The sequence below is a fragment of the Mixophyes fleayi genome, chromosome 5 (assembly GCF_038048845.1).
Source record: "Mixophyes fleayi isolate aMixFle1 chromosome 5, aMixFle1.hap1, whole genome shotgun sequence".
Taxonomy (NCBI): Eukaryota; Metazoa; Chordata; class Amphibia; order Anura; family Limnodynastidae; genus Mixophyes; species Mixophyes fleayi.
The window spans coordinates 106,830,916-107,119,273 of NC_134406.1; the positions used below are offsets into that span (position 1 = coordinate 106,830,916).

The following is a 288,358-nucleotide window of genomic DNA, read 5'->3' on the forward strand; positions in this document are numbered from 1 at the left end:
AATTTACCCACCATACAATATTTCCATATAATCTACTCTACTATTCAATGAATACATATTCATTGTTAAAGCTCATATACACAAAAATAATGATGATATGTAATAATGACAAGTGCCAATATACAGAATAAGACAAACTGTACTTTAGGGTTGGTCAACATAAAAATTTTCAGGAATATATCTTTAAAGATTGGCTCATTTTTCAATACTGTATTTAAATGCAATTTCTACAATATCAATATATATCAATGCAAATGTTAACCTAAATGAAATATAGTAAATGAGCTCTTTTGAGTTTATGATTTGCAATTACTGCAAAAATAATTTCATCACATTACTTTTGTTATCTCTAAAATGTTTCTCATTACCTCTTCCAGGTGAATTTCCTTCTCGAAAACCAACTTTCGTACCATACTAGCAACACTAATTATCCATGCCAGCATCATTATCAGTGGGAAGAAGAAACCAATGTGGCTAAGGAAACTGTAAAAAAGAATACAAAATTACTAAACATTTCATCTTAATCCCAGTTTGGATATTGTTTTTTGTATTTAATAAAGTTGATGAAGAAAGTGATGTTAAATTAGAGACCATTTTTTTGACATATACTTTATTTTAAAGCAAAATCATTGCATAGAAAGTATACTAATACTTGTCAACATTTAAAAAATAATACACTTTACTACTGAGCACATACATTTAGTTCACCATAAGTGGTATTGTCCACGTGGGTTTACTGAATTTGGATATATTTTGTAATTTTTCAGTTGCTCAATATAAAACATTTCTATATACTGCTGTGGTATAAAACATCTGTTATATTTTACATCTGTAAAGGTTTTACAGGTTTTTATGGTAGATCAAGGTGAGGCTGACAGCATTTGGCTTAACTATACCTCCAACCTCTCACCACTACTCTTAGTAGTTCCACGACTGAACTCAGGTTCTCTCTCACTGGAACTCTTTTACACGACTCAACATAGCTAAGTCCCAGAGTTTCCCTCTCTTATTGATTCACAGCTGTTACTCTGACGCTGTCACTATCTCTATCCCCAATGTCTGTTGCTTGGCTTTGAAAAAAGGGGCTTTAATACCAATTTGAGAGCTATCCTCGAAGATAAGGGTTTATATTTAAAGGTAAGGTGGGAGAAAACTGAAGTTACCAAGTTTGTAGATCTAAGCTTAAGGTGCTCTTTTTTCATTCACTAAATTGAACAAAAATTGATATTAGATTTAAGAATTACAGTTACTCTCTGATGTGTCTTTTTCTAATTTTACCTAACAATCATTCACACTTACATAAACATTCAACTTGGTTGAACAACAATTTATGCAATAAATAAATCTTAGCAGCTTCACAATATAAAACAAGCTAATTGTTAGAAAAAGCAGATAATTGATGCTGCAGTGTTCATGTCAGCGTGGGTGTGATCACATGAACTCCACTCACCTGCAGCTTAATCTGACACCTGCCCTGATTGGCAACTAATGCGTTAAATACATGTCAGGTTCACGCAAACCACAGCACTGAACGTTTATATCATACAGAGGTCTGCTTCTCTGTGCTCCTGTTTCTGAGCATATTCTGCTCCTGACTGATATTTGGTTTTGATCTGTGCTTATGACCTAACTACTCGTGATTGCTACCTGAATTGACCTTACTGCTTGTGACCTCGACTCAGTATAATGTTGCCTGGATCAATCCATTTGCCTGGAATTTGACTATTTTCTGTGATATCACTTCCCAGCTGCAGGATCGTGGTGCCTGCTATCTGCTCCATTGGACTTTCCAGTGTCAGTTGTGTTGCTCATCCAGTTTTAGACCGCAAACATCCAGTTTTAGACCGCAAACATGTCTATGCACTTTCTCTTATACTGTGTGTTGCTCTCCAACCCCATCTCCACACAGGCCACAGCTAGCATTACGTCCATCTTTTACTCCACACTTCCAAGCTGGTATACTGGTTGAGGTTGGTATTACATTCTATTGCAACTCACTATATTTGCTCAACCTGATCTAGGTGCATCCTGCATCACTGATGCCATAGAGATCTTTGCTGTGCATCCTGCTACCTTGTGGGGTCCACCCCCTTGAGTTAAGTTATTACAACTCGAGATTAAATCCTAGGGACAACCGAGTACCAGTGAACATATTTGGTTCTATGGAAAAGGGGTTGCTAAAGGTGAATCTATCGTCTACAACAGGTTCTGATAACTCAACCAGTAGGGGGATTTGTGACTTTTTAACCTGCCCACATACTTAGGATTTACTCTCATGGATATTTCTCAATATGTGATAGTTCAAGACATTTCTACCAGATTGTCTTTTCATGAGCAAGCCTCTGAGACTACCTCTTCTCAGAAAGTTGAGGTTCAAGAAACCAAGCTACAACTACTGGGTAGATTTTCTGGCAAAATAAGAGATCTCTACAACTAGAATGTTGAAAGTAACTGTCACGAACTCAGAGTATTCTACTTACTGGTTTTAGCACTACTCACCAAAGAGGTGCGGAGTCTAACGTGTCCCAGGTCTTCGCCAGGAACCCCCGCAAGGAAGTATGGTCTTAGCTGCAGGAGACACGCAGGTCGTGGTCCTCAGAGGGAGCAACCAGTGAAGCGGTAGGATGGAAGCGGTGTCAGGCAGGCCGGGTCAGAACCGAGAAATCAGGATATGCCACAGGGAGAATCCAATATCGTAGTCAGGGGCTAGCCGGGTTAGGTATCAGGAGTGCAGGAGAGAATGGTCAAACAAAGCCGAGGTCAATACACAAGGAGCACAGATTAGGGGTAGTCAGGAACAAGCCGGATAATACACAGGAGTCACTGGAGGAAATGCACAGGAACGCTGGAGCTAGGTGGGACCTAATACTCTGGCACTCTCTAAGTGCCAGAGTGATCCTTTTAAAGAGCACATAGTGCAATCAGCGACGGTGGTGACGCTAAACACCACCACCGGAATTACTGAGAAGTAACGGAATTACTGAGAAGGCCTAGCAACGGAACACGTGACCGTCTACCCGGAAGTGCGCCCGGTTGCCTAGCAACCGGGCGCTCGGCAGTAATAGCAGGCATCCGTCCCTGTGCAACGGACACAGCACGGGGACGGCGCCTGACAGTACCTCCTCCCCTACTTTGTTGGATAGATCTTTGCTCAAGGAATTGTTTTAATAGCCGTGGGGCGTGAAGATGGACTAAGAATTGGTGTTGTCCAAGGAGGACACGGGAGTTCAGGATGCAACTCACTTCAAATTCTTCACCATTAGAAGTTCGCACAGGAGCCGGATGATGAGGCAAACGATGAAACTTATTGAGTACAAGTGGTTTCAGAAGAGAGACATGAAAGACATTGTGGATCTTCAGGGAAGGAGGTAACCAGAGTCTGTAGGTCACCGGGTTGATAACATGTGTTATAGAGAAGGGCCCGATATAACGAGGAGCCAATTTTTGAGAAGGTACCTCAACTTGAGGTTGCGTGTAGACAACCACACTTTGTCGTGAATGTGTAATAGAGGAATAAGTCTCCGATGGCGGTCTGCCGCTCGCTTATAGCGCTGAGAAGTCTCTTGGAGTTTGGTTTTGGTAGTTGACCAAATCTGGGAAAAGTTCCGCATTAAATCCTCAGTAGCTGGAACTGGCGAGGAAACCTGACCGGAGAAATCTGGGAGGGTGGGTTGGGTTCCATAAACGACAAAAAAATGGAGAAGCACCGGAAGACTCGTGGTGTTGAAAATTGTGGGAAAATTCTGCACAAGGTAGGAGATTAGCCCATTCTGTTTGGTTGTCTGAAGAAAAACATTGTAAAAAGACTTCGAGGTCCTGGTTAACCCGCTCCGTTTGGCCATTGGTTTGTGGATGATAGCCGGACAAGTACTTGAGGTCGGAACCAAGTGTCTAACAAAAAGCCCTCCGGAATTGGGAAACAAACTGCACTCCACGGTCTGAAATGATTTCACGAGGGCAGCCATAGAGTCTGAATATCTCCTTAATAAAGATAAGGGCCAACTGAGAAGCAGATCGTAGAGCGGGCAAAGGTACGAAGTGGGCCATTTTAGAGAATCTGTCAACAACAACCCAAATGGTGGTGAATCCATTGCTAGGGGGAAGGTCAGTGATGAATTCCATGGATATACTTTGCCAAGGAAGATCTGGAGTGGGAAGCGGTTGTAGGAGACCTGGTGGATCCAACCTGGGGTTTTTACAACAAGCACACGTAGCACAGGAGGCCACGAATCTTCGTACATCAGAATGCAGAGCCGGCCACCAATATCTTCGACAAAGAAATTCGTAGGTTTTCTTCACCCCGGCGTGTCCCGCCAATTTGGAGGAATGTGCCCACCGTAGGGCTTTGGCTCGCAGATTAGGCTCCAAGAAGGAACAACCCCTAGGAGGTGTCTTAGAAGAGGTGTTGGTAAGGGCGATAACCCTGGTGGGTGTTAGAATTGGCAGCGGCTTCAGGGAAGTGCAGAGGTCAGTATTGTCGAAAGATCGAGACAGGGCGTCCGCTCGGATGTTCTTGGACCCAGGATGGTAAGTCAGGATAATATTGAAGCGTGCGAAGAATGATGCCCATCGAGCTTGACGTGGGTTGAGGCACCGAGCTTCACTGATATAAAGCAGGTTCTTATGGTCAGTTAAAACTGTTACTGGGTGACGAGAACCTTCTAAGAGATGTCGTCACTCCTCTAGGGCGGCCTTGATTGCGAGCAACTCCTTGTCGCCAATGCCATAATTCTTCTCGTGAGACAAGAATCTTTTAAAGAAAAACCCGCAGGGGAGATGAGCACCAAGTTCGGATTTCTGGAAGAGCACTGCCCCCATACCTATAGCGGAAGCATCAACTTCCAGAAAAAAGGGTTCTGATTGATCCGGTTGAGAAAGGACTGGCGCAGACGAAAAAGCTTGCTTTAGGAGGTTAAAAGCCTTCAGGGCATCGGAAGGCCAGTCTCTGGGATTGGATGATTTGCGAGTCAGGGTGGTTATTGGGGCAATAATGGAAGAGAACCCCTTAACAAACTGCCTGTAATAGTTGGCGAACCCAACAAATCCTTGAATGGCCTTGGTGCCTTAAGGAAGGGGCCAGCTGGTAATGTCAGATACCTTTTTTGGATCCATGCGTAGTCCTGATCCCAAAACAATGTACCCAAGGAAAGGGAGTTGTTCAACTTCAAAGATACACTTCTCTAATTTGCAGAAGAGTTGATTAGCTCATAGCCGAGATAAGACTTCCTTAACGTGAAGGCGATGGGAGGTAATATCTCGGGACAAAATCAAGATGTCGTCCAGGTAGACAACGACGGATGGATATAAAAGGTCTTGGAAGATCTCATTAACAAAGGATTGAAAGACAGCGGGGGCGTTACTAAGCCCGAAGGGCATAACTAGATATGCGGAATGCTCGTCCCGCGTGTTGAACACTGTCTTCCACTCATCTCCTTGACGGATTCGCACCAAATTATGAGATCTAGTTTGGTGAAGACTCGGGCTCCACTAATTCTATCGAAAAGGTCCATAATAAGGGGCATTGGATAGCGGTTCTTTATAGTACTTTTATTTATTTGCCGATAATCGATGCAGGGACGTAGGGATCCGTCTTTTTTTTTAACAAAAAAGAACCCTGCTCCGGCCGGAGAGGAAGATTTTCTGATGAAACCTCGGGCTAAGTTTTCAGAGATATATTGTGACATTGCCTGGGTTTCTGACAAAGACAGGAGATAAGCCCTACCACGAGGAATCTGTTTTCCCGGAATTAAATCAATCGGACAGTCCCAAGGGCGCTGAGAGTTCTGGCTAAGTATCTTTTTCCCAAGACTGTGAGTGTAAGGATCAACTGAGGAGAAAACTCACCAAAAGTCTGCAAGCCACGGGTCCCCACCTAAATCCTAAATGTTTCAAATAGGGCAGAGCAAGATTAACCCACCAAACTCTGTTAGGCTCGTAAGTTAACACCACCAGAAACTTTATGATTGACAGCTGCGGTAGGGCTGTACAAGGGCTCAGCCAAGAAGTTTCCAGAAAGTGGGAAATATTGGCTGCAACATGATGGCTATTAGCTCCTGTGGGAGAGGAGGAGGCTGGAGCATTGGAAAGCTGCAAAAACTGCATTCATACAGTCTCTCACTAGTGACCACTGAGGAACCAAGTAATAGCTTAGTAATGGAGCCAACTATCATCACTCTTGAGGAAAAGGACAGACATGCGATAGTATAGAAGATCAAATAGGTCCTACAACTGCAGTAGCTAAGGAACCTTTTAAAATAATCAGAGAATGCAGCTGATGTAGATCCCACTGTGAGTTTGTGCAGGCCTTAGTGAAATAGAGCAACCTTTACACACCAGAGCATACATATTACTATGTCATGCTCAATAACCACTTACAAATTTGGGACAATCTGTCAGACACGTCCCTTTTCTGCTCAGGGAGAGCAGCCTTCTGTGCGCTCTTCTGGCCATTGTGCTGGCTCCACGGCACCTGCACATCCTGTTGCTAGGCAACGGGACTCTACAGGAAGCTCCAGCGGCATCCTGTGATACTGCACTGCTAGCGGTAATCACTGGAGCCTCACTACTATGTAAGGATACCTCTGGCAGAATATTGGTTCCCCCAGCTCCAGCGCTACTTACCTTGCTCCTATGTTACTGATTTCCTGTGCTTGACCCCGGCTTGTTCCTGACCTGTTTTTGGATTATCCTTGGCTCAGATTGACTCCTAGTGCCTGATTCATTAAGAAGAGTAAAGCATAAAAATTAATAACTTAGAACCTTGGCAAAACCATGTTGCATTGCAAGGAATGGAAATGAGTTTATTATTTTGCACATCAGGAAAATACTGGCTGGTTTTTCATGTAGGATGGAAATACTTGATAGCTTTATTTTTACATTTTTGCCAAGATTCAAAGCTACTAATTTTTTTTGCTTTACTTTCCTTAATGAAACAGGCGCCTAGCGTTGGACCCTGCTGTCTGTGACTATGCTCTCTGGATCTCCTTTGTGTACTGTGCTGTCCGAACCATATTATTAAAGTAATTTTATAGTTTTCAATAAGCATTGCCCAATCAATTGTATGTGTTTCCAAAGCACAAAGTGATTTATTTTAGCAGATGTAAATAGTCAACAATTCAATACATTATTATATTATGATACAGTACAGTACAGCACAGCCAATACCAAAAGATAAGCACATACCAATGCAATCGCTTGCGCACGCTGCGCACCCACGGGACCCGGTGGACAGTATATCTGTTAGAATACTGTGTCAGAGTTGACTGAGGGCCAGGGTGTGTGCAGCTATGATTATATACAGTACAGTGTTACACTTGAACAATAGAGATGATGTAGATTGTTTCTATAGGTCCAGACGTTGGGTGGGTCCAGTGGGGAACTCTCACAATACTCAAATTCAAACTAGGCCAAAAGTTAAAGGTGCTCCTAAATTATTTGTTTGGGGCTTCCAGATGAGTTCACACATTTTGACAGGCTCTATTTGCTCATCCCTGGACCCATTGAAGCGGAAAGTAAAACAGTCACACAGTCTAAGGTGGTGACATTACTGCTGCTCCCACATAACTTTAGGGAGAAATTGTTTGGGGGGTACAAATGAGGCATCACTCCCATTCTCACTCAGCTACTGCCTATCACATTTCATTTTTGCTTTTTGGAAGAGTACAGGGGAGATAAAAATTCACAGTATTCCTCATATTAAAAATTCACAAAAAGACAAAAGGTGAGATTCACTAAAGAGCAGTTTTGCAAAATTGCACCCCTTTGCAATTGTATGTGCAGTTTGTAAACCATGAGATTTACTAAAAGCAAATAAAAACGCTTTTTTTATTAAACTGCTGTCCTGATTTTTATGCATGGGAGCTATAAAAACCATCCCAGGAATAAGCCAACAATTTGCCAAACCACATGGCAAACCATTGCTTATTAGTAACAAAAAATAATTAAAGGTGTGGTTCACATAGGCAAGATAGCTCAAACCATATGCTTGGTGGGGTATCACCTCAACATGGCACCTTTGTTTGGGTTGAGTCCCAAAGGTGTTTGTTCTGGCTTATGTTCCTGTGATTTCAAGCTAGTAGCCTCACTTTGGGGTTTTTCAAGATCCATTAAGTAAAGCTCCATTTTGGGTGCCATTTTTTAGTCTCCGTTACATCTATAGTGTGCTGCAGGTGTATGTCTTCAGGCGTCTTCCTCTCATGATCATAATAATGATTTTACACTGTCCTCTTCTCCTTAGAGTTTGGTGTGTAGTTTGTTGAATGGTGTCTGCTGTGTAATGTGCTCATGTCAATTTGTTATCTGTGAGACTATGTTATAAGGATAAATATAAGACTGTCCTGTGTTTGCATGGTAGTGATCAGACACGATTTTAAATTGTCTTCTTATTGTACAGTATATGTTTGATATGTTCAAACTAGAGATGCTCGGACTCAGTTCCCCGAGAACCGAACACACCCAAACATAGCAGATCCGAGTACCGAGCTGAGCCGCCTCTGTACTTTTGCGTACCCTCAGAATTGAATACAAGGCAAAACTACATTGTTACGTGGTCAGATCTTGTGAGTTTTGGATTCTATAAGTACCGCCCTCCACGGTAATCCAGCGCCATTTATGAGAGGAACACAGAAAAAGATAGGACAGTTCTTGGCAGTCTCTAGTGCATTTGGGCAGCGTCATAGGTAGAAAAGAAAGAGGAAGGGTAGCAGTGTTCTTCAAAGTCTCCAATGACATTCAGGAGAGCTCCATTGCTCCATTGCTAATTGCCATTGCTGAAATAGAAATAATAGGGCTGGCAGGCTTGGTTTTCTAAATCTGCACTCTCGTTGTACTGTGTTATATAGGTAAAACACAAAGAAGAGAGCTCCATTGCTAATTGTCATTGCTGAAATAGAAATAATAGGGCTGGCAGTGTTGTTCTTAATCTGCAGTCACATTGTACTGTGCTATCAAAATGGATTCACAGCAGTACACAGAAGACCAGGAGCAACAGGCAGCTGATGGCACCAGTCATGATGATAGTAATCCCTCTATGTCATCTGTTAAAGCCTATGTTAAAGTGCATAGTGTTTTTAAGTCAGGAAAATAAAAATCTAAAAAAACACCTTTTACCTTGGTCAAGAAAAAAAGACCTGTAATACAGGCAAAGATATCTGCAGAAAAAAAATAAAATTGCCAACATGCCATTCTACACATGCAGTGGCAAGGAAAGAATGAGGCCTTCACCTTTCTCTATGAGTGTGAGTTCTGCAACTGTTACTGAGGCATCTTCTTGTAAGGTCAGTCATGACCAAGCAAGACGTTCTCACTCGGACTCCAATTGCAGTGTCCAAATACTTTTACATGTAAAGAAAACAGTAAGGCATTAGAGGAAAATGTATGTTCAGATTAAAAAATGACACAAATCTCTGAGGAGAGTCTATCTACGAGTGCTATGTGTAATCGAATCCTGACCTGTCTGATAGTGTACCCATAAAGAAGGCCCCTTTCAGCATTTCTGCAGATATGTGCATAAACAGCCTAGGTGCAGTCAGTGATACACAAATTGAGGAGGCCACTTTGGAATTGCAATAGGATGAGGGGTATATTAGTGTAGCTGACGAGGGTGTTAATGAGGATGTTGATGATGAAGATGATGTTTGTGTAAGTCCTGCCCCAGTGGAAGCAGTGCTTGCACCTGATAAGAAGAAGGCCATTGTCATGCCTGAGCATAAGACCAACAAATCCACCTCTTATGTGTGGAATTATTTTTACCCAAATCCTGACAACAGCTGTCTAGCCATTTGTAGTGATTGTGAAGCCACAGTCAGTAGAGGTAGAGACCTCAACCATCTAGGAACCTCATCCATGTTACGCCATTTGAAGCAAGTTCATGGCAAGCTGTTGGGAAAATGGGAAACTTATGCTAAAAATAGCAACAAGCAGTCCATCATCAGCTAGGTCCCTTGTCTCAGCTAGATTTTGACACCTGCAATCTACACCCACAACACCGTTCTCATCAAAATCCTCAGTAGTGATCGGAGTGAAAATCAGAAACTTATGCTAAAAAATAACAAAAAGCAGTCCAGCATCAGCTACCTCCCTTCTGTCAGCTAGATCCCAGCATCAGTAATCTACACCCACACCACCTTTATCATCAATATCCTCACAAGTGATCGGAGTTAGTCCTACATCCAAGTTTCTAAGGCGAGATGACTCCTCCACTATCCTGGATTCCTCAGAAGAATTCTTGAGCGTTAGTCCCACTGCTGTTGCTGCTGCTGCTGGGGGTGAATCTTCCTCCCAGTAGCAGACCAAGAAGAAGACTAATAGTAGTTTACAACATCTGACTGTTAAACAATCCTGTGAAAAAGGAAGCAAGTATGAAAGCTGTCACCCAGTCGCAAAGCAGATCACAGATGCCATGTCGACTATGCTGGTATTAGATCTGCGTCCAATATCCACTATTAATGCAGCTGGTTTTAGACAATTACTTCAGGTCTTGTGTCCCCATTACCAAATTCCATCACAACGCCATTTTACTAGAAAAGCTGTTCCTCACCTCTACCAGAAGGCTTGTAAAAATTTAATTATTGGGCTACAAAATGCCATTCTACCCACTGTACACTTAACCACAAAAATGTGGAAAAGCGGAAGTGGGCAAACTAAAGATTATATGACTGTGACAGCCCACTGGGTTGGTGATTCGCGTTTAACAGCAGCAACAGCAGCAGCATGTACCCAAGTACGTCACATTTTTCAGAGTCAGGTTACTCTGTGTATCACCGGCTTCACTAAAGGGCACACAGTTGACAATTTGTTACAGAAACTAAGGGATGTCATTGCAACATGGCTCATTTCGCTTGGACTCTCCTCAGGATATGTCATTTCTGATAAAGCCACCAATATTGTGAGAGCATTACAGCTGGGTGAATTCCATCGCATTCCCTGTTTGGCTCACACAATAAACTTGGTGGTGCAGAGCTTTTTAAAAAATGACACAGACGTGCAGGAGATGCTGTCTGTGGCCGGTAAAATATCTGGACATTTTCGGCATTCAGCAACAGCATGTAGGAGATTGCAACAGCTACAAGTGCAATTTAATTTTCCCTGCCAACCAACTGAAGCAAGAAGTAGTGACAAGGTGGAATTCCACCCTGTATATGCTTCTGCTGATGGAAGAACAGCGAAAAGCCATCATCATCCGAGCTTACTCCACAAGCTATGACATTGGGAAAGGAAGGGGGATGTATTTTACTCAAGCACAGTGGAGAGTACTTTCCGTGTTGTGCAAGGTGCTGAAACCATTCGAAGTAGTCACCTGTGAAGTGAGTTCAGACACTGCTAACTTGAGTCAAGTGATTCCCTTAATTAGACTTTTGTAAAAGCAGCTTGAGAAACTGAAGGAGGAGATTAAACAAAGCAATTGCGCTAAGTATGTCGGACTTGTAGATCAAATATTTTTTTTCGCTTCACCAGCATCCAAGAGTTATCAAAATCTTGAAATCGGATCACTACATTTTGGCAACTGTGCTTGATTCTCAGTTTAAGAGCTATGTCTTCTGTTTGTTATCAACTGACCCAGATCAGGAGAGATGCAAGGACCTCCTGGTGAGCAAGATGACTGCTCAAGTGTTACTTGACAGGACGGCGTCTTGTTTGAAAGTGTATGAAAATAATATTGCGACATGTGAGATGGTCCAAATTGACTGCAAATTACTTGAAATTAGTGTTATTGAGGTTAATAATAATAATGAAGGGGGGAAAAAGCTAAATTATGTGATTTTAGCAAAAAAAAATGGGATTTTAGAAAAAATAGGGATTCAAAACCAAAACCAAAACACGCAAGGGCGGTGTTGCCAATACTAAAACCAAAACACAAAGTTAATCCAAATCCAAAACCAGAACGCGGGGGTGAGGAGAAGTGAGGTGAATTGCTTAAATTTTACTCTACTAACTGAAAATAAATTATGTAACAGACTGTGATTACAAATAAGTTTCCTGTTAAGGTGGAAATATAGCTGCAGCCTCTGAACATCTTTGAATGTTATTCATCTATTGCTGGTTTCTTATAAAGGTGCGGTAAATGTTTATATTTTATATAATTGCCTGTGCTCTGATTTTGAAGTCAGAATAATTTTCATAGATCAAATGATCCTTCGCCTTTTGCGTTTTCTTTGGCAATTATAGAAATGTTTGTTCCTTTTTCATGTTATATATTGTATCGTTCATTTCTTCAACTTATCCCCTGTATGTTCTATTTTTTTTATTCCTTTGAGCAAGAAACCTGTTTCTACTTTGCAATAAATCAGTTTAGTGTCAATTTCAGTGGTGCTTCTATGAAAAGATAATTTAAAAAAAGAAAATATGCAGCAGAGATAAGTGCCACAAAGTACAAATACAAGAGCAATAGATTATTGTATTATTATATATTTGGCTCTTACCAAGGTGTCAAACAACATAAAATGTGTAAAAAGTTATTTGTTTCCTTTTGTTGATAAATCATATATTCTAATGAAGTTTGAAATGATTTTTAATATTATGCTATTACACAGATAAAGTCAGAAATGATCATTTATAGTAGTGCAAAAATGCAGAGGCGCAATGCCTTTTTTGATGCGCAAATGTAAATTTTGTGTTCGCCTTGCAAGTAAATAGGCTCAAACCGATATTCCATGTTAGGCAGCTGCCACTGGAAAATGGTTATATATTTGCTTTTGCGGGTTTATGGGTGCACATAAGAATATGCATTGTAGAAGTGTAAAAATGTAACTTCTTTACCACATCAGAACTACTAATTCACTAATTCAGATTATTCAGGCTTTTGAGGATGAGATCTCATTTAAATATCTAGTCCTGCAAAATTAAATTTAATTTTCAATTTCGGGATACAAGGTGCATGACAGCGACCAGCCTATATGTAGCTAAGAATATCCATTTTTGCCCAGCAAAAGTTGCTAATTCTTGTACCACCATAAAGGCCGCTGTTTTGATGTGCAGATCCATATATTTCCAATAAAAACTGACACATTGCCACAAAACAAGCAAATGATGTAAAAAAAAATGGCATATTTGCTTCAAGGACATATTTTCTCACTTCCGTAAAGGATTTTGAGTATGTTTTACTTACTGGTCACGTGTGTGACATGGAAATGGCATTGCTTGCACCTGGACTTCCGGCTCAAATATTTCTGAACCTGTCTGTACAGAAATAATGGCTCTGTCAATCATATCTTGAATTGGAGCAAAGACATGACTATATGTGAAACCTTTTCCTGGAAGCCTTCGAGGATGAGATCTCCAAATTGGATTTTTAATTAAATCCGTTTTCATACTGTATAGAGCATTTGTTCGAATTGTATACTGTACATGCGGTGGAAGTTTATTCCTTGAATATTGTCTATATTTTTCTTTCCTTGAGGAAGAAATATTGAAAATAATACCTAAAAGAGAAAAACAAAACTTTACACATAAGATGCTACATGGTAACTAGTTTGCATTGAAAGTTGATGGAAACCCTGGTTGCATTGTAATTTTTGCCAAAACAGACAGGGATCTTGGCAGAAGCAGATCATACATCGCTGAAAAAGGTTAGGATGTGATTTGAACATGTGACAATACCTTCCCTGATATACCCTTTTTGTCCATCTATGCACAGCTGTTGCTGAGGTGCTTGGTACATATTAATAAATATTGCCATGTGACAGGACTTTTCAATCTCCTTTAGAAAAGGAGCCAATCACGTGACAGTTATCAAGATCACCCTCTTCAACCAGATATTCTCCGCTGGCCACATTACAGTTTATAGTAGTTTTAAGGAATAAGCCACTTAGACAAGCTTTGATAAAGGAAAAGATGAAAAGATGCCTATTATTTATAGAAATTAATAAGTCACAAAGCATGAAAGCAATAAAAAATCTCAATAACACATAATATATTCTTACATTTATTTATTGCTAGTCAAGTCTGCTATAACTTTAAATACACAAATAAATCAATACTTTTGCACTCATTTGTGGTGTACATAAATGTCACTGCTAATAACACAGATCATGCTCAATGCCCGCTGCCCAACTTATTTTTCTCTCCTGTTGCTCTGTCTCTGTTGTCCATCTGTGCCAGTTGCTACACTGTCTCCACGTGGCCTACAGAATTCAATTTAAACTCCTCACCCTCACCTACAAAGCCCTCAGCCAATCCTATTTAAATCTGTACAGTAATGGTACTATGAATCCATGTCTTCCAGTGAAATTTTGCTGCTTTGAAAGACAATATATTTTTTTACATATTTAATCTACATAAAGATTGAAAATAGTGGTGAACACTACTTCATTGTAATTAAATTGATGGAATGTACAGAAACTCCCATTAGCTATTGCAATTTATTATATTTCAATGAACCAAGGCAATAATCAGAGTATGTAGCTAGTAGTTTTATGTCTCAGCATGTCTCTTTGTAGTTACAGCACAAACTTCAATAAGAGATAGAGCATTACTTATCCTAAGGTATTGTAAAAAATATATTGTGCACATTTCTGGTGAAACACACGCAAACAACGTCTTGCTTTTTACTTTGTTTTAATATCAGGATGGTAAAGTATTTGACACCATAAAAATTCCACACAGATTCTTGTGAACCTAAACACTAAATAAACAGAGACCAGCTCTCTAGACCAACTTCTCTAGCATCAGTCACCCTGAATAGTGAAACAAACAGGTTTTTATAGGTGACACTCCTCCTACAGCCCTAGCTTGTTTGACAGGTGACACTCCCATCTTCCCTTTAAAAAGGAGCTCTCATCAGTTGCTCTGCTTGCGCTGACTTCAGGCATAGTCTGCCAAACTGCTGTGGGAAAAGACACTTCCAAACCCTGTAAGTGAAATCAGAGACTTTTTACAAATATTTTGTCACACATATGTCCTCCGCCTATTCACCTTTAACCTAGGTGTACCATTGCACAAATGTGTAACACTGTTTGTGTACTTTCTCTACAAGTTTACAGCTAAATACTTACCTTTGTTACACTAGACAAAATGGATTTCTCAGTTTCTCAGGCATTACCAGAAGCTTACCTATGCAATTAATGTCTAAATTGTATTTGTGAAGGTATCCCTACTGTACAATTTTGTCAGACAATTAAGCCATTTTCAACCAAAATTGGCACATATTGCAGCATGAATATATTGCTGATTCCAAAATAAACTTTTTAGATGTTAAACCAAGTTGGTCAATAACCATATCTGACAGTGAAAGTGGTCATATTCCAATTGTGTTAATGGTGCTCTGGGAACTTTTTCAGATTTGGCCACATGTATGGCTAAATGTGACAAAGGTATTGTCTCCAGGGGTTCAGGCAGAACAGGCAGATCAGGCTGTGTATGTCAACCTTAACTGTAGAGCAAAGTAAAATAGCTCAAGATAAGCAAAACAATTAGGGATATTTTGGCATAACTAGTGTTTTATATGTATATTAAGAGCTCAGGATTATGTCTACAATGAAGCAAAATAAAGCAAGTTTTGGAGGACAAAGAAATATGTGTTAATAGAATTTGACAAATGATTTAGTTAGTGTAAGGAATGAGAAAGGTGCAATTTCTGTTCCACTTTCACACCAAAGATTGTCTATGCACACTCATGTATATACTGGTATAATGGCACAGACATTGAGTAAAAGTATAGAATCGTTTTCTGCCTAAAATCCATTCAGATTGACTATTCATAATAAAGCCTGTCTGATAATCCAGAGATTTTTATTCGCAGACAGATTATATGTTATACACTGTAGCTCTCATTTTTACATCCAATTCCTGATATTCTCTATGTTACCTAATTATCTTGACTAATAAATTAGAATGCAACAGTTTCCCAGAAAAATCCACAGGAAAAAAAAGAGGAACAGGTTTTTATTGATAGATTTACATGTTATATTTCCCTTTACAATAATTAAATGATATATACATTGCTTACCAGCTAGGAAATTGTTCGTTTGGATCATTGACTTTGCCTTTTTTTCCAAAGCCTCGGATGTGTTAATGGGCAGAAAGCGATCAAATGAGAAACATGAAGATATATTTACCATAAATTGGGACACGTAGTTGATTTGTTTAACAAATGAGCTATTTAACATCTTTCCAATGGTGTATTCTGAAAGTTAAAGAGAAAAACATGTTTATATGTATTATGGGTTAAAGGAGAAATACATTTCAAAAATATAGAAAAATTAAATACTAGTATCTATAAATGCTTAGACTGTGATTCCTAGAAAAGACTGTACATCATGTTCTCAGAAGTGAGGCCTTTACTAGTACTGCATCTCAGTAATTTGGGTTTAAAGTTGCTTTTATTGTACTAACTTGAAACGGATTTGTGTTCATGTTGTCTATGATCCTAGAGACTTAGGTCCGTATTTATTAATGACAGCAATTTTAAACACAAACCTTTTCAATCCTTATTGCTAATATAAGGATTGAAAGATCGTGTGTATTTATTAAAAGTGTTCAAGAGATCCCTCTTCTATCTTTCCTATGGTCACTATCGCAAAGTGACCATCTTTGCAATAGTGACCGAAGGGGAGAGCAGTAAGATGCAATGCTCTCCCCATAGAGCAGACCTGAAAAATTACACATTTGGAAATGTGCACCAACATACATTACTGTATGTGTAAATGCCTTTTCATCACTTGTTAAATTGCAGAATAGAGCAGTCCCCATAGACAACTTTGGGGACTATGCGTTTAAAAAAAACAAACAAAACATAATAGAAAATAAAATCTATAGCCTGGTCTGGTGACAGCTAAAACAGTGGGACAATGAGCCTGAGGTTTCCCTGGTAAAAGGTAAACCAGGACAAGGCCAGAGATGCTGACTGTACATGCTGTAAACGTTGCAGGGAAACCTGCAATGTTTCACTGATTTATTGCATTTAAGACATAGCTGCCTGCTCTATCAGAATGTCCAGGAGACTCCTGAATTAGGGGGAGTCTTGGGGGTATATTTACTAAGCTGCGGGTTTGAAAAAGTGGAGATGTTGCCTATAGCAACTAATCAGATTCTAGTTAGCATTTATTTAGTACATTCTACAAAATGACAGATAGAATCTGATTGGTTGCTATAGGCAACATCTCCACTTCATCAAACCTGCAGTTTAGTAAATATACCCCTTGGACTCCATAGAGAACACTTGAGACAACTGACAATTCTCCAGAAGAGTTTAAACACACAAACTGAGATATCTAAACAGCATTGATTGACTTGCTCTTACAAAAGTTATTCTTTAATATAGGCTCATTGATTAACGTAATGCCATGATCAGAGGTAAGTAGTTTTCCTCTCCATCTAACACACTAAATGTAGAAAAACTCACCACACAGGGAGGAATTCATACACTCTTGGTACTGGTTTTCTTAAGAAACATCAATTTATTAAATTTAAAATCCGATAATCGGCTATTAAAATAATCATACATTCCCCTGGTATTTTCCCCTTAGTGGAGACTTCTCCAGTCAATCATAGTGAAAGTTAATATGTCTTACTGTTTTTTATATTTCTGAATATATATATAGTTGATACTGTGCGCCTGGTTTAACTGTGTGATTTTTCTTCCCCCTCCCCTTTTTTTTTGTTCTGTATCCCATATACTTTTGTAAAATCTCAATAAAAATATTGATGCAAAAAAAATAATAATCATACATTAAAAACATAATATATTAATTCCGTAGAAAAAACAGCAAAATCGGTATTCCGCTACCATTACATATAATAATAACAACAATATTTTTCAGTACTGTTAATCACAGTTTGCCACACTTCAAATTAGTAAAGAAAACATATAACTTTGCGTGGAGTTCTTCTGTGTAAAGAGAAACTCACATTATCATACAGCTATGAGCCTGCAGATATTTAGAAAGTCTCTAATATTCTGAGTAGTGTTGATTTTTGGATGTACTGAGCGGCACAGATGAATGCTAATTGCTTGTTGTTTTAGTAATCTATATGAAAGCATGCAAAGTCTCCTTTGAATCCGAGGTTTTAATACTTGTAATTGCCAGCTTATGTTTATTGGACATGCACCTTTCCAACATCTCCTGTATCAGTACTACAGTAGGCAATGCCTGTGGGACAAATGATCAGCTGATTTATCTTTGATCTGAACTTGCTGAAACTAGCACATTTTGTTCTTTAAACATGGACATTTTCAAAGATAATAAAATTTGGGTTAGACTTAAACACCCTTCCGCAAAACAACAGGTTCCTGCTAGAAATATACATAGTACCGACAATCAATTAATCTACAGTTGAATAGCTAGATAGAAAATCTGTATATATATATATATATATATAGCCATAATATGTGTGTCTATAAAAAGACATTAGAAATGGAATTACCTCAATCTTTTTTAGTTTTTTCTCACAAATGGATATATATTTATATATATACATATATATGGAATTCAGGTGAGGCAGCACTCAAGGATTTAAGACAAATTGTAGTTTGTATGAAAAGGGTGTATTTAATTCATTCCAACGTTTCAGTATAATACTTTCCTCAGGGACCTGGAATCTATTTATTGTACTATTCATACAACTGAGGAATCGAAGAAGGCAGCAGGGTAATGTACACATGTTATTTATGAGTGCCACACCCCTGGATACTGTATGTATATATGTATATATATATATTATATATATATACAAAATAATTCCAGAATTCATAATGTTCAATCAATATATAGCCTTTCTTGTTTGATGCTAATGACTCTATGGGCTAGATTTTCTAAGAATCGTGTTTGGTGGCGTTTTGAAACCACCACCCTCCATTATAAGGGTGGGTGGGAAGGTCCCAAGGACAATTTCATCTTGTACCACTTTTCCTTTCAGCTATCGTTGTGTGCCAATGTTATCTACATGTGCTATAAGTGCTGAAGTTTGTTTTCAATCATCCATTCTATTGCTTCTCTCTCATACATGTGACCACATACTTTGTTTTTCACTGTGTTCACCATCTCAAACCCGCTGGGGCACCCCGGATTGGTCTTGGTCTGATAAATGCACAAATCCTGGGGGGTCAGTGCTCATTACCATGTATAAGCTGCAGAATTACCACAGTTATCCAAATAACAGTTGGAGTGATCAAAGGAACCATAACTGAGTCATCCGCAGTTTTACTGTACTGACCGTGTGCTCTGGGTGACTGGCGATCTCCTCGTCTTTATATTCCAAATCTTCGTCTACAGGGGGCGGTGACACACCCATTTGTTTTCTCAGGTCTCTTAGCTGTTCTTTAAACTGGACATAATTATCGTCCTGCCTCAGGTCCTCCTCTGTATTATTCTGCTAAAGCGCAGTTTATCATTCGTGTACAAGCTCTCTTAAATCCGGGATCTCATCTGGTGGGTCATGTTTTAATTTAAGTACAGTCTCCTCAACTGCATCTATATATTGGTTTAAATCTCTGTTCAATACAGCGTATTCCAACATGACGGATTCAATGCTGCCCACATGTTCCGTGTCACATTCTGTCTGAAGCAGATGTAATGTTACTCCAGTTGTAATATCCATTTCTGTGTCTACATAAGTTGGCAGTACTTCAGGCGTGAGAGGGAGATTTCCAGAGCGGAGAAAGACATTAAAGATGCAGCACGAGCAGTCATGGTTTAATAATGTAAAGTTCATTGACAGCACTGTTGGACTTAAGGCAGCTCAGCTATAGGTAGCTTGTTTTGGTGGGGGCCCAAACAAAACAACCTCTTCAGCCACAAAAAGTGGCATTTTTCAATATCTTACAGAAGGGAGGGTGGGAGGGCCCAAAGACAATTCCATCTTGCAGCACTGTTCTTTTCTGCCACTGCTGTGTGGAAATGTTTCCTAGATGTGCTATGAACCACCGTGTATTTGTGTCGTTGCTCTGTCGCTTAGCATCCAGCCAGGTCGCTGCAGTCTTTATCCAAAAGTGTATGAAAATAATATTGTGACATGTGAAGTGGTCAAAATTGACTGGAAATGACTGGAAATTAGTGTTATTGAGGTTGACAATAACGTAGGAACAAAAAAAGAGCAAAATTATGTGATTTTAGCATATTTTAGCTATTTTTATTAAAAATATAGATCCAAAACCAAAAACACGCGAGGGCGGTTTTGCCAAAACCAAAACGCAAACATAATCTAGATCCAAAATGAAAACACGGAGGTCAGTAAACATCTCTACTTTGTACACACTTATACCACACCATGGAAACTAGTGAGTAAACTATGAACTGAGCAAATATCCATTCAGATTTTTGTCCAAATAATATATGAGATCATATTGTCTGGAGCTAACATGAATACATGAATTCTGTATTATGTAAACCACCAGTCAATCTAAAAAAATAATCGAAATCACAAGAGGGTAGTAAATTCCAGAGACTCATTGAGGCCCTCCGTATTGAACGATCTTCTTCATGTTCCATATCAATATAACTCGACATGTTATGAGTGTACATTTTTCTAATGATATTTCTATTATGGTTCATGAATCTTAATTTGAGAGGGCGGGTAATTCTGCCAATTTATTGTTTATTACACAGGCATCGGAATATTTAAACCACATAAAAGTTTCACAGTTTATGAAATTTAATATCTGAACATCTTATTTGTAACACTTGAAACAACTTCCATTTTTTTTATTTGTAAGAAAGTGACAACTTGTGCATCTCATTATTTGTAAAGCATCAAATGGGTCTGAAAGGACTCCATTGGGTATATTTACTAAACTGCGGGTTGGAAAAAGTGGAGATGTTGGCTATAGCAGCCAATCAGATTCTAGCTGTCATTTTGTAGAATGTACTAACTAAATGATAACTAGAATCTGATTTATTGCTATAGACAACATCTCCATTTTTTCAAACCCACAGTTTAGTAAATATACCCTCATGTATCCTTTACCAATATTTTTTCCTCTCTTGCTTTTAGTACACTAGACACGTCACAAATCAACTATAATAATAATAATTACCTCACCTACTTGTTGATGTGAATCATGTCACCAAACCCCGACCACTCTCTATTCTTTACCCTGCCTCAGGTGCCTTTAGACCAACACCCACAGCCCACAGATGTTGAGATGAGCCCTAGCACTGTGTAGGAGGGTAGGTGGGTGCTTCCTCAGCCATAGGGGCTCTATCCCCAAACTGACCAGATTGGTGCTGGTTAACATTATGACAGGGGAATTATGACAAGTATTTCTGTTATACTGTGAAAGTCCCTGTCTGTCTGGATTACACTTTAGCAGAGGGATTCCCTGCTTTAGTTGGAACCAGCGCAGGTTGTATAATGATGGTAACGGTTACAGGCTTGGGGAGAACCATATACATTTTTGTGTTAAAATTATACACAGATACACTGCATACAGCCTTATCAACATTAACAAACAAGAAGGATGATGATTGCTGCATCTTTGCTCTAAATTCAGCTATATGCCAGAAATGTTGATGATAATGACTGACATATCTATGTACTCAAAATATGTACAACTCAAGAATTATAGATATAAAAAATAAGGTCACATTTTTTTGTTCTCATCCAACTCTTAAACTGTAAGAAGAAATACAAATTTAAAATGTGAGATTTGTAAATGCATAAAATAGTGGTATTGGCTATTCATAGGTCTCCATGTGTTATATCAGTAGGCATTATAGGGCAAGGTAGAATGCACTGGGAGGTATAATGAAAATTGCAAGAGCAATTCTATGATTCATGGCTCTATAAACTTTGAATAAAAGTCAATTTTACTGACTGCTAAATGATCAAAGTTCTGTACATAAAAGGGTTGCTCAGGTACAACAATATCCACTGGCTTAGTTGATATTGTGCACTTGAACACTCGGTTGGCTGAATAAAATGCAAATAATTTTGAAGAATAACAAAATCCAATCATGTTTTGCATCGGCAGATGTTTTATGGCTCAACAGACATGTGCTTTTCACCAATATGCCTATGCATATGAATGAAGTCAATTCTAAAGTGTAAGGTTTTATAAAAGGTATTGAAGTCATATTTTATAAAAAAAAACAATTCTTAAAGTTCAGGGATATATAAGAGTTCATTTTAAATGTAATCTAAAAGCTACTTTCCTTTAAAATGGAATGTATACTGCCTGTAATAGCATTATACTATTACTGTATGCAACTAGACAAGTTTTATGATCTATTAAAGTCAGAAAACACAGCCTTTTTGATTTATTTATTAGACTAGTATATGTTGAAAATATGTTGGAAAGCAACAAGGTACAAGGGAAGGGCAAACATGTTGATATGAATAATGTGACTTTATAAAGATATAAATGTTTAAAAAAGTGAAAAGATAATATATTGTCAGTGCTCTGTAATCAGTGTTTCAAAAATGAAATATTGACATTTTTTATTTTTATTTGATTAAATTGGAATCAATGCAGGTAACCAAGCAGAGCAACTAGGTCTAATTTAGGGCTAAGTTTATTAAAGTTTCTTTTTAATTTGTGGTTCTGAAACAGCCACCCATTGATGGCCATGTTACCCTCCAAGCTACTGTTCGGGTCCCATGGGAGCAGTTCATTTCATCTCTGTGTTGTTTTTTTCTAACTTTAGATGAGTTTGGATCATGAAAACAGGATGATCGTAGGTAAGTATATATTATTCTCAGTGTATAGCATAAATAATAAAGGAACGCAATAATATATATTAAAAAACTGGCGAACAAATGAAATAAAACTAATTTCATAAAATGGTATGTAAAGTAATACAAAAGATTTATTTTATTTCCCTGATATCCACCAGCCAGGGGTACCAAGATACATCAATTTGGGCTAGGCATCTCTAGAGCTTTGTAAATGTTCTGCCTCCACCACCCCCAAAGGACTGGGTCCAAAGCTGAAAGGGAGAAACATGGCTTTTTTAACATATTATTTATTTATTTATTTATTTACTATTGAAAGACAAGATATCTCAAACTAAATATATGGTATGACCTATCTTGATTCTCACAACTCTCTCTTTTTCTCCATTGGGATTTTTGGCCTTTTGTGTGACAGAGATGAATGTAGCCCTTTGCAATTTTTTCATTAAAAAATCGAAACGGCAATTTTGAAAGTGGCGCTTTGTAAAACGACATTTTTCAAGAGATTCGGATGCAGTTTTGGCTTTAGTAAATATGGCAGATTGAAAACTGCTGAAAAAGCACCAGTTCATACACACCACACATTATATATAATGTTCTTTCTTCTGATTAACCTGCATTAGACTACCTAAGCTAGAGAAATCACTAAGATTTATATATAAAAAATACAAATACCTACCAAGAGGAAACACAGTGTAGACACCTGCAGCTTAATGTAGAGATATTTTTTTAGAACGTGGTTAAATGGGCCGGTTATACTAGCTTTGTGTGAAAAAAAAGTGCACATCATACGTGACACTGCGATTACATTTGCATTTGATATGTGGTCCACATGAAGTATACCTGTGGTTGTATTGTTTGAATGACTTTGCATAAATAAATCATTTAAGATCTGCCCAGTGAACTCCACAAGAAAAATAAATCCTAACCCAGTCCCAGACAGCCTGGATTGGTTTCCACTATTATACCATTATACCCATATACAAATATTGTATAGAAAAAGATAAATAAAACACTGACACACATATGTAAGAGAGGCCCAATAGCAGAATGCACTTAAACAAAATAGGCCTGAGTCATTAAGGAAAGTAAGACAAAAAAAGGAGTAAATGAAAGGGTTGCAAATGAAAGGGTTGCAGATTAGCTTATTTTGCACATAAGTTAATTACTGGCTGTTTTATCATCTAGCACCCAAATACTTGATAATTTTATTTTTACACTGAAATTTAAGGTTGATCTAGGACATGTCCTACCCCAACTATAAATCTGTCACCACATTTTAAATTTACATCCCCTCCAATACAACATGGTTTTGCCCAGGTACAAAGTTATTCCTATTATATGCTTTGTTCTCCTTAATGATTCAGGCCCAATCAGGGGTGTAGAAACCAGGAGGGCAGAGGGGGGCAGTTGCCTCCCCCCATGATTTCTGTTTGGTGGGCAAAGACTGTATTTTGCCCCCCCCCCATGAACTTCACAAAAACCTTCATGCTACTTTCATGGTATCTGTTCTAAACTTGTTAAACTTTTTTACATGATAGATTGCCTTAATATAACTACCAAATGTTCTTTAATATAGATTGCCTCAGTATAGATTTAATACATATTGATTGTTTATTTAAAAAGTGTTCCGTTCATAACCATTTAATAAATAACCTGTATTAATGATGAACAACTATTCACTTTACTGTTACCCTGAATTTCATGCAGTGAGTCCAGTAAAAAACATGAGATATAGCAATTATTATTTATAGCACATACCATAACCATTGAGGCAGTGACTATAGATTTAAAAATACTCCCAATCAAATGAGATTAGGCTGTTAATGACATTTGAATAAAAACTAGGTTAATGACTATGAAAAATTTAAATTTTTAAGATGAAGAATTTAATTTATCTATCTTTCCAATAGCTATTGGACTAATTGTTAATATTAATGAATTTATTTATTTAATGTATGAATACCACTGAAACACTGAAAAAAGTTAACATAGGATGGAAGTCTTTGCATATCTACAGTCACTGTAACAACTGTCGTAAAATGAGATACCAAACGCGAGAAAAAGGTGCTCAAATAACTATAGTAGTCCTTGGTCTTTCCCACCCCATGAAAATTTTCATTCTTATACCCCTATATGTTTGTGCGTGAAATGCACTTACCTATTAAGGTAAGTTTTGTTAAAATATCCATCATCAGCCAAGAGAATCTGTAGGGGAGGTACTTGAATTTTTCTATATAGGCCCCACACTTTATACATTCTGCCTATTTTGCTGCACAAATACCTTGGGCCTGTGGAGTGAAAGCTCAATATTACTAGAAATGTTCACTGACCCCCGTGTTTTGATTTTGGCCAAACCGCACTTGCGTGTTTTGGTTTTGGATCCCTATATTTTTTCTAAAAACCCTTTTTTTTTTGCTAAAATCACATAATTTGGCTCTTTTTTTTGTTCCTACATTATTATTAACTTCAATAACATTAATTTCCAGTCAATTTCAGTCAATTTTTGTCAAGTGACAAGAACATTGCTACTCCTCCTGTTTCTGAAAGAGCAATGGCACTGGAGAATGGACAGTGACAAGAACACTGCTACAACTGTTTCTGTGTGACCAACGGCACTGGATCTTCTGGGGAGTGACGTACTTAATGAATCCAAAACCAGCAAGATCCGTCAATGCACTGATAACGTTTTGCCTCGATTCAGATCTGAGGATGTGCGAATGTACCGAGCTGGGTGGGTTCGGTTTTCAGAAAACCGAGCCTGAGCATCTCTAAATATTACCAGTTTAATGTTATCTTATTGTCTATTCTTCTATCTCCTTTAATTTGTATTTACCTGTTTCTTTTCTCTTTTTCATTTTTTTTCCTTGATTCTTTCATTTCAGCTCCTTATTTTATTCTTTTTATTCTGTACTCCCCATTGCAACCTGAAACACCTGCCCCTCTCTTTCATTGCTGCCTCTCCCCCTTCTTTCCTCCTCATCTTTCTTTCCAATTTCCATTGTCTCGTTTCATGTGCTACACCACCCACCCAGCCTCATGGATGCCTCCCCCGACATTTCGGTCTTCCTTCCAGGCAGACTACTCAGCTCATGGGAAAGGGGCACAACTGTGTTTCTTCGGTAGTAAGTGGTGGAGGGGGATCCCCATCCCCTAGCACCATTCACCCTGCCTCCTCCCACTCTGGAGTGCCTTAGCTACTGCCACCCCCTAGCACCATTCACCCTGCCTCCTCCCACTCTGGAGTGCCTTAGCTACTGCCACCCCCACTGATGGTATCTCCCTGCTAGAGAGGAGGCTAGCAGCTCCCCCCTGTTGCTATTCATCAGTTCCCCAGTTTGAACCACCCCCTTGCCAGCACTGTCTATAAATTCAGGGGCTCAGCCCTTCAATGTGATCACATCCCCTGCTGCTCAACATAGACAGGGTTGGCCCTGCATACTATTTCCCAGCTATCCCTTTAAGTGTCCCCTATTTCAGCACCAAATGGGAGTGTTGACACCCCACACCCCAAATACCTTCTTCATCAGCCCAGCCCCACTCCTCCCCTCACCTACATAATGCCACTACACACCAGTTCCCACCCATCCCTGCCTCTCCCTCATCCAACAAGCCCCACTGCTTCCTAGCATACAGGCAGGTTATCTCACCCCCCTGCCTCCTACACCCAGCCATCCTTTTCAATATCTTCTATTGCTCAGCTCTACATGGGAGTGTTGTCCTCATCCACCTCCCCAGTCTCTTCTTATAATCACCCCCTCCTTAGCAACCCCAGCCCACCAGCCCTGCTACCCCTTGCACCCACATCATGCACCCCCCCTACCAGTTCCATCCTGTTCCCTCTCAACCAACATATGTGGAGGTAGCCACTATTCCAGGTACCCCCCTCCCTTTTTTTGCCATGATTCCAGGTGGTCCTTCGCCACCCATCTTTTAGTAGCCCTGCCTGCCCCCTTCTTGGGCACATACTCCCCTTTCCAGTACCTGCTGATCAGTCTACCCATACCCAAGCACCACAAGGGTATCCCCTTCTACCTACCCCACAACGCTCAACAATTGCCTATGGCACTGGAACACCTAGTTGGCGGCAATATGGCTAACCCTAAGTGCATCTCTCAGTATCTCCTTGGGAAACTACAGATATTAATGAGGGAGAGTTAGTATGCATCAGTTCGTCAAAATCTTTCGAGGAACACTTAGTGGCCACTCCAGCCTACCACTGGATTTGTAAGAATGCAGAAACCTGAGGAAGAGTATATAAATAAGCTAATATTTTACATTTAATTATATAATATATGAGCAGATTTAGCCATAATTGAGTTAGAAGGTGACTAGCCACAAAGCTCCCCTCCCCCAATGTAATTAGAAAAACAGGTTTTTGCTATAGAGGCAGGCTACATGCTGTGATTACTTCCTGTGGAAAGGTAAACTCCATCCAATTGTGAGTAAACTTTCTTACTAGCAGAAAGACACAAATTGTTGTTTGCTTCCCTGCTTTGACGCAAGTAGTAAATGCAGAGACGGCTGCCGTTTGCTGGAAACTAAGTTAATGATGACGTCACGCCCAACATTCAGTTAATGGAAAGGTGGTCTGTATATGGGGCCTGGACAGGGCCATCTTAACAACATTATGGGCCCCGGGCACAGCAGTGCACTGGGGCCCCTCCCAACACAACCACGCACAGGAATAAAAATGTAAATTATCGGTAAAATTAAGTTTATATTTATTGTTACCTGCTTAAAGAGTCAGTGTTTAAACATTAAAAAACATGCTGTACTACAGAGATTAATCCATATAAACATTTTTTTTTCTTTTTTCCCCACTTCATGCTGCTTCTGGACTGCCCCTGTATCAGACACTGTACCCTCCATTATTCTCTTATTTGTCCCCCTTCACTTACCTGTCTATCATCTTCTCTCCTTTTTTTCTTTTCTGTTTTTCTTCTTTTTCGCTTGCTTGTCCGTCACGTCTTGGCTCCTCTCAATGTGCTCCTCACTGAAATTGGCGGGCATGATGACGTCACGCCCAACATTCAGTGTGAGCACAGCAGGGAGGAGGGGAAGAGGGAGGGAGTCGGATCCCTGCCGCGTGACCGCAAAACGTATCTTGTTTGTTTGTTTTTTTTCTTTAGTACTTCAGAGCCCTAGCTATGGGGCCCCTATGCATGTGGGGCCCCCGGGCAATTGTCCAGCATGTGCAATGGGAAAGACAGCCCTGGGCCTGGAAAGGCCCTGGCTGGCAGGAAAAATGTCATAATAGAGTTTTGAATGAAAAGTGGTCAAAAATGGATGCATATGGTTGAGTATGTGAGCATTTGTCTTTGGTTAGAATATACCTGAATTATGAGAGTTTGTATACACATGGTAAATGTGAATGGATTTTTTGTGCTTACACTGTATTTGAGCTGTTTAAGTTAAGGGAAAAAGCTTGTGTGCTTGTTAGGTTTGAATGGAATAGTTCTGTTTCAGTTTACTCTGATTTGTATGTGGTATTGTTGTATTTGGGGTGGATTAGTCTAGTAAAAACTGGGCCCTTTTGCTATGAGAGATGCATTGGCAGTAAATTAGGCCATTACAATCACATGTGGATAACATGGCTGACAATGTGTTAACTTCTGTAATGATGTACAATTCCTGGAGTTCCTGTTATATTTGGGATGGATTTTTGGTTTAAATGGTAGCATTTGTGTCTGTTGCAAAATATATTTGGGATAGATGTCTTTTGTGTAATATGCTTTGCTGGCTCTCACTAAGTAGATGTCTTTTGTGTAAAATAGATATTTGTGGTGGACTTACAAGTATACTAGTAGAGGTTAAAGAACTGGGCCCTGCTCATTGGTAGTATTGTTCAGGAAGTAGCCAGATTGTTAAAAGGTTGTTTGTAATGGAAAACTGAAATAGTTAATATGGCAGCAAGGTGATCTAGAAGCTACGATGCTTGTAAAATGGCTGCTATCTATCAGCTTTCACGTGAATGGAATATGGATAGGGAATAATGACTGCTGCAAAGCATGATGAAGTTATACTACACATTTTGGACTTTGACTGAGAGAAGTGAAATGAAATAATAGGAGAATAAATGATAGACGTTTATATATGAATAAATTGTAGAAGTTTATATGCGAGATAAATGTGAAAATATTTGGAAGGTTAAAATGTGTGCTTGATTGTTTCACCCCCCCCTCCCTACACACTGTCTTATATTCACACACCTTTAGACAATAGGTCAAACACACGCCCTTACACTACACAATAGTTGGTCAAAACGCAAACACAATGACTCTTATATTTATGAAACAGGCAATGAATGTAATGTATTGTACGAAGATCCATGCTATACCACCTATGTTAGAAGAGTAAACGAAATCTGTTAAGTTTGTGTAAAATACTGATACACTTTTATGCTGTTTTATAATATACATATACGTTTCACAATTAGAATGTTAATTAATAATACAACACATTTTAAATGAAGCTATATCTTGTGTATAGTTTTTCTTATAAATATTGGTCCTGTGGATTTAAGGGAAAATAAGAATTGCCTTGACAGTAATAGTCAAAAGTAACTTTATTAAATGGTCATCCATACATTTGCCAGACTATTAGGGAGATTAAAACCCCATACCCTTACAATATATCACCCTTTTACAAAACTGAAGCCTGTCTTAAGGAGGTCGAGCGTCGTCGCCGCGACTGTTAGCATTGGGACCAAGTTTTCACACACTTGGGTATTTTGCATTTAACACCTCTAACTAAATCCTATATACCTCCATGCATTCAGTACTAAATTGCTTCACATGCAAACATGACCATATGTCTGGTCGCCTTAGGTTTGAACTATGTAGCTGTTTGACTGCAAGGAGACATCACATGTTTTAATGCACACAAACTTTTCTTCTCTGAATACAATTCAGTTGGGAGCAATTTTTAAGCGGTCTATTGAACTAATCGGCTTGGTCCTGAAGAACTATGGTACTCATTCGATTAAGTTTGGAACAGCTGTTGCCATGGCTTAAGAAGGGTCTTCCATCGAAGCAGTAAAGCATTTCAGTAGATGGAAGTCTGCTACAAGAATTCGTAACGCAGTCTGAGCATGCTGAGGGATCCAGGTTGCTCGCAAAACACATTTTAATTGGGAACACGCATATTACGTGTAAAGTCAGAGGTCCAAGACAGACCAATGGGGTAACGGACGTTGGGTCACCCTCCCACCCCTGGCTGATCCAACCATATGTTGCCTTCTGTAAGGTATGTAGTTGTTGGTCCACAGAGGAATGGTTGATACACAGGGATGCTTCACCCCGACTATATTTAGATGTGTAGCAACTTTTGAGCAGTCTATAGAATTTATTGGCTTGGACCCAAAAAACAATTGCACCCAGTCATTTAATATTTGGGCGACTACTGCTGCAGCTTTAGAAGGTTAGAAGTGTTGATATATGGAGTGCTTTCGCTCCATCTCCTACGCTGTGTCATGGCAACCCTCTGAGGCTTTTTATGTGTTTTTTACCTTCATATGGGTTGCCACATGTTTTCAGGCTAGGTCACTTTATGGTGGCCTTTGTGTCCGTTAAAGGAACACAGTATTGGCAGAAAAGCAGTGCGATCCAAAGACAGGGTGCTTTCACTGATTGGCCGAAAGGTACTTCCCCCTTCAATGTACATAGAGCTCTTGGTCGGTTTGAGGGGAACCCCTTGACCTGTTTTGTGTGGACACGTCATTGTGAGATCAAAGGGGGCATTGTTTCTCTAACAACAGATCAAGCGTCAACCATTCAGTAAGGGATGATATCCTAGGATTAGTGGATTCCGGGCCAGTTAACCATCCAATCATTTGGTTTAGTAGTTTGTCTAGCCACTCATTTCTAAAGCCCTTTTATTTATATAACCCATTCCTTTCAATGAAGATTCTACCTGTAGTGAACAACTTCAGTGGAAAGAATGGGTAAATGAAATGAAAGGGGCATAGACATTAATGGGAAAATACAGTACAACATTGGTTAAACCACTTGTGTTGACACCTAGTTGGCATGTAGGCAGTATGGTCCCGTACTGATCAGTACAGGGGTGTAACAATACATGGCATTGTTCAAAATGGGGCCTAAATATTTTGGTACATACCCAATCAGCGGGAAGATAACTACGGTAGGTTACAAGCTACGGCTACCATGTTCCTTCCACATCCACACTGTGTTTCACATTTCCCTTTTAAAACTGATGGTGAAAGACCTGTTTTCAAGATGAGTGATAGAGGGCCACCAGGAATACATCATTAAGTCGATTATTGACTCTGGCAGATGAGGGAGAGACATGAAGTACCCGGTGATTTGCTCTTGGATTAAGTTGACTGATGTTCATGCACCTGTTTTACTCACCAAATTTTTGAGGCTGCATCCAGTCAAGCCTAGAGGGTTGCATCTGTAGTCTGCTCCTAAGAGGGAGTGTGCTGTGAGGATCCGCCCACAATTTCAGCTACAGTCGTCAGGTGAAAGTGTACTATCAACACTTGCAACTGCAATACTCTAATATAACGCTGCAGACTCAACTCAGCACCTTACGCAACAAAAGCATAGTGATGCAACACTGCAAATGAATGTAGGAAAAAAATAATTTTATAATACCTCTACAAAATCATATAATATATGAGCGATCAATGAAGAAAGCACCTGTCAACTTCAGAGGTGAACCCGCAATTAGTCAATTAGAAGTGACTAGCTAGCGCTGGAGACTGTCGTCATCATCATCAGTGTGTATTTGCACTTGCCTCTCAAGCAACTGCAATTGATACAGGTGCAGACATACTTATATGTGTCTCCTTGAATCCTCAGCTCACAATAACATAAACAGTCTTACAGTACTTGGTCTGGGTTTGCACGTACCTTCCCAACTCCGTTCTGTCTCTCCAAGTGTAAGGAGGTCCAAGTACTAAATCTGTATACAGATTTAGGGCATGCACAATAGAAATTATTACTACTAAAATTAAGTAAAATGAGAGAAATACCAGGTTCACACTGACCTAATAACCCGGGAAATTGCCAGGGCGAGCCCCAGCGACCCGTGTTGTGGTTCAGTGTGATCGTGGGTACCTGCATCTATCCGGGTCTAATGACCCGGGAATTATAATGGTGTGAGCGGTGCGTCTCAGATTTTTCAACCAGGGTCTCACAGAAAGGAGCTGATTGGGGACATTAGGGATGCTGGAACATGACATCTTTTTAATGCTGCAGAGGAGAGGTGAAGGCATGGCGCCTTGGCAGGAAGAAAAGGTTTGTGAGCTTCTTGCAATTAGAGGAGAGGAAAAAATTCAAAAACAAATAACTGGCACTGTAAAGGATGCCACAGTGTACTTCAATATTGCTCAAATATTGACTGACCAAGCGCACCCAACAGCAGGTGGTCAACAAGGTGAAGGCACTAAGAAAGCAATATTCAAAAGTGCATGACCACAACTGCAGAAACTGTGATACTGGCCTATGGAATGGTAATTTTTATGAGCAGTTTAACGTCATGTTCGACAACTCTGCCATGGCAAATCCTATAGCACTGTCCTCAAGCTGCCGTAATGCTTACAGTGCAACACCTGAAAGCAGTCAATCAAGTGTGTCCTCACTGCTGATTAGTGATGAATTGAAGCAAGAAAATAGTAAACTGGACTCTTCTGCTATGAACAAAGACAGCATGAATACATCTTTAGACAAATTTGCGGAGTTACAACCTTTGACGGCGACATCACCTTATCCAGCAACACAACCATTGGCAGCAACACAATCTTCGTCTGTGATGGAGACCCAGCTGTTTCGTTCCAACAATAAGTTATTAACTTTAACACTAAAAAACTAAATGACATAAATAAATGAGTTTAACATTAGAAAACTAAACATAAATACGCATTAAAAAATCAACACGTATATGTTGCAGTGTGAAGCTAGAATGCAGGAGGGAGGAGGCCTCAAGCACATATCGGCTTACAACACCGCTATTTTATTTTGCAGCAACATTCATTTTTCTCGGTCGCCCTAATGTGTTTTGTTTGTTTTTCCCACTTCTAGTTTACAATGTTCCTCAAAGGAAGAAGAAGCTCACAAAGACTGAACAAGCAACAAAAGGCATGACCACAATAATGGTTGAACAGCTCAAGAAAATGGATATGGCTATGCAGTCGCAAGAAGACGCACGTCTCCAAAGCTTCTATGATAATGAGCGTCAGCTGCAGAAGTCTTTCCTTACTCAAATAATGGGTATGCATGAGCTTATTAGCAGGGAAAATATAGAATCTCAAATGGCCTTCCTTGATTGCCTATTGTCAAGAGTGCAAGGGCCTGCACAAATTCAACCACACTCTGCATACCACCTTGACGGGACTTACCCCTTATATAACAGAGGGCAACAATTTTTTCTGCCAAACTCAGGCACGTCACTAAAAACCCCACATCATCCACAACAAATTCCCCCACATTTCCCGGAGTACCCGACTGCTCCACATAACCCTAACTATCCGGCTGCTCCACATAACCCTGAGTACCCGGTTGCTCCACATAACCCTGGGTACACCCATTATCGGCAGTTACTGGTAATGGCACTATATATTGTAAAGTGCTACTATTTGCCTGTGTATGTGGCAATTATAGCTAGAATGTTACCAATGTTTACAATGTTTATATCTTAAGAGCTGGGACAATAGTTTACCTGGCAGTAGTTTTGTTGGCATATGTTTGTCAAAATGGTAAATATGTACAATGTACATATAGACAGTTTTACATTGCCACAGTCTGTATAATGTACAGACTGTGGCAATGGGGGCAGTTTGCCACATACTAATAGAGAAAGGACTGGTGGTCTCCCTGGGAATCTGCCAGCTGAGGATGCAGGGTTTACTTTGTACAGCTTCATACACGCACAGCACAGGAATAAAGGTGGAGCAACTGGGCCTAATCAATTAAGGAAGTAGCTAGTGAAATGCTTTGACAGGAAGTTTAAATAGCTGACTTGTGCTGTGGATGAGAAGACCCAACAAGTGTTCAATGTCCAGTTAGGGATCTAACTGTAAAAGCCTGTGGGATTTTGTAAATATTTGAATATGTTTGGTGTGACTGCTGAAGACACTGCAGAGGCTGTGTTATCCATCCTGACAAGAAAATTAACAGCGAATTGGCTCAGCAAAGAATGTGAGAGAAGCAGTTTGTTTGGCGTGCTTTTCACAAGACGTTTGTAAAAACACACGGACTTTCTTATTTATGTTGGTACATATGACTAAATATGTAACCTATAAAAAAGATCTGATATATTTACTAAAACTATTTTGTTCTGGTTACCCTTTGTCTGCTGTACTCAATTAGTGATGATAGATTGGCGGTGATTGTGGAGCAAATGACTTCTGCACAGGTATTTTTACGCTCGCCCTCACATGTCGCTGAATCTATAGAAAGCTCAGACAGTTCAGACTCATATGTTCCACTCAGGTAGAAACTGCTCTTTCTGTTTTTCACAAATATTATGTCAAATATAGCAAGCAACAACTACATGAGGCACAAGTTTGGTATCAATGTCATTTCTCTTCGATAAACACTGCCAACATCCTTTCAGTCTTCCAAAGGCATTTTCTACCACCATCCGAGCAGTGCTGAGGGTATGGGTGAAGCGAACCTTCATCAACCATTACTGCAATGGGTAAGCTGCTTCCCCGGTGATGTGTAGTGGGATCTCCACCCCATTAACGTTCTTGGATTTCTGTAAAACAATACAACAGATTCAATTTATAGTAGCGCTGGTGCAAGTACATTCATGTGGTTGTCTGAAATATTCGATGTTATGCACACCAGAATATGTGTGTTCAATTTTATTTTTAACACTTCTTTCTATAGCACACACATATTCTGCAGTGCTTTACAGAGAATATTGGAACTTTGACAACAATCACTACACCTGTGGCTTTTGCAGTGTACAGGGTGATTGAAAAGTCACAGTACACCCTTTTATTTCAAAAACTCTACAGGAAATTGGGAAACCTGAATACTCCAGGAAGGTATGGGTGACGTGGTCTATCTTTTACGGTATGTACCAAACATGGGCGCCCAATTCCTGTAGAGTTTTTGAAATAAAAGGGTGTACTGCGACTTTTGAATCACCCTGTATAATAGCTAGCACACACAAAACTCTAAACATTTACACACTAGCCATATTTTGGTTACAGGACACAATTCACTTGCTGTTATATTTTAGAATTGTATTTGGAAAGCTGAACATCTATAGATGGACAGGGGCTCAAACCAAACAGCAATAAATTCATGAATGTATTAACTTGCTGAGAAAAGCATCATAAACACTATAAACACTCTCTAGGGAACAAACAGAAATCTTGTTTCTCCTCTGCAATCTGGTACAGATCTGAATTGGCCAGAACTCTGGCATCATGGGAACTTTCAGGCCAGCCAATAAAGACATCTGTGAAACTGGAAAGAAAATATATTTAGCTTTATTCTACAATACACATCAGAAGACACAGTCACATTAAAATAAAAAATGATGCTTACCACTAGCTGTGGTCAACTATAGCCTGTTAAATAATGGAATTTTAGTAATCTGCAGGGTTGTCTGTAGGGGCAATGATAGGGATGTGTGTCCCGTCTATGGCTCCAGCACGCTGTGGATATCCACATTGAAGGAATCCAGTGATGGTGTCTGTAGGGGCAATGATAGGGATGTGTGTCCCGTCTATGGCTCCAGCACGCTGTGGATATCCACATTGAAGGAATCCAGTGATGGTGTCTGTAGGGGCAATGATAGGGATGTGTGTCCCGTCTATGGCTCCAGCACGCTGTGGATATCCACATTGAAGGAATCCAGTGATGGTGTCTGTAGGGGCAATGATAGGGATGTGTGTCCCGTCTATGGCTCCAGCACGCTGTGGATATCCACATTGAAGGAATCCAGTGATGGTGTCATCAGTGGATGCGTTTTCTGCAGTTTATGCTAGAAAACCAGTCTAGAAAGTGCTGGGGTGATAAGGTCCAGCACATACTGTAATGTCCCACATAACATGGGAAAGTGTGCCATCCACTTCTCATCTTCAAAAGCTTCCACAGTAGACCAGAAAGCTTCTCCGTGATTGCGGTCTCTGGCCCACAATCTTTGGTTAGTCACCGTGCTGAAACTCAATATGGAGGACATGATGGACCTGACAAAAGCTCTCCTCCTGCGCAAATAATGATGTTAAGTATTCTCCCTCTTTGCCTTAAATTGCGCCTTTCCCCTCCTGAAACGTCACTGTGCAAAGTAGCACAGTATTAGCAACTGCATCAAACTCTCATTTGCTATATGAAACAACAAAATAATGCAATTAACCAGGAACTCCAGGCTACACAATAGTAACTCGTCGGCCATGATTAAAGCAATGCAGTGAACAGTCACCAACCACTTTGGCCACATCTTTGTGTGCAAAAAAAATCCCCTTTAAATGACCTCTTCTTTGTCAGCCAACCAAAGCCCCTCTTGTCATGACTCATACTTATTGCCAGGGCAGACTCAGGTTCAGTATGAACGGGGTCGACCCGTGAAGTTTGTGGGTCCAAGGTGCAATGCGAATAGGGTCTGATGAGTTGGAATGCTCTGTGACATCTCTATATCCTGGGTTCTAATACCAGGGATATTGCCTGGGCGGCAGTGTGAACATGGTAAAAGAGAGAGGACAATGATGTGCAGTGTCATAAATGCAATCTCACATATGTAATATTTTCTATTGTCATGTTCATTGTATGTACAGTAATAGTACACATATGTAGTAATACTTTAGATACATTTACATATTTGCTAAATGTTCAATGTTTATAGTAACTAAATATAAATATGAGTGATGAATACTGGAAATCAGTAAAGCTTTAAAATAATTTGCAATCCATATTTATATATAGCTTATTTACTCACAAAATAATGCAGACATTTGGGTACAGTTCAAAGCACATGCTAACCCCATGATAATAGATGTTTTTCCTCATTGCAGCAAACATTAAAATATGTTTCTTATTCTGCAAGAAAGATCTGTAGTTGCACTCCACAGTGTATTTTCCTTTAACTACAAAAGGGATTAAATAAAAGTGTCTGGTGAAAAACAGACAATTTCGCCATTGGCACTGCTTTGTACTAACTCTACAAAGCACCAATGATAACTATAAGTCCATTTAAAAGTTTGGACTTGTCTAAAAACCCAATAAGACTAATGATGCAAACTTAACCAGTTGTGGGGTGAGGGATGGGGGTTCATTTGAGACAACATGTACATTAAACAAAAAGCCACTAAATCTGCACACAGCGGCATAAACATAAAGATACAATAGCATAAAGGTAATGATGTTGATTAAATAGCACATCTGTATATTTGCATCCTTATGAAGCTACCTTTACATTTATTGCATCATTATTTTATTTTGCATTATGTATTGCATTTTAGATTCTTTTCTGATTTGACAAACCACTTTTATATGAATATTGGATTCTGGTGGGTTGCTTTTACCAAATTACACATGATAAAAGTACTATAAATGTTAACAATATAGGGTTCTATGCTTTAAGGCAAATATGGAGGAAATGTTATAGGTCGCCCTGTGGTGAGATTAATTAAAGCATTTGTTTCAAATGGCCATTTTTTATATGTTGTATCTTGTATAATATTTTAACAAATCTGTTGTATCTGCTGTCGAGGTTGCTTTATACCAGCTACCAATTATTATTGTAAAACCAGCCCAAACATTACTATGTTGCTACTTGTGGACATTTTATATCAGGACACACTGCATTCAATAACATAAAATCTGTATTAGTCAGCTGATAATGCAAAGCTCCTTTTCTGATTAATTTATGGTTGCTTGATGCACGGGAGAGCATTAGTATTTTATTTTATCTTACTTCATTCCACCCAAAACTAATGGTGAATAAGCCTTCAATCAGTGTTAGTTGTGCAATAGTACCTTGGGCAGGTTAGTTTAATGAGAGAGCTGGGTCAAAAAGACAGACTTTCTTAAAATTAACTTTGCATGAACCACATAGGAGCATGGGGACGTTCACACTTTCAACAAACAAAGATCTCATAAAACTGTTTCTAAAGTGGAGTTAACTGGCTAATATGCACATTATAAGTACGTGTGTGTACACATTATAAGCTTGTCCCATACTTAAACGAAAATGTGCAAAAAGTAGAGGTGTATTTTGTGACGTGATCAATATGTTGCCAAAAAAACAAAGTTTTTTTCCATTTAACTTATGATTATGTAGGGAATAACTCCTATGCAGGCCACACTGACACCCAACACGCTCCCAGCAATGACACAATTACACACTATCAGTAAATAGAAAATAAATAATACAAAAGTCATAATAATATGCAACCAGAAAGTTGAAATTTTCTGACATTTCTATTCAGGACCATGCCTCTCATGAGATGAGCAAATCATCTAATTTTAGGCAGTACTCAAACTCCACCTGCATTCCTTATCTTTATTCAAACCATTTAAGATATTGTTGCAACTTGAGTGCTAAATATGCCTAATGCTTTCTGTCTCAGTAGTCACTGTAGTCCACTTAAGCCCCGGTGAAGAGTTACATTGAGACTTTAACATTGTCAAATTGTCTTCAAACAGTTAAGAAACCTTATTCTACCATTCCATAAGTCATAAGTCATATCCTACCATTCCAAGCACAAGCTATTCATGTATTATCTAGATAGATTTCTGAATTATATATTTGGGTAAAAGTACATCCATCTGGGGTATTAAGATACCGAAAAATGTATTGTATTAAAATAAATTGGGGTCTTCTCAATTGGGTGCCAGTATTGCAGGGGATATATTATAAATTTAGTATCTGAATCAGTGTTACTGGCATCTCACCCTCTAATATATATATGTGTATATATATATATATATATATATATATATATATATATATATATATATATATATATATATTGCAACAGAAGAACAGGCAAGCAGGGCGCCTCTCAGTGATATATCAAATATACAACGTGGAATAGAGCAATAACATGCGTACCGTGAGGTAAACAGCGATAAGTCTTTTAGGAGATAGTGGAGTAGTCTTTGCTGTACTTGTAGTCCTCCAGATCTCCACCGATCAGTACAAAAATGCAGAAAAAGCAAACATAGTATAGCTCTGTAGTATTCTTAGTGAGGGCAATATCACCAATAACCCCACTATCCTATGGGGTGTGTGGGAATGGTATCCCAAAATTACCAATATAAATGACACCCATATAAGTGCAAAAACGTTTAAATCTGCGTACCAGATATCATGAAGTATCCCACTTCTGAAGAATATTAAAACAGTGCAACACCAATGACTTCACAGTCACAACCTCATCCAAATGGCGAAGATGCATAAGATTGAAAAAAAGGAAGATATTTCGGTATGCATATAAATTTTTTTAATAAAATGTAATAAAAGCACTCACATGAGGTACTGGAAAACACACTGGATACAGCTCAACGCGTTTCGTCTTGCACAACTCAAGACTTCATCAGAAGCATAAAACATATAAGATAGCTAATAGCACTTGTTAGACACAGATATCGATATATATAATACTGGCATTTCACATTATACATATAATATATTCAGATACATTAGGTCGCAGTCTTCAATTATAGCTCTCAAATATGGAAGTTAGCATAATTTGAGATAAGTTATATTAAAGTAATTCTATCCTTTTCAAATAAGCATTGCCCCAGCGATTGTATTGTGTTTCCGAAGCACAAGCAATTTATTTAGCAAAAGCAATTTGTTTAGCAGTTCAATAAATAAGTACAATACAGTACAATATAGCCGATACATGATACCTATTAAAGATGTTACATTAAATCAGGAAAGTATAAAACCCAGAATACATTACATCTTCCTTATAGGTTTCACTCAGGTTCAATGAATGCAGCCCTGCCGTCACATTTCCAGTTTCCAAGAGAGCTAACAAAAGCCAACATGCTTGTATACACTTGTACAGATAACACTTAGTGAGTCTTCATTGGTCCGGGGGTTAATGGCATTCCAGTTCCTTGCAAGTTATAGGTCAGTTCATTTGATCCTTACAGAGATCAGGGGAACATCCCCCACCCTATTGTTCCCATGATTTGACTATGAATGACCAGTTCAAACTGACCCACATAAAAGTATTTAAGAGCATTAATCTCATATTGCTTGTATCTTGCGATCGCTAGATGTGATCGCTATTCCGTCCACACCAGGTTAATGCTGGCAAAATAAGCTTTAATATGAGACCAAACTCTTTATCTTTTAAAACACCTGAACCATAAAAACCTTTACTACAGTATTATATATAAATAAATATACAATCTAATACATTTTACTAATAAATGAATGTGGATTGGAACCTTTAATAAATATGAAATATATAAATAACCAAATGTTGTAGTGCGAGTGTGTGCGTATTTTACCGCGTGATAGCGCCAGGCCCTGTGTATCGTGACATGCTGAGTGCAATCGCACGATAAAACAATATTAACCAATATACTTTTTGTTCATCCAATTATACGACTTCGACAGTTATTGCAATTTGAAACCGTTTTTTTTATTTAATATTTCTATATTACGTTTTAAAGACATAAATAACAGTTGTACCACAAACACAGACAAAGCTAGTAATACCATCAAAGTAAAATACATCATGGCTTAATGAGGCAATCAAATATTAATAATAAATAATAATAAATTAATAATAATAATCAAATACAGTATGATGTCAATATGAAGAAGGAAGAAAGAAAGAAGAGAAAAGAGAATGAAATGATGAAAGGGTAGTGGAGAGAAGAAGGTGTTGCCTAGAATAATTAGAGGTTACTGACATCACTCAGGGGGTTCTGAACACTGGTTTGTAGAGAAAGTGAGGATGGGGTATAAGAGCTGTCATGAAGGGGTGATTGTCGGGATAGATAGGGAATTGAATCTTTCAGAATCCTGGAATTCGAGCCATGGGTATTAAATTGTGTAGTATTCTGTGAACTTGTCGGTTGTGGAGAATGTTAATTCGTTCATGGTTCTATAAGAATGCAGTCTTCAGAACCAATCTCGGATAGACAAGTGAATTGCTGATTTCCAGTGGATTGGAACTGCTTTGGCCACTGAAAAAAGGTGTTTCAAAATACATTTGTTGAATCGGGATATTGGAATGTTATTCCTGTTGAGTAGCCAGAAGGCAGGGTTATCGGGTACCTCATCACCTAATATTTCAGAAGAGAGCTCAATAATCTGAGTACAAAAGGGATGAAGCACCGTACAACCTCACCAGATATGTAAAGAGAAACCAGGAGCATTTTCACATCTCCAACAGGAATCAGGTACCTCTCGGTAGATTTTTGCCAATTGGACAGAACATCTATACCATCTAGTGAGTACTTTTCAATGAGTTTCTAACACAAATACACTGGCGGAACATGGTCAGCCTCAAAAATATCTGGTCAGTCTCCCTCCCAAACTAGGTCACCCAGGTTCTGTTCCCAAGCCATGCTAAACTTGGGCATTGAGTTAAATAATTTTTGTGTAAGAAGTTTATAGTGGCTGAGCACATCTTTTCAAATTCTGTGAGGTCTCTGCATGTAACCGTATGAGGTAGACCAGAGAACAGAAAGTGTTTAATTATTATTATTATTAATGCAATTATTATTGTAGATTTGTAAGGCACCACAGTGCTCTGCAGCGCTGTACAGTAGGGAAGACAAGGACATACATAAAACAATACATACATAAAACAAGAACAGACAAGGCAGACAAAACGAATTGAGACATGAAAATAAAGGGTATGAAGGATCCTGCTCATAAGAAAGCTTACATTCTAAGTGGAAGAGGGCACAGCTGAAACAAGAGGAGCGACTGTGGCTCAGAGTGGAGATTGGGAGAGTTGTGAGGGTGCATTAGTGTGAAAAGTGTTATCGAGGATAAGGTCACCTCTGAGAAAGAGATGGGTTTTCAAAGAGCATTTGAATGCTGTGGGATAGTCTGATTGAGCGTGGTAGGGAATTCCATAAGTGGGAAGGCATTTTTAATATAAAACTAGAGTACCATATTGTTATTACAAACATTATTGTCTATCCACAATTTCTATACTGAAAAAATACACTCTGGGTCACTCATAATGTTCTTTTGCAAAATACTTCTTTCAACAAATGAAACATACACATCTATTAAGATCCCCAAGCAGATCACAAATAATGGGTTCTGAGACAGAAACCTTTACTAAGTAAAGAAATTTGATCTGACACAACTTGACAGTTTAACATTGCCTTTGGCATCTAAATTAGTCACATTTTTCTTGTAACGTTTCTTTCCTTCTCTTTTTACCCTGAACATCCCCTTAATCTTTTTGTAGTGCTATGTTTATTATTATTATCATTATTATTTATTTATTTATAAAGAACCACAGATTTCATATAACCGGACAATCGTACAAATACATTTATGAAATAAGTAATACAGTAAGTAAAATCACAAATATATAAGGCAGTTGCATATAAGTTGCACAGAGAAGTATGAGAAAAACTCATATATATATATTCACACTCACAAACTCACACAAAATGTAGCAAAAGACAAGACAAGGCTTGAGTACAAAATTCCGACAGTAGGAACACAGACGGAAATATGACAGACATGAAAATGCCTACAGGCTAAATGCTGGTATGTAAATATCCCAGACACGGATAAAATACCAATATTGTGATTGCCAACAGTGAAAATGCAGACAATCACAATGCTGGCATTAAAACGGCAATGCCATAGGGGCCAGCGACTATACAGCAACTAGACCCGCCGGCAGTAAACACTGATAAAAATAAATAAATAAATATATAAAAACAACATTGCATTGGTGAACTACAGGGACCAGTGGCCCTGGCAGTCATAGGTAGGCTGTTGCTTTTAGTACTACAAGCACCAGCATGCCCAGACTGTTCATGGCAGTCTGGGTTTGCTGGGACCTGTAGTTCACCAATGCAAAATAGTGTTTCACTACAGACCAGTACTAGACTGGCAGCACTACTTTAGGGAATCCAGCATGGTGCTGATTGGCATCATGGCAGGGGGACCCATGCTGCGGTTTCCCCGGCTGGCTAGACCTAGGGCTGGTTGGAGGAAAATAGAGAGAACCCCACACTATTTGTCTCCACAATTTTCCTCCAACCAATACTAGGCTGGCAGCACTACAGTTATAATTAACCATTTATTACCCCACATCCAGCACGCAGTGGTGAGGAAAGATACCTGGTGCTGTCAGCACATATTGGGTAGCCCTACCCACGTTTTTTTGCAGAACCTTTGGGAATCCAGCCCAGTGCAGACCAGAATTAGCTTATATTTTTCTAAAGACATATTATGCAATTTTAGTTCAGACTTGAGTCTCTCTATTTCAATTTCAATATTGAATGAGCTTATCCTTTTCTAAATATATTAGAGATTTTATAAGATTTTAATTTAGGTTTGGTTCTCTCTATTTCAGTCTCAATACTTTAACTTTATTTTCCCTATACTAATCAACAATGTCATTAAAGAGAAAGAACAAACATCAAGTGGTTACTTCCATTCTTTAACAATTGTGGGTCATCATAAAAGGCAAAGACTTAAATAACCTCAGGCTCCTAGGAACCATATTTTTGCAATATATTTAGGCAAAAAAATCCCATCCCACCATTGTTTCATTTCTGTTGTGCAGACCCTCTATTTAATGTGGCCATTTAATCAAGCAAAAATTATGACTGTCTACATTGGTGGACCTGGTTTAACACATTTGCCTCAAAGTAAACCCATTCACATTAGCAGTAAGGGGAAGCAAAAAAATATACTTAAAGGAAAAAGAAAACAAAAAAACCTTTATAAGACAATAAAATATTACATCAACTTCAGCAGCTGATCCGGTAGGCCGCTCTCCTCGCAATGTTATTGAAGAAAAAAATGTTTTATTTCTGTATTAGTTGCTTTTTAGGTTCATGTAGTTTTTAAATATTCTCTTTTAATATTGTTTTGGATGCTTGTGCTCCAATTAGTGGGTTAAATAAAACACAATCTTGTATAGTGTTTCACAGATTAATATTGATATGTATTTACATATTTTGGAATATATTGACCTATAGTGCTTTATATTTTGTATAGAAAAGCAAATTGAGGGGAAGGCTAGATGAGTGAAATGTTGTATGAGATGAGACAGAAGACCATAGAGAAGGTTTATGGTTTGGATTAAATGAATTGCAATGACATTAAGAAGGTTGAGTTGTGTGTAAAGTGAGTGAGAGCAACATGTAAAATCTGCTATTTATTAGCAGATACCATATGAAATGTTTTCAAATTTTCTGCACTCCTACATTTTTAGGTTGGCTTCAAGATCTGAAATATTTCTCAATCTCTACTTTATGACCTATATGGGTTAGAAAACAAGCAGTGCACCAGCTACTGCAGTCTTTGGAGGGGAAGTGAGGTTTCTAAATGGAAATTTAGTGCCCCACAGTGCTAGAAAGTGCCCTGAGGTGGCCACCCCATCGTAATGTGACCACGCCCCTGTCACAATGCTGGTATTGAAATGTTGAAATTTTTATTTTCTCATCAAAAGAAACGAAATAGTTGGCTAAAGAGCCACCCAATACAGTAGCTCACATCTTATGAAAGAAAACCCCCTTTATACAGGAATAAATGGGTACACTAATCCCGAAATAATCTACTAGTGGTAATTAATTCAGAGTGACTATGTCACGAATTGTGAATCGGATGGTACCACTTGCTGATATTAGCACAACTGATCAAAGAGGCGCAGAGTCTAATGCTATTCACCAGGGACCCCCACAAGGGAGAATGGGCTTAGCTGAAAAGGGTGCGCAGGTTGCAGTTCTCCGATACAGTCACCAGCGAAGTGGTGAGTGAAGACAGGAGTAGTCAAATGATCCGGATTATAACCAGCCATGAATGAGGTACACAATGGAGAACCAGTGAAAGGTGAGAACAAGCCAGGAGTCAAAACCAGAATTATCAAATAGGAGCCAAATCGCAATCCAAAAGGTAGCTAAGGAAAACAAGTTAAGTCTGGAGCCATAAACACAAGGAGCAGGGAGCAGGAAGCAGGTAGGTAAACACAGGTAGGGAGAATGCTGGAGCAGGTAGTGACCTAATAATCTGTGACCCTAGTGGTGCCAGAGCTCCCTATTTATAGTGGTAGGTGAAGCCCGATAGGCCAAGAGAGGATTCTGTGGTCAGAATGTCACTGACCGCCGATAATAGCCAGCATCCCGTTGTTTAGCAATGGGATGCGGTAGTCAATGCGCATGCGACCGCCGGGTGCCGGCCCGGAATTAAAGAAAACGTCCAGCAACAGGACGCAGCAGGACAGAGGAGGCAGGCGGCATTTCCTGGCACTCAGGGGAAGTGTGGAAATGGCGCCTGAGAGAATATTAGTCACTTAATGGTACTAATTGTGTAAGCAATAAAATAATTAATGGGAATAGGTTTTTATAGCTGTTTTATATCATTGAGCAAGCTAAAAAATGAAGCTCACATGGGTGTTCCTGCTACTGTATTAATACATTGTCAATTTGTATAAAATAGCTCAATAGCCAGTACTGTGTTAATGTTTTGCTAGACTCTAATCAGTTAATCAAGCAATGCTGCAATCAAGAAACACAATGAAACACAATTGATGAACTATACCAAAATACAGACACACCAATTATTTTACTACTAGAATTGAATAAGCTACTTTAATTGATTATGTAATTGTCCAGATCATTTCCCCATACTACTAAAATCTACAATTAAAGTTGACATCAGAATATCAGGTACTGATAATGTCATGAAAATATCACTACCGTCATTTAATCATTTAAAAATTAGGACAAAGAAGAGACCTAAAAAACAGTTATATGAATTTCTACAGAAAATGGAACCTAATGAGCTAATTTAAATGGCTTAGATGTTCAAATTACTAGGCATTCAAGTCTATCCCAAATATGTCATTATAATAACAAGTACATCAATTTCTTTGTCCGCTTCATATCTTTCTTTTGCCCTCTTGCCATTTCCTTTATATTATATCATTATATAATTTACTGCAAGTTTAAGCATAAATGTCTTTAATCGTGCATATAATAGCTGTCACATGACATGGAGGTGGTTGTAAAGCGTGATCATTTTGTTAAGCAGAATGTGTATTGTATATAATTCAATTCCAAGGCACAAGATGATATAAATGCATATTATAGTAACAATGTATCAAGTATGTAAAAATGAAATGACGATCAATGCTGAAATAGGGAGTGTGGCGGTAGGAGACAGAAATACTAACTAAAAGATTAGCAATAAGTAATTACATTAATTAATGAATGTACAAATAATATTGTGTAAAATAAAATATTTTGTAAAATAACAAAAAAAATAATTATAGGATTTAATATACTTATTTATTACTGACTCTTGGCCTGATTCATGTTCGAATGCAAGTCCTTTTCCAGTCCTATCTTACATGAAATAGCTTTCAAACACACCTTTCACCAATGAACGCAACTGCATGCAATTCATTTTCGGACATAAATGACACTTACGACTGCTTATGAATTGAAGTGTGAAACAGGGGTTGGAAGGGGCGGGAGGAAGGACGATTAAAGTCCTTGATTTCTTGTAAGTATGCTTGTACCAGCTATTGGGCAGGTGTAAGTGCTGACTGATAGTTATGACTCGCACAGTATAGTCTTAGTTTGGAAAAGTACTATCCACTACCAGCACAATAATATGTGTATGCAAGTAAGATAGACCATAAAACCGCATTATATGTACAGTACACATTAACATCTTGATTTATGTATTAAATTATTAAATGTTAAAAAATTATAAAAAATGTTTTATTAAATCAACCATATTTTTATTAATGATTATACTGTTGTTAATTTATTTTATAATACACATTTTTCTTGTATGCATTCTGCTGTGACCTTATATTGCACATATGCTTGTGCTTATACTGCACGCTGTTAACATACGGCAAGTACCATTTAGGCAGAGCTTACTTACACCCATTATCAATTCCAAATGCCTCTTGAAATCCGCTGGGATTTGAAAACGGTCAGAAATAAGCTCAAGTTCTGTGCTCTTTTTAAAACCGCAACTTGCAAACAACTTGGGAGAAATGAAGATGCCACTAAATAGTGCCCATCTAACACAAGGCCACACTCCTTTTCTCATAGTTCATATCACTTTTTAAACAAGGGAATGGCCATTCAGTTTTAAAATGATCTTGTCAGTACTCTGATAACCTGTATGCATTAGTAGTGTGATTTCTGGTAAGATAAGCAGTTATATTTATACACCACCATTGTAAAGGGTTAACTTGTTTTGTTTAAAGCAGCACTTCTATACTTTTGAAACAGAAAATTGATTTTGGCAACTTGGAATTTGCTGCATATTTTTAAACTACATTCTACTTCTTTTTACATGATAGATGCAATACAACAACTACATTCCCAATAATTCCATTTGTCTAAGTGCATCAGGAGCATGAATTCTGCAAAAAGTTAAAACATAGGATTTTAACAGTGGAAACTGGGCAATTGGGCAAATGCTGTAGATGACAGAACTTGCAATATAAAAGCAAGAGATAGATAGCAGGATATTGAGAAGCAAAGAGACTGTTGAGATTTCATATTTTGTATAAAAAATCTTGCATACCCATGTTTCAGAAAGTGCTCTTTTCATTAAAGCCATATCCTATTTCTTTTAGGCAGAGTATACAGTAAGCCAGTTACAGGACAATAGTTCCACTTATTTTGAGTACATGAATGTTTGAGGAGCCTGGCTTCTATGAAAATAAGCATACTAAGCAATAGACTATCTATACTAACTAGGACAACTTTGACTTGAAGTTCTATGGCCTGATTCATTAAGGAAAGTTAAGTAAAAAAATCTGAGTAAGTAGTTTCCTGGACAAAACCATGGTACAATGCAAGGGGTGCAAATTAGTTTTCTATTTTGCACATAAGTTAAATACTGACTGTTTTTTCATGTAGCACAAAAATACTTGATAGCTTATTTGTACACTGAAATTAAAAGATGATATTTGTGTGCTACATGAGAAACAGACAGTGTTTAACTTCTGTGCAAAATAGAAAACTAATGTGCACCCCTTGCATTGTAACATGGTTTTGTCCAGGAGACTACTTACTCAATTTTTTTACTTAACTTTCCTTAATGAATCAGTGCCCTGGTTCTTTTTCAAGTGTTATACTTGGCTCTGTCTCATTTTAATATAAAGTATAAATCTCATTGTCTTCCTCCTCCCCTTTGCAGCTATCAACATAGACTTCCTGGGGGGTAAATGTATCAATCTGCGGGTTCTTCAACACCCGCGTGTTCAGCCTCTTCCGCGATTAAATTTCAAGCGGCGCTGCATTGTAAAGGGTTAACTTCCCTTTACAATGCAGCGCCGCTTGAAATTTAATCGCGGAAGAGGTTGAACACGCGGGTGTTGAAGAACCCGCAGATTGATACATTTACCCCCTGGTGTATAATGGACTAAGAATGTCAAAATAAGAAAGGAAGATGATCATTTAGAATTAATAAATTGGCAAACAATTGAAGAGTCTATTATTAAATGTATTTGAAAAATGTGTCTGCCTATTTTTTACTGTTTTAGAATAATGTAAAGTGGTCTTAGGAACCTATGTGCACGATATTGAGACCATTGGGGTTACCTCCAACCCAGGGATCATAATCTTGTTAACTACTGCAGCACCCACAGGACTGGTGTCATGGGTCCTAAATCATTAAGGAGAGCAAGGCAAAAAAAGGAAATTTGATCCTGGACAAACCATGTTACAATGCAAGGGGTGCAAATTAGTTTATTTGACACATAAGGAAAATACTGTCTGGTTTTTTATCTAGCACACAACTACACGATAGTTATATTTTTGCACTGAAATTTAAAGTTGATCTAGGACATGCCCTTACCCAACTGTCTGTCCCCACATTTTAAATGTACCTCCCCCTCCAATGTAACTTGGTTTTGCCAATGTGCAAAGTTACTCCTTTTTTTGCTTTGCTCTCCTTAATGACTCAAGCCCAGGAAGAGTCCCAGTGCTTTCAGTTCAGTATTTGGGTCAGAGAATGTTTTTTGTTTTGCACCCTCCCCCCATAAAGCCATCATTCCTGTGCTGACCTATTTATTATTATTATTACCATTTATTTATATAGCGCCACTAATTATGCAACGCTGTACAGAGAACTCACTCACATCAGTCCCTGCCCCATTGGAGCTTACAGTCTAAATTCTCTAACATACACACACACAGACAGACACACAGACTAGGATCAATTTGCTAGCAGCCAATTAACCTACCAGTATATTTTTGGAGTGTGGGAGGCAACCGGAGCACCCAGAGGAAACCCACGCAAACACAGGGAGAACTTAAGGCCATGGTTGGGAATTGAACTCATGACACCGGTGCTGTAAGGCAGAAGTGCTAACCACTTAGCCACTGTGCTGCCTATCCAAGCTGTCTTATGCTGGGACTGGATAAGGATGTAGAGCAGGGGAGAGCACAATGCCCATTTTTTCAATATTTATTTCTTATACGGAGCACTGTAAATGTGCTTTTGTGTAGAATTAAAAACAGGTCTTCAGCAGAGACATCCATTTCTAGGTGCACTCTGATAAAAGTAATAAAATCTTTACACACAAACAAAGTCACATGTAATAAAATAGTGTCAATGTCCTCTTTTCATGATTTACTCAAACCATAAATAACACTAAACAAAGCAGTATTTTAAGGAAAAAAATAAAACATTAATTAATTGAAAGAGTTGTACTAAAAGGAAAGTAGGTTAGACTGTGATGTAAACTGTTCACCTTCCAAAGATGTTTCCACTTCTCCACACATTGAGGCACATTTTCAGTTTGTGGAGGTTACCCGCGAGTGCAGAGGGGAGCCGTGGAACGTTATGTGTGAGGAGGAGGCTAAGATGCTCTTCTGCAAAAATAAGGTATTTTGCTGGGACAGTTGAGCGCCTCATATAGAATTAAGAGCAAATCCAGATAAAGGGTGCAAATGCGCACATGAACAAACCATGTTTCGATGCAAGGGGTGCATCTCAATTTAAAATGTATCCACACATTTAAATTTGCCTTTCTGCCGCGCAACATGGGTTTGACATGGTGTAAAATGGCACATTCAGGCTGCATGTAACATTCTTTGGCCAGGAACTTAATCAGTCAGTTTCTGGCACCAAAACTGGGCACCCAGGCTGTCATTCACAAGTGAGGTACAAAGATAAAGATATATGCCCGACCATGGCCTTATCTGTGAGGAGTTTGTATGTTATCCCCTTGCTTGCGTGGGTTTCCTCCGGGTGCTCCGATTTCCACCCACACTTCAAAAACATACTGGTAGGTTAATTGGCTGCTAACAAATTTACCCTAGTCTGTGTGTCTGTCTGAGTGTGTATGTTAGGGAATTTAGACTGTAAGCCCTAATGGGGCAGGGACTGCTGTGAGTGAGTTCTCTGTACAGCGCTGCAGAATTAGTGGCGCTATATAAATAAATGCTGATGATGATGATGATATTCTGATTTAAATATACAAAATAAGAATATTCTGATACAATCATTTGTATTGTGATTATGTCCAGGGGTTATGTTATGTATTGTACATTTTGTGTCCTATATCTCTATAGAATAGCTCACACAAAAAGCAAATTTACATTTCCAACTGGAAAGTGTCATTGGAAGTTGTTTTTAAATGTGAGCATTTATCTTTCATGCTGTAAAGAAAAAACACACTAGAATGCAATGATCTGGTGTATTCCTACAATGAGTTTAATTGTGTATGTATCAAGCAGCAAAAGAAAGGACATTTATTTAAAAAAATGCCAGTTTTCTTCACGTAAAAATCTAAATTAGTGGTATTTTGCTTGTATAAATTACAATATGCACACATCTCATAAGCTAGGCTTACCCCTAAAAATGGGTTAATAAAATGTTAAAGAAGACTTAAGTAATGATATAACTAATAGAGGTTTTTCCAAATCAATATGTACATACATTTACAAAGAGGTCTATACGGGGTACTGAGCCTACAACAAAATGTTATATTCAGGAGAGTCTAATTAAATTCTCACACTGACCATATTTAAGATTTCATTATACATTGTTGAATAATCCGATGATTTTGTATTTGCATAATATACACAAAATGTTTTCTTACCGTACACTTGGAGCTTTTTGACAAGATCTCCCAAATTTAAGTTTAACTGGCTTTCTAAATAGTTTCGAATGAAAGAGTTCAACAACACTGTCTAAAACAAAAAAAAAGAAAGAAAAAAGCTGAATGTTTTATTTATTTTATTATTATACAAAATATTATACTAGTTATTAAATGACCATAAACTGGCTAGATCACTGTTTTAAAGTGGTCTGTCAAAATGCCAGAATGCATCCCCAGTGTGTTGCAATGCCTCCTCTGTTTTATTGAGCAGAGACTGCAATGCTAATTGTTTCTCCCTACCGCTATGAGGAACTACACATTATATCCAAAACCAAATATCCAGCTCATGATCTTTTCTGAGACACTGTATAACATAAGTGAGTAAAAGGTTTATCTCTAAAATTGCATTTAAAAACCCATGGAGTCAGCCTTTTTGTAGGCTGAATCACTTTTCCTGAGAATGTAGCCTATAAATGCTTTGGTCAATTAAGTCATTAATAATGAGCATGACTCAATAAAACTGTTCATGAATGTGGTGTGCTGGCAATTGCAGAATTAAGGAACTTTTCAAAGGGCAAATGGCCTTCTTATTGCATTGTATATACTTGCCTATTTGTACATGGATTTCTATTCATCAACATTCACAGTCATTCACAGGCTTGCCGCCAATTGAATCTCCCCCGTAATGTTAAATTATCATAATAGATAAACATTTTAACAGTGTATTAGACATTTGAGTTTATAGTGCCGGTGCTATGTTAATACAAAATATATTTCACAAACCTGTAACTGGGTCTTTTTGAGAAGCTGATCACTGTTTTTAAAAATAATAGACATGGCAAGCCAAGCCTCTGAATATCCTTTCAGGTTTTCCAAAAAGCTAAATGTATGATTTGCCTAAGGAATAAAAGAAACTATAATAAAAAAAATTATTTCTTACAGGAAAAACATCAACTTTATTGTACCATGTCTTATTTATTTTACCAGTAGTAAATGAAAAGTGATTTCATTTTTATGGATAGTCATTTGTCAGACTTACCTTGAGTATTGGTTTAATGCATTCACACTTTAATACTATGTACCCGATCATTGAACTTTCATATGGATACATTTAACATTGCTAAACAATATCAATTCATAGGTTAAGGCTTTTGAATGCTGTATTGGGTTGAAAATGGATATCTGAACACAGCCACTCACCATTGCGTATTACGGCTTATACATACAGAATGTCAATTCTCCAGTGTGCACTGTATACCCGAATTAGAAGGGATTTTACAGGTGGCAAAAGGTCTATTGCCTTTAGCAAGATGTTGAAATACATTTTCTGTAAAAACCATAACAATGTTCAAAGTGTGTTCTCATAGCATCCCTACAGCATATGTATGTACTATATAGTTAATGAGTATTCCATAGAACCTTTGTGGCTGGGTCCCTTTTTCCCTACATGTGCTGTAGATAGAGTGGGCCTGATTCATTAAGGAAAGTTAAACAAAAAATGTAGTACATTTTCTTACTATAGTTTTCTGGAAAAAACAATGTTGCAATGCAAGGGGTGCAAATGAGTTTATTATTTTGCACGTAAAAAAAATATTGCCTGCTTTTTTATGTAGCACATAAATACTTGATAGCTTATTTGTACACTGAACTTTAAAATCAATCTTGGACATGCCCTACCCCAATTATAAATCAGCCATCAATTTACCTCCTCCTCCAATGCAACATGGTTTTGCCTTACTTACTTTTACTTAACTTTCCTTAATGAATCAGGCCCTGTATGTATTATTTATGCGCATCACTACAGGCGCAGTATGCCTTGTATATAAAGGGAAAAATAAATGCCGGACCTGATTCAATATCTGCTGATTATGAGAGTATCATATAGAAAATCACTCTGCGCATTCCCAGAACAGACAGATATAGCAAAGAAACAGAGAGAAATGGTTGTGTAAGTCAGCAATGTCCAATAGTACTGAACGTTTCAAACACATACTACAGTGGCTGACTTTGGGGAGCTTTGAGAAGGCGCATTTTTACGGGGGCAATGCACAATAGTGGCGTGCCAAACTAGAGTGCACACAGCCATGTCCAAATCAAGTCCTGTACACGCCACAATGATTTGTTTTTTTGCAATATCATATGCTCTAGTTAAGGGGTTAGTCTAAGTCCCTATCAGTAATGCTGACAGTCTTGCATGCATGCTGTCAAATGAGTTTGCAGTCGCAGTCAAATGTAAAATTTATTTATGTTTAGTGAACATTAACAAAATTCTAATGAATGTATTTCATTGAAAAATAAAAACAATAAAATTGTAAACTGGTTTATACATTAATGCTCTTATTATTGTCTTGATATTAATTCAATATTTGTTTGTTTCCTGTGCATTTTTTTTGACAATTTATAATCCACATGCTTCAGTACATTGGCAATGCTTGCAACATAGATATTGTTTTTGCTTCTTTCTTTTTTTAAATATGCTTTCATGTTTTATTTACCAAAATGTATATATATTTTCTATTTTCCTCAAACAGGTCTGGCTGGTGAAGATGCAGCGGGGCTGGGGAGTTAGATGGTTTGGGAACAGAATGTTCTTTTTGGGTTGGAGAGGGTAGTGGGACAGCAAGGGAAAAGTTGGAACAAGAAATAGAGAAAATGGTGCATGATGGGACAGAGGGTTTGGTGTGGGTAAATTAGGTCGAATGATAGGAGTGAACAATTGGGATAATGGGGAAGGAGAAGAAACTTGGGACATTTGGGTAGGTAGAGTGGAAGTGACGTAGTGGGAAACCAGGTTACTCAAACGTGTAAAGATTTTACGGATGTCTGTGAGCATGGAATTAATGGTTGTGAGGTTTGTGTCCATCTTGTGATCTAGACGGGTGAAGGTATTGCTGATCTCCCCGGTAGTGCTTATAAGGTGCAAATTGGACTGGTTTAGGTTTTCATACAAGTGAATTAGTGTCTGCTTCAGAATGGCCCATGCTTCCTCCCACTGAGGCTCCTTTTATTCTTATAAAATAAACTCAAATCAATGCAACTCAACTCTGCTAAACTATTTATTAAAAGTACCAATGCATAGCGTGCTCTAACATTTGTGTGCCGTACATTCGGAAATGGCTTGAATCCATGATCGCACGCATGAAAGCATCGCGCCATGACGTAAACAATGAATTCATCTTATTACGTGTCCTTGAGTTCCATTCCTTAATGAATTTGGTAGTGCATATGTGAAAGATATGTGTGGAGAATACATTGCGCAAGTTGCGATCAGAATATGTACCCTAGTGAATCAGGCTCGCCATGTTTAATGTTGAAAAAATAGAAATAATTACAAATTATACTAAGAATTAAAACACTCTGGTAGTACAGTAGGAATCAGGCCAGTTGTGTTATGCTGCTGCTCCGATTCCCATTTAAGTTGTGGTGCCAGCATATCCCTGATCCCTGGTCGTCCAGAAGAGGGACTGCAACAGCTGTACTTCAGCTCCAGCAGGTAGCTATAGAACAGTAGCACCCCAGGGACTTCATTTGATACCTCAAATTAATCCAGGAGTTGCACTACCACACACTAGAACACTGAGGGTTTCTGTCCCAGAATCTAGGTACCAGCATTTTGAAGTCAATTTTGACTTGAATGTGTTGCTAGACCCTGAAGTAGGAATCCTGAAAGTTAGCTTGGGAGGGAGATGAAAACCAAACCTAGTGGAGTCAGAGTGGACAGCGGAGGGCACACTTTAGTCTCTCCCAGCATAAGTATAATGCTAAAAGTAAGAGGACGGTCTAGGCTGGCTCACATAACAGATAATGTAATCAGCCTGGACTGGATGAAGTTATAGGGAGCTTGATAAACCCATTCCAACATATATGTGTTTTAAAATCTGAATTCAAATATGTAATTAGAATTTTTCGATTAGGCATAATGTATTTGCAGCAGTTACTTTTAATTTTTCATATTTTAGTGTTCTTTGTGGCCTGTCATATACACACAGACAAACTGACAGGGGCATACAAAAAATATATGGGGGCTCTGGGACATTAACACTGACCAGATGAGTGGCGAATGTTCACAAACTCATCAAAACTTAGTTTGAAAACTGTGCTTCTGCATAATGGCAATAAATTCCCATCAATACCTTATGTCATGTTGCTAATATAAAAGACTTATGAAAATATATTTACTGTTAGAAAAAAATCCAATATGAAAATATAACTGGAATATCTGTGGTGATTTGAAGGTCATTGTTTTATTACTCAATTTGCAACTTGGGTACACTAAATTCTGCGGTTTCTTGTATGAATGACTCAGCCTGGAAAGAAGTCTCACTATATTAGAAAACAATGGCCTAAACGTGACTCTCTTATTCCTGGACAGAAAAATGTGTTAAATATCCCTTTAGTGGATCCTGAAAAAGTGTATTTAGCTCCACTGCATATTAAACTAGGACTGATGAAACAATTTGAATAAGCATTTAATAACAACTCATTTATGCATTTGAAATATAAATTCCCAAAAGTGAGTGATGCAAAACTGAAAGAAGGAATTTTTATAGGGCCACAAATAAGATCAGTAATTGATGATGACAATTTTCAGAAGCTGTTAAAACCACTGTAAAAAGCAGCCTGGTGGTCATTCAAAAATATCTGTTCTTGCTTTCTTGGAAATCATAAAGCAGAAATCTAATGTGATATAGTAAGTGATCTAGTGATTTCATACAAAGCTATGGGATGCAACATGTCTTTCAAACTATACTTCTTGGACTCCCACCTAGACTTCTTCCCAGAAAATCTTGGGGCTGTCTGTGATGAGCAGATAGCCCCATCGCAAGTATTTGCATCAGCAGATTTCTGGTGGGAAAGAGGTACCAAGGTAAATGGAGTGCTAGTATGATGGTTGACTATTGGATGACCATGAAAAGAGACATTCCAAAGGCAAAATATGCCAGAAAATCATCATCTAAAACTTTTAGGTCAGTCAGAATGAGGTGTAAATTTATCATTTAGTTGAAATGACTAATTTTCTATAACTTTAAATGTATGTCACAAAGAAACCATGCATGCCTGCTGGAAATTTTTTTTAATGCATACTCAAATTCAGCACAAAAAATACATTTAAATTCAGTTTATTTAGTTCTTGTGAAAGAAAAAAAGTTTATTTTGTAGATCAGTGTGATCAGCATTAAAGCACATTTAGCAGGCTTTAAGAATGTGTGTTGAAAGTCTGAATTTTCAGTCCAATTATGAGACCTTTGCAAGCCAACATTGTACTGATCATTTTACTTAAAATTGGTTTTGAAATTTTAAAATGAGATGCCTTGCAATTTTACCTGTCAAAATGTAATATAATGCAATAAGTGGAATTGCAAAGAAGATTGCTGGACAAGTAATGATAATAATTTTGTATCCAGTTCATTGTGAAACCTAGATGAATGGCCATTCAAACAAAACAGCATCAATGCTAATAAAGTTGTATACGGTTTAACAACGTTAACCTGTCCTTCCTGGTAATGCATCGCATTATTACCAAGGAATATACTGTATCATCATCATCATTTATTTATATAGCGCCACTAATTCCGCAGCGGTGTATAGAGAACTGACTCACATCAGTCCCTGCCCCATTGGGGCTTACAATCTAAATTCCTTAACACACACACAGACAGAGACATAGACTGGGGTCAATTTGTTAGCAGCCAATTAACCTACCAGTATGTTTTTGGAGTTTGGGAGGAAACCGGAGCACCCAGAGGAAACCCACGCAAACACAGGGAGAACTTAAGGCCATGGTTGGAAATTGAACTCATGACCCCAGTGCTGTAAGGCAGACGTGCTAACCACTTAGCCACTGTGCTATAAAGTAATATTTTAAAAACTCTAGTTCACATGTATTGAATATTTAAATCAAAGTGCTATATCAATTAATACAAAGATATACAGTGTTCGCAGTTACTGACTTTACATATTTGGCATGGGAATCACAGATATACTATAAAGAATGTCATCACAGTAAATATAAAATAAACATATAGCGGCAGATTCAATTCCCCCGCGTTGTTATTTAGAACAACGTGGGCCACACATTGTTACAGTTACTACAGTAATTTTCATGCGGATTTTTGTTCACGGCTCACAGAGCTGCATGCAAAAATCAGCGTTGAATTTACCTAGTAACGGTAATAATGTGCAGCTATTACTGTGGTAATGGTAATAGAGCGCAGCCTGCATTGTTCTAAAGAACAACGTGGATAATTGAATCTGCCCCATAAGTTAGGAAGCATTTGGCTTCTCAGATCTGGGGTACTTAATACATTAGCCAACAACATGTGTTAAAATAATAAGTCCCTGTGACTGGATCACTTATAAATAACTTTTGGTATAAATTTATTCAAAGGAAATAGCACAGGGTGCTTATTTATATAATTGACAATGCACTTATTTTTGATATTGTGCATATTTTGATATAGGAAATCGTTATTTCTGAGACCTGTTAGGAACCCCTCCAGCCAGTGCATCAAAACTCGGAGTCTGCTCTGAAGTCTGGTGTTCACTGGAGCCCCTAGTGGTGGGGACAGACTTGGCAGCAGACAAACAGAGGGTCGTGAGATGAGCACTGACTGGGGAGAACCCAGCTATAGAGTGTAGAAGCAAACAGCAGAGTGAAATCCAGGCAAGGGTCGAGGGCCGGCAGCAGACAACGAATCAAAGAACAAGCCGAGGTCAGAGGTCACAGGCAATACAACAGGGTCCAGAAACAAGCCAGGGGTCATACACGGGATATCAGGTCTAGCAAAAACAATCAAGGCGCAGAAACAGGAACAGGGAGCCTAGCTACATTGGGAGCTATAACTTGCAGTGAGGCTCTGTCCTCACTGCCTTAAGTAGTGAGGGGAGCCAATAGGAGAGAGTGCCAGCGAAACCCCTCCCTACTGCACTAATACCCAAAAAATAGTGACCACAATAATAATAATAAACAGTACTCACTATTAAATAGTGCAACACTGACATCTTCACCATGATCAGTTCTCTGCAACAAGATGTTCCACGATACCATTGTTTTCCAGGCAATTTCACAAAACAGGCGAGCCAAAAATCCGATGTCAGTGCCATCTTCCTCTGCGCGCATGTTCCCGGCTGCAAGACCACTGGCCGGGCGCTGCGGAAGTAGTGTTAGAGCATCCCGGTTGTTGCCCAGACAACCGGGATGTAGGAGGCGGAAGTAACGCTTGGGACCGCCGGAAATGAGTCGCGGCAGCCCTTCGGGGAGCCGCGACTCATCACAAGACCAGGGTAGAAAATATATTTTTTTCTGTTTTAACCTTGCTGAAGGAAATGCCTTATTTCTGATGTATATATCTGATACAATGAGCCTTTGTTTAGAAAGTCTTTTGTGCATCGTGAAGTGGGGAAATTACTTGTTTGGGGGTTGTACCTTTCTTTTGAAATGTGTATTCTGCAACTGTTGGAATAAAGGACTCATGCTAAATTCATATTAATTAGACATTTTGACTTGTTAGTAGACTTCCTGGCTCTGAAATAATATGCAGGAATCACAGCAAGATTTTTAAGATATCACAGATAAATATTGTTAGCTTTGCAATGCATGTATATTCATGTTTGTGTAAACACATGACATCCTGGTTCTAAAAATAGCTCAGACTTCAAGGGGGCTGGCTTAACCTTTGAGGCTGTGTCCAAACTGTATAAAAAGCACTGACTTTTATTGAAAAATTGTTCTTCTGATTTCATCTCACCTGATCACTGGTACCTTTAACCAATGTAAGAGCAAATAACCATCACTTGCTTCAAAAACCTGCTTGAAAATATCTTCCATGCTGAAAATCCTGTGAACTACAGATTAGACCCAAAATCGAATCCGTTCCCGGCTGTTTCTGAGGTTTGGACCCAGCTTTTCCGGTACCACCGATCTGCCTGCTACCCTGCAGCTCTGGTCAGTGTGATAGGTCAGGGGGGATCCATCCACAGCAACCCTGATCCATAATAAGAGGGCAGGAGTACCAGCCCAGGTACACCAGCAAGGGGGTACCCCTGCAGTGACAGTTACACAGAAGAAACCCGGTACTGGATGCCGGTTAAGGAGTCCAATGGTGGTAGCATTGTAAGCCCCTCCTACTGCGGCTGGAGGGTGCACTTGGAATAACGTAAGGGAACGGTGGCAAAGTAAGCCCAGCCACTTCCTAGCAGCAACAAACAGGCTGGCATAGGCGGTCCATCGTGTCACAGATTTCTGGTGGCAAGCAGCGGGATAATGCTGGGCAACTTTTCATGCACCAGTCAGGAGAGCTGAGTTATTCAGGAGAGGAATAACTGCAGCCAGCAGAACGCACAGGATGTCGAAGTACAGTAAAATGTCCAAGGCGGACCTTGAGACTGTGCCAAACAAAGAAGCTAGAAATTCCTTACACAGCGACAATGGGCGAAAAGAAATGATGAGGAAGCTGACAGTGACCTGAAAGACACCTTAACTTCACACTCAGAAGTACCTGCAGTAACATCCCAGAACACAGCACCTGTTTCCAGCAACAGTCCCCTCTCACAGAGTGAACCAGTTATGCAAGTTCAACAGCGTGATGAGGGTAACTTTTCTGTACTAATGCAGCAGCTGGGGTACCTGGAAGATAAAACAACTGAGGCGGAGCAGTTGATTATCATCCAGTTGTGTGGCAATCGGTGAGCACCACCTCCTGCAGCAGCCCGTGAACTGTCATCACTGTACTAAATTTGATGATACTGTTGGAGATATTGATGGACATTTGCAGGTGTTTAAAATGTCTTGTAGCCTCCATTACTTGCCCAAACAGGAGTGGGTAAAGTATCTGGTCCCACGCTAAAAGGTCGTGCAGTCGAACCTTATCGCGGAGTGGCCCCAGAGGACTGTGCGAACTACGACGTGGCAAAACTGGACCTCCTTAAGCGCTATGTTATTACCTCGGAGACCTACCTGCAAAAGTTTTGGGACTTGGCTAAAAGCACCCATATCAGCCATGATGAATTTGCCAACCAGTTGCGGCATAAGATAAGGATTAATGAATCTGACTCCAAGTCCTAGGCACCAGTGCGCACCGGAGGTGAAGGATTGGGCACTGGACCATAGCCAGCAACCCTGGAAAAAGTGTCCCAGTTGGCAGATCAGTATGTGGCAGTGAGGCCACACTGGCAGAATTGCCAGGTCAATAGCCACCCCAAAAGGACTTTACAAACAGGGGGACACCCCTCTTCTACTAACCCCCAAAAGCAAGTGCCTAACCCTTCGGGTACCCCTTGCCAGCCAATGCCCCACCCCGTCCTTGGAAATGATCAGAGACCATTGGAGCCAAGGATGGAGAGGAAGTGCTACAGCTGCGGAAAAAAACATCATTTAAGGATGGACTGTCCCATAGCCTCAGCACCCCAGACTCGTGCCCCTAATCCGAGTCCTGGGACCTGGCTCACTTGCTTAACTGGCAAAGGTGAGCCATTAGAGACTGTTTCCACCCCTGCCAGCCAAATGGAGTGTGGCGTGTCTGAAGGTGACTCAGCGGAGAGAGTCACCTGTGTCCAAAAGACCCCCCAAAAACATGTGGAGAAACCTGCAGCCGGTCCAAGTGCATGGTGAAGGACTGAGATACTTAGGGACCTCAATTACTGTTGTGAGTCCCCATCTTATTGATCCTGCTGCAGTATTGAAGGATCACACTGCCAAAGTTACCGTGGCAGATGGACTGAAGAAAGAAGTGCCTCTAGCAAGTGTGTATCTGGACTGGGGAGCTGGCCAGGAGTTGTGAGATGTTGCCGTTAGGGATGGCTGTGATTTTGGGCAATGATGTTGGGGGTGGAATTGTGACCACATTTCTCAAATCTATTACCCGGAGCCAAGCTGCTAAACTACAGTCTTCAGGATCTACACTGCACAATCCAGCCCAGAGAGAAAAAAAACACAGCTGCTAGAAAACACCCATCACCAGCAACCACAGCTTCAGTCAGGTGAGAGGAAAAGACCACATCTGTTATTTCTTCAAGAAATAGCCAGCTGTTTGCCTCTGGAAAGACTACGTCCCATAGCAATGCAGAGGATGTTGTCCCTTGCCAACCTGATATTTTGGGGGTGCCCGGTGATGCTCCTGTCCTTAGCAGTATGCCAGCTCCGGCAGTGAGTATAGCTGACCACAGTGTCCTCCCTTTGAATTAACCCACTTTGACTGACCCTAGTCATCCCAACATAGACCACCCCTGCAGCATATCCTGACTTAGACGATAGCGAGGGCTGCAGGAAAGAGTTCAGGGCAGAGCAGCTCTCTGATCCCTCACTGGAAGGCATGAGGCACCAGGCTGGCGGAAGCCTTCCAGCGATTAAGGTGGGGAGTGTGACCTGGTGTAAAGGATTGTTGTACCGTGTAGCTAGGAAGGTAATGGGGATAGACCAGTCTGGGAACAAGTTTAACTGGTGGTACCACGGGGCTTTCGCGGGCAACTAATGTCAGTTGCCAATGAAATCCCTATGGCGGGACACCAGGGCAGAGACCAAACACTGAAGCACCTGACACAGAACTTTTTCTGGCCTGGAATGTCGGATGACGCCCGGGCCTACTGTAAATTCTGTGATGTGTGTCAGCGTCTGGAGCGCCCCAGTGCTCGTGCTCCCCTCAGGTTCTTGCCAATCATTGGGGAACCTTTTTAGCCAGTGGCTGTGGACATAGTAGGTCCTCTGCCTGTGCCCAGTAGATCAGGTAAGAGATACATCCTCACTGTAAGCTACCTGGTATCCAGAGGTTGTAGCACTGTCCTCCATAACTGCGGAAAAGGAAGCGCAAGTGAAACAGAAGGTTTGGTATGATCAGGGCACACGTGCCAGAGTGTTTGAAGTAGGGCAGAAGGTCCTTGTTCTGATGCCCACATGCCAGAAAAAGCTCAAGGCTGCCTGGGCTGGACCGTACACAGTCTCAAAACGCCTGAGTGACATCAATTACGTGGTGTCACATGATAGCAACAATAGGCGGCAGTGGACCTACCACGTGAAAATATTGAAGGCATACCACAAGTGTGTGGAGTCAGTAGCAGCGGTTTGCTGCTTACCAGCTGAGGAACCAGAAAGTGACCCACTATCTGACCTCCTTGCTGATGCCAGAGGTGAAGGTGGTGTAGAGGAAGGGGGCTGGGATGAGCAGTTGAGTGCCCGCATGAGGGAGCAGCTTGAGGCAGTGCTGTGGCCCTTTGCGACTCAGTTCAGTAGAAAGCCCAGCCGGACTTCCTTGGGGATGCACCACGTGGACACTGGTGAGCATATGCCAGTTAGGCAACCCGTGTATCGAGTCTCACCAGCGGCCAAGAATAGTCTATACAGGGAAATGTGGGGCTGCTTGAGCTAGGTGTGATCCAGCCATTGCACAGTCCATCTGCTTCCTTCGATGCATTGGTTCCTACAAATGATAAGGCAACGCAGTTTTGCATATACTACCGCCAGTTGAATAATGTGCCCATATCTGATACCTACCCTTTGCCCTGTATTAACGTTTTTGTAGATGAGTTGGACAGAGTTCAGGGTTATCAAGACATATCCATTTTCAATAAGATTTGGGAAGATAATCTGGAGCAAATAGGGCTGCTGTTAGGGAATATTGGGTGGGCATGTCTGACTGTTAGGGCAGAGAAATGCCAGATGGGGAGTCAGAGGTACCCCCACATGATCACCCAGGTACAATACCTGGGTGATCGAGTGGGGGGAGGTAGGGTGGAGCAAGATGGGCAGGAGCACCCTGTGGCCTATTTGAGCAGAAAACTGCTAAACTGGGAGGTGGGGTATGCCACAATTGAGAAGGAATGTTTGGCCATTGTGTGTGCAGTGAAAAAACTGCAACCTTATTTGTATGGATAACATTTTACCGTGGGGACTGATCAAAATCCTTTAAAGTGGCTACAACACACCTCAGGGGAAAATGGGCATTTGTTCGCTGAAGCCTTGCACTTCAAATTTATGACTTTGACTTAATTCACAAGCAAGGAAAGGCTTACAGCAATGCGGATGGACTGTCTCAGCAGGAAGAACCGGATCCTCCGGATCACCTCCGGTAACCCTAGGAGCGGACCAGGTACCAAATCGTTCGGACATGGCACGCTGGTTGCAGCATGGACGAGGGGGGAGGAGTGTGACCCCTCCTTTCTTCATTCACTCACTATGTCCCTCTTAACATGCACACTGTTATAGAATTTGTACTTTATACGCCCGGAATGTACAACATACTGCCTGTGGACAAATGTTTGCCCTGTATTAAAATTTTACTGGCCCACTAGACCAAACTAAGATTACTTATGCATCGGGCTGCTGGGCCAATCCATAAGTTAGTAATAAGAAACTTGAAAGCAGGGCAATTTTTTCAACCCCGAGGGTCAGTACTCCTTGGGTGTATCTTGTTCCCCCTCTAAGCATCTTCACAACTGCACACAAAAATATTTACAGCAGACCAGATGAGGTTGCCTAAATATATGTTAGAGTAAACAGTAAATATAAAATAACTCCTTTTGCAATTGAAAGGGAAAGATACAAATATCCATCTCCACCATTCACCACAACTTTGAGAAAAGAGAGTTTTTTTATTTTATTATTTTTATTCAAAAGGGCTATGTTAAATTTAAATTTGACTTGTTGATCATCAGGAAGTTGGGTGCAGCACTTTACTGTCTACAGTTAAGACTACTCACCAGGAAAGGAGTGTAGCAAATAAGTAAACAGTACGTTGAAACCCTGTTTTTTCTGACTGAATTGGTTATGTCCTTAACAGCCATGATTTCTTATAATGTATTGTAGTCAGCAGGATAGGGGCCCATTCGCTCAGTTAAGATACACGCTCAAAGCTCCAGCTCATCATCTTATTTGTTCCTGGTCCCTGTGATGGCTATTTTGGGCGATTTAGCCAACTTTATAGGGCACAAATTATTGATTCATACTAAATCTCCAGGGAGATACAGGCCGAACTAGCTTTGAACACACTTGAAGGACAGGTAAGACAAGGACAACCATAGTGAACTCAAAACAGTGAAGAGCAAAATGGGAAAAGGACATGGTGATGAGGTAGGAAAGGTAGCTCACAGTGTAGTGTGCAAATACTAACAACATACACATATGGCACATACTTAATATAATGCATCCACTTAGAATAAATGTGCATTTTAATAAACATATGATTTTTTTGACTCAACTACCAATTACAAATGAAATAAAAACCCACATTGTCTACTTACTTTATGTATTATTTGCCTGACTTCTGGAACATCAGGTGTATACAATATTTTTCCATGCAATAATGGCTTTAAAAATGTCCATGCAATAGCACCATTGGGTGACTGTAGAATCTCCTGGTACAACTGTAAGCAAAATGGAGCTGAACAAGCACAAACATATATGAATTAAACATGTTTATTACCAATAGTGATACACAGAAGCAAATATAATAAATATAGGTTTATATCATTTATGAAACTGCATACTATTTATTGTTTTTTATACATTATCCTTTAAAATACTAATATTGCATTTGTAAAATACTTGAAAAGCAATATATGAAAAATTGCATAAAAATTATATAAAGAATATATCACATGAAAAAAACATGCCATATATTAGAGATGAACAAGAAAAGTTATTTACACACATCTTAACCAACCAACTTGAAAACCCAAACCAAAATCATTTAATACTTGAAATGAGACAATTCAGTGTTATGTTACTAATAGAATCAAATAATGAATGCTCATAACAATCTCACAAGAAAACAGCACTATATAAAATCATATTACCTATAATACATACATATTACAAATTATGTGTCAGTATTTAGATTATTTCAAGGAATTGACTTGTTTAGTGACTGCATGCTTTAATAAAATATACTCCGTAAATAGTAAAAATCACAATTAATTTGCATGAGCAACGTATGCATGAATAAAAATGAAAAAACACATTTAAATATCAGGTATGGCTCTTTACAGCGAAAGCAGTATATATTGAGGAGATGCTGACAGTACCCTGAACTCTGATTAGCATTACAACAATACCAGCCAAAAATTAGGAATTGTTAACTTCCCAAATAAATCCACTTGACTAAAAGTGAATCACAGAACATAGAGTCCCATTTAAGAAATGCTTCCTTATTATTATTATTTTTGCCCATTTGGGAAAGATTTATATATGTGTTTATTTAGCACGTTCATTTGATTTTCCTCTCTTTGTTCATATAATTAATGCTGTTGAAAGTAATTGCAGTCTATGTGCCAGGGTATACCAAATGAGAACAATTTATCAAAAAGTGTCAATGTTGTTACAAGCAAAAAAAGTATACTAAAAATGATGATATAGAAGCAAAAAGGAGAGGGATAGGGAAGAATTGTGTAATTGGAGGCACTCAGCGATTTTTTTTAAAAAAAAAAACGTAGCGAAACGCACGTTGGCGTTTACCCTGCTACTGCTCCCATTCACTCTTTGTTATAATTGTTTAAACTTAGTAATCCTCAGGATACATTAACCCTATATTGGTGATAGATATTAGTAGATGTGTGTGTGTATGCGTGTGACGGCTAAACGATATGGCTGTAATTTAGAAGGACATTCACTTAACATATAGATGACTGACCTATAACAACAAAACTAATCCACTAAATGATAAATGGAACAATACATTATCAGCATTACCAGCATATATTACTAGATTAGAGAGCAAATGCGAACTCTGTAGTCTGCTTAGTCCTTGGTATATTACCATATATGGATAGAACGTGTCTAAGCTTGTGGATTAACAGCTGGGTCTGAACATACTAATGTTTAACCCTTACTGGGCTTTACAAGATAGTATTTATATGTACTTGATAGGTCAACAATAACGGACATATTTCAAATCTATATGTAGTCTTTATTACATCAGTGGTATGAACAGTGATTAAGTAACCACTCTATAAGACCAATGTGACAATACATTGTGTCATTTATAAATTAATTGTTTCAGATTGAATTGAAGCAATGTAGAGGTCCTTACTGAACAACTGTCACCGCAATAATTAATTCACACCACATATATCTTTATTAATGAATGTTACCTCAGAATATCAAAACGTTTTCAATAAGAGAGTGACTAATAATATCATACATTGACAATTTATATATGTTGGTATAAAGTAGCAGGGCATAGCAAATTTTGCTATTTTAACTCACAATTATTTTAATATTTTGCTATTTGAACTAGGAGGGATTATTTTAATGTATATCAATAAAGACATAGATATTTTAATAATTATGATCGCTGAGTGCCTCCAATTACACAATTCTTCCCTATCCCTCTCCTTTTTGCTTCTACATTAATGATGGTGTAGGAGTGCACCCACCAGTAAAGATATAATTTTCAATCTTAGTAGTTATAGATATTATTAAACTGGTAGCGATACCTAGTGCAGTGGTATTCTCTTCTAAAAATGATGATATCCTACAGATATAACTATACCTATCACAGGTGAAAAGAATAAGAGCAAATGTACATTTATTCAATATACCAGTCGATGTTTTCAAAAAATGTTCCACTTAGTAGTTCTCAGTTTGTAGTAAAAAAAAGATGGTCTACACTACTGTTACAGGGGTCCAGTATAAGTAGTATTTGTGGTATAATATCAGAGATGGATAGGATCAATTTATATGACCTGTAGTTTCAACTCCCACTGGAAAATATATCAAAGTGTGATTTTTTCCATCATGATTTCTTGTTTGGAGGGGCAAAAATGAATATTAATTATCTTACAGGGGCAAAATTATTTTATTAATAAATTAGTGGCCCAAATTTCATGTATAGGTTATATGTAAGGGTACATTTTTTTATTTTCTTATATTATTGCGGCATACTAGTTGATTACCAGTGGGGAAATAATAATTTTCTTCTGATATGGCAACACTTAATATTTCCTGATGGGGACACCACTTAAAGTACATACTTGTGGCACTACAAGTGGCAGCAATCAAATGGTCTAGCACTACTTCTGCACTTTTCCATCTGTCCACTTGAGCATAGCGTAGTGTACACGTGTTTTGCACATTACTATTTTTATTACCATTCACCATCCATGAATCGAATAACGTGCTAAACTAAGGTCACAACATTCAGCGTGTATAACAGCTATCCTCTTCTTCTTTTTATAATAATAATAGGGCATAACAGTAAATGATAGCAGAACATTGTGTTCATTACACAGATATTATGGTGTCACAATGTATCTAATGGGCTAATTAATGTTTTGAAAGGTAGCAAAGAGCATCATTACATGTAATTATGTTACATTATATAAAATTAAATTGTAGACAATGAGAAATCTACTGTTTAAGTTTCGTAAATCATTTTGAACTGTATTTCATTTGGTATTTTATAATGTTCAGTAATACTTTTGCTAAGAGACAGAGACAGAGAGAGCCTTAAAAGTTCATACTAATTATGAGGCTTCTAAAATCTTGGAGCATCTTAAGAAAAAGTATTTTTTGTTAAGTTTGTAAAGAGCATAATTAATATATTATTGCATTCTATGAAGGCTCCTCCATATGAAAGCAGCACAAGCAGGCATTCTAATCAGAAAACTTTAAAATTTCTCTATATATAAAATAAAAAAATACATACAATATGGAAAATTTTATGTCTCTACACTGGACAACTTTTATTCTGTCAGTGCTTTTGATCATCATCTGCATCTGTTCCATTGCCTTATATACCAGCCCTAAACATTGCTCCATGCAGTTCATCAACTGTTTGCTGCTTCTGGTCCCTGTCAGTAGCCCTGTATTATTGTGCCTGTTGTTTTCCTGATTATCTGACTTTTGCCTGTTCCATCATTTAGCACCTTTTCACTGTGACCCAAGACCCCGGCTTCATTTGACCTTGCTCCTGCTTACTCCCTGGTATCCTTGTGGATCCTCCATCTTCTGACCCCTGGCTTGCCTGACCCTTCGTTTGCCTGATTCTCCTTTGGATCACCTGGTGCCCCCTGTCACCTGGCTAACCTGGTAACCTGCATCTGCACTTCCCCATTTGTTCCTGACTTCTATTGTCTTGTGCCTCCTGACTAACCTGGTATTCCATCTCCTTGTGCCTGTACCTCATCTGTATACCTGGATACTAGACGCTGTTAAACCTGGTAACCTGCATCTACACTTTACCATTTGTGCCTAATATCCAATGTCTCCTCGTACCTGCACTCCATCTACTTTACTGGCATACCAGTATCTCCTGCTCCAGTGGTTAAATCAGTTAATCCATATTGGGCAGAAACTTATTATCATGGCACTTGTGCTGTTATATATAATAGGTGTCAGCGGCATTGGTGGTAAATGTTAAGCCACAAGAAACTTTTAGACTTGTGGCTTGGTGGCTTTCCATACATTTTCAAATACATGCAACTGAGATTTCTGCATTTTTATGTACAAATAAAAGTAGCAGCTCATTTGCTGGTTATAGCAGTGTGCTGGAGAATTTGTCTCTATTATTTAGTAAGCACATATAATTTGGAGTATAGTAATATAATAAAAGACATAAGGCATTATATAACAATAAGACGAAGGCAAGACCTCAAACATGTCATGGGAGACAAGCAATTTTGAAACATGATAAAATACTGAAAAACGGTTAATACCATGCAATTGTTCAAATTGTAAATTTAAATGAAAACATTATTTCATTTTTGTTAAATGTATTTAAAATATTGTCTTTAGCAATTACATTGATTTAATAATCCTTACGTGAGTCTTCAGGAATGTTGTACTTTTTCATATCCTCATCAACTAAGTTTGAGACCTTCAATTTATCAATAAATATGTTGGTGTCACTAAAGAATGATGGTCCTTCTTTGCAGATACTGGAAGCCAGTGAATGGAGATAAAGCAAAATAGATTCCTTAGGCTGAGCAGCTCTAATGACCTACAGGGGGTAGACCAAAATGCTCATAAAATAGCACTTATTTATGTTTAGGTCTATAAAAATAAATTTTATTAAAATCGAAATTAATATGCTAAGATCACACACTTACACCACAGAGAAAATGTACAAGTAAATTTACAGTTATTATTACTAATTTGGGCCTGATTCATGTTCAGATCACTCATGATTGTGCCATTTCTTGCGTGAAACAAACCTAATGCCGAAAGACCGCAATTGCATGCAATTCATGTCTGAACGCAAATTACACTTACGGCTGCCTACGACTTGAATGGTGGAACAGTGGTGGCAAAAAGAGGACTGACCTAGGTAATATACAGTATGGTGTGCCGAAACAGATGCATCCGATTCAAGTTCTGTGATTCTCCAAGATGCATTTTTTTCGCCATATCATTTGCACCAGTTACAGGGCAGATGTCAGTGTCGACTGATAGTGATGAGTGCCACAGCACAGTCTTTGTATTAAAAACTACCTATATACATGCCATTAGATAGCAAAGAAAATGTGTATGCAAAGAAGATTGACTATATAAATGCATTGCATGTATAGTAAGCATTAAAAGTATTTTGATTTAAGTATGTAATGTAAAAAAAAAATAGTTTTAAATCTACATTTTTTTTACATTTTATTACATTATATTGTTAAGAGTTGTTCATTTATTTTATAATTAAAACATTTTTTAATGTGTTGTGATGTTCTGACACATGTGAGTATACTGCACTCTGTTCTGCCTGTTTACATACAGCAAGTAAAGTTTAGGCAGAGTGTACTTCCACCCATATTCAAATTAAAACATATCATGAGATCCACTTGGATTCGAATACAAGCAGATCTATGCCCAAGTTCTGTGCTCTTTTTTAAAACGCAAGATGTGTACTGGCTACGTCTGAACTTGAACCAGGCCTTTGTGTTTATTCAGTTTATTCGTCATCTTGCATGAGGCTAATATATAGCTAAAATAGTTTTTTAGAAAATACAAACATGTTGCATGAACATTATCTATTATATAGGTTAATCACAAAGTAATAATATAATTTAGTGCACCATGCATTTAATGGTAAAGCAGTAAATAAAAGATCCATTGCCATCCAAGAGATCAGTTAAGGAGCTCCAGAAATATATAACATGTACATTCAGAATTCTACAATGCCCAGACTGTAGGGAACTTTGAAATGATTGAAAAATATCTTCTTAGACAACTTCACTCATTAGGTTACCTATATCTTCTTATTGACAGGTGTGAGTCTCTATACAGCTAAATAATTTTGCTTGATTCAAAATTCTCTAGGAACTTGAATGAATCTGCAAAGAATGCAATCCCAAAGTCTGTGCCCTTATGGGATCGAGATAAAATAAAAATGCTAAAACCTTTTGAACAGTGCCCTAACATGATGAATTTACAAGATAAATAAAATAATAAATATATAAACTATATGATATATAATTAAAGGTTTTCAGTTAATAAATACAATAAACAAATATGACATTGTCTTACCTGTTGAAATCGTGCAATTATAGGTATTTTTTTCAATACCTTACTGGATGCAAGAAGGTTATCAAAAGTATGTTGAAATTTTTCAAAATGTTTAACAACGTAAGTAATATATTTTGAAAAAATACGCAATATAGTCTCCAATTCATGAGGGCTACTGACCTGCAAGTCAATAATAAAAAAAATGTTAAGTTTCATTATTTGACTGAACTCACATTTTCCTTCATAAATCTTGGACAAATACACATAAGAACATAAACAAGATATCCATACAGTCTGAGAAATTGTTTTTTCTCTAAGTTCACATTAAGTGCAATTTAAAAAAAACAAAACGAACCTATAAATCTATTTGCAGTAGTCGAAAGGGGATGTACAACTGATGTGACTCCCATTTGTAGCAAATCAGGGAACCCTCCCTCTGTTAACTAAAATCCGACCATATAGCTTCAATATAGCTCAAGGGAAGCTTGACCACAGCTGGACAGGATCAGAGGCAATAGAGGTATTATATGTGTGAAAATCAGTTGCAAACTTTGTGAAAATACCAATCTCTTTTTATTTCTTGTTGGATATAAATGGTTCTGCAAACAGTATTATTGGTTTTATACTTTGTCTTCAATTTCATATTTGAAAGGGTGAAATTACTACCTCACATAAGTTTAACAAATACCCCGTTTTTATGCAGAAACAGAACATTTAGCATCTTGTGGAATGAACTAGGTGAATGTTCCTTACAGAACCTGACCTGGGAGCAGAAATATCCCTAATTATGCATCCAAATACAAAAATGAGATTTAAAATTTGTGAAACAACACAATTTAAATATGATCCAAAGGGTAGACAAGGTGTACTTGGGATGGGGGGTGGAATTCACTGTTTTCTAGTACAATGAAGTCGCTCTGAAGTCATCCTATACTTTCATTGGGGAACTATTTGTAGTTTGACCACACTTTATACAGACAGCAAGGCTTATTATGTCCAATGTAATAAATACTCAAACACACACAAGTGACACAATTTAAAAAGTTCACCGTCACTCTCATAATTTGAGACCTAAGTGAGACTGTAGGAAGTAGTAATATAGGAGAAATCAGAAAGGTTTAAATTAATGAAAGAGGTGGTATTAAAATGACAATAGGATGGAATTTCAATTTACATTATCACTCTTTCCCATATATACTTTTTCAGTAAGACCAGCAATTCCACAAAAGTAGGTTCAGATTAATTTCTGGGGACAGTTCCAAAATCCAAATTGTGGTGTGCACTTTTAAATATACTAGCAATATTTGTGCAATAACCTCTGAACGCATATTTTAGAAGATAATGTTTACGGCTTATTGCGTTTAAGAGTACATCCACTCAAAAAATCATTGCAGTCCTATTTTAGGAACCGTAAATGAGCATGAAACACTAACTATTATCACAATAGGACAGGTCCTTACATTAATTTGAAATTTAAAAATGCTCTTCCAAATTAATAGTAGTTCATTGTTACGGCTTGCGGCTATTAATATAATATAATCTTGCAGAACAGGAGACAAAGGTCTTACCTATAGCAGCCACCTTTCCCATAGAGCTTGTTATACTCACAGGTAGTTGATGCCTCCAGATCTTAAGCTCTAGTGTAGTGGATACTTATATGCAATACTACAGCAGGTGGCTAGAAAGCGGTAGTCAAGATAGGAGCGGAAGATCAGGAGAACGCCGGGGTCAGAGGCCCGTAGCAGGCAGAATGGTACTGACACAGGCCAAAGGGTCAGGGCTGGCAGCGAGCAGGTATTTCCAGTGAACAAAGTCAGAGGTCGAGGCAATCAGAGTTCAAGCAGGTTCCAAAAAAAAAAAGTCAAAGGTCGCAACAGAAAATCAGGTCAGATATAATAGAGTATCCAGAGGCACAAAAACTGGTCAGCAAAAAGTGCAGCACACTGAACACCAGGGCTGCCACCAGAAATTGCGGGGCCGGCCCAGTACAAATATAACAGGCAGGGCCGCCCTCCTTCCTTCTCTCACCCCACCCTAATTTCAAATTATTCTCTAGCCAACATTTGCCTAAACAGATTCTCTACAGTCACCCCCATCCCCGGTTCCATCTAATCCCTGCAGTAGTTTACTTCTCTGTGTTTTCTTGCTTTCTCCTTTTGGCTCCCTTTTATTGACAGTGCTGTGATGTTATTTATTACATGACATCAGCGATCTGCTTTGTCACAACACTCTGTCTGGGAGCCAGGCACCTGGGGAGCTGGAAATGGAGCAAATGGTGGCAGCTGTGGGGCCCCGACATCTTGGGAGTGGAGGCAGACATGCTGCCTACAAAGGGGCCCACTACCGCATCCTTAACTACACGCAGAGCTCTCTCCCCACACCACCTCTTACATCTATGAGAAACTGCTGGCTAGAAACCTCCCTTAATTCACTGTGGATGCCTCCTCCCCTAATAAATTTGTTTGGGCCCATGGCCCACTCTGTTGCTGGGCCCCATACTGCAGTACTCCCTGTACCCCCCTGATGGCGGCCCTGCCGAACACTATAACCAGCAGGAAGGCTATGTCGCCCTGCCTTGAGTACTGATATTGCCCAATCAGAGTCAGGCCCAACAGGATCTGCCTAATTAATCAAACACAAAAGCCTACCTAATTAATCAGTAACTCAGGTGGCTGCCTAATAAAGCTATACTTGTTGCACATGCGCCTGGCTGTGCACAATTGCGAGGACGTGGCTCTGCTTACCAAGGCATACCGGCTGTTACCCTGGTGATGGTCAAGACGGAACTACCGAAAGTGTCGTCCCAGCCATCGATATGACAGCCAGGACACAGGTGGGGAGGAGCCGACACGAGCCGCAGCTCACAACATTCATATCTCATTTATCCCTTAAATTAATCATAACAATAAGGGGACAGCCTTTATTTCATGTGTAATGTTGCATATACTTGCCAACTTTGAACCTCTGATGTCCAGGAGATCCCAGAGGGGGGTGGTGTGGACAAAAGGGAGCACTTACATCATTTTGGGGCCCCCCACAATGAGATCGACACTTTTTGAGGGTTCCATCCTGCCCACATTTCGCGAGAGTTGGTAAGTATGACGTTGCAGTGTAATGTGTTTAGCGCTTTGGTCAAAATACAACTAAAAATCCAGCTTCACTATAAAATGCAGATGGTAACAAAAAACCATCCCACTGAAAGAATAGGTCTAGATTTAGTCTTCCCTTCCTCTGAGGACATGTAAAAATTAAGTCCTTTTGAGAGATAAAAAAGTGTGTGGCCTCTCCCTTGCTACAAATGAGCCCACTCCTACCACTTAAATCTCACTCAAATATATTATTCCACAAAAAGGAATCAAGTCAGCAAGTGGGCACAGTACCAGGTACACAAGTGTGCCTAGTCTGTACCCTATTGATATACAAATCAATACGCTTCCATAAAATTGGTTGTATGAAATCAGAAAATGTAATTTGCAGGCCCGCAATTCTGGACTTTTGCAAATAACTATTTATTCGCTAGTTATTTATTTACTAGTTATTATTTTTCATAAATTCATTCCCTTAGTCATTTACAATTCCCTAACATAACCAATTCTCAACATTACGAGTGAGAAGTCTTGATTTAAAACACAGCTTGTTGCCTTACCTTGTAAACCAAGTTTTGGAAGTTCATGTTCTGAATAAAATTTACAATGATTTGATATACTTTAGCAGGTGGCATGTTGCAAATTTCTTTTACTGTTATGGAAGTTTCCTCCTTAGTTGTGAATTCAAGAAGTAAACCTAAAATATCTTCATCACAGTTGCCAGCAACAACAGATGACATGACGTTGTGAAAGTTCTGTAAAAACAAAACAAAACAAAAAACATTTATTTAATCTGACAAATAATACAATTGTACCTTGATATTTAGGTAATGCAGAAGAAACTACGTACAACAAAATGAACTTATTCTCTTTTTTTTGTCAATATAGAATTCTCTTTGTTCTATTCTGCTACACACATGCTCATGCACACAATAATCATATCTATGTTTTCAAATAGATTATGCATGGTAAAATATAGACAAAAGCAATTACTTCACTATATCAAGCAATTTGGGCATGTGTCGTCCCAGACTGAATAAAATGTAAAATAACGATCCTGTCAAAAAAATGATTTGATCATTATCGGTCACGGTGGAAAATGATGTAGAAAGATAACCACTCTCATCCTCTGTGAGCATGAACATATAATAGTCTTCTGTGAAGAGAGACTAACAGCCAGATCTGTCATGATATGGTCACCCATGTGCATGGCCAAGTTTAACTTTAATCCTGTCACTCAAACAGCAGCATCAGTCCATACGTGACTGCCTTTAGGATTGTTGCAAATATTACAAATATTGCAATTAATATATGGCACAAGAAAGTACAATTTCTGTACCAATGTGGTTCACCAGTGCAAAAAGGGTTTTGCTGTCCGAATCTAGTGCATTTCGTAAAGGAGGTCTAGTGTTTTTATTGTTAGGAGGTCCTCTATAGGAACATGTTCTATTGCAACCAATAAGAACTATATATATATGAATCTGATTCTGTATATATTGTCTTGTCTGTAGGATTGTATATGAAAAGGAATTACTGGTTAGTTTAACTTATTGAAAATGTTTGTGGCCCATATAGGACAGGTTTAAATCACTAGCAATGAAACGTGTAATTATTAATAATAATAATGTGAGCCCACATACCCTGAAACTTCAATTTTGCTATGGGGCCCAGCAATGCATTTTTCTGTCAAAGACTAGAAAGTAAGCATGTATGCAAGAAACAGGAAATTAATTTGAGTAGTTTTTAACTCAGTGGTGTCAGATGCATTTTAAGTGCTTTGCTACCAAGCATAATTTCACACCTCCTAAGTGTTTAGACGGAACAGTTCTGCTGTCCCAAGCCTAATGCTGCATGACCACAACCGCCTCTTGTATGCTTTCCCGTTTTTATGATGGTACTCGCTTTTACGATACTGTAAATCACAACACTATTTACTCCGGCAAGATTACAGCGAAGACCACATCGCCGACTCACTGTAAACACAGGCAGCTTGAAACGCAGTCTTTACTTAATTGTGGGAGCTGAACAGCCCAGCGGCGTCTGATGATGTCACATTGAAGAGATAGACTGTTATCCGAGCTCTTAAGGTAGTCATTTAAGGAGGCACCGTCTATACAATGTATATGGCTTAGTAAAGAACCTTGTACAGGCGACGCCTCCTTAAATGACTACCTTAAGAGCTGGGATGACAGTCTGACTGTTCAATGTGACGTCATTGGACGTTACCTAGTTGTTCAGCTGCCGCAACTGAGTAAAGTCTGCTTTTCAAGCTACCTGTGTTTACAATCAGTCGGCAATTCGGTTTTCGCTGTAATCCTGCCGGGGTAAGTATTGTCGTGAATTACAGCATCGTTTAATAGTACCCCACCCTGTTTTTTGGCTTAGCAGTGTTGGGACGTGTGTAATGTGAGCATTTTCCTTTGTCTAAACCCTTAAAAAATTAGACGGATGTCCTAAAGCAGCACAATATCCTGGCAGTGTAAAACAGAAATGAAGATAGGCAAATATGTAAACACATAATAAAGTGCAGTACAATGGCTAAAAACAGGATAAAGAAGAATAAAAATGATATTCAAGTTTGCAATATGCTCAGCAGTCAGATATATAATTTGTTGAAATTCCTACAAGAGATATATATTCTGTACCTTAAGTTTAGAGAGTTCCATTCTTAAGATTGTGTTGGTCGTTTCTTCTGAAATGTTTGCTGATGACTGTAATTTTGACGCTAGCACACTTGCATTCTTTAAAATGTCTCTTATCTTCAAATCTAGAAGAAGCAATGTCGGGTGAATCGTTAGAATAGCAGTTCAGCTGTTATAAATAGATGTATATTGGTGGGTGCACATGGTTTTTCAGTGATTATCTCCTGTTGCATACAGCTAATAAACTATATTTTTTTACATTTATGGTTATGTTGTGTTGCACATTTTTTATGTACCAATTCTAAACCCTTTACTTTTTATTTGAAAATTATTAAATTACTACAGAAACTCTACGGAGATTGGTAGAGCATTACCCAATTCACACTACCTCTTAAAAAAATAAATTAATAGATAACCACAAACATTGTAGAAAATCCTCCCAGGTCATACCCAGATCCACCAAAACCACACTCCAAATGTTAAAGTTATACATCAGAATCACAAGTTTGAGTCTTTTTTTTGCCAGAAAAAGCTAGACTGTCCCCAGGACCTGATCAACCAATAGGCTGATCAGGCTCAAGCCTGGAGCGCTGTGTCCTGTGGGGGTGCAGTGCCGGCACTTTAACAAGCATGTTTTTTTATATTGTTTATATTTTTGACGGCGATCGTCAGTGATCTCAGTGATCAGGGCACCCCTCCCCTCACAGGAGTGTAGGCAGTATAGCCACTTCGTCCTCACTTCCCTGTCTGAACAAGCGATAGATGTGCCTGGCTGTGGATCTGAGATTTGCTTTTTTATTTTGGTCCATTGCAGCTCCCATACCCATACCTGAAAGTGCCCACGAACACTGTGCACTCACCACAGTGACCAGATGACAGTTATTTGCCACAGAGAATCGGAGCACTGATCTCCTGCCCTCCAGCCCCAGGGAAACAATGTGAGGTGATGCTTAACTTTAGAATTATCTAGCACTGCAAGGAAGGATTCATTAGCATAAATACCCTGTAATTCAGCAGAACATCCATGTTGAACTTAGGGGATAGGAGGGATGATTTAACCAATATGACATTAAACATTACAATAAAATATACCCTGATATTACAACAATAAATTTTCTTGTATTGTCCTCCCATTTTTTATCATTATTTTCCAATTGCAGTAATCAGTCCTGGAAAATAAGTAGGAGAATGTTAACAACCCTTTGTGTAGTAGTTAAAATCAGATGCTCATTTTGGGGGGGAAGTTTCCATTCCCCGAAAACCCTCCTCCCAGCCCTTGAATAGGGTGCTTGAGGAGCCAAGCCCCGTGAACAGCATACTTTCTTCCATTACAGAAGGTGGCTTCTGATCTCTCTCCCTCCACCGCTGTGTGTGCCGCCCATCTCTCCTCCGCTTACTGCATGTGTGATGGAAGCAGGATCCAGTGCAGACAAGCTACAGCGCCGCATAGAAGAAGGTACTTTCAAAGTATGTGTAAGTGTGTTATAAATTAATAAACTATATATTTAATTGTCACACTAAGTTGTCTCATTAAGAAGTATGCTAAGATTCTCTGAACAGCAGCAGTGAAGGATTTGTGTTTATGTAAATAATAATAATATATATACAGTGGTGGAAGTGGGCCGGTAGATGGTGGTATGTCATGATGCCACTTCTACTGTTTTCATTGTAAAACTATTCTAAATTTCCACTTTGACCACTGTATATATGAATTGGTGGTGAGGTGGGGAGTTGGGGGGGGGGGGGGGGGAACTGGTGTATTAGCCTAGGGTGGCTGCAACCCTTAATCAGGCCCTGACTGTCCCGTACAAATTGGAATAGTAAGGGTGGCCACATTGCAATATTTATATTGATATGGCCAGGGACTTGGCAGCAGTAGTTGTTCCTGGCAGAATATGTAGTCCCAGGTTAGGATATGTCATATGGTCAGCTTACATCCTATCCTAGGAGCACCATTTTGGTCAGTGGTGGTCCGCTGCTGCCAGTATTGCAAGGCGGCCTGAGGATTCCTATCCCTTTTACTTTCTTGCTTATATATATACAAGTAGTTGCCAAGAAAAAGTGACCCTTATGCTTAGGCTGCAATAACCTTGTGCTTTAAATTATATAATGAAACAGATTATCTGTGCTTAATAGTTTATATACTATAGTTTGTCTCTTTAAAAGTTTATAGGAAACTGCAGAAATAACTATATTTCACTATATATATATATATATATATATATATATATATATATATATCAGTTAAACATAGAAAATTACATGGTTTTAATTCATGACAAACTGGTATGTAACACATTATTTTGATTTTTATGTTTATATCTTTAGGCAAGAAAATGATAATATTGATGAGGAGCCATTTTTGTCATCCCTACTGGTACATATTGCCATTATACCAATATATATATCATTATATTGGGATTTAGTCTTTAATTATATCCAGCATATTAGGACTACAGAGGTCACATTATGTTGACTTGTTTTATTTTAAAATTAGGAACAAATCCAGATAAAGGGTGCCAATTTGCTCCTGGACAAACCATATTGAGAAGCAAGAGGTGCATATGCAATTTTTTTGCATGCAGGGAAAATACTGTCTGTATTTGCAGCACATAAATCCTGGGAATCATGATTTTAACATTGTGAATAAGAATTGAGCTAAGGTGCAAAACTGCACATTTTAAAGCTGATAAAGAACTGTCCTTTTTTCTGCACAAAATACTGTTTTCTGTACTGTGCATGCACACCAAAGATGCATATTCAGCAGCATCTTGCAAAACCAGAGAAGATGTAAGTATATATAGTTGGAGATGAGTGCATCTTATTTTAACTACATTGTAATGGTGTTTGAAGCATATGGGTCAGTGTAGGACCTGTATAAAATGAGACACATTGATGCTGGGATGCAAGTTTAAATGTTTTGATCAAAATATGAACAAATACCTCCTGTTTTAAGTTTGCTAGATACATATAGATATGCAGTGCTAAGGACAAGTGCTGAAAACAACTGTCTTTTTCTTTTGTATACATATAGGGTGTTTATATTGTGACGCAGCTGGTGCCATGTATAATATTGAATTAACTGAGCATGAGCATATTTCTTCTCTTAGCTTTTTGGAGCTTTGCTTCGATAGCTCATGCCATGTCATGGTGGGGTTAGCAGCAGGGACCTGTGTTAAGCGGCTCACTGGAAAAGAGAGATCATGCATACAAGGATCTTTTCAGATCTCTCCCCTGCCATGATGGATGATCCTCTACTACTGAGACATTAGTCCAGTACCCATCGCTGCATCTGATTAAATTAAGCCATCCAAGAGGAATGTTATAAGATTTTATGAAAGAAAATCCACTTAATTTTATGTCTCACAGATACCCTGAGTTTGAATTATTACCTACAATTCCCTCCATTTTGCCACCTCTACATCAATATCAGGGATCAATCTGACACCTACATTTGAAGAGCTAAATTGCTTCCCATATCTAGGTAATCAAAGGTGCTCTGGTAGTTTGACTATTAAATCTGAGACTCCTTGTTTACCACCATGCAGTCTGCATTCTAATCCCATTTTATGGATTGCTTCAGCCTCTCTGGTGAGAAAAGTGTCCGCCTGGACAGGAACTTTTTCACAGGTGTTGTCCCGGCTACACAAATTTGATAAATAGTGCCAAAGTAAAATTTCTTATTTCTGCGATAAGAAATGATCATTTACACCCAAATTGGTCGAAAATTGATAAATAGACCTCTTAATGACATTTGAAGTAATACAAGTACCGTATATACTCGAGTATAAGTCGACCCGAATATAAGCCGAGGCACCTAATTTTACTACATAAAACTGGGAAAACTTATTGACTCGAGTATAAGCCTAGGGTGGAAAAGAGCGCTAATTTAAAAACCTAAATAAAAATGATAGGTTCAATCTATGAAATAATTTTTAGCTAAACCATAAATAACAGTAGATGACAAGGAACATTCATAAATGATGAGAGGAGAGAGACAGAGAGAGACAGAGAGAGACAGAGAGACTTCCTGTGTTGGAACGCATATGCAGAAGTTGAAGCCGAGGGACCGGACACCAGGTAAGTTCACCCGTGTATAAGCCGAGTGGCCTTTTTCAGCATACAAAAGTATGCTGAAAAACTCGGCTTATACACGAGTATATACGGTATATATAAATAAATGATGAAGTACATAAAGGTATATAAAATTATCTTGGCATATAAGAAAAGAATGAAGATGTTAAGTTGCCATTGACAGTACTAAGCTGGCTTCATTGCTGATGCTGTTAGACATGTTACTAAAATGCTGATTAGTTAACAGTACTGCAGTTTATGTCTGTATTAACTGTGACAGAAGTGCTGGGAAATAAGTGAATGGCAGGTACATAAGTCCTAGATTCCTGTCATTTGTATTTTAAAACACCAGGGAGATTGTTTGTGTCTGAGGAAAAGCTTCTGAAAGTGTTTTCCCAGTCATAGGAAAATATGGTGAAGGTTCTCTGTATTATGTAAGGAGAGAGAAAGGTGGGCTCTATACAAAAGGCCCAGTCCGGGTCTTTTGATCAATCAGTCTCTCAGCAGACTGATCAGGAGTTGCACCTGTGTGGTGGCTGTAAAAGGCTGTTAGAGCAGTCACTCTCTTATTGTTTTGGGGATGAGTTCAGATGGCTCCTGAGTGAAACAGCATCTTTAATCTGTGAGTTCCATTGTTTGGTTTAAGTGAGGGACACTAGGCCCCAGAATCTAGAGAGGGTATTCCACTGTATTAGTTAGTAGCCAGACGGCTAAGATTCTGTTTATATTTTGTTCTGTTTGCAAGCCGGTAAATAAAAATAGCTGAGGCTATTGAACCTGAAACACTGGATCTGTGTGATTTATCTGGGTAAAATGCAACCGTCCACCCCAGAGGACGGCATTCCCAATATGATCTTGTCACACAATATTTTCATAAGATAACTAATTAGGTGGTAAGGAATTTATTGTTTAGACCTTACTTGCATCCCAAATATAAAATACAGCTGCAGAGTATACTGCTGCTATATAAATTAATAATGCTAATTAGAGATTTACAGTCTATTTTACAATAGCCACCAATTATTATTATTGTGAACAACACTGGCCAAAATCTCTAGAGAGCTGGTTGTAAATGTTACCTACATCCAATAATTAGCTGTAATTGGGTTGCCATTTGGCCCTTCTACCCGCATAATAAAACAAACAAAGCACTTCAGCCAAAGGAATTTCATTTTTGTGGTTGAACAACTTGGACTTTTTGGATCCCCTCAAAATTGAAAGAGTTTCTAGCAGACTAGCAGCAGCAGTACCACCATGAGAACTTCATAAGACACATGGAAGAGATTTATTTATCTGCATCACCATGATTTCTAGTTGTGCACTGTGACTGGATCACTATTAAATAACTTCTGGTAAAAATGTATTTAAAGAAAATAGCGCAGGGCATTTATTTCTGTAATTGCACGTGCACTTATTTTTGATAGTGTATATTGTGAGATCGGAAATTGTTATTTCTGAGACCAGTATAGAAAATTAGATTTTCCTGTTGTAACCTTTCAAAAGCAAACACCTTATTTCTGATGTATATCTGATACAATAAGTCTTTGCTTTGAAAGCCTTTTGCATATCTTGGTGCAAGGAAATGCTTTGTTGTACCTGTCTTTGGAAATTCATTCATGTCTAAGGTATATGTTAGATTTCTGATTAGCATTTGTAAGTCTGTTGTGTAGTCCTCATTAAGGCTAATTAAGTCTATTCAATGTGAGTGACCAACACTTGAATGCACAACAGGAGGGCCTGTTACCTGAATGCAGGTCCTGTTAGACAGACAAGAACTCTAAACAATGGAGACAGAACATCTGAAGGGGGGACATGGAAGTTAAATTGTGTTAGATGCAAAACTAGATTACATCATGAGATCTGAGGGAATATTCTAGACGGTTGGAGCCAGCTAGGTCCAAGTGGCTGGTGTCACGTTTACTGTCACGATACAACGTTGAGATACAGCTAAAGAGCCATGAATAGGTGAAGAACAAACGATGTTTATTGCTAGCAAATATAAACAGGTGATGAAATCATAAGTTTGCAGAAATACCAGATATTCAGCAGTTGCAGGTAAATGGAAGGTGAGGGAAGATTCCAGGCAGCAGATACAGGGAAATGCACAGGTAAGTCCCAGGTTCACATATGAAACAGGTCAGCAGAATGAATGATGAGATCCTAATGCAGTAGAATCACAGGAACAATGCAGGAGGAAGAATCACAGGGTGTAACCACAGGATATGACATCAGGATGACAACAATAACCAGCAATGACTGCTGGGAGGAACAGGTATATATAAGGGAAAATAAACCACACCCAGGTGCATGGGATAATTGGAGAAAGTGTTAACCCCTAATGCAAGCATGAAAAGCAAGATAGCAGCACCTCTGGTGATCAGAGGTACTGCTGCAAATACACACTAATAAAGTCAAAAGGCAGGAGCTGCCAAGCAAAGCAGTATGTACTGCAAGGGGCTTGCAGGCAGATCCTGACAGCTGGCTTACCTCTGCTAGGAGTTTATGTCAGAACTGTATAAAAGGTGAGCTGTGTGAGCATGTAATGTATTCTTCTATTTTCATCTGACCTGATCACCTTGGTACCTTCAACTAGGGTGAGAGCAAATAAACATCTTGCTTCAAGACCTGCTTGAAAACATCTTCAATATTGCTGTATTCCTGTTATCTACAGATTAGAGCCAAAATCTAATCCGTTCTCTGGCTGTCTGAGGTTTGCACCCAAGCTTTTTCAGTACCACTGCTCTGCCTGCTACCCATGCAGCCATGGTTAGTGTGATAGGCCAGGGGGGATCCATCCACAGCAACCCTGATCTATAGTGAGAGGTCAGGATTACCAGCCCTGATACACCAGCAATGAGGTACACTAGCAATGTCAGTTACCCAGAAGGAACATGGTTCTGAGTGCCATAGAAGGAGCTCAGTGGTGGCAGCATTGTAGGCCCCTCCTACTGTGGCAAGAGGGTGCATTTGGGATAACAAAAGGGAACGGTGGCAAAGTAAGCCCAGCCGGTTCCCAGCAACAACAGACAGGGTGGCATAGGCGGTCCATCCTGTCACATGCACATTGCCAACCATTTTGATGAGGAATCTCCACTCATTTTTCCTCATACATCTATGGGGAACGAAGAAAAATAAGCGGAGATCCCATCCTCAATATCAACTCAATGTGTCTCTGTGGAATTCCACAGAAACATTGCGCTAAATTGAATCTCCCCCATGGTTTATGTATGTGTTTCTGACCCCCAATCAGCAAAAGGAAGATTATTTATTTTTGGACTATGGAATAGGGGCAGCCAGTATGGTCTGTTGTGGATTGTGACCTCTCACCTTTTGAGAAAATAATGGAACAAGTTTATTTAATGTGCAAAGCAGAGTATGCATTAAAACATGCCCAGTGGTAAAGGTACAGGAAACAGTAGCTTCATTATTAGAAAGCAGGGATCCTGTGAAAATTCCGATAAGGTCTATTCCCTTTGCTTTTCCAGCAGATTGACAGTATGCTTCTAGGTGAAGCCAATGATACATAATGTAACTTTCCTGTGAATTACCTGCTGTAGTTATCTAGTAGTAGTAATATCCTGAGAGAATTGTGAGTATGATTATTATGCTCAGGGTGATGCTCAGTACGATAATGCTTGAGGCTCTGCCTAAATGGATGATGATGCTTGAGATAATGGTGCTGCTGTTTCTGAAACTGATGTATCCATCAATCTTTAATTTCTAAATGATCATCATTGCTAGTTATCCTCACATTTCCAAATAGCTGAGACCAAAGTGGACAAAGTGTAAGCTGCTCTACAGTGTCAGGTTCTGAAGTGTCAGAGGTACCCTTAGACCAGTGGTACTAACTATGCGACCCTCCATTTTTGCAGAACTTGACAAAGTTATTAGTCTCATATATTTTTTAAATGAGAGATGAGAGCAGTGCAATACGAGAAACATAAGGGGTAAATGAGAGAGCTATGAAAAGGGTAGTGAGCAGGGCTGGCTGGCAGATTTTAGCCCAGGGGGGCAAACACACAGTACTGATCCATAAGTAGCGGCCTATTCTTAAAGGTTGGTAATATATATTTATCAATATAAAAAACAAGGCTATTTTAGTGTTGCTTACCCAAGCAAAGATAATTCTTAAATAATGAAAATAAATGCAACAAAATCCAAACCTCACATTATATTGCATATTATTGTATATGTTCCTTCCCACTACAGCACCTTCTTTTTACATAGTTGGCTGATTATAATTGGGTATATTATTTTTATAATATTATAGCACTAGATTATATAATATTGTTCTATTACAGTACTGAACTCAGGGGCTGATTTATAAAAGTGCAAACAGCCCTTTTGCTTTGAAAAAACTGATCTTTTGCCAGCAAAATGGCTTGAGCAGAGCACTGGGTTTCAATCTGACACCCTGGCCCAGAGCTGGATTAGGGCTATGGGGGGCCCTGGGCACTTAAAACAGGGGGGCCATATGATGTAACAAATTTTAGACATATACAAAGGCAATATTGTGTGCACTACTGCTAAGTGCACACAGTTCTGCCTTCATGAGCAGTACACTGAAGTGGGACATACCTCCCAACTGTCCTTGTGGTCAGACCAAATCCTGACTGCGCAAGACAGTCACCCAGATTCTGGACTGCCCAACCAGAATCAGGACAGTTGGAAGACTGTACTACTCTCTCCTACCTGTTCTTTTCACTTTCGCTACCTGTTGCTGCTGGTGTCTTTAATTGCTGCTTGTCTGGATCCTTGAATGTTGGGGGCCCTATTTAGAAAACCATCCAAATCCAGCCAGCCTTGGCATTAAATCAATAGCAGCCACATTTTCTAATTAGGTCTCCCTCCAGCCCCAACATTTAAATAATAGTATTCACATTTGATAAATCAATTTATTTCCCTCCAACCAGCTATGACTTTCAATTAATAGCATCCAGCTTTCCCTCCCTCCAAACAGCCACAGCAATAAATTAAATAGCATTTACTTTTAATAAATATAACCAGTTCCTACAACAATTAAATAACCCATATTTACATTTAATAAACAGATGTCATTTTCCCCAAACAGCCTCACATTACAGCAACCCGCATTACCCCCACATTATAGCAATAACCTCTCGCACTTATTAGCAATACTTGCCCCCAAACACACTACAACATGTCACCCCCACACTATAGCAATACCACCAATTAGACGGGCATCACTGTATATCCATCTTCAGCAAAATGTTGAAGATAGTAATTGGATAGTAATACTATAGTAATTGGATATGCACATTTTGTATTATTTTTAAATAAACAGCATATAAGTTAAGGGGGATGGAGGGGGTGGGTGAGAGCCAATTGGAAGTGATCCATCAGTTTGATTATATAGGAAACTTTTAGATTATTTACCTGGAGACGTCTGTCCCCTTGACTCACAAGCAGGGATGCTGTTATGGTTCTGTTCAAAACCAATTCCTTGATTACAGCCATGGAGCCAGACAAATGATATAAACGTTTAAACTGTTTATTGCAGTAAAGGTATAGTCCAGGGAAGGCAAATAAACAGTAAACAGTTCAAGCTGAATGAAACAACAGATTTCCAGATCTTGGCAAACAGGTAAATAATAATGAAATGCAGCAAATAGCTTAACTGAAACCAGGAATATAGACACATGAGCAGGCTAGGAACTTCAATGTCTAGCAAAAGATTCTGGTAATGGCAGGCATATATAGGCCACAGACAGGTGTGGATAATTAACTAGCAGTGCTAGTTAACCCCTAATAGTAGTAATGGCCGAACAGCAGCTCCTCTGGAGAATCACAGGTACTGCAGGGTAATATGCACACAGAGTAACAAGGCAAATCATAACACAGGGTAAAATGCACACAAAGAAACAAGGCAGATCAAAACAGATGCCAAGAGAAATTTTGGCACTGGTACAGCAACTTCTTGGGGCCCCCTCCATAGTCGACAATGAAAGAGACTTGTGCGTGAAATAGCACTAGGCCACCCCCCTTTGGCAGGAGTTTACAGCGCCCAAAACCATCATTGCATTTGACACATAAAGCACCATAAAATGTATTAGGAGGTAGGTAATAGTAGTGCCCCCAGTTTATATTATGCCACACCGAAATGCCCTCAGTGTATTGATTTTTAAATCATGTATCTATTATGTCACAATAGACCCCTCAAATCATACATTTTACATTTTCCACATTATGAAGAAGCAATGGCATCAGATGACTGAGCCCATATTTATTGTTTTGCTTGTATTATTATTATTCTTTATTTATTAGTGGTGCTATACAAACAGCTGATGATGATGATTTATAAGTTGCCACATGAGGTCCACAGCGCCGTATAGAGGGAAAACAGCAAGACAGTAAATGATATAACCGTACAATACAGTAAAGAAATAACACTACAACTCAACACAGTTACTGGGGTGCAAGAGGTATATTCAGCGCAGGCTAAAACCTGTGCCCATTAGCGTGGGTGCAACTAACAGATTTAGAGCCACTGAACGAGGTGCAAAGACAATGGAGGAGTAGAGTCAATGGGCAGAGAACCCATGGAGGAGGTGTGTAGTGTAGCTGGTGAGCAAAAGTTATAAGTAATGAGAACAGAATGGACAAGGCCCCTGCTCACTAGAGTTTATAATCTAAAGTGAAGGGATGGACAAACGGTTGACACATGGGGGTGAGCTAATGTAAGGGGATCTGAGGGCAAGGAGCAAGAGTAGGAGAGATGGAGGATAAAGGGATGAGCCATACTACATGGTGAAATGGTTAAGTTGAGGACTTGTAGACTTTTCCAATGACTGCTTGAAGCTATACATGCTAGGGGATAGTCTGATAGAATGAAGAAGATCGTTCCAGCGGTGGGGGTGCAGCACGGGAGAAATCTTGAGTAAGGGAGTGAGATGCAGTTACCAGAGGGGAGAAAAGGCAATGATTTAATTAATTGTTGTTATTGATTTTTAAATCATGTATCTATTCCATGTAGATTTATCAGTTATTTTCCCTCTTACAATTTGTTATGAAAAATGTCAATACAGATGTCCTTCAAGAAGTTTGGCGCCTCCAGCATTTTTCCACATTGCAAATTGTTGGGGGGGGGATGGGAGGTATCTAATGGGGAGCCTAGCGCTTTATAGCACTAGGCAGCCCTATAGGGGCACCGCAAAAATCCCTTTCCTGTTGCCGGGGACAGATATCTTGGGAAGTATGACTTTAACAACAGTGGAAATAGATTCATTGTTCCTGATGGTGGATTCCACCAGTCATTTACCATGCCCTACCTCACTTCTCACTGAATTCCCTCCTTGATTTAATAATTACAGTACAACAGTGATGTGAAGATATTTTTTAATATTTTGACGACTGTGGATAGGCAATTATAGGTGTGATGATGGATGGGTAGTTTGCTGTGTGGGTGGACAGTTTGTATTTGGGTGAGTGGGAATTTTCTAGGGTCAGGAGATTGTTAGGTGGATGGTGATTAGGTAAAAAACCACAATAAGGAGCGCCAGTCACCTTGGTTATTTTAAATAAAAAATAAAAAATAAACAGATATGGAAGAATACACTCAGATTCCTGATAATCATTAAAAACTCATTTATTTAAAAAATATATATTATGTATATAACTGTATCATTATTATCTACAAACTTCATTGATATCACATATAGAATATGTACACAAATATAAATGATGGAGTTGTCCAAGATGGTTAGAACAATAATTACCAGATTATCAAGTCTAATATAAAAATCAAATATATATTATATAAATTATATATACTGTCCTATCTGAACATTGTTAGTAATTCAAACAGTACATGGAGGGTTCGAGTGGCCAGCTCGCCCCCTTCTCTAACTAAATCACTCATTATGTGATGGACTGTATGATTTCCACGTGTCTGGAAATTCAAATATGCAGGCTGAAGTGTCCAAACTGTAAATATAATTCCTTAAAACAAGCCAATAGTTGGAAATAGAATGACATACAGTACTTGTCAGGACCAATCATGGTCACTTTAGTATTGCTGCACATTAGAATGCTGATGGTTTATGAAGATTTCCTAAGCACACACTATGCACAGCTGACTTCAGGACTGATGCCTCTGACTTCAGATCTTCCATTTAGAACATCCTTTCCAAATGCAGTAATCAATCAGGTAAGTAAAGGCTGTGTAATCACTTCTTCATATGCGAGTATATCACTCCATGAAAATGTTCACATCAAGCAAGGTTTAAATTAGAGATGGGTACGCTCGGTACTCTCCCGCCCGTTCGGATTCAAAATCGAGGAAAAACGTCATCGTGAAGTATTCGTATTTGTGAGCTCGGTTCTCGTGAGATTTGTAAAGCATAAATACCAGCCTCCACAGGAATCCATCGCCATTTGACAGAGGGAGAAAGCAGGGTTAGGTCACACTGGCTATATCAGCGCAGGGACAGAGCAGTAATTGGACATATTGTTTCTATTCAATACCATTTTAATCTTAATACCAGTTGTTACAGCAGTAAGAGGAGGATAGAGGAGGGTTTTTGTTCAGTTTCTGGCACGCCAAGTGCTTTTGGGATGTCCCCCATTCTTTTGCATTAATTTTTCTGGCTGTCAAAAGTCCTATTTGGCAGCAGTGTCAAAAAAATATATTTAGCACTCTCAAGTGCTTTTGGGGTGTCCCCCATTCTTTTGCATTAATTTTTCTGGCTGTCAAAAGTCATATTTGTCAGCAGTATCTAAAACAATTTGTAGCACTACAAGTGCTTTGGGCTCATAATGGATTCAAAGCAGTCCATATAGGAGCAGAACCAAAACCAGGTTCTGTCACCAGTCCTAATGGTAGTGTTCCCAGTACGTCATCTGGGAAAGGCGATGTTAAACTACACAGTCTTTTGAAATAAGTCAAAAAAACACACCAAAAATTTTTTTACCGTGTTGAAGCGAAAAAGAAGTGTAACTGAGGAAAAGTTAAGTGCCGATAAAAAAATAAATTGCCAACATGCCATTCTACACACGCAGTGGCAAAGAGAGAATGAGGCCTTCACCTTTCTCTATTAGTGGCAGATCAAAAAATGTTACCGAGCCTACAAGTGGTGTACAACTACTGTTACGCGTCAAAGCCGAGCTGCAATAAAACAGTAAGGCATTAGAGGATAATGTTTGCTCTGAATCACAAATGACACCAATTCCTGTAGAGAGTCCATCCAACAGTGGGATGTCTAATCGTGAGCATTCTGTTAGTGTACCCATAAAGAGGGACCGTTTCAGCAGTTCTGCTGATGTGTGCCTGAAAAGCCCAAGTGTAACCGATGATAAACAAATTGAGGATGCCACTATGGAAATAGAAGAGAATGAGGGGGAGATTTGTGTAGGCGACGAGGGCACTAATGAGGATGTTGATGAGGATGAGGTTGTTTGTGTAAGTCATGCACCAGTGGCAGCAGTTCTGGCACGTGACAAGAAAAAGGCCATTGTCATGCCAGGCCATAAAACAAAAAAATCCACTTTTTATGTGTGGAATTATTTCTACCCCAATCCAGACAACAACTGTATAGCCATTTCTAGTGTATGTCAAGCCACAGTAAGTCGAGGTAGGGACCTTAACCATCTTGGAACCTTGTCTATGTTACGCCATTTGACGAGAGTTCATGGCAAAGTGTTGGGAAAAGCTGAAAGTTCTTCCAAAAAAATTACAAGCATTCCATCATCAGCTAGGACCCTCCGCTCACCGACATCCCGACGACTACAAAATACACCCACCACACCATCCTCATCAATATCCTCCGTAGCGCTCGGAGTTAGCCCTGCATCCCACTTATTAAGGCTGGATGACTCCTGCACTATTATTGATTCCTCTGAAGAAAGCGTTAGTACCACTGCTGCTGCTGTTGCTGCTGCTGGGGGTGAATCGTCAGCCCAGAGGAAGGGCAAGAAATAGAGCAGTCCTACATTTCAACAATTAACTGTGAAACAATCATTTGCTAGGGGAAGCAAATATGACAGCAGTCACCCAGTCGCCAAGCGAATCACAGATGCCATGGCTGCCATGTTAGTATTAGATCCGCGTTGAATATTTACAATAAACACAGCTGGTTTTTCACAGTTAACTGAGGTTTTGTGTCCGCGTTACAGAATTCCATTGCGACACCATTTTTCCCTGTAAAGCTATTCCACAACTCTACCAAAAAGTGTGTACAAATGTAGAGATTGCACTGAAAAATGCCATTCTGCCCACTGTCCACTTAACCACAGATATGTGGACAAGTGGAAGTGGCCAAACCAAAGACTATATGACTGTGACAGCCCACTGGGTTGGTCATTCACCTTCACCAGCAGGAACAGCAGCAGCATGTACACCACTACGCAACATTTGTCACAGGCAGGCAACTCTTTGTATCATCGGCTTCACTAACAGGCATACAGCTGACAATTTGTTACGCAAACTAAGAAATGTGATTGATACATGGCTTATACCACTTGGACTCTCCCCAGGATATGTCATTTCTGATAACGCCAATAATATAGTGCGAGCATTACAGCTGGGTGATTTCCATCACATTCCCTGTTTTTCTCAGACCATCAACTTGGTGGTGCAAAGCTTCCTACGAAATAACCGTGAGGTGCAGGAGATGCTTTCGGTGGCCCGTAAGATTTCAGGCCATTTTAGGCATTCTGAGCAGTATCTCCAAGAGCAGTGTCACGGCTCTGAGGGTGTTTAGCAGATCCCTTGCCTCTACTAGAGAGGATGGTGGAGGCAGAACAGAATAATATTCGTAGGATAAGTTCACGGCTTACAAGCATCAATAATAACACAGGAGAAAGTAGTAGTGCTGCAATGTATTATATTGAATGTTGGTACAACAGGCATGGAAGGAATTAGAAATATATATTTGCAAAGATGAATACACGGCAATTCGTTGTAATGCAGACATTAATCACATACGCTACTTCATAGTCGGTAACCCTTGGCAACAGCATGAGATATACAGTTCAACGCAGTGATGATAAACAAGAACACTAGGATCCAATAGAGAACCACACCGCAGATGAATGTGAATCACTGGTACAGCTTACAGTCAAAACAGAGTAGTATATAGAACTTAGCTGATCCGAGAGTAGAGATGACTCAACATAGCAGGTGGTACTGGAAACACTGTGATTCTTATTAAGTAGAACAGCAAGCGTTAAACATTACCCAGGGATTTGGATGAACACTGACATGTGCAGTAGAATGTTGCCTAGAAGTAGCAGAGACGTGAGTAGTATCTGAACCATGCGTGGAACTACAGGTAGCAGGATTCGTGGTAACTGCAATGATAAGTTCGCTGTAGTATGCAGCAAATAAACAGAGACACATAACTTGAGCCAAAGTACTAGCCACCGGCACAACAAGTAGTTCACAATAACAGTCCAGTAAAAAGGTAACAGCAGAGTAAGGATAGCCCGTGTCAGACGTGGAACTACAGGTGACAAGTAACTTGATAGTAGCTCTTACAGCGAGATGCAGCGATCTTAGCCAGCCAGACGTAAAGGTGAACCAATAGATAAGGCACAGGTTTAGCAACAACTCACGATACTCGTTCAGCGTGCAGATGAATAGCGGAGAGGAGTTCCAGCTTGCAGGTGAACAGCAGTGAGGAGTTTGCAGCTTGCAGATGAACAGCAGTGAGGAGTTTACAGCTTGAAGGTGAACAGCAGTAAGGAGTTCAGTCCAGCGAGCAGGTAACGGACACACGGAAGGCGAGGTATACAGCCAGATCCAAATGCAACCAGAGTAACATGAAGAACAGGCAATGAGCCCATAACCTTGGAAGGTTAATATAGTGCTCCAGGACCAATGAGGTTCAGGAGGAGGTCCAGATCACAGTAGCCAGGATCACCTGTGAAAGTAATGTCTCTGAGGCAGAAGCAAGCAGAATCATGGTTCTTAAAGGGAAAGTCACAGTGCTGGCACCTAACTATGGGACCGGCTTGTGACAAGCAGTTTAACTTGCCCTGCCACCAACTTAAGCAAGAGGTGGTAACTAGGTGGAATTCCACCCTGTACATGCTGCAGACGATGGAGGAAAAGCACAAAGCCATCCAAGCGTATTGCACAAGCCATGGCATTGGGAAGGGAGGGGGCATGTATTTCACTCTTGCACAGTGGGGAATCCTTTCAGTGCTGTGCAAGGTGCTGAAACCATTTGAAGTTGTGACGTGTGAAGTGAGTGCAGATTTTGCTAGTTTGAGCCAAGTCATTCCTTTAATTAGACTATTGGAAAAGCAGCTTGAGAAACTGAAGGAGGAGATGAAAGCAAGCAATTCCGCAAAGTATGTTGGCCTTGTCGATCAAGTACTTAATTTGCTTCACAATGATCCTCGAGTTATTAAGAACTTGAGCTCGGATCAGTACGTTTTGGCCACTGTGCTTGATCCGAGGTTTAAGACCTACATTGTGTCTTTGCTTCAAAATGAACGAGATGTGAACTTTTGCAAGGAGCTATTGCTCAGCAAGTTGTCCGCTGAACTGGGCCTTGGCTTGCTGACGTGTCCTACTTCAGTTTCTCAAGCAGCTGCTGCTCGTAAAAAATTTATATTTCAAAAAAGAAGCAGGGAAGACGCAGAGAGCAGACCAGAACAGTTTAACATCTGGGCTGGTTTGAATGATTTTTCTAAAAAATGTGTGACCTTGCCCATACCGCCATCCAATATGAGTATTAACATGCAAAGGATGGTGGAGGATTATTTTCAAGAGGTAATTGATATGGAAATGTCAGACAGTCCCTTTCCTTACTGGGAAGAAAAGCAGGCAATTTGGAAACCCATGTACAAACTTGCTTTGCAATACTTAAGCTGCCCACCCTCCAGTGTGTACTCTGAACGAGTGTTCAGCACTGCAGGGAACTTAGTCAGTGATCGCCGTAGAAGGTTACTTCCCAAAAATGTGGAGAAAATGATGTTTATAAAAATGAACTACATCTTCCACGAGGAAGGCAGTGGCGGATCCAGGGGGGGGGGGGGCGATCGGGGCGAGGGGCATGCTGCCGACAGCTGCACACTGTGCAGGTCCGTTCAGCAGTGACAGTGTGCTGCCCGGCTGCTCTGGTTGTGTTTTAAACACAATCAGAGCAGCGGGACAGCACACTGCCACTGCTGAACGGACCTGCACATACTGTGCAGCCGCCGGCAGCCTTAGACATCAGAAAGGGGGTGGGGCCTAAATCGCCCCCCCCCTAAAATCGCCCCAGGTAGGACAAATGTCTAGATCCGCCCCTGGAGGAAGGCCTTCACCATCCAAGACATCCAAGCACTGACTGTTCTCTAATGGCGGATTCAAGCGGCGATGAATTAATAGTCTGTGATGATGACGTACACACTGATGAGGGTGAGGATGAAGCTGAAGATGATGACGATAACATCTTTTTAAAACTTTCTATGTAAGTGTAGGGTGCAATCTACCCCCAAAGAGGAAAGGGACTTGGGGCATTTTCATATCACGTACCGTCTTGAAAGGCTGCTGTTTGGGCAATTTCTCCTTAAGGGTAGGGTGTCATACACAGAGTGACCCCAAACTGTCTTTGTCCATTTCTTTTAATATTGTACAGTCTATAACGGCTGAATTTTTTGGTATTTTATACAAGTGGAGGGGGGCCCAGAGAGACAGAAACCAAACTGCCTTTGTCCATTTCTTTACATATTTAAGTATAAGTGTAGGGTGTAATATACATCCAAAGACGATGGCTGCATTGCCAATATTCATAGATGGAGAGAAAGACAATCTGGTTTGTGTGTAGAATTAATGAAGGCCTACCAGGAATTAAACTGTTTTTTGAATAATTTATTAGCTTTACAATTACATTACTTATCCAAGAAACAGGTGGATCACTAAATTTGTTTATTATATAATTTAAACAAAATAGCAAAACAAAACCAAACAAAACCAAAACCAAAACACGCAATGACGGTTTGGCAAAACCAAAACCAAAACACGACGGTAATCCAGATCCAAAACCAAAACCAAAACACGGGGTCAGTGAGCATCTCTAGTTTAAATATAAAAGACCATATCAGTCTGCATTTCCCCACATTCATATATCAATAATACCCCTTATCTGATGCATTTCATCACACCTCTGTGACTCTATAAAAAATAGAAACAAATCCTTCAAGTGCAGTTTAAATAGTAAAATTATAGTACTCCTACCAAACTAGGGATGAGCGCACTCGGATTTATGAAATCCGAGCCCACCCGAACGTTGCGGATCCGAGTCGGATCCGAGACAGATCCGGGTATTGGCGCCAAATTCAAAAGTGAAACTGAGGCTCTGACTCATAATCCCGTTGTCGGATCTCGCGATACTCGGATCCTATAAATTCCCCGCTAGTCGCAGCCATCTTCACTCGGGCATTGATCAGGGTAGAGGGAGGGTGTGTTAGGTTAGGTGGTCCTCTGTGCTGTTTAGTTCTGTGCTGTTTAGTTCTGTGCTGTTTAGTTCTGTGCTGTTTAGTTCTGTGCTGTTTAGTTCTGTGCTGTGCTGTGCTGTGCTGTGCTGTGCTGTGTTCTGCAGTATCAGTCCAGTGGTGCTGTGTGCTGTGCTCTGTCCTTCTGAGGTCAGTGGTGCTGCTGGGTCCTGTGCTGTGTCCTGTTCAGTACAGTGGTGCTGTGTCCTGTGCTCTGTGCTTCTAAGGGCATGGTTATTTCCCCATTATTCCCAAGTTTTTAAAAAATAAAAAAAAAGTAAAAAAAAATAAAAAATTTAAAAAAAAATAAAAATATATAATAATCATAACCAAATTTGCAAAACCAATCCAGCAGTATAAGTCCATTGGTACTGAATTATTTCCAAGTTCACACATTCTGCAGTATCAGTCCAGTGGTGCTGTGTCCTGTGCTCTGTCCTGCTGAGTTCCGTAGTGCTGCTGGGTCCTGTGCCGTGTCCTGTTCAGTCCAGTGGTGCTGTGTCCTGTGCTCTGTGCTTCTAAGGGCATAGTTATTTCCCCACTATTCCCAAGTTTTTTAAAAATAAAAAAAAAGTAAAAAAAAATAAAAAATTAAAAAAACAAAAAAATATATAATAATTATAACCAAATTTGCAAAACCAATCCAGCAGTATAAGTCCATTGGTACTGCAATATTACCAAGTTCACACATTCTGCAGTATCAGTCCAGTGGTGCTGTGTCCTGTGCTCTGTCCTGCTGAGTTCCGTAGTGCTGCTGGGTCCTGTGCCGTGTCCTGTTCAGTCCAGTGGTGCTGTGTCCTGTGCTCTGTGCTTCTAAGGGCATAGTTATTTCCCCACTATTCCCAAGTTTTTTAAAAATAAAAAAAAAGTAAAAAAAAATAAAAAATTTTAAAAAAAAAATAAATATAATAATTATAACCAAATTTGCAAAACCAATCCAGCAGTATAAGTCCATTGGTACTGCAATATTACCAAGTTCACACATTCTGCAGTATCTTGTGCTACATATAATGGAGACCAAAAATTTGGAGGATAAAGTAGGGAAAGATCAAGACCCACTTCCTCCTAATGCTGAAGCTGCTGCCACTAGTCATGACATAGACGATGAAATGCCATCAACGTCGTCTTCCAAGCCCGATGCCCAATCTCGTAGTACCGGGCATGTAAAATCCAAAAAGCCCAAGTTAAGAAAAAGTAGCAAAAAGAGAAACTTAAAATCATCTGAGGAGAAACGTAAAGTTGCCAATATGCCATTTACGACACGGAGTGGCAAGGAACGGCTTAGGCCCTGGCCCGTGTTCATGACTAGTGGTTCAGCTTCACCCACGGATCTTAGCCCTCCTCCTCCTCCCCCCCCCTACAAAAAATTGAAGAGAGTTATGCTGTCAGCAACAAAACAGCAAACAACTCTGCCTTCTAAAGAGAAATTATCACAAATCCCCAAGGCGAGTCCAAGGATGTTGGTGGTTGTCAAGCCTGACCTTCCCATCACTGTACGGGAAGAGGTGGCTCGGGAGGAGGCTATTGATGATGTAGCTGGCGCTGTGGAGGAACTTGATGATGAGGATGGTGATGTGGTTATTGTAAATGAGGCACCAGGGGGGGAAACAGCTGATGTCCATGGGATGAAAGAGCCCATCGTCATGCCTGGTCAGAAGACCAAAAAATGCACCTCTTCGGTCTGGAGTTATTTTTATCCAAATCCAGACAACCAATGTATGGCCATATGTAGCTTATGTAAAGCTCAAATAAGCAGGGGTAAGGATCTTGCCCACCTAGGAACATCCTCCCTTATACGTCACCTGAATAACCTTCATAGTTCAGTGGTTAGTTCAGGAACTGGGGCTAGGACCCTCATCGGTACAGGGACACCTAAATCCCGTGGTCCAGTTGGATACACACCAGCAACACCCTCCTCGTCAACTTCCTCCACAATCTCCATCAGATTCAGTCCTGCAGCCCAAGTCAGCAGCCAGACTGAGTCCTCCTCAATACGGGATTCATCCGAGGAATCCTGCAGCGGTACGCCTACTACTGCCACTGCTGCTGTTGCTGCTGTTAGTCGGTCATCTTCCCAGAGGGGAAGTCGTAAGACCGCTAAGTCTTTCACAAAACAATTGACCGTCCAACAGTCGTTTGCCATGACCACAAAATACGATAGTAGTCACCCTATTGCAAAGCGTATAACTGCGGCTGTAACTGCAATGTTGGTGTTAGACGTGCGCCCGGTGTCCGCCATCAGTGGAGTGGGATTTAGAGGGTTGATGGAGGTATTGTGGCCCCGGCACCAAATTTACTACCGGGGCCACTCCACTGTGCAGTCCATATTTAGGTGTATCAGATATTAAACAACGGTGACAGTTGATGCCCAATTTTTTAATTATATTGTGGCCTCGGTACCAAATTGTGTACCGGGGCCACCACACTACGCAGTCCAGATACTTGTTTGGTGGAATTCAGACCAGTTTAGGGTTTTATTATTATTATATTGTGTGGACCACTCTATCTATACCACACTAAAACTCTATATACCACTCTATTTCATACTTTAATTCTATTTCATACTTTAATTCTATTTAATACTTTAATTCTATTTCATACTTTAATTCTATTTCATACTTTAATTCTATTACTAATTACCATAAAGAGGAACAAAATAAACCAATTTTACCAAAAGTATAATATGACTTAGACTTACAAACACTACACTTGAAAGATCGTGCCTTTAAATGAAAAAGTCAGTCTTCATTGCACGACTATGTGCAACAGGGACAGTTTTTTGGGTTTACAAAGTCAAACAATAACACTTTGACCCTGTCTGTCTGGGATCTCAATGACGAATTGTCTGTACCATGTTTGGAGGAGGTATTGTGGCCCCGGTATCAAATTGGGTACCAGGGCCACCCCACTATGCAGTCCAGATACTTGTTTGGTGGAATTCAGACACGTGGAGGGTTTTTTAATTATATTGTGGCCTCGGTACCAAATTGTGTACCGGGGCCACCACACTACGCAGTCAAGATAGATAGATGCGTATCATAGATAAAGTACATTCAGTGGTGTGGGGCAAATTGAAAAATATTCAAAATGCACTGACATTATCAAAAACAAGAGGTTGTCACACGCTAAAACTCCAACATGTATATGATGGAGAGGATGGAGGAGCAGCCGTATGTGTAGTGTAATGCAGATCTGTTGAAGGTTTTTTATATATTTTATTGTGGTGCCCAGTGCCCACTCCTCTACGCAGTCCAGGTACATTTATTGGTGCGATTCATAAAAGTTCAGGGTTTTTAAGATATTGTGGTGACCCACTCCTCTACGCAGTCCAGGTAAATTTATTGGTGCGATTCATAAAAGTTCAGGGTTTTTAATATATTGTGGTGACCCACTCCTCTACGCAGTCCAGGTACATTTATTGGTGCGATTCATAAAAGTTCAGGGTTTTTAATATATATTGTGGTGACCCACTCCTCTACGCAGTCTAGGTACATTTATTGGTGCGATTCATAAAAGTTCTGGGTTTTTAAGATATTGTGGTGACCCACTCCTCTACGCAGTCCAGGTACATTTATTGGTGCGAATCATAAAAGTTCAGGGTTTTTAATATATATTGTGGTGACCCACTCCTCTACGCAGTCCAGGTACATTTATTGGTGCGATTCATAAAAGTTCTGGGTTTTTAAGATATTGTGGTGACCCACTCCTCTACGCAGTCCAGGTACATTTATTGGTGCGAATCATAAAAGTTCAGGGTTTTTAATATATATTGTGGTGACCCACTCCTCTACGCAGTCCAGGTACATTTATTGGTGCGATTCATAAAAGTTCAGGGTTTTTAAGATATTGTGGTGACCCACTCCTCTACGCAGTCCAGGTACATTTATTGGTGCGATTCATAAAAGTTCAGGGTTTTTAATATATATTGTGGTGACCCACTCCTCTACGCAGTCCAGGTACATTTATTGGTGCGATTCATAAAAGTTCAGCATTTTTAATATATATTGTGGTGACCCACTCCTCTACGCAGTCCAGAAAGATACCTTGTTGCAACGTTTTGGACTAATAACTATATTGTGAGGTGTTCAGAATACACTGTAAATTAGTGGAAATGCTTGTTATTGAATGTTATTGAGGTTAATAATAGCCTAGGAGTGAAAATAAGCCCAAAAACTTGATTTTTAAACTTTTTATGTTTTTTTGCAAAAAAATCCGAATCCAAAACCTTAAATCCGAACCGAGACCTTTCGTCAAGTGTTTTGCGAGACAAATCCGAACCTCAAAAATAACGAAAATCCGGATCCAAAACACAAAACACGAGACCTCAAAAGTCGCCGGTGCACATCCCTATACCAAACATTATCCACCTTCCTAATTAAAAGCAGCTGGGAAGCTCATGAACCCAGCAGCATGAATACAATATAAAATCCAACACACAATTATATTATTAATCAACTGATTCAAAATTACATTCAATTATATCAGGAATCTGCAAATGTTCATGGAAATAAAATAGACATCTATTTGTATTACAAACAGGAAAAAAAGCCGATAGCCTATAGTGAGCGCTACTTCTAATCGCAGAGGGCAATAATACTAGATGCAAATTCTATAATATGGTCATACCGTCTCCTATGCATTATAAAGTCTGCTTAGAGATGAAAATCTAAAGATCTAAAAAAATAAAAATAACAATAAAATCTATCTCCACAGTCAGCTATAAAAGATCGCCAAAACAGTACAAAATTTACATACCTATATCAGGAATTGAACCCTGACCACAAGACATGATAAACATTTACGTAACCAATTGAGCCACACAGACAGTACAGAGAGTTGTTACTATGATTATTATAACCTGATCACTCTCATAAAATTGAATTATCTAAATGTAAACTCAAGGAACTCGTTTAAACCATCTGGGTATATTGTCCTTTATTTAACTATCCAATATATCTCTCTTTCTCATGGATATTTAAACCTATCTACACTTCAAGCAGTTGGCTTTATCTCTTCTATTACCATAATCGTAAGATTAGTGGGATGTGCACAGTGGTCCCATCTCCAAATGTTTACATACAATATGCATGATAAAGGCCCTATTCGAGATGAAAATCTAAATATGTAAAAAAAATAAAAATAACAATAACAGGTATCTGCACAGTCAGCTATAAAAGACAGCCAAAAAAGTTATAGAAAATATAACCTATACTGGGACTTGAACCCTGGTTCAAACCAATGCAAACCTTTGCTTAACCAATTGAGCCACACAGACAGTGTAGAAGAACGTGCTACAGTGATTATTATAACCTCTTTAATCCCATGAAAATGGATTATCTAATTGTAAACTCAAGGGACTCGTTTAACTGTTCTCGGTGTAATGTCCTTAATTTAAATACTCAATATATCTCTCTTTTACATAGATATTTAAACCCGTCTCCACCTCAAGTAGTTGGTTTTATCTTTTATTCTATTATCGTGATCATAAGATTAGTGGGATCTGCACAGTGGACCTACCCAAAATGTTTAGATACACTATGCGTCTCTAACCTATTTAAAAGATTTCTTCTGTGCACCACAACTCTAGCCTTCACTGATCTACTTGTGCTGCTGACATACTAGAGTCTACAAGGGCATTTTAGTATATATATGGCATACATTGTATTGCAATTATGAAAAAGAGTTACATCAAATCTCTCTTTAGATATATTGGAAATCACCTGAATACATTTATTACTCATATGTTTACAAGTGGTGCATCCTGTTTTATTACACCTATAGTTACCTACCAGTCTACTTAAAACAACAGACAAGGATTCAAATTGACTTGATTCGTTTGTCTTTTCAAATAGTTTGGAGACAAAATGTTTTTTAAATTTGTATTTTTCTTAAAAAATGATGTTTGGTTTATCTGGAATAACATTATTTAGAATTTGATCTTGCTTTAAGAGGGAATAATTCTTATTAATTATTTTTTTAAATTTGTAACAATTTGGTATTAAATTTTTATATAAATTATATGTCATTCATAGCCTTACTAGGATTCTGAGATTTCTCTTTTGGTTTTAATAAAGAGTCACATTCCAGATTTTTTGCATATTCCTAGGCTTCATTTACTATCTGGATACCCTTTCTCCTTAAATGAATTAAAGATCTCCAATGCCTGTCTATGAAAAGTATTGTCAGAGGAATAGTTTTTTCTTATATGATTTACCTGACTTTTTGAAATATTCTTTAGCCACGGTTTGTGGCTACTGCTATCAAATTGAATATAAATATTGGAATCAACTAGTTTTTCAAAATTCGCAGCTACAATGTGATTCTCTTTGGCCGAGAGGTTTAGATCCAAGAAATTCACAGACACCTGACTACACATGTAAGTGAACAGTAAATTATAAGTATTGAGATTTAAGTGCTCAACAAAGTGGTGAATATAATCTAAATCCCCTTCCCAAATAATAAAAACATCATCTATGTAACTGCCATAAAACACCAGGTTTGCCCCAAATGGACCATTCCAGATGTAGGTCTGTTCAAAGTGGCCCATATATTGATTGGTATAACTCGGATCAGACATGGTGCCCATGGCCGTCCAGATGACCTGTAAATTAAATTGTACATCAAAGAGAAAATAATTGTGTGTTTAAATATAACTAATAGAATTAATAATGAAGTCTCGTTGTCTCGCCGGTAAGGAATAAGAGAGTGACAACCACTCTCTGATAACTTTGATTGCTTTACTATGAGGAATGTCCAATGTCAAAAAACTATATGCAGATTTCCATTGTATATCCTTTAGGGCCCTGAGAATATGGGCAGTATCTTTGATATGGGATCTTAGCAAGACAATGAGCTCCTGAAGGTGACAATCTACATAATGAGACAAATTAGAAGAAAGAAACCCAATACCAGAAACTATGGGACACCCAGGTGGTTCTGTAGTGGACTTGTGAACTTTAGTTAAGTGATAAAAAATTGGAATAACAGGGTAAAGAAGAAATAAATAGTGCCAGGAATCCCTGGAGATGACCCCCTCGGCCAAAGCTAGATCCAATAATTTTCTCAGATCATGCTGAAAAAGTTGTGTTGGATCCTTATCTTGGTGTCTGTAAAACACAATATCTCCTAATTGTCTCTGTGCTTCCTTAATATAATATACAGTATCTAGGACCACAACACCCCCGCCTTAATCGGCGGGTTTTATAATAATCGAAGTATCCTCCTGCAGTTCACTCAAGGCCAGCATATTTCTTCTTTCTATTCATCTCATGGCAAAGACAGTTAAGATTGCCATAGAGACTTTATAGAAATATTGGATAGCTGGACTCTTATGGTAAGTAGGGTAGAAATTAAATTGCCTAATATCTGTTTGCTTCCAAGAGTGTAATTCACATTTGTCAGCTTGTGAATTATTTAAATCATAGATAGGGACAGTAGTCTCCTCCTTAGTATTATTACTTTCCCATAACTCATTAAGAACATTTAAACCCTAGATATTGTCACTCACCGGACTGTGAGTGCCATTTCCCGTGTGTTCAGGAACCGTGGCCGTCCGCCATCCTGAGGGTCTGCGCATGTGCAGCCCTTATCAAACTTTCAGTACCTGTTGCTTTTAATTGATTGGATGATCAGGCAACCCTCCCTATTTAAACCACCTGTGATCATTACCTGGTGGCCTGATCTTGGAGTCTCATTCCCCATGAGCCTCTGAAGATGTTCCTGTGTTTCCTCATGTATTCAGCTCCTGCTGATTCCTGTTTACTGCTATTGTGGTTTCCAGACCACTATAACTCTCCTGTGTTCATCATGCCTGCACTCAGCTGATTCCTATCTGCTACTACTACCGGACTCCAGTTCGTCTCAACTCTCCTGTGTTCAGCGTGTCTGCTCTCCGCTGCCTCCGTTACTACTACAGAGTTCCAGATCGTCTCAACTCTCCTGTGTTTATCGTGTCAGCTCTCCGCTGCCTCCATTACTACTACAGGGTTCCAGACCGTCTCTACTCTCCCGTGTTCAGCGTGCCTTCTCTCCGCTGCCTCCACCACTACTACTGGATACCAGACCTGAACTCTCCCGTGTTCATCATGTTTCCAGTTTCACTTACTACTGCTTCCTAAGTATTGCTTCGTTGATTCTGGATTACCTGCCGTGCGCTGCACCAACCTGATTCCCGCTTCCACCCTCCAGTGGTCTCTCCTCCTGCCGGCCTTCAGCCGTTCAGGTATCCCTGCACGTCTCTCTGACAGCCTGCTCTCCTGAACCGCGGTATGCATACTTTCCATTGACTTTGCTTTTGTATTGCATATCCATCTGGACTGAGTTGTGTTCTTCTCCGGAGCCTCCTATCCACTGACGCTATTGTTACCATTGACTTTGTTTCCTATTGCCTGGATAGCTATTGTGACTTTGTATACTTCAAGCAGCGCTTGTCAGTTATTGTTGTATTGTGGATATCATCGTGGGATCAAGTTCTGTGTGCCCCGTGTATACTCTGCTTTACATTCATCTTCTCGTGCCCCTCCTCACATATATATAGCAGTGGTACAACTTGCTGACGCAGACCACTGACTCCTGTTCCCTGTTACACCAGTTTCAAGTATCCTCTCACATAAGCAGTGGTACAACTTGCTATACGCAGACCACTGACTTCCCCGTTACCTACTTTCACCTGGACTCCATTCCTTCACTATAGACAGCGGTACAACTTGCTATACGCAGACCGCTGACTCTCACTACCTCCTCGCTACTCCTGGACATTCCTCCTCACTATAGCAGTGGTACAACTTGCTATACGCAGACCACTGACTTTCCTCACGTTTACTTGTCCACCTGGTTCCTCGTGTACATACATCTACTCATTACCAGTTGCTGCTAGTCATAGGACTTTCCTTGAGCATTCTCTCACCATCTGCTGATTCTCCTGTTCCGTTGTCACCCTGCTACCAGAGAACCATTGTACCAGCTATATTACTCTGGTAAGTCCATCATCTGGTGATATCCTGGGCAAAGACTCCTAGTGCCCGTGACAGTAAGATCAGGCACGACAGACCCAGATGCGGAACCTACAGCTAAAGAGATGCTGCAGTATCTGCTTACCCGTATTGAACAACAGGATGTTCGCCAACAACATTTGCTGCAATGTTGCCAGGCGTTAGCCTCCCAAAGAACATATGTGCAAAATATCACAGCTAATGTTGATGCTCCTGTGCCTTCTTCCGTTTCCCCAGTGCTATCCCAGGTGTCTACTGCTTCCACGCTACACCTGCCTACTTCTTCAAAATATGATGGAGACCCCAAAACATGCAGGGGTTTTCTAAATCAATGCTCAGTTCATTTTGAGCTTCAACCTCACAATTTCTCTACTCATCGTTCCAGAGTGGCTTATCTCATTTCCTTATTTTCCAGACAAGCTCTCGCATGGGCTTCCCCTCTGTGGGAAAGAAATGATCCATTATTACAGGATAGTGCTAAATTTATTTCCACGTTTCGAAGTGTATTTGATGAACCTGGTCGTGTTATTTCCGCTGCATCCAGCATCCTCCGTCTACGTCAGGGTTCTCGTACTGTAGGCCAGTACGTCATTCAATTTCGGATATTAGCCTCTGAACTTCAGTGGAACACTGAAGCGTTAATTGCCGCCTTCTGGCAGGGGCTTTCTGATAAAATTAAAGATGCACTGACTACTCAAGAATTACCTACTTCTCTAGAAGATTTGATTTCTCTTTGCCACCGTGTAGACATGAGATTTCGTGAAAGAGAGTCTGAAAAAACAACTTCATTTAAAGCACCTCTTCGCTCAAGCCCTCAAGTTCGCCCAGTTTCATCTCCGGTGATACCCATGGAGATAGGTCGCTCCAAATTAACTTTAGAGGAGAGGGACCGAAGAGTAAAAAATAGACTTTGTATCTATTGTGCTGATTCTACTCATATGCTCAATTCATGCCCTAAAAAATCGGGAAATGCCAGGCCCTAACCAGTTCTGGAGAGGTGAAGTTAGGGTCCCTGGAGTCCTCTCCATGTTCTACGAAATTAAAAGTTTGTGCTTTTGATGTTACAGTTTCCTTTGCTACCAAATCGTTTAAGTCACAAGCGCTTATTGACTCTGGAGCTGCAGGAAATTTTATTTCTAAATCCCTCGTGAATCAATGGTCCCTACCAGTGATTACTTTGAAAATACCTATTACTGTGACTTCTATCGATGGATCACGCATTATTAATGGTCTCATCACCCAGAGTACGTCTCCAGTAACCCTTCAAATTGGTGTATTACACCAGGAAGAAATGTCATTTTTAATTCTTCCTGTTACTACCAGTCCGATTGTATTAGACCTTCCATGGCTTCAACGTCACTCTCCCCAGATTGACTGGCACACTCCTCAAGTTACGTCTTGGGGGCCTGAATGTCATCATCGTTGCCTCTCTCAAGTCGTTCCTCTCAAAATACAGCAATCCTCCATTTCATCTTGTTCACCGGGACTTCCTCCTCAGTATGTTTCTTTTGCCGATGTATTTGATAAAACTCAGTCTGAACGTCTTCCTCCTCATCGTTCGTGGGACTGTCCGATTGATCTTCAACCTGGCAAGACTCCTCCCAGGGGACGTGTGTATCCACTTTCGCTACCTGAAACTCAAGCTACATCTAAGTACATTCAAGAGAATCTCCAGCGAGTATTTATTCGACCTTCTACCTCTCCCGCTGGAGCAGGGTTTTCTTCGTAAAAAAGAAGGATGGGTCATTACGTCCCTGCATAGATTTCCGTGGACTTAACGCTATAACTATCAAAAATCGGTATTCCATTCCATTAATTACTGAGTTATTTGATCGTATCAAGGGAGCCCGGATCTTTACCAAGTTGGATCTTCGTGGTGCCTACAATTTAATTCGAATCAGGTCCGGTGACGAATGGAAGACAGCTTTCAACACCAGAGACGGGCATTATGAATATTTAGTAATGCCCTTCGGGTTATGTAACGCCCCCACTGTTTTCCAGGGTTTCATTAATGAGATCTTCCGGGACTTGTTATATGTTTGTGTCGTCGTCTATCTGGACGACATATTGATCTTTTCGCAGGACCTGCCTTCTCATCATCAACATGTGGCAGAGGTCCTTTCCAGACTCCGGAGAAATTCATTATTCTGCAAGTTAGAAAAATGTTCATTCGAGTTGCCCCAGATTCCATTTCTGGGATATATTGTCTCCGGAGTTGGTCTTCAGATGAATCCAGAAAAGGTGAATGCTGTGTTACATTGGCCTCAGCCAACTACTCTTCGTGCAATTCAGCGTTTTTTAGGTTTTGCCAATTACTATAGACGCTTCATTTAAGATTTTTCCTCGATTGCATCTCTTATTGTGGCCCTAACTCGTAAAGGGGCCAATACTAAACAATGGTCCTCTGAGGCTCTTCAAGCCTTCCAGTTTCTCAAAGAGTCCTTCTCCTCTGCTCCTGTTCTTCGACAGCCTGATGTGACGCTTCCCTTCTTCCTAGAGGTAGATGCCTCTAATGTTGGTTTAGGAGCCATTCTCTCCCAAAGATCGGAGCAACAAATATTCCATCCTTGTGCCTTTTACTCTCGGGGTCTTCTGCCTGCGGCGAAGAATTATACCATCGGGGACAAGGAGTTGCTGGCTATAAAAGTAGCATTAGAGGAATGGAGATATTTGTTGGAGGGAGCTCGTCATCCTGTGACAATCTTTACTGATCATAAAAATTTGTCATATTTACAGTCTGCTCAATGTTTGAATCCTCGTCAAGCAAGATGGTCTCTTTTCTTTTCTCGTTTTGAACTAATCATAACCTTCAAACCAGCTGCAAAAAATAAAAAAGCAGACGCCCTATCTCGAGCTTTTGTGACGTCCTCAGACGTTGAAGATGGTCCCAACCACTCTATATTAGACCCCAAATGTGTTTCTCTGGCTGCTTCTTCCACTAAGGTGCTACCATTTGGGAGAACCCTCGTGCCTCCTGCTCTTAGGAAGAAAATCCTTTCGTGGTTTCACTCTTCTCGTTTTTCTGGACACTCTGGTGAACGCAAGACCTTTGAAATTCTTTCTCGAAGTTACTGGTGGCCTTCTATGAGGAAAGATGTCAAAGATTTTGTGGCTGCGTGTGAATTGTGTTCCCAGTTTAAGACTCCCCGCAGAACTCCAGCGGGTTTGCTTCAACCACTACCCATTCCTTCCAAGCCGTGGACCCATATTAGTATGGACTTTGTTACTGATCTTCCTCCTAGTAAAAACTGCAATACTATTTGGGTAGTGGTGGACAGATTTTCGAAGATGGCACATTTCGTTCCTTTGACCGGTTTACCTTCTTCATCTACTCTGGCTGATTATTTCATCAAAGAAATCTTCCGTATTCATGGATGTCCTTCCGAGATTGTTTCAGATAGAGGAGTACAATTCGTTTCCAGATTCTGGCCGGCCCTCTGTAAGACCTTGGGTATCCGATTATCACTCTCATCCTCCTACCATCCTCAATCAAACGGACAAACCGAAAGGGTCAATCAAGATCTTGAGACTTTTATAAGGATGTTCTCTTCAGCCAACCAAGACAACTGGGTAGATTTGCTTCCATGGGCTGAATTTGCTCATAACAACATGTATCATGAGTCATCTTCTACAACTCCATTCTTTGTGGTTTACGGTCACCATCCGTCTTTTCCGGAATTTCCTGCCCTCCCTCCCACCCAAGTTCCTGCTGTAGAGACTGTTTGTCAGACCTTCAAAAATATTTGGTCTCAGGTCAAAACCTGTTTAAAGAAAACATCTGCCAGATATAAGTCTTTTGCAGATAAAAAGAGACGGGCTATTCCACCACTGAAAATCGGAGATCGTGTTTGGTTATCAACCAAAAATATTCGTTTGAAGGTCCCATCTATGAAGTTCGCTCCTCGTTTTATTGGTCCGTATAGGATCATTCAAGTGATAAATCCAGTTTGTTTCAAACTTCTACTACCTTCGTATTTCCAATGCCTTCCATGTGTCTTTGCTCAAACCTCTTATCATCAACCGTTTCTCGGTCCCTCCTTCAGCACCTCGGCCAGTTCAAATTCATCAAGAGGAGGACTTTGAGATTACTCACATATTGGATGCAAAAATTTCGCGAGGAGTTCTTCGTTTCCTCGTTCATTGGAAGGGCTTTGGTCCTGAAGAGCGGTCATGGATCAAAGCAGAAGATCTCAGCGCTCCAGCTCTTCTTAAGAAGTTTTATTCCAAGTTTCCGGACAAACCCGGTTCCAGGTGTTCTGTGCCCACCTTTAAAAGGGGGGTACTGTCACTCACCGGACTGTGAGTGCCATTTCCCGTGTGTTCAGGAACCGTGGCCATCCGCCATCCTGAGGGTCTGCGCATGTGCAGCCCTTATCAAGCCTTCAATACCTGTTGCTTTTAATTGATTGGATGATCAGGCAACCCTCCCTATTTAAACCACCTGTGATCATTACCTGGTGGCCTGATCTTGGAGTCTCATTCCCCATGAGCCTCTGAAGGTGTTCCTGTGTTTCCTCGTGTATTCAGCTCCTGCTGATTCCTGTTTAATGCTATTGTGGTTTCCAGACCACTTCAACTCTCCTGTGCTCATCGTGCCTGCACTCAGCTGATTCCTATCTGCTACTACTACCAGACTTCAGTTCGTCTCAACTCTCCTGTGTTCAGCGTGTCTGCTCTCCGCTGCCTCCGTTACTACTACAGAGTTCCAGATCGTCTCAACTCTCCTGTGTTTATCGTGTCAGCTCTCCGCTGCCTCCGTTACTACTACAGGGTTCCAGACCGCATCTACTCTCCCGAGTTCAGCGTGCCTTCTCTCCGCTGCCTCCACCACTACTACTGGATACCAGACAGCCTCAACTCTCCCGTGTTCATTATGTTTCCAGTTTCACTTACTACTGCTTCCCGAGTATTGCTTCATTGATTCTGGATTACCTGCCGTGCGCTGCACCAACCTTATTACCGCTTCCACCCTCCAGTGGTCTCTCCTCCCGCCGGCCTTCAGCCGTTCGGGTATCCCTGCACGTCTCTCTGACAGCCTGCTCTCCTGAACCGCGGTATGCATACTTTCCATTGACTTTGCTTTTGTATTGCATATCCATCTGGACTGAGTTGTGTTCTTCTCCGGAGCCTCCTATCCACTGACGCTATTGTTACCATTGACTTTGTTTCCTATTGCCTGGATAGCTATTGTGACTTTGTATACTTCAAGCAGCGCTTGTCAGTTATTGTTGTATTGTGGATATCATCGTGGGATCAAGTTCTGTGTGCCCCGTGTATACTCTGCTTTACATTCATCTCCTCGTGCCCCTCCTCACATATATATAGCAGTGATACAACTTGCTGACGCAGACCACTGACTCCTGTTCCCTGTGACACCAGTTTCAAGTATCCTCTCACATAAGCAGTGGTACAACTTGCTATACGCAGACCACTGAATTCCCCGTTACCTACTTTCACCTGGACTCCATTCCTTCACTATAGACAGCGGTACAACTTGCTATACGCAGACCGCTGACTCTCACTACCTCCTCGCTACTCCTGGACATTCCTCCTCACTATAGCAGTGGTACAACTTGCTATACGCAGACCACTGACTTTCCTCACGTTTACTTGTCCACCTGGTTCCTCGTGTACATACATCTACTCATTACCAGTTGCTGCTAGTCATAGACTTTCCTTGAGCATTCTCTCACCATCTGCTGATTCTCCTGTTCCGTTGTCACCCTGCTACCAGAGAACCATAGTACCAGCTATATTACTCTGGTAAGTCCATCATCTGGTGATATCCTGGGCAAAGACTCCTAGTGCCCGTGACAGATATCTGTCTTATCAAGTAGGATAGGGACACATCCTTCAAATTTTTTACTTTAGTCCTTTTGTTGCAAAATATTGCTGGTGGCACAGATCTGTAACACATTTGTTTAATTCAATATACAGATCAAACATATTGGGTACAGTACTAGGTGCAAATTTTACACCTCTACTCAAAAAAGACAATTGCTCTTGATTAAGGACCCTTGTCGAAAGGTTAAAAATAAGGTTCTGTTGTCCTTTCTATACCCCTCTCTAAAAACTTTTTGTTGAATCCGCATAGGACTTTGGTGTCGTTGCTATATTTAAAGACACCAGTTTATCTCTCTTTTCTCTCTGCATTTCCTGAACAGTATTGAGAATCTGCTCACATCTTGGGGTTCTATGGTTTCAAGTTATCCTATGTCGGGCTGAATAATTCTCCTCTCAGATATTAAGGGAATCTACTGAGAACCTCCTTCTCCTCCTGTCATTCGTAGGGATCCCTCTCTTTTGGAGGGGATGGTGATTAGGTACATGTAATTGTACAAAAACTACTGTAAATAAAATTCTTAGGAAATACATAAGGAATAGATATCATACTAGCTTTCATGCACTTGTTAAGAAGAGCATGTAAGAGGATTATAAAACAATACATTATCCTGCTGTACTCTGATAAGAGATGTCCACATGTGAATGGATTACCTTGAAATCTGGTATTGTTGCTAAATAACGTCTCCACGGTGCTGTATGGGTGTGGTTGGTTCAGATTCAACATCAGCCTATCAAAAGAAGAATACAAACTTTTTTTAAGTTTAGATGCCTTGTCTGATTATAATTGTTTTCAGAAAAAATAACAGTATGTTTTTGCTATTATGCTGTTGCTTTACATTTGGTTTCTACAGAACTTAATTTTATGTATTCGTGTGATTGACTATATGCAATGTAAACTTATTTCTTTATCAGCATATGACAATTTTCAATTGAAAATTAAAATAAAACATACCAAACAATATAATTTTGTACCATATATAGAGAAATACTTAAGAGATACGACCACTAAAAACACATACAGGGTAGGGCTGGCAAAATTTAGCCCGGGGGTCAAGACTCGACTCAGCAGTCTTCTTTAAAGGAATTTAAAATTTAATTTGAAATATATATATATATATATATATATATTGTAAATATAGAAAGAGGGATGATGGCGCCAAATCTAGTAGTGCTAACTGGTACAGAGCGTCCAGACAGTCAGTATTACTGTATACAGAAATATAAATACAGAGTGTTCAACATGTCAGGCTGGTGTAAACAGTATAAACCAATGTTCATATTCCTGATCATATGCCGAAATGCAGACAGAAGAAAGCAGAAAACAACGTTTCAGATGTATCCGTGACAATCAGTAGCAAGTGATAGGTGGCAACGTACCAAAAAGATATAAATAAACAGCTTATCTGTATCAGAGGTTCTTGGCAATGAGCTCCAGTCAGCTTCAAGAGGTCAGGAACAGACGTGTAGATATCTTATGTAGGTATATGGTAAAGGCAACCCTCCCTATTTAAACCACCTGTGAAAAATGCTGTACAACTGAAGATGCTGCGAAGAACGTGATTAGTTGTCTAAGTGGAGTTTGTGAGCAGTGACTGTGCTGTGGCTGATGTTCCAGTTACCATATACCTACATAAGATATCTACACGTCTGTTCCTGACCTCTTGAAGCTGACTGGAGCTCATTGCCAAGAACCTCTGATACAGATAAGCTGTTTATTTATATCTTTTTGGTACGTTGCCACCTATCACTTGCTACTGATTGTCACGGATACATCTGAAACGTTGTTTTCTGCTTTCTTCTGTCTGCATTTCGGCATATGATCAGGAATATGAACATTGGTTTATACTGTTTACACCAGCCTGACATGTTGAACACTCTGTATTTATATTTCTGTATACAGTAATACTGACTGTCTGGACGCTCTGTACCAGTTAGCACTACTAGATTTGGCGCCATCATCCCTCTTTCTATATTTACAATACTTATTTTTCGATCGGAGTACCATCCGAAAATTAAGAGGGAGGCTGCCTACTCTTATGAAGAAAAGTGTACACCAAGTTTGGTGATCTATATTATTATTCACTCTCATATTTCGAGTTTGAGCGCCAATATTTATTATATCTAATAATACACATATATATATATATATATATATATATATAAAACACATTACGGTATATCAATAGAGGGACTAGTAAAGATTTAACAATGTACTCATGGGCTTTAAATACAATTTTAAAAGACTAAATAAAACTAAGCAATAAACTACTGCAACATATAGTTACTACACAATTCCTCATATTCATAAGTTTTGAGTATTGATCATTTTTGGGTAAAAGAAAGCCATACTTTCAGGCATTTTATAGTCTCCATTCTAGAGATGAGAAAAATTAAGAATAAAAAGAATTTCGAAGTAGAACAGGCCTTGTGACGCTCTAGCAATTTTACTTTCAGTTCTACTTTTGCTTTGCCATTTTGCAGAATTTTGCACATTTGTAAATTCATATTTGGCTTAATTTTTTATCTATGAATAAAGTTGAAACGATGATGATCCATGCATTCCACTCTGTGCTGTGGTTGGGGTAGGACTGGAAGTTTTGGGCAGAACAGAAATGATAGGGGAATTTCAGGCTAAACAATAAACACCAAATTTCACCAGAGAAATGCACAAAATTCACCTAAACATATATGGAGGAATATATTAAGCGGAAACGTTTTAAATATTTTGCTAATCTCTCATTTATTCATAGCTAAATGTGTTTTACTTTAGAAAGTTTGTATGCAGATAATTGGTCAGTAAACGATTCTTCTCCAGCACAAGAGCTTAAAGAATCAATATATAATTGCTTTCTAGAATCAGTTCCTACCAGAGTAAAATTATCTGTGGGGAATTACTCTTAAAACCTTTTGCTCAAGCAATTATCCAACTATTACAGAGTACTGAAAAATGTTTTTGCTTTTGATTCACACTGAGAAAATTGCTTAAGCAAAATAAGGATAATCGATCACGTGCAAATTACGTGCAAAACTGACTGCTAGAAAAAGTATAATAGCTTGCAGTAAAGCAAGGAATTCCGACGACATTAAGAAAATCATTGCACAAAAATGGCTTTATGTACTGCCACAGTCGAAAGTTAAGTAGCAAATTAAATACAATTTTTACCATGTCTCTGAAGATTGCCTTTCTTGAACATTTAACATAGAACCCATTATTGGGTCAATAATTAAAGGTAGTTTAACTTATCATTTGTAATACATTGCTTATATATTCCAGAACTGCAGCATATGTGTAAAACTACACATACAGGGACTCATTTTGAGTAGGATGAATGTCTGTTTGCACGCAAAAAAATGTGTACCATTTCAACCTCAAGTCGAGTTCAGTAAAGGCATGTTCAAGTACTTGTGCTTACTTAGTACTTAGTACTTAGAGGTAGAGACAGCTGAAGATATGCCTCTCTGGATGATCACCAGCATGGACCTTTGTAGTTTTAAAGAAAGTGATTTTTATTTTTTATTTCAAAAAAGTGTTCCCAGCAAACAGTATAGGGTCTGTAACGATACTTGAATAACATTTGACTATTTTACCTTGGCCAACTAGAAGAGAGTATGCAACTGCCAAGGACTCCTGCACCATATTGGCACTTATCGGGCTACCTTGTGCCCTAGTATTGTGCTAACAAACTTCACACCCAGGCAAATATCTGGTAATTATAGTAAATTTGATTTATTGCTAAAAGAGTAAAAAGGGGTATTAACAGTGGAAAAGGGGTAATATGGGAAATAAAGGTGAAATACATCACAGCAATTATAGAAGCCTTAAGAAAGGGCTACATTAATTATATTACAGCGGTTGCAATGATAACACACAATGAAGACATGTATGGTACTGCACCAATCTCTCAGTGTATCCTTGAGTATCTGATCTAGACTTCTATCAGCACTGCACGTCTTTTCCCCCAATGTTTCCAATAAGACAGCAATTCTGCTTGACTGTCGCTATGACATTGGCAACCACAAGATCCGAAGGCAATGGTTCACTAATCCTTGCTGTTCTTCTGTAGTACTCCAATCTTCAGTCAGTCCAGAGGGAGCCATAAACCCACTTTTGATTGAAAAATGTATTCTTTATTTGCATAAGGTATGCCAAAAACAGAGATAAGTTTATTCAAGCATACTAAGTCACATTGCAGCCAAAACACAATACACTGTGAAACATAAATCAGTCATACCTTATGGCATAACTCAGGACATTTAGCATACAATAGTACATCCTACACTATACATCATGTACTGCATTATTCATTCACCACTTTAACAGGACAACTGTTTCAACAAAGATCAATGGGTGCGAGGGTGTAGGAAGTTGAAGACGGTAAGGCAGCAGAATAACAGGCCTGAAACTTTAGTTAAAGGCAGAGACATAAAAGAGAGAGGGGCATAAATAGGACAACATATTCAACAAAGGTCAAGTGGTGAATGAGTGATGGAGGAAGAAGAGAATGCTGAGGGAGAGGGAATCCAAAGTTTTAGTGAAATACAAGCACATAAAGGGAGAAGGAGAGGAGAATTTAGTCCTCCTCTTCCTTGGGATTGTCCATCACCATCATCATTTATTTATATAGCGCCACTAATTTTGCAGCGCTGTACAGAGAACTCATTCACATCAGTCCCTGCCCCATTGGAGCTTACAGTCCAATTTCCCTAACATACATACACAGACAGACACAGAGAGAGACTAGGGTCAATTTTGTTAGCAGCCAATTAACCTACTAGTATGTTTTTGGAGTGTGGGAGGAAACCAGAGCACCTGGAGAAAACCCACGCAAACACAGGGAGAACATACAAACTCCACACAGATAAGGCCATGGTCGGGAATCAAACTCATGACCCCAGTGCTGTGAGGCAGAAGTGCTAACCACTAGGCCACTGTGCTGTCCATAATGGAATAGTTACTAAGTAGGCTGTCAATCAGCCTGCAACATTCCTGGACTGACATTTTATTCCTTTTCAACACTACATATTTCCTGGAAAGTCATAAACAAATCCTACACACAGGTCATAAGGCACCAGACCTCCTGTATTCCCCCATATGAGTGCCAGAAAATAGATCAAGTCCTGACTTGAACAATAGGCTGTTCCTGGGCATGCTATCTCTTAATTCATATTCCACAGGAACCAACAGTGCCTGTGCAAAGGGGCTGTCCCAAAAGGAGCGCTTAGATGTTTACTCGTTACTGAGGAACCAGGGACAGACTACATGGACAGCCAACCAAGCCAAATCTTTGTGTCTATTAGTGAGCCTCTTGGAGATCATATTCTCCCACAAAAACATTTGCTGTAGACTCCATTGTGTCCTTTACTCTAATGAACTTGTAGATGGATAGTCTTTGGTTTCCACAAGTCTGGAATAATTTCCTCCAGTTGGTGCTCTATCACAAATTTGGCCACATCCTGGTAAAAACAGGCATTGTCCCAGTTGTAATGGAACAAACAGTCCCACTTGACCCAGCCAAGTCCTCTCCAAAGTGGTAGGAAAAAGAAGCAAAACATGGATTTGCCTGCAGAGTCCTATGGATACAGTTACAAACAAAAAAAGTCCTGCAGCATGCAGTGGATATCTGGAATCCTTTTCCTACATTTGTGGGCTCCTTATTTATAACTCTACTCACATGAGCCATGACACTCAGTTCATCCAGGATGCAGACAATGAGAGCTAGTACTCCAGCAGCAGTTCTTATGTGATCACAGGTTCCAGCCACCAGGGTGAGTTTATGTCTCCTGTCTTCCTGATTATAAACCCTAATCTGTCAGCACAAGATCCTTGTTCCCGATTTGCAGTTCTTAGATCTTGGGGCAGTAACAACTGTCCTGGGTTTCCTGTCTTTAGCGGCTGTCCCCCTGCTGTGGCAACTCACTGTGCAGTGGCCTGACTTCACTCAATAGATCTTCACCAGGGGAGCTTAAACAATCTGAGAGATAAGGCTACACATTATTCCTGACTGTTAAGCCCTGAGCTCCAAAACTGCAGAAAGCTGCTTTCTGGCTGTCTCATCCTTCTCCTGAGTCTAGTTGGCTACCTGGAACTCTGACGCGGCTTGCTATAGCGGCTTAACCCAGCACTTACCTCTCTGGAACATGCTTAATGAGTCAGATTTTTTACTGGAAAGGATGGCTATAGTTCTTTTGCACCATGGTTACCAGTGGCAAAACAAAATATGATTAAACCAGACATGAATCATAAAGGTGTTATGGCTATCAGCTATAGATATGAGCTTCAAGAACAGGAGACAAAGGTCTTCACCTATAGCAGTCGTCTTTCCCGTAGAGCTTTATATGCTCACAGGTACTTGGATGCCTGAAAGATCAAGAGCAGGCCAAAGAGTCAGGGCTGGCAGCAAGCAGATTGGTCCAAAGTACAAGCCGAAGGTCAGAAACACAAGTAGTCCAGAAACAGGCAAACGGTCACAACAGAGGTCCAACAGAAGTTCCAGCAGGGTATCCACCGGAAAATCAGGGATAATCCCAGAGCAGGTCAGCAACAAATGTAGGGGACAGAGCGCTATAACTGGCAGGGAGGCTAAGCCTTCCCTGCCTTAAATATATAGAGCACCCATTTAGAAATGGGGAGGCACACGAAGGTAAATTTGCCATATGAGGCTGTTCATTAATTAACTAATTCACATCTGCACACGCGCCTGGCTGTCTCTAATGCTGTGAAGTGCCACTGTTGTTGCCATGACAGCCGGGACATAGCTAGAATAAACAAGCCACGGGTTCACACACTCGCAACAAAAGAATGGTTAAAGCATGCAATATACATCAGTAACAATATCTTGGGCACATATACTGAGGGATTGTTAAGTGGTGTCCTGGTGGAAATAACCTTTATTGGAACATGCTGGTTGTCACTTTCCCAGACTTTGAGCGCTATATGTGTACACCGGGTAGCCAGCAGGGACACCAATGACCCTATCTTCTAACATTTAGCAATTCTAAAGACATACCTAATATCTCTAATACGTGTGAAATGGGATGCCAAGAAGTTTAAACCTGCATTTCAATTATGCCTAGCACATAAGACTACCTGGGTCAGTGACACTGTAACTGGGAAACCTGCAGAGTGGGGTCCTCTTGCCACAATGTCACACAACCCTTGCCTGTTCAGCATGGGCAGAATTCCCTTGGGAAATTGAGCCCCCAAAAAATAGAAAAAAATTCCCAAGAAGAAATAGTTTTATTACCATGAAGGAGAATGGGAGAGGGATCTTGGCCTCCCACGGGCGAAGAGGCCTGGGAGGAAATGAGATTGAGAATCACTAAACGCTCTATCTTCACTAAAATGAAGAAAACTTCTTATAAAGTTTGCTATCATTGGTATTATACCACAACGAGGTAAATACCACAACGAGGCTTAATAAGATGTTTCCATCTGCTTCACCTGATTGTTACAGAAATTGTGACCAATGGAACACTATGATTCCTATTTGCTGGTCATGCTTGTAATAACTTTCTTTTGGAATAAAGTACATACACTCCTGAGCAACTTCTTTAAAATAGCAAAGAATCCTTGGATTTTCTTGCTCTGTTACCCTCCCCAAGATCTCAACACATTTTCTAGAAAAGTAGCAGCTAAATGCCTAATAACTAGAAATTGGAAACACTCGCTCCCATTGTCCTTTTCAGTGCTTGAGAAACAAATTTGGCTTATAGCAGCCATGGAGAAAATAGCATAATACCTGCACAATAGAGGTCGTGTTTCATCACATATGGGCTCCATGGCTGTTAACTAAGAGCAGTTCTTAACTCTTCTCCTCTTCTGCCTCTTGTCCTCCAACACTGGCCCATGTATGATGAGAAACCCACCACTAATAATTCCCCTTACCTATGCGGTCCTTCCATTGCTACATACCCAGCACTTGGTGACTTCCATCTAGTTACATTAAATTAATCTGACATGTTCTCTGCCCTCATTCTTCCATTAGCCTGTACCATTACCACCCCTTCCCCACCACCTGCTAATTCCTATTCCACCCTAAACTCTTTTTTGTAGTCCTTAAAAATATGGTCATATTTTATTAAAAGTTAACCCGTGCATGATACTCATGCATTCTAGGCAAATCAAGCTACTTAAGGTGTTAAAAAGGTTCTTGTCATGCATTTGGGCCATAGCCCAGGCCTCCTCAGGGGAAGAGCGTTACTTCCCGACGTAAGCGCCCTTTTTTAACGTGGTTTTGTCCACATCTCACCACCTCATCATTCTTCTCCATCACCTCATCCTTCATTTTCATCGCCACATCTATCCAGATGTCTATCCAGACACTGGGATCTCTCTCAGCGGTCCTGAGTATCACACTCCTCTCACTCTGTCACCCCCGGCAACCATCAACCACTCTCCACTGTCACCCCCGGCAACCACCAACCACTTCCAACTGTCACTTCTCCTTCAAGAAATATATTATTTTTTTTTAAAATCTATATAAACACTTTTAACAATTAACAAATTAAATTAACAAATTAAAAACATCTTAGTATACCAAATTTCAGCCCTTTCTGAATTTTTTTTCCACACACACTAAGAATTTAGTAGGTCAGTGTATAACTTCGCCCAGCAGGTGGCGCTACAGCTTGGTTTTATTTTTTACACACACACACACACACACACAGACAGACTAACACATGCCACTAGGCATTTATATTATAGATAGCTCAGTTGTTTGCTAACCCTTTGTTTGGTCATTTTAAGACATTTTAGACTCTTGGGGGTATATTTACTAAACTGCGGATTTGCAATAGTGGAGATGTTGCCTATAGCAACCAATCAGATTCTAGCTGTCATTTTGTGGAATGTACTAAATAAATGACAGCTAGAATCGGATTGGTTGCTATAGGCAGCATCACAGGTTTTTCAAACCTGCAGTTTAGTAAATATACCCCTTGGGGTAAGCTGCGATTTTCCGCCAGGTTTGAAAAGTAAAAATGTTGCCTATAGCAGCCAATCAGATTCTAGCTATCATTTTGTAGAATGTATTAAATAAATGATAACTATAATCTGATTGGTTGCTATAGGTAACATCTCCACTTTTCAAACCCACCGGAACCTTGCAGATTGATACATTTACTCCTTGAAATATTTTTCTTAATTGTGCAATTATTTATTTACAATTCAGATATTCTGCTATATGTTATTGTTATATGAATGACCAGCCAAAATAAATAATTATAAAAAAAGAAAAAGTCTGTGCTGAATGAGCTATAGTTCCTGCGAACAACCCTGCAAGTGATTTTTAGAAAGAATAAATAGTTTAAAAATGGATTTAAGAATGGTTTCCCTTCTACCCTACTGCTTTAAGCAAGCCCTGGACTAATTCTAAATTGTCTGGTTGTGCTACAAGTGACAATATAAACATGTAGAACTACAAGCATCATCATAGTCTGGAATGCAAGGGAATTTTACTGTACCAGGAAACAATTCTGTGAATAAAAATACTCATGCTGTTAAAAAAAATCTTTTATTAAAAAATTAGTCCTCCACATACCCTACCCATTTATTTATCACCTAAATCCAGGAGGAATTCAGCAGAGAAATGCATTTTTAGGTGCATTGTGCCCAATGAAGAAATAAGACAGTTCCAGGAGGATGCCTGGGAGTCTTGTTCTGGGCACAGACCTCACACTAGGTGACAAATTCATGAACATCCGCTTGAAGAGTAGGCCACCAATAGTATCGGGAAATTAATGTGAAAGTCTTCTTAAATCCGGCGTGGCCCACAAACTTGGTCACATGAGTCCAGTGGAGCAACTTAAAGCAGAGATGAAGGTTGAGGTATGAGCATCCAACCAGAGGAGTCCTGGAAGAGACCCTGGTCAGAGCAACAATTGTTAGGGCCAATTGGTAATAGCTGAAACCTTTTCTGGATCCGTCTTAAGTTTTGAACCAGAGACTAGGTATCCCAAAAATGGATTCTGAGGGACCTCAAATATAAATTTTTCTAGCTTACAGTGAAGTCGGTTCTGGCGTAGGCGGGAAATAACCTCCTTCACATGAGAACGGTGAGAGGTGAGGTCAGGGGAAAAGATAAAGACATCATCCAGATATTCCACCACCAAACTGAAGAGAAGATCTTAAAATATCTTGTTGATGAAAGACTTGAATACCTTTGGAGCATTACAAAGCTCAAAGGGCATTGCAAAGTATTTGTAAAGATCATCGCAAGTGCTGAAAACGGTCTTCCACTCGCCTCCTTTCCGGATACGGATTAGTTTGTAAGCTCCTCATAAATCTAGTTTAGAGAAGACTTTGGAGCCACTAAGCTCAGTAATGAGTCTGAGAGGATAACTGTTTTTAATGGTAATAGCATTCAACTTCTGAAGGGGCGTAATGACCCATCTTTTTTCATAACAAAAAAGAAGCCAGAGCCCACTGGGGATGGGGACCTTCTGATGAAACCATGGTGGAGGTTTTCTGTAATGTACTGAGACATGGCCTGGTTCTCTGGGAGCGAGAAAGGATAGATCCTGCTTCGGGGGATAGGTTTTCCTGGAATCAGATCAATATGGCACTCCCACTAGCAATGAAGAGGAAGAACCTCAGATGTCGCTTTACAGAAGACATCCTGGAAAGAGGTAATAGGAGCAGGGAGAACTGGCTGAGAAAACAGAACTCGGCAGGAAATGGTGGCTCGACTAGTTTTCACAGCGAAGAGACATCTCTTATAGTACTATGGAGCCCAAGAGGTAACTTGAGTGCAACTCCAATAGAACTGTGGTGCATGAATTCTGAGACCTGCTAGACCCAAAACAACATTTTATGGACTGGGGTAAGACCAAAAATTTGATCCATTCCGTATGCAATACTCCTACTGTCAGCCAAATTGGGAGGAAACCCTGGAGATGGAACCGTTAGTGATGCGATTCCCTTCGACGGCAGTAAAAAATAGTGGCTCAGGCAAGGCTTGGTTAGGTATTTGGAGTTTCAAAACCAGGGTGGCAGAGATAAAATTACCTGCAGACCCAGAGTCCACAAAGGCAGAAGTTACAAAGGGGCTGACAGGAGAGTCCAGAGAAATGGGCATCAAAAAATCAGTTTTTCTGGAAGTATAGGGAGTAATAGATTTATATCAGCCTTCCTATTGCCAGCTAGGAAAATACATTTCCCAGCTTTTTAGGGAATGTAGATATAAGATGAGTGGGTTCCCTGCAGTACAAACAGATGTAGCTTGAAGCGTTTCTCAATCTCCTCAGAGAATAGACGGGATTGCCCAATCTGCATGGGTTCATCGGTTGAAACCGGGTTCTGAAAACAGGATGCCATATGTGGATTAAAATGTCTAGCTGAGGATCTCTCGTGTGTCCCTTCCCAGAAACGTAGATCGATCCTGTTGCATAGAGAGATATGGGCGTCGAGGTCAGCGAGAAGTTCAAGGGAAACCAGCACATCTTTAATGTGGTCTGCCAAACTCTGTCAAAAAGTTGCCACAAGTGCCTTGTTATTCCACTTCAGCTCTGATGCTAAGATGCGAAACTGAACCGCATACTGTCCAACGGTTTGAGAGCCCCGACACAAATTCAGGAGGTGGAAGCTGCAGATGAGACCTGGCCAGGCTCATTGAATATTTTGCAAAAGACTTCAATGAAAGATGAAGAGATTCAAAGGAATGGGTCATCTCATTCCCATAGGGGAGAAGCCGAGGCCAGAGCCTGCCCAGAGTGTAAAGATATAATGAACGCGACCTTGGTATGTTCGGAAGGAAAGGATCCTGCGTTACATTCAAACTGAATCACACATTAATTCAGAAATCCCCGGCACTTCTTGGGATCTCTGTCAAATTTTTCTACTGGAGAAATATGAAGCGTCGTTGTGGAGACTACAGCGGGAGCTGAAGCGGGTAGAGTCACCCCTGAGGTGGTGACAGTCATTGACTGAGAGACGGTCAAGGAGACTTGAAGAGAGTCCAAGCAGAATAGGACTCCCTAAATGCATTGAAGTAGTTGGTCCTGATCACACTCGTGTTGGTCAACACGGTGAACCAGGTGGAGTAACAGCTCTCGAGCCAAAGGTTAACCTGAACCTTCAGATGTCATGGCTAGAGTATAGTGTCACAGATTTGCTTAAACTGAAGGTTACTTGCTAGATTTGACACTGCTAAGTTAGGATGCGCGAAGTATAACATATCTCTGGCCTCCGCCAGGCACCCCCACAAGAAGGTTTGGAGTTTGCTGCAAGAGACGTGCAGGTCGTGGCCCTCCAAGATAGCCATCAGCAAAGCAGTAGATGAACAGACGTAGTCGTGCAATCTGAAGTCAGACCATGCAGGCAAATGAAGTACAAAAGGATCAGACAAAAGCGAAGTCAGGAAACCAAAAGTCAAACCAGAGAATTTGCACAAGCCAAAGGGATATCCAAAAACAGGGTCAGAAAAAGCCAGGTCAGCAGCCAGGAGGTCACACAGGATGCAGGGAAACAGGCAGGAGTGCTGGAGCGTAAGGAGACCTTGATACTCTGGCACCTTAATGGTGCCAAAGCCTTCCTTAAATAGTAGGTGAGACCTTTTGATTGGTGGCAGTGGGATCGGCGGTCAGGAAACAGCTGACTGGCGTCAGGAGGTGGTAATAGCGCCCTGTTGCCTAGAACAGAGACTCGAGTGTTCAGCGCATGCGCCCATCAGGCCAGAACAGGAAGAAGCATCCCATTGCAAGGCAGCGGGACACGACTGTGCAGAAGGGGAAGTTAGCCATACCTGGCACTTAATGGATGTACGTGGATGGCGCCTGACAATATGTGACTAATTTAATCCATAGCCATTTAAGCCATAAACTAGACTAAATCAGAATTTTAGTAGAAGACAAATTCCAAGCAAAGCTAGATGCACTTCCAGCTTGTGGAGTGCAGAGTAGTAAAGCACCTTGAAAGGCTCTGAAGAGACCTAGGTGCAGTACTGAAAATTCAGGGCATTTTGTGGTGCCCATTCAGGGTCTGATTCAAGCAACTTGAACAAAGCTTGCAAGTAAGCTACATTTGATAAAAGGGCAAGGAACTTGTGCGTAGTTCCGACTGTAAACAAATCCAAGCGTATCTCACGATACATTTCCATTTGAATACAGGTGTAAGTGCACTCTGCCTACACAGTTCTTGCAGTATGTAGACACACAGAACAGACTGCAGTATACGCACAAGTGTATGCACTATAAAAGGTCACAGAACACATAAAAAGAGGTTTTGATCATGAGATAAAATAACTATTATTAGCCTAATCAATATATATATATATATATATATATATATATATATATATATATATATATTACATTGCAATTACATAAATAAAGATGCTTTCAACGTGTACAGTACATACAAATTATTTTAATAGCCTATCTCACTTGCATACAGATGTTCCATGCTAGAACTTGGCATGCATACAAGTTATCAGGCTACCAGCCCCATAGTGGGTGCAAATGGTACAGGTGAAAACAAGCGCACTTCAGAGAAGTCTGCATCAGAACACCCTTACTGTACATGGCCTACATTAGTCTGCCCTTTTCCTCTCCAATTCCGCCTCTCAAGTCGTAGGCAGTAGATTATGTTATTAGTGTCCAGACATTAATTGCATGCAACTGCATTTAGTGGTGTAATGTCTGTTTCTGAGCATGCATAGAACTATTTTATGCAAATACGCTAGGCAGATGGATGTACATACGAACGTGAATCAGGTCCCCAGTGCGCATCTAAAATGAGGTCCACCATATTTTAAATGGTTTGCAATATGATTTTCTTACAAAAAACATGAAATATACCTAAATTAATCTGTTTACTACAAATTGATTATTATTAGGATAGATCTTGGTTGGCATACATCAGTAAGACAATTTGTTTTACTCAAATACAAAAATATAGAATTTTCAGTGTGCAAAGTACTTAGAATAATCTTTTTCTGCTACATGGCTTTGACCGAAAGTGAATGGTAAGGAAATTGTTTGTCTGTGTTTGTTTATTGAAAAAAATTGAAAAACTTACTTTTTCATAGGCTGTTGAGTGCACTCGACTGTAGAATTACATACAAAGCCACCATCTTTGGTGTTAATAATTGTGAAATTGATTAGTATGTCAAAAAGCTGTTTGCTTGTTAATATGAAACTTGTACAGTCGAAATCGCCAAAATCTGTCCAAGAGTTTTCCATATTCTAAAGTAATATAAAGAAAAAATAATAGGACTGTTTCAATGGCATAATTGTTTGTAAGAAATGAATAGAGTACATAAAGACATATATAAGTTTAACTGATATATGCATGCACATACAAAATCAGTTGACCAGTTACATAGGCGGTACCCGTTTTTATTGTTTCAGATGTTGTTAAACCCATGTTTCCATGTTTCGTGGATTAGCACTACCACTGCTAGAGTGTAGGGGGGTAAAATATCAAGCTAAGGGTGTGAAAAAGTGTAGATGTTGCCAATAGCAACCAATCCAATCCTAGTTATCATTTATTTAGCACATTCTACAAAATGACAGCTAGAATTTGATTATTTAGCTATTGGCAACATGTCTACTTTTTCAAACCTGCAGCTTGATAAATTTACCCCTACCCTCAGAAAAAAATACACTACAGAACAATGGTAATAACATTTTTCTTGCAAACATAAGAACACACTGACATGTCAATTAATTGAATAAATTATAAAGAACATTATTTTCCATCATCTTTTTATTCAGAAATATACTTACTGAAATACAATAAATACAGGTTTAAAATCTCCAGAGGATAGAAGTTATCTGCTGCCACCAAAAAAAAAGCAGTAACTGGGCCATTTTAAGTACAACATTAAAACACAATAAAACACAAGAGTGTGGTCACACACAGAGAGGACTGACATCTGTTAATTATAAGCTAATTCCGTTATCATATACATATGGGGTGCTCTCTCATATGTAGCTAAGTAATCAGAAAAAAAGAATAAAAAGAAACAGGAGAGACACTCCAGTCCCCAAGGAAATTATCAAATATTTAAAACTTTATTTTATTGAAAACTTGATTAAAATTAATTGATTTTCAGACACAAAGGTGAAATATAGGTTAAAAATAATGTATATGTATGTATGTAAACCTAATGTATATTAAAAGATAATACAGAAACCCTTCAGTGGTGTGGCCGGCTAATATTAGAGCAGGACCCTTGCAAGGATAATGAAAATTATGAAAATTATCCTTGCAAGAGTCCTGCTCTAATATTAGCCTGCCATGCCACTGAAGGGGGTCTGAAAAGCAATTAATTAAAGTTTTCAATAAAATAAAATTTAAAATATTTAACAATTTCCTTGGGGTCTGGAGTGCCTCTCCTGTTTCTTGTTCTTCTTTTTTTCTGACCATTTTAAGTATTTACACATTTATTCAGGTCTAGGGTTCTATTGCAGTGCAGTGATGAGAAGAGATTGATGGCAAAATGTCAGTAAAATCACAAACCTTGAACTGGTTATTGAAAAGATTGATGCCTTCAAAAAGAGAGACTATAAGCATTCCAGGTGATGTGTCTATACATTGTGACAGTATGCAAATTTGGTCAACAATAAACTGTGGATTTTCTGTAATTAAACAAAAACATATTATTAATATGTAATTAATATAGAAATCAATTAAGAATATATTGCAGTGAAATAACATTACTCTTTATATTACTTGTTACATAAGGTGAATGAAGGAAATATATTGCTTGCAGCATCTGGTATATAAATAATAATAATAATAATGTTTAACACAGCAAACTTGGTTTTTAACATTTATCAGGATGCTGTTAATATCTACTGAACATAAAATACATTTTTACAGTTGCTCCTGATTGCACATGTTATATCATGCATATGAGACAGTCATCACTAGTGATCAGGACTTAGACAAGTAGAGTACAATGTAGCTGGAGCAAAAGATACAGCAGAAAAACAAATAACTTTGAGATGCCCAGAGCTTGATTTGGATGAAGAGTGATTTTGCATACGATACACTCAAAATTAGCAGACATGTGCCTGATGAATCAGGCCCATTTTTAATAAAGTTTCCATGTGAAGTCATATTATCTATGTAAACCTTTGGGGACATTTGCTATACAATCTGTGTAGGCAATGTCATTAGAAACAGTAATTTTGTAGCAAGTGGTAATTTGACACCAGGTGCACTGGCATTTATATAACGCACAATGGTGCTTTATGGAAATTAATTGGATTACCAGGGTTTCACAAAGTGTTATGTCTCAATTACATTTAGTTCTTTAAAAAACTGTGTAATAAATATCAGTAACATAGACCCCAAAAACTATATCTAGGTCCTGTTGCCTCAAAAAACAACAAGACCCCCTTCCTCAAAGGGACCTTCCAGTCACTGCATAAAAGTGTTGGGGCAGCCCTGAGCTGTGAGTAATAGGATAACAACTTGGTATGTTGGAAATCTTTGCATTCAAATAGCCAACAGAAGTAACCTACCTGACATCTTTATTCCTGTTGACAACATGACAATAAATCCTACTTCTAAAGCTTGCTATTTAATAGTCATCTGAGACTCACTACTGTCCTTTATTTCCCACATCCCATCTGTATCCAAATCCTGTTACATACATCTATGATACATTTCCAGAATATGCATGTACCTCACACAAGACATTGCAAAAATACATGCATTAATTTTCTCCCACATTGAATACTGCACCTCCCTTGATACTGGTCTTCCTCTCATCAGACTTTAACTTCTAAAACCTATTTTAAATGCAGTGGCCCACAGTCTCTCTCTACCTATCACACAGGTTATAGACCTACTGAATTGCCCCAAAACATCTCTCGCATCCCCAGACACTTCAGGTTTGCCACCACCTATTGAATACGGTAATAGGACCCCAATACACTGCCCCACACTGGCACGCAGGCTTCTAGATATTCACAGACTAGCAAGACCCACACCAGCACACAAAGGGTTACCTCTCCACACCTCCAGACTGTTACACAAATGTAAATACAAGCACACACAGCTTGTTAATCAAATGTATCAACAAATCACATACTGGCATTCCAAGGGTTAACTTGGTCGAGCAATCTGTCTCTTCTAAACAGGCAATGGATTTGTTTAGAGCAATAAGGACAGAGCTATTACATTTTAGATTTAATATACAAAAAGTACAATGCTTACAGATAATAGAAACAAGTAGATAAAGATTTGACATACAAATAAAAAATGGCAAACAGTTATAGAAACAAAAGGGACAAAAGTACAGAGCATAACTTACTTATCTTAATCTGTATGCTGGGGACAGGCAGAAAAGATGGACTATCCTTCAATTAGATTGATTCCCCTAGAAGCTGATGCTTGCCCCTTCCAACACAAGTTTTTTAAGCAAAATAAAATGGGATGGTCTTCACAGGGGCAGTGTTTAATGCTAATAGGGGGCAGAGATGCCCCCTGGGTGTCACCTAAGGCCTGTTCAAAACTATTCCTAAGTGTTGACCTGTCTTAGCTTTTCACAGATATATCCCAGCAACATAACTTCAATAAACCAGTCATAATCTCCCGTACGTAAATACCAAACATGATGGAATTATGACAATGTGACATACCTTTTCCAAAGATATGTGATTTTAGCTGTTCACGGATACCACCCGTACCTGTCATTCACAACCCTGGTGTAATTTCTCCTCCTCAGTATGTAGTGGCACCCGGATTCCCCAAAATATGAACTATGAATTTTCCTTTTGACAGCTCATATTACTATATACCTGTATATGCTTTCACATGCTGCCTACCAGGAACTCCAGCTGTGATCGGCCCCACAAAGTCTATTCAAGGGTCTCAGACTAATAGTAAGAGATCTTTGAAGCATGGTTATCTTCTCACACTGGGATGTGCAAAGCCATCATACATATTTACATCAGACTCTCTGGGCTAGATTTACTAAGCTGCGGGTTTGAAAAAGTGGGGATGTTGCTTATAGCAACCAATCAGATCCTAGCTGTCATTTTGTAGAAGGTACTAAATAAATGAAAGTTAGAATCTGATTGGTTGCTATAGGCAACATCCCCACTTTTTCAAACCTGCAGCTTAGTAAATCTAGCCCTCTGTCTTTAAATTTGACACTTTAAACTTATCAATGGATTCATTTGATATAACCTATTTACCCTGCAGTTATGAATTATCCCTTATAAATAACTGCAAGCTCTCTATGTTCACGACACTGTTATTAATACATTTATTAACCATTAGTACTGCCAAAAACAATTGCAACCTGGATTTCTATATATAATGATACTATATAAATACAGCATCTATTATTTGCATGATCATATCTAAATAAAGCAGCTATAAACCACTAACAATACATTGTATATTCTAATGAATGTTCAAGCATGCCCATGGGAGACCACCGAGGCTCGACTAAAGGAGCCTGGGAAGTTTCACAGGGAGCAAGCATCCAGATCAACAAGAAACAATTTAGAGGGAGATTCTCATTAAGCCCATATGGAGCCACTATTCTAGCGATGTGTCCAAGAAGATTCCAATTGCATTCATTTATTATCTCTATCTATACCTCTAAGCAATAATGGAACATGGTCATGGTTTTTCTATGGCCAGTCTTATAGCTGATCTGTGAAGAGCCATCCTTTCCTTGAATTGCCGAGATGTTTTGCCCACTTAGTAAAAGCCACATGGGCACATGATGATATACACTACGTATGTACTGGTGTAGGATAGCATAAAATTAATTTTGCATTCTTTGCCTGAATGAGGATGTTTAAAGGTATTTCCCATCTCCATATACCGACATGTTATGCAGTTTGGACACTTAAAGCAACCTGTGCGTACTTTTGTAAATCTTTCAATAATTTCAGATGATTTAATGTTTGTAACATCTGTGCGCATCATTAGGTATTTGATGTTTCTCCCCCGTTTATAACAGGGCATAATGGAGACTTCTCTTAGCGATGACAGTTCTGGATTCGTTTGTATTATTGGCCACAAAGACTTGACTGTTTTAGCTGTACTTGGGCTTTTTATGTTATAACACTGTACCTATGGTTATGTATTAACCAATTTTGCCAACTTCTTATTCATAAGTGTATCAGGTTTTGGAATCTTCAAAACTTTTGCTTTAATATTTTCTAGCAACTGTTTAGAATATCCCCATTTGAGAAATTTTTGAATCATCAAATCATCTCTATTAGAGTATCCTCCATTGAGCTTGTGATGCAATGTACTCGCAACATCTGTGAATAGGGTAAACCCTGTTTAAGGGCTATAGGATTGTGACTATTAGCCAACAATATAATGTTTCTATCTGTAGATTTATGGTATATAGTGGTAGCTAACTTGTGTCCTTGTTTTTTATTGTAATATCTAAATAGTGAACCTCCTGCAAGTCATATTCATAGGTAAGTTTGAAGGTGGAGTCAGAGATATTGATAGCTTTAAAGAGGTCTTCAAAGGTATGTTGCTGCCGGTACATATTATGAAGAGATCGTCTATATTCCTAGTGTAGAGAAAAATCTGTGACGAAGTTTCAGGCTCAGAAAAAACTATTTTTTCTCTTGTTGGAACATAAAAATATTTCCATAAGATGGTGCCACATTAGAACCCATTGCACAGCCTGTACGCTGTAAATAAAATTGACCATCATCATCATCATTTATTTATATAGCGCCACTAATTCCGCAGCACTGTACAGAGAACTAACTCGCAGACCATCAAAGTAAAAGAAATTTCTAGTTAGTGTTAGTTCGAATAATTGTATGAAAAAATCAATATGTGAACTTGTATATATTGGATTTTTTGATAAAAAGTCTCTTACTGCTGCAAGTCCATCTATATGAGGAATGCTGGTATATAAGCTACATACATCTACAGTACAAAGCAAACTGTCTGTAGGTAGCGGTGGTAAATCTTGCAATTTCATCAAAAATGAGGTTGTATCTCTGAGATGTGTCGGCTCCTTTTGTATACATGGTTGCAATAAGTTATCTAAAAATGTGGCAATAGGTTGGTATAGAGACCCGCGGGCTGAGATGATAGGCCTGACTGGTGGCTCCTTGTCATTTTTATGTATCTTTGGAACTGTATATTATAGTAGTATAATCAGAAACGTCTGCATCAGTGCATCACAGGTAGACTTAGCAATTGTTTTACTGTTGGTGGCTTCTATAAGAAGTAAATCCAATTCCTTTTTGTACATATTGGAAGGATAACTGGCTAACTTTAGATATGTAGTGACATCCAGTTGGCGGTATACTTGTAATTTATATTTGATGGTATCCTGTATGACAATAGCGCCTCCTTTGTCAGCGGGGCGGATAATAATGTTGGTATTTTTGTTAAGAACTTTCAGTGCCTTAGCCTCACACTTAGAGAGATTTGACCATCTGTGTGCTTTAGATGTCTCATTATTCACCGAATTTTCTAAAAGTCTTGTAAAACATTTAATTGAGGCATTATTGGAAGGTGGGTCAAATGTTGATTTTCGTTTAATGATGGAACCTCGTGGCACCTCATTAGCAGCTTGTAAGCCAGAGTTGAAGTTTTTATCTTTATTAAAGTACTCCTTCAATTTTAATTGATGATAAAGCTTCATAATGTCAATCTTACAACTTAGTTGACCTTGTACATTAGTGGGAACAAACGATAACCCACGGTTAAGCACTGGTGTCTCTGCAGAATTGAGCTTATGTGAGGAGAGTTTGAATATTAGATTCTCTGTGTGTTGTAATTCCTTCTTGACCTTCCTCTTCCACTGACCACCCCCTCTGGTGTGTTTAATCTTGGACCTCCTAGTTGTGCCCTTGTAGTCAACCCTAAAGGGGGTCTCTTATTTGCTAAATTGGATTTATTGTCAGAATTGCCACCATCACTGTCACTGATTGAAGAAGAATATTGTGTATTAGAATATGTTGCTTGATGAGATTGACCCACTCTAGTAATTCTAGGGGTTCTGAATTGAATATTTTTTGCTTGATCAGCTCCAGTGAGCCACTGATACACTTTGTTTTTTTCTGTATAATCTCTATTTACTTTATGCAATTTATCTTTTTGAAAAGAAATGAGTTCTTTTCTGTATACTTCAATCTGATTTTGTAATTTTTTTAACCAATCATTATTGGTGTCAATTTGCAAGTTACCCAGCACTCCCATTAGGCAAGGTTAGGCAGCTGCCTAGGGCGTCTCTCGGGCTCTGGAGGGCGCCTCTAAAATCGTGCACATTTATAAAGCTGTCCGGCGGCCATGGAAGTTAAACTCACCAGCCGCACAGCTTTATAGATGTGCACGATTTCATCCATGGTGGGGGTGAGGTGATCGATTACCGCCCCCACCCCTAACGCTGGGACGCGCTATCTCCTCTTCCCTCAGTGACTGTCGGTAGTGACATCATCATCACACCCTGACAGTCAGTGAGGCGCCCGCCAGAGAGGAGCAGAGCATGGAGAAACTCCATGGTAAGTACACAGAGAGAGAGAGAGTGTGTATGTGTGTGTGTGCGGTGTGTTGTGTTGCGCTGCGGGGGGGCATGTTCAAGCAGGGGGGACAGAGAACATGGTGATGCAGGGGGAGAGAACAGAGGATGTAGTGCTGCAGAAGTGGGGGGACAGAGGACATGGTGCTGCAGGGGGGGACAGAGGACATGGTGCTGCAGGGGGGGGCAGCGGACATTGTGCTGCAGGGGGGGGGGCAGAGGACATTGTGCTGCAGGGGGGGACAGAGGACATGGTGATGCAGGGGGGGGAGAACAGAGGACATAGTGCTGCAGGGGGTGGGGGGACAGAGGACATTGTGCTGCAGGGGGGGGGACAGAGGACATGGTGTTGCAGGGAGGGATAGAGAACATGGTGCTGCAGCAGGGGGAGAGGACAGAGGACATATTGCAGCAGGGGGGGACAGAGGACATGGTGCTGCAGGGGGGACAGAGGACATGGTGCTGCGGAGGGGGCAGTATGCTGCAGGGGGGGACATGGTCAAGCAATGGGGGGGGCAGTGTGCTGCAGGGGGAGCAGTGTGCTGCAGGGGGAGCAGTGTGATGGGTCATTCTCACAAGTTTTTGTTCCCATATCTAATACTTGGATACTTCCCCTCTAGAAATCCTGTGTTTGTCCCTGGACAGCAGTGGAGTCTGGACAACGTTCTCTATGAAACATCACGGCAGCCAGACCGCTGTAGTAGGTAAGGCTTATCTTTTTTTTTTTTTTTTTACCAAAAGTGAAGAGTGTGAGGGTCTCGGAAGGATCCGGTCCACTATTCCATATGGCATATGGAATAGTGGACCGGATATTAGTGAGGAGAGGTTGCCTGATGACAAGGCAACTAAACCTACATTAAGTCCAAACTGCTTCGAGTGCAAAGAGCCTCGACATTTGAGTTCCCAGTGCCCAACGATAGTAGAGCCTATGGATTGTTCAATAGCGCACACACAACCAAGCTATCCGAGCTGCTGTACAATGAGTCCGGTTACCAGGAAGTCCTGCTTGTTCAGTGTGACTGTGTATGTAAATCACCATCTGGTGCTGGCTCTGGTAGATGCGGGTAGTGAACTGTCCTTGGTTTCCAGCTCCATATTACCAGAGACACCGACGCATAATCTGCCCAAAGTGAAGGTACTCTGTGTCCATGGGACTGCCAAGAAGTATGACAGGACTCTTTTGCCTATTACTGTGAATGGACAGACACTAACAGTGGTAGCGGCCATTGCCCCAAAACTGCCATACCCTTTAAGCCTGGGCAGAGACTTTCCGCTATTCCAGCAGATCCTACAGGAGCGAATCCAGACGGACACGTCGGCGATTGAAGCTCCGGCCGAAAGTCCAGCCTTGATGGAGGAGCTTGAGGGAACAGAAAATGGAAAGCACCAGGATCTACTACCAACGCAGAACCAGACCCTGGAATCATTCGTTGGCGAGACCTTGGGTGAAGGGACTATGCCTCCCAATGAGGACTCAGACTGGGCAGGATTGTCTAACTTGTTTCCACTAAGAGACTTTGGCTGAGACCAACTTGGAGATGTTGCCTTAGCTAATGTTTATAAGAATGTGGTTGAGATTAATGGGGTAGAGAAGGCTAACAAGCCTGCAGAAGTTATTGCCTGTTATATGCTAAAGAATGATCTGTTGTATAGAGTTGCTAATGTACAGGGTAGAACTGTACAGCAATTGTTGGTGCCGCAAATCCACACATCACTTGTTCTCAAAGCTGTACATACACATCTGTGCCCCCCAGCACTTGGGGGAAGATAAAACACGTGAGCGGATATTGCTCAGGTTCTATTGGCCAGGAATGTTCGAGGCAATAAAAAGGTTTTGCCGGATGTGTCCACTATGTCAGAGAACATGTCCAAAGCCAGACTACCAGGCCCCACTAGTTCCCATCTCTGTGGTTCAGACCCCGTTTGAGCGTATTGGTATGGATCTGGGAGGCCCATTAGAGAAGTCGGCCCGCGGCCATCAGTATGTATTGGTCATAGTGGACTATGCAACCAGGTATCCCTAGGCTATATCTTTGCGCAATATAAAGTCCAGTAGAATAGCAAAAGAACTCCTTCTGTATTGTACCAGTTTGGGTACCCCCAAAGAAATCTTGACTGATCAGGGTGCTCCCTTTATGTCCTGTCTAATGAAAGAGCTCAGCCGGTTGTTAAAAGTGTATCACCCGCAGACTGACGGGTTAGTGGACCTTTTTAATAGGACACTCAAACATATGGTGAGGAAGACAGTGGCGCAGGAAAAATGGGACTGGGATGTACTATTACCCTATTTAATGTTCGCAGTGAGGGAGGTGCTGCAAGCATCTACCGGGTTCAGCCCCTTTGAATTGTTGTATGGCAGGCAGCCAAGGGGCATTCTGGATGTTCTTAAGGAGGGCTGGGAGCAACAGAGTCTAAAAGAGCCCAATGTGATCCAATTTGTGTCCTAGTTGTATGACAGGATGGGGAAGATCACCTCTTTGGTGCAACAACATATGCATGGGACACAGGTGAGACAACAAAGAAACTACGATAAGTCAGCTGTATTTAGGGCTTTCCAACCAGGTGAAAAAGTTCTGGCCCTGGTATCCACACAGGAGAGTAAGTTCTTCACTCATTGGTAAGGGCCGTATGAGGTGATTGAGGCTGTGGGGCCTGTTAATTATAAAGTCAGGCAAGAAGGCAAGAGAAAACCTATTCAGACATATCATATCAACTTGCTGAATCCTTGGCATGATTGGGAGGAGCCACAAGCAGCGTTGGTAAACGCAGTTGTGCAGGGATAAAAAGGTTGACGATGCTAAGGGGAGGGGTATGTGGCAAAGAGGCATATTTGCCACAGTTCCCCTATAAGGGAACTGTTAAAAACACAGCCAGTCTGAAGGGGCAGGCTGCCGACAGGGTTAAAGGTTCCCTATCTTTGAGCGCACACACACACACACACACAGGTGTGATTTGTTTGCAGTGCTTGGGGTGGAGGATAAAGACACTGTCTATATGTGTGGGTGGGATCACCTATGCCAGTAAGTGGCCGGCTTGCAAACAGGGAAATTATGTCTAGACAGATGTACGTGTTGGGGCTTTTTGTGTTACTGTTTCTGGATGACTGTTATACCATTGCTGGAAACTGTTTACCATCCTGACAACTGCTAATAAACGGTTAAATGGTTCAGCATACCTGTGTCCGGTTCCTGTGAATGCTGCAGTTTCTCACAATATATATATCAGTGATGTAATAATGTTTGAGTTGTAATGGCATCAGTGACGTAATTAATTATGACATTTATCAAGTGATTTTATGAATCTTGTTCAAGATGTTCAATGTGTGTGTGATGGTGAATTCTTCTGTTTAGAAGAGATGATTGGGACTTTCTCGCTGACTAAAAGTGCTTGAACTTGTCATTTTCAACAGACTAGCTTAATGGACAGTTTAGTCCCCCATAGGAAATAATACATTATGTTATCATTGGAAACAAGGCATCCCAAGTAAGACATTATGAATTCATGGTAAGTGTCTACTAAATTGGTGGTAGAGGAGCTCTCCTAGGAAGGTTTTTGGAGTTGGTACAATTGTTCCCAATGGGCCTGATTTGTTTTTGGATGCAAAAAAGAGCATGGAGCTATAAAGTAATTCCACGCATTTTCAAATTGATCATCTCTTCTACTGCCTTTGCTGTTTCCATCTCCTCTTAGCTGCTAGCTCAACTCTCATTGTTGTTTTCCATATCTGTTCAACTGTCCACTGATCTCAACATTATTGCTATGCCATCTCTGGTTGCTAGACTAATTGAACCCAAATGTAAGTATTCTGGACCATATGTCAAAGCTGCAGAGACTGCCTACTCAAGTAACCCCAGTCTGGGGTTGGTAAAGTTGCCTCCATCTCCTCCATTGCCCTGCAAAACTTTGACAATTAATTTCTCTACACTCTCTCATTACCTTTTCTAATTAATCTACATGAACACACATCTCTCTCATCACTCTGCCATGCATCTACTCAAGTTTCCTTCTCTCTTTTTCCTACTCACTTTCAGCACACTTTTCTCCAAACTCCTTTTCTCTCTCCAGTAATCAATCCCTTACTGTTATTTCCATTTGACTATTTCTGCACTCATTAACTGTTTTGCTGCTTGCACCCACCACACTCTTCAGACTACATAAGCAGAAATAAACCTCACACCAGAAATCATCCTTGAGCCCTGGGCCTGTGCAGTCCCCACTATCTGCTTATGCACCACAATAGATTCCATCTATTTTGTTCTTCCAAAACCTCCAACCTTATCCTCATATCTCACTAACCTTCTTCCCTTTTACTGTGCACTTTGGAATGTGCTATCTGTTTGTAACACACTTGCATCCAAGCATCCACAATCTATTCATTTAAAAATTCCTCAACCTCCGTGCCATTAGAGAAACCTGGCTTCCCTCCTCTGACATTACTCCAGACCTGGAAATAGACAAGCTGGTGGAGTAGGCATTTTACTTTCTCCATATTGCACCTATTGCAAGTTATAACCTTGCAACCTACCCTTTATCTCTCTTCCTATTTCTCTTCCATAGTTCACACTATCCATCTACTCTCTCCTCTCCACCTTTCTGTTGCTGTCATTTATCGCCCCCCAGACCCAGTCTCACAATTGCTTCACAACTTAGCTGCCTGGATTCCCTATTTTCTATCTTTTGATCTGCCTACACTCATATTAGAATATTTCAACATTCCCATTGATACCCCAGTTTCTCTGCTGCCACAGAACCTCTTAATCATTTACTTGGTCTCTCCCATCCCATTGTACTTTATCCCCCACCCACTGTGATGGACACTTACTTGACCTTCTCCTGCTTCTGCTCCATCTCTTGTTTCTCTAACTTGACATTCCAGCTATTCGACCACAACCTCCTTTCCTTCAACCTCACCTTACCTCATGCTCCCCCACTGCGCCAAACCCACACAACATCTAAATACATTTGATGCTATCCATTTCTCATTTTCAGAAACACAACTAAACTCTCCTATGACTACCAGTCCTACCCTGATCAGGCTGCCCCTTTCTAGAACTAAATACTCACTTGAGCCTTAGACAGTGCAGGTGCAGCCACTACTTATACTCTCTGGTAATCGAAACCTCAATCATGGCACACCAAACAGACCCACTACTTGCAAAAGTGCTCAAGTACGGCTGAGCTTCACAGGAGGAAATCTTGCACCTATGCTGATTTCATCCACTATATGTTCATACATTTTAATTTACAAAACTGCCCTTTCACTTGCCAAGAAAACATTCTGCACTTATATAATATCCAACGGGCTTCTAATCCCCATCTCCTAAATGTCACTAACTCACCTCTCAGCACACCTGCATCTCCTCCCTCTTCTTCCTTCACAGGCCATGATTTTGGCACATACTTCAAATACAAAACTAACTGACAACGTTCTAAAAGATATTTCCTAATGTTAAATTCCTCAAACCCCACCCACAAACCCGACCCACCACTCCAAAATATATCCTCAATACATTCTCTCCAATCCCCAAAGACAAGGTCATTGCACTCATCTCACCGTCTCATCCTACGACCACCCTCTTGAACCCTTTTCCTGCCCAACTTTTCTGCTCTCTCACCCACCATATGCTCACCTCTAGCTTACCTCTTTAACCTGTGTTTCTCCACTGGCACATTGCCATCAAAGTACTTGTGTACAACTGCCTATCTCATTTTCTCTCCTCTCACTTATTTCTCAACTCTGCAATTGGGCTTCCGCCCCATATTCCATTGAGACTGCATTCACAAAAGTGATACATGATCTACTTACAGCAAATGCTAAGGGTCACTTCTGTATATTCATCCTCCTGGACCTCCCTGCTGCTTTTGACATTGTTGATCACCCTTCTCTCCTGCACACCCTTGACCTTCATTCTACTGGCCTATGAAACACAGGTTTTTCCTGGTTCACTTCCTACCTATCAAACCACTCCTTTAGTTTCTCTACCTATGGCACATTATTTCCTCCACTCCCATAATCTGTTGGGGTCTCACAAGGCTCTGGTAACAGACCTCTCCTTTAATAACACCACCATTTCCTTGGTATCTAAGCCCCACTGCTTTGTTATCACACTTTACTACATCTTCTGCACTATTCCTCATATCCAGCCTCTTTCCCAGCCCTGTCAACTCCACCTTAGAAATATTGCATGAATAAATACTTTTCTTACCGAAGATGCTACCAAAACTCTTAACCACTCTTTCATTTCCTGTCTTGACAACTGCAGCCTCCTCCAATATGGCATTTCCTTTAGTCATCTATGTCTGTTTAAATTCATCTCAGAAAACTCTCCCTCTTTCCTTCTTATATCTACCTTTGACCTGCACCTCGCCTCCTCTCTTGTAGCCACCTGTCACCCCCGCCTGCAATTCTTCTCCCGTGCTGAAACCCACTTATGGACTTCTCTACCACGACTGACCAGGCTCTTCCACAGCCTTCAAATAATGAAATGCTCCTCTAAACCAATCTCTTCATTAGAATTTACCCGACTTCCACACCTGCACCCCTAGTTTCTGCTGTGCCCTCTTCCATTTGGAATGTAAAATCTCTCATGAACTGTTCTCTCTTTAACCTTTGTTTTCCTGTCTACATTTATTTTGTCTGCCTTGTGTATTCCCATTCATGTACGGCGCTGAGGAGCATTGTGGTGCCTTACAATCAACAATGAGAATAACAACTCTGAAAGATTCAACCAATTGGCAACTCCCTTTACAGGATTTTTGCTCTATTGCCAAAAAATCTACATGATATCCTGCCCATCACTCAAAGTCCCTGTGCTAGCTAACCTGGGCTATGTACCAAGATTTTGGAACAACCCCCCTAAACTTTTGAATACCATAGTCACTGACCCCTGATGAAGTTCACAAATTAAAGGCACAGGGTGGCCTCCCATACAGTGTTTCTTTGTTTCCAGGACTCCTTTGGTTTGCACTTAAGAGTTCCCTCATCTGTCAGTGAAGTCACTTCTTGTCAGGATCCAGGACACAGCAAACGGACACAGCAGTGTTGTTCAACATCAATTTACCATTTACCAGTGGGTTGGAATCTCAAACAAGCTTTCAAACATTTTACTCATTGTAAGGGTTTTTATGTATGTTATTCATTAAAGGTTTCTTTATAGGTTTTGCACATGTATGGGCATTCTGGGTCTGTTTATTTCTAGGAATTATGTGGTCCAATGCTTGAATCTGAGAAGTGTTGCAAGTTTGCTCTACAGATAAGTCTTCATAAATATATTTAGTAGTAAGCAGTATTAATTCTGCATTTTAACTTAAATATACTACACTATTATAGCTCCTTTTGTGCTTTTATCTATTTTTTTTAGACCTGTTCTTTGCTGGCTGAGGATCTACAATTAGGAGCAGCTGGGTATGTACAATATATAATGGACAAAACATTGATGGTAACAGTCATGCTGCTGGATGTTTTCCTCGTAAATGGGGTGAACTTTGTCCTAGAATTTTCATTAGTACAGGACATCCACAAGGATGACATAGATTATTAATGTAGCAATGCTTACAACCACAATAATGACATAGATTATTAATGTAGCAATGCTTACAATAATGGAGTCAGTGAGTCTGTGAATGGACATAGATTCCAGCTTGAAAGTTACAAAGGTTAGAGAATGAATGTTAAGCAAATAGTACATTTTACATAAAAGAATAAAATATCAGCTCATTTTAGACCTTTTCTTATCTGCTAACATTGTCACTGGGACACATTCTTTCTGATCCCCTTGTTTGTCTGTTTCCTATGAATGTGATTAAATCATTGATATTTTCAGCATAGGAGGTGTTCTCTCTTTCCATTTTAGGCGCCGTAGTAGATAGACAAAATGCAGTATACCTGAGAAGATCCCTATGCAACGGACATGTCCATTACAAAGCAGCACTTGTTCTAACCAATCCGTGCTGGCGACCATGACAAAGAAATGACTCATAGACTGATTGCCTAGGACTCACCAAATACTAGTTACCAGACAGTTAAAATGATGGTCTTAGTCTTTAGATTTTTGTAAATCACAAAATAAAAAATATATATAGTTCAAATATTTTGAAAAGTGTGCATCCAGTTTACACTCATTTGCTACCATTAGTCACAAGCACAAAAAAGTTATATATATTTTCTTCGCAGACGAACCTGATATGAAAAGTAGAGTGTTCCGAAAAGCTTTCTGCAAATTCTTAAGCAGTTCCAAATCTTCTGAATCCATGTTTTTATAGAGTGACTGGCAAATGTCTGATAAACTGAAATAGCAAATGAAAATTAAAGCTATGCTTACAGTTTCAGTACAGCATTAATAAGCAGCATGTTTGTGATATGTAAAATCTTATCTTTACCAAGAACTTTCGTCTATTTGTTGAACTATTGGTACCTCCTGGATTCTAAATCTGAAATGCACACACTATTAAGGTGCCTACACAAATAGTGACCTTTTATTTGCTCTCTTTTGGAGTAAAAAATGCTGCCTCATATCACTGAGGTCTTGGGTGTGCTGGTTTCATCACATACTTCAAAAACATACAAATATTATCTGTGAATCCCTATAAAAATAAAGGATAATAATAGTAATAATAATAATAATAATAATAAATAATAATAATAATAATATCTTCCTTTCCCACATATGTCAGAATGGCAGAGGTCCAATCCCTGGATTTTTTATTTCCACTTTTAACACATTACGAATTATAATGTTTCAGGAGCACTTACCAGTTCTTGATACACTACAAGCCATAATAAGTTTGAAGAGCAGATCTTTAAAATTCTCCTGTCATGGTAGGCAGGAAAATGAGCCCTTGGATGGGTACAGGGAGGGTGAGTATTGGACCTCTGTCATTGTGACATCTTGGTAGACGAGTGTTTATTAGTTAAAGACCTCTATGAATGGACATAAACATATTGAAGCACAATTATCACTAATTAGAAATAGCACTTGCTGCTGAGAGCTGATACTTAAATTAATTAGCTCTGATCTATGGCTTGTGCTTCCTCTCTGCCCATCCTGATGTAGTGGTGGCTGAAAAAAATAACTAGTCCTTGACCTTTTACTGAAGGATTTTCCCTATACTTCATCCTGGAGTGGTAGAAGGGCCAAGGCAAGTAAGTACAATTTACAATTAAGCATTATCAGCTCTGTTACTTCTGTACAAACATAACAACATAATAAGCAAGTAGAACAAGTCCATTAAATAAATTGGGTGCAGGGTTGCATTGGCATTTTGTGCTACAAAACTTGGGAGCCAGTTTGTCCAATCTTTTAAGTTTTTAAATAACCTTTAGTTACTGGTTTGAGGTTAGGAATTGGGTCTAGTAATTGGAGACTGGCATTAGGAATTGGAATAATGGATATCATTGTCACGGTTCTCAAACAGAAGTACAGCTAGGAGTCATGAATTCGGTGAAAAACACTGTGTTTATTTGCAGAGAGGTGATAACAGGTAATAAGGAGCAGTGATAAATACCAGGTTCCAGCTGATGCAGCAAGTAGCATGAAATGTCCAGAAACAATCAGGTAAGGACAACAGGAAATGACATCAGGATTAGGACAACAATAACCAGCAATGTGAGCTGGGGGAAACAGGTTTAAATGGACCACACCCAGGTGCATAGAATGATTGGTGAACAGGAGGGTTAACCCCTAATGCACACAATAGCAGCACCTCTGGTGAGTGGAGGTACTGCCAATACAAAACAATAATAGGACAAAAAGGCAGGAGCTGCCATGCAAAGCAGCATGTAGCACATAAGCTGAGGGCAGATCGTGACAGTATCCCCTCCCTTAAGGGCGGATTCCAGACGCCCAATTATCAAAAATGTCTGAATTCATCGGAATCATAATCCAGAATTGGGGGCCCGGCAGAAAAGTCCTCGTCCAAGGGTGGAAAGGCAAAGGAGACCATGCCAGTTGCCAGTTCAAGAACTGCAGAACCTCCTCTTCTCTTACGTCCTCCTCTCTTACGGGACTTTCTCGGAATTGGGGCCTGAGCCAACTGAGTGGAGCACAAAGGTATCTCTTGGCCAGGTGAGATGGGTGGACCTGCTGACAATACAGAGGCCCCGTAACAAGGCATAGCGGGAGGTGTTGGTGAAAACTTGTTGATCACTGCCTCGACAAATAGTTGTAAGTCAGAAAGAATGGGATGATCAGACTCAACAAAAGGGTTTGCCCATTCCATAGCCTCTCCTCTAAAATGTGTTAACAAAAACAAAACTTGCCTCTTTGGGTCACTGGCAAGGCTAGGTACTGAGGGGAAATAAGAAGCACAAAACCTCAGTAGAGCACTAAATTGAGAAAGGTGCCCCTCAAAGGTAGATGACAGCTCACACTTGGCACCCTTGGCAACGGATGGTTCGGACTTGGTAGCAGGCTTGACAGGAGACCCGGACTGGGTGGCAGGCTTGGGAGCAGGCCCGGACTGGGCGGCAGACTTGGGAGCAGGCCCGGACTGGGCGGCAGACTTGGGAGCAGGCCCGGACTGGGCGGCAGACTTGGGAGCAGGCCCGGACTGGGCGGCAGACTTGGGAGCAGGCCCGGACTGGGCGGCAGACTTGGGAGCAGGCCCGGACTGGGCAGAAGGCTTGCCAGCAGGCCCGGACTGGGCAGAAGGCTTGCCAGCAGGCCCGGACTGGGCAGAAGGCTTGCCAGGGACAGCGCTTTGAGAAGCCTGAGAGCAGACAGCGTTTTGAGAAGCCTGAGGGCAGACAGCGCTTTGAGAAGCCTGAGGGCAGACAGCACTTTGAGAAGCCTGAGGGCAGACAGCACTTTGAGAAGCCTGAGGGCAGACAGCACTTTGAGAAGCCTGAGGGCAGACAGCACTTTGAGAAGCCTGAGGGCAGACAGCACCAAGTGGTAACTCGGGCTGAACCGCATGGACTGGCAACTCGGGCTGGACCGCATGGACTGGCAGCTCGGGCTGGACCGCATGAACTGGCAACTCGGGCTGGACCGCATGGACTGGCAACTCGGGCTGGACCGCATGGACTGGCAACTCGGGCTGGACCGCATGGACTGGCAACTCGGGCTGGACCGCATGGACTGGCAACTCGGGCTGGAGGGACAGAACCCCCTCTGGAGCAGACTGTATGAGCAGCGCCCCCTCTGGAACAGTCGGTAAGGGCAGCGCCCCCTCTGGAGCAGACTGGAAGGGCAGCGCCCCCTCTGGAGCAGACTGGAAGGGCAGCGCTCCCTCTGGAGCAGACTGGAAGGGCAGCGCCCCCTCTGGAGCAGACTGGAAGGGCAGCGCCCCCTCTGGAGCAGACTGGAAGGGCAGCGCCCCCTCTGGAGCAGACTGGAAGGGCAGCGCCCCCTCTGGAGCAGACTGGAAGGGCAGCGCCCCCTCTGGAGCAGACTGGAAGGGCAGCGCCCCCTCTGGAGCAGACTGGAAGGGCAGCGCCCCCTCTGGAACAGTCGGTAAGGGCAGCGCCCCCTCTGGAGCAGACTGGAAGGGCAGCGCTCCCTCTGGAGCAGACTGGAAGGGCAGCGCCCCCTCTGGAGCAGACTGGAAGGGCAGCGCCCCCTCTGGAGCAGACTGGAAGGGCAGCGCCCCCTCTGGAGCAGACTGGAAGGGCAGCGCCCCCTCTGGAGCAGACTGGAAGGGCAGCGCCCCCTCTGGAGCAGACTGGAAGGGCAGCGCCCCCTCTGGAGCAGACTGGAAGGGCAGCGCCCCCTCTGGAGCAGACTGGAAGGGCAGCGCCCCCTCTGGAGAAGACTGGAAGGGCAGCGCCCCCTCTGGAGCAGACTGGAAGGGCAGCGCCCCCTCTGGAGCAGACTGGAAGGGCAGCGCCCCCTCTGGAGCAGACTGAAAGGGCAGCGCCCCCTCTGGAGCAGACTGGAAGGGCAGCGCCCCCTCTGGAGCAGACTGGAAGGGCAGCGCCCCCTCTGGAGCAGACTGGAAGGGCAGCGCCCCCTCTGGAGCAGACTGAAAGGGCAGCGCCCCCTCTGGAGCAGACTGGAAGGGCAGCGCCCCCTCTGGAGCAGACTGGAAGGGCAGCGCCCCCTCTGGAGCAGACTGGAGCTCAGGAACAGAGAAAGCGGCTGAAAACTCTGAACCGGACACAGTGGCAGCAGGCTCGGGACCGGACACAGTGGCAGCAGGCTCGGGACCGGACACAGTGGCAGCAGGCTCGGGACCGGACACAGTGGCAGCAGGCTCGGGACCGGACACAGTGGCAGCAGGCGCCGAGCTGGAGGCAGATGATGTGACCTCAGAGCTGGAGGCAGATGATGTGACCTCAGAGCTGGAGGCAGATGATGTGACCTCAGAGCTGGAGGCAGATGATGTGACCTCAGAGCTGGAGGCAGATGATGTGACCTCAGAGCTGGAGGCAGATGATGTGACCTCAGAGCTGGAGGCAGATGATGTGACCTCAGAGCTGGAGGCAGATGATGTGACCTCAGAGCTGGAGGCAGATGATGTGACCTCAGAGCTGGAGGCAGATGATGTGACCTCAGAGCTGGAGGCAGATGATGTGACCTCAGAGCTGGAGGCAGATGATGTGACCTCAGAGCTGGAGGCAGATGATGTGACCTCAGAGCTGGAGGCAGATGATGTGACCTCAGAGCTGGAGACTGGCACCTCGGCACAGGAGACAGAGGCTGGCACCTCGGCACAGGAGACAGAGGCTGGCACCTCGGCACAGGAGACAGAGGCTGGCACCTCGGCACAGGAGACAGAGGCTGGCACCTCGGCACAGGAGACAGAGGCTGGCACCTCGGCACAGGAGACAGAGGCTGGCACCTCGGCACAGGAGACAGAGGCTGGCACCTCGGCACAGGAGACAGAGGCTGGCACCTCGGCACAGGAGACAGAGGCTGGCACCTCGGCACAGGATACAGAGGCTGGCACCTCGGCACAGGAGACAGAGGCTGGCACCTCGGCACAGGAGACAGAGGCTGGCACCTCGGCACAGGAGACAGAGGCTGGCACCTCGGCACAGGAGACAGAGGCTGGCACCTCGGCACAGGAGACAGAGGCTGGCACCTCGGCACAGGAGACAGAGGCTGGCACCTCGGCACAGGAGACAGAGGCTGGCACCTCGGCACAGGATACAGAGGCTGGCACCTCGGCACAGGAGACAGAGGCTGGCACCTCGGCACAGGAGACAGAGGGAGTGGGTGCCTCAGGACAGGCGGCTGGAGCTGGCAGATTGGGTCTCTTTGCAGAGAAAAGAAATGCTGGAGCATAAACAGATTTGGAGTGCCGAGAGGAAACAACAGGAGATGGTTCAGTAAGTTGACGTGGTCTACGGACAGGACAGTCCTGCAAGAAATGTGCACTGCTGGCACAGTAGAGACACAGTTTGTTGGTTATTCTGCGCTGTCGCTCCACTTCGGTCAGATGGGGGCGTGGCCCACTTGTGAACCGGGCATTAGTTAAACTGCAGTTGTTAGTTAAATGCAAATTTGACATGGTATTATTGCAAGGTGTTGGCGGCACGGATTCAGTAGCAGACAGAGTTGGCTGGGTCAAATCAACAGTATCAGATTTCAGTGAAACAGTCTCTGATAGTCTCCTGAGTGGGTCCAAAAGCAAAGTGGAAAATTTTGCCAGCTGGGAGCGTAACAATATAATGTCCATTTGTAAGGTTTGTAGCAGTGGTAATTCCATGATTGGTAACACAGACATGTTGCAAAAGACAAATGAAAACTTGATTGCAGCAAAAAGTCCCAGAATAAAACAAAACTTTCACCTGACTCCAAAGCTGTTTTTTGGGCTGGTTATACTGTCACGGTTCTCAAACAGAAGTACAGCTAGGAGTCATGAATTCGGTGAAAAACACTGTGTTTATTTGCAGAGAGGTGATAACAGGTAATAAGGAGCAGTGATAAATACCAGGTTCCAGCTGATGCAGCAAGTAGCATGAAATGTCCAGAAACAATCAGGTAAGGACAACAGGAAATGACATCAGGATTAGGACAACAATAACCAGCAATGTGAGCTGGGGGAAACAGGTTTAAATGGACCACACCCAGGTGCATAGAATGATTGGTGAACAGGAGGGTTAACCCCTAATGCACACAATAGCAGCACCTCTGGTGAGTGGAGGTACTGCCAATACAAAACAATAATAGGACAAAAAGGCAGGAGCTGCCATGCAAAGCAGCATGTAGCACATAAGCTGAGGGCAGATCGTGACAGTCATAATTCCCTGGTTCCCAATAAAGGTGTCAAAATGAACTGCCACCAAAACGATAGTGCAAAATTTTACATACCCCACAGCCACAGGCTAGAGGTCTAGTTATTATCATCCTTCGCTTCAGCCGGAGAGCATATTTATAGTACTAATCCCGCAAAAGCAGCAAAACTCGAGTTTACCTTCTTGTTTTGCCAATCTACTTTAGCACCGGCAGCAAAAATACACAGTGAGACTAGCACACATATTGGAATGACTGAAACTATACATTTCAGATGTTACAACTTTATGTATTCATTCCCAATCTATTTGATTTATGTATTCATTGCTAAATTATTATTTTATTTAAAACAAAAATAAAAAACAAAACAAAAAACAGTTTTCCACCTGTATTTCCTTTATCCTAATTCATGCGGGCTTTCCTGTTGCAACAATTGTATTGTCTGCTTTAAATATATAATTTTTACTACTACTACAAGCTTTTTTGATACAGAATATGCAAATAATAATGTACAATATTTAAATGAATATTTTATTAGGTTCATTTTGTTTTACTGAAAAACAAAATTATGATATGCTCATAAGATCTTGTAAATCAAGTTAATCATTTTCAACTGTACTTAAGTTTTATTACTCACGTAATTGTACACCTAATTGTGTACTTAAGACTAATCAGTGGTAAAAGATTTAAATGCCATCTGAAAATTAGCTTACATTTATTAAAAGAGGATAATAGTAATTTGCATGAGCCAGTAAATATAAATATATATTTTTGTTCTGAATAGTCTACCTTCAATGTGTTTTGTTTAACTAAACCTCTAATTTTTAACAGTCAAAGTAGCAAAAAAGTCAAAATGTCACAATATATTAACATTTAATTACACCATTCATTGTCAAACATAGTCCTTTTACTAATAAGCTATGTGAACCATTATAGAACATTGATTCTTTATTGTGCTCATTGCACATCACAAGAGGTGGGCAATTGCTGTCTGCAGGTGTGTGATAAACTTAAAACTTGCAGTATAGCTGTGACTTTATTAAGAAAAAAAACACAATACTGCTTTTTTTATAAACTACTAAACTGCACAAAATGGACAGTGAGAAATAAAAATAATAGGTAAAATAGTTGTTAAATCCTCACTTATGTCTAGTGCTGGTATGTGAATGCTTAGCCATCATTCTGGTGCAGTGGTGATAGCAACATGATATGCCCACTCGCTTGATGGGGCTTAATTCAATCCACTGTTTTGGTAGTTGTTGGGTATAATAAAATAAAATACCCCTTCACACAAGTGCTGGGAGATTAAACCTGGTTACCCCAACTGCAACAGACAAAGCAAGTATTTTTGCACTAATCCTCCTATGCATTAAAGGGATGCAATTATGGTAGCAAGCACTTGGCTAAAGGCTTATTTATTATATCCACCATTTCAGTGATACTGCTGTGGGTCTCACTGAGGTTACCACGACACCACCCAGGTGTTCCCTGGTGGAGTGGAAACCTGTTGTGGTGGGGAACAGAAAAATGTAATAGTTCTATTTCTACTGCTGAGAGTGCAAGTTCAGGTCCTTTGTTCTGCTGAGTATCCAGGTGATAAGCCTACCCCTGATGGATGTTCTGCATTTGATAAACATGATACTGAAAATGTCAACATAGCTAAAGGACCTAGATTAGAGAACAAGCCCTATGCTGGGATTATTACATAAAATATCCTCACCACACAAAAACGGATGTAGACAGATTTACTTTCCTCCTTATGACTAAATTTGGCCATGCCAAACAACCCTGTTATGCCCCCATGCTGAGGTGATAGGTAGGCTATTACACCAGCTCAACATTACACCAGTTGAGAACGTTCAACCCTAAGAGAGGTGTAATTTTGTTGTATATCACACTCGTTGGGACTAGGATAACTCACCAATAAGTAAGCTGGAGACCTATGTGCCTCTATTGTTGCAGTGGGGAAGCAGTAGTAGTGCTCTAGCCTCTCACAGTACATGGGGACCAGTAAGACAACAACAATAAGGCATTATTTATTAATCATTATTTTACTGTAAAATTAAAATCTAAGTATCCTAAGTATCCTTTACATTTATTAATAGTGCATTACAGCAGATATCTATGATATCTGCTGCTTTGCATTTTTTTCAAAATACATAGCAGTCCCCATTGGCTTTTACACATAGAGTAATGTACACCAGCTCAGGCTGGCGTACATTACAGTATGTATAAATTTTCAGCTCTGTTCTATGGTGAGAGCATTGCAGTAGAGGGATCTTCAGATCCCTCACCGCATCTTACTGCTCTCCACTCCGGTCACTATCGCAAAGGTGGTCACTTTGCAATAGCGACCATAGAAAAGATAGTATAGAGGCCTTCCCCGGAACAACAGTCTTTTGTGACTACTGTTCCTGTTGAAGTTTTTTTTCAAAAATACACATGATCTTTCAATCCTTATCGTTGCGATAAGAACTGAAAGGGATCATGTTAAAAATGCCCTCTTTAATAAATATGCCCCAAAGTCTTTTATGCACCAGGGATAGCTGGAAAAAGTCTCCATCACGAGCAGGGCCCTTCTCACTCATGTTTCCTCCCTCTCCTTTCTCCCCATTTGCATCCTACCTATTACCTATTCTTCCTCTATGCCTATTCACCTTATTTGCATGGGTAAAGAGGAAGAGGTATCAATAAATAATATCAGTGTTCCATATTTTCTGCGGGGCAACACTGACATTTTAGCTGCACCAAACCGCTTTCCCAAAATAGCTATAAATCACCAATTCAAGGCATAATTAAAATTGTAACATGTACTAAAGAGGTCTGTTATACTTGTAAACTGTTTGGCAAAGGTGGGATACTGATACAAATTGAAATTCAGTGTTAACTAATTAAACACATAAACCTTGCGCTATATATGGGACTAGGAGCCAAATGTCAGGCTGATGAACACAACACAACAAAATCACATCCTACATGATAAAAGAATACTAATTACACATTATAAAACCATTTTTTTACAAAATAGCTCATACTCACTTTTTTATACTTATGATGTTATCAATGTTGTTGAACTCTTTAAAGCTACATGAGGCACAGATTTTTTTCCTATTGAGCTCTGTTTTCTTGGTTTTAAATTACATTAATATAATTTATTACTTTAATCTGCACATTTTGCTTATTTTCACTTGGATGTAGTTATTTAATTGTAGACTTATTTGCAACTGCATGCAACTTTGATGGGTTCACATTTCTATTTTTCTTAAATTGTTTAGTCAAGATAATCTTATTAAACAACACCATTCCACAGTGATGCCACCTCAAAAATGTAAAGGGCTTACATGTTGCTCATATAAATATTAGGAGTCCTCTTCACAATAAAACTGAAACAATAATAAGCCCTGGTAACCTTTGTTTATTTTACACTTCACCACTGACGCGCTCTCATGTCAACCCAATTACATTATCATCAGATAAGTTAGTGACAGGCAAACTGTCCGGGCCCCATTTGTGGCCCTGTAACCTTCAAAAGGGCCACAGATTTTCAATAACATTTCTCTACATGCCACGTAATCCCATCACTTATCCCAAAACACCCATCAGATGCCATCACACTTTTGAACCCCATTTATCCTAAAACACATCCACTTGCACTAAAACACCCTAAAGTCATCCCACTCACTTATTTAGTACGATCTGGAACCATGGATGATTCTCAGTGGGACATAAAGCAGAAAATAAGAGCTGGGGTCAGTGGGGCATAATGCAGAGAAAAGGACTAATAAGTCATGAAGTAGGAAGGATCTGGGGAACGCAGGTTAAGGCTTGGTGGGCCACATGTATCCATCGGGCTGCTTTGTTGCCCATCACTGAGGTCTACAAAAAATTGACCAATTAAGATGACTAATTTATTACACTGCTAAAACAAATGCTAACATAAGCTAATTCTTGCCATATACTCCAGAAAAATGCAGGCCTGTTTAACTGAAAACAAACTCATTCTTTACTCTAACAAGACAATGAAATATGTTTTTTAGTCCATGAGCAAGGCTAGAAGAAATAATAATATACATAGCCTACCCTGGCGCCTTATCTTTGAAAAATTTAGATCCTTTAAAATATTGAGGTGTTGCTCTTGATGAATCACTTGATTTTGATGTGCACATCCCAAGCATCTGTAAGTCTGTAAAAATTTTAAATGAGATAGGTCTTATCAAATTAGTTATGTTTGGTGCTGAATGTTATCAGATCAGGCCTCTCTCAATCCCTTGCCTTTCTGTTGCACTCATATCCTTTTCCCTACGGGTAAACATATTTTTAGGGATCAGCTGGTTGTTCCTTGCATATTTGCTTTTAATTAAGCCTGAGTTGCTGAGCTAATGTGTCTCCTGTCTGAAGAACTGTGATGCAGATCAGATGTGCTTTCCTCTGAAGAGCTGCTTGGTGAGTTGCACTATTTAAGACCTCTCCTGCCTGCATACCTTTGCCAGTAATAGGGTTATGCGTAAGCTTCCTGGTCGCTCTACTCTCTGGTCTCTAATCTCTGTCATTGAATTCAGCTGCACTCTGGTTCCTGATCTCTGGAATTGTATTTGGCTGATCTCTGATTCCTGATCCACTGGAACTACAGATGGTACACTGCTAACCTCTGATCTCACAAACTTTCATTATCTCACAGAATTTCATCTCCTACAGCATGCTACATACAGGTAGCTATACACAGTGGCACAGAGTCTCTTTGCGGCTCTTTACATCTCACACTGAGGGGCTTTGTGCTTGTCTCAGTAGCATCCACTGAGATCTGCATTCTATCTCTTTAGTGCTTTGACTATCATCCATTTGAACATTCTGTGTGCCTGTTTCCTGTCTATACTGAGTCTCCAGGATTTGGGTGTACATCACACTATTCTGTATTCAGAACTCTTGATACCTGTATCATCTTATCTGGTGAAGACTGTTGCTTCAATCTATATTGCCTAAGTTATTCATTTGGCATTACCATATTATCTGCATTACCCTAAGTTTACATAGAATGTTGCCTCTATCTGCATTGACAAAGTTGTTCAATGAACATTACCATAGTATTTGCATTTCCTCAAGGTTATATATACTGTTGCTTCTACCTGCAATTGCCTAGGTTGTGCTGTGAACTTTACCCTAAGCCTGATCCTGTTATTGCATCAATGCATTTTTCTGCCGTTTACTACGATTTACCTGTAATAATGCTGTAATAAAGTTTTACTTTCTCAACATTACCTCATATCTCTGCCTTTGAATAATAATGGATATTTTGAATAAGCAGTATTTCACATTCCTAAATGCATACCCAACATAGGTTCTCAAGTCTTTTCGTATACAGTTCCTAAATTTTGGAACTGTGTAATGTAATTAAGACTAGAGTGTCCACCCATGCCAGTTTTATAAAGTATCACAGTAAATATCTATGTGTTTCCACTCTTTGCAGCTATTTTAACCTCACTTAAACCAAGAGTATTACAGTAAACATATGCCAGTACTTGCACCTGTTTTAGCCCAATCTAAATAGTCACCTTTCCCTGTCCTCTTTATAGGATAGCTACTAACTACTTCCACTCTCTCTTATTTTACATTTTACCTGATATGCCTTTTGCCTCTGCATACCATGAATATTTTCTCAATGGATTTTTCCTTTTATAAATTTTTATATTTTCAGATTTGTTTTATTTTCCTATTTTTGTACATACTGTTTGAAACTATTAACTTATTGACTTGGTAGCTTACTTTTGTACTTGGTTGTTTAATTTTTGTGCCAGAAAATAGGCATTTCGATGTCTAGTGCACCCACCTGTTCAACAAAACCAAATTATTAAATAAAAATCAGGTCAAGAAAAAAAAGATGTTCTTTTGTGTAAACTGGCTGTATTGCAGTGTTCAAACATCCCTACAGTTTCAATCATTACCGGATTCCAACTATTGGTCAGTAATAGGAAAGTACCCCAAAAACAGAAGAAAGAGCATTGGGAGTCAGTACATTATTTTATTTAGTAAAAAAGTATATCAAACCCTTCCATTAATGTTGTGAACTTATATGGAATAAAACAATGTTTTTGATTCCCAGAGTCCTTGGTCCTATTTTTAAGATGAAATCAGTCTGCTTAGCCATGCTTACTTATTGTAACATATGAAATAGAATGCTGTGTTGTTTATGTACAGCATATATCAAAAATATTAACAACAATAATTCATATAAATAGCAGCCATAATCCAAACAGTATGTTTCTAAGATTTATTCAACTGTATCTGCAGTTTAATAAGTTAAGTGAAACATCACATACTCACTGTATTAATGTTCATACTTACTTTTTTGTAGTTAGGAAACCTTCTTGCAAGTATTCCATAAAAGCTTTAATTGTATGATACTTTGACAATTTTGAAAGCAGTTGAAATGTAGAAAACAAAGCCTTTGATATTAGCAGTGTACTGTTAATTAGTTGTTTAATTTGGTTTTGATTACTGTGTCCACTGGTTCTCATCCAAGAATAATACTGTGAAAAAGTCTTTACAAATTGTTTAGCTTGTATATCATCCATCAAAAGAGATTTTAGCTGCCAAATAATGCGCTCCAGAGCTAAATGTTCAACATCATTATACATGTCATGCTGTTTGATAAAGCTTAATAAAAATATAAAATTTTCATCTCTTCTCGAACCATTCAGTAACTTAATGAATATCTCATTTGCCTTTTCTAGCACATTAGGGAATTTCCCATTGCTGCTGTTCTCTGATATTAAAAAGTTCAGAACATCATAGCCAGTTGCATCATCATCATCATCTCCATGATCATCCATCATTTGCTCTGTGACATTTAGCAAAAATAGTAACACATATTGGAAATATTTATTTTCTTTAAAAAACAATTTAGGTAGAGAACCTGATGCGTCTTGTTTTATTTGGTTTAAAACTTGATCATGCATAATAGAATGTATTTTGTAAAGGACATCTGTCATCAGATGATCCAGTTGTGGTTTTAACATAACATTATTTCTAAGAAATGCAACTCTTAAAACATTTTTTAATTTTTCAGCTGAAAATAAAGATTTTTCTTCTTTTTGGGTGGTTATGGAATTATTATCCCCAGTCAACAGGTGATTTAAGGACACATTAATACTCTCAGATGCGCTTGCTATTGTTTCTTTAGCTAAATGAGACACCATGTCTGTCAAATTATAAAATATACTCAAGATATCCAAGAATGTATTCTGGGTAACTTCTATGTTTGCAGCTTTTGAAATAACTTTACATAAAATATTTATAGTATATGACTCTTTGGGGACATCAAAGCCTAAGACAACATCTTTATCATTAGAAGTACTTATATTAGTTTTCTGAAAATCACGGTAAGGATAATTCAATAAGGAGCAAAAATTATAAGCATAAGTCAGATTTTGGACTGCATATCTACTAATTATTAAAAATAGTACTGGTTCTAGATGTTCTGATGTGATATTACCGTCACCTGCACTTTCAGAAGATATATATTCATGAAATCTGTTCACGTAATTCAAAAGCAAAGAATTTATACTCTCCGTGCTCATATCTTTATCAGTTTTTATCTTTTCATCTTGTAGGAAATCGCACACAGGTTTCAAAGAGTTTACATCAAATCTACTATTATTATAAGAAATCCTTCCAACAGGATTATGTAAAATATAACCTACAAACTCTTGTAAAATAAAATTAAGAAGGCTTATACTTGCTGTTTCTAGGTTAAAAAATGATAATGGACCCAAAGATGAATCACTTTTTAGATAAAACAATCTGCAGTGGAGTTTTAAAAAATCTACAACAGATTTTGTGTAGTCAGTGTCATTGTCCATAAAGTAAGTATTAAAATCTGACAATACTTTTTTAAATGTTTTAGCAGAAAAACAAGCCTTTGTAATTACTAGAACACTTTCAATTTCTTCCACAGATATGTTGTTGTACAATAAAAATGTGTTGTTTATACTGTTCACTACATTGCCTAAAAAAATTGACTGTATAAAATTTGTGAGTGTATTTTGTAAGATATCATGACATCCCATGGAAATGTTAAATAATGGTTCTTCAGATGAGTCCTTTTCAGACAGGAAGTCGGAGTTGTTTCCGTATTGTCGGTGAAATATATTAACCACTGGTCTAAATATAAATGTTGAGATATTCACAAGATCCAGATAGTCACCAATTGTAGAAATTATCCAATCAGACTGTATGTTGCTTTGCATATGTTTAAGAGTCTTATTTTGAAAGCTTTCTTTTGCATTGGTAAAATTTATGTTGCGGTGTTTTGAGTCAAATGAAAACAGGTCCTTTGTTAAATTGTATGCTAGGTTTTCAATATTTCCTAAATAACTGTAAACGCTTTGTAGATGGTATCTTCTAAATACATTTTCCATTTTCACTGCTTCACTTCTCATTTTTGTTATATGTGCTTGCAATGAACTTGAATATTTTTCAAACAGAAATGAAACAATTGCATCCTTGGAGACTTTTATAGCATTGGGAGACAGATTCACAATTGCGGAATGATTTCCATCATTTAAACATTTGAGGTAGGCAGATATTTTAAAAACAGTTTCCAAAGGCTTTTGCAATAGTACATTAAACATGACAGGATTTGTACTGCTGTTGTATTTTGATTCAGTAAATTCTTGCTGCAGTAGATTTAGCTCATCAAAAATCTCATCACTACAATTATAGGCATAAAACTTAAAAAATGGATGCAAATTTTTTTTTAAATGTGCATATCCGTCTATACGATTATCATGAAGTCCCTGATCTAACGAAACAAAGATCTGTGAAAATATCTTGAAAATGTAATAAAAGATAGACGATGTAACCCAATGTTTAATTTCTGAATGGCCGTAGGTATCTTGAGAAGTTTGTTTTATTGGTGGGAAAATATTAATTAGCTGTTTTAGTATCCCAGCATAATTATAAATGTGTTTTGAATTAGATGAATTCAGCTCCAATAAAATATTATTTACAAAATTAATTGTGGTTTTCAGTTTTCTATTTAAAATTGGATCTTTAGCAGATGAGTTCAAATTTATTTTAAATAATTTGTTTATATTAATGTCTTTTCTGACAACATTCTTGAAGTCATATAGATGTAAAATGGCATTTGTAAGGCCGAGTGAAAAAAACCTATAACACAAAGGAAGATAAGCATTGTAAGTTTTAAGATTTGATACCTGTAAAGATAATCAGAAATATTAAAGCATCGGCACAGTCTCAGAATACCGACGACTGAAAAAATGGTTTGTGTAAAGCAAATAGACACATGCCTGATCTGTCAATGTGTTCTCAATAAACAGCTTGCAGTACTTTCACACAGTTGGAAAGAGTTCAAGAATGAAATATGAAAAAAATTCTCCATACACAAATTGACACATATTTTCAAGGTCAAAGAGAAACTGTTTGACCCTCATTAAGAGCTATCAAATATGTAAAAGCACTGCCTAAAAATTTGTATATACAAAATTCATTTCAACCCTTTCAGCAACAGAGGTTTCAGTTGATGTGCTTACTCGTACTGCAGGCCAGTCCAGTTCCCACTATCTAACTCTATGTTGTTCTCATCGGGAATACATTTTTTATTTTTTTCTCCACCCAAGTTATTATTATGTTTTTGTTTTAGGGGTAGAATTGGGTCTTCTTTTGGTACCATATTTGAATAAATATCTTTTTAATTTATGGGAATTATATGTTGAAAAACAAGCAAAAAAAATAACAAAATACACTTTTCTATGTTTCTTGCCTTAACAATTTTTACACAATTTATTTAAGCCACAAAAGCTACAACATATTTTATACTGTACTGTGTAACATTTATAGGAATAGCAAATATGTATATGTCACAAACTCTATTTTACAGCATTTTAACACATACTCTAAATTTAGGAGAACTATGGGAGAGCTGCTCTGTGCCTTGAAAGTCCCATAGGGGCAGATTCAATTGTTTGTGTAACGGTAACAAATCTCCACTTATTTTCTCCTCGTAATTGAAATTTAATGGTTGGAAATTCCATTACATTTTATATTATATTTATGTATGAAAATATGTTATATAAGCAGCTGACTCTTAGATTTGGTCTGAGCAAAATATTTTGTCAATACAGTTGTTTTAAAGGAACGCACATGTATAACTTGAGCTACTCTCCATTGTTATTTCTTGTAGTACTGGTTCTTTAGCCCAAGCCAGCTTATCTGGTGCTAACAATTGTGCCTAAGCAGGACCAAGACTAACTTCACAATATTAAAGTAAACCCAGTAGGTACATTTCTGAAAACTGTCGAGATGCAGATGAAACAAAAATTCTGTAACACATGCAGCATGGTGTACTATTTACTTAATGAACATTTTTTATAGAACTCTATTGTATTTTACCAATTGTTTAAGCTTCTAAACACTACAGACGTTGTTGAAACTGACAAAAAGCAAAGTGACCATTTGTCAGAAAACGGGTGTGTTCAGGCCCATGGCTTTACATTATTTTTAGACAATCAATGTAAAAGTTCATATTATAGGCTTTAAGAGCACACATTAAACATTTAAAATTAACATCCACATTTATGAAGTTTTATTTGTGAAAACGAGTCAGAAATTCAGAATTGAAATGTTCACTTTCATTAAATACAAATGTCATCCTTATACTATATGCAGGACAGTTTGGTTGCCATAGTTTTGTTGAAATTATCACCTAAATATGAAGTTAGGCTGAAATGTGAATATTTACCATTAAAAACATGTTATCTCAGTAGTACTTTTTGAAACAGCTTGGGTAACTTTGTTCGGTAAAATTCAAAGTAATCTGTAACTTATTCAGATTTAGAAAGGTAATACCATACTCTAATAGTAACTAACAAAAATAAAATTGTATTACTTACCTTTTTACATTGTCCACAGACTCTATAAATGTTGTCCAATTATAATATTTTATATGACATAGCTTGCCTGAAACAATTCATATATTAAGTACATAAGCATATAGTAAAAGAGAGCAGCATAGCAACTAACTGTCATAATATAATCTTCATTTACTATATTTTAGTAAGTCCTCTAACAAAACTGGCAGTCATGCACAAATAAGAGTGAGAAAGACACAAAGTGAGGAATTTAACTTTTACAGAATTCACACATAAACAACATTGAGCAGTTTTGTAGCAGAGGGGAAAACCTTGACTTTTTTAAAGTGTATAGAGGCTCTTTTGAGGCTGAAAGTAGATACAGGATTTTTTTATTGGGTGGGTTAAGATGTAGAGGGAATACAACCCACTTTCTTTTACTGCTTCCTTCCTGGTACCTCTGATACTGGCACCTGGTTGACCTTCTTGTACGTTCTGGGCTAAGCTCATCCAGAGCAGTAATGAGTAACTCTTCGCTCCTTATGACCTCCTCTACTATAAAGCCAGAAAACTTGGTTACCCCTGCAGGGTCAGTTTCCTCTTGTTTAGCATTGGGCCCACTCAAATTTTCACATTCAGTGTTAGATTTAGTTCAAAGTCTGGAAATAGGCAGCTTGATCCTGCCCATTCCATCCAGCTTCTCATCATAGCTGACTCTGGCCTTACCACTCCCTGAACTTCGGTGCACAAGCCTCGGTGGTAGGAATTGAGACCTGAATGGTATTGACATATTGGAAATTTCTGCCAATTAGCGACAGCTCCAGCAATGGCCTTGCATCGGACTTCGTCCATTACTCACTTTATACACCAGCACTCCATAGGAGGCTGGACACATATTTTGCTCTACAACCATAGTTAGATATGGCGTTAGGTCTATTATGCTTATTTTAGAAAAAAAAGGTGTTTTTCTTTTAACCATTAGGAAAAACTACCGAAATGTTATCTATATCTGTCACACTGCAATTAAACTGCTGCTATTATGTAAAGGTTTTAAGGCAGCATTTTTCATCCCAGCATGAAGAATGCTGTGAAATAATGAAGAGTCTTTTGTGGAGAAGCAGGAGGCTCACTGACAGCGTGGGAAAGCCCAAGGTTATAAATAGATCTCACAACTTTCAAATTTTCATTGTGCTGTGGGTGCTTCTGACTACAGAAGCTAGTTTGAGGGTTTTTTGTGTTGCAACACATGTTCCAGAGGATTATTGGGGAGTTTTCAAGCTGCAAGAAAATAAAAAAAATGTAAACATGATTGGAAGTTTTTTTTATGCTGGTGCTTATATATACATGTATATATATATATATATATAATATATATATATCTATATATATGTGTGTGTATATATATCTATATATATATGTGTGTATATATATACACATATATATATATATATATATATATATATATATATATATATATATATATATATATAATGTTGTAGCAAAGAGGCCTATTTGTCACAGCTCTCTTGCATAGGGACAGGTGATGTCCCGGGAAGTCTGCAAGGGAAAGCTGCATACAGAGTTACCATATGCGTGTTATTGACTTCTTGTCTGTGATTGGTTTGCAGTGTTTGGGTGGGAGTTAAAGGACTGTATTGTTCCTGTTATGGTGTGTGACTGATGCTGGAAGAGCTGACCAGTCAGTAGAGAGCTGGACTGTGTTTAGCTTAGCATTGGGGTCACCAGGAGGTGTAAGTAAAAGGTATTGTTTACTGGTGTCATCCTGACTAAGAATTGCTCTTTATTGTGATGCAAACAATAAAGCACTGTTTGATTTGAAGCTGTCTGTGTCTGATGTCTGTGAGGTGTCAGTGCCAGAAGTATTACAAGTGGTGTCAGAAGTGGGATCGCCAAGGACAGCCAAGGCACAGCTGTGCATCCAGCCTCCAAACGCTAAAGGTGGTGAGTGGAAAATATTGACTGCCACTGTCACACACCAAACGGTGTATTAAGCTGTCAGTTACAGTGAAAAATTGCTGAATTGCTGATAAAGCATTTTTTTTTCAAGAGTTGTGTGAAGCAAAAGAAAAGACAGTTGCAACTCTTAAGGAGATAGAAGCAGAGAATGAAGAATGAAGTAAGAGGAAAGGCAGTGGAAGCTCTTAAAGAGACAGTAGCCGGGAAAGACAAAGATTGCTACACTGAAACAAGAGCTTGTCACTGTTCAGCCCGAGGTCACTCCCAGCACTGTTCAGCCCGAGGTCACTACCATCGCTGTTCAGCCCGTGGTATCGCATGGCACTGTCATGTCCGTGGTATCACATGGCGCTGTCATGTCCGTGGAACCTCATAGCGCTGTCAAGGATGCTTTGTGGTGTTGCTATTGTTCAAGGTCCAGCTGTGAAGTTGTGGAACAGAAGGTGTTTTAAGTGTGGACAACTGGGACACCTTAAAGCCGAGTGCAACAAACCCTATAAATAGGATCAGAAAGAGGTCCGTGCTGAGCGGGTCCGACTGGACATGCCGGCAATTGAAACACTGGTCGGATGCCCAGTCTTAAAGGATCTGCCAGGGAACTCACAGCATGTAAATCTTGGCGATGGGAACTTGCTATTCCGGAATGTTGTCCTGGGAGACACGGCAAAACTGCCACAAAAGTGTCACCATTCAGGCAAGCCTGGACTGAGGCCTAATTATCCAGAACTGTTACTTGTTTCGAACTTTGCACGTGATCAAAGAGATAATGAGCTTTTACAACATGCTTTTATGTTGGCTAATGCTGATGTTGTTGCAGAGCCTGTCAACTTGGCAGGCTGTGTGCCAACATATGTTGTTAAAGAAAATGTTTTGTTTTGTATTGCTACGGTAAAGGGGAGAAGAGTAGAACAGTTAGTGGTTCCAAGGGTTCATGTACCCCTAGTGTTGGAAGCTGCACACACACACAGGTGAGTGGCGGACACTTAGGGGAAGGGAGAACAAGGGAACATGTTCTGCGCAGGTTTTACATGCCCGGAGTCTATCTAGCAGTGAAGAGATTCTGTAGGTCTTGTGTGGTGTGCCAGAAAACCTACCCCAACGTCACAGTACAGCCACAATTTGGAGGGGCTCACAAACGTCCTTTTAGAAACATAAGGGGCTGTGAGTGGAAACAGAGAGAGGACAGGCTGTATAGGAACAGTGTTCTCAGTTTAAAAGAAGATAAGGTTCCCGTTAGGGCACTGATAGAAATGGTTGACAGGACACTTGAGATGATAAAAGTAGTTATCTTTCAGAGAACTGGTGTCCGCGTCACCAAGGTTGGCGACGCTAAGGGGAAGGGTATGTAGCAAAGAGGCCTATTTGCCACAGCTTTCCTGCATAGGGACAGGTGAGGTCCCGGGAAGTCTGCAAGGGAAAGCTGCATACAGGGTTAATTCCCACACAGTCTTTCCCATTGCACAAAAACACACAGGTGTACCATATGCGTGTTATTGATTTATTGTCTGTGATTGGTTTGCAGTGTTTGGGTGGGGGTTAAGACTGTGTTGTTTATTTTATGTGTGTGACTGATGCTGGAAGAGCTGGCCAATCAGTAGAGAATTGGACTGTGTTTAGCTTAGCATTAGGGTCACCAGGAGGTGTAAGCAAAGGGGATTGTTTACTGGTGTCATCCTGACTAATAAGTGCTCTTTATTGTGAGGCTAACAATAAAGCATTGTTTGATTTGAAGCTGTCTGTGTCTGATGTCTGCGGGGTGTCAGTGCCAGAAGTACTACAAGTGGTGTCAGAAGTGCTACAAGAAGGACGCGTTTGTTAAAATGTGTGTGTGTGTGTGTGTGTGTGTGTGTGTGTGTGTGTGTATATCTATATATATATATCATCATCATCATCATTTATTTATATAGCGCCACTAATTCCGCAGCGTTGTACAGAGAACTCATTCACATCAGTCCCTGCCCCATTGGAGCTTACAGTCTAAATTCCCTAATATAGACACACACTCACACACATAGACATATACATAATATATATATATATTACACAGGTACTCACACACAAACAGTGGTCAAAGTTGATATTTAGAACATTTATGGACAATGTAAGTAACTAGGATCTGATAGTTTTACAATGAAGGCAGTGTGATAAGTGATCATGTGGCAAACCACAAGATATCAGCCTGCCTCAGCCACTGTATAGACACATAGGGCCTTATTCATCAAGGCACACATACTGAGTGCAACATGTGGTTAGTATTAAATGCACGTATTTAGGCTTTGCGCATGTCCAAATTCATCAAGGTACGAATCTCAAGATATGTGTGCTGTTGAAATCGGGTGTAGATCTACTGTGCTCTACTACACATGATGCTGCAGGATATGTCCAATACCTATGTGGATTATAAATTTGCCAAAGAATGCACAGAAAAAAAATTGAATTAATGTCACCTGTTAATAATATAGACATAAATGATAAAAACAGTTTTAAAAACAGTGGGGTTTTTTTGTTTGTTTTTTCATGAATTACATTTTTTTCGGATTCTCTCAATGTCTACTGAGCATAAAATAACTTTTTTACAGTTGCTTGTGATAGCAAACACACTATAGCATGCATACAAGACTTGACTGTTATCACTACTGACTTAGACTAGCCATAACTGGAGAACGAGATATGGTACAAAAACAAGTAACTTGAAATAGCCAGAGTTGTATTCGGAAGTGGCTGCATGCACTTCAATTTGGCACGCCCTTACTGTACATTAAGTTCGACGAAAAGGCCCGTCGCCAGAGCGTTCACTCCCCGAAATCATAGGCTGTAGTAAGTGGACTTTGCATTCTAAGACAGAGCAGACAGGGCTGCCTTCACGGCTAAATGCCCAGATCCCGGATCTGGGCATTTGCAGAGTGATTTTGCGTACAGTATGCTCAAAATTTGCAAATATGTGCCTTGATGAATCAGGCTCATTATCTCCCTAAGGAAAGTTGTTGATGGAATAAACACCTATTGTTGCTATAATTTATTGGTGAAAATCCTTGAGTGCCGCATCTCTTGGATTATATATATATAGTATTAGGTGACCTTCAGGTGACCCTAATGCTAGTTTTCACAGTCCAGATCTCTATCAACTGGCTGACTTACTCAGCATCAGTCACAACTTACAACTGATAAGACAGGCTTAAATTCAAAAATCACCTCCCTTATTAGACCACATGCTTTTATCTTCTCCACACTTGAGAACACTATTCTGAAACAGGTTGTCCTATATCTGACTCCACTCATAGCCCCTTACTTTTTTAAAAGGACGCTTATGAGCCCTTTCAGAATGGCAGCTGTCTTGTGACAATGGAGTAGGTTCTCTGGCACACAGCACAAGCCCTACAAAACCTTTTCACGACTAGGTAGACTCCGGGCAAGTAAAAGCTGCATAGAACCTGTTCATTTGTTCTCCCATCCCCTAAATGTCTGCTACCCACCTGAGTGTGCTCTGCCCCCAACACTCACAGAGGACCTCTTTAAACAGTGGGAAATCTTGCCTCAGGATGACTTGATACGGCAGCATGGTTTGGCCTTTATGTCCAGTTTCCAGAGGAGTCCTTTGCAAACTCTGGGATGTGCCATGTGTCCAGCACACATTATTTCTGGGCAGCCACAAGACTTTGGACAGAACAGAGCTGGAGACCACAGTAAGTTAAATTCTGGAGTCCACGACTGCATGGACAGCTCTGTTGTTCATCCGCACAGTCACACCACTAAAGTCAGGTCCACTGGTTGCAAAACTCCAGGAACAGCAACTTTGAAAGACAGCTTCAGTAAGTGAAAAGTTCAAGTGTTTATGGGGACTAGTGCACTTGGCTTTAAGGTGTCCAAGCTCTCTTCCTTGAAACACCACTGGTAAGACACTTTTGCAGCTGGACCTCAACCAAAAACTGCGCCATGAGGCTCCATTGACCCAACAACGCCATGAGGCACCACTGACCGGGCAGCAACATGAGGCTACACTGACCTGGCAACGCTAGGAGTCAGCTTGGACTGAACAGCGCTGTAATACTGACACCCTGCAGACATCAGACCCCTAATGTTTCTTGCTTGAAATTAAACGGTGCTTTTTTGTTCACATCACAATAACAGCATACATTTTCCCGGGCCCTAAACCGTCCCTAAACAACAGGAGAGGTGTCTTAAATAGCACTCTTTGCCACAGTACACACTCGGACTACATGTCTGCCCCATTAGTGGATTTAAATTCCACTTATATATTGACTTTTGTGCTGTGGAATTTAAACGTGCTAAAGCCAGCAAATCATGTGACAGTGGTAGTGGGGCTAACTAAATCTCACAATGCTAACAAATGTTGAAAAAATAAGGCAGGGGTGCCTGCCTTATTAAACAGTAGGTTTATAGCTCTAAATACGACCATTAGGAGCTATAAACTTACTGTGCAAAGGAGAACAAACCTTTAAATGACACCACAATGTAATTATACTATGAGCTAGATAATATAAATGTACATTAATAGTTAAATACATCATATTTATAAATTTGTCTATATAAGACAATATTGTAATGTGTTAGCCAGTGTAAAAATGAATGAACAAACAATAAAAAAAAATACAATTTTATATAATCTTACCAAGTGAGCTGCTGTTTATGTATCTTATCTCATTTGCATCACTGGACAGGCAGGCTTGGATTATGAGATCTGTAATTTTATCCCAGGATGGGTATCTTTCAATTTTTAACCCCATCTCATTTAAGATGTAATGCAATCTAGTTAGGGAAACAAAACAATAAAATTAATATAAAAATATATAGCAAAAATTACTATTTTCAGTCAGTTATTTATAGTTTTAGTTTTACTTTTCTCGTTTGCTTTAATTGCTGTTCCTTTTTGCTTACATTTTATGTAACAAAAAAATCAGTATGTAATCATAGGTTTCAAGAATTATTATATCCATGCACAGGTTTGTAGAAAAGAACCTCAAGATTGTATCAACACAAATTCAGCATTGTATGAAAACATTATTTATTAAGCTAGTGTGAAAACAGAGTATATGATCAATACAATTCTAGTGTAACAACAACATCACGTTTATTCACCAGTGTACATATACAGGTAGAATTGCTATGCTGTATTTGAAGGGGCATTTTTTTTTGCACTTTAATAATTGCTTGGTAGAATTACTGTTACTTATGTATATGAAACAAAGGTTATTTACTGTAATTTTCTAATTGACTCCAGGATCACTAAAACTTCTAAAAAGGAAAAGTAGAGGTGTTGCTCATAGCAACACATAGAATATACTAGATAATTAATAGCTAGAATCTGATTAGTTGTTATACGTAAATCCTCCATTTTAGAAACTTAAACAAATCTAACCCCTGGAGCCCTAGTGCTTTCAACACGGGCTGGGTACCTCTAGGGAGTGGCGCACATTTTTTTTTGCAGACCCCAACTCCCTACGAAATCCAGCTCCGTGCTGACCACACTTGGGCTGATTGTCAAAATGGCAGGGGGACCCCATGCTGCGGGTTCCCCTGCTATAGTGCCACCAGCTGCTGCTGGCAAAGCCTAGTGTTGGATAAAGTAAAATGGGGAGCACTCCACGCTTTTTTGCTCCCCTGATCTTGCTAATACCAGACTAAGGTTCATTTGTTTGGGGAGGGGGTACACGCTTTTTAAAAAAATATATATATTTTGGGTGCCTGACTGTTTCTGATTAAGGGATAAGGCTGATCTAGGCTAATACACTTATAGTGTCCCCTCGCTTTCCTCTCCAGGTGTTATGAATCCCAGTGCATTCACGAAGAGCAACAGTAGTGTAAGGCAACGTGTCTTTATTCAGGTAAATATATTAACAAAGATAACTCAAATCCACGGATAACAGGTTCCAAAAGAGACTGTATAGTAAAATGGCTGGAACAAGTATAATAAGTTTTACCTCAGTCCAGAAGGCACAAGGCTGTCCAAGAAAGCAGACAGAGTCCAGGGATAAAGCAGTGATCAGACAAACAAATCCAAATAGCCAGACAGAGATCAAGCATATTAGCGAGGTCCAGAAGTCTGTCCAAAAGGTCAGGGCAACAGGCAAAATAGCGTGGTCCAAGGTACAGGCAAATGATTCGGGTTCTCAGGCAAGCAGGCAAGGTCCAAGGTACAGGCAGGGGTCATACACAGAAGTTCAGTCCAGCAGGTATATATCAAATAGCACAGGAGCAGGTTAGCAGCAGCCAGGAACAAACGGATGAACTGCCCAGAGCACAGATAGAGGCAGGTACTTAAAGCAGTGCAACAGGTGCATTTCTAATTAGCATCAGACAAGGAGATTAACTCCTTCAGGCATATTGCAGAGATCAGGAGCAGGACAGCAGCACCTCTGATGGATTATAGGTACTGCTGACAGATACAAAACAAAGGCAGTCATAACATAGCCCCTCCTTTAAGGAGCGGATTCCAGACGATCCATTCATGCTCCCTTCAAGTTTTTCTCCTCTTCTTTTTCTTTTTATAAGATCTCCCTGGAGACACAATTGGGCTCTTCTCTAATGGAGTACAGAGAAGACCCAATTCTTCAGAAGCAGAAGAATTGGCAAGTTTGTCCACTAACTCTCTGGTATCCTCCACAAATTCACTTTCAGAGTCTGAGTTCCAGCCCAGAGTCGGGATAGGACCTTTTATTTTATCACCAAATGATGATATGCCCAAAAAGCCAGTCACCAAGGTTGGTGTTTGTTGTGACTGAAGTGGCAAAGCAAGGGTTTTTACGTTCTTGTTAACCTTCTCCCTAGATGACCTAGACTGTCTGATGGAAGACACATTCATAGAGGTCTTATGGACAAGTGCAGGAACTGACGCACAGGCTAGAATGGGTACAGAAAAATCGTGATCAGATGACTTGACTGTGGATGGAGTGTACTTCTGACAAACAGCATTAACAAAGTCCATGGTATTATGAATAATGGGGTCATCGGAATTAGTAATGAGAAGGCCCAGGTTTGTGGCTCCCCTCTAAAACACATAATAATTGAACCCACTTGGTTAAATTGGTCAACAAAATAATCCGGACATTATTGAAACTGTTTCATGGAAAGTTTGAGTACCGTAACAAACTGTTTGATGTTTCCATCAAAGAAGACTAGAGGAGGATCTGATGAGTCAGAAGAGGCTTTTGGGCATTCAGGCTCAATAGCAGTCTCTGGAGAGTACCCAGCTTGTGCAGCAGTCTTTGGAGAGTCCTCAACTGGAACGGCAGAGCAGGAGTCCCCGACTGGGAAGACAAGTTGGGCACACTTGACGGGAAGCCCGGACTGGGCACAGCACTCTGACTGGATTGCACTGTGAGATGCCTCAGAGCAGACAGCACTGTGAGATGCCTCAGAGCAGACAGCACTGTGAGATGCCTCAGAGCAGACAGTACCAAGTGGTAACTCGGGCTAGACCGCATGGACAGGCAACTCGAGCTGGACCGCATGGACAGGCAACTCGGGCTGGACCGCATGGACAGGCAACTCGGGCTGGACCGCATGGACAGGCAACTCGCGCTGGACCGCATAGACAGGCAACTCGCGCTGGACCGCATGGACAGGCAACTCGGGCTGAACCGCATGGACAGGCAACTCGGGCTGAACCGCATGGACAGGCAACTCGGGCTGAACCGCATGGACAGGCAACTCGGGCTGAACCGCATGGACAGGCAACTCGGGCTGAACCGCATGGACAGGCAACTCGGGCTGAACCGCATGGACAGGCAACTCGGGCTGAACCGCATGGACAGGCAACTCGGGAGGGGGCTGGAGGGACAGGTCCCTCTCTGGAACAGGCTGGAGGGACAGGGCCCTCTCTGGAACAGGCTGGAGGGACAAGGCCCTCTCTGGAATGGGCTGGAGGGACAGGGCCCTCTCTGGAACGGGCTGGAGGGACAGGGCCCTCTCTGGAATGGTCTGGAGGGACAGGGCCCTCTCTGGAACGGGCTGGAGGGACAGGGCCCTATCTGGAACAGGCTGGAGGGACAGAGCCCTCTCTGGAGCAGACTGTAAGGGCAGCGCCCCCCTCTGGAGCAGACTGTAAGGGCAGCGCCCCCTCTAGAGCTGAAGACTCGGGAGTAGAGGCAGTGGCTGAAGACCCGGGAGTAAAGGCAGCGGCTGAAGACCCGGGAGTAGAGGCAGCGGCTGAAGACTCGGGAGTAGAGACAGCGGACTCAGGACCGGACACAGTGGACTCAGGACCGGACACAGCAGACTCAGGACTGGACACAGCAGACTCAGGACCGGACACAGCGGACTCAGGACCGGACACAGCGGACTCAGGACCGGACACAGCGGACTCAGGACCGGACACAGCGGACTCAGGACCGGACACAGCGGCAGGAGACTCAGGACTGGCGGTAGCTGGAACTGGCATCACAGGACAGGCAGTAGCTGGAACTGGCATCGCAGGACAAGCGGCAACTGGAGCTGGCACCGCAGGACAGGTAGCAACTGGAACGGACACCGCAGGACAGGCGGCAACTGGAACTGGCACCGCAGGACAGGCGGCAACTGGAACTGGCACAGCAGGACAGGCGGCAACTAGAACTTGCAGATTAGGCTGAAGTAAAGCAACAGGAGGTGACGTGAAGAACAATCCAGGGTCTGGAGAGTAGCACACTGAAGGCTGCTCCATAGGATGTTGTGGTCTGCGGAGCGGACAGCTTTGTAAGAAATGTTCGCCACTGGCGCAATAGAGGCATAGTTTACCAATCCTTCTGCGCCATCGTTCCTCCTCAGTGAGAGGGGGACGCAGGTAGCTTGGTCGTTTAGAATCCCTAATGGTAGGGACCGCTGGCATTACCATAGATGCAGCACCAATGTCAGAAAAAGTTCTTGGAGGATTCTCTGCGGTCTGCATGCTTTCATTAGAGGAGTTTGTTGCTTTAAAATCAGAATTAGTGTTGAAACTACTTAACACAGCAGCAGGAAGGGTTTTAAGCAGTTCTTGGAGTAAAGTGGAAACCTGTATGATTTGGTAACGGAGCTGAACAATGTCCATTTGCAGCATTTGTAATTGTGGATTTACTGACATGTCTAATAGCCAAACACAGAGTTCAATGCAAAAACACTAGGAATTCCAGGACTAAGGCAGAGGGCGTGCAATCAGCAGGCCCAGATTGTATGGCAGTTCATCATGTTATGAATCCCAGTGCATTCACAAAGAGCAACAGTAGTGTAAGGCAAAGTGTCTTTATTCAGGTAAATATATTAACAAAGATAACTCAAATCCACGGATAACAGTTTCAAAAGAGACTGTATAGTAAAATGGCTGGAACAAGTATAATAAGTTTTACCCCAGTCCAGAAGGCACAAGGCTGTCCAAGAAAGCAGACAGAGTCCAGGGATAAAGCAGTGATCAGACAAACAAATCCAAATAGCCAGGCAGAGATCAAGCAAATTAGCGAGGTCCAGAAGTCTGTCCAAAAGGTCAGAGCAACAGGCAAAATAGCGTGGTCCAAGGTACAGGCAAATGATTCGGGGTCTCAGGCAAGCAGGCAAGGTCCAAGGTACAGGCAGGGGTCATACACAGAAGTTCAGTCCAGCAGGTATATATCAAATAGCACAGGAGCAGGTTAGCAGCAGCCAGGAACAAACGGATGAACTGCCCAGAGCACGGCTAGAGGCAGGTACTTAAAGCAGTGCAACAGGTGCATTTCTAATTAGCATCAGACAAGGAGATTAACTCCTTCAGGCATATTGCAGAGTTCAGGAGCAGGACAGCAGCACCTCTGATGGATTATAGGTACTGCTGCCAGATACAAAACAAAGGCAGTCATAACACCAGGCTTATATGTGGTAGGTAAAAATGAACTTGTCCTTTCTTTAATCTAGCTCGTGCCCTAGTCAGCAGCCTTGTCAGCCTATTGGATAATTAGACCCTGGTGCCTCATATCATGTTGTTGTGCTTTATGCAGCATAATTTGGCCCTAAATCAAAATATACCCTGACCACCGGCAGCAGACAGTGACGAAGCAAGGGACCTCATTACATCAGCTGATGTGGACAATATGGACAATACGGATGGAGGGGGAGCAGGTGAGAGAAAGGATCATTCTGATTTTTATCAAACAGATGAGTATGGTTTTTCAGTGAGTTCAATTTATTTTGTTACATTTTTTAAATATTTTCTTGGACATTCATTATCATAAGCCAAGAACAATGTGGGGAAACTTCAGTCACCAATTAAAGAGTATGTGTATGTGTTTTGAAAAAAATATATAAACATACTTTCAGGATTCCCAATATGAAGACCACTGAGAGAGCGTAAGTTGAACAAAGTGGTTTATTAATAACACAGGTACACAGGTTTAGGATTCAATATATAGTAAGGAAACAAGTGCAGCAGGGTATGGCAGTTATCGCATGGATTATTCAGGAAACCACAGATGCAGAGAATGGTCAATAATAATATAGCTCAAAGAGTCATTTCTGAGACGCCGGATGACAAGGTCTGGTTCAGAGGCTGGAGAAGCAGGATAAGCCATGCTTGTCAGTATGCCTGGATGACTCAAGAGGCACGAAGCACTGGATGAACCATGGATGACAGGAGTCAGGTTACTCAGGAGGCACAAGGCACTGAATGAGTAAAGGGTATCAGGACTCCTGGTTACTCAGAAGGCACAAGGCACGGGATGATCAACAGTTAGAGAGAGTGTAGTGGTCTGCAGAGAGGAGTACTTGGAGGTCCAGGTAGGCGGACAGACTGGTTCAACTGAAACAACTGCAGACACAGGAGCGAAATAGCTAGATAGCTGCTACAGATTTTAGATGCTGGATTGCTAGGGGAGCAATACACTGCAGACACAGTAACACAGGATATTCCAACAAGCTACAGATCAGAGCCAGATGTTCACCATGATACCATATTTTCAAAAATTAAACAAGATTGATCAGGTAAACACCTTTATGTCATTCAGCTTTGCTAATCCCAGTGGGCATAAATTATTTTTTTTATTTTAACCAAAAATTCTAACATACAGCAAACAAATATGACATGTACAAATTGATAATGGTATCATTTTATCACAACAAACAAACATATGAAGCCAATTTGGAATAATTTATCATCAACAACTTTAACGTTTTTTTTGTTTGTTTTTTTGGCTGCAGGCTCAGGTGATTTGCCCCGGCTTGTGGATGCCTGTTTTCCTCCCCTGATCCGCCCACTGCTATGCACTGTTGATGATGTCTGCATTTGAAAGGATCCTGTGCGTTTAAAATGTTTACTAGTTTCAAACTTAATATATTTTGATGGACCAAACTAAAAGAAAAAAAACCCAACAAATTGTAATTGGTACATTATAAAATAAGTTTCAGGCTTATGCTTTCAATATGCAGAACAAACAAATATTTATATGATTCAGGATTATTGTTTGACTATAAACAAATAACTTTTTAAACTTTATACATTATTCAGGTTTGGACAGAGACCTGTCCATTTCCCGCACATTTATCCCCTCAATTAGCATGATCGGGATGAACTGCTCAAACTCCTCCTCATAGAAAGCTCAGTCCCTGCCACTGCTCGTCTCTTCCCCAATATCTTCTTCTTTACTCTCCTTTTTATATCAGAGATTAATTTCTGGCAGTTTTCAATGGACCTGTTGATGGGTCCACCCACAGCACTGACCTCATTAAAGACTGCAGACCACAGCTGTTTTTTGTGGGAAAAAGAAGTCTTGGCAGCTAGATTGCCCAAAATACATTTATACACAGGTATTAAACTGAATAAGCACGCAATTTTCCTGAAAACTAAACCGTACGTTGCGGCCATATTTTGTCTTCCCAAAAGAACAGCCTGCCTCTTCTAGCTTCTGTTCCTCCTCTCTTACTTGCTCTTCTCTCTCCTCCACACAGCTCTCCCTAGACTCCTTATCTCTCCTTCCTCTCACACTCATCACCAGACAAAACACATGGAGAATACAAAAACAAATCAACAAAGCAAATACAAAGACAAACAAAATAAAACCCAAAAACTCACATAAATAACACTCTCCTGAACTTACCACTAGAGTCTCTAAACTACTTAAACCAATATCAACTCAAATAAGCAAATAACTTGTTTTTTTATAGTGTTGGTGAGGTCAACATTGCATATGTTTTGCATTTTAAACTGCCAACCTCTCAGAAATGAGTATTGGTTAGATAATCCTAAAAACTAAAAACGGGCTATTTGAGACTTTTCTAAAACTGCTACAACTTACTCGAGATCGACAGCATATTTTTAATTTGAGACTCAAAAAAGCTATTTAATACATATGGTGACTAGGGGCCTGATTCATTAAGGATCTTAACTTAAGAAACTTCTTATTTCACTCTCCTGGACAAAACCATGTTACAATGTTTTGCACATAAGTTAAATACTGACTGTTTTTTCATATAGCACTTGATAGCTTATTTGTACACTGAAATTTAAAGTTGATATTTGTGATTTACATGCATCGCAAGTCCCTCTAACCTTGGAGTCCCACAAGAGTTTGTCCTTGGCCCTCTTCTCTTTTTCATAGTACACCTTCTCCTTCCATTTTCATAAAGTTAGTAACTCCTGCAACTTTCAGTTCCACCTCTATGCCAACGACAACTGAAGATCATTTTATATATATATATATATATATATATATATATATATATATATATATATATATATATATATATGTATATGTATAGATAGATGATCTATTGTAAATATACATGTATTCATGTACACACACACACACACCATTTTCCTACCTTAAATAACTATTGATAAGGCACTCATGGTTTCTCTCCTCCCCCACTATGGCAAGTTACTGGCTTTTGTCGAAAGAGAGAACTGTGAGCTAAATAAACTTATATTTCAAAAGAATAGCTTCCAATCAGGTACATCAACCCATCCCACAAAAATTTTGTAATAACTTCTGAAGACAAAAGTGGTTGGATCATACTGCTTACACAGACAGACACACAGGATTTCTCTCCCGATTTTGGAAACAGACAGACACAAGGATTTTGCTATATGGACCCGTTTCGAGTGTTGGTAACATTTTGAACATGAGGGAATAGATAATGGTTAATGTGTTTTATTGTAATATAGGATGTCACTATTGGATAGAATTAGATATTGTTATTGTAGTAAATGTTAGTGTGCTTAAGTAATATCTTAGGAGTTGAATTGTGTCATACAACAGACCTCATGTACCTGCTGGATATGGCAGCAAAGTGATATCTACAAAGATTGCTAGTGTTTAAATGATAAAACTATAGACTATGGGAGCTACAATAGGAAGATTTGAAATACTGTAGATGTCTTTACATGGTTTGTGATTTTTGTTAAGTGATATTACTTGACGCTAGCAAAGAGGTTATTGTGGGAGAAATATCTGTGTTGAAAGATTTGTTATAGTCACAGACCATGTGATATTGCTTTTAAGAAGTGTTTGTTTGTAAGTGTGTTATTTAGGAAGTTAAAAGTTAAATAGGGTGTTAGTTTAATGGCAAGTTAGTTTATGTGTATATAGTGAAATACATTTTATTTGACTGTGCCTATAATTGTGTAATCTGCCTTGCTGGGTCTCATCCCCTCCCCCTATGTGTGTAATGGCTACTAGCTAAACAGATGAGATAGAAAGACTTCTTTGAATGGAGATGGTTTGAATTGAAATTAGTGAATGTTGGTGCGAGGTTTGTAGATATCCCTTCCCATGTTAGACTAAATAAATATTGCTGGACATTGAGTGATAACTGCTGAATAGAGAGACATTTGTGGTGGACTGGCTTATACTGGTTGTAATAAGTTAAGGCCCTATTGCTGAAGGCTGAATTGTTAGTAACTTAGGCCTTTGAGTTGACATGTTCTTGTAAGAATGCACTGTAAGTCAGCCATTTTGGGTGGTGACTTTGCATTGTAAGAAGAAGTTTCATTATGAGCATATGTACTGGAATAGTGACATATAGATCAATAGTGCAATTAGGATTAAGATGGAGACAATGCAGCCAACATGTGAATTGTAATGAGTTCTGACATACATACATACATACACACACACACACACAGGCACATATACATAATTAGCAAGAAACTAATAAGATATTGTACCTACACACAGAATGTCATCTATTATATGTATCGTGTGCAAGATTATGTTATTGAAAGTAAAGATTCTATTTCACACATATATATATATATATATTGTGGCAGGAGCCCGCTACTGGTGAAGCACACGCGTACAACTTCTTCCTTTTTATGGTTCTTTATTGTCAGGATGGTAATAATTGTTTGACACCGTTTACTTGCACAGCAATTATGGAGACCCTAAACGCTTACTATACGTAGTCCAGCTCTCTGTCAAGATCAGCCAGCTAGCCCAGCGTTGAGCTCCCTGAACAATAAAACAAGCAGGGTTTTATACCTGACTCTCCTCCCACAGGCCTAGCTTGATGGACAGGTGACACACCCACCTTCTCTTTAAAAAGGACACGCCCATCCCTGGCTCTGTTTAGACTTTCAGATACACCCTGTCTGTTTGCTGAGAGGAAGCAGCTTTTTAAATCTTGTAAGTAAACCAACTTTTACTACACATATGTTTTTACCTGGTTTAATCTCCACCTAGGTACATGACTGTGCCAATGTTTTACTCTACTTCCCTGCTTTCTCTGCATATTGTCAGTTAAATGCCTCCTTTTGTTACAATATATATTTTATATATAATATATATATATATATATATATATATATATATATATATATATATCTGTGTGATACAGTAAATTAGGTTTAAAGGACTGAAGTAGGCGTGTCGCAAGAGGGAAATTGTAAATGCATATGGTAATGTAACGAGCATATCCAGAAATAGAACAAGAAAGCGTGCACAATTATAGCATAATTAAGGGTTCTTTTACGACACTCAGATGTACCTCTGCTCCACTGAACTCCCCCCTTTTCTCCTCTCTTGGGTGTATAGCTGTCTCTCTGCTATCCTCTCATGGATGCCCCAGCACGTTTTCAAACTCAACATGTCCAAATCAGAACTCTTCCCTCCCTTCACAGACCCACACCTCCCTATTTCTCCTTCACCATTGACATCTCCACGCTGTTCTTTGTTCCTCAAGTCTGCTGTCTGGACATCATCTTAAGTTCCTCCCTCTCCTTTACTCCCAACATTTGGCTTCTCTCCCAAACCTGCTGATTAAATTATCCAATTTTCCTCACCCTCACCTAAAAATCCTTCTAATTTTTCCCACGGTCAATACATCTCCAACCTAATCTCCCTCCACACTTACTCCTGCCTGCTATAATTTGCCAGTGATCAATGCCTCTTCTCCCACTGATTACCCCTTCCCACTCCTGCCTTCAAAACTTCTCCTATGCTGCCCGCCATCTATGGCCCTCCCACACCCATCAGACTGACCACCAGCCTACAATGCTTCAAGTGCTCCCTAAAACCTCACTTGTTCATCAAAGTCAGCCTCCTAACTCCTCCCCCACTGGCCTGCCCTCCCTTCATTTGCATCCTCACTCTGGCCCAACCCCTCTTGTGTCAGCCCCTCCACTTTATCATGTAAGATACCATGAGGAGGTCCTCCTTTTTCTTGTACTCTCCCTGTCCCCCATCTAATCCCCCCATGCAATTTAAATTACATCTTACACACTGTATGACGGTCTTATACTTTTATTACCATTTTGTTTTACCTGTTTTGTCTTATGTAATCATTGTTAATAATGCTTTTCAACAATTGTACCGCACTGTGAAATTATGTGGCACTCTATAGATAAATGATAACAATAATAATTATGGCAGTAATATCTAGTGACTTGCATCAAGGCACCAGTTCTAAGTCAGTCAGCAGCAGGGCTCAAGCTGCTGGAAAAATAAAAGCAGCTGAACTTCACAAAAAAAAGAAGTGAAATTCAGGGGGCCATTAAACAAATTAGTGTGCTGTCAAAATAGTGCTCTAGCAGTAGGCAACTAACAAAAGCAATTCTCTGGGTTCCAGAGAATTGCAGGACTTCAAGAGAAGACTGAAAAATAAGCTTCCTCTCGGGTGGCATGCGGACGTCAGTTGAAGTAAGTTGTACACTGGCTCAGCTCTTAGCCCAAGCTCCCACTTTTCTTTATTCTCACAAATAAAATGCTTTAGATATTTCTAAATACTGTTGGAAATGTCACAGCAGAGCTGAGTATCGACTTCATACCAAAAAACAAGGTTGTTTTAGGATCTACAGAACTACCATTTCTGACCAGCTGGGGGACCCACGTAACTCAACTGTTATTGCTGTTTCAACATCTGTTCAGCTACTCATTGAGCTCAGTTGTGTTTGCTGTTACCATCTTTGTTTGGCTGCTAGACTCTTTGCACCCAACTGTCAGGATCCTCCTGGACTTCATTGTGTTAAAATGGCAGAAACTGCCTACTCCATTAACCCCAGCCAGGGGGCCTTAAAGTATTCTTCACCTCTTCCATTGCCCCACCAAATTTGGATCAATTGTTCCTTTCTACTCTCTCTTTACCTACCCTAGCTAATACACATTCATTCACATCTCTCCATCATGCACCTACTCAGTTTACACTCTCTCCTATTTACTGTCACCATATTTATCTCCAAACGCCTTTTCTTTCTCCATCATGCTATTCCTCCCTCTCCAATTATTATCTCCCCTTCACTACTTCCCTCCTTGCTAGTCTGTATACATGAACTGTTTTGTCTCCTATACACACCACACTCACCAGTCTACATAAACAGAAATAAACCTCACACCCACGAATCCTCCTTGCACATCCTCTTTCTCACCCTGCCCCTTGTCATGGCTGCTGGGGATATCTCGTCAAACCTTGTACAAACCCTCATTATCTGCTCACGCTCCTCGCTCCACCCCACACCTTTGCATCCATCCTGTACCTTCAATCCCGCCAACATTATCCACATATCTCCACTACCCTCTCTTACTTTCTCATGTGCACTATGAAACGTCAGATCTGTTTGTAACAAACTAACATACATCCATGATCTACTCATTTCTAAATCCCTCAAATTCTTTGCCATTACAGAAACTTGTCTCACCTCCTCTGACACTACATGCCCTACAGCTCTCTCCTATGGGGGACTCTCCCTCAGCCACACTCCCAGACCCAGAAACAGACAAAGTGGTGGAGTAGGCATTCTACACTCTCTAAGCTGCACCTTCCAAGTCATACCCACTGAACCCTCCCACTCATTCTCTTCCTTTGAAGTCCACACTATCCATTTATTTTATCCTCTCTACCTTCATGTGATATCATTTATCGCCCCACCGGGTCCAGTTTCTCAATTCCTTGACAACTTTGTGGCCTGGCTCACTTATTTTCTATCTTTTGACCTGCCTACACTCATACTAGGTTATTTTTAACATCCCCATTGATAATCCCACTGTCTCTTCTGCCATTAAACTTCTTTCACTCACTTCCTCCTTTGGTCTCTTTCAATGCACCTTATCTGTCACTCACTGGGATGGGAACTCCCTTGACCTTGTCTTCTCTAGCTACTGCTCCATCTCTAGTTTCTCCAATTTAGCTTTCCCACTCTTCGACCACAACCTCCTTTCCTTCAGCGTCACCTTACCTCATGCCCTTCCCCCTGCACCCAAATACACACATACACAACGAAAACTAACTACTCTTAACCCAATCTACTTCTCATTTTCACTAAAACAACTAATTTCTCCAACGACTGCATTGCCCTGTGCTAATCAGGCTGCCTCTTTCTATAACAAAACACTCACTTCAGCCCTAGACAATGTAGCTCCAGCTACTACATATAGTCTCCGACGATCCAAACCTCAGCCATGGCACAACAAACAGATCTGCTATCTGCAAAAGTGCTCCCGCATTGCAGAACGCCACTGAAGGAAATCTCGTTCCTATCCCAATTTCCTCCACTATAAGTTCTTCCTTTCATCTTATAGCACTGTCCTTTCAATTGCCAAACAAACATTCTTCCAATATCTAACATCCACCCAGTCTTTTAACCCATGTCGCCTCTATGCCACCTTCAACTAACTTCTCTGCCTATCTGCACCTCCTCCTCCTTCCTACATCACTGCCCATGATTTTGACACCTATTTCAAAGACAAAATTGATACCATTTGACAAGATATTTCCTCATGCCAAATTCCACTCACTCTAACCACCTTTACCTACACTCCCCAATCCACCGTTAATTCTTTCTCTCCAGTAACTGAATATGAAGTCTCAGCACTCATCTTATCATCTCACCCTACAACCTGTCCACTCAACCCTATTCCCTCCCAACTACTCGGCTCCTTCTCCTGCACTGCGTGCTCACCTCTAATTCACCTGTTCAACCTGTATCTCTCCACTGGCACATTTCCATCCTCCTTTAAACATGCACTCATCTCACCTACTCTAAAGAAACCATCTCTCGATCCAGCCTCCCTCTCCATCTACTGCCCTATTTCTCTCCTCCCCTTTGGCTCCACTCTATTTGAGCGATTAGTGTACAAATGATGTCTCACTTCCTCTCCTCTCATTTCATTCTTGACTTTTTGCAGTCAGGCTTCTGCCCCCAACATTCCACTGAAATTGCTCTCACAAAACTGACCAATGATCTAATTACTGCAAAATCTAATGGTAATTTCTCCATTCTCATTCTCCTGGAGCTCTCTGCTGCTTTTGATACTGGTGATCACCCTCTTTTCCTACACACCCTTCACTCCATTGGCCTTTGTGACACAGTTCTTTTCTGTTTCACTTCCTACCTATCGAACCACTTCTTTAGTGTTTCTACCTCTGGCGCATCCTCCCCTCGACATGCATCTGTTGGGGTCCCACAAGGCTCTTTTCTTGGCCCTTTACTTATTTCATTGCACACCTCTTCTTTTGGGGCACTAATTTGCTCATTCGCCCTCCAATACCACCTCTATGCTGATGACACCCAAATCTATATCTCTTTCCCTGACCTCTTTCCTTCTGAACTAACTCATGTAACCAACTGTCCTCAAATCATCCTCACTGTCAATAACGCCACAATTTCCTCAGTCTCCCAAGCCCACTACCTTGGTTTCACACTTGACTCCACCCTCTGCTTTATTCCTCACATACAGACTCTCTCCAACTCCTGTCGATTCCACCTTAAAAACATTGCCAGAATACACCCTGTTCTTACTCAACATACTACCAAAACTCTTATCCATTCTCTCATCATCTCGCATCTTGACTATTGCAACCTCCTGCTATCTGGCATTCCTGACACCCATATATACAAACTTCAATCCATTCGAAATGCTGTTGCAAGACTGATATGCCTCTTCATCGCTCCACATCTGCTGCACCACTATTCAAATCCCTACACTGGCTCCCTGTGTCCTCCAAAATCAATTTCAAATTACTCACCCTTACCTACAAGACCTCAACAACACTACCCCTGCATACATCTCAAATCTCATATCAAAATACTCTCCCTCCCACCCTCTTAAACCTACCTCCGCCTTGTCTCATCTCTGGTTACCACCTCTAACTCCCGCCTACAAGAATTCTCCCATGCTGCTCACCACTTATGAAATTCCCGACCACGCTCAAGCATACTTTCCCACAGTCTTCAAGTCTTGCTCTTTGAAAAAATATCTCGTTTTTAGAGTGACCTTATCTACGATTACGCTATTCCCACTAATACACCCTCACAACTATCCCACTCTGAAACACATTTACTCCTCTTGTTTCAACTATGCCCTCTTCCACTTAGAATGTAAGCTCTCTAAGGAGCAGAATCCGTCATACCCTTGTTTTCATGTCTGCATTTATTTTGTCTACCTTGTATGTCCCTGTTTTATGTATGTACTGTTTTCCCTTCTGTACGGCGCTGAGGTGCACTGTGACGCCTTACAAATCTACAATAACAATAATAATAAGGTGTGTTAAAAAATGATGTTATGTGTGTGGCCCATGCAAGCCAATTCTGAGAAAAACAATGGACATTTAATATATGTAAACTGTGAACACATAGTTAATTTAATGCTGAGAACTCATGTTGAAGATATGCTTCACACTCATCATTGTTCACATTGTGGAAGTTGTTTTCCAGCAAGTGTATAACAATATATACAACATATATGTATGACATCCCAGCAAAAAATATCCAATAAAGTGATAAATAACACCATGTGTTTGTTCTCTCAAATTAGGTGAACAATATTGAAATAGACAATCCCCAATATAGAGTCCACTCAGTGTGAGATATACAACTAAGGTGGACCTCAGCGTTATAAGATATGGAAAAAGATTTTGTAGACTAGAGTGGATAAGAAGTTATGTGTGATGTACATTTCTTTGTGTTATGAAAACAAGGCTCTAGAGAATTTGAAAGAAACGCTGACCAAGCCCCATTTTCGTAACATAAAGTTGTTATGCCATAATGAAAACCATCACAATCCAAGCCTGGATTTAAAAAAAATAAGATTATGGGTTGCTATACACTACTGAAGAACCTCAACATATGCATCAACAGTAAGCCTTGAAAAAGACCTTTTTAAAAGGTCAAAACCCATTGAGTACGAGGGGAATGAAATCCTATCGCATCTGTAATCTATCATCTCTATAAGAGGAGGAGCAAAAGACTACTGATAAAACTTTGAAGGTATATCTGTCCTCAGCCCTCAAGATTTCTGGTAGGAGAAGTCGCCATTCCCCAGCAAGGGATGATTTTCCTCTACATGTGCATTTTAAACTAGCATGTAACTGTGGATGAATAGTTTTTATATCAATTTATTGTTTTTGGATATGCAAATAGTCATACAGCAAATGCACACAATTTTCTACACTAAATATACCACTTAGTATTATTATATATGCATTAATAGCAACCAGTAGCTACTAGTCCATCTAATCTCTCTGAAAATATTAAAATTAAAACCAATTAATCAGCAAACTATTCCAACTGACTGATCTCTTTAGAACTGCTTTAAAATAATTATATGATTCTATTGCTTTCTATGACCATTTTTCACCCTGAATATTATTTTCAGAGCAGAGCACGAAATCTAACCTCCTCCCTACATACTGTCTTTTGTAAAATGGCACTTTATAAAACTAGGGAGGGCTATATGTATAGAAGATATCAATCCAAAACTCTTGTGAGTTTTGCATCCAAATTTTTCCGGAAATTGCATCTTGCCTTGTTTTGAGATTCGAAATTGGTGCGAGAAATTGAGTCATGACTCGATTTCACTCGGAACCCAAAAACCCGAATCTGTTGGATTTCTCTGAATCTGAACTGCCAAGGCCTGATTAACGGTTCCCGCCTCCCTAAGCTAACACACACATAGCAGCCCCCCATACCACATATTTACATTTGTATTCAGCAAATGAAAGGAAAAGTGGATGAAAGGAAAAGTGGTGCAAGATGGAATTGCCCTTGGGCCTTCCCACACACCTTTATGTTGGATCTTAAAAAGGACATGCACACTTTAACAAACCAAGCACTTCAGCAACAAGGAGTGCCACGTTTGAGGCTGATGTGCTTGGTTTGTTTGGGCTCCCACAAAACAAAGTAACAATGGGCTTAAGGCACCTAAGGTAACAGTGCAGTTAATGTACTCTACTGTGGTAAGATGTTGTTGTCATCAGTTTGTACATCATCCTCACACATTATTAATTCATCACAGCTGGAATCCACCATTACAGAAGTCTCAGTATTTTGATGTAATGGGCAGGATAGGCCTTCCTCGTGGAAATTGAACTTGATTTTTATTAACATCATCTTTTCCACATTTTGAGGATATAGCCTCCCACGCCGATCACTGACAAGGTTCCCAGCTGTGCTGAAAACTCTTTCCAAGTACACACTGGAGGGTGGGCAGCTTAGGCAGTGGAAAGCGATTTGGTACAAGGGTCTCCAAATTCCATTTTTTCCTCCCAGTATGTAAAGGGACTGTCTGATGTGTCTATTTCTATGCTGTCATAAAATAATCCTCCAAAATCCTTTGGATGTTGATAGTAGGATTAGTTGGTGTTACGGCAGAGGTGTCAAGTTTTTTGGTCAATTCTTTTAGACCAGACCAGATGTCAAAATGTTGTGCTGAGTCATCTGCATCATCCCTGGTGTCACGAGCCACGGCGGCTTCAGGCACCGCCGCGACTCGCTTCTTGCTGTGCCCCGACGTCCCGGCCGTAGTCACTTCCGCTGAGTTCTGCCCGTTGCCAAAGCAACGGGCGGGAAGCTCTGTGCAGCAGCGCCGCGTCCCGGCGTCCAGTACAGCCGGGACGCTGGGCTGTCCTTCCCTCTGATATGAGGGATTATTCTATTGGGCCACATCACATATATAAGGCAGGAAGGGGCAAGTCCTCCCTGACGGTTATAGTTCCTGCTTTCTGCATACTAGCCTGCTGTGTCTCTTGCTCTCTGCTCTATTTGGATCCTGATTATTTGTTGCCAACCCTTGCCTTGTTTACTAACTACGATTGATTTCTTGTGCCCCTTGACCTTCTGCCTGGACCCTTACGCTGCTGTTCTGCCTGTGACCTCTGACCTCGGCTTGTCTATTGAATACCCTGTCTGCTGCCGGCCCTCGACCTTTGCCTGGACTTCATTCTGCCTTCCTGGGTTCCCCCAGCCGGTACGCATCTCACGACCCTCTGTGAGTCTGCAGCCAAGTCTGTCCCCACCACTAGGGGCAACAGCGAATACCAGACTCTCAGAGCAGACTCCGGGTTTTGCTGTACCGGTTTGAGGGGTTCCTAACACCTGGGACTCTTGGGAAAGCTAAGTTTTTTCCTAGCAGTAGTTGAGTGAGAAACTGATGGAGGAGACACCGTCCTGTCACGTAACACTTTAGCTGTCATCTTGCTCACCAGAAGCTCCTTGCATCTCTTCAGATCTAGGTCAGTTGGAAACAAAGAGAAGGCATAGCTCTTAAACCGAGGATCAAGCACAGTCACCAAAATGTAGTGATCTGATTTCAAAATGTTGATAAGTCTTGGATCCTTGCAAAGCGAATAAAGTACTTGATCTACAAGTCCGACATACTTAGCGTAATTGCTTTGTTTAATCTCCTTCAATTTCTCAAGCTACTTTTTCAAAAGTCTAATTAAGGGAATCACTTGACTCAAGCTAGCAGTGTCTGAACTCACTTTACAGATGACTACTTCAGCACCTTGCACAACACGGAAAGTATTCTCCACTGCGCTTCAGTAAAATACATCCCTCCTCCTTTACCAATTTCATGGTTTGTGGAGTAAGCGTGGATGGATTTTCGCTGCTCCTCCATCCGCAGAAGCATATATAGGGTTGAATTCCACCTTGTCACCACCTCTTGCTTCAGTTGGTGGCAGGGTAAATTACATTGCTCTTGTTGCTGTTGCAGTCTCCAACATGCTGTTGCCGAATGTCAGAAATGTCCAGATATTTTACGGGCCACAGACAGCATCTCCTGCACATCCCTTTCATTTTTCAAAAAGCTCTGCACCCCCAAGTTTATTGTGTGAGTCAAACAGGGAATGTTATGGATTTCACCCAGCTGTAATGCTCTCACAATATTGGTGGCGTTAAGCCATGTTGCAATGACATCCCTTAGTCTTAGATTGTCAGCTGTATGCTTCTCAGTGAAGCCGGAGATACACAAAGTAGCCTGCCTCTGACAAATGTAACGTACTTGGGTACATGCTGCTGCTTTTCCTGCTGGTAAGGGTGAATCACCAACAAAGTGGGCTGTCACAGTCACATAATCGTTAGTTTGATCAGTTCCGCTTATCCACATATATGTGGTTAAGTGTACAGTGGGTAGAATGTCATTTTGTAGCCCAATAGTTACATTTTTATGAACCTTCTGGTAGAGGTGAGGAATAGCTTGTCTAGTAAAATTGGCTTCTGATGAAATTTGGTAACGGGGACACAAGACCTCAAGTAATTGTTTAAAACCAGCTGCATTAATAATGGATATTGGAGGCAGATCGCTTAGTCGCCATGACGTTTATGATTTGCTTTGCGACTGGGTGACAGTTTTCATACTTGCTTCCTCTTGCAAAGGATTGTTTAACAGTGAATAGGTTGCAAACTACTAGTAGTCTTCTACTTGGTCTGCTTCTGGGATGAAGATTCATCGCCAGCAGCAGCAACTGTGGGACTAACGCTCAAGAATTCTTCTGAGGAATTTAGGATAGTGGAGGAGTCATCTAGCCTTAGCAACTTGGATGCAGGACTAACTCTGATCGCTATTGAGGATGTTGATGAGGACGGTGTTGTGAGTGTAGATTACAGTAGTCGGGATCTAGCTGAGAGACCTAGCTGATGATGGACTGCTTGTTGTTATTTTTTTAGCATAAGTTTACGATTTTCGCAACAGCTTGCCATGAACTTGCTTCAAATGGCGTAACATGGATGAGGTTCCTAGATGGTTAAGGTCCCTACCTCTACTGACTGTGGCTTTACAATGCTACAAATGGCTAGACAACTGTTGTCAGGATTTGGGTAAAAATAATTACACACATTAGAGGGGGATTTCCTTGTTATCACGTGCAAGAACTGCTTACACTTGTGCAGGACTTACACAAACAACATCATCCTCATCAACATCCTCATTAGTGCCTTCGTCAGCTACAGAAATATCCACCTCATCCTGTTGCAATTCCAAAGTGGCATTCTCAATTTGTGTAACACCGGCTACACTTGGGATGTTCATGCACACATCTGCAAAAATGCTGAAAGGGGACTTCTTTATGGGTACACTATCAGACAGGTCAGGATTACATGTAGCACTCATGGATGGACTCTCCTCAGGGTTTTGTGTCACTTCTGAATCTGAACATACATTTTCCTCTAATGCCTTACTGTTTTCGTCCAGCTCGGCTTTTGCACGTAAAAGTATTCGAACTCCACTTTTGGAGTCCGAATGACAAGGTCTTGCTTGGTCATGACTAACCTTACAAGAAGATGCCTCAGTGACAGTTGCAGAACTAACACTCATAGAGAAAAGTGAAGGTCTCATTCTTTCCTTGCCACTGCATGTGTAGAATGACATGTTGGCAATTTTATTTTTTTCTGCAGATAACTTTGCCTGGATTACAGGTCTTTTTTTCTTGACCAAGGTAAAAGGTGTTTTTTTACATTTCTGTTTCTCCATTTTAAAAGCACTATGCACTTTTACATAGGCTTTAGCAGATGACATAGAGGGATTACTATCATCATGACTGGTGCCAGCAGCTGCTTGGTGCTCCTGGTCTTCTGTGTACTGCTGTGAATCCATTTTGATAACACTTTACAATGTGACTGCAGATTTAGAAGACCAAGCCTGCCAGACCTATTATTTCTATTTCAGCAATGACAATTAGCAAAGGAGCAATGGAGCTCTCCTCTTTGTGTTTGACCTATATAACACAGTACAATGTGACTGCAGATTTAGAAGACCAAGGGCTAGATTTACTAAGCTGCGGGTTTGAAAAAGTGGGGATGTTGCCTATAGCAACCAATCAGATTCTAGCTGTCATTTTGTAGAAGGTACTAAATAAATGAAAGCTAGAATCTGATTGGTTGCTATAGGCAACATCCCCACTTTTTCAAACCCGCAGCTTAGTAAATCTAGCCCCAAGCCTCTCAGACCTATTTGTATTTCAGTAATGACAATTAGTAATGGAGCTCTCCTCTTTGTATGTTACCTATATAACACAGTACAATGTGACTGCAGATTTAGAAGAGCAAGCCTGCCAGGTCTATTATTTCTTTTACAGTAATGACAATTGCAATGGAGCAATGGCGCTATCCTGAATGTCACTGGAGACTTTTAAGAACACTGCTACCCCTCCTCTTTCTTTTCTACCTATGATGCTACTCAACTGCACTAGAGACTGCCAAGAACTGTGCTACCCCTTCTGTGTTCCTCTGTGAAATAGCGCTTGATCACCGTGGAAGGCAGTACTTATAGAATCTAAAGCTCGTGAGATCCAACGATGTAACGATAACATTTTGCCTCGTTTTTAATTCCGAGGGTGTGCGAAAGTACTGAGCCAGCTCAGCTCGGTACTCAGATCTGCTAAGTTCGGGTGTGTTCAGTTCTCGAGTTGACCGAGCCTGAGCCTCTCTAGATATAATCTGGCACAATGATGATAATGCTGTAGATTACTGGCAGAATAGTAAAACATGGAAAGTCACTGGCGCAAATAATAAATGACACAATATACATAAATTACTGACAAAGATGGTGATTGGCGCAGAATAGCAAGAAACACTTGGCAGACTCGGCACAGGTGAATGGCACAGTACGCTGATATGCAAAGAAGACATTAATAATACCGTCTGTTTTTAAAGGGCCAAGCCCAACCCACAGGGTTCAGTATGCACAGTACTATACATGGTATTGATCACTTCTGAGCCCAAAGCCTCTTAGTGTTAAGCAAGTGAGCCCAGACAACACTAGTAAACACACAGTAAAGTATTATATATATAGTGTATAGTTTTAAATTCTTCCTTATCATCTTATTGTTCCCATTAACAGTTACAACATAGCATATAATCAGGGGTACACTTGTGGGGGAGGTGTTCTCATTGGCCAGTACACCACCACCACCACCACAATCAAGTCACAACAGTTCTGTGATTTACAAGAGAAGAAAGAAGTTTCTAGGAACCTCCCAGTTAGTGCCTGAATTAAAAACAAAAACTAATGCTTTCTGCAGTCTAAGGGGTATATTTACTAAACTGCTGGTTTGGAAAAGTGGAGATGTTGCCTGTAGCAACCAATCACATTCTAGCTGTCATTTTGTAGAATGTACTAAATAAATGATAACTAGAATCTGATTGATTGCTATAGGCAACATCACCACTTTTCAAACCTGCAGTTAAGCAAATATACTCCTAAGACTCATTATTGTGGGGATCTGCCTATGTTTTAATGAACTAAGGCTTGTACAAAATGGCCACCGTTATTATTTTTACTTTTTTTTTTTCTTTATTGTATGGTTTTTACTAATGTTTTAGCTCTAATGTTAAGGAAATAAGCAAACACACTAAAAGTAAGTGACTTATGCTCATGTGCAGCTTCTTGTCTGCAGAGAGTGATGTGAAGTGCTGGGTGACTAATTGTAACACTAGCTGATTTTGTTTTTATTTTACTGCATGTTAGGGAAGATTAATGTGTATTTTGTAGAGTAGTATTAACTTACAAGGTATTGTATTTATTTGGCAAGATGGTCAAGATGAAAGGAGGTTAACATTAATGTGAAATTTTACAGCTTACGGAACACCTAATTATTATTATTTTATTTAACAAAAATTATTACTTTTATATACATTACAGTATACTTTCCTAATTATATTATTAATTAGGCAAGTGGGGTTTTCTTCTTTGTCCTAAAATCAAGTATTTGTAAACCAACCTCTAGAAGTCCTGCATTTGCCATTGATCATTTAAAGTAAACAACAGGGGGGTAAATGTATGAATCTCCGGATTCTTCATCTCCGCCGTCTTCAGCCTCTTCAGCGCTTAAATTTAAAGCGGCGCTGCATTGTAAAGGGAAACTTCCCTTTACAATGCAGCGCCGCTTTAAATTTAAGCGCTGAAGAGGCTGAACACGCCGGAGATGAAGAATCCGGAGATTCATACATTTACCCCAGGGTGTTATTATTGTAGGCATTGCCAATGATAACCATTGCCTTAAATAGCCATTAGACTGTAAAGGAACTTATGGTACTCAAATGAAAATGATGTAAGTCTATGCATTATCTGCAGTTTCTACAATCCTGTATATAAAAAGGAACTAAATAAGTCTGCACAGAAAGTCCCATTTCCCATACAACAGACATAGATTAATGGACAGGACCTAAAATGTTAATAGTTACATATAACTAATTACTGCAGCAAGGTAAAATGTGCCATTGTGAGTTGAATGTGTTAATTGTGACTAGTGATGAGCAAAATAGCAAGGAACTTTTATACAAATCATTTTGTTTAAATCAAGTTTTCTGGGGGAACAGGCCATTTGGCATTGGCCAAATTCTGCAGGCAAAATAGGCAGCATTTTCCATACCAAATGTGCAATGAGGCAAATATTCCTTACAAGAGTTTTAAATATTCTGCTCTTCCTGTGATCTTGCATCTTTTCCTCCCTGAATACAGCTGAGTTCTTATTTCCCATCTCTCCTCACTTACAAAGAACATGAACTTACAGATAAATATTTTAACACCATAATAGATTTATGATCTTGTAAAGCACTAATTGCTCAGAAAGTGTACGTTAAGTATAACTAATGAGAGGACCGCTCTTGGCATGAAACAAGACGCTCATATCAGGGTTGGCAATGCTAGTGTTGGCAGATATAAGGTTCATCTGCTCCTCTTGGCCTCTAACTTCTATTCCCTCTAGCCACCAACTGCGGTGCAAAATAGTTGATTGCATCACCCAAGCTTCTTCCTGCAATCACTGTCTTAGCACAGTGACATCATGACTAGAGAGTATATTTACTAAATTGCTGGTTTGAAAAAGTGGAGATGTTGCCTATAGCAACCAATCAGATGCTAGCTATCATTTTGTAGAATGTATTATATATGATAACTAGAATCTGATTGGTTGCTATCGGCAACATCTTCACTTTTTCAAACCTGCAGTTTAATAAATATAGCCCTAAGCGTGTGAATGGAAAAAGGACAAGAGGACATTAAGAAGTTTTTGCCCTCTCCTGCCTCTTCTTCATTGAGTGATTCCAGGAAAGAGCATTGCAACTACTGCATCCTCTGTATAACCAAAACCTGTATATTCAAAATAAATGCCTTTACTTACAATGATGTCATATTTTTTATTTGAAATGCATCTAAATAATATTCCTTTGTCATTTGGAAATCCCACAAATGGCTTAGTTTGGAACTCAAGTTCATGTTTTCTTGAAGAAGATGGTTTATTTTCTGCCATTCAGAGTACTCTTTTACTAATGATTCTTGTTCTGAATTCTGAAATAAATGGAATAAAAACATTAAATACTAATGATACAATACAACATGATAGCACAAAAAACAAAGTTCACTATATTTATATTCCAGGGGGTATATTTACTAACTTGTGGGTTTAAAAAAGTGGAGATGCAGAGCGAATGCAATTTGCATTTTTTTTTACACTAAGGGTGTGCACCGGGCACTTTTAGTGTTTTGTGTTTTGTGTTTTGGGTTTTGATTAGCTTGAGGTTTTGGGTTCTGATTTGTTTTGCCAAAACATCTGACGAAAGGTTTTGGTTCTGATTTAGGGTTTTGGGTTCTGATTTATTTTAAAAAAAAGCATAAAAAGTGCTAAAATCTAGTTTTTTGTTTGTTTTTCACTCCTACACTATTATTAACCTCAATAACATTCAATAACAATCATTTCCACTAATTTCCAGTCTATTTTGAACACCTCACACCCCACAATATTGTTTTTAGTCCAAAACGTTGCACCGAGGTAGCTTTCTGGACTGCGTAGTGGAGTGGGCCCGGTACACAATTTGGTACCAGGGCCACAATACCTCTGCCTTCAAATGGTCTCAATTCCACTGCACAGCTGTCTGCTCCTACATCCTCTGCAGCATATACAGGGTGTAGTTCGGGCGTGTCAATACCTCTTGTTTTAGACGATGACAGGTCATTTTGATTAATTTTGGATTTGGCAGCAACAGTCAACGTTTTTTAATATCTGATACGCCTCTATCTGGACTGCGTAGTGGAGTGGCCCCGGTACCCAATTTGGTACCGGGGCCACAATACCTCCTCCAACCATGGTACAGACCATTCATCATTGAGATCCCATCAAGTATGTTAAAGACAGACAGGGTCGAAGTGTTATTTGTTGATTTTGGAAACAAAAAAACTGTCCCTGTTGCAAATCTTCGTGCAATGAAGAGTGACTTTTTCATTTAAAGGCTCAAGCTTTTAAGTGTAGTGTTTATAAGTTATATTATACTTTTGGTTTAATTTGTTTAATTTTTTTTAATTTTGTTTTACTTTGTGCTCATGGCAAATGACTGTTGAACGGTCAATTGTTTGGTGAAAGACGTAGCGATCTTACGACTTCTCCTCTGGGAAGATGACCGACTACCAGCAGCAACAGCAGCAGTGGCAGTAGTAGGCGTACCGCTGCAGGATTCCTCGGATGAATCCCGTATTGAAGAGGACTCAGTCTGGCTGGTGACATGGCCTGCAGGACTAAATCTGATGGAGATCGTGGAGGAAGTTGACGAGGAGGGTGTTGGTGGTGTGTATCCAACAGGACCAAGGGATTTAGGTGTCCCTGGACTGATGACGGTCCTAGCCCCAGTTCCTGAACTAACCACTGAACTATGAAGGTTATTCAGGTGACGTATAAGGGAGGATGTCCCTAGGTGGCCAAGATCCTTACCCCTGCTTATTTGAGCTTTACATAAGCTACATATGGCCATACATTTGTTGTCAGGATTTGGATAAAAATAACTCCAGACCGAAGAGGTGCATTTTTTGGTCTTCTGACCAGGCATGACGATGGGCTTTTTCATCCCATGGACAACAGCTGTTTTCCCCCCTGGTGCCTCATTTACAATAACCACATCAGCATCCTCATCATCAAGTTCCTCCACAGCGCCAGCTACATCAATAGCCTCCTCCCGGTGTACAACATTGACACCTTGATTATCCAAATCTGGATCTACACTGTGGGTGATCCTTCCAGCATATGCAGAGGGTGTGCTGCAAATGGTGGATGGAGTCACCTCTTCCCGTACAGTGATGGGAAGGTCAGGCTTATCAACCACCAACACCCTTGGACTCGCCTTGGGGATTTGTGATGTCATCTGTTTAGAAGGCAGAGTTGTTTGCTGTTTTGTTGCTGACAGCATAACTCTTTTAAATTTTTTGGAGGGGGGGAGGAGGAGGGCTTAGATCCTTGGGTGAAGCTGAACCACTAGTCCTGAACACGGGCCAGGGCCTAAGCCGTTCCTTGCCACTCCGTGTCGTAAAAGGGCATATTGGCAAGTTTACGTTTCTCCTCAGATGTTTTCAATTTTCTTTTTTTGCTAATTGTAGTGAACTTTTGCTTTTTGGATCTTACATGCCCTCTACTAGGAGATTGGGCATCGGCCTTGGCAGACGACGTTGATGGCATTTCATCGTCTATGTCATGACTAGTGGCAGCAGCTTCAGCATTAGGAGGAAGTGGGTCTTGGTCTTTCCCTACTTTATCCCCCAAATTTTGGTACTCCATTATATGCAGCACACGTTGTATTACAGTACTATTTTTTAAATACTGCAAGAACAGTGAACATTTTTTAATAGATTGCAGTATTAATGTTAATGGACTGCAATAATTTTTTTTAGACTTTTTAGAATATTTTTTAATATTTTTTTAAAAGGATTTTTGTCGAATTATAATTTTTTGGGAAGATTTTTTAATACTTTTAAAATAAAGATGCACTTAGCAAAACAAAGCATGCGCAGCAGCTCCGTTTCGCCAGCTCTGTTCTATACAGCAGCCGCAGCGCAGTCTAAGAAGCGTCCGCGGCGGTGCTGTATACAATACAGCACCGCCGCGGACGCTTCTTTGACAGCGCCGCGGCTGCTGTATAGGATAGTGGCCACTTAGTTAGCGCAGGGGGGGGTTTCTAGAGACTCAGAAACCCCCCCTGCGTGCGCCACTGGCTGGACTCAGCAGGACAGAGCACTGGACTGATGCACCACTGGACTCAGCAAGGACAGAGCACTGGACTGATGCACCACTGGACTCAGCAGGACAGAGCACTGGACTGATGCACCACTGGACTCAGCAAGGACAGAGCACTGGACTGATGCACCACTGGACTCAGCAAGGACAGAGCACTGGACTGATGCACCACTGGACTCAGCAAGGACAGAGCACTGGACTGATGCACCACTGGACTCAGCAAGGACTTTTTTTCATTTTTTTTTTATATTATTTTAAAAGGATTTTTGTAGAATTTTTCTTTTTTTTTTCTTTTTATGGAAGAATTTTTAATACTTTTGAAATAAATATGCACTTAGCAGAACAAAGCACAGGACAAAACGCACCGCTGGACTCAGCAAGGACAGCACTGGACTGATGCACCACTGGACTCAGCAGGACAGAGCACTGCCAAAAGCACCACTGGACTCAGTAGGACAGAGCACAGCACAGCACAGCACAGCACCAGAAATAGCAGGGCAGAGGACCACCTAACACACCCTCCCTCTTCCCTGATCAATGCCCGAGTGAAGATGGCCGCGGCAAGCGGGGAATTTAAAGGTTCTGAGTATAGCGAGATCCGACAGCAGGATTATGACTCAGAGCCTCGTTTTAAGTTTCGGAATCGGCGGGAATACCCGGACAGTGCTCGGATCTGACTCGGATCCGCGCTGTTCGGGGGGGCTCAGATTCCAGGAATCCGAGTCCGCTCATCCTTATTTTACACGGACGCAAAATGCAGCAGGTACACCCATATTCAACAAGAAGAGGATCTCTAGAACCGTTTCTATTTGAATACAGGTGTAATTATGCTCTGCCTATATGGAAATTGCCATATGCAGAGAGACACAACACACTGCAGGATTTGCACAATGCATATGTAGATATGAAGTCCTTTCAATATGCACCAAGTATAAAAATATATTAAATACATGAACATTTGTTAGTATTATAATCATTAAAGAAAAAATATTTTAAAAAAGTATCTTTAATTTTTTTAATCATGAATAACATTTATCAGGATGTTATTAATGCTTACTGTACATAAAATGCATTTTTACAGTTGCTCTTACAAACATATGCGACCATTATGACTATCACTTGGTACTTACACCTGCCCTGAGCTGGTGATTACGATTCGGCTGAAAATCACGTAAATTAGAGACGCCCAGTGCTTGAATCAGACGGACATGCGTGCGCTCAACCTTGGCACGCCCTTACTGTACATTGTCTATGTACATAAGCCCCCCCATTCCACCCTTAAAATCTTAGGAAGTCAGAAGTGTTCTTTGTGTTTAAAGATGAATTGGATGCACTAGCATTCACTGGCGTATAATCCATTTCTGAATAATCGCACAGCAATTTTACGCAAAATACAGCACATTTCGGCATTTAAGTTCCTTAATGAATCAGGCCCCAAATGTTTTATCAATCCTATAATGCACAGGAATGTAAAGAGGTGTGGAGAGAATTGTATCAAAGTTCGGTTTTGAAAAACTGCACCTTTTTATTACATAAAGCAGCATATTATACAAACCGAATAGTTTGAAACCCCCATCCAAATAATTGGTCATGGTAAGTATAGAAACAGTGCAATGTATGAATGTGTAGTTTGCAAAACCGCACATTAAACCATATGACAATTGGCAGATTTTGTAGAAATGCTTCTGACAGGTAAGGTATGTTCCACATGCGGTTTTAGCTATCTTTGCATTAAGAACATAAAAAAAGCCATATTACACATACAATGCAATTGAAAGTCAACATGCTGAGAAATTAACAAGACTGATTTTGGACCTGGCAAAGAATACATCTATAGATTAAGATATGATGGATGATGATTTATGCTGTGTGATTGAGTTAGAGAACTGTAAAGTATGGTTAATTATTTTTTGAATTGAATCAGAAAAAGCAAATACACCGGTGGCAGATTTACAAAATCCTTTATTAAGATAACAGTGGACAACTACACACAGCAGCATTAGTAGACGTTTAATCAATGATGAGAAGAAATAGTATTAAATGGTGAAACTCAAGATGGCATTGTCCTTGGAGTTATGAAGGTTTACGCCATAATGCTGCCCTTCTGATTGAAACCAGGCGACTCGTAAATATTTATGTGGGAGGGAGGGCGGAAAAATCATTGCCACAGAGTAATCTTCATCCAACCCGGGGTAATGGAAACTGCCCGAGACTTGCAGCATAGGCGGACCCCAAGAAGAGGTGTACTTACTCTGATGCCAGGGCAATCGGGACACCCCTCACTGCTGCTGCTTCTCGCCTAGTGACAGGCAGCCTGGGCGTGCTGATATAATTAAATTATTGCTGCCTCCTGAGTGAACGTGGGGGGCGTGCTCTTGACCCCGTTTCTGCTCATAAGCTTTTACTACGTAGAGTTAAGTCCTAGGGGCATCAGAGTACCTGTGAGTATGTCCGGCTCCATAGGAAAAGCGGCTGCTTTAGGTGGAGAACTCTCCCGCTGGTTCTAAGATCAGTTACTAGGAAGCTGTAACATGATAAAGGATTATATCCTGGGAACAGTGGTGTAATAGCAATCTGATTTTCCACTGTTTGGTTTTGCTATTAGTTGTTAGCTGACTTGCATTGCTCTGTCGCCACCATTTCCGTTTAAATAAAAACTGTGACCTTTTGCCAAATTTGCGTTGGTATCTGAGTGATTATTTATTGATTCAATTATAGTAATAGTAAGTCTGAACATACAAAGGGGGTTTGGGTGCAATGATATGGAGATATCAATACTATGCAGTTTATTGTTTTTTTAATTGAATCAGAGAAAGCAAATGCAATGTTGGAAAAGTTACAAAATCTTTCATTAAGACAGCTCACTGCAGACTTTGGCCAAAATTGGTGAAAATTGGGACCGTTGAGAAGGCATCAATAGAAAATAGAGTGGAAATGACTGGAAATTAATGTTATTGCAATACATAGTAATAAAGGAGCAAAAACAGCTCACTAAGATATTATTTTACCTATTTTTCACAATTTTCAATTAAATCCAGATCCAAAACCAAAATCTTTTACATTTGTTTAACAAAGCCAGTAGCAAAACCGAAATACAAAGTTGGTCTAGAACTGACACCAGTTTCGAAACCGAAACACAAGGGTCAACGCACATCTCTAGGGTATAATACACAGTCATGGCCAAAAGTTTTGAGAATGACACAAATATTATTTTTCACAAAGTATGCTGCCTCAGTTTTTATGATGGCAGTTTGCATATACTCAAGAATGTCATGAAGAGTATTCAGATGACTTGCAATTAATTTCAAAGTTCCTCTTTGCCATGACAATGAACTTTATCCCAAAAACTTTTCCACTGCATTTCAGCCCTGCAAAAAAAGGACCAGCTGACATCAGATCAGTGATTCTCTCGATAACACAGGTGAGAGTGTTGACGAGGATAAGGCTGGAGATCACTCTGTAATGCTGACTGAGTTAGAATAACAGACTGGAAGCTTTAAAAGAAGGGTGGTGCTTGAAATCATTGTTCTTCCTCTGTTAATCATGGTTATCTGCAAGAAAACATGTGCAGTCATTATTGCTTTGCACAAAAAGAGATTCACAGGGAAGGATATTGCTGCTAGTAAGATTGCACCTAAATCAACCATTTATCGGATTATCAAGAACTTCAAGGAGAGAGGTTCAAAAGTTGTGAAGAAGGCTTCAGGGCGCTCAAGACCGTCCAGCAAGCTCCAGGACCGTCTCCTAAACTTGATTCAGCTGCGGGATCAGGGCACCACCAGTTCAGAGCTTGCTCAGAAATGACAGCAGGCAGGTGGGAGTGCATCTGCATGCACAGTGAGGCGAAGACTTTTGAAGGATGGCCTGGTGTCAAGAAGGCCAACAAAGAAGCCACTTCTCACCAGGAAAAACATCAGGGACAGACTGATATTCTGCAAAATGTACAGGTATTGGACAGCTGAGGACTGGGGTAAAGTCATTTTCTCTGATGAATCCTCTTTCAGATTTTTTGGGGCATCTGGAAAAATGCTTGTCTGGAGAAGGAAAGGTGAGTGTTACCATCGGTCCTGTGTCATGCCAACAGTTAAGCATCCTGAGACCATTCATGTGTGGGGTTGCTTCTCAGCCAAGGGAGTGGGCTCACTCACAATTTTACCTAAAAACACAGCCATAAATAAAGAATGGTACCAAAACATCCTCCAAGAGCAACTTCTCTCAACCATCCAAGAACAGTTTGGTGACAAACAATGCCTTTTAGAGCATGATGGAGCACCTTGCCATAAGGCAAAAGTGATAACTAAGTGGCTTGGGGATCAAAACATCAAACGTTTGGGTCCATGACCAGGAAACTCCCCAGACCTTAATCCCATTGAAAACTTGTGGTCAGTCCTCAAGAGGTGGGTGGACAAACAAAAACCCACAAATTCTGACAAACTCCAAGCATTGATTAGGCATGAATGAGCGACCATCAATCAGTATGTGGCCCAGAAATTGATTGATAGCATGCCAGGGCATATTGCAGAGGTCTTCAAAATGAGGGGTTAATGCTGCAAATATTGACTCTCTGCATAAATTTAATGTAATTGTCAATAAAAACCTTTGACACTTATGAAATGCTTGTAATTTTACTTCAGTATACCATAGCAACATCTGACAAAAGGGTCTAAAAGCACTGAAGCAGCAAACTTTGTGAAAACCAATACTTGTGTCATTCTCAAAACTTTTGGCCATGACTGTTCATGGAGGGAGGCAGGTGACCTAACGTAGAATAAAAAAATATTGCAAATGTTGTGAAAAAAATAATTTTTTATTTTTAACATTGCGGATAAGTTTGTAAAAGGTGCAATTTGGTTAAATTATAAAATAATTGTTATCTTTGTTTTCTGGAGGGTGGTTGTTTTCCAGGCTGTGCCCTACCCTATGTTTTACTTGGTGCACAATCCTTTTACAAAAAAAGGACAGGATAACTATTACAAATCGATAAACAAATACCTCACTCATCTTAGAAAATTCACAAATCTCTTCTCCTCTGCTATCACAACTCTCCTCACAATCTTAGCAAAGATAATGTTTAATATATTTCCTCCAGCAGTGGGAGTTTATGTGCTGGATACATTTTCGAGACTACAGGGGAAATCTATTAAAGTTTGATTTTGTTTGCAGTGCTGGGGGATTTTATGCCTTATTGTTTCCTATTTTATTGGAACCAGCCCAGGCTGTATATTTTAGGGGGTGATAACTAGTGCTTTGTGGGCATGTGCAGAAGTAAATATGTGTATTATACATTGAAAACACAGTGTACATGCAACTCTACATGAGCCCCTGAGTCTGCCTGCATTTTAAAATGGGTATTCCACAATTGAACAGCATTTCAAGTTCAAGCACAGATGCATTTTGCTTATTTGCGTTTCGACATGTAGTTTGGTAATGCAACGCCAATGCTCATGCAACGCCAGCCTTAACTTGACAAAGCTTGGACTAGTTTCCTACTGATTATGTCCAGCCATCTCTTAGCATATTAAATTGGTATGTCCCACAATGTGAAAAAAACAATGTTAAATTCATTGTGCTAATTAGATATGTTCACTGACCCCTGTGATCTGGTTTTGGTTTTGGATCTGGATTAACTTCGTGTTTTGGTTTTGATTTTGGCAAATTCGCCCTCACGTATTTTGGTTTGGCTTTGGTTTTGGATCCCTATGTTTTTTCTAAAATTCCATTTTTTTTTTTGCTAAAATCACATAATTTGGTTCTTTTTTTGTTCCTACATTATTATTAACCTCAATAACATTAATTTCCAGTCATTTCTAGTAAATTTTTGTCAAATGACAAGAACAATGCTACCCCTCCTGTTTCTGTATGAGCAATGGCACTGGATCGCCTGAGGAGGGAGGTACTTATGGAATCCATAATCTATGAGATCCGACAATGCAACAATGACATTTTGCCTTGATTCAGATCCGAGGACGTGGGAAAGTACCGAGCCGGCTCGCGAGCCTACTCGGATCCCCTAAGTTCGGGTGGGTTCGATTTTCAGAAAACTGAGCCCGAGTATCTCTAGTGCTAATTGAACAGGTCAATCAGTACTAGTGCTGATACAACTAAACATAAATAATAATTAAATAAAGTATTGATTTCCAAGACAAATAGTCTACAGTATATAAATATAGGTTTAAATTAATTTTGCTAAATAATCAGATCAATCAATGCTAGTGCACTATAAATCTGGATTACACTTACAAATGAACTGCATAAAATATTGAGTATCATTGTAATGTATCAGCAATGTAAAAATAGATGTTTATATTCATTATCCAAATTAACAGGTCAATAAATTATAAAGTACTGTACAGAAATGTAAAAAATCATATTATTGTGTTATGATGACTCTAGCACTATAGAGAGGACCTTAATCCGATATCAATATTTAAAGGGGTCAGTGTCTGCATTTTATATATCATCCTTGGTAGAAAGTGACTGGAATTGTGGCGTTGGAAGGAGTAAGCTCACTCCTTTTGAAGTACAGTGTAGGTATTGTGTTATTTAAGATTTTAGTTTGAGGAGCAAGCTTATTGAAATGAGAAGAAGGGGTGGAGATGAAGCAGTTTTAGGAGAGTATCTCACTGTACAAACAGGCCAATGGTCACTTTCACTGCACAAAAGGACTATAAAAGGAATATTGCACCAGCTCAGAGCTTGTGGTCTTCCCTGTTTTTTTGGGCCACACTTTGTACTTTTTATATGCACTTCTATAGAGATACGCATTTCTAGGTGCATTCCAAGCTATAATATAAACCTTTTCACACAGACAAAAGTGCCACATGTAATAAAGACGGACCAATTGTCCCCTGACTTCATGAATAATTTAAACATAAATGAGGCTAAACCATGCTTCTTGAAGGTGAGCCACCTAAGTAGAATGGTGCAAACTAAGACAATTTGTAGAGACATCCTGGATTTGCTACATAGCCAACTAAACAGTTCAGCAACAAAATCTGATTTGCCTTTTTTTTAACATTCTCCTTAGGCTAGGTACACACTGGCCCAATGATTGCAGGAAATACCTTTAATCAGCCGACATTTAGTGTGTATGCACTCATGCTCACGATTCCTTCCTTATTCCTTCTACAACACTCTACATTTATTGCTAGCATTGGCTGAAAAGAGCCCAACTCTGTAAACTCTATGGAGATCGTGAGCATGAGTGCATACACACTACATGATCGGTTGGTGATTGGTCGGAAAATATTAAACAGTACGACCAACCAAATGAAATGATGATCGGCACTTTGGGATGACTTTAGATCATCGTGTCGCTATACACATTCATACAATATCTGACCAGTCGGATGTCGGTTGATTGAAGGTTTTTCGTACAATCATCAGGCCAGTGTGTGCCTTAGTTATTCTTATAATCACTCACAATCTACTGGGGTTGCTCACCTCCCTCTGTATTTCATTCACTACTATAATAAATCCAAAGTCCATTGTTTCTGTACTCGTAGAAGAACAGGTGTATTGCTTTACAAAGCACTGACTGGCAAAACATATTTTTATGCACTTAGCACCATTTTCTAAATGTACAAATACCCAGGCAATAGATTGCATCTCTACTAGAGTATATGTTTACCACACAGAGTAATGTAAAAACACATTTTTCTCTATACTTGTCATTGTCATCATTAACTATATAGGTGTAAGAATACCAAGGCAAAACAGGTGTAGAAATGCACTGGCAATTGTTTGCAATATTAAACAGTGTATTTATTGAAACATACTAACTGCTCCAAAATACATGTTTGCTGCACTAGTCAGTCTTTTCACCCTATCTTAATATAGCCATTTTTCATTGTGAAGTCACAATTTCTAGTTACTTATATTGACTTTCATTACAGTGGTGTCAGACAGGCACTTAATGGTAGAGCTGTGTGAAGCACTAGTGTTAATGGAGCCCAAATCCCCATTTGCTTCCTTGCTGACACATTAATGTGAAAGGGAATACCATGTCACCAAATAGTCAAGGCCGTAACTACGATAAGTGCAGGAGGTTTATGTAAGTTTTGGGCTGTACTTGGGGGCCCTTCCAAAACTTTACTACGATGCTGACACATGTCTTGTTATGGCCTGCTAGGGATTAATTGCAGTATGACTACCCTGTGTCCTCTCATCAAAGCATTGTGTCAGCAGGTGAATGATTGAGCTTTAATAATTCTAGTGTTTTTGTACCTGGAAATGTGACAGAATTAAGAGTACTTGTCTGCACAATTACTCATAAAAATCTCATAGACTTGCTGCATTTGTACAATAATTGACAGTACTTGTATATTTATGTTACTATCTATAAAATCACCAGTTGCACAACAGATATTGTTAAATAAATAATTTCCTGTCTGCATGCTGACAATTTGTCATTTATCATGAATAAAAATAATGATTTACTGCAAAAATAAAGAGCTGTTGTTCCCTACAGACAAGAGGCAGACATTATGGGGCTGAGGCAGAGTTTTTTTTTCGAAAATGGGAGTACATTGCTATTAAAATGACTCTTTCTGTACTGTTACGCTCAGAGATATTCCCTCAGTCTAGATTGGCTCTGGCCTAGCATGGCGGGGAGCCTAACAGACCCCTGGTCATCCCCAAGAACTTCCACAAGGTAGGATGGGAGACTGCAGGTCGCAGCCCTTGGTTCGGCCTCTAGACGTGAGAGACAGATAGGAGAAATGGCAGCGGTGCAATAAACAAAAGGCAGTACCTTAGGAGATGCTGGAGTAGATCAGATGGACAGTACAGATGTCAATCTTGCAGAGGGATGATCCAGAAGGGGTAGTCGGTAAGCAAGCAGGGTGTGGTACACAGTTCAGATGTCTGACCTTACACAGGGATGATCCAAGGAGAATGGTCAGTAGGCAAGCCGGGTCTGGTACACAGTTTAGATGTCTATCTTGCAGAAGAGAGATCCAAAGAGAATAAACAGCAGGCACGCCGGGTCTGTTACACAGGAGCTTAATCAGCAGGCAGAAGAACCACAAGGGCAAACAGACCTCAGTCAGTAGGTAAGTAACCTGTTACTTGGACACAGGTTAGCGTCAGAGCATTTCTTTTACACAGGAAGGAGGGATTCAAAATCCCCACTGCGGGATCATGTGACCAGCCCTGCCGAGCGATAATGTGACCAGCCCCGCCGCGCACCTGGAAGCGCCGCACGGCTGATAAGACAGAACACAGGAGCGAGGAGGAGGTAAATTTCCTCACATGTACATAGGCAGATCCCTACACATCACAAGATGCTTCCACCTCTGCATCAACAACACATGCAGCCAGGGACAGGCTGGGCTGGGGGCAGGGTGGCACCTGCCCCCGGTCTGGTCCCATAGTGGGCTACCTTGGGCTGGGTCTCTGGGCCATCTGCATTTTTTTTCCCCTTTAAAATGTTCCTAATTGGCTGCTGAGTCAAGTTTTGCTCCCTGGGCAAAAAAATTGCTAGCTATCCCCTGCAAGCAGCTCACATCTCACACTGCATCAGCCCAAATGTGAACTAAACAAAACCACTATAAATTCAGGAGGTTGAACTGCCATCATTGTGGCACTTTGTGACACATTCATAAGGCCTGCTAATATTCATATAACACTGGTTCCTAAGCGATTATCATGTATATTGGTTTAAAATTTCTGCCTTAATTGTGTGTAGCTAGCAGGTCCACTTTATTTTATAGGAAAAAAAAAAAACAGGTGAGCTTGTGGGATTATGGCCCTACAGAAAAGCATTCATTGTTGTCTGGAGTTAGGCAACAAAAATGACCGTTAACTTTATTTTTAATAAAAATATTCAGTTTAAAATTTAGTTTTAAAATAATATACTTTGGTGCATATTAATGATAGAAGTTTAAAACTAAAAATATTGTATTTATGCTATTGACTATAATAAATGCAGAAATATGTTTTTTTTTGCTACATATTAAATGTAATTGCATGTTTGTAATCACTGCAGATGTCTGATACCTAAAAGCACTTCATAACTAAGAAAAACAATATTTTATGAAATTTAAGATGCAAACAAGAAAATATACTCACAGGCTCTGAGATCATTTCTGAATTATCTATTACAGTTGGCAAGCTAAATGATTCAAAGTATGAGCAGATCAGCAAAATAAGATCCTTTGTAATTGAAATATCTTCTGGAAGCTGGAAATGAATCTTAAGTAATTCAAATACATTCTCACATGAGCTGGAATTCACATTCAGAAGCATCTAAATCATAAGAAATAAATGAAGTAAATGTTAATAGTAATGTTAATGAGAAATCAAAAGTATGATTTTTTAACAGGTTTCTTTTTTATTTGCTTTAAAGCTTTGTTCCAAAATGTATATGCTTGTGATTATTTTTGCACTGTGTATTAGCTTATAACTTCATTTTACTTAAAGACTGGAAAAAGTCCTTTTGTTCCTTGAATCAGTGTAATTAGCCCACTGAATTTGACACCTTATTATTATTTTTTCCACAACGAGTTTCAGTTAGCAATAATTTAACCAGCAGCTTCATTGAAATGTTTGTTAATAGGAAGGTGGAACCTAGCAACTAAAAACAGGTTTTATAATAAGCAGTCAATTAGGAGACTACAGTATGAAATGGTCTTAACATGAGAAGTGGGAGGACTGTCAAATGTGAGTCATCGGTCCTTGATCAAAATAGTAGCCACAGAAAGTGAAAGGAATTTCGGGAATATATTATGCAACTTGTCCAGAATCATGAATATAAAAATAATTATTTTCACATTTTTTTGTTTTGCTCTATGTTACAGGAAACATCAGTGGCAGAAAAAAATATTTGCTGATAGCTGGAGAATCTCCACCACTTCAACGCCAGTTCCGCAGGCTGAACAGAATTTGCAATTCAAGAATAGTCAGTAGTACTAGGCCCAGGTAACACTAATACATATTATAATATATGTGATCCCTGGATCACTAGCCCTTAAATCCCTCTAAAGACAGTTTAAACCTCTGAGCAACACTTTAGATTAATTTTCTATTCTTATATTTATATTTGCCTTAGTTTAGTTTAACTTTGATTCACATCAATTCAAATTCTGTTAACTGTAACTACTGTGTTTTCTGTTTATGCCTCTAGTATATGTGTATTTTGAAAAACCCAATAACTTAGATAATAAAAAAACATAATTATAAAATTAGATAATACCATTGGAAATACTATTCTAAAACCAAAAGCTAAATATGTGGAAATGTATTTACTAATTGCCATCCTAAAGAATTAGATGATTTTTTTTACATTTGGGTCTGGGGGTTTTATTTAACAAATAACATATCATCCAAAAATCTGGAAAAAAAAACAAAGATACAAAGTCAAATGCTGCTGTCCAGTAACAATTTCATATACACAGACATGATCATTTAGTATTTCTACAATCACTGCTAAACAAATTGGGAGGAGAATGGAGGATACCAAGAGCAATGTGAGGAAATATGGGTATTTTTTTATGTAATTTAATATATTTTAGGCATGGTACTCAATATGACGCAAACAACCCTTATCTATAAGTCTAAAGTGCCAAGTATAATCTTCTCATCCATCTTATTTTTTACATGTTAACACAGCTTTTTACATTTACTACCTTTTATTTTTGTAAAAGGAGCAACTCAGAAAATAATGTGCAGCAACCTCAAGAAACCATCAATTCAGCCATATAAATGTTAAAATGAAGAGAATGGAGTAGACATTATCATAGCAATTTAAAACGCCTAAATAGGAAAATCAATCTCAAGTGACAATGCAGTTTGTTACCATTTGCAAAGGTCTTACCTCTGTTATTCTAGTAACAATGATATTCATTTTATTTCCATCCACAGATATGTTTTTTAAAAATGCAGTTATTATTTGCAGATATTTTAGAGCCTCTGTAAAAAAATATTGAAAATAAAATGAATCCTCAAATTGCAGAAAAAAACAGCATAATTATATACAGTATGTAACAATACTCGCAGCTGTACTTAACTTTAAAAGCTAGTAATTAATCTTTCTGAGAAAAATGTGTTTTCTGTGGCTTTTACATTTTTTGCAGTGAAAGCTAATGGTTTTGCTTATTATTATTATTATTTTTATTATTATTATTACTATTATTATTATTATTATTGTTTTTTTTAACCATACAGTAGTGAGCAAACTAAATTAGATGTAAATCAGCTTCCAGATGAAAAAAATCATAGTTCTGTTACCTAACATATAATTTTCCAAACTCTAGTTTGGTTTTGTCAAACTAGCTGTCCTCCATTCACACATTTAGAAAATGACAAACTAATATTCATTCTTATTTAAATATTTTTATCTAAGACATACATTTGCACAGTATAATGAACTTCAGCCAGGCATTTGATAGTGTACAAACACATTCAATTTTTATAGCCCTAAGCTACATTTAGGGCATGTTCCCCATATAGTGTGGCACAATGATTGCCAGTTTACTTATATAATTACAGTATTCATGTGCGTTTATATTATAGCCTAATTGGAGTAGTTGGCAGGCATCACATATTATATAATAGCACATGTGACCATTGATGTAAATTAGTATCTAAAACTTTACCTTCCCTGAGGTTAAATGTTTTGATAACATGTCTTCTGATTGTGTTGGACAATTGAAGGAATGTCTTTACCCAATGCCAATAAGTAGGTTGCTTAAGAGGGACATGTGTTTCGCTTAATTTTTCAAATCTGTAAAACAAAGTAATAGCATATAGTTAAATCATAGCAAATGTTTCTATTATATTTTAACTGTTTACCATTTTACTGCAATAGTTTGGTCACTCAAAAACATGTATGTATTACTTTGAATCAATTTCAAAACTAAGCATTAGTTTTGTTTTTGTACAATATGTTTTTGGATCACTAAAATACAAAATCATATCTGACTCATGAACATAAAAATATATTAGTGGACTCACAAAATTAACTAATTTATAAGATAAGAAGTATACATAGAGCTATGTATAAAAAAACAAAACGTTTACATACAATTTACCTTGTTGAATAAACTAATAAATTCTCCAGCATAACATTACAACCTTTGATATAATCAAAATGAAATTTTGTTTAAACATTTACCTTAAAACTAGGCAATGCATTTACAAGTACTGATGTATAGCTATGGACAGTGGCAAAAAAATATAAGGATTATTGTGATTGTTTATTGAGAGACCTGTTAAAATAATAATAAAAACCTTCAAACAAAATGTATCTTTTCAATGAGAAGTCAGCACAGCACTGTAGTAGGGATATAATTACATTTACTTACCTTTCTGAAAAAATGTTTTCTTTCTTTTCAGCAGGATTCTCTTCAAAATTCCATTGTTGGTGTTGTGACATTTTGGAAAAGACAACTTGTCCATTCGTGGCTTCACTTTTCATAACCAAATGTGTTTTGAGCAGAGAAATATATGTATCAATGCCAATAGGAATTAACATTTGAAGTTGGCTACTTATATTCCATTGTAAAGAAATCTGACGATAAAAAAAGTAACCCACTGTATTTATTATACTGCTTGTTTTTATTAGCATGGATCGTTAATTAAATACATTTGTTTGCCTACAACCTCATCAATATGTAAATTATGCAAGCACTTCCTGTATCCTATACATCACTCAATTGACCAGAGTTGTCTACCAATGTTTCCCATATTTCACAGCAGATTAAAAGTAGTTTGTGTATCTATCTTGCTTCCTATCTTTGCAGGTGAGAGGTATCAGAATGGTGGGTGATGTTGCTGATTCTGGCCATTGTGTCCCGCTAGCAAATCCTACAGGAGAAATTTAAATTTCCGACTCTTTATTCCATTTACATATTTACGGGTGAAGCATTTGGTGATTCCCTTTCTAAACCTGATATTACGAGGTCTCTAACTTCACTTGTGTCTCTTTGTTTTCACAACCCTCTTCTGAAAGGTATTATTATCTCCATTCTTTATACTTTTCTTATCACCACTAATCAGGCTGCAATTCCTGTATATGAACTCAAATGGGAAGTTGATTTCGGCAGACCACCGGAGGAAGACACATGGACCACAGTGAGATAAAGCATCGCTAAGAATTCAGTCTCTTCCCTGGTTAAAGAGAACTCCGATAAAATATACTTTAGACGGTATCTGGTTCCAACTCGGTTGAAACAGATCTACGGGATGACCTGTGAGCAATGTTGGAGAGATTGTGGCGAGGTGGGGTCCTTCCTCCTTATTTGATGGTCTTGCACAAAGATTGTTCAGTTTGGGATTATGTGGCCACCCTTATTAGCGACACTACCAAAATTTTGATCTCTAAATGTACATGGTTTTTCCTCCTCAGTTTTCTGCTGGAGGGTGTTGATAAATACTCAAATCCTAAATGCTCCCAGATGTCAAGTTGGTAAATAAAAGAAATGTGCAGATCCCCCCTCCAGACAGTATCTCTTTAATAAAATTTGATATTTGGCATCTATAGAAAAAATCTCTGCATATTTAAATAATAAGACCCACAAATGTTCCCAAATTTAGTGTGGCTAGTTAATCTATAATAGCCTGCCTACCCGCAGTGATCCTTCCCAAGACATTTCAGATATTTTCCTTTAATTCAAGCTTTTAGTTTGGCTTGATGCATGTAGTATAGCATCAATTATGTTCCTCCATGAAGGCCCTGTGGCTGCGAGAGCACCATGCCTGTGGTCTCGGTTAACTCTTACCCCCTCTAACACCCTCCTCTGACTCCTCCCTCCCCCAAAAATATGTTATTGCATGTTATGCTCATATTTTATATATGGTAATTTTGCTTTCACTAATGCCAGTTGTCTGTAAGCACTACTGCATGTTTCCTTGCGCTGTATATTTGGCCTGTGACTGCTCTGTGATTTCATTTTAAATTGCCATGTTACTATGGGCACTGACAATTGCATCTTATTTTTAAACACTGTTCTTAAAAATAAAAATAAGTTTAAAAAAAAATAATTGTGATTGTATAATTTTATGTGATTCCTCAGTCAAGTCCATTGTAAAATGTCAGTTTACACTAGTTAATTGCTGATGGGAGAACCTCCTATTTTTAACCATTTATAATATTCCTACCCAGTTTATTGAAATCCCCAACTAGAGATGGGCGGGCTCTGTTCCCCGAGATCCGAACCCGCCCGAACTTCACCAATCCGAGTACCGAGCCGAGCAGGCTCGGTACTCTCCCGCCCATTCGGATTCAAAATCGAGGCAAAACGTTATTGTGACATCGTCGGATCTCAGAGCTCGGTTCTCGCGATATTTGAAATGCATAAATACCCGCCTCCACAGCAATCCATTGCCATTTGACAGAGAGAGAGCAGGGTTAGGTCACAGGCTGTAGTATAGCAGGGACAGAGCAATTATTGTATACCTTATTCTTTCAATTATTATTGAAATTCTGCTAGCAATTCTTCTAGCAATTGTTAGAGCAGGAAGAGCGGAGGATAGAGGAGGCATTTTTTTGAATATTTTGCACTACAAGTGCTTTGGGGTGTCTCATATTCCCCAGTGTGAAACAACAATTTTTCTGGCTGCAAAAAGTCATATCTAGCAGCACAATCTATTGAATATTTTGCACTACAAGTGCTTTGGGGTGTCCCATATTCCCCAGTGTGAAACAATAATTTTTCTGGCTGCAAAAAGTCATATCTAGCAGCACTATCTATAGAATATTTTGCACTACAAGTGCTTTGGGCTCATTTAAATGGATTCAAAGCAGTCCACATATGAGCAGGATCAGCAAGCAGGTGCTGGAACCAGTCCTGATGGTAGTGTTCCCAGTACGTCATCTGGTAAAGCCTATGTAAAAGTACATAGTCTTTTTAAATCAGGCAAAAAAACACACCATCATGTTGAAGCGAAAAAGACGTGTAACTGAGGAAAAGTTAACTGGCGATAAAAAAAGAAATTGCCAACATGCCATTCTACACACGCAGTGGCAAAGAAAGAATGAGGCCTTCACCTTTCTCTATTAGTGCCAGATCAAAAATGTTACTGAGTCTTCTTCTTGTACGGTCACTCGTGACCAAGCAAGACCAAGTAATTTGGAGTCTAAAGTGGTGCACAACTACTGTTACGCGGGAAAGCCGAGCTGCAAGAAAACAGTAAGGCATTAGAGGATAATGTATGCTCAGAATCAAAAATCACACCAATCCCTGGGGAAAGTCCATCCAACGGTGGTATGTGTAATCGTGAGCATTCTGATAGTGTACCCATGAAGAAGGGCCATTTCAGCATTTCTGCTGATGTGTGCCTGAACAGCCCGAGTGTAGCCGGTGATACACCAATTGAGGATGCCACTTTGGAATTAGAAGAGGATGAGGGGGAGATTTGTGTAGGCAACGAGGGCGATAATGAGGATGTTGATGAAGATGATGCAGACAGATACCAAACTGCCTTTCTCAATTTCTATCTATATTCTACAGTCTAACAGCTGAATAGTTTTCTATTTTACTCCTAGTGGAGAGGGGGTCTGATGCAGACTGACACCAAACTGCCTTTGTCCATTTCTCTTTATATTGTTCAGTCTATGCAGGCTGCTTTTTTTCTATTTAACTACAAGTGGAGGGGGGGGTCATAGACAGCCACCAAACTTCCTTTGTCCATTTTGTTTTATATTGGACAGTCTATGCAGGCCGTCTTCTTTTCTATTTAAGTACAAGTGGAGGGGAGGGGGGGGGGGCTGGTGCAGACTGACACCAAACTTCCTTTGTCCATTTCTATTTATATTCTACAGTCTATAGTGGCTGAATAGTTTTCTATTTTACTCGTAGTGGAGAAGGGGTCTGATACAGACTGCCACCAAACTGCCTTTGTCCATTTCCATTTATATTCTACAGTCTATAACGGCTGAATAGTTTTCTATTTTACTACTAGTGGAGAGGGGTTCTGATGCAGACAGAAACCAAACTGCCTTTGTCAATTTCTATTTATATTCTACAGTCTATAACGGCTGAATAGTTTTCTATTTTACTAGTAGTGGAGAGGGGTCTGATGCAGACAGAAACCAAACTGCCTTTGTCCATTTCTATTTAACGTACAGTCAATGCAGGCTGATTTTTTTCTATTTAACTACAAGTGGAGGGTGTAATATACACCCAAAGATGATGGCTACATTGCCAATAGTCAAAGATGGAGACAGAAGACAACCAGGTTTGTCTGTATAATTTGCAAGCAAGTGTTAGAATTAAGGACGGCCTACCAGGGATTATACTGTTTTTATGTCATAATTTATTAGCTTTTGAACTACCTCACTTATCCAAGAAGCTGATGGAGCACTAAATTAGGTTATTTCAGACCAAAATTTTTTATTTTTTTCAAAAACAAAACCAAACAAAACCAAAACCAAAACCAAAACACGCAAGGGCGGTTTTGCCAAAACCAAAACACGGGGGTCAGTGACCATCTCTAGTTATCACCGCAATGAGTAATAGCAATCTGATCTAAGTAAATTGTTTTGCAGCTCTTTTTCAACTTGCTTACAAATTACTATCTTCATAGAACCACAGCAACATTATAACTCTTTCCTATTTTTAGGACTTATCAACCACAAGACCGTTTTAAGTAAACTTATGGCATGTACAGTTCCTATATACAATACACAATACTACTATTATTATTATTATTGTCGATTTGCAAGCCACCACAGTGCTCTGCAGCAGTAGAGAAAACAGTACATACATTAAACAAGGACATGTAACTTCACTTGAAGATGATGTAGCCTAGCAACAATCATTATGCTGGGTATTACAATTTACTGGCATAACTACTAATACTTAAATTAGGACTTCTGTCTTAAAACTCCTGTCGCAAACCCAGATATAATGTGTTGCTTCCATGTGATAGATACAGTGTTAATAACTGACCTACCTTAGCAACAAATAAAACTATGGAAATAAACAGTATGAATCAGTTTGTTGTCATGGTTACAATGATAACACAGTGCAGATGATTGGATTACTAAGCAAGCACACCGTGTAGTACTTACCTTCATTCAGATTCAGTAAAGGTGAGGGACATTGTGAAGAACTTACCTCACGCAACATAGATGTAATATTCAGAACCCATTGAGTTAGTTGTTTGTCTGAATCAAGCATAGATTCTAGCTCAAATGAGACATGTAAAGGATCCCATAACATATTCCAAAAATGTAAAATATGTCTACCATCTAAAAACAAATTAAGCACATATATAATTAAGTTCTGTTTTTCTTTATTTTATATTGTATATGTGGAAAAATGCTATGCTATAAACATATATATATATTTGAAAATAGTTCTCAAAATCAGGAAAAGTAAAATAAAGCATAATTTTGAGAAACACAGAACTTGCACTTTTAGTTCCCTGTGCCTGGAAAGGCACACCAGCCCAAGATATCTACAGTAGTGTGTGAAGCACTTCTCCTGGATGAAGCCTTGGTGTAATCATATTGTGTGTGTTTATAATGATGACCATATCTATGTATCTTTACTGTGTATAAAAAAAAGATATAGCTGACAAAAACAGTACCAAAGCTACAGTATGAGTTGGTTACTGCTAAAGCAAGGGAACAACTAGTACAGGGTCTATCTGCAAATGTGGCATGGTGGGCTGCTTACACTAAAACAGGGTGACATGCAGCCTGAACAGCATATTGCAGAATTGGTGAAGGCAACTGGGAACAACAAAAATTGTGGCACCCCTAGGCAAACCAGCAACATGATAAATAGCACTGAGGCTTATCCTGGGACCTCAGGGACGGTGAATGCCAGGGTATTAGTTAAAAGTCATACAAATTAAGTTCTATTGTAGGATAACAAGCAAGCCTTCGCAGCAACTGACTGCATGGGCATGCGTCCACTTTCAGAACTACAAATACCATCATGCCAATGACTGTTACTAGTAGCCAGGGCCTGTTAGAACATGTAGTTCCTAAACAGTACCTAATAGTAAAAACACATAAACTATATGCTGTAAAATTTTATTTCAAATAAATGCTCCTCAAATGTCTTGCTTACCTCTTAGTTACCTAAATCAATTAAAACATTTTCCCCCCCGTTCCAGCCAATCAGATACAAGCCAATGAGTATAATGACTGTAGTTTCATTATTTATGCCACTTCAACATACGCTCACAGCTTCTCTTTATTCGCAGTGTATATCTTGATAGAGTTACATATTTACAGTATATTTTAAGTTGAATGATATATACAGAAAAATAGGGAAGCACTAATTCACCTGTAGTATTTGTAACCCCTGGGGATGCTGCAGTTGGACTTGAGCACCCAGGGGCTAATAATCACAATTGCATCAGTAAAAAAAGAGATGGCCATAGCTATTTATCAGTCCAGGAAGAAAAACTACATTTCCCACAATGCTATTGTGGAGAGGGGGCTGAGCCTAAGAAGACTTAGAAACCAGGAGGCGGAGAGAGAGGGAGAGAGAGGAGCATCCTGGGAGAGACTGAGCTGTGTGACCAGTCCAGATAGGTGACCCTAGGCAGAGGGGCACTGGATGGGTGGTCTGAGCAGAGAGAACAGAGAGTCTGCAGAGATATCAGAGCTCAGTGCAGTCCTGAACAGAACCTGCTGGAAGTCACAGTTTGAAGCTGTAGGAGGAGGTTTGCATACACCTCTGAAGAAGGACATTTTACAATTCAGCCATTTTGGAGATAATCAAGTTCAGACCTGTGACACACACTGGTGCAGATAAGTAACTGGTTATTTTTACCTATCTGTTATTATTCAAGTGGGGTTTGGACTATATCTGGCCACAAGGGCTGAAGAGTTAGGGATAGATGGGTGGGCAGGTAAAATTGCAACAAGTGTTTGTCTAATCAGCATTTGTGGAACTACAAGTCCCAGAATACAAATAAGAAATTATTTTACAGTTGTTGCTACAGGAGGGTTTGCATACTGTGACTGCTGTACCTCACTGCAAGTGATTTAAAGACATCTAAAAGCTGCAATCTGGACACATGATGTTTCCATGCCATGCTGCATCCAAACAGAAGGGCCCCAACTTGCAGTGCACTGCTCCATTTGTGTGGCATGTTTGAATACTGTATATGTGTGTGTTTGGCAGTACATTGTAGAGCTATAAGGAAAATATATATACATTCACCCCGCAAGGTGTTCCCAGTATCAGAAGCCAGTAAGGTATCTGATATATTTTTGTATAAGGCTGTGACAGTTAATGTTTATATTGTATGCTGTTAATGGTATTGATTTATTGTGAGGTATTGTGTTAACTGGGTGTTCATAGTAAGAAGTGGTGCTCCACTTTTATCCACACTGTCTTATTACTGTATTGTATTGTTTGCACTATTATTTCAAATTATACCTAAGTATATTTTTCTATAAAATTACAAAGCTGCATTTAGGGTTTCCATTTCAATAAATGTGCCTGGATGGCTTTTGCAGCACACAGTTTGTCACAGAGTGTTAATACTGGGCAGGGGTTTTCCTGAATCTCCCCCTGGTGTATCTTTTGAACACCCCCCTAAAGAGAAAGCAGCGATTCGGGGGGAGGCACTGAAAATCAAGTACCGAGGTGAGAAGCATCTGCATTGTTCAATATATATATACACCCTCACAATGCATAATACAGCAGGGGGTGTTACATATTTATTTAAAAAACAATATAAAACAATATTACAACACACTTATATGTGTAAGCTTACACAGCTGACTAAAACCTCCTGAGACAATAGGATTTCTTAAACACAAGACAGAGTGTGTCTAATTGTAATAAAACACCAATTATTTAAACCACATAAATATAATCTCATAGTATTCAAAAACAATTGCGTTAATGTAACAATTAACCATGGCTATTGATTCATACGTGTGTTACACTGGTGAGTTTACAGGGGTCCGGACCACACCATAATATCAGATTGAATAGATATACGTAGTAATCATGATAATTATACTAAATCCCAATTAAAACAGCCACATTCCAGCAGTGGTCAGTAATTGTAGTTAGTTAAAACCCAACTACAGGATCTCCTAATTTTCAGTGTCCATTTAGCGCATAGATAATGAATCCCAAAATGGAAATCCCATTTGTGTTTCATATATCAGTGCCAGCGTATTCAGCGTTAATTGGTATATCAACCTGAAGTTATAATCCTCAGAGTAGAGACATCCGTTAGACTCAATGGCTCATAAAGTGCAACAGTTAGTTCTCGAACATCAGTTTTAGCATCCAAAAATCTGCAGCAACAATCGAAATTAGTAGCTAGATTACTTAGCTCAGTCTGTGATCGATTTGCACTTATCTCGTTCAGCAGCCAATTCGTAAGGATAGAAAAAAGCTGGATACCAGGAAGAGATCCTCCAGAGAAATAATCATGCAATACCCCAGGGTATGAAGGGGTGGGGCCTGTTAGTCAGCTGGATAAGTGACAGCCAATCCTGACGCGTTTCCCCGTTACAAACGGCTTCATCAGAGAAATGGTAACTTGTCAAAGGACGTGTTTATTTATGGCCATAGAGAGAGTCACATGACCAACATTATCCAATCAAAGCCTGATCCAGATTGTTTGTTCATAATAGGTACAGCTGTTTTAGTGTAATTGGAAGCACTTTCATGGAGTAAGTAATAGAATCCAAACCACACTGACATTTTAACCGCACATGTCACGTTATTATACATAAACTTTTTCAGCATGAATAAATAGCAACTATAATTACTTACTCAAATAAAGAACAAAGATTATTTCTTCTTTATATTTTAAGTTGCACTTAAAGCTGCAATTTTGCCGCCATAATTTTACACATGTATTCAGGTATCAAAATTGCAACCTAATAGAAGTCAGGCCCAGTATGTGCAAGCATGCCATTAGGCATTACTACTAAATGGCTAGGGGATCATTGCTTACTCATACAATAGACACTGTCACACACAGTCACATTAAATTCTAAAATGCTATTGCACAATTAGAAAATTAATTTAATCATAATTTTAGCTAGAGTAGAGATGGGAGAAAATGGATGAAATAAACCATTATAAACAGAATGATCTATGTTCTAAACATACCCTCAAGGATATTAGAGTGGCAATGTTTACAGTCATGGACTAAGTGAGTCTCTGAAATTGCCTGTGGTACATAAACACAAATTAAAGCTTAAAGATTATAAGATGCTCCACAGAGTAGGAGAATGAACAGTTGCCATGATGCATTTTATATAAGCGAAAAAATTAAATGAATAAAAGTAACCTAGAGTGTCAGCACTTTTGCCTACTTTTTTTCTACTGTTTGATAACAATTTTCTTGTGAGCATTTGTTCATGACATCTGAGCGTGAGCATCATTTTGTAAAGTTTAATAAAATGCTGTCTTGTGTACCTGTTTTCTGCGAACATCAATAAACTTATACAAAATTTTATTTAGCATATCTGTGAAATACATATTGTATTCCGAATAAAGATGCAATTTGAGGTCAGACAGATGGTCACTTATAATTTAAAATTATTCATATTATCCATACCTGTCAAATATCTAAAATTCAGAAAATTCCTAGGACTTTATGTCAGTCACAAATCCACCGAGTTCCTGGAAATTACTGCAAATAAGAGGCATCCTGGTAGGCATTAATAAAAGGAATGAGAATCATGTGGGCAATACTGCAACTAAGAGGCATCCATGTGGCTAGTACTGTAAATAAAGAGCATCATATGGCGTGATGCTAAGCAACAGAGCAATGACTCAAACACACGGCAGTTCCTAGCACATCTAGGACACATTGGCACACAGCAGTGGCAGAAAAGTGGTGCAAGATGGAATTGTCCTTGGGCCCTCCCACCAATCCTTATGTTGGATCTTAAAAAGGACATGCACATTTTAACAAACCAAGCAGTTCAGCCACAAAAGTGCCACTCCTTGTGGCTGAAAATGCTTGGTTTGTTTGGGCTCCCACAAAACAAGGTAACAATGGGCTTAAGGCACCTAAGGTAACAGTGCATTTAATGAACTCTACTGTGGCAAGTTGTTGTTCATCATCCTCAGCGTCATCCTCAACCTCATCAGTGTGTATTTCATCCCCACACATTATTAACTTCATCACTGCTGGAATCCACCATTACAGAAGTCTCAGTATTTTGATGTAATTGGCAGGAAAGGTCTTCCTCGTGGAAATTGAAGTTCATTTTTATGAACATCATCTTTTCCGCATTTTGAGGCAGTAGCCTCCTACGCGGCAGTGGTGTTACGTTTTTTGGTCAATTCTTTTAGGCCAGACCAGATGCCAAAATGTTGTGCTGAGTCACCTGCATCAACCCTGGGTCTCTTGGGAAAGCTACGTTTTTTCGTAGCAGCAGTTGAGTGAGAAACTGAAGGAGGAGACGCCGTCCTGTCACGTAACACTTGAGCTGTCATCTTGCTCACAAGAAACTCCTTGCATCTTTTCAGATCTGGGTCATTTGGAAACAAAGAGAAGACATAACTCTTAAACTGATGATCAAGCACAGTCACCAAAATGTGGTGCTCCAGTTTCAAGATTTTGATAACTCTTGGATCCTGGCTTTTCCAAAAGTCTAATTAAGGAAATCACTTGATTCAAGCTAGCAGTGTCTGAACTCAATTCAAAGGTGACTACTTCAAATGGTTTCAGCACCTTGCACAACACGGTAACTATTCTCCACTGCGGTAGACTAAAATACATCCCCCTTCCTTTCCCAATGTCATGGCTTGTGGAGTAGGCGTGGATGGCTTTTCGCTGTTCCTCCATCCGCAGAAGCGTATACAGGGTGGAATTCCACCTTGTCACCATCTCTTGCTTCAGTTGGTGGCAGGGCAAATTAAATTGCTGTTGCAGCTGCTGCAAACTCCTACACGCTGTTGCCGAATGCCGAAAATGTCCAGATATTTTACGAGCCTCAGACAGTATCTCCTGCACGTCCCTGTAATTTTTTAAAAAGCTCTGCACCAAGTTTATTGTGTGAGCAAAACAGGGAATGTGATGGAATTCACCCAGCTGTAATGCTCTCACAATATTTGTGGCGTTATCAGAAATGAAATATCCTGAGAAGAGTCCAAGCGGGATAAGCCATGTTGCAATGACATCCCTTAGTTTTTGTAACAGATTGTTAGCAGTATGCCTCTTAGTGAAGCTGGTGATACACAGACTAGCCTGCCTCTGACAAATGTGATGTACTTGGGTACATGCTGCTGCTGTTCCTGCTGGTGAAGGCGAATCACCAACCCAGTGGGCTGTCACAATCATATAATCTTTAGTTTGCCCAGTTCCGCTTGTCCACATATCTGTGGTTAAGTGTACAGTGGGTAGAATGGCATTTTGTAGCCCAATAACTAAATTTTTACGAACCTTCTGGTAGAGGTGAGGAATAGCTTTTCTACTGTTGTGATGGAGTTTGGTAACAGGGACACAAGACCTCAAGTAACTGTCTAAAACCAGCTGCATTAATAGTGGATATTGGACGCAGATCTAATACTAGCATAGTCGCCATGGCGTCTGTGATCCGCTTTGCGACTGGGTGACAGCTTTCATACTTGCTTCCTCTTGCAAAGGATGGTTTAACAGTCATTTGTTGTAAACTACTAGTAGTCTTCTTCTTGGTCTGCTTCTGGGATGAAGATTGACCCCCAGCAGCATCAGCAGCAGCAGCAGTGAGACTAATGCTGAAGAATTCTTCTGAGGAATTCAGGATAGTGGAGGAGTCATCTAGCCATAGCAACTTGGATGCAGAACTAACTCCGATCGCTACTGAAGATATTGATGAGGACAGTGTTGTGGGTGTAGATTGCAGGCGTTGGGATGTAGGTGAGAGAATGGTCCTAGCTCATGATGGACTGCTTGTTGTTATTTTCTTAGCGTAAGTTTCTGATTTTCCCAACAGCTTGCCATGAACTTGCGTCAAATGGAGTAACATGGATGAGGTTCCTAGATGGTTAAGGTCCCTACCTTGACTGGCTGTGGCTTTACATAAGCTACAAATGGCTAGACAACTGTTGTCATGATTTGGGTAAAAATAAATCCACACATAAGAAGTGGATTTTTTTTTTATGTCCAGGCATGACAATGGCCTTCTTCTTATCACGTGCTAGAACTGCTTCCACCGGTGCAGAACTTACACAATCAACATCATCCTCATCAACATCCTCATTAACGCCCTTGTCGGCTACACAAATATCCCCCTCATCCTGTTGCAATTCCAAAGTAGCATCCTCAATTGGTGTATCACCGGCTACTCTTGGGCTGTTCAGGCACACATCTGCAGAAATACTGAAAGAGACCTTCTTTATGGGTACACTATCAGAATGGTCACACACACATAGCACTCGTGGATGGACTCTCCTCAGGGATTTGTGTCATTTCTGAATCTGAACATACATTTTCCTCTAATACCTTACTGTTTTCTTCCAGCTCGGCTTTTACACGTAAAAGTATTTGGACACCACTTTTGGAGTCCGAATGACAAGGTCTTGATTGGTCAGGACTGACCTTACAAGAAGATGCCTCAGTGACAGTTGCAGAACTCACACTCATAGAGAAAGGCGTAGGCCTCATTCATTCTTTGCCACTGTGTGTGTAGAATGGCATGTTGGCAATTTTATTTTTTCTGCAGATAAATTTGCCTGGATTACAGGTCTTTTTTTCTTGACCAAGGTAAAAGGTGTTTTTTTACATTTCTGTTTCTCCATTTTAAAAGCACTATGCACTTTTACATAGGCTTTAGCAGATGACATAGAGGGATTACTATCATCATGACTGGTGCCAGCAGCTGCTTGGTGCTCCTGCTCTTCTGTGTACTGCTGTGAATACATTTTGATAACACCGTACAATTTGACTGCAAATTCAGAAGAAAAGCCTGCCAGGCCTTGTATTTGCATTTCAGCAATGACAATTAGCAATTGAGCAATGGAGCTCTTCTCTTTGTGTGTAACCTATATAACACTGTACAATTTGACTGCAAAGTCAGAAGAAAAGCCTGCCAGGTCTAGTATTTGTATTTCAGCAATGACATTTAGCAATGGAGCTCTTCTCTTTGTGTTTCTCTTTGGCTCAGTACTCAGATATGCTAAGTTCGGGTGTGTTCGGTTCTCGGGGAACCGAATCTCAGCCTCTCTAATTGTGATATGTCTATGTAATCTGAACTTCAAAACTGATGTCTTTGAGTAAATCAGAGTTTGTACAAATACCAGACCTGTTTGTATTTCACTTACTCGCCAGATGGCCGCATTAATCTATTACTCCTTATCTGATCACTGATCACTCAAGAAATATCGCTGACAGTTTGGTTCCCAAATCTGGTACATATAGAACATCTTGGATGTGTGTGATGACATTTTCACTATTTATGCTTAGGACAACTGTGATTTTCCCAACTTTTGTGGCAGTAATGTTTCCTATTTCTTTTACAAATATGAGCTCACATTATTTTATTGAAGTGAACCACTATTAGTTGCAGCTGAAGTGTCTAGTGGCACCTGAGTCCATATACCAGCACTCCTTTTTGTAACTGTCTGCAATGTATATTGCTGACTCATTTGGCTTCTTGACCTTTTAATGCGCACTATTTGCATATCTCAGTCTGCACTTTGTGTCATATTTGTGACATATGAAGCATTTGTACTTGGGCTTTTTGTAGCCTTTGTGAGTAATGCAGAACTTTCACAATTAGTGTTGAGGGAAATTCATTGTTAGAATTGCAACAGTTTAGACCTTACAATTTCTCTAAAGCTACCATCAGGAAATCAAATTCTGGCGTTACTTCCACAGGCACTGACATTGCAACCTCCTCATCATCCACCTGTGCTCCCACAGATGCTAATTGCTGAGCTATTGACAACATTTTGTCTATATACGCGTTCATATTCTCACAAGCACTTAATTTTGTCCAATATAATGTATGCCTCAAGTTAATTCTTTTCATTAGACCATTGTCCTCATTTGCTACCTGCAGTGTAGTCTACATGTCTCGTGCTGACACCTTTCCATTGATGATAGAATATATATCTTGCTCTACAGCTAAGCCTATGGTACCCATGGCTCTATCTACTTTATCAGTGCCTGGACTCTCCCCTGGGTTTATTATGACCTGCCATAACTTTTCACGTTTAAGCTGCATTTCAATGGCGAATTTCCATGTTGCCTAATTATCTAAGCCTGTCAGTTTTGCGAAGGTCATACTGGCTCCGTACTAAAATAAAGGTCTTTTTCTGAAGAAAATCTTCCTTTTATTTTTGCATATTTCTGTTACTGTTCTTTATATCTAAGCATTTTCATCAATGTAGGGTCCTGGGCCCATAACCTATTGGCAGAAACTTATTATAAGGGCACTTGTGCTGTTATATGTAGTAGGTGTCAGTGGCGTTGGTGGTAGATTTTAAACCACAAGAAGCTTTTAGACTTAACCAATTTGTTGGTTTTATTTCAGAACTTGTTGTAACAGATGCTCACAGTTGATACTGACTGCAACAGACAGGCAGTATGACAAACCTCTGCAGTTAATGTACTCTATTGTACATTCACATATGCAGATAGTAGTAAGCATTGTGGGAAATGTCAGTGAACAGGTTGCTTATCTATACTTTTGTGCCTCCACTTTTCTCTCTCTCTCTCTCTCTCTCTCTCTCTCTCTCTCTATATATATATATATATATATATATATATATATATATGTAAGTTTACACAAAAAGCATGCAGTTCCAATTATTACGTCCTTTTAGTTCAGCTGTCACTAGAAAAACTGCTGAGAGCCGAGTTTTCTGTCTGTGCATGCACAGTAGTGCAATGCGGACAGCTGAAGGCTGCTCCACTTCCTGTCTCCCTGTTTAAACATTGTTTTCTGCCAACTGTTCCAATGGCTGTATAACTGTTGAACTTGCTGGTTGATTTAGTGTTGGCATTTTTACTGTTGGCAATCACAATGTCGCCATTTTATCAGTGTCGGGCAAGTTGAAATACCGGCATTTACCCTGTCAGCATTTTCATGTCGGCAGGATAAGTGCCAGTATTTCTTCTGTTGGAAATTCATACCCAACACGGAAAAACATATATACAAGTTGAATATGGTGAGAGATTTAGTATCAGAATTTACCTTATTATACCTGGGTGACAGGTTCTGGGTGACAGTTGTGGGAAGAGTTTCCAATCAAGTAACCCAGAGTAAGATCCCCAATCGAAGCAGCTCAAATAAAGAGATAGAGACCCTATGGGGAAGGATGTGCTGCTGGGAGCTTAGAAGCAGCATTGTGTATATTGAAGGGGCAGAGAGCTACACTGGGTGAAGTGTCAGAACTGAAGTAATGGCTTGTTGTTGTATAAAGTGAGAAAACTTGCAATAAGCCACACTAATGTAGACACTTTCCAGAGATTGCCAGACAAAAATAAGCTTAAATAACATCATATCATAGGGACTGTAGTAGATCACAGGACAATAATGGGTTCCAGGGTCTGTCGTGATCAATATACAGAGTGGAATATACTTAACATCAAAACATCAGTATCACCAATATGCAGTGTGTATGTATATTTCTAATATGTAATGTGTGTGTGCTTTTTGTATATGTGTGTTGCTATTTACAATATATGATATGTGTATATGGTATTAAAGAGATATTTCATTATTAGAAAATAGGACAAACATATTTGTATTACATGGCCTTATCTGTGTGGAGCTTGTATGTTCTCACTGTGTTTGCGTGTGTTTCTTCCAGGTGCTCCAGTTTCCTCCCACACTCCAAAAACATACTGGTAGGTTAATCGGCTGCTATAAAAAAAAATGACCCTAGTCTCTCTCTCTTTATGTCTGTGTGTATATTAGGGAATTTAGACTGTAAGCTCCAATGGGGCAGGGACTGATGTGAATGAGATCTCTGTACAGCGCTGTGGAATCAGTGGCGCTATATAAATAAATGGTGATGATGATGATGATGATGCTTTTACTTTTTATTTAAAGTAGAATATCAATGCACAGTTCAAACACTTTATAGCATACTGAATAGTACTGCATAGTATTGAATAGTTTTACTATGATTTTTAAAGCTTTTTACATTTAATGGTAACAAACAAATGTGAAAACTATGGTATGTGAGTTTGGATTCGTGCGACTATAAAGCAAGAACAATTGCGATCCATTAGCTCTTTCTGCCTACTGAATTGTCCGCATCTTGCTACTTTACAATTTATTGTAATTTGTGCTCATATGCATTTGTTAATGGTCCCTAGCCACCAGGGGGAGGGAAATTTTGGAGTTAGCACTATTGTCTCCGCACCTTTTACAAGCTGACTAACCAAAGCCCATACTTGCCTAATCTCCAGGAATTTCCAGGAGGCTCCCGAATTTCAGGGAGCCCTTCCAGACACCCGGAAGAGTAGGCAAACCTCCCAGATCCTAAAAAATGCTGAAATTCACTGCATTGAATATCGGGGACAGGGCTTAATCGCATCATTAAGCCCCGCCCCCGCTATTCAATGCCATGAATTCCGGTATTTTATAGTGGGGGCGGAGCTATGGTGACGAAAAAACATGCCCACTCCTACCCCTGTCACGAGACTTGTCCTCCAGGATCTCCAGGAGGACAGAGTCACAAACTAAGCAAGTATGCCAAAAGCCACCCTCTCCATTAGCCCCATCACCGTGGGAATAATAAAGGGTATAAAACCTGTGCCTTGGGCCTGTATGGGTGTGAAATTAGTAACTAGGAACTGTGCCTCCCTCACATGAGTTTGCTGTGCTTGTAAGGAATTCATCTGCCTGGTAACTGACTAGGACCTGCACTGCTATCACATTAGTACGTTGTGCTTGTAAGGAATTCAATGGCCTGGTGACTGTATATCTACTTGCCTGTATTACCATCTACTGAATAAATTGTGAATTGATTGCATCAATCCAATCTGCCTAGGTGATTTTTAAAAGAATCCACCATGACGTATGGTCCTCACAAGGAACATTAATTAAACTGTTGGTATGTATTTTATATCAAAAATTTTTTATTATTATTATTTGAAATATTGCAGTAGAAATATACACTATTCTGAATAGCCACAGCCCTTTAAATTTTCCTTGTATGCTGCTTTATTGCTTAACACTTGCTTTTACTTCATACCAAAGGTGACCATGGACATTTTTTTGGTATTGTTCACAACTATAAGGGCCTATTTATTAACTTATGGTGTTAGGACTGATTTTCTATTGCCACTTTTTCTGGCAATAGAAAATCACTTGTTGACATAAAACTTACTAAAATCTCACCAAGGCAGCTGAGCGATACTCTGCTCTCTCTGCAACACTGGAACAGTAAGACTTTACTTACCGCATCACTGGGCTTGTCTCAAAGGACTTGCACATATGTGGCCTGACTTAGTGAACAAAAATAAACAGATTTCAAAATAGTTAATGATTAGATACTAAACTGAAAAGTATATTTAAAAATTATTGCCCTTTTTTTTCTATTATTGGCGTCCTGCAATCCTTGTTAAATATGCTTCTCCATGTTTTACATGGTATCTCCTTCGAGATAAGCAATTTATCACCAGTGGGAACTAGCACCAGAGGCAGCAATGACTTTTAACTTTTTGACAGTATTAACTTTTAACTTTTTGAGGGGCAGTTTTGTTACTAGTTGTGAACTCTGCATGAACCCCCCCTGAAATCACCAAAGGATAGGGCTAAGCAAGGTTTGCATTCAATATATTCTATGCTCTTTTACTTTCAATATAAACTTAATGGTTTTTTTAACAATTTTTTTTCTGCTATTTTATTTCCCATCTGTTTTTCAAAGACATAAGTAATGCCTAGTCCTCTCCATAGTATAAGGATGCACATTTTTCAGGCAAAAATTTTAATTTATAATGATTAATCATTCATTTTCTGATGTTCCTTTACTTTATTGAAATGTACAGCTTTGTTCTTAATACACGCATATTTATTTACAGAGGATTTATTAGTGGCCATTAGTAGATGAAATTGATGAAAAGCAATTGCTGTAAAGTGGATGTGTAGTGACTACAGGGGTTGTATATTTACGATAAAGGTGGGTGAATAGTGCTGCTACAATAAATGCATGGTGGCTGTGAGGTGAATATGCTAGAGGCTATACAGTTCAGAACCATCCTTTCTTCCCCACATTTAATCTAAGAAACATCTCAACGTTGTACCTGTATTGCTCACAAGACACTTCAAAACATTAATTCATGCGCCAATAATCTCCCACTTTGACTATTGCAATTCCCTTTTCACTGGTCTTCCCTGTAAACAGATTTTCAACCCTAAAATACATTTTGAATAACAACTACTGGGCTAACTTTCCCAACCAAACGTTCTTGTACTGTAGGTCCACTATGCTTGTCTCTATATTGGTTGTCTGTACTTTACAGAATACTTCACTTGCTCTGCCCAAGACTTACACTTCTAATTCATACTTGCCAACTCTCCCGGAACATCCGGGAGACTCCCGCATTTTGCGTGAGTCTCCCAGACTCCCGAGAGAGTGTGAAAATCTCTCTGATCTGCCCAGAAGTGGTCAGAATACGGTTCAAACGCCTGCGATTCACCGGGAATGATGCGATTTGCATCATTACATAACAGGGGCGGGGCTAAAATGACGCAATTTTTGGGGCCCCGCCCCCTACACGCCTACCTCCTACTAGCAGCTCCCGGGAAAAAAAAATGAAATGTTGGCAAGTATGTTCTAATTCTCACTATGTGCTTCCATTCCCAGTTATAGGGCTTGTTTTCAAGCTGTACCCACTCCCTGGAATTCCCTCTCTTGCACAACAAAAATTTGTCTGAGGCTTTGCAATTTTAAACCTTCAAGCATTCCCTGAAAACAAAATTCTCGTCAAATTCCCAAACCACCTTTTTCAATTTGCTCCCTAAAATATTCTACCAGATTACTATCTAATATATATAAGCCTAGTGGCGTGTGTTAGTCTGTGTGTGAAAAAAAAAACAACAAGCTGCAGCGCCACCTGCTGGGCGGAGATATACACTGACCTACTAAATTCTTAGCATTTTCGAATATATAAAAGTAAAAGCCTAGCGGCGTGTGTTATACCCCATTCATACTGCACCAAAACCCGGGTTTTTGCAGGGGCGTGCTGAAAAACCCAGGTCTTGGTGCAGTATGAATAGTCCAACCACAAAATCCCGGGTCTAAAATCCCGGGACTTAGACCCGGGATTTTGCGAGGGGTAATTCCCGGGTTGGACCCCGCTCGCCTGCAGTATGAATGGTGCAACCCGTGTAATTCCCGGGTCTCACCATTCATACTGTAATAAAAAAAAAATTGCAAATTGTAAAAGAATGATTTTAATTAATAAAAAATACATAACAAATGTTTACTTAACTTATTTTCAGCCAGCGGTGTCTCCGGTGCGTTGCCGGCTGTCAGGGGGACCTCTGGGTACTAAAGTGACGTCATTTCTATTGGACTAAAAATGACGTCATTTTAGTACCCAGAGGTCCCCCTGACAGCCGGCAACGCATCGGAGACACCGCTGGCTGAAAATAAGTTAAGTAAACATTTGTTATGTATTTTTTTTTAATTAAAATCTTTTTTTACACTTTTTTTTTTCTAAAACCCGGGTCGGGCAGGTGCAGTATGAACCCGCCCGACCCGGGAATCTTCTTATCTATACTGCCATGTGCCCCGGCAATATCCTGGGTTAACAACCCGGGATATTGCCGGGGCGGCAGTATGAAAGTGGTATAAGTGTGTGTGTGTGGGGGGAAAAAACTATTTTCTCAGAAAGGGCTCATCCAATTGACCTGAAATTTGGTATACCGACATTATTTAACAAAAAAATTTGAATAGTGAAGTCAGTTAACTTCCATCATCCCCCCTTCCCCCTGTGGGAGGGGTAGTAAAGGCTAAATTTACGAGTTGAGGGCTCAAACTCATTTTCGTGAGGTAATTTTACCTCATGAACACACATGTGTAGCGGCGTGTTAGTGTGTGTGTGTGTGTGTGTGTGTGTGTGTGTGTGTGTGTGTGTGAAAAAAACTATTTTTTCAGAAAGGAATCATCCAATTGACCTGAAATTTGGTAAACTGACATTATTTGACAATAAAATTAGAATAGTGAAGTCAGTTAACTTCCATCATCCCCCCTTCCCCCCGTGGGAGGGCTAGTAAAGGCTAAATTTACGAGTTGAGGGCTCAAACTCATTTTCGTGAGGTAATTTTACCTCATGAACACACATGTGTAGCGGCGTGTGTTAGTGTGTGTGTGTGTGTGTGGAAAAAACTATTTTCTCAGAAAGGGCTCATCCAAATGACCTGAAATTTGGTATACTGACATTATTTGACAAAAAAATTTGAATAGTGAAGTCAGTTAACTTCCATCATCTCCACTTCCCCCCGTGGGAGGGGTAGTAAAGGCTAAATTTACGAGTTGAAGGGTCAAACTCATTTTCGTGAGGTAATTTTACCTCATGAACACACATTAAAAAGGGCGCTTGTGTCTGGAAGTAACGCTCTTCCCCTGAGGAGGCCTGGGCTAGGCCCAAATGCATGACAAGAACCTTTCTAAGACCTTAAGTAGCTTGATTTGACTAGAATGCATGAGTATCATGCACGGGTTAACTTGTACTCCTATATACTTCAAGCAAAATTTACTTTCATTCTCTTTCTATTCTCTTTCATTCATTTTGTGAATGGATCATATATATTAGGGTCCCCAGTATAAAGACCACGGGGAGTAGGGTAAATTATTATTATTATTATTATTAGCATTTATTTATAGGGCGCCACAGGATTTACACAGTGCCATACTGAATACAAACATTGGACCATACAGGATAAAACAGTACAGAACAAAAAACAAATAAAACCAGGACAAAATGACAAGCATAGCTAGTACAGTGAAGTTGGAGAAGAAGAATAGTTATACAGACAGGAGGGAAGATGAGACAGAGTGTCTTTATTTTGACACAAGTCACACAGTTATAAACTAAATGCAGTCCATGGAGTAGCAACTAGCACAAATTCACAGAAACAGCAGGAACAGGATACCAAGGTTACCAGGTTTAGCTGAGGAAGCCGGAGACACAGTATACCAGGCACAATTGGAGAACTGCAGGGACAGGATACCAGGACTCAGGGCTGCCAAGAGAAATTCAGGGCCCCGGTACAACAAATTCATGGGGCCCCCCTTATAGTTGACCAAGCAAAAAAAAATTCATGGGTGTGATCACACGATTGGGGGTGTGGCTATGCGCCATTGGGGCGTGGCTAGCACATCAAAATCACTAGGTCCTGAATTCACTGGACCGTGACATTTGTACAAGCACTCCTGACTTTCAAGACAACTAGCACCCTTGTGTAGTATAGAAAGAATGCAGTGTGTACAGAAAGAGTTCAGTCTTGGCCTGCGCCCACTGGGCTCACCAAACACTCACCAAATATTGCCATTGTCCCTACTAGAATCACAACATTTCACAACTATGCTGCTCTGTCCTACCTGTTCTTCTCACTTTTACCACATGTGGCTGCTGGTTTCTTTAGTAGCGGTTTGTCCGGATCCTGGAGTGTTGGAGGACCTATTTGAAAAAAAATGGCTACGTTTAGAAAACTACAGCCAGCCCCACCGTTAAATCAATAGCATCCATGATTAATAATTAGGCCTTCCTCCAGCCCCAACATTAAAATAGTATTCCCATTACCCCGCAAACAAAATAGCAACCATTAATTATATATACAGATCTCTTTGTATTCAGTCCCTCTGTGTGTGTGTGTGTGTGTGTGTGTGTGTGTGTGTGTGTGTGTACAGTACTCTCTTTATATGCAGTCCATGTGTGTGTGTGTGTGTGTGTCACACACACGTTTTTTAACCCCTCTGTGTAAAGCTGCCCCCCACCCGTTTTTCAACCCCTCTGTGTAAATCTGCCCCCCCACCCATTTTTCAACCCCTCTGTGTAAAGCTGCCACCCCACCCCCGTTTTTTAACCCCTCTGTGTAAAGCTGCCCCCCCACCCGTTTTTTAACTCCTCTGTGTAAAGCTGCCCCCCCCCCCGTTTTTTAACCCCTCTGTGGAAAGCTGCCCCCCCCCGTTTATTAACCCCTCTGTGTAAAGCTCCCCCCCCACCCATTTTTTAACACCTCTGTGTAAAGCTGCCCACCCCCCTTTCCTTCACTTACCTTTTCTTCTCTCTTCTTTCATGGTCCTCTCTGCTGCTCTGTGCTCCATTGCTCCAGACTAACTGAATGCTGGGCGTGACATTATGACATCACACCCGGCATTCAGCCAGTCTGGAGCAATGGAGCACAGAGCAGAAGAGAGGAGGGACGCCTGCGCCGCGATCACGTGAGTATGTTTTGTTGTTTTTTTTAAATACCCTGCTCCCCCCACCAACGGTCGAGCTCCCCCCCCCTGCCGCAAATAAAAAAAAGAAAATAATGTAGTTTTGAAAAAAAAAAATAAAAATCGTTGGTGCTAGGCCCCCTGACATGCCCAGGCCCGGGTAATTAGTACCCACTCCCCCCCCCCTCTCAGCGGCCCTGCCAGGACTACCAGGTTTAGCTATGGAAACAGGAGGCACTGAATACCAGAGAAGAATCAGACAGGAGAAAGGTAAGGCGGGGTCAGAAGCCGTAAAATCCACAACACCACCAGGGAATACACAGGAGTCAAGCCGAAGTCAGGGTCACTAGAAAGGGCGCAATAAGATGAGACAAATGGGAGTCAGATGCCAGGACACAAATTAGGACCAAATCGCAGGAGTTTCTCAGAGAGACCAAGAGCAATATACACCAGACTGTTGGAAAAGGTAGTTTTCAAAAGGCCAGGTGATCAGGATCCAGATCAAATGGTGAGGGCTTAACCCCATGCAAGCAGGATCTGAAACAGTCAGGGCAGCATTCAAAGAGAAGCTGATATACTGCAGACAGAGGCAGACCGTAAAAATATAGCCCCGCTAAGCACTTTTTCCATTGCTACCTTCCATGTGAAATCATGTTTCAAGCTTCTGTTTTGTGATAAGTTGTAAAATTATGAGTGGACTCTATTATAATTTTGCCCATATGCTAATACCCAGTCTTATTTGATTACTGTCATAGAAATAGAGAATATTGGAGAACCAGCAATAATAGACAGTTGGGTATGACAATAAGTATGTATATACGGTATATTACTGATGTTTAAAATTAAAAAGGATGACTTTAATTTCTCATTCATATGTAGACAAAAAAACACATAAGAGTATGAATCAAAAACGTAACCAAAAAGACATAAACAAAAATAAACAAATGCAAAACGCATTCCAAGTCAAAATGAGCATAGATGAAGTCCTAAAAAAGTCAGAAATCCTAAATTAAAAATTCCGACCACCTGGCTTCTCTAAATTCCCCAAAAATGTCTCATAATAATATGATGTCCCAAAAATTGAGGTAAAAGGAGTTCCAAAATATACAGAAAGAGTGAAGGATTTAGGGCGGACTGGTGCCCAGAGTACTTGCAGTATAGTTGAGGCAGAGGCTGGGGTTCCATGTGTGTTGATCCTGGTGAGGTAGCTGAGCCTTTGCTGCCATTGGTTTTAAAAACCTCTTGTGCGAAATGGTAATGGTAAACATTCCACAGTAGAACGCTTGCTACTTCCTACTTCCTGTTACTTTTTCAAGGGATATCTAGTTGATTTCTAATGGTTGTATCTTATATAACGGCAGTAGATGAGTCCAATTGCCGGGATTGGCCACCATATTCAGCTGTTTAAACATACATAATAGGATTATCCTAAAGCTCCACCTTAAAGGGAAAAAGTACCCTTTAGCCAAGGTGGATTGTAAAGGTGGATTATCGATTGACTCATATAAAAATAAATAAATAAATCAATACAAACAGTTGAGGCCAGAAAAATAGAAAAATAAAATAAAGTAAATTAAAATAATAGATGTAGGTATGAAACTAAAGACATGAGGGCATGAAATGAAAAATGAAAACATTTCAAATATACACAGACATAATAAATATATATATATATATATATATTATATATATATATCTCATCATCATCACCATTTATTTATATAGCGCCGCTGATTCCGCAGCGCTGTACAGAGAACTCATTCACATCAGTCCCTGCCCCATTGGAGCTTACAGTCTAAATTCCCTAACATACACACACAGACAGGGAGAGAGACTAGGGTCAATTTTGATAACAGCCAATTAACCTACTAGTATATTAATCACAGAAAAATGATATACTCTGGCACTATTTATCAAAGCGGTTAGACAAGGAATACACTTTCTAATAGGTAATATACAGACAAATAAGTCACAGTGAAATAGAAGTTCAAAAAACTTTACTCAAGTATGAGCGGCAGCCAATAGAAGCCTGTATCTAGATGGTCAATCCAGAAGAAAATAGTCACTGTAACAAAACACAGGCAAGGCACCTCATAGTGTAATACCAGTGTTATAATAAACCATATGTGTATTAACATGCATACCGTGAGGTTAGAATAGGCAATCCTGAAGTAAGATGGATCCTCTTTGAGAATAGTACCTCTGGATCTCAACTCAATGGAAAGATAATGCAGAAAAAGGCAAACATAGCGTAATATTGTAATGTATGATATAGTACACCACGTAAGAGTGACCACAACACTTTCAACAAATTGTTTAGAGTGATTGAAGTGTTATCCCAAATCTATATTATTCAAGAGAAAGACACCAGTAGGTTCACATCTATATAAAGAGATGTATAATATGCGTACCAGATGTCCCGGAATAAATGGCACATCACAATCACTATACAGGAAACTTCCTTGTGTGAGACACGTGTTCCAATACCAAAGACTCTTCCATTGGCGGTATGATATAATTGAAAGAGAATACGGTATAAAATACAAATAGCGATTTATTAAAAAAGTGTAAACTATAAACTCACATGAGGTAATAGAAACACAGCTGATGATTAGCGGGGCTCGATGCGTTTTCCTCTTGGCAACAAACGAAACTTCTTCATGAGCAAGAAAATCAATCATGTGTGGAGACCATATCTCCGGATGTTTATAAACAAAATCGCGCTATGTTAGAGCATGCGCACAGACCGCTGTACTGTGCTCAGGCGCAAGAGGTACAAATAACTTTAAAAAAACTTTATTGAGACAGTAAAGTGCGCATGTGCACAATAGCGCTAGGTACAATCACTGATCTAGCGATCTCATAGCCTAGTAAAACAGTTCTTTCAAACAAAAGTCCATTCATATTGCTCAACTACTTGTATAACCCTATGAATATACGAAAGTGCAAAGTGACTTCAAGGGAACAATGTTATGTACATTGCGAGTCAAGCCATAATCTACATTATATGTTTATAAATCCATACATGAAAGTAACAACATTAATAGTGAAATCCTCAATAATCTTAATATTGTAGCAGCAATATAAAGTGCATTATTACAAATACAAAGTGACATAGTGAATGAGGGTATATAAGTGCATATCATCTGCACAAACACATGACAAAAATTCTAATAAACATACCAAATATTTTAATGATAAAACTAAAAACTAATAAAATCTAAAAAATTCTATAAAAAAGGGGCGTAATTACTTGTACTTCTCTTCTCTTCAGTCAGATTATATTATTGTATCCATATTATATAGATGGTTTATGTATTTCAAATCTACATAATGAGTAATATAAATAAATGAATATGTCAACTTTAAGATCCGGTGTCAAACTGTGGAAAATATTTTATTAATATACACAGATTTTCTTTATATTTCCTACATAGACTACAAACAAGCAAAGGGTTAATACCAAGTGAAAAACATCACCAGATGAGTACTAATTAAGATAGAACGAACAACCAATCAGGAGGATATGTGCCTCTTAAAAGATCGAAGAGAATGGGGGAAAAAACATCTTTGAAAAAGTTAGCTCATTGCCAACGAAACGCATCTGGATCGTTATTTGAAGGAGAATACATCTCCATTATCTCCAAGGAGACCATGCTGTGTTAATTTGAAGATTCGGGACTAGTACACTGACTCAGTGTGTATGCCGAACTGCCTTAATATATGAGGCAGCTTTATAATGGGACATTACTCCGCCGCACATTGGAACTCCGGCACCTGAGTATACTTATCCTGATATCTGCTGATATACACCAGCTATATCCATTAGCGGTGGTTTGTCATCTCGGGACGCTGATATTAAGTGTTGAGATGTCAACACTTCAGCGCTTTTACTATTTACAAGAATTTTGATTAATCATCGTGGTACTATATTTGAGAGCCACATTAAGGAAAATTTATACATCACATTACGGATCACACTAGATCCTATCACGGATCGGTGTTCATGCACCCTCGCGCTGCAGCTGCACTTGATAATTGGGTTAGATCTCTCCTGCTACTACCTGTTGATCACAAGGACTTGGTTCATATACCATGGTTTTATGATATTGTGTACAGGCCAGACACTTATTATTACCTATTATTACCATCTCATTAGATTGTAATCCCGCATCGGGTGTACTTGTTATATTATTTGTATGATATACATGTGAGCTCGGCTATTGAATTTTTATATAAAAAATATTTTTATACCCTCTTTGGACGCACCCTGTTTATTATTGTGGTTCTATATACATTTTTGGAGATTGACAATCTCATACAGGGCATGCGACAAGAAGATATGTGAAGTTATGTATTATATATTATATATAATACATTGAGGTGATACATACGGTTGTAGCATAATAAGCCTATTTGTCTTTTAGTCACTATTTTTATTTAAAGTAGACCTGATGAAATTCTCCCTACTATTGTATTCCGTAATAAATGGTACCATCTCATTCTTATCTTGTTTAACCGAATAATTTAAGGTTTCACTTATATCTTTTTCTTTCATTTTCTGAGTGGCTTCCTCTAACAACTTATTGCGGTACCCTCTTTCTTTAATCTATCTGAATACACAGCTAGTTGTTCTTCGAAGTCTGTCTCCTTACTGCAGTTCCTCTTAATTCTGTTAAACTGAGAGAAAGGTATGTTATTTTTCCACTTTCTCTGGTGACAACCCCTATAGTGTAGGTAGCTGTTCGTATCTATTTGTTTGATGAAATTCTTAGATATTATTTTATTATTATCGGACACCAGAATAAGATCCAGGTACTCAACCTGTGTATTACTGATGGTTGCAGTAAATGTTAAATTATAGTCATTATCTCCAATAAAGTCCAGAAACTGATTAAATTCTTTTATAGTCCAGATAAACAAAATGTCATCTATTTAACGTTTATACAGTTTTATTTTGTCCGAATATTCATTCTGTTGATATATAAATATGAATAGACATAAGTGTACATTAGTAAAAGAGAAGATGAGGATACAGCCACATTTATATAGATATACATATATGTATATATAAAAATATGCAAAAAGCTAATAGGAACCAATAAATTGAGTTCTAAAAACTGCTACATTTTACTGCGTTCCATAGGCTACCACTGAGGTCTATTGTCTCTATACATCCCATATTCCTAGTTGTAAATGAGGATGAAAAATATATATGCAAATGGGGAGATAGATGTTTTGAATGTATCATTGGCCTCCTTGGATTAGAATATATCCAGTAGACATTGGGCTTGATTGATGATCTAAAGACTCCTTTTACTCCGGTCATCTACACTACCAGGTATTCCTCTGTCCTATTAAGGCAGGGTACTAACCTGGCTCACCCCGTTTTGCTTCCAAAATCAGAAGGGTTTGGGCTGGTGATAAGCTGATTTGACCGTAAGTCCCAGAGGTTGGTTTTCATCTCCCCTTTTGCCTCTAAATGCATCCCAAGATCTCAAAATCAATGTTTAAACCATTGGGGGCCAATATTTGTAGCTCAAAAATGTGTCTCATTTCTTTCTTCTTATTTTGTCTTTACAAAATCACCTCCCCACCTCTCTTTTAACTGTTTTAATACCCATGAATGATAGACAGCTGGGGTCTTTATTGTGTTTTAACTTGTAATGTTGTGAGACACTGTGTTTCTCCAAGCCTTTTTTGAAGTTCCTTGTATGTTCGCTCAGCCGTACAGACAATGATCTAATCGTCCTTCCTATATATTGTAAATGACAGGAACATTCAAGTAGATAAATAACATCCTTGGTGTCATATGTCATAAAATCTTTGATGGTATAGATTTCCTGTTTAGCTAGATTTGTATTTTTGAATGGGTTTAGTGCTTCTCTGTCTATGGTTCCTACATGTGATGCATCTACCACAAGGATAGAATCCTGTAGGTTGGTGTTTGGAGGTAAGTGAAGGTTGTATTTGTTTATTTGGGGCTATGAAGCTGCTAACCAATTGGGTCTTGAGATTTGGTGCCTTTCTAAAGACCCTCTTTGGTTGATCTGATAGTGTTGTTTTCAAATCTGGGTCTTGTAGTAGAATGTCCCAATGCTTTTTGACTATATTTTTGACTTTAAATGCTGAGTCGTGGTAGCCAGTAATAAAGTAGATGTAATCTGAACTTTTACTGGACTCGTGATTGTCTGATTTCTTGTAGGTCAGCAGGTCTTCTCTTTTTGGATTAGTGGTTTCTGTAAAGGCCTTGTCTACTATTTCTGAATTGTATCTTTTTCTAGAAATTGATTTCTAAGTTTTGTAGACCGCGGGTCTCAAAGGTGTCTAAATCCGGGCAATTCCTTCTGATCCGCCTATATTGACCAAATGGAATGTTTGATAGCCATTGAGGATGATGGTTGCTTGTTGCCAAAATGAAACTGTTCCCATCTACTGTTTTTTTGTATGTCTTAGTCTCTAATTGTTGATTGTCAATATAAATGCACAAATCAAGAAATTCAATGGATTGTTGACTGTACTTTGTAGTGAAATTGAGGTTATATGGATTTAGGTTAAGTTGTGTGATGAAGCTTTACAGTGAAGATTCTCCACCTTTCCATATAACACAATTGCATGCAATTAATTTCCGAATAAAAAGGACACTTACAACTGTCTACAACGTGAGAGGCAGAAGGGGTGGACTAACGGTGGCCATGTACAGTAGGGACATTCCAATGGAAGTCCTGTATTTATTGAAAGTGTGCTTATTTTCATCCATATCATTTGCCTCCATTACAGGGCTGGTATAAATGCTATCTGATAAGTACACATATGCATGTAATATAAATTATAAAAATGTATTGTATGCACTGTGCACATTGCAAGCATATTTATGTAATTAATGTTCAAAAAATACATCAATTATTATTTGAAATTTAGTATTTTAGTATTTATAGAAATGATTATGCTGCTAACATTTATTATTTAATTTCATGTTAAAAAAATGTTTTTATGCGCTCTGATATGACCTTTTATTGTACATACCTTTGTGCGTATACTGTACTGTCTGTTCTGTGTGTCTAATGTGCTGCAATTACTGTGATGGCAGAGCGTAATTACCTCCAGCCACAAATAGAAATGTTTCTTGAGATACACTTAGATTTGAATACAGTCGGAATCAGGCCCAAAGTTTTATACTTCAAAAGCAAAATCTTGTTTTTGCATGTTCTTGCAAAAGTAGGCACATGCATAAGCCCTATCAATACTAAGCAAGGAACTACCCCAATCAACTAAACTACTCCCATCAGAAAGTGCAAACCTATTATAGAATTACAAAACAGAAACCAACAAATGTTTAAAGGGTATGTAGGAGAGGTCTTAGACATAAGTATGGACAAGAGGGAAAGATAGATTGTAGGCTAACCAGTAACCCATTATATTATTATTAATAATAATAATAATAATAATAATAATTATTATTATTATTATTATTATTATTATGATATCTATAACACTGCAAAGTATTTACCATTTTTCCATGGAGAACATGTTATTCAGTTTACTTATCAGCAAAAATTTGGAAAGGCAATATGATTTCCAGTTACTAAGTGGAGGTTACTCAATGCACACCATAAAACAGTTTGGACTTGCACTGGTGCACCTAGCTGGTCCACCAACTGAAGATCAAGGTGCACATCTACTCTCCACCCTCAGGAGATGCCTCCACAAAGAGGTGCTGTTAGGTGTGGGGAGAAAAATGTGAAAAAATTGGAGGATTTTAATGGTCACATCACTGTCCTATAAAATCAACATTTCATTTTATTTCTCCTAAACAATGCATGGTTTAGCCTTATTTATGGGTTAAATTTATCATGAGAATTAGGGTACATGGTGACTGTCTGCATTACATGTAGCAAATTTGTCAGTGTGAATACTTTTATCATATTGCTCGATTTGTAACTTTCGCTTCTCCGACAGAGATGCAAAATGTGTCCCAAAATACAGGCCAAGACATGAGGATTTGATCTGGTGCAAAATGCAATATTCTTCCAGAGTGTAACTGGCAATGGAAATGATCATGTACCCATTCACCCTGTGAGGAACACCCCTAAAAATGTAAGCTAAACTCTAATAACAAACTAAAATCTAATAACAATGATCTTGCTCTATGAAAGGAATCTTATTTTCTGGACATCTCCACACAAACTTGTTTGCAATGAATCTCTTTGCCCAACTGCTCCCACAGCGGAGATAACTGTTCCTCCACAAAAGTGGCCATCCACGCGCCAGAAGTTTTTCACTTCATAAATGACCTTAGCATTTGTGCAACTCAATTGTCATAAAAAGTGGTTGTCAAAATTAAGGCGATGCTCACCATATTGCCAGAGTACATTCCTCTATAACTACAGTTCTAACAAAGGATTATGCATTCTGTATAATTACTACAATCCTAAACATTTTCATGCAAGGAGTACATATAGATTTTCCCCTACGACTATTAAACTCTGTTTAAATTTCCATAGCAGTGTTAAAATATGTTCAATATTTAACTATGGAATTTTATCATGCAAATTAAATTTTTTAACTGTATTCTTTTGTTCAGCTGAAAAAATCTTTATAAAACTCAATCTAGCTCTCATTTCCAAACCAGGAAAATATTAGCCAGCAAAAATGTGAGTACTGCAGAACAACTGTGCTGTACTGTAAAGTGTCACATTACTAATGTCATAACAATACTACGCTCAGGCTGGTGTGACACTTTGTGATTATTATTACTATTATAATAAATATTGTTATTGAAATGTAAAATGCCACAGTACTCTGCAGCACCAAACAGCAGGTAAAAAAAGCATACATAAAACAGGGAAAAACAATGTAGACACAATAAATACAGATCAGAAGTAATAACCAAAGGTAAGGAAGACCCTGTCCATGAGAAAGCTTACAATATAGTAGAAATGGATATAGCTGAGAATTTGAGGCAGGTGGAAAAATTGATCAGGTATGATGGGGGGGGTTTGATATTAGGCTTGAGATATATGAATGTGTTTTGTTGTTGAGGACTAGGTAGGTGAAGGTGAGTAATTTAAATTTCATTCTGGAGTATATGGGGAGCCAGTGTTGGGATTTGCAGAAAGCTGTGGTGGAGAGAGGAAGATCAGTGATACATATAAATGCACCAATTTCTTTGGGTTCACATTTCTTTGAGTTGTGACTACTGACTTCAAATAAATAAATAAATGCACAAACATATACGAGCAAACTACATCATGTTATATTAAATGACACTTACCTTTAGACAACAAATCATGCATCAATTGCAATGCTTCAATAATAACATTGACTCCTTTAAGTGGATCACTGGTAATTGATGGGAATAGGTCTAAGCTTTCCCTAAACATATCAAATATAAAACAAAATATAATTAGTACAGACAAAAACAATACAGAATATATAGTAAGAATGTCATTGGTACATATCCCCTATGCAATTCTAACATTTCTTTTAAAGCATATGGTCCACAAAATCATCATACATTAATTTTAGAAATGTAGGGCCTGAGTCATTAAACAATGTAAATTTAGTTTTTTGCGTATCCTTGGCAAAATCAGTCTGCACATGCACAGAACTGGATGATTTAGGAGTGATTTTTTTTTTTTTTACTACAGCCTACAATTTAAGGAAGAGAATGGGGTGGGGAATGGGCGTATTCACGCAGGCAATGTACAAATACTGTTTAGAACACTCACATCACGATTATTACCATATAGGTCAACCGCTAATCAACTCTTAGGGACATATTCAATTAGCTTTTGGATTCGCGGTAACGCGCGTTGCCGCAAAAAGTGCGCGTTCTTGCGGGTATTACGGTACCGCATTAACGCGGATTTTCGTTCGCAACCCTATGGGCTGCGAACGAAAATCCACGTTATTGCGGTACCGTGTATTACGTTTCGCGGTTGTTCCGGCGCGTTACCGCAAATCCAAAAGCTAATTGAATATGCCCCTTAGGGGCATATTCAATTAGGGTTCCGGTTCGCGGTAACACGCGTTACTGCGAAAAGTGCGCGTTCTTGCCGATATTACGGTACCGCAATAACGCGGATTTTCGTACACAACCCTATGGGCTGCGAACGAAAATCTGCGTTATTGCGGTAACGTGGATTAAGTTTGCGGCCCGTTGCGGCGCGATCCCGCGAACCGGAACCCTAATTGAATATGCCCCTTATATCTTTCACTTTATGTTATAACCATTGAAGTCAATTGAGCGCATAGTTGTATCAGATTTTGAATGTACAATAACAGTGTTCCCATGCAGGCACATCTAAGTCAGCTTCCAGTGTACTGAATAGAGTGCTGTATTTCTGCCATATCTCCTGCTCCAGCTTGGGGTCTAGTCTAAGTACTTGCACCACAATACAGTGATAAAATATATAAATTTTATAAAAGCGTCCCATCCCCCTCCCAAACAGATTAACTGTAGTGCTGCCACACTAGGCTGGTAGTAGCAAAACCGGAGGGACAAAAATTGTGCATCCATCAATCTTACTACAACCAGCACTAGGCTGTGCACAGGGGCTGTTGGCACTATAGAAGGGGAACCCACAGTGTGGGCTCCCCCTGCCATAAAGACAAATCAGGCCCTGGCTTGTCAGCACGGGGCTGCAAAAAAAAAGTGTGTCCCCTCCCCCTCCTTAGAGGTACCCAGCCCTGTAACAGCACTAGGGCTCTTCCCACACCACTGGGTGGTGAGTGTGTGGGAATAAAATTTGTTTTATTAACATAGACACCACTACAGGACCCAGCTAGCTCAGGTTGCCATTAACAGTTTGAGCAAGCTGGTGCTTGTAGTACTACATGCATCAGCATACGCATGGCTGCCAGGGAATGCTTGCACTTGGGCAACCAAAAGTGCCAGCATGCCCTCCACCAAGGGCCCGATGTGCCCTGTAGTGCATTGTATGAGTAAATGAGCCTGATGTATTATATTTCAATTGTGCATGCGCTTACCTTTGAAAAATCTTCAAGAATGTGTTCATAGTATGAATTACATCCACAAGAAAGTTAGGTTTAATCACGCTTCCATTTAGCCAAGGTAAAACAAGACTATGCCCAAACAAGGTCTCTTTGTGGATTTTCTCTACATCAAGGAACTTTTTCTCTACAATGTTTAACTTTGCCTAAAAATGAAAAACAATAGATTTGAAATGAGAATTCTATTTTTCTCTATTTTTGTTTAATAAATAACAGATTTTCAAGAAAGGACAATGGAGTCCCAACAAGAATGTCACTGGACAAATTTTGGGTGTTGTGACTCACAAATCAGAACTCAGATTAAGAACTTTAATCTGGAAGAAATGTAATTGACAGCATGTAATGTTTCATTATTGCCTACATTTTTCCACTACCAACCAATATAACTGATCATACCAGTAGCTTTCTTTTTTAGATTTAATGTCACTAATAATTGCAAAACAATGTTATCCTTTGGCCAACTGCAGTGCTTTTTGGGTCCATGCAGATAATGCAGATAACAACATCCCATATACACAGGTTCACAATTTTAATTACGCAGAAAATGCATCTGCAAATAGACTCCTTTAAAGGTGCCCATACACAGATCACCCCCTACCTAAGTGGCTTTTGACAATACTCATGTTGGTTCCAGTTAATATGGTTGGCTAATGACCACACAAATTTGCAGATTTGATGTGCATAAGTGATAATGATATCATCATTGTCTTAAGTCACAACTTTTGTTGAAAAAATAAGAGCTAACTGTAAATGCAAAAAAAAAAACAACAGCAAAAACACATTTATTTTTTTGTTAATATCGAACACTATTTAACATATATGAACCAGTTCATCTATAATAATGCCTAATATATTTATCTATTTTGAACTTACAACTGAATCATCAGCATCATCAAAAGGACCTGGAAAAAAACAAAGTAACAATGATTACCTATTTTATTTTCAAATCGTGTATTAAATCTTTAAACATGGGGAAGATTTATTTATTTTACATTTTTTTAACTTTTAAACTGCTTGATGGGTCAATAACATGTTACATGAGTATACATGCACACGGATAGTGCAACAACTTGTTACAAATGATACAGTCATGCAAGCACGTCTCTTAAAGCGACATATCTTGCATCTGGTAAGTGGTGCAGAATATTTATTTTATTCTACATAACCACATCTGAAAACAAAATAATAACAGTCAGGAATATGTATTAAAATTATTTAATTTAGGGTGATGTACTTTAATTATCCTCCTCAAAATGTGCAAAACAAAAATAAATAGAAAACATTGATCCATAACTCCTACATTCCTTACACCAGTTGATATTCTACTGTAGAATAGTGAGAGAGAAGCGTTGTGCTGTTGCTTTTAAAGCAAGTACCACTGACATTGACCACCTACAAATTAGGGTAAAGAAATTTTTAATTATGCTCAACAGTGTTCAAAAACAGTTGAGGGAAAAGTCAAAGAAGAAGTGCAGAAATGAGTACTCTGTCTACACTCACTCCCCCCGCGTGTAGCATCTGAGTCATCTAACATGTCTTCAACTAGTAAGAGTATTACAGAAATGTATAGGTTAACATTACCCAGACTATTGGTGCTTGCAGCACCTTTCCATGTGAAATACATAGAATTATTACATTTTGATGCAAAGTGTAGTAAGGCTCAGTGTTGCATCCTCCTGTAGTCAAATGTCCCCATCAACATCTTATATATATTTATAAGAAAAATAACTTGTGCATTATTGGCAACAAACAAGCAAAATTCTGCAAGCGGTCCTGTCTATTTTACCAAAGTGTGTTGTTGACAATCACTTTATAAATGTGGACTAGCTCCTTTCCTATGCCATTGGATAAATACATACTCCATACATTTTTACAGTACACATCCTTTGAAATAATACAATATTTTTGTTAACTATGTATTTTGTTAACTAAGTATTTTATAACTTACGATTGAAATTAAACATTTCTTCCCATAGTTTATATAAGCTTGATTCTTTCTCAGTTGTTTCCAAGATATCTTGTGAAAGCTCTTGAATTTCTTTGAGCAATGAAATGTCAATTTCCTGTAAATCATCTTCAAAGCTCCTATATTAGCAGACAAGAGGCACATTTTTATTATAGTTGCTTACATTTAAATGTTAAATGTATTATGAAAACAGAATCATTGTTTATATATGTATAAATTCCTGTAAATTATAACTGTACAAACAGTGAGTTGTGGTGTCATATATAGTTGATAAGTTATGATGTCATCACTTCAGCATTCATCAAGAAAACTGATTAAATAAAATAATACACCCTTATTGTAAGGAATATCTTGTATCTGTACTACAGCGAAAGTGTACATTTTTCTGTCATAACAGATAATTGTGGGCTTCTATTTTGTCTATAATCTCTATAGAAATGCCTTCCTGTAATTTACCAAGGCTGGCCACTCAGATGTATGACACCTGCAACTGAAGGCTATTGGTTCCTGAAAATGTACACTAGTGGAATATTGGATTTTTATACAACATACTGAGTAACTTGAGCCTTGACCTTAGACTCCTTCCAGAGATCCAGTGCATGACAGATAAAAAGTATGGACCGTTGTTTTTCTGCATTTGGCACGAGATGCATTTTGCCCAAAAATATAGGAGATCATTATAATCTTTAATAATAATTGCTTCTCACCTATTTAAATGTTGTATTACCATTACTCTTCCAGGGAATGACAAGGCAATGACAGTTGGAAGTGGGAAATCTAATACTCTGCCCTGGGTTGGAACATATAAATATATTTACAAAACATCCCAATCCTTTGCTTATCTTATAACATAGTAACATAGTAACATAGTTGATGAAGTTGAAAAAAGAAACCAGTCCATCAAGTTCAACCTATTTTGGATCTCCTGCGATCCTGCACTTACTTATATTTGAAATTGATCCAGAGTAAGCAATCACCAATCTGTTTCAATTGTGAAAATCCCCCCAGACTCAATATTGCAGTCCTATTTTTACCCTATATCCACTACTATCCTACACTTTAATTAACGGCCGTATCCCTGGATACACCTTTCTGCTAAAAATTTGTCTAACCCTTTCTTAAACATATCTATTGAATCTGCCATCACAACCTTCCCTGGTAATGAATTCCATATCTTGACTGCCCTTACTGTAAAGAACCCCTTCCTTTGCTGGTTGTGAAATTTCCTCTCCTCTAACCTTAGGGGGTGACCACGTGTCCTGTGTATAGTCCTTGGGGTAAAAAGTTCCCATGAAAGATCTCTGTATTGACCCCTAATGTATTTGTACATAGTAATCATATCTCCCCTTAGATACCACTTTTCTATAGTAAACATGCCTAAACTGGCTAACCTTTCTCATAACTTAATGACTCCATACCCTTTATCAATTTTGTCGCCCTTCTCTGCACCCTTTCTAGTTCCAAATTATCTTTTTTATGGAGTGGTGCCCAGAACTGTACTGCATATTCAAGATGAGGTCTTACCAACGATTTATACAGTGGCAAAATTACACTGACTTCCCTTGCATCTATGCCCCTTTTTATGCATGCCAATACTTTGTTTGCCCTTGCAGCTGCTGCTTGACATTGAGCACTTGTCACTTACCGGACTGTGAGTGCCATTTCTCCTGTGTTCAGGAACCGTGGCCGTCCGCCATCTTGAGGGTCTGCGCATGTGCAGCCCTTATGAAACCTTCAGTACCTGTTGCTTTTAATTAATTGGATGATCAGGCAACCCTCCCTATTTAAACCACCTGTGATCATTACCTAGTTGCCTGATCTTGGAGTCTCATTTCCCATGAGCCTCTGAAGGTGTTCCTGTGTTTCCTCGTGTATTCAGCTCCAGCTGATTCCTGTCTACTACGATTGTGGTTTCCAGACCACTTCAACTCTCCTGTGTTCATCGTGTCTGCACTCAGCTGATTCCTATCTGCCTTCGCTACTACTGCCGGGTTCCAGACCGTCTCAACTCTCCTGTGTTCATCGTGTCAGCTCTCCACTGATTCCTATCTGCTACTGCTGTCGGATTCCAGACCATCTCTACTCTCCTGTGTTCAGCGTGTCTCCCCTCCGCTGCCTTCGCTACTACTGCCGGATTCCAGACCGCCTCTACTCTCCCGTGTTCAGCGTGTCTTCCCTCCGCTGCCTCCGCTACTACTGCCGGATACCAGACAGCCTCAACTCTCCCGTGTTCATCATGTTTCCAGTTTTACTTACTACTGCTTCCTGAGTATTGCTCCGTTGATTACCGGTTACCTTCCGTGCGCTGCACCAACCTGATTACCGCTTCCATCCTCCAGTGGTCTCTCCTCCTGCCAGCGTTCAGCCGTTCAGGTATCCCTGCACGTCTCCTTGACAGCCTGCTCTCCTGAAACGCGGTATGCATACTTTCCATTGACTTTGCTATTATATTGCATATCCGTCTGGACTGTGTTGTGTTCATCTCCGCAGTCTTCCATCTACTGAAGCTATTGTTACTATTGACTTTGTTTCCTATTACCTGGATCTCTATAGTGACTTTGTATACTTCAAGCAGCGCTTGTCAGTTATTATTGTATTGTGGTTATCATCGTGGGATCAAGTTCTGTGTGCCCCGTGTATCCTCTGCATTCCATTCATCTCTTCGTGCCCCTCCTCACATATAAATAGCAGTGGTACATCTTGCTGAACGCAGACCACTGACTCCTGTTTCCCATTGGCACCAGTTTCAAGTATCCTCTCACATAAGCAGTGGTACAACTTGCTGTACGCAGACCACTGACTTCCCCGTTACCTACTTGCACCTGGAATCCATTCCTTCACTATAGACAGTGGTACAACTTGCTATACGCAGACCACTGACTTTCACTACCTCCTCTCTACTCCTGGACATTCCTCCTCACTATAGCAGTGGTACAACTTGCTGTACGCAGACCACTGACTCTCCATACGTTTACTTGTCCATCTGGTTCCTCGTGTTCATACATCTAAGTCACTACCAGTTGCTGCTAGTCATAGACTTTCCTTGAGCATTCTCTCACCATCTGCTGATTCTCCTGTTCCGTTGTCACCCTGCTACCAGAGGACCATAGTATCAGCTATATTACTCTGGTAAGAACATCATCTGGTGATATCCTGGGCAAAGACTCCTAGTGCCCGTGACAGCACTATTGCTAAGTCTACTGTCTATGAGCACTCCCAAATCCTTTTCCATTATAGATTCTCCTAAATTAATTCCATTTAATTTATAGATTGCGTTCTTGCTTTTTATCCCTGAATGCATAACCTTACATTTATCTGTGTTAAACCTTATATTCCATTTGGCCGCCCAATCCTCCAGTTTATTTAAGTTTATACTTCTTTAATCATAAGCAACTCAACCCATAACAATTGCCAATGTCTGAAAAGTCTAACATTCTAATATTGATATTAGATCAGTGGTGGAACTACCATTGGTGCGGTAGGTGCCGTGCATCGGGGCCCATGGAGATAATGGTGCCTGCTGCATGGCAGATGCAGAGGCTCGGAGGATCCAATTTCCTCCTCCCCGAGGATCCAATTTCCTCCTCCCCGCCTCCCTGTACCAGGGCCCAGAGTTCGTTAGTTCCGCCTCTGTGTTAGATACATGCTTTGATGCATTTCAAGCCTCCATCACTGTTACTAAATAAAATCGCAAAAAGAGTTACTGTGAATAAACGGTACATAGGCTTAAACCATATATATAATTTGCTTACAACCATCAAAAGGGAAAATAAGCAGATCTCAGAGGCTGTCACAAGGAGATGTTATGAGGGTGATACATTTTGTAGAGAAATAGCATGCTATGATGCATCCTATAGCAATCTTGTTATTTTCCATGTCTTCTTCAACACAGTGTCAAAGCAGAGAAAGGAATATACTCCAAATAACAAATAAAAGAGAATATACATAATTCTTATTAATATGTTTTATATGTAACGTGCCACAAATGGTCCGCAGTGTCCTACAAAGGGGGTGAACAGGGTACACATTTGTTTATGTATTACACATTGCACATACAGCTACAAATGAATTAATAATAATTGCACAATACAAAATTATTGACAGGTCAACATCGAATTAACAGTGTATAAATATAGAATTGCAGATCCAGCTATTGACAAGACAGTGAGCATAAGTGATAAGTAGCACCCGCGTGAAGTAGGCATGTGACCAAGAGCATGGACTTGAGAAAAAGAGCCTAGAGGTGCAGTGGTAAGAAGAAAAACATAAGCAAATAATGCGTTGCTTTTGAGAGCTTTTGTCCTAGAGGGAAGGAGGATACACAAATATGGTTGTACTGTGTGGGGAAAGTAGTGATGCTCGGGAAGACAGACGAGTTAGAAGGAGGAGGGCTGATAGACTCGAATGAGAGTTTAGAGGGCATGTTTGAAGCCTTGAAGACTAGTGCCTAATTTAATAGAGAGTGGGAGTACGTTCCACAGGTCAGGAGCTGCATGGTCAAAATCCTTGAGGTTGGAGTGCGAAGATGTAATCAGTGTGTAATGCAGTAATCCTTGACAGATCAAAGGGAGCAGGAGGCTAAGTGGGTTGAAATGAAGTTAGAGATGTATGGTGGAGAGGAGTGGCTGATGACTTTGTAGGTGAGGAGTTTGAACTTGATTCTGTAGGGGACTGGGAGGCTGTATAGTAGCTGGCAGAGAGGGTCAGCAGGGGTAGTGCAGTAAAGGAGGAAAATAAGTTGGGAAGCTATGTTGAAGATAGACAGAAGAGGGGCGAGATGGGAGTAAGGTAGATCAGTGAGACCTACCCTACTTCCATGCCATTGTCAGTCAGCCTGGAGGGAAAAAAAACACATTCACTACCCCACAGAAGATAAGGTAATTACTTAAATTATATGATGTTCTTAGTACTGCTGTGCTTATTCATTCACTTCACAAGGTATTGATTTATCATGTTGATGTTTCAGCCAACAAAGTTTCATTTCCTACTTTTTACTTTTAACTGCTTGCTGGTGAGAGGACTGGATCCGCAGATTGTACGTTAAATGTTAGTAAACAGTATGGTTTTGTCACATCATGAGTGGTTTATGTTTATGTTGGTAATGTTTTTATTCTTTTGTATATGCTTTCGTGCCATGGGACTACCAATTATTACTCCCCTTATTACAGAATACACTATCCTTTGAAAAAGATTGTCATTCACGTGAACAGCACTTCTTCCAGATTGCTCATTGTTCTTTTGGGACTTTATATTTCACATATGTATTGGACATATCCTGCAGTGTTTTGTCTGTTAGAGCAGAGCGGACATAGACCCATGTTCAACAATATATGTAACTTTACATATGCTCCTTGTTGAATACGGATGTGCATATCCCCAATTAATGTCCATTTTTAAAAAAAATGTTTAATATGTTTGTCTTGTGTGCCTTAATGAATCAGGCCCTGAACTGATTTGTTAGTTTCATTCAGTCACACACTATAAAACCCATACCAAACCAAATCCACTACTATCACAAACACCCAACTGTACATGCTAGAATGTCGGTGGTTTGAAAAATTGCAAAAAAAAAAAAAAAGATTTTCACGTGAAATGTTGAAAACCTGCCAAAGTGTGACATGGTTGCATTCCTGTATACAAGAATACAGGCGTGCATAATAGTATAAGTGATTAAGAAATCCATCCCAAATCCCAAGGTGATAGATAGATAGATAGATAGATAGATAGATAGATAGATAGATGCCGTGAGATTATGAGAGAACCCCTTATGTTGTTTATTTTTTAAACCCCCAAGCCAACCATTTTTATGTAATATTACTGCAAAGTTTAATTAGTAACACTTAGCGCAGTTTGGTGATTGTAGGTGATGTTAATACTGTACTTAATCTTTCCTAGTATAGGTTGGGTAAATCTCAACCCTAGGCATTTTACATCTACACCTAGTGGATCCATTGCGACTACGCAAACCGTCCATTGGAGAATAAACCTTCCATTAAGAAGTCAATTGTACAGTTTGGCCTTGGAACATCCTTACCCTATGTGTTGACTATGGACATACACTGACTAGCTATAAAAACATTTCTAGCTGTAGTACTGTTTATGTGTGGCGCTTCTCAACATATACAGTATGTTCCAGCTTTTATGCAGTATATAGAAGCCGATTTTAAACATTTTCTGGCTAAAAGTGGATCATTATGTGTCAATTGCTACTGTACGAGTGAACATAAAAATATCAACTTAATCATATTGTGATACAGTGAAGACAAACTATTTAATCATATTTTCTCTCAGTTATCATGAAACTCAATCAGATAACTTTGAGATCATATAAACAATACAAAAAAAATCCTCACATAACAAACTTAGAATACTGTACATGTATAGGAGAATCTACTGTATTATTTAACTTTAAAAGTCTCCAATGCCTCATTCAACCAATCTTAAGTAAATAAACAACAAATACTATTTTGCTGGTGTAGTTTGAGCTGTTCCCCTGTCTCTCTATTTCTTTGTGCATTCTGCCAGAAGTTTTAATGGCTTGGATTTAACAAAGTGCTGGAAACATTCCTTTCTGGTCGATATTGACTTGATGGCATCATGCCATTGCTGCAGATTTGTAGACTACACATTCAGGCTGTGTATCTCCCATTCCATCACATCCCAAAGGTGACTGTGTAGGCCATTGGAGTACACTGAACTCATTGTTATAGTCATGGAATCAGCTGCAGATGACGTGTGCTTTGTGACAGGGTATGTTATCCTGTTGGAGAGAACCTTTAGAAAATGGGTAGATTGTGGTAGATAAAGGGATGCACATGATTATTAACAATACAGAAGATGTGGTATTTAAACTATGCTCAACTGGTATTAAGGTGCCTTTCGCATACCACATGGTTATTTGATTAACTGTTGTCTTCAGGTTGTACCAGTCTGGCAATTCCATCATTAACGAGGCGTTTTCGCCTGCAGAACTGCTGCTTACTTGATGTTTTTTGTTTTGTGCACAATTCTCTGAACACTGTAGACTCTTGTATGTGAATATCCCAAAAGATCAGCAGATTCTGAGATATTCAAATCAAGCCACCTGGCACCAACAATAATTCCACTGTCCCTGGGCATATCACAGCATTTATGGAGATTCTGTGGAAAGTGTTTGGCCATGCAGGAAGTCTAGGGTGGTGTGTGAGCCTGTCAGATAATCGGGATGTTGACGCAAGGGACAGCGTGGCAAGCAGGATGTAGATGCGTTCCACTCTGGGATGCATAAGTGTTACTTCTGGATCTGGATGAATGATGAGTGAGTAATGAATTATGCAGGTGGCATGATTGCAATGCGTTTCGTCCCTATAGGGACTTTCTCAAGGATATATCAACAGTGCTTGTCGAGCTTATTTATAAGGGCAACTACAACAGTTTAAGGATGACAAAATCTGACAGGTTATCACCTCACCTCATCGACAACTCTTCACCACGGCCATAATCCCCGCTGGGTAGCCAGATGACCACAAGGTATCTGCAAGTATCGTAGCTCCTTACTACCTTACACTGATATGTCAATCCAAGGAGGCATGTGAGGACTACTGATTCAATCACAGCCTTTACTTTCAATACTGGTTTTACGCCGTGAGAACACATTAGGACATTCACTTTATCTGGACTGTTGATCAACATTGATTTATATCCGAAATATTTAGGGTCATTTTTGGGATTCTGCAACAGCATGTAGGAGAATGCAGTAGCTGCAAAAAGAATAGAATTTAGGGGAATGTATTTTAGTCCAACACAGTGGAGAATACTTTCCGTGTTGTGCAAGGTACTGAAACCACTCAAAGTAGTCACCTGTGAAGAGATTGCAGACACTGTTAGCTTGAGTCAAGTGATTCCCCTAATTAGACTTTTTGAAAATCAGCAAGAGAAATTGAAGGAGGAAATTAAACAAAGCAATTCCGCTAATTATGTTGGACTTGTAGATCAAGTACTTTATTCGGTTTGCCAGGATTCAAGAGTTATCAACATCTTGAAATCGGATCACTACATTTTGGCAACTATGCCTGAATCTAGGTTTAAGAGCTATGTCTTCTCTTTCTTTCCAACTGTCCCAGATCTCAAGAGATGCAATGAGCTCCGGGTCGGCACACTGACAGCTCAAGTGGTACATGACACAATGACGTCTCCTCCTTCAGTTTCTCTGGAAATTGCTGGTAGAAGAAAACTTTCCCAAGACACCCAGTGGTGATGCAGGTGAGTCTGCACAACATTTTGACATTGGTCTGGTCTAAATAAATTACCCAAAAATTGTGACAGCTCTTCCGTAAAATGAACTACAAATTGCATCAGAAAGCCATTACCGGTAATTACATCAAAGTACAGAGATTTATGTGATGGTGGATTCCAGCAGAGATGAATTAGTATTGTTTGAGGATGATGTACACACTGATGAGAGTGAATATGAGGTGCTGAGATCTAGCTGAGACAAAGGAGCTAGCTGATGCTGGTATACTTGGTAATATTTTAGGTAGCATGGCATGCTGTCAAGTTTATGTTTTTCTACAGTAAAGTTTCACCTTTATTAGAGAGGTTTTTTTTTCTTTAAAAAGGTACAAGCTTTTTATTCACATTTTTGTTTCCCGGACTTAAAAACACTATTCACTTGAACATAGGCTTTAGCACATGAGGTAGAGGGATTAGTATCTGAGACCAGAGAGTGACAAGAACTATGTGACTGATGACTGGAGAGTGACAAGAACACTGCCACCCCTCCTGTTTCTGTATGAGCTATGGCACAGTAAAATGTGACGAGACTTTTAATAACACTGCCAGCCCTATTATTTGAATTTCTGTTTCAGCACTAAACACTGCCACCTCTCCTATTTCTGGGTGAGCTATAGCACAGTACAATGTAACTGCAGATTTTGAAGAACACTGCCAACCCTATTATTTCTATTTCTGCAATGACAATTAGCAATGGAGCTGTCCTGTTGGTGTGTGAGCTATATAACACCGTACAATGTGACTGCAGATTTAGACCAAGACTGCCAGCCTTATTATTTCTATTTCAGCAATGACAATTAGCAATGGAGCAATGGAGCTCTCCTGAATGTCACTGGAGACTTTGAAAAACACTGCTACCCATCCTCTTTCTTTTCTAGCTATGATACTGCCCAACTGCACTAGAGACTGCCAAGAACCGTGCTACCCCTTCTGTGTCCCTCTGTGAAATGGCACTGGATCGCCCGTGGAGGGCGGTACTTATAGAATCCAAAACTCATGAGATCCACCGACGTAACAATTCCAAGGGCGCGCAAAAGTACTGAGCCGCCTCAGATGGGTACTCGTATCTGCTAAGTTCGGGTGTGTTCAGTTCTTGGGGAACCGAGCCTGAGCATCTTTAATCAGAACTAAATGTTCTGCAATATTAAATGGTCTGTAAACCTGAAATAGAAGTTGATTAAATACGACGAATTGTCTTGTGGTCAGTGGTGGATTAGCCATAGGCCTTACCGGGAAACATCCCGATAGGCCGTTGGCCAAATGAGACCATCTGGATGCCGCCTCATTTTTTTTTTTACTTTCCGTGCATTATTTTTGTTTCCCGGCTGAGCGGGGGGTGGTTGTGGGTGGTAGGGGGATCGGGAGGTGTTTCCTTGTGCTATCTTATTTACCCTGAAGGGGGCTGTCCCGGCAGTAACGCAGTCCTGCAGCGAATTGTGATGCAGTTCTGGCAGCAAATTGTGAGGCTGGCTGTCACAGAGAGGGGGCTGCAAAGGATGTGTCCTGCATCACGGATCTGAGTGGTGCCGGCACAAGTAAGTTAGTAAACTAATAAAATACTACGATAGTGGACATTGGGGTATGTCGCTTTAATGTGCATAAGTCTGCATTATATTATTAAAAAATAAATAGTACTTGGGATTATAAATCATACGTAGTTCATGCACTTTTCCTACAATAGACCATTGTAAGGTGCATATAGGTGGATATTTACATAATGCAGTAAAAGTGTTAATTTAAAATGTGGAGCATTTTTACTGTCTTCTTTTCTGTGTTTGTTTAAACAAATTAATGTGCAAGATTTAAAATTACCACTATTATAATATATGATGACTAGACTATTTCCATAGTCTCAATTATATCTTATACTTGTGTTTATTATCTCTCATATTATCTATAGCAACTATTCAGATATTTGGATGCGGTGCATCTACAGCACCTTTTCCCCTTGTACCAGTATTCATAAATGTCCCAGATTGTCAAGGCTGTCAATCATTGAAAATATTTATTTTTATTGAGAATTTTATAAAAACTGCTTGAAAAAAATAAAATAAAATACTGACACATTATTATGCTGATTCTGAATTTGGACTTAAAGTAGAAGGGAGCTCAGAGACAGGGCCATCTTTTCCATTGGGCACGATGGGCAGCTGCCCGGGGGCCCCTCGGGCAAGGGGGCCCCATAGGCATGGCTCTTAATGAGAATAAATAATCCTGCAAAAGAAAAAAAACCTGCAAAAAAAACCTACAAGGGTCACTGAGCAAGTACATCTATCTATCTCTATATATCTATATCTATATCTGTATCTGTATATATCTATATCTAGGGGCCCCGGTGCACTGCTTTGCCCGGGGGCCCATATTGTTGTTAAGATGGCCCTGCTCAGAGATATCAATAAAGTTGTTGTGATATTTCTGTAGTACTATAGATTGAAACAGTAGGTCTGATTTTTAATTACCTCTATTTTTTCTTACTGATATTTAAAATGCAATTGAGTATTTTACTGACTGTCAGTGCATAATTTAACAGTTGGTATGTCTGTCCACTGTGAACGTTATATATGTTGATGAAGGATAAAGTACCACTGTGTAGAATAGATAGATATGCCATAATAAAGCACAGCTGTAATAGAAGATGTGTATATTTATACTAATCATTTCTTTTTTAATGCAGCATGATCAATAAGGTATATAGATAACTGGGACTTTGAGGCATATTTAACACAATTATACAACGGAGCTGATTGAGGTTATCAATCTAATTCAACGGACTGCACAGTGTACACACTGATGCAATTATCGTGCAGATCACATGATAAACAAATGTTTGGTCAGATATTGCATTAGTGTGTACGCACTTATCATACCAAAGCACATTGCATCTGTTGATTTGGTTTTGTAAACATCCTATAAAATGCTTAGCGGTTGATAACATAACTATAAACCCTTAATCTTAACCTTACTTGTGCTGTGTAATAAAGACACCACACCGAATTGTTGGCAACAGAACTTATTTATTTAATTAACCATTCACTGATATGGTGGAGGGAGAACACTGTATGCAGCATGAGCAGCTGATCAATACCAATCTGGATGTCCCATCACAGGTCACCCAACCTCAGAAATCAGTATTTATCCACCATTTTATCTAAACACACCCTTGTAGTTTATCCTTAAACTGGGACAATAATCCCCAGGCATTCCAGAACCGAACCCTTCTGGGCTAATCATAACACACCACAAGCCAGCCCAGAAAAGCTATACTTGCACTGAACCTAAGCCAACTCATCAAAGGGAACGGATTCCCAACGCCTCACTACCATTAATGTGCGCTTTATCAACCTTGCTTGTGACCTATACAGTGTCCTCCTGCCACGTTAAAGGCTGCACCAGCCGCAGGACCCTAGTACAGGCATTGAGCCCACTCACCAAGTGGCCATCCAGGGGCTGAACCTGCACACCCGTATCATACCACGGCCCGCACACCAAGTGGCCCATCATTCCTCTGGGGCTGAACCAACACACTCGTACCATACCATGGCCCACGCACCAAGTGTCCCATTATAGCTCCGGGGTTGAACCAGGACCCATAACAGATACCAGAACTTAAACAACATGCTGGTTTCACAGACTCGGGACAGCACCAAAATCCGGGCATAGACGCGGGGAGCACCCTCCCTACCTCAGGGCACATCAGCAAGAAGGCAACTCGACAATGATCTTTGGAGCCAGCAGCCCTTTGAAAGGAACACTGTCCTGGCTCCAGCAAGGGTTGGATGACTAACCCCTGAGATGTTATAGCCTGTTCCCTATATCCTGACCTCAATGACACTCACATAGTATCATTACACCTTCCCTACTTTGTTAACCCTTAGTGGGGTCTTAACGAATAGTTCTAAAAAATCATGATCAATGATGGACAAATGTCAGGGGAAAGTTGAAGTGTGTACGCACTCATGACCAGCAGTGTAGGCAAATATCTGTAGAGTGTACAGAGTAACGATCTTTTCAGCAGATGATTATGAGAGGTGGAACGAGGGAAGTAGTAGGCGAGCCTAGCAATGTAAAGGCTTGTTCACGCTCTTTATATGCTATTTTGAGCTGAAAATCAAAGCGCAAATAGGTTTCTAGGAGACGTTTCTTTTGCGGGTGAATTCAGCTGGTGCAAGAGACCTTGATGTATTAAAAAACAAAGTAAAAAAAAAAATATATTGCCCCCCTCCCAACAGCATAACCATTGTGCTGTTTGCAGGGGGGGACATATTTTTTTTTTTACATTTTTTTATCTATTTAAGGCAGATAAAGAAGCGTGTTGTGCAATTTGCACAGTATTCTAAGTTGCACAGTTCTAAACATTCGTGGCACTCTAAATACTGTTTAAATTATGGGATGCAATTTACACCTACGATTTCAGTGTAAATTGTGTCCCACTCTACATGAGACCCTTAATGCACAACACACTTGTATGTTTTTACCATTTCACTATAACAAATGCAATTAGGAGGTTGATTTATTTTAATAATTTACTAATACAATTTTTGAATATATTTTATCAAGCTCTACATCCCAGAGTGCCCCTTTAGAAACATATCCTTTTCTTTTTTGTTTGCGTATATGTAATTTAATATTTCTAATGGTGCACCTCCAGATAAAATATGTTAGATATTCTGGATGGATTCATATCTTTAAAATTACTGGTTAGAACTTTTCTCTGCATGTGGTATATGCATGAGAGTGTGTAAGCTACTTTAATCAGTTACTTCAGATACAATTTCCCTAGCGTCACTTTCTAAATTGAAAGGATGTTGCATATTGGCATTATTTTACTATATGGTAAATCAACTTGAGATCCCAAGCAGTATTTAAACATGTGTTTTTTTTAAAGGTAATTGAAAAAAAAAACCAAAATGCCGTGACCAATTAATTTTAAGCAATTCATCTTTCACTCCAGGATGCTTCCTAATTTTACAGATAGCTTGAAAATATATATTCATGAAGAGAAAATTCCTCTTCTATTACTGATCACCTACATTAAGTATTAGTGGTATTAGTAACACTTACATTGTAAAGAACCCCTCTAGGTATAACCAGCTGTCGAAGTCAAATAATTGGATGTAGTCATTTCAAATTAATATCCATCAATACTGTTGTCTTTGTCTGAAAATATGCGAATAGCATGCTACGGTGTGGAAGGCGTATTTAACCACAACACATGCGAACACTTCTGCACACATGTACACTTACACATTCACTTGTAAATAGTTCACCTTAAAATAGTTCCAACACACACTTGTTTATGACCAAATTTATTAGCGTTTATAGTTAAATATAATAATGCACTTTAGTGAGATCTAAGGTTCAGGATACAGGGAACATATCATGTGTGGTTTCATTCTTATCCCCTATTTATCCTCAGAGATCCGTTCCTATTGGCCAAGAGATCGCACCTTGCGTATGCGAGTTATGGATGATAGGGAATTAATGATCAGAATAGTATTGTATGTGTAATGCAAATAGACCAGTTTGAACCAGCTTTTGGACGGGAAGATACGTATGCAGCTGTTGGAGAGCTGACCCCGAACCCTTGGAGAGCATCGTTTGAAGTGACTTATGTCCTGCATTATACCAGACTGACCTGAAGTCTGAACAATGGAAACATGCCAAATCATATCTACTGTTTTCAATGTAACACCAACTGTATATAAACTGGGCTCCGGAACTATCATACAGTGTACTTAACCACAGACTTCAGTATTGAATGACTGTATGCTGGATCCAGAGCGCCTGCGTATGTAATCGGCTGTACTTATTTTATTAATTGTTACGCTGTTACTTTTTGCTATTAAATCGCTATGTGAGTTGGAACCACACTATTCGAATTGGACACAGGATTCAGAAATAAAGACTGAAATAGGCTATGGGATACCATATTTACTATAAATAGCATCTGTTTGCAATTTGCATCACATTCCAATGCTGACAACAGCGATTTAACAATATTTGACTTTTTAAATGCCAGTGAGCAAGCAGTAACAAAATTATCCTTTTGAAACCATTAAACCTAGACTTTTGCTATCCTATTGTAGTGAGTAACATTTATTCATTTCCCAAGCTCTATATACCATATCAAAACTATACTCTCTTTCGTGCTAGACATCATCAGAACATATAAGTTTGCTATGGATAAATTGCCCCTAGCGATATCGACAATCTGATCTAAGAAGTATATTTCCAGCACTAGGCTTTCAACACAAATCAACTTGTATTTGCCTTGCTCAAGTCAAAGTCATGTCTGCAAAACTGATTAATAATTGAGTTACTTTGAATATTAAACATAAAATGTAAATGTAAATTGATATAGTGATCTGTATACAATGGAAAAAATATCCAATATACTGACAATAGGGATATCTATCACCAAAATAAATTGATGGCCTCAAATATGGCCATAAATAGATTAGAGGGGGGGAGGGTGAGGGGACTGTATCAAATCCAAATAGCCAGGCAGAGATCAAGCAAATTAGCGAGGTCCAGAAGTCTGTCCAAAAGGTCAGGGCAACAGGCAAAACAGTGTGGTCCAAAGTACAGGCAAATGATTCGGGGGCTCAGGCAAGCAGGCAAGGTCCAAGGTACAGGCAGGGGTCATACACAGAAGTTCAGTCCAGCAGGTATATACCAAATAGCACAGGAGCAGGTTAGCAGCAGCCAGGAACAAACGGGTGAACTGCACAGAGCACAGCTAGAGGCAGGTACTAAAAGCAGTGCCACAGGTGCAGTTCTAATCAGGCATTATGCAAGGAGATTAACACCTTCAGGCAAGTAGAAGAGTTCAGGAACAGAACAGCAGCACCTCTGGTGGTATGAGGCACTGCTGCTAGGTACAAACAACAGACAGAGTTGTAACATAGCCCCCCTTTAAGGACCGGATTCCAGACGCTCCATACAAGCTCCCTTCAGGTCTTCCTTATCTTCTTTTTCTTTTTATGGGATCTTCCTGAAGATCCAATTGGGCTGTTCTCCAAAGGAGTACAGAGAAGACCCAATTCCTCAAAAGCAAAAGAAGAATTGGCAAGTTCGTCCACTAAGTCTCTTGTATCTTCAACAAATTCACTCTCAGATTCTGAGTCCCAGCCAAGGGTCGGGATAGGACCTTTTACTCTATTAGAAGATGGCGGTATGCTCAAAAAGCCAGTCACCAAGGTTTATGTTTGTTGTGACTGAAGAGGCAAAGCAAGGTTTTTTCCGTTCTTGTTAACCTTCTCCCTAGGTGACCTAGACTGTCTGATGGAAGACACATTCATAGAGGTCTTATGGACAAGTGCAGGAACTGACGCATAGGCTGGAATGGGCACAGAAAAATCGTGATCAGATGACTTGACTATGGATGGAGTGTACTTCTGACAAACAGCATTAACAAAGTCTAAATGGTATTATGAATAATGGGGTCATCGGAATTTAGTAATGAGAAGGCCCAGGTTTGTGGCTCCCCTCTAAAACACATAATGATTGAACCCACTTGGTTAAATTGGTCAACAAAATAATCTGGACATTCTTGAAACTGTTTCATGGAAAGTTCGAGTACTGTAACAAACTGTTTGATGTCTCCATCAAAGAAGACTGGAGAGGGATCTGATGACTCAGAAGAGGCTTTTGGGCAGTCAGGCTCAATAGCAGTCTCTGGAGAGTACCCAGCTTGTGCAGCAGTCTCTGGAGAGTCCTCAACTGGAACGCCAGAGCAGGAGTCCCCGACTGGGACGGCAAGTTGGGCACACTTGACGGGAAGCCCGGACTGGGCACAGCACTCTGACTGGATAGCACTGTGAGATGCCTCAGAGCAGACAGCACTGTGAGATGCCTCAGAGCAGACAGCACTGTGAGATGCCTCAGAGCAGACAGCACCAAGTGGTAACTCGGGCTGAACCGCATGGACAGGCAACTCGGGCTGAACCGCATGGACAGGCAACTCTGGAACGGGCTGGAGGGACATGGCCCTCTCTGGAGCAGACTGTAATGGCAGCGCCCCCTTTGGAGCAGACTGTAAGGGCAGCACCCCCTCTGGAGCAGAATGTAAGTCATTGCCCCCTCTGGAGTAGACTGTAAGAGCAGCGCCCCCACTGAGGCAGACTGTAAGGGCAGCGCCCCCACTGGAGCAGACTGTAAGGGCAGCGCCCCCCACTGGAGCAGACTGTAAGGGCAGCGACCCCTCTGGAGCAGAAGACTCGGGAGTAGAGGCAGCGGCTGAAGACTCGGGAGTAGAGGCAGCAGCTGAAGACTCGGGAGTAGAGGCAGCAGCTGAAGACTCAGGAGTAGAGGCAGCGGCTGAAGACTCGGGAGTAGAGGCAGCGGCTGAAGACTCGGGAGTAGAGGCAGCAGCTGAAGACTCGGGAGTAGAGGCAGGAGACTCAGGACCGGACACAGCGGCAGGAGACTCAGTGCTGGCGGCAGCTGGAACTGGTACCGCAGGACAGGCGGCAAGTGGAACTGGCACCGCAGGACAGGCGCCAACTGGAACTGGCACCGCAGGACAGGCGGCAACTGGAACTGGCACCGCAGGACAGACGGCAACTGGAACCGCAGGACAGGCGGCAACTGGAACTGACACCGCAGGACAGGCGGCAACTGGAACTGGCAGATTAGGCTGAAGTAAAGCAACAGGAGGTGACGTGCAGAACAATCCAGGGTCTGGAGAGGAGCACACTGAAGGCTGCTCCATAGGATGTTGTGGTCTGCGGAGCAGACAACTTTGTAAGAAATGTTCGCCACTGGCGCAGTAGAGGCATAGTTTACCAATCCTTCTGCGCCATTATTCCTCCTCAGTGAGAGGGGGATGCAGGTAGCTTGGTCGTTTAGAATCCCTAATGGTAGGGACCGCTGGCAATAACATAGATGCAGCACCAATGTCAGAAAAAGTTCTGGGAGGATTCTCTGCAGTCTGCATGCTTTCATTAGATAAGTTTGCTGCTTTAAAATCAGAATTAGTGTTGAAATTACTTATCACAGCAGCAGGAAGAGTTTTAAGCAGTTCTTGGAGTAAAGTGGATAGTTGTATGATTTGGTAACGAAGCTGAAAAATGTCCATTTGCAGCATTTGTAATTGTGGATTTACAGACATGTCTAATAGCCAAACACAGAGTTCAATGCAAAAACACTAGGAATTCCAGGACTAAGGCAGAGGTCATGCAATCAGCAGGCCCCGATTGTATGGCAGTTCATCATGTTATGAATCCCAGTGTATTCACAAAGAGCAACAGAAGTGTGAAGCAAAGTGTCTTTATTCAGGTAAATACACAAACAAAGATTACTCAGATCCACTGATAAGAACAGGTTCCTAAGGAGACTGTATAGTAAAAATGGAGGAACAGGTATTATAAGTTTTACCCCAGTCCAGAAGGCACAAGGCTGTACAAGAAAGCAGACAGAGTCCAGGGATAAAGCAGTGATCAGAAAAACAAATCCAAATAGCCAGGCAGAGATCAAGCAAATTAGCGAGGTCCAGAAGTCTGTCCAAAAAGTCAGGGCAACAGGCAAAACAGAGTGGTCCAAGGTACAGGCAAATGATTCAGGGTCTCATGCATGCAGGCAAGGTCCAAGGTACAGGCAGGGGTCATACACAGAAGTTCAGTCCAGCAGGTATATACCAAATAGCACAGGAGCAGGTTAGCAGCAGCCAGGAACAAACGGGTGAACTGCACAGAACACAGCTAGAGGCAGGTACTAAAAGCAGTGCCACAGGTGCAGTTCTTATCAGGCATTATGCAAGGAGATTAACTCTTTCAGGCAAGTAGAAGTATTCAGGAACAGAACAGCAGCACCTCTGGTGGTATGAGGCACTGCTGCTAGGTACAAACAACAGACAGAGTTGTAACATTAATAAGCAGAGAATGAGAACTGGGGCAGCCAACTTTCGTGTCACGTGAAATCCTCTGCATGGTGCAAGAAGAGGAGGAATGCCAATCACTGATGTAAAGTAGCCTTCACAGATAAATTAGGAATTTTTTTTAATTAGAAATAGTGTAATGGGGATTGTTAATTGTAAATCTAAGTAATCCTATAGGTAAGAAACTATCCCCCCTAACCTGTCTGTATAGAACACAGATATAGGTTTCAAACTTGTGTCTAATTTCTTAAAACAGGGACAACATTTACATTATCAGCATTCATTAGTTCATTCAGATACTGTTAAAAAAGGTATAGTTTGGCCAATTATTACCTATTTCAACATTTGCAATAAGGTCAATACAATAAGGTACCAGTGAAATAGTATTAGAAGTAATTGTGACAGTTTGTTTACTACTATATATTATACTACAATTTCTAACATATTTTTATCAAGATTTGTTTAAAATATTAAAGTGTTTGAACATTTATTTAAACCCTTGGAGAAAGCCTTGTATTCATGTGTAAGTTCTGTTTTTCAGAGATTAATCACATTTATTGAGGCTTTATCTGTTTTCGATCCTTTCCCCTGTATCTTGCTGCCGCTGTGATCTTTTCATCCTGCTGTCATGGATGGCTCCTTTGATGAATTTCTTTTCCCTGTAACATTGTTGCGTAGTGGTTTTCATTAGATTACCACTGAAAATGATCAAAGCAGTCTCCATGCCATAAATAAATTAAGGATCCAAGTAGAATTTCAACCACATGATTTTCTATTTTTAAAATAGATAATAATTGATTGTCCTTTTCTTCTCCATTTTCTTTTTATTTATATGCCATTGTATTGCAGGTATTATACTCAATATATATTATATTGATATTTCATGTTTTGTAAAAGGCATTGGCAGAGTGCTTTTGTATCTAGTTATTTAAATTGATATGTTCTTAGCAGCTGTTTTTAATCCCTACTTAAGGATGTTGTCTTATGCTATGAATACGCTTTACACCCAAAACATGTCAATATTGTTTTAGGAAACAATGTCCTGCTAATTTCTGTTTATAATCTGCTGGTTCACTGGTCTTTACGTGTCATTGGGGATTATTAAAATAATGATGGTTTACATTTACTATGTGTTACATCGTAGACTCTATGATTCAGTGCTGTTGAGCCTTGTTACTGTAATTTGTAAAATTGATCCTCATCCTGAAAGTAGTGTAGAACCTATTACCATTGTAGGGATATGGGGAGATGACCGGGGGGTCTGTAGCCACCAAACTCTATGTAATTGCGGTAGTTCCTGCCACTATTATTGCAGCTAAATAGGAGCTGAACTAAAGCTCAAGAGGAGCATGAGCAGGTCCCTTGCATGTTTAGAAGAGTAGAATGGGGCCATGAGATGATGAAAAGTATCACAGCCCCTTTCCAAATTGTGCTATGAGACCCGTGTGTTACGTGTACTAGTGGTAGGGCTGTTCACTGACCCCTGTGTTTTGGTTTTGGATATGTATTTTTCTTACAAATTGCTATGCTAAAATCACATATTTTTGTTCTTTTTTTGTCCCTACATTATTATTAACTTCAATAACACTAATTTTTAATCATTTTCAGTCAATTCTGAGCACCTCACAGGTCGCAATATAATTTTCATAGAGTTTTGGCCAAAGACTGCAGCGAACTGGCTGTATGCTGGAAGCGACAGAACAATGACACAAACACATGGCAGTTTATATCACATCTAGGAATCAGTGCTACACAGCAGTGTCAGTGTCAGGAGCCGTCCTACTTCTAGATGGTCGATTGCCCCCTTGCAATGCCCTTGTCCCATTGCATAACGACTGGATATCCTCCGCTCTTGATCCACACGCATGTGCACAGCATCGCATTCCATTATATAGCGACTAGACTTTCTTGGTTCTGATTCGCACGGATGCGTAGAGCATCGCATTCCGTCGCAATGCGACTAGACTTACTCTTTCTCTGCTTAGGGGTTGGGTACATTCTTAAACACCAAAAACCACAGCACCAATCAAGGAGACTTTCCTCTATTTAAAGATCACTCTGATGCCATTAGGGTGCCAGAGTATTTGATCTTTGGCCTTGCTCCAGCGTTTGTTCCTGTTTCCTGTATGCTCATTTGGATTCTGACCCCGGCTTGTTCCTGACTTCTCCTTTGACTCCTGATTCTGGTTAGAGTGATACCCTGGTTCTGACAAAGGCTTCCTGACTATTCTCCTGCCTCTGATTTCGGCTGTAGACAGTCTCACTGGTTTTGATCCAGTTCTGCTGACTATTCTTCATGTGTGCATTGCTGCATCCAAATTCTCCATCCTGTAATCTGCTGCACCATCAGTGCTGCCTCACTGATCACCTCTCCAGCTTATTGATACTGAGAGCCACGACCTGCACGCCTCTTGCCGCGGAGTCCATACTTCCTTCCGGGGGTCCCTCGTATAAAACGAGAGAAGTGTTAGAGTCCGTGCCTCAGTACTCAGTAGCGCCAACTGCTGGTAGGTGTCACCATCTTCATCCTCGTGGTTGTGACAGTCAGAAAAGAAAAGTGATGCAAGATGGAATTGTCCTTGGGCCCTCCCACTGACCCTTATGTTGCATCTGTACTGTGGCCATCCATGTTTGTGGCTGAAAAGCTTGGTTTGTTTGGGCCTCCCACAAAACAAGTTAACAGTGGACTTAAGGCAGCTAAGCTAATAGTGCTGTCAATGGCAAGTCCTGCACCAGTGGAAACATATCTTGCCAGTGATAAGAAGAAGGCCATTGTAATGCCTGGGCATAAGACCAAAAAATCCACCTCTTATGTATGGAATTATTTTTTCCAAAATCCTGACAACAGTTGTCTAGCCATTTGTAGCGTTTGTAAAGCCACAGTCAATAGAGGTAAAGACCTTAACCATCTAGAAACCTCATCCATGTTACGCTATTTGAAGCAAGTTCATGGCAAGTTCTTGGGAACATCAGAAACTTATGCTAAAAAAATAACAACAAGCAGTCCAGCATCAGCTAGCTTACTTCTTTCAGCTAGATCGTGGTACCTGCAATGTACACCGACAACACCTTCCTCATCAATATCCTTACTAGTGAATGTAGTTAGACCTGCATCCAAATTGCTAAGGCTAGATGACTCCTCCCCTATCCAGGATTCCTCAGAAGAATCTATGAGGGTTAGGCCCGCTGCTGCTGCTCCTGCTGCTGGGGGTGGATCTTCAACACAGAAGCAGACTAAGAAGAAGACTACTAACAGTTTACAACAATTGACTGTTAAACAATCCTTTGCAAGAGAAAGCAAATATGAAAGCTGTCACCCAGTTACAAAGCAGATCACAGGTGCCATGGCAACTATGCTAATATTACATCTGCATCCTATATCCACCATTTATGCAGCAGGTTTTAGACAGTTAATTGAGGTCCTGTGCTCCTGTTACCAAATTCTATCTCGACACCACTTTAGTAGACAAGCAAATCCGCATCAGGAGGTTACAAAAAACAAAATTAATGTGCTACAAAATGCCATTCTACTCACTGTACATTTAACCACAGATGTGGACAAGCAGAACTGGCCAAAGTAAAGATTATATGACTGTGACAGCCCACTCGGTTGGTGAATCGCCTTCAGCAGCAGGAACAGCAGCAGCATCTAACAAGCAACGCCAGATCATTCAGAGGCAGGCTACTCTGAGTATCACTGGATTCATTAAGAGGCATACTGCTTGAAACCTTTTCAAGAAACTAAGGGATACTATTGCAACATTGCTTATCCCGTTTGGACTCTCCTCAGGATATGTGAGTTGATTTCTGATAATGCTATCAATATTGTGAGAGCATGACAGTGGTATGAATTCCATCACCTTTCCTGTTTTGCTCACACAATCAAGTTGGTGGTACAGAGTTTTTAAAAAATGACAGTGAGATGCAGGAGATGCTGCCTGTGTCCCGAAATATTTCGGGACATTTTAGGCATTCTGGAACAGCATGGGGTAAATGTATGAAGCTCCGGGTTCTTCAACACCCGCGAGTTCGGCGTCTTCAGAGCTTAAATTTAAAGCGGCGCTGCCTTGTAAAGGTTTTCCTGTTTCTGTGTGAGCTAAGGCACAGAGCAATGTAACTGGAGACTTTTAAGAACATTGCTTCCCGTATTGTTTCTGTTTCAGCAATGGCACTGACACTGTAGACTGCCATAAACACTGCCACCCTTCCTGTTTCTGTGTGAGCTATGGCACAGAGCAATGTAACTGGAGACTTTTAAGAACACTGCCATCCCTATTGATCTGTTTCAGCAATGAAGCTGAGCAATGAAGCTGAGCAATGGCATTGACACTGTAGACTGCCAAGAACACTGCCACCCCTCCTCTTTCTGTTTCAGCTATGATGCTGGCCATCTGCTCTGGAGACTGCCAAGAACACTGCTACCTCTTCTGTCATGCTGGATCTTTGTGGAGGGCGATATCCAAAACTCATGAGATCCGATGACACAATGATGATGTTTTACCTTGTTTTCAGTGTCAAGGATGCGCAAAAGTACCGAGTTGGCTCGGCACTCGGATCATCGATGTTCGGGTGGGCTCGGATTTTGGAAAACCGAGCCCGTGCATCTCTAGATCCAACATTGCAGTTCAGAAGGCTCTGAGTATTCAAACATAGCGTGTCTTTGAAGTGCATGGTTACGTCTGGTACATATTTTGATCTTCACAAACTATATTTACTAGGTGCTGCCAAAGAAGTTTCACTTTAAAAAAACATTGAGCATAACTCAGGACCTGGACTGACTGTAATAGGACCTACATTTTATGTGACACGGAAGAGGAACTGCATTATATCATTGCTCACTAAAGAATGTATTCACAGGACTGTCAATCTATACAGTCGCAGCTAAAAGGTATACAGTAGGCAATGGTAACCTGTGGCCCTAACCAGATGTTGTGGATGCTGGGATTTGTAGTTCCACAACAGCCAGTGAGTTACAGATGAGTGATTATAAATCTGATCACTCACCATAAGCGCTGCTGCAGTAACTCTTAGGAAACCCTGACAGTCAATAATTAATTGCTCTTGTACGAATTAAGTAATAGGACATATCAAACTTTGAAGATTTTAGTAAACTATGAGGACTTTCAGGAGATCAGATATTTGATTAGTCACTTATTAACTCATTAGCCACTAGTCAAGGAACTAGTAAAGTTTGAGATACTCTGTGAGAATAGCAGTACTCTGTGCAGTGTAATATGTAATAAGCAATATAAGAGTGTGGACACAGCCTGAGTATATGTCAATGAGAAGGCGTGCTCCTGCTGCAAATTTCCAGGCTAGTATCGGCTATACACTATCACCTCCATTCCCCTACTCGGTATCACCCTATTTATGTCTTTCTGTTCCCTTTAGGATGTAAGCTCTCACAAACAGGGGCCTTTTTCTTCATATTCACCTTCTACTATTCCATCTCCCTCTGTATCTCTAGGCCTGCTTCACATTAGACATTGCCATCACTCTCACTCACTGTCCTATAAATAATCTCATCTACTATCTATCTTTTGTTTGCTCAGTATGTATCTGTATTTTGTTTCTCATATACTCTGTATGTATTATGTGATGTGTTATGTCATGTACAGCATAAATAAAAAATAATAGTAATTATATTAAAGTAGTAAAGTAGCTGTTCCCCTTCCATTCCCCCTTCCCATTCGCATGATTAATGATTTTGGCTATTCTCCAGCATAAGGAAGGGTTTTGTTCCTCTTAGGACTACACAAAAGATAAGATCACATTCACTTCATAGACTCAGGGGCAGGCCTTACAGGGTGTCAGGCTCCTACCCAAATCCCCAACTATACCCCATGCAGCCAGAAAACTGCACGATCATGCAGAGGTGATCTCTCCCTGTGACATGGAGATCCTTCTTCTATCACCCCCACTTCAGCACCAGGCTCTGCAGCATAACGGGCCCAGCATCCTCCCCATAGGACTCTGGACAAAGGCAAACAAGCCTCCACTCCCATCTACGAGGTCACAGCCAGCCTTTGAGATTTCCCTATCCTTCTCCTGGTGTCTGCTGCCTCAGTACCCAAACAGCACAATCATGTCTAGCAGTCATGTCACACTGACAGTGCTGTCCTTCCTCTGCCGGGGTTATACAGGATTTGATGAGTGTTTTCTCTCCTGTGGCACAGATGATGATGATGATGCTTCAGGCTCCTCCTGAATCACATAAGCACAAACATGTGGACCTTTCGAGTTCAAACATACAAAGACTATTGGGAGGAAGGGGGACAGTGCAGGCTCTTCAGCCAGGGAGGATTTGAACTCGGACGTATTTATCAGGACGGCAATTCAGAAAGGGCTCTGAGGATTCAATCAGAGTGTGTGGGAGAAGTCCATGATGTCATATCACTTACACATTTCATCTCCACAAATGATTTATACTGGGTGGTGCCAATGAAGTTCACTATAAACATTTTTGAAAGCCCTTGACTTGGGCATAGATTACCTGATCATCAGCTGTTATACACTGCGTTATCACAGCAAAAAGCTAAACTGATTTTGATGATGATGATGAAAAAATATGTCCAGAATGTAGATGCAAAAATTACACTTGCATATCTGCATTTGCTTCTTGAGATACATGTATGTAGAATCCAGCCTATAGATGTGACTGGAGCACTTGCCAGCTATTGTCATAAACCTATTTCTTGGGCCAAGCAGTTTGAATGTCATATTTTTTGCTGTGTAATAACAGTGTAAAAATTAATAAATCATTATAGAAAAAGTGTGCTGGATCCCCCCTAAAATCTTTAACCATCGCCTGTGCTAAACAGCCTGGGCTGGTTTCCTTCTAAGCAGAGGGTTAACCAAGTTGGGGTGGTAACCAGAATGAGGCTAAGAAAAGCTGGACAGGTCTTAATATGAAAGGGAAACCTGTAACGTCCAGTCCCTGTATCATAGTGGAAACCACTCCCTGCCTAGTCAGGTTTGGAGCCTTAATAGGGATGGCATACAAAAAATGATCGAGTGGGCCTCGCCTCCCAGAGACTACCAGATTGTGTTGAATAGTACTGGGGCTTATCTCAACCCCTATGGCTGATGGGCATCCAGGTAATTCACAAGATTGGGTCACTTGAGTGTTGGTTTAAGATGGGCAGAGCGGTGTGGGAAGACATTTGTGATTGACTAAAAGGGTATTGACTTTATCAAACTTAGAATACTTTCATTCAGTATCGCAACATTAAGTAAAGTAGTTAGCATTGTTCATATGTGTTTTTTGCCATATGTTAGATTATTCAAGAAGATTTTTTGTGGTTAAAAATGTGTTTTTTAATTTAAATGGACCTTTAGTTAATCGTTGTGTGTCCATATGTTTAATTTACTTTTTTTTTTAAACAGCTTGTCCCACAACCCGCACTTGTATTTCAACATGCCTCAGCATCCACGTACGACTGTTAAAACAGCAGTATACTCAGTGGACTGGATTAAAACATTTTAGTGTTGTTGATTATCTCTGTGTGCAATTAATTGGCTATTTATCATTATTCTGATCATTCTTTGCTTAATAATGGCATATATTAATGAATGTATTTTACTTTTATTCATTTTTTAATAAATTGCTTTTATGATTTGAATAATATTGAGTCAGTGAGTCTTATCGTGAAGTACTGGGATTTTTGTCTGTACTTCTATTTGTGCTATTTTCTCTTAGGGTCAATAGCTGCCAGTTCGTGCTTGAATTTGTATACTGCTACAATAGGTGAAGCCAATGGGTGGCATGGTTGCCACTCAACTCATCTAATCTTGTGAATTACCTCAATCCCCAGAGGCCAGATTGCATAAAAAGCATCCCAGTGCTATTCAGTATGGTGCTGGTGGTCTCTGGGAGAGTGGCTCATTCTTTGCCCCTTATAAAGACTACATCTCTGTGGTAACCAGCCTGGATGAGTCTGTCAGGTGCTAGACCAAGAGACCGACTGTCTCTTACTGGACCCAATGGCTGGCATGCTCTCTTCATCCACCTTCCCACTCCCAGCGCTGGCTTCTAGGTGCCACTTTGTTGCCACTGCCAACTCTATATAGTAGTTCACACGGGGCTTCCTTTGAAATTATGACCACCGAATACACCTCACACATCATGCTGCCAGAGTATAGACATTATACCTGTAGATCCAGCATTCTTTGTGAAGGTTCTTTGTGACTGATTGCTGGGCTCCAGACCGCTTTACTTGTTTTGTGACTGCTGATTTGGTACTTCTTTGGTTCAATTCCTGTTGCTGACATGCCTTGTCCTGATACTCCTTTATGATCTATGCTTTGGCACTCTGCATTCCGACCATGTACCAGATTCCTGGCTTGCTGACCAGTCTTCTTCTTGCTTGGCACCAACTTGTCACACCGGGGACAAGGCAAAGACCACAACGTGCGAACCCAACATCCTTTCTGGGTTTCCTGCTGAAACCTGGTGGATCATTAGGCTCCACATCTTTGTACCTGCCAGAGCCAAACCATGCTGTCAATAGGGAATACACTAAATTCCGTCACGGTCAATACTGAATATCGATGCGATACTTCCACGTTTACGGCCCAATAAAGCGTATTTTTACACCTCACAGATAGACTGACATTTTACTCTAAATGAGAACCTGGACTTCAGTTCAATAGGAGATGAGTTTTCTTTGATCAATATACACTATACATTATATGTTATAAAGACTGAGGACCAATGTTTGAATGATTATGCACACAACAAAAGTTGGTATGTACATTGGGGTCCAGTAAAGATTGGTATGTACCTTGGGGTTCCAAAAAGGCTATATATTTTATATTTTCTATTTTTCAATACTTTTATATTTTGGAAGGGTCAATCAGAGAAATCTATATTTAAAGAAGGCTGTTTGTCAGGGTCAGAACGCAGCAGCATACCCCAAAAAAACATTATATATTCTAATGTTTTATATTTATTATTCAATACTTGTCTATTTTCAAAGGGTCATTCAGTGAAATATATATTTAAAATAGAGAGTTTTTGTTAGAGGGCTTTTTCTGGGCATTGTTGACATTCAGTATGTAGAATGTCATCTGCCATGCCACCAACTGAAGCAAGCTCATTGGATAAATTGAATAACCAAAAAAATTAGTGTAAAGCGTAAGAGATAACAATGTTGAAATGCTACTCACGCACTAAATTTGAAACCTTATACAGGCATTATGGAGAGTGAAGAGGCGGTAACAATTGTCATTAGATGGACAAAGGCATCAGTAGATATTTAGACAAGTAAAAAACAAATTGTAAAGAGCTACCTAGTTTGCTGACACTATATAAATCAATGAGGATGCTGAGAGATGAATGTGGCCTGCATCCCAACTACAAAAATTTGAAAATTTTCCACACAATACATTGCCACAGCATTCAACGGTTCCCAAGAGCAGGACTTTCCTACATTGTTTTCCTTATCATCAGCTATTTATATAGCACCCCTAATTCCGCAGAGCTGTATAGAGAACTCACTCACATCAGTCTCTGCCCCATTGGAGCTTACAGTCTATATTCCCTAACACAGGCACAGACACCGGCCGAGAGAGAATATTGTCTATTTAATAGCAGCCTTATATGCTCTGTGCTGTAATGCTGCCCTTCTGAATTAAACTAGGGGACTCGTAAACATTTATGTGGGAGAGAAGGCGGAAAAATCATTACCCGGGGTAAGCTTAGTCAAACCCTGGGTCAACGGGGACTGCCCGTGACTTGCAGCAGAGGCGGTCACCAAGAAGGGGACCGCCAGAGCAAAGGGCACGCCTCACACTGCGCTGAGTCCCGGCTAGGGAGAGGCAGTCGGGACGTGCAACTGTAATAAAATTATTGCTGCCTCTTGAGTGGATGTGAGGTTGTGCTCTTGGCCCCATTTCTCCTATCTCCGTGCTACCGATTCCTGCTCATAAGCTTTTACTACATTGAGTTAAGTTCTGGGAGCATCCGAGTACATGTGAATGTGTCCATCTCTACAGGAAAGGTGCTGCTATAGGTGAAGACCTCTCCTGTTAGTTGTAAAAGCTTATGATAGTTACTAGGAAGGCATAACTTCGTAAAGGATTATATCCTGGGACCAGTGGTGTAATAGCAATCTGACCTTCCACTGTTTGGTTTTGCTATAAGTTGTTAGCTGACTCGCATTGCTCCATTTGCCACCCTTTATGTTTAAATAAAAACTGTGACCTTTGCCAAATTTACATTGGTGTTCCTGTCTGAACATGTGAATGAGGTTTGGATGCAATAAAAGGGAGATATCAACACTATTCAGTTTATTATCAGGGCAATAGTCAAATTTCCGGATTTAAAGCGGCAATGCCATCACTCGCCAATCTACCTTTTTACATTATACACGGGTCCTGCTATTGCTGCTTTAAATCCGTAAATTAAACTGTCGCCCTCATTAGTGACATAAATAGCAAGTGCCGCTGTTTCCTTCAAATGGAAAATATAGCAATCATTTAGCAGCAATATTGGGGATCTACTATGTTTTTAAGTTAAGTCTGTATTTTGTTATAATCTGGTTTTTTACAATCGGCTTTATTTTGTAGGAATTTACTCTGTCACTAATCCGAGCATCGGTTATAAGTACCCAACCCAAATCAAGCACATAGCTATGCAGTCTCCATTTGCAAACATTTGCGGTTTAAAATGAGTTGCTTGAAGAGCTCAATGACTTCAACCGTGGTACGGTGATAGGATGCCACCTTTGCAATAAGACGGTTTGTGAAATTTCATCCCTGCTGGATATTCTATGGTCAAATGTAAGTGATATTATTAGAAAGTGTAAGCGTTTAGGAACAACAGTAACTCAGCCACAAAGCAGAAGACCATGTAAAATCAGAGAGCGGTGTCAACAACTACTAAGGTGCATGGTGCGGAAAAGTCACCAACACTCTGCTGATTCCATAGCTGAAGAGTTTCGAACTTCCACTGGCATTGATGTAAGCACAACAACTGTGACCTTAATGGAATGGGCTCCCATGGGCGAGCATTTGCATGCAAGATTCACATCACCAAGACCAATACCAAGCCCTGGATGGAGTGGTGTAAAGCACACCGACACTGGATTGTGGAGCAGCAGAAACGTATTCTGTGGAGTAACGAATCACGATTCTCTGTTTGGCAATCAGATCGGTGAGTCTGGGTTTGGTGAATGGCGGGAGATGTTACCTGCCTGACTGCATTATGCCAACTGTGAAGTTTAGTGGAGGAAAGATAATGTTATGGGGCTGTCTTTCAGAGTTTGGGCTAGGCCCCTTATCACCAGTGAAGGTCAATCTTAATGCTTCAGCATACCAAGTCATTTTGGACAATGCTATGTTTCCAACTTTGTGGTAACAGTTTTGGGAAGGCCCTTTTCTATTCTAACATGACTGTGCCCCATTGCACAAAGCAAGGACTACAAAACATGGTTTGGTGTGAAAAAACTTGACTGGCCCGCACAGAGCCCAGAGCTTAAACCCATCGGACACCTTTGGCATGAACTGGAACAGAAATTGCGAGCCAGGCCTTCTTGTCATACATCAGTGCCTGACCTCATAAATGCTCTACAGAATGAATGGGCACAAATTCCCACAGAAACAGTCCAACATCTTGAGGAAAGCCTTCCAAGAAGATTGGAATCTGTTATCACTGCAAAAGAGGGACAAACTCCGTATTAAAGTATATGTATTTGAATACAATGTCGTTACAGTCCCAGTTGGTGTAATGGTCAAGCATCCGAATACTTTTGTCTATATAGTGTATATCAGGTCTATCTAATTGGTGAATCACAAGCTGAGTGTGGCTGAATAGGCTGCTTTTTGTGGCCCTCAGAATAATAGGCACTACCATCACTGTGAAGACAATCAATCTTATTGACCACTTCAGGATTCCTCTCCCTTCACAATGATAAGTATTTTTTTATGTTAAAACTATTGTTGCTGCTGCAAACAGAAACCATAGAATTTTAATATAAAACATTGCAAATTCACTACATAAAATCATGGTTGACTCATTCGCTATAACTACCTGTGATTTAATTGGAGAAAAGCCCCACAATTTCATTGCATAAAATGTCAGTGCATACTCTTCACTGGCTCTTCATCCTAGCAAGATGTTCTAAAAATTGCGGTGTGGAGAGAACACTTAACATCGCAGCATAGCAATGACATAAGGCTGTTATATCGGACACATAGTTGCTACAGACATCAGACAGTGGTGGGCATGTGCTGGGCATAATCTGAGCCCAGTACTAAATGAGGAACCATAAGGTTGTTAGGTTAGGCTGTAACGGTGGATTTAGGGCTGTGGTTTGCGTGAAGTTGTTAATCTGTTGGTTTTTTTTATTTCAAAGATAGATAGCTCAAGTGCAAGTATGGTAAAATTCCATACTATGTTAGAGTCATATATTAGGACAATGAGTTGTAGAATGTTCATTTTTAAATATTAGCCAGTAAGCAGTAAACAAGTCACAGGGCTGCATTTTGTTGGCATAGAATTAGGCTTCCATATGGCACATATGAAACAAGAGGAAAGTAATTTCCTTTTATGTGCTGTACAGGGTTTTAAATATGCCCACCTGGCATAAGACTGTGTCTTATGCCAGGTGGACAGTATGCTAAAATCTCATACTATGTTAGAGTCATATATTAGGGCAATGAGTTGTAGAATGTTCATTTTTAAATATTTCCATTTCTATATACTACTTTAAAACTACTTTACGCATAAAAGGGATGCATTTTGATGGCATTAAGCTTCCATGTGGCACATATCATCATCATCATCATAAGGTATTTATATAGCGCTACTAATTCCGCAGCGCTGTACAGAGAACTCACTCACATCAGTCCCTGCCCCATTGGAGCTTACAGTCTAAATTCCGTAACACACACACACACACAGACACACACACACACAGAGACTAGGGTCAAAGTAATTTCTTTTATGGGCTGTACAGGGCTTTAAACCTGCCCACCTGGCATAAGACTGTGTGCATGGAATTCTGCTGGTTACATGGCTTTAATAGAGCACATGATACTATGCTGATTATGAGACTGACGGTGTTAGCATAAGAATGTATGTGGTGGATATGGAGGTGTTAATCTGGGTACAATACTGTAACGGTGGACATAAGGCTGTTATATCAGACACATAGTTGCTACAGACATCAGACAGTGGTGGGTATGTAATGTTGTTAATCTGTTGGGTTTTTTTATTTCAAAGATAGATAGATAGCTCAAAGTGCAAGTATGCTAAAATCTCATACTATGTTGGAGTCATATATTAGGTCAATGAGTTGTAGAATGTTCATTTTTAAATATTTCCATTTCCATATACTACTTTAAAACTACTTTAGGCATAACTTGGCTAGTAAGCAGTAAACAATAACAAAGTAAAGGTGAGCAAAACGGTAATAAAAACAATAAGGATATGTACTAAATAAAACAAAATATGTCTAGAGCTTACCATGAAGTATTGTTTGTCTCAAAAGGAAATGTCTTGTCCTTACAACTTGAACCAGCATTACAAAGCAGGCTTTGAATAAATGGATAAATCCCATGACTAGGTAAATTCCGTGGTTCTAAATAGCCTACAGAAGAAAAACAGTAAATTAGTAGAAGATGGTTTTGTTTCTCCTATGTGCCACATCATAATTGTGCTTTACGCAATACAAATTAAGACCTAAAAGTAGATTAAGACTGCAGGTTTAATGCCTGTAGTGGCATATTGTGTTCTAAATAGACCTAAATAGACCTACCAGGTTTATCTTTTTCTTTCAGCTCTGTGAGTATATTGAGGCATCTAGATACCTAGCAGACTAAGTACACTTAGCTAGTTTCTGGTTTTTCATTGTCCAACAGAGTGGTGAACAATTTCTGACAGGAGTTGGCTAGATATCCTACAAGAATCAGAGTACTGTAAAGTAATGATTTTTTGAGACTTGAAACTCTCCAATATGCAGTCAACACTGATAGACTGTTGTTTTGTTGAGGTTAAATTATGAACTGACAGTATAGTAGTAAGAAAAAATATAGAAGTGCGATTCACATGTGAAGCCTTCGTTTGCCAGGATGGGATGCCTTTAGGTACCTATATAAAGTATTTAAAGTACCTAGGAAATTAGAAGATTTAGCCTCTTGTCACAATGTTTACAAATGCACATATTGTAAATTAGATGCATAAGGGACTTATCAAGATGACATACTGACATACTTCCATCTTGACTCACTTCATTTTTTCATTTGTTTGATAAAGGACTGCTTTGGTTTTATAATTATTCAGCTGCTTAGGAGTAGTCAAAACATAGAGGAGAAGAGGTGGTTGTTAAAAGTAAGCACAACATTCTGAGAGGTTAGAAGGATCAGAGTATTTGTTCCACTCTACAATTTTCTTAACCCTGCTTAATTTAATGTTTAACTAATCTATTTAATTTTTTTTCCCTTCTGAGGTTCTGTGAACTTCTTTTCACTTAAATATTCAGTGAAGTATGAAATTTGATTAGCAATGCCAAACTATTGCATACAACTATATGTTGTGGCAGAGTGTTTATATGTTCTCATGTCTCTGGAATATCTTCCTGAGGAAAAGGTGTCTGTCAACCAGAATTATTACTCTTTGGAAAAGAATGATGGCACCCAGAACTGCCTCAACATTAGACCACAACTCACAGGTGAAAGGGGACCAAAGGGCAGCCTGGGATAAGCCAATATATGGTCATGGCTTCCTTCAGATACATGTTCATCTTTATGTTTTTATAGACATGTCTGGCTGAATGCTTACTTGTGAGATACAAGGCTTGGGAATTTTCATGGTGGACTCCCTTTATAAGACCTGATTTCCACAATGCCAGAGCATCAGGTTATTGTTATTTTCTCTTTGATATTATTCTGCCTTGACTTTGCTTAACTCACAGATGGTCCAATCCCAACATGTACCTCGACCTTGAACCAGTTCTGGCAAACTTGATTATTGGATTCCGGTTAGTCTAATCTCATTGTATTCACCAGCAGGTGACATGTGGTGCTACAGTGAGCACTACAATGAGTAGGCATTCAGGAACAAAATGATTGCAATCCTTATAGATGCCCCTATCAAAACACTCAGGTGCCCATTAGACAATCCAAGTGACATACTGGCAATCACAAGCTGCACTCTGAGGGGCATATTCAATTGACGGCGGGATTGCCGAAAATCCTGCGCTCAAAAAATATTACCGTTAATACGGTAAATTACCGTATTAACGGTTTTCCCACGCAGGATTACCGTAATAACGGTAATATTTTTCGACCGCGGGATTTTCGGCGATCCCGCCGTCAATTGAATACCCCCCTTAGAATACAGTATGTGCTTAGAATACTCACTATAGTAAAACGTATATACTTCAAGCCTTTCTTCCACGCTAGACACAGCAGTACTATGTATATATGTTTTACTGTAGTGAGCATTGTAAGTATGCACTGTATTCTTAGAGTGCAAAAAATATTAAATTGCTTTTTCACCATACTGTGCACTAGGCCCATACTGAATAGAAGCTAATGTTGTTACTTCAATCACAGATGAACAAGTACAAGTTCAAAACTAATATTACATTACAGTGACAGGAAGTGATTGGTGGGGAACGTTAGTCCTATGCTTCTAATCCCAACAACGAGTATATAGACAAATAAAATGTGATGACTAGAAGAGCGACATGGTTTAAATGAAGATGTACATTAAAACAGACAGATGACGTTTCCAAAGATACTCACATGCAGACTGGTAGATTTGTGAACATACTGCATGCTGGCAGTTGATTTTGATGTCAGAAAACAGAGAGGCATTTAGATTTCTGAATTAGAAGCGGTCCTGCCATTGTCTCTTTAAATTCAGAAATCTGAATAGATTTAGAGAATGATAGCACAATATGCATTCATTCATTCATTCCTGTCACACTCATTAACTGCCTTGTTATAGCTATCTACATGTTATAACAAATTTCGTTAGTTTCTGTGACTCTGAAACAAAATATTCAGTCTCAGAACGAATAAACCAATTATTCCATCTACAGCACTCTCTACCTTTAGTCATCGGGACATGTTCATTGATGGCATTGACTGAAAAGAGCATGACTCTGTAAACTCTATGGAGATCGTAAACATGAGTGCATACACACTGCAGGATCGGAAGGTGATTGTAGCGAGATTATCAAACATGCTGACCAACCAAATGAAACGACAATCGGTACTTTGGGATGATTGTCGTTCATTGTGTAAGAATACACACTAACACGATATCTGACCAAACAGTCGTATTCGACTGAGTTGCCCAAAGATTGGCTGAAAACCTTAAGTGTGTACCTAGCCTAAGAGCTAGTAAATGGATTGCAGATTATGTACATATGTATCCAATACTGTAAGTCATTAATGCCTACATTGGCCATGTGAACTATAAATGGCACTGACACTGATGCTACCCATTATGTTTAAAAAAATAGACTGCAATAATTATTTTTGTGGAATGTACCATTAACACCTCAGTAATTAACATAAATCTTGATGATCAAAAAGGGTTTATAAGTAGCATTGTTGAATAATACATGGATTCTGAAAAACCTTGTACAAGGTTAAACTGACCACTACTTATAATGATAAACAGTTATCTATACACCACGCTTAAAATTAACACCACAAACTTAAAATACAGAAATTTAGAAAACTATAAACACATATGTATAAAATGAAGATAACAAGTAACTTACAATTGTCTATGTGCATTGGAGGTTCTTGCAAACGAATTGCCGCCAGAATAAAAAATAAAGCACATGGCCAAATCATTTCAGAGAAACAAAGAGTCTATAAAACAGGAAGGAAAAAAATATTAATTGATATTATAGTTGATAAGTGTCTCATTGAACAAGTATTGGTCTCCACTTTCTCTCCCACAAAAAGAGTGACTGATGGAATCACTTCTTACTGATAAAAAAAAAAATCGTTTTTTTTCCTTAGTGCATTTTATAAACAAATCAAGATTTAATCATCCAGTAAATAAACCATATGCATGTTCAAAGCATATACAAAGCTAACATATACATTTAGGGGATTATAATTTTGTTTTTTGTGTAAGATGCATACTTCCGTAGTGCGCATGTGCACCGAAAAAGCATAGGCATACACATAGAGTCGTGGAACAAGGTTGGACAGAGACAGGCAAGAATAGGCTGAGTGCAGTAGGGAACTGTGAGGACCACATGTCTGAAATCATCTAGGCAGATTATTGTAACCAAGATGCAGTTTATTTCGTAGATGGAAATACAGACATGTGGATATACAATCACCTGACAGATGCAATTCCTTGTAGGATCAGCATATACATGTGATGGAAGCACAGTTCCTAGTCACCAATCCATTACTGCTCCAAACAGACAAAAACACAGGTCTATCCCCTTCAATATTCCCACAGAACTGGGGCTAGTTCTGTACAGATTAGGGATGATAGCCATCTTGTGATAGGTGGGAAATTGATAATGCTTAACCGCGAGTGTCATACCCCATGGTGGTTGGGGACTGTTGGCTCCCTGTGGAGAAGGTACCTAGGACTCGAATCCAGGGTACTGAATAACAATGTCCTTGTTGGATAATCATAAAAAGATTGATAGTATCTGCATATGCTACTTGTTTAACACAGACCTATTGTTCTCTTTTATTCCTGATTAAACACTCCATCTGGCAACATTCAAGAATAACTTGCCTAGCTTATAACCTTAGAAATACATCACAACATTGGCATACTGTATATTCACAATATATAGCAACCTTCGTGATGCAACTGTAAAATACATATACAGTATTAAACCTCACTGAACCACTGGATAACATAGGCACTAGTAGCGCTCAAAAGTCCTGGGCTTAGAGGCACTATTTAAATCAAATTCCAATGGTAGTGGAGGTGTGGGACCAGGGCTATAAACATCCATTAACCTGAACCTTGGTTTCCTCACAAGAGTGTTCACAATTAGAAATGGAAGCATTCTCAGATAGGCCCATTACGAGGAGTGTCTCTTGCGCGTGTTGGAGGCATGATAGATCAATGCACAATGATCACGATGACTATAAGCAGAACTACTGAGCTGCTTCTTATTGGCTGATTTTGTTTTGACCTTTCCAGCTGATAATACTTAAATCATTAGTTGTGACCATATAACATGAAGTCACAGCCATCTATTTGCATCACTTAATTGATGCTGCCAATTGAAATACTGCAGGAAAAATTATTGCCATTTGACTATTCAAGGGAGAATTAACAGATATTTGTATTCAATTTATTTTATATTTTTATTGTGTATTTGTGTTTGTATTTCATTTCATTTTATATTGGAAATGTAGTTTAGGCATAATAATTGGTAATAAATGTCAAGTCGCACATTACAATATTGTGGAGAAATATATATTGCAACTTTATCATTTACTACTATCACTGTCAAGCCACATCTCTACGCTATTGTGGGGTGTAGGTATACACAATTATTACACCTGAAGAACGCCTGGTGTGAGATGTGGTAGTCTCAACATATGCACTAAAATAATAATTTCTTTGCATCCAGCTTTTCCTACATATGTTTGGAGCGCAAATGCATTAACTTCAAAATGACTAAATGTACATGGAAACTTTTCTAAGTGAGAGACTGCATATAGGCACACCGGACCTGATTCATTAAGGGGAGTAAATGCAGACATGTGCCGTATTGCACAACACATGCCCAGAAACAAAACAAATGTCAGAAAATGCAGCAACATCCAATTCATCTTCAAACACAAAGGACACTTACTACAGCCTACAATTTAAGGGGCGGAACAGGAAGGGGAGTGAGCTTATGCACGTAGTCAATCTACAGTAAGGGTGTGCCAAGCTCAGGCACATGCAGCAGTGTCCAATTCAAGCTTTGTGCATCACAAAGATACATAATTTTAACTCGCAAAACTTTCACCAGCTACAGGTGTAAGTGCCGATTACTAGTGATGAAGGCTTTGTATGCAAGCTAGAACATGTATTTGCAATCAGGAGCAACTGTAAGAATGTATTTCAAGTACACTAGACATTAATAACATCCTAATAAATGTATTTTATGGGGAGGGGGAATTAAAATAAATCTTTTTTTTTTTTTTTTAATGTTTGGTCATTAATGACTATAATATTAACAGGTGACATTTATTGAATAGTGTTATTTTTTTCTGTGCACTTTGTGACTTGATGTTCCACATTTGTATTGGATGTATACTGTAGTGTCTTTTCTATTAGAGCAGAATGGACGTAGACCCATATTCATCAACAAACGGCTCTTCAGATCCGCTACTTGTTTAATATGGGTATATGCCCTTAATTAATTTTTATTTAAAGCGGCAATATTGGGACAACTCTCTTAACAGTTAACCTGCGTGGTCCCAAGATTGCGGCTTTAAATAAAAATTCATTAAGGGCTTACTGACGTCAGGCACTACTGCCGGACACCTGTGCATTCGGAAGAAGCTCCTGTCAGTGTTCTGGTACGATCGGATATCTGGTCAGTTGCTGATCAGGTAAGTCTGTGTATATTCTTGTCGTTGTCTTCGGAAATCGTTTCTCTTTTGTAGGTGTCCTCAGTGTCGGATTTACCAGCATCGGTAAAGAGACTACCACCGGCTGTGGAAGTCATAATAATAATAATAATGTGCAGCTGATCAATAGGGAAGTCTGTTAAAGGGGGACTCTGTAAAGATCAACAACTTCAACCTTTGTTCAAAGAAAAAGAAAATCATAGACAGTGGAAAAGTGTCTGTTTCCTGTATACTAATAAGTTGCCAGTGCTGCTTAAACAAGGAAACAATGGCCATGGGATTCCTCCACACAAATGGCTCCAGCGCGAGGCCATACCAGGCTGGACTGGTCACACTTTAACAGGGAGACCTGGGGGTATATTTATTAAAACTATGGAGATGTTGCCTATAGCACCAATCAGATTCTAGTTAGCATTTATTTAGTACATTCTAAAAAATGACAGCTAGAATCTTATGGGTTGCTATAGGCAACGTCTTCACTTTTTCAAACCCGTAGATTATATACCCCCACTGTCTTAATGTGAAACAAACCCCATCATGGTTAGAATGGACCAGGATTCCCTAGGCAGATTGTGTCTGCAAACCAGCCCCTTGGCTGGAAGCTGCCTGTGTAATAGTATATAGTAAAGATAAAAAATAAAAAAGCCCTAGCAGCAATTGACTCCTTGGGCATGCTGGTGCTTTTAGTACTACAAGCACCAGCATGCTTATGGCTGCAATTGGCTACCAGATTATGCTGGAGCTTGTGGAACTACAAGTAATTGCATGCATTGGCAGTCAGGGACAGTTGAAACAAGTACTACCACAACAGTACAGATACTGATTGTTTAGGTCTTTTAAGTAAAATTAAAAATCCTACTCTTACATTTTTATTGGTCTCCTAAATCTATACGGAATCTTCTTTTGTTGGTACTGAAGTCATCTAAATACAATAAAAACCATAGGAAACTAGACTTGTTTTTAACAGAGCAAAGTGAATCTTCCCACTGGCCTTGGCTGATAGATCTTGCTGGGACTTGTAGCTCTACAACAGTACTTTTTTTTAATCTATATTTATTTTTTTATCTTTTTTTTACTACCCTGGCAGTCACTGATCATGAGATATCAGAAATGCCCATGGTGTTATTCAGTCTAAGGCTGCTTTTCTTGTAGGCCTGATTGACCTGGGGCATTTCATTCCATGCTGTCCAAGCTCAGGCTGGTTTTACATTATGGGAGATGGACCACACACTGTACATTTCTATATTACAGTGTGACCAGCCCAGGCTGTTGCTAATTGTTCCCCTGCTTCATTGTTCCCCAGGTTACAGCACTGGTGCTGGTTAGTTATTTTATTGGCGAAAGAGCATGTAAATAATGTATTTATTTGTATTTATTTATTTACACCTAACAATAATTATCATCAAGTTGATGATTACTGTCATATCTTTACTTCGGTCACATCAAGATTTGCTTAGAGCATATCTTGATGTGGCTGCATATTTACACTATATTTTGAGTCTCATGTATGTTAAGATATGTGCAACTCAAATTGCACATGTAAGGCCACAAAATAACTGCCCATTACTACTCTAAATTAAGAAATATTTTACAAACATTTACAATTAGATTTTGAACACGCCAGCATGCCGGCTTTTGTAAATGCCCTAATAGAAATCATTCTACTCCTACTTTTGCTGATCTGAAGTATTTGCTGTAAATATGCATGGTGGAAAGAGTAAAAATTACACTTTTATTAATTATGATTTTAGCACCACCAACTTCATTAAATTAACTACTTACAACTTTTGCTCACAACAACTGTTTGATGGGCTGACAGAGCACATTAACCCCCTATTGCCTGGCTATACATACCTTCATATTGTGTTAAAACTGTTGCACAATCTAACAGTACAGAAACGTAGAGGCAGGGAAATGCACACTATCAAGCTATCAAGTTGATACTTTATGAAAACAAGAAAAGGTGTATATTTTTACATTTTGTTTAATCGGACATCTTTATGCTGAAATGAGACATCAAACAGCAGCTTGTGGTTTTGAAAGTTTAAATACATTTGTACAGACTCACAAAGATATACAAGCCTAGTGTCACTACTCTAATCATGAGAGTTGGTACATTGATATCTACATCTCTAGCTCTACATCTTTAGATCTGGGGTGTGCATTCCATTGTACTTAATCTCAGGTGTGCTTTACTGCGCCTCCTGGTTCTGGTAACTTGTAATTATTTTGCAAGTCAACATTGCAAGGATCACAAATTAGAGCTACTGGTTTCAACTGTGTACCATATTGTCTACTGGACTATATTGCACTGTGATACTCTCACACATCCCAGCTCAAAGTCATATATTTTTTAAATGGCGAGTTTGAAAAAGAGAAGATATTGCCTATAGCAACCAATCAGATTCTAGCTGTTAGTTTGTAAAATGTACTAAATAAATGCTAACTAGAATCTGATTGGTTGCTATAGGCAACATCTCCACTTTTTCAAACTCTCAGTTTAGTAAATATACCCTCAAGCATCATTTCAGGTCAGGCAGCCAATTTTACACACTGTAGTTATATACTTGGTCATGTAGTAATGTTTTGGGTACTGTTTGTAGGTGTTGGGCACTGCTCAGCAAACTATTCTTACATTAGTGGTTGCACATACTGGCCATTGCTGGATATGATGGTTAATATTTTTTATTTTTTTAAAAAAACATTTTAATTTATTTAAAGTAAAAAAACTATCATCTTATGTTGAAACAAACAGTCATTATTTTTTAATTGTTTGGTAGTGTCCGCTAATGATTTCCACATACCAGGTATGCAAGGGAATTTGGCCTATGTTTTTTTTGGTCTTAGGATAAATAAGTTCTCTCAGTAACTATTCTTACAAAATAAATGACTGTATATAGTTTGAATACAAAATGCAATTTAAAAGAACATATTAACTGTAACTTCTTCCTATGTAGCTTTCACAGATAATATTTTAGGACAGTCTATATTATACTAGTCCTTTGCTTTTACAGTTACTGTCAGAGGTAGGCATTAAAGTGGAACTAAATCTTATTTTATATGCTGCTGTAAAATGTGCTTTCTCACTTTCCTTAAGGTGTTATGTCAGGTTTGTTTAGCCAGATATTATTTACTGTTTTTAGCTTTCATCTCACTAACTTCAACTATCCTTCAAAGAAATTATGTCACACCTCCCTAGCACCTGAGTTGAGATAATAAATAAAAGGGCCTGTTAGCAACAAAGTAACTGACGCAGACCTTTTTTGTTTTCATAGGCTGCTATCTTAAATAAATAAATAGACAATTGCCATCATCATTTGGAATTGACTGGAATCAGTACATGATTTCAAACACAAAAATGATAATAAAAGTAAAAATTGATGATAAATAAAAGAAATTACATATTTATATGGTAAGTGAAGTTATACTGTAAAAAAGTCCTTATTTTTTTATAAGGTCAAATGGAAAAATAATAAATGTAATACGACATATACCATATTTAAGTAAAAATAATAATTCAATTTTAAAATTAAATACTATAGATTTCTTGATCTATACATATGAAATGATCTTTCCCCAAACGGAAATCATTTTGAAAAACATACTTCTTTACAAATAATTAATCCATTAAGATTCTGTACTGTTATTAACTGCACTTGTTGAACAATAATATGAGCTAAACAGACAACAATGTAAAGATTGTCATCTCATATATGCAATTAAGGTTTCTAAGTTTGTACTTTGCAGTGACTATCATTAAATGAACAAGACATTATATAAATCAAAATAAATGGACAATGTAGCAGAAAAAGAGTATGTGTTAAATCTTAAATCTATTTTGTCGGAACAAACATGTTATAGTAAAAACATGAATTAAACTTAATTCAAAATGTTGAAAGCACAGTTAGCTTGTATATAAAGAATGCTTGGCACAGCAAACTGTGTACTTTTGTTTAATAATTTACAGCAGATTAGGGCATGGCAATTTGTCCGGGAATACAACTATAAACAGAACCTTGTATGACCATATTAGACAAAATAATGCTACTAGGAAAGCCCATAATGGATAATATTCTGTACTATATACATTGTTTCAATTGAATTTAAACATATCTGCGACATTAACATTTACTAATAGATATATAATTTTTCCTGGTTGTAAAACTGTATTATACAAGCTATACCTAGTTATATACTATAATCTACATATTATATATACATTAAAACTTAATAACAGTTGTGTCAAATAAAGCAACAGTAAAAGTATAAGGTAAACCATGTATTAAATAACAAAACAAAGTTTCAGAAACTTTAAACATATTTTAATAACATACTCTTTATTTTAGACTAATTACTTTTTCTTCTTAATTACTTAATTTGTTTAATATTTAATTAATTCCCATGCACCTGTTTTTATAAAGTATTCTCAAAATATTTTTTTTATTTTACTGCTATTTTATGTCTCCTCTATATTATACAGTTTAGGACAATTTAAAGACCTACTATGAGAATAGAAGCATTCAGCTGGCATTATTGCATGAGATCTGTCATTAAATCTGTAAACCATGTACTCTAAGGCTCCAGCTAAACATTAAGCTGTGATTCAGACATGGTACAACAAGGTGCAACTGTAAGAACCAGTATAACCAGAACGGAAGAACAATGTGCCAACTAGCCATGCAAAATAGGGCCCTGTAGTCACATGTGACTGATCACAGTGTACAATTGGCACTGTAGCCAAGCCCTATAAAATGTTACACACTTGTAAGTAACTATTAGGTCTTGTGTCTCCCAATATCATCTTTCCTGAACCACTGTAACAAACTGTGAGTTTGTTACAATAGATCACTTAACTCACATGAGTCTAGTAATTAGGTAAACATGTGGGAGTTTGATGTAAATTTATTTCTGCCTACAGTCAAAACCTGCTTTGTTTATTACATGCACATGTAGCAACACAGCCACAATTTCAAAGTACGTGTTTGCATAAACATGTTTACATTATAATGGATTTGCCAAATACTCCTTAGAACATGTTATAAATAAAAGTAATAGAAATTCATTATTAGTATTAGTATTACAAAAAAAGACATAGTAAAATAATATTAATGTTTTTAATAATTACCTCTTGGTAATATATTTTTTGTAGCATATATATTTCACTATAGCTACACACATTTTAAATGGTTTTCAGACACAGCAACACAATAAAGACATCATAGATCATAACAAATACAGTAAGTATAACATACATAATATGTTTTTTATTCATTCAAAAAACAACATTGAATTAAATATAACTTCACACACACTATTGCTTCTCTTTATATAGCAAATGGTTTACTACATGATAGATCATTTTCGAATGGAAAACCTCAGCTACAAAAAGTTACACAAATATCCCAACTGATAATGTAAATTGATTAAGCAGATCTTGTTTCAACTTATCTATCAAGATTATTCATTATAAAATTTTAAAATGAATACATTTTCAGTAGGTCATGTTTGTGATGGTTAAGTCTGTGTTTCAGCATTTGTCCTACTTACAAGATGCTCAGGGCGAAAACTGAATCAAGTGCATCCAAGCAGAGTTTAATTTTATATCACATGAAGCATAAAAGACAGTAAAGCAAGCAAAGAAAACAGGAAGGCTGTATAAGAGGTTTTCAATGCAGCAATGACTATTATATCCCCTTAATAATACATTTGTAAAACATAAGTGAAATATTTTCAGAAAAAAACTAGTAATAACTCACCGGTTGCCTTATACGGCAAAGCCAATTCTTCCAAAACAAAATTCCAAATTGGTGAATAAATAATCCCATGTCTGTATGACCTGAATTTGTCCCAATTCAGTTTAAAATGCGTCCCCTATGATCACAATTTCATATTTAGCATAATAGCAGTGCACAAAAAAATCCTCAAATTGTACTTTAGTTAGACAAATTCATTTTGTTTCTTTCGACTGTCCTTGAATAATACTGTATATGTGTAGCCTGGCATCTCAGTGCTATTAAGGAAAATGGGTTGGGTTAGTGGAATATCTCGAGGGGCATGTTAGTTCAAGTGACTAATCAAGAATGTGAATTTTTCCTTGTTCACATTTTGTCTGTATCAAAGTGGCATTTCCACGCCAGTTATTACTCATGACCATAATCTGCACACACATTCAAATCTGTTGTGGACTTTTGATGTGTATATATATATATATATATATATATATATATATATATATATATATATATATATTCTGTGCCTTGAAATAAATCCTATTTTGGTGATCACTATCGATTTGCATTATTTTTGCAGATCGCTACTAAACATATTTATTTGGAGACCATGGTACCAGCACAGTTTGGCCACACTCCACTTCCAGATGATGCCATCATGGCCCATGCGCTTGCCCAAAAAACTAGGTGCAATTGTCACAAAAGAGAATTACATTTTTGTGGCTTGAAAATGACCTTTAGTGATTTTCAACAATGCTCCTTGGTTGGCTGTCTGCAATTAAAATGGAGATGGCACAGAATTTTATGAATCACCCAAAATATGACAATTTATGTACTACCAAAATGACTGTGACTATGTGTCTCTATTTTTCCATCAACTTCCTGGTGTCTGAATGAAACTATGAATTATTTATTTTTTTATGTTTTTGGGTACTATTGATGATATTGACATAACCTTAAAAAGAGATTCAAAGTGGTTTAGACTTTTAGGATCTGTGCTATAAATTTGTATTGGGAACTCATCTGTCGCTACAGCTCTCAATCACTCTAGCCATATACCTCATAGGTAGAGCAGAAGAATTTAGAGACAATCGAAGAAATAACAACGTAGTCAGCTTTTAACCCATGGTTTAAATAGAGTTCCTGTAAGTCATACTAAGCTCATACTATGAATTAAATCACAAACACAGTGTTATATGACTTGTAAGTAGCTTGCATATGACACTCTACATCAAACATATTAGGTAGAATTGAATAATGTGTCTTTTCTGGGTGAATTTTTTATTACATTATTATTATTACTATTATTATTATTTTTTTAATTTTTATTTATAGGGCACTACATGAGGTCCACAGCACCGTACAGAGGGCAAGCAGCAAAATAGTACATGGTATAAGAGTACAATACATAAACAAATAACACTACAACTCACAACACAGCTCCTGCATGCCTGGGGGGGGGAAAAAAGATATAGGTAATGAGAATAAAAGGGAAGAGGGCCCTGCTCAAAAGAGCTTACAATCTAAATTTAAATTGCATTAACATTTTAGCTATTTCCCTTCTAAAACATTCAGCTTTGAGGAAACATTGAAGGAAACTCAACAGGAAACTTAATATTACAAAAAAAAAAAAATTTTTCTTTCACTTGTGGGTTTAGTGAAGCGCTATGCAACTCTTTTACTGTATACTTTCTGTAAGTTTTGTGTCCCAGGAATTCCATCATTCCATGTTCAGCCAGACATGTAACACCTGAAAACTGTTTTCACAATATTATGCGTAATGTCACATATGCTTTGTAACTGCATGTACAATGTTGTGTTTTGCCATGTGCGAATTAAATAAAAATATATTATACAAAAAAAACCTGTTTTCACTTGCTGTGCATATTTCAAGGAAAAGAACATTTTCATTTGTCTTCATACCTTAGATTAGGGCATATTGGGAGAACAAAAATGAATATTTGAAAGTTTTGTATCAAAATCTGCATTTTATACCTGATTAGTTTATGCACTTTAATTCCTGCTTAAAAATAAATGTTCAACATATTTATCTAGGGTAAAGGCTCACTGTAAACAACTAAGAAAACACAATTTACAAGTGATATGAATTATGAATATAATAATGAACAGTTTTTGTAGCATTACATTAATTAATCAAACATTAGTATCAAAACAAGAAAATTATTGTCAGAATAAATTGTGTCTGTCGGTCATTTAAGAGCAGATGGATTTTATCATGTTGATAACTTGATTAAACAATTACAATTCACATTAACATCTTTCATTACCATACTTTCTTCCATTTCTCATTAGGTAATTAGACCCTTGTGTGTTATCCAGAAACTTGATGACTTTCACACATCTAAATATATGCATTTACTTTCAACCTATTGCGTATGTGAAAACCTAATGAACACAATGACATACCCTATGTCCTTTGATTGAAAGAGAGTTTCAACACACAATAATTGCTACTTGGTTTACAAATAAAATATCTATTTAGGCTAAAACATATATAGACATCAGCAGTTCCTTGTACTGAGATATCATCAGAACTTAATACATTCTTCCCGTAAACTCTTCTGTGTTGTTGATTGTCACGAACACGCTCCCAGCTGCCGTGACTTTGGGGTGTTCGCTGTAGGAGGTCACACACGATTTCGGCCCACAGTCTCTCACTACCTATCACACAGGTTATAGACCTAAGGAATCGCTCCCAAACACAGCGCTCTCACACCCCCAGACCCTTCAGGTTCTGCCACCACCTATTGAGTATAGGCAATAGGACCCCAATATACTGTCCCACACTGGCACACAGGCTTCTAGTTATCCACCAACTAGCAAAACCTACACCAGCACACACAGGGTTAACTCTTCACACCTCCAGACTGTTACACAAATGTAAATGCAAGCGCACACAGCTTGATAATCTACAAATCACACACTGGCATTCCAAGAGTTAACTTTGTCGAGTAATCTGACTCTTCTAAACAGGCTAATGGATTTGTTAGAGTATCAAGGACGCAACTTATTAAATTATATATTTAATATACAAAAATACAGGGCATACAGATAAAAAAATAATGAATAACAATTAATAGATTTGACATAACAAGCAAAACAGTTTAAAATGAAAAGGATTACATTCAGAATAGCACTTACGTGAGTTGCATAATCTGTACCATGGGGAATTGGCTAGGAAGATGGACAGCTTATCAATGTAACTTGATTTCGCCAAAAATTCTGACAGTTTGTTCCTCCAGAACACAGGTTTTTAAGCAACAAAACATGGGATGGTCTTCACAGGGGCAGTGCTTAATGCTAATAGGGGGCAGGGATGTCTCCTGGGTGTCACTATACTTTGCTCACAAATATTCCCAAAGTCTTGACCTGTGGGTAATACTTCACAGATCTATCCCTGAGAAAAAATTCCTCGTTCAATAAACCGGTCATAATCTCCCACACATTTAAATACCAAACATGACGGAATTATGACAATGTGACATAGCTTTTCCAAAGATATGTGATTTTAGCTGTTCACGGATACCCCCCGTACTTGTCATTCACAACCCTGGTGTGTTTTCTACTCCTCAGTATGGAGTACCACCCAGATTTCCTAAAATATGAACTATGACATCATTTTCCTTTGAAGGTCTTTCTATATACCTGTATAGGCTTTCACATACTGCCTACCAGGATCCCCAGCTGTGATTGGCCCCACAAAGTCTATTCAAGTGTCTAAAGCTAACAGTGAGAGATCCTGGAAGCTGCTAAAGGTGGCATGCTTATCTTCTCACACTGGGATGTGCAAAGCCATCAAACACATTTACATCAGGCTCTCTGGGGTAAATGTATCATACCCCGGTTTTTTCATCTCGCGGGAGATCTGCGTCTTCGCAGCTAAAATTTAAAGGGGCGATGGCTTGTAAAGGCAAACTTGCGAACATGCCGATCTCCCGCGAGATGAAAAAACCGGGGTATGAAACATTTACCCCTCTGTCTTTAAATTTTAAACTTATCAATGGATTCATTTGATATAACCTATTTACACTGCAGTTATAAATTATCCCTTACAAATAACTGCAAGCTCTCTATGTTCACGACATTGATAATACATCAGCTTCACTCATTTATATGTGTGGTTTTGTATTCTAATAGGCAACATTCACTAAAGTGTGAATATACTACATTTATTGGATAAGAAATTATATTTTATTATTATTAATATTATTATTATTATTACAGCAGCGGTGGCTTAGTGGTTAGCACTTCTGCCTCTCAGCACCAAGGTTATAAATTTGATTTCTGACCATGGCCTTATCAGTGTGGAGTTTGTTTGCTCTTCCCGTGTTTGGATGGGTTTCCTCCCACGCTCCAAAAACATACTGGTAAGTTAATTGGCTGCTATCAAACCAATCCTAGTCTCTCTCTCTGTCTGTGTGTGTGGTAGAGAATTTAGACTGTAAGCTCCAATGGGGCAGGGAGTGATGTGAGTGAGTTCTCTACACTGCACTGCAGAATTAGTGGCACTATATAAATAGTTGATGATGATGATAATTATTAGCACTCAGAGGTGTGGGAGGTTATCTACTAATGTGGAAGCAAACTTGAACAATGCAGTAACCCATAACAATGTATGATAAATAATACCTAATATGACTCCTACCTGAATTTACTGATATGTAATTATTTCACACCTGTGTACCATAACTATTTCCATTAAACTGCACTTAATGCCCTTTATCACTGCAGTTTGTCCACTTTTGAACACATCTACTTTAATATAACCTGTGTCAGTATATCTGGGCAATAGGGCATAAGCCCACCAGGCAACCCTGTTATATAGTAATTCACAGATCACACAGGCAAAGAGAGAATATAATCAAGAGTTCATGATCAAGGGGGAATGCTCACCATCATGTATTTTAACCATCCTAAAATATGGTCAGCTGGAGGCAACGTGTTATATAGAGAAGAAGAACATATATGGTATAACTGAGTTAGTGGAAGTTGGATTCAGCTATATGGTTTAAACAATGTGCATTTTGATGGTGTTGCATCAATTACATTGTACTCTCCATTTGTTGTTTGAGTTACAAATTAGAAATACACAGATTATGGAGAGATTCCTTGATACATACATAATTTATAAAAGGTTCAGTAAAGAATAGAAGTCATTTTAACATTTTAACATTTTAATTTTCCTTTAATATCTATGCAAGATATTTATGAAGTGCACTGTCACGCTTTATTCTAGGTTTTCTGCTGCACGGTACCATATACAGACAAGGGAACATGCACATCGAAGGTATAATAATAATCTTCTCTGCTTATTATGGCACCATAAACAGCAGTAGTATGTGCAATAAATAAAAAATGTGTGGGTCCCCTTGGCGAACAAAGCAAATTAAAAGGTAGAACTTGAGTAGGAAAAAAAACTTTTTAAATTTATTTAAGGTTAAATCAAACTTCAAAACTCTAGTATACAAAGACATAGGTTGCAACCTTACACAAATGAAATGTCCAGCAAGAGAGGTAAACAACCATCAGTAGGTGGATGTGGCAGAAGTGTCACCAAAGGAGTTCAATGGGATAGTGCCAATATTCGATACAATTCCGCAGTGGTAAAGGCCTCCCAAATTACATGTAAACATAGGTGTCACAGAGCGGGAATAAGAATCACCATTTACGGCTCAAAGCACAGTTTAGTAGTATGCACCAATAGTATGCCTGTTCCGATATAGGGGCACAGTGAAAGTCTGTGATAGCGGGACGCAGAGAGGATAGGGACTTACCCTAGGTGGGTTTCTGTATAACCTCTTGCTTGTGGTGTCCCTCACGACGCTGTCCTCACACAGAGAGGTATAAGTGTTGAAGACGAAAGATCGCGGCCGCGGCTTCTTCGTCGTATCGCGCATGTGGCTGAAATGTGAATGTAGAATGGTCCGGTCCTCTGTTAGCTCCAATCCGGAGCACGAATAAACAGCAGAGGTACAGCGGGGGTACCCAACGCGTTTCGCTGGTGGCTTCCTCAGGGATAATTGAAGACGTGGGAAAGAAGCAGGCATTTCAAGGTGCTGGAGGAGGCGGTCCGCTCTATGATTGGTGGGCGGGTGATGGTGACTGATTGGTTGCGTTAGTGATTGATGGGCAACGGAGCTATTGATTTCAAAATAATAATAAACAATGAATCTGTTCATTGATAAATACATAAAGTCCAAATATAGATACACAGGTTTGTAATCATTTGATTGCTATAAGAGAAATATGAATATGGAGAATAAGGTTACCTATCAGAAAGAAGTTACTAACCTGCAGGCTGGACTTTTGGAGAGATTAGGACAAGCTGAATATTGGAACAAAAAGCATTCCATTATAGAACTAGATGCTGAGGAAAATTTAGACCTTTTTTTTTAGAGCTGGCCAGAAAGTCCCTGACCCTGAAAGTCTCTCTATCTCCAAAGTCCATTCCACCAGATTTGCCCGACCAGAGTGTGTGCAGACCAAAAACAAGGAAAAGACCAAAACCATTAAAGGAGAAAGAAGAGGAAGACTTAGGAGGGGCCAGGACAAAAATGAGAAAGTAACATCCACCAATAATGGTATCTTCAATTTGAGCAATACTGACTTAACAAAATCCCAGATAGATGTGTTGAAAAAGGTATTAAAATTTGCACCAGAGAAGCCTCTGAATAAACTTGACACATATATCAACTTACATCGATTTGTTCCAAAACTTACCCTTAAGAAATACTTTTCTACGCCTAAAATGGAAGAGAAGGATAGGCCCACTAACAACCGATCGGACAAAAGTACCGAATATATAAGAACAAATTTAAAAGAAAAATCTAAATTTTATCCCAGTCACCTAAAGGGCCCTTTCATCACTGCTTTTCAGAAACTGGTAGAGGAAGATTTAGAACGTCTCCCCATAGATCATCAACCCAAGAAAAGCTCTAACCTCACTAAGAATGAAAAAAGAGCATTGAAAAAGCTAAATGACAATCATGAAATTGTGATTAAAGCGGCGGATAAGGGTGGGGGGATCACCATCCTTGATAGGAATGAATACCTAGGGGAGCTAAATAGACATCTAAATACCTATGAATGTCTCCCAAACGATCCAACAAAAGGCTATCAGGAAGAGTTATTGAACCTTCTCGCACTGGCCTTTGAAAAAAGTATAC

General features: G+C 39.7%; 2 protein-coding genes and 3 long non-coding RNA genes across 5 annotated transcripts; all 5 read right to left on the reverse strand.

The window, feature by feature from the left end:
* Nucleotides 1-329: 329 nt before the first annotated feature.
* LOC142159467 (ATP-binding cassette sub-family A member 13-like) lies at nucleotides 330-151,902 on the reverse strand. Its single transcript, XM_075214367.1, has 15 exons — nucleotides 151,327-151,902; nucleotides 138,990-139,096; nucleotides 124,801-124,919; nucleotides 123,355-123,521; nucleotides 109,992-110,068; nucleotides 75,994-76,115; nucleotides 73,909-74,103; nucleotides 70,284-70,442; nucleotides 68,592-68,769; nucleotides 64,073-64,212; nucleotides 51,626-51,739; nucleotides 50,843-50,933; nucleotides 15,944-16,120; nucleotides 13,106-13,418; nucleotides 330-483 (listed from the first exon to the last, which is right to left on the reverse strand). Exons 1-15 carry the CDS (start codon nucleotides 151,815-151,817, stop codon nucleotides 330-332), a joined length of 2,604 nt encoding a protein of 867 aa, XP_075070468.1. The 5' UTR covers nucleotides 151,818-151,902.
* Nucleotides 151,903-162,473: 10,571 nt separating this feature from the next.
* Nucleotides 162,474-199,597, reverse strand: LOC142157721 (uncharacterized). Its single transcript, XR_012692584.1, has 3 exons — nucleotides 199,536-199,597; nucleotides 186,591-186,757; nucleotides 162,474-162,596 (listed from the first exon to the last, which is right to left on the reverse strand). It is a non-coding gene; the product is annotated as an uncharacterized LOC142157721 (long non-coding RNA).
* A 1,710-nt stretch (nucleotides 199,598-201,307) lies between these two features.
* On the reverse strand, nucleotides 201,308-202,962 carry LOC142157722 (uncharacterized). The gene is made up of 3 exons (XR_012692585.1): nucleotides 202,769-202,962; nucleotides 202,061-202,188; nucleotides 201,308-201,374 (listed from the first exon to the last, which is right to left on the reverse strand). It is a non-coding gene; the product is annotated as an uncharacterized LOC142157722 (long non-coding RNA).
* Nucleotides 202,963-207,523: 4,561 nt separating this feature from the next.
* Nucleotides 207,524-235,882, reverse strand: LOC142157723 (uncharacterized). Its single transcript, XR_012692586.1, has 3 exons — nucleotides 235,733-235,882; nucleotides 234,015-234,115; nucleotides 207,524-207,657 (listed from the first exon to the last, which is right to left on the reverse strand). It is a non-coding gene; the product is annotated as an uncharacterized LOC142157723 (long non-coding RNA).
* Nucleotides 235,883-236,913: 1,031 nt separating this feature from the next.
* On the reverse strand, nucleotides 236,914-281,435 carry LOC142159468 (ATP-binding cassette sub-family A member 13-like). Its single transcript, XM_075214368.1, has 5 exons — nucleotides 281,199-281,435; nucleotides 272,610-272,703; nucleotides 269,339-269,462; nucleotides 237,705-237,841; nucleotides 236,914-236,927 (listed from the first exon to the last, which is right to left on the reverse strand). The coding sequence occupies exons 1-5, from the start codon at nucleotides 281,265-281,267 to the stop codon at nucleotides 236,914-236,916; spliced, it is 438 nt and encodes a 145-aa protein (XP_075070469.1). The 5' UTR covers nucleotides 281,268-281,435.
* Nucleotides 281,436-288,358: the final 6,923 nt, after the last annotated feature.

Coding starts and splice junctions, on each gene's coding strand:
- LOC142159467 (XM_075214367.1), bottom strand. CDS start 151,817: ATGATGGATGATCATGGAGATGATGATGATGATGCAACTGGCTATGAT. Junction 51,740..64,072: donor TCAGGCAAATAATACATAAA/GTAAGTAGACAA, acceptor TTTATTCCTTAG/GCAAATCATACATTTAGCTT. Junction 13,419..15,943: donor AACGAACAATTTCCTAGCTG/GTAAGCAATGTA, acceptor TTTCTCTTTTAG/GTATTATTTTCAATATTTCT.
- LOC142159468 (XM_075214368.1), bottom strand. CDS start 281,267: ATGGGATTATTTATTCACCAATTTGGAATTTTGTTTTGGAAGAATTGG. Junction 272,704..281,198: donor TTTGCCGTATAAGGCAACCG/GTGAGTTATTAC, acceptor CCTGTTTTATAG/ACTCTTTGTTTCTCTGAAAT. Junction 237,842..269,338: donor GAGACAAACAATACTTCATG/GTAAGCTCTAGA, acceptor CTGCTAATATAG/GAGCTTTGAAGATGATTTAC.